The 288,358-nt window shown below is 45.9% G+C and overlaps 1 protein-coding gene across 1 annotated transcript; it reads left to right on the forward strand.

The window, feature by feature from the left end:
- The first annotated feature begins 19,380 nt into the window (after positions 1-19,380).
- Positions 19,381-198,012, forward strand: LOC311247104 (collagen and calcium-binding EGF domain-containing protein 1-like). The gene is made up of 11 exons (XM_084337416.1): positions 19,381-19,525; positions 23,885-23,965; positions 146,074-146,126; positions 172,913-173,047; positions 174,575-174,712; positions 187,407-187,540; positions 187,778-187,898; positions 189,386-189,525; positions 189,657-189,692; positions 194,651-194,686; positions 197,295-198,012. Exons 1-11 carry the CDS (start codon positions 19,404-19,406, stop codon positions 197,481-197,483), a joined length of 1,185 nt encoding a protein of 394 aa, XP_084193542.1. The 5' UTR covers positions 19,381-19,403; the 3' UTR covers positions 197,484-198,012.
- Positions 198,013-288,358: the final 90,346 nt, after the last annotated feature.

The following is a 288,358-nucleotide window of genomic DNA, read 5'->3' on the forward strand; positions in this document are numbered from 1 at the left end:
CCCCAGAAAGCCTTCCCACATGAGTCGTAGTATGAAAAAGACATGTCAACTGTGAGTCAGGTGACCAACTGACTCAAGTGTACACAAAAAATCGAGCGTAGCAGACCCGTAAGCCCTACGCTCTAACCCGACACTTTAACACCACAGACCTTACGTAAAGATCTAACTCACGGAAGCCGTCGTCATAGCAACGTATATGCTATGACGGGGGGAAACCCCGCACACGACTCCTGTTTGTAATAGGAGCCGTGTCAGGACAACCCTTCCCCCGCCAAGTCGTTGAACGGCTCGGCCCTGACTGGCTCAACAGGAAATGAGAAAAAATTCCCTTGACCAATCAAGTGGGAAGGAGGGGTTTATTCGGCACCCCCTCACAAAAAACCCTTTTTCCCTACACACAATAACAACTGTAGCATTTTGAGACCGTTGGTAGAACGCTAATGTATAGCTGTTGTGAAGGGCCAGATTAAAGCTGAGAATCTACGTTTTTATTGTTTTATATACCTTGTATATTATTTATATATATAAGCTATATCCCTTTAAGCCTGCGTTTGAATCCTAGTAATATTCACTTTCCTCATTGGATAATGCCCTTGACGTTCTCGGCGCCAGGCAACGTGCCCCTGAATTCAGGTTCAAAGGCGAGTCTGGGCATGTTGGAACATGCCTGGTGCCGGCGCATTGATTCGAGACGAGAGCTGAGGCTTGGCACTAGAAAGCCACTTAAGTATATATATCGTGGAAGGCGCAGCAGCAGTAGTGTGATTCTAATGTAGTGTGAAGCAGTTCGTCTAAACAGAGTGTTGTGAACCTAACGTGCGAAGTGAATAGTAAAAGTGTCAGAGTTAATGCAGTAACGTCAAGTTCGACTTAGCTTAATGTGAAGTAAAGAGTCGTCATTTAGTGTGAATCGTGTTACAGCAGTTCGTTCGGTATGTAGCATTACAAGCAGTTCGTTCGTTTAGTAACTAGTGAAACCTTAGCAAGTGTGCATGGACTTAGTAATTAGTGCCAGTACACAAGGAGGGCCTAGTCGTGGAACTACTGGACATGTGCATATTGGAACCTACTGCGGCGATTGCAGAACCAGTATTGGTTGGATTATAGTGATTGTGGAACGTACTACCGTGGAGAAGAGCCTCGTTAATACCCACTGTCGTTTGGATTTAACCACCTTGAAGATCTTACCTCGGGCTAGCTTCGAGGACCGAAGCTAGCTGGCTATCGTCATTGCTATCGAGCAATTGGATTATAAGGACTGGATTCCGTACGAGAACCCCCTTTCTTCAAGTGAACAGACTGAGTATCCGAACATTCTTCCTTCCTCCAGAGCTTACATCTCTGGGAGGACACCCCCTGTCTCCAGCGGTACCATCGTTTGCCCACTATAGTGCCATCCTACGCCAGGCGGCGTTTAGTCTAGTATCCCAGCTTAGGAATTATTCATTCCAACTGACTTTGCTACTGACTGACTTTATTCATATTCTTCGCCATACAAGCGCGACCCTTAATTCCCATTCTGTACAATTACTGCATAATAATAAATACTATAAATGATATTTCTTTGTCGCCGTGCCGTCTTATTCTGAGTGTCTGCCATATTATAACTGTACTTTCTGGCAAGTAATAATAATAATAATTAGCAGTGGTTTAATCTATCACAATCTTTAATACAGTCAGGGTTTTGTAACCCCTCAGTTACAATTGGTCCTTCGAGCCGGAGGGTATCAGTAATCTTAATATCATATTAATAGTGATATGGCCAGCGGTGGACACTCTCCAAACGGCTCTCCCAAACTAGAGCGCCCTAGGCACCAACGTCAGCCCCCTCCACACTTGGAGGACTACGCTGTCGTTCTACCTCCTAGCTTATCTAAAAAGACGTTAAGCACGGATAAAAGTGAAAATCTTACATAAACGCCTGACCTTTAGTGGATATTCCTTACCATCATGTCCATTATGGAAAAACCCTTTGCTCTCTGCAGGAGGTAAAATCCTTAAAAATAATGTATGGCAACAAAATAATATAACACAGGTGGGCCAAGTGATCGAAAGGGGAAATATGATACCTTTTAATGAACTTAAAACACAGTTTGGGCTGAAAGACTCAGAATTGTTATCTTATTTACAAATACAATCAGTTATTAAATCATTGTTGTCTAAAGGCATAGCTATAGGAACAAACGGAGTCATGGAAGAGACATTAAGGGGAATTACAGGCAGGAAAGGCATTGTTTCTGCAATGTATAAACTATCATGATACCAATACCCAAACTAAAGTCCAATGGGAGCGAGACATGGGTATACCCATATCTGAAACACAATGGGAAGCAGCACTTAGGAATAGTACAAAAATATCAAAATGTGTTAGATATAAAATTATACAATTAAAGATACTACACAGGGCCTATATAACACCCTGTACATTGAATAAAATGAATCACACCCTACCCAAATTGTGCTGGCATGGGTGTGGAGTAGAGGGTACGCTCATGCACTTGCTGTGGCACTGCCCGCTTGTTAGGAAATTTTTGTTGGACATTGCTGAGGACCCGTCAGTTACTCTCCAAATTGACATTAATCCTTGCCCTATAATGTGTATATTGGGTGTAAAAATGGACACTGCTCAAGCAAAGATTGTAAATAATACTGTAGCACTGGCTTTTCTAGCATGCAAACGGATTATTTTAATGAACTGGAAAGAACGCAAACCGAACTGCTTCAGTATGGAGAACTGGCGCAAGGACTTGCTATCGATGGAACAGGCTGCTCTGTCTCTTCAAGAGAGTGATAGGCCCGATGGCCTTCAAGGTCCCCTGAACTTTATTAGATCACTATCTGGAATAAGTTTGTCTACTGAACCTTTGTAACGCTCTGCAACCCCCCCCCCTCTCCCCTTGTTGTTATTGTTATTATTATAATTTCTTGTCTTGTTTTGTCATGTATGTATTGTCTTGTTTGAGAAAAATAAAAAAAACTTTAAATATGAAAAAAACGAATGCCTTCACAAGCCATGACATAGGTCTGTCACGTTATAACTACCCCATCCCACAGCTGATGGAGAAGTACGTGCACCTACGCCGACTGCCTATACCGCTCATCGGCGGCGCCACCCGACCCTGCTCATAGGCTCCGACCACGCAGACCTCATCGTCCCAACGGACGCGGCCCACATCGGACCCAGAGGCTGCCCAGCCGCGGTCAAGACCCGCCTGGGCTGGACGCTCCAAGGCCCCCTCTCCGGGTCTTCCAACCGACTGACGTCCACACGCTGCCTCTACACGAGGGTAAGCGACAACGACACCACCCTCTTGCAGCACGTCGAGAGACTATGGACATTAGACTCGATGCCCTTCAAGAACGAACGGAAACTAGTTCGCTCCAAGGAAGACAAGTATGCCATAGCTCTCCTCGAGCAGAAGACAAAGAGGGTCGAGGTCGACGGAGTGATGTGATACGCAACTCCACTCTTGAGGCGAGAGGGGATGCCCACCCTCCACGCATCAAAAGAAGCGACACAACGCTATCTACTGAACACCGAGCGGCGTCTAGCTAAGGACCCCCCTCAAGCAACGATATACCGCGCTGAGATCGACAAACTGATCACAGCTGGACATATAAAGAAAATCGACGACCAAGAGGCAGACCAGACGACTGAATCCTGGTACGTGCCCCATCACAAGGTCCACCACAACGGCAAGAACCGCATTGTATTCAACTGCAGTTATCAGATCGGACTACAGAACCTGAATAACTTGCTCCTACCCGGCCCGACACTCTGCCCCTCCCTCCTCGGCGTACTACTACGTTTCCGCCAGGACAAAGTAGCCATCAGCGGCGACATCAAAGGGATGTTCCTACAAGTGCGACTGATGGAGGAAGACAAGCCCCTGCTGCGGTTCCTGTGGAGAGAGAGGATCGACGATGAACAACCCTCCATCTATCAATGGGAGGTCCTCCCCTTCGGCACCACATGCAGCCCATGCTGCGCCACGTTCGCACTACAAAAGCACGTGACCGAAGACCCTGGAGCTGACGAGGAGGTCAGACAAAGCGTGGAGAGGAGTTTCTACGTGGACAACTGCCTACAGAGCGTATCAACGCCAGAAGAAGCCGAAACCATCCTGCTTAAGCTCCGAGCCTCCCTGGTCAAAGGCGGCTTCGACCTTAGGCAATGGGCCAGCAGTGACCCTCAAGTACTTCGCAGCCTCTCCCCAGAGACAAAGGCAGCAAGCAGCGAGACCTGGATGGCGACCACCCCAGGTGAAGCACAGGAAATGACATTGGGCCTCGTCTGGCGCTTCAAAACAGACTCGCTCCATTACAAGCACACACCCCTGACCAAGGAGCAGGGAAGGTCGACCCCTCTACCGACCACTCGACGGAGTGTATACAGAACACTCGCAAGCCAATACGACCCGCTGGGGTGTATCCTACCTTACACCACTCGGGCGAAGATGCTGGTGCGAGAACTGTGGGACAAGGAGCAGGGCTGGGACGACCCCATACCCGAGCACCTGGCTTCCACCTGGAGAGAGTGGGAGGGAGAACTCGGAGCTACTTCCCACCCACAGTGCGGCTGGAGACGTGTCAGATGGACCTGCACGTCTTCAGTGATGCCTCAGAAGTAGCTTACGGTTCGGTGGCTTACTTGAGAGCCCGAGAGGAGGGAGGAGAAGTACATACAGCCTTCGTCCTGGCTCGCTCAAGGATCGGCCCCCGCAAGCAGCAATCTATCCCGCGTCTAGAGCTCTGCGCAGCTCTGGTAGGCGCGCAACTCGCCACGCTGATACAACGTGAACTCACCATAACGGTGCGAAAGACAATCCTGTGGTCAGACTCCATGACTGTGCTCACATGGATCCAGTCCGATTCTTGTCGATACAAAGTCTTCGTCGGAGTCCGAGTCACCGAGATTCAAGACTTGGTAGGATCAGCGTGCTGGAGATACGTTGACACCAAGCAGAACCCAGCAGATGTCATCACACGGGGGATGTCCCTAGACGACCTCACACGTCTTAACATTTACAGTGACGGTCCTGAGTTCCTCAAGCTCCCGGAAGAGGAGTGGCCTACCCCCACACCACGGGAGGCGAGTCAAGAGGAGGCAGAGATCAAGAAGTCTATGTTCTGCGGGCTGACGCACGCCCCAGCTCCAACGGACCCGAACCTAGACGACTGCTTAACCCTTGAGAGTGCTCAGAAAAGGACATTCTTGTGGCACCACCCTGAGGTTCCCCCCACCACAGACCTTGACGCATCGAACTACGAAGAGGCCGCACTCCTTCTGCTAAGGAGAGCCCAAAGAGACTCATTCCCAGACGAACTAGACTGCCTGGAAGGGGACTACTAAACTACTAAAAACTACTACCTCATCAGGGTGGGTGGTCGTTTGAGACGGGCCCCGGACGTGACTGACGATGCCAAGCATCCTATCGTCCTCAACAGCCGACACAAGATAACCGAGCTGATCATACAGAAGTACGACGAGGTGGTGCACCACGTGGGGGCAGAGAGAGTCTTCGCTGAGATCCGACGACGCTTCTTGATACTCCAAGGGAGAGAAGCAGTACGTCGCTTCCAACGGACTTGCCTAACCTGTCGCAAGTGGCGAGCACAGCCCAGTATACCGATGATGGCCGACCTGCCTCCCTGCCGCCTCCGACTCGGCGAGAGGGCCTTCCACTCCACGGGCGTGGACTGCTTCGGCCCATTCAACGTCAAGAAAGGAAGAGGGACAGAGAAGAGGTGGGGCATTGTGTACAAGTGTATGACCACCCGAGCTGTTCATATAGAAATCCTCCAGACCATGAGCACGGACTCATTCCTCATGTCCTTCCGGAGATTTCAAGCCCGAAGAGGAACCCTGTCTGTGTTGTTGTCCGATCAAGGGACAAACTTCAAAGGAGGGGACAGAGAATTGAGAGAGAGCTTCCTGGCTATGGGTGAAGGACTTAAGACCCGCCTCGCTCCCGCTCAGATCACATTCCAGTTCAACCCCCCGAATGCCCCTCATTTCGGGGGAACCTGGGAAAGAGAAGTCCGTTCTATAAAGACTGCTATGTACACCGTGCTTGGGGCCCAGACTGTGGTGGAGGAAGTCCTTACGACAGTCCTCACGGAGATCGAGGGCGTCTTGAACTCTAAGCCCCTCGGTTACGTCTCAAGTGATGTAGCAGACGTCGACCCAGTCAACCCAAACTATCTCTTGATGGGGCGGCTGGACCCTGCCCTTCCACAGGCGGTGTACAGACATGATGAGATGAACGGCCGAAGAATGTGGAGATACAGCCAAGTATTGGCTGACCAGTTTTGGACCCGTTTCCTCCTCCACTATCTACCATCCCTCCAAGCCCGTCAGAAGTGGGTAAAGGACAGGGACAACCTGAAGGTGGACACAGTCGTTATGATCATAGACCAGTCACTACCCCGAGCTACGTGGCCGGCCGGCCGCGTGAGCAGAGTGATTACTGGTGCCGATGGGAAGGTCAGAGCGGCAGAAGTCATAGTCCAAGGGCGGACTTACACCCGACCTGTGGCGAAGCTGATAGAGTTGCCGAAGCTCCCTGACTCCCCTGATGACGACCATGACTCACTGACTTTGTAGATTGACCTAATCCTCACAACAAGTATGGAGCAATTAATCTGTCTCCCTTAACTAATTAGGTGCGGACTAATTAGGAGGCGGCTGTTGTGAAGGGCCAGATTAAAGCTGAGAATCTACGTTTTTATTGTTTTATATACCTTGTATATTATTTATATATATAAGCTATATCCCTTTAAGCCTGCGTTTGAATCCTAGTAATATTCACTTTCCTCATTAGATAATGCCCTTGACGTTCTCGGCGCCAGGCAACGTGCCCCTGAAGTCAGGTTCAAAGGCGAGTCTGGGCATGTTGGAACATGCCTGGTGCTGGCGCATTGATTCGAGACGAGAGCTGAGGCTTGGCACTAGAAAGCCACTTAAGTATATATATCGTGGAAGGCGCAGCAGCAGTAGTGTGATTCTAATGTAGTGTGAAGCAGTTCGTCTAAACAGAGTGTTGTGAACCTAACGTGCGAAGTGAATAGTAAAAGTGTCAGAGTTAATGCAGTAACGTCAAGTTCGACTTAGCTGTGTGAAGTAAAGAGTCGTCATTTAGTGTGAATCGTGTTACAGCAGTTCGTTCGGTATGTAGCATTACAAGCAGTTCGTTAGTTTAGTAACTAGTGAAACCTTAGCAAGTGTGCGTGGACTTAGTAATTAGTGCCAGTACACGAGGAGGGCCTAGTCGTGGAACTACTGGACATGTGCATATTGGAACCTACTGCGGCGATTGCAGAACCAGTATTGGTTGGATTATAGTGATTGTGGAACGTACTACCGTGGAGAAGAGCCTCGTTAATACCCACTGTCGTTTGGATTTAACCACCTTGAAGATCTTACCTCGGGCTAGCTTCGAGGACCGAAGCTAGCTGGCTATCGTCATTGCTATCGAGCAATTGGATTACAGCTATTGCTTTGCTGCTGAGCATTTGGATTATAAGGACTGGATTCCGTACGAGAACCCCCTTTCTTCAAGTGAACAGACTGAGTATCCGAACATTCTTCCTTCCTCCAGAGCTTACATCTCTGGGAGGACACCCCCTGTCTCCAGCGGTACCATCGTTTGCCCACTATAGTGCCATCCTACGCCAGGCGGCGTTTAGTCTAGTATCCCAGCTTAGGAATTATTCATTCCAACTGACTTTGCTACTGACTGACTTTATTCATATTCTTCGCCATACAAGCGCGACCCTTAATTCCCATTCTGTACAATTACTGCATAATAATAAATACTATAAATGATATTTCTTTGTCACCGTGCCGTCTTATTCTGAGTGTCTGCCATATTATAACTGTACTTTCTGGCAAGTAATAATAATAATAATTAGCAGTGGTTTAATCTATCACAATCTTTAATACAGTCAGGGTTTTGTAACCCCTCAGTTACAATACCGTAAGCTAATACAATGCCCGCTACCCACAGACTGTGAACAGGATTTATAACAAAACCAAGTCGTCTGTGTGTGAATCCTACACCCGCTTTCTATGTTGTACATAGAAAAAACACTGACAGAGAGTATAACGGCTAGGCCGTGGAACGTGTGTATATGAGCATTACTGCAACTAACACAACAGTGTTGTGGACCAACATTACTTTGCTTAAGCAACAGATCATACAACCAGCTTCTACCTGCATGTGGAGCGTCAGGCTAAGATAGAACCTTTCTATGACTGAGTGTATGCTTGCAGACCTTGCTTAATCTCATAACACGAACGTGCCTCATCCCTCAATGTAACAATGCAGATTCACATTTCGCAACCTCATCATATGTATTGTTGAAGAAACACACAGTTTGTTTGGCCAAATAATATAGTCCCCCTTTAAGGGGACTTTTTATTTATTTAGGCACAAAATTATCATGAGGGCCGGGGAGGGTATAGAGGGGACCACAGGGGGAAAAAGTCACTCAGCGGCGTCTGCTGCCTCGAGCCGCTCGGGTTTTGCCACCCCGAGAAGCCCCAGAGGGACGGTAGTTAATCGGCTGCTGGTCTCGTCGTTCCCTACCGTCTCCTCCGGTCGTGGATGGGCCGGCGGCAGCAGAACCACCGTCTCTCCTCCTGGCCTTCTTGGATGGGCCAGCAGTGGCGGCGGAGGCAGTGGTAGGCACGGCGGAGGGAGCTCGACGTTGTGGAAGCCTTCTGACTCCACCGGCAAGGACGGGAGGCGGAAAATGGGGTTGGAGAACGGATCTCTCCTCTGCCATCTCTCTGCACGTTGAGGTCATCAGCTGCAGGGCCTTCCCGAATAGTCCAGCATCGGAGAGGTTGGCCGTCAGAAGAGGGGCTCTCTTCTTCTCTGGCACTCGAGCCTGCTCCAGCCAAAGGTGGCGCTGGTTCAGGGTAGCCAGGGCGCGCACTTTCCCAGAGGCTATGGCCTGCACCTGGGTAAGATGCAGTACAGCTCCTGCCGCCTGGGTGATCTGATCACGTTGCACCTCGGTCAGATCCATGCCGCCCATCATTATCCCCGATACAAATCTAACCAGCTGCGCGATGTTAGAAGCAGCAGCCAGCGACTGTGTACCAGCAATAAATGACTGGTCACCCCAATATGCCAATCGCCTAGCCGATTTTCCTTGGAGAACCGGCTTGCATAACGGCTCCCACACCACATCCGGACAGAGGAGAGCGGCCATCGGCCTATCAAGCCGTGGCACGCCCTCTCATACCTTTGACCAACCCTGCCACCCGCGTAACTGGTACGTAGGCGGGGGTAAGTCCCATGATGTGAGACACCACCTGGCCCAGACGAACATAGGCCCCCATTGAGGGGAAAAATGGGTAGACAACGTCCACCCCTCTCACCGGGCGACGCTGCCAGAGATGACCTATGAGATCATCGGGGGCAGGAGCAGGCAATGGCTGCGGCACGCCGTTTGCAGCGGCAGCTACCGCCATGAGCTCGGGGAACAAAGCCTGCAGATACTCGCCTCCACAGGGCCTTCAAACAAGAATCCGTCCGACTCTTCCATGTAATCCTCAGTTTCCATCGGGCATGCAGAGACCGACGCATCCTCGCTGGTCTCCAGCAATTCCCCAAACCCAGGCCGTTCACGCCTGCAGGACACCATCTTGCGACGTGAACGGGCAGACGTGAAAAGTTTGCGTCGCAAATCCTCCGGAACCAAAGGAACCGGCCGCTCACGAACGGACGATTCCCCGGAACCAGAGTCGGGATCAGGCCACCGCCGGGGCGGCGGCACCGATGCACCGACTCCTCGGAGAGGCAAACTACCCATCGGCTGTCTCCTGGGCTGGGCTGGCAACCACGAAAGTGGCAGCAGCCCCGCACCAGCGCGCACGACTGAGGCGGGAATGGAGAACCGCTGGTGAAGAGTGGGTCTACTCTCCGAGGTAGACATTATGACTTAGATTTTCCTTTTTGAATAGTTATGAGAGAAGAAAAAAATAAGCACAATTGTAAACACGTCTCAACTTTCTTCAACTAGCAACACGTCAAGTGGGGATCTCCGAAGGCACGTCCTTGTGGTGAAAGCGAAGAAGGAGGCGAGTAGGTGGCCACACACCTGCTTATGAAGGTAAGCTGGTGAGGGGTGTGGTCAGACGAATATTGGGATAAAGGTACATTGTGGAATTTTATTCAGTGCGCGTGCACAAGCGAGGTACAGTGCGTGAGTGACGCAGAGCGAGAGCCGTTACGATACAGAACCTACCTTTGTGAAAAAGTCTCCTGGTATCTCCAAAAAAGTATCATGGCATTTGATGGTCACTACCACGGCAGTACCATGCTATATTATGTATACAATGGCCTGTACCAGACCGTCGTGACTTCCGGTTGAGCGAGCTAGGAGATGGCAGCATAGGAAAACATGCTCTCGACCAATTAAGTTAAAAGTAGCCCAATACGACTCGAATCAACTAAAAGTTTTGAGACAACTGGATGCAAGATTGGGCGCCTTGAGAATGCCTAGAAAGACAAAGAACTCAACGCAGATTGAAATACGTGAGGCAGAACGAGAAGACCAGTTAGCTCCTGAGGCGAGCAGGGCTATGGAGGGGAATGACCCACCGACCAGCAGTGACACGGAGGATAATGATACGCTGGACGGCGACGGAGAACAAACAGGCGGAGCGGGCCTGGACCTCATACTGAAAGAATTGAGAGAGTTCAGGAAAGACAACAGCCAGCAGCTGAAGAGGATTCGGGAAGAAATAAAGAAAACTAACACTAGAATCGAGGTGGCGGAAGAGAGAATAGAGACGGCTGAGACACGGATACAAGCGGCGGAGGGGGCGGTATCTGAACTGTTGAAACTCCAGATACAAATGCACGCTAAACTGACTGACTTGGAGGGTCGCTCCAGGCGTGAAAACATTAGAATCCACGGAGTTAAAGAGGGAGGGAACTCCGTTAATGGTTTCCTATGTAGATAGCCTGTTTAGAGAACACCTGGAGCTCCCGGCCACTTTCGAAATACGAGTTGAAAGAGCGCACCGCGCCATGATGCAGAAGCCGCCCCCAGAAGCGTCTCCGAGGTCCATAGTAGTCAAACTGGCCAGCTACAGGATGAAAGAAGAAATACTGAAACAGGCATGGCAGAAGCGGGGATTCCAACTTTTCGGGAGAAGGGTAAACCTTGACCATGACTATGCCCCCGATGTATTGACAAGGCGAAGGGAATACGGCGAAGCGAAATCGGTGCTGAAGGAGAAGAATATTCGTTTCCAAACTCCGTTCCCGGCCAGGCTGAGAGTTTTATACCAGGAGGGGACCGTGCTATATGGATCAGCGGTGGATGCGACCAGCGACATGGCCAAGAGGGGGCTTCAAGTGACCGTCATCAAACAACCAGCGTCTCTGTTGGAGCAGGTCCAGCGCCTATCGTGGAGCACGAGCAGGAAAACGGGGAACAAAGAAGCTGCTGACGGGAGGGGAAACTACAAAGATAAACTCCAGGCTTTCAGGCGTTAGGACCAGGACTCAGAGTGACTGTAAGTAGAATGGAAAGTGATGGAAATTGACGTTTATCTGGTGAGCCCACCGAAGAGAGAGTGAGTTTCAATATATTTTAAAAACTCCGAGCCCAGCCTAGGACATTTGGGACAGACTGTGAATAATTACTGCAAATGAGAAGAGTACTCTGTGGGCAATAACTAACGAATATACATGTGTGGTCGGGGCTGTTTCCTTAGCCTGCACATAACCTAATGGACAGCAGCATGGACTGGAAAATGCTGACAAGTGAAGGCCCTCTCCCACCAATAGGGGGGAGAGGTTATCCCTCAAAGCCCTCTTACAGTCGGGGCTCAATTAGGGTCATAAGGAAGACCCCACACATGGAAGTCATTTTTGTTGTTAATGTTTGTAATATGATTTTGCTCATTTACGTTTTTTTGGTGGCTGCTGTTCTTTGCAGCCCCAGGGGGGTTAACTTTGATACCATAACATATAATTTTGTTTTGTTTTGTTATTTATTATTTTTTGTTATTGTTTTTGCTTGTCTAGAAAAAAAAATAAGTATAGGATGTTATTGACTGTATGGGTCCTCACGCACGTAATGATACTTCTGCACTGCAACTTTTAAGTTAAGTAATAATTATTAACAATTGATGCAATTTGTACAGCAGAAGGCGAAATCAAGATATTGTTTGTATGGACCATGGTGAAAATCAATAAAAAGATAATTTAAAAAAAAACAATGGCCTGTACCATAGTAAAGTATTCATACAATGGCCTGTACCTGTGGTAAAACATAAAAATACCATGACAGGGTAGGAAGGTAAATATCTAATAAGAAAAAGGCGTTAAAATGTGACAGTTTAATGAAGAGATGGGATATAGAGTGCTGTTCTGACAGTGAAGAGTTTTAGAAACAGTAGAGAAACAGTCACAGTTAAGGGGAATAGTATCTAAATGGTATTATACAACGGCATGCAAATTTCTCGATTCTGATTGGCCATTTACACGTCTTTATTGGCAACAATCCACGGTCCTGGGCTCAGGACCCGCCCACAACCGAATCACATATCACTCCCCGGCTCACTCCGGGAGAAAACAAGATCGCGGACAACAAATGGTTATGTTGAAAGCACCATAACAACTAAATATGAAGCGATTCTGTCAAGGGGAATGTGTTAGTCCTTTAAACAATGTTGGATGATGTAATTGATGGGTCTTGAGTCAATCTAGAACAAAAGAAAAATCGCGGATTGATTGATTGATTAATTGATTGATTTAAATTTCTTCCTTCCTACTTTCTACTGACTGCAGCGTTCTCTCTCACACTGTCCGACGCTGGCGTACCCACAAACACACACACACACACACACACACACACACACACACATACACACACACACGCACGCACACACACACACACACTGTGACACACACACACACACACACACGCACACACACACACACACACTCCTGTCTGCAACAGCGGGGGAGTCAGACTGAGAGAGAAGCAGCGCTGTTTTAAGTGAGCATGGTCTATTGAATTGATTGATTGGTTGATTGCTAATTTTATTACTGTACCCCTGGTTTCCAACTGGTTAAGTTTAGGCTAAAAGAAATAAATAAAAAAATAGGGCGAAGAAAAAGTTTTTTTCCTATAGGGCAAAGAAAACGTTTTAATTTGTTTTACCTACTTTATATAGAAGCATCTAAGAATGAAGTTCTATGGAAAGTAGGTCTGCATTCCCTTAACAATTGTGTGTATTGAGCCGTACTGTATTGTACCCATTCTGCATCTGGTAATAAAATTTTCAATCAATCATTCCAATAATACACAGTTGGATGTGTTAGTTGGTTGGATGCACTTCAAGCTGCTTCCACATGAGGCAACTTCTCTCAATCATTCCAATAATACACAGTTGGATGTGTTAGTTTGGTTGGATGCACTTCAAGCTGCTTCCACTTTTGTAGTTGTGGGAACTACTTTTTCTGGCGGATGGTTTTTTCAATAAATCTTCGATTAATGTGTGTTTATTGTATAGAAATAAGGTTGGATGAATCTGGCAGTTGTATAAAAGCTTTACACCACTTGTAGTCGTGATTTGTGACCAATAAACCATGCCTAGGGGGGTCTAACGACCCTCGGCTGCGCCTCGGGCCTAACGACCACCCCTAGGCATGGTTTATTGGTCACAAACCACTCCTGCGTGTGATGTAATGCTTAACAACAGACTAGTGATCAATGAGGGAAAAGGCCTTTGAGTGCAGTAGAAGATAGACTTCAGTGTTATTGGACAACAGTGGATTTGCGGTGTATAATGACAGCACACACGCTACGGTGTCCCATTTTGTGTGAAGATGTGAAAATCCCACTAATTGATTTGAGATTTGAGATTGAGAAGGCCTACCGAGAGGAGGTTGAGGTACTGGAACGTTGGTGCCAGGACAACAGCCTGCTCCTGAACATTGGTAAAACCAAGGAGCTGATCGTGGATTATAGGAGAGGACAGCAGGAGACACACACACCACTGACGATTAACAGGGCTACCGTGGACAGGGTGAGCAGCTTCAAGTACCTGGGGGTCCACATCTCAGAGGACCTGACATGGTCAACACACATAGACACAGTAGTAAAGAAAGCGAAGCAGCGCCTCTACCACCTGAGACAGTTAAGGAAGTTCAGAGTATCGGGGAAGATACTCCAGTCCTTCTACTCAGGAGCTGTAGAGAGCATCTTGACCGGAAACATCACTGCCTGGTATGGGAACAGCACGGCACAGGACAAGAAGGCCCTACAGAGAGTGGTGCGCTCAGCCGAGCGTACCACGGGTATTGCGCTACCTCCCCTGCAGGCTCTATACAACAAGAGGTGCAAATCCAGAGCCTGCAGGATAATGAAAGACCCCCACCACCCCAATAACAGCCTGTTCCAGCTGCTGAGGTCAGGCAGACGCCTGCGAACTCCAGCTACTAGGACGGAGAGGCTTAGGCTAAGCTTCTTCCCCCAGGCCATCAGAGCCTTGAACAATGAACATTGAGAGACACAGAAACTGAACTATCCACACACAAGCACATACACGACACGCACGCTGAGCACGCTCACACACTAGCAGCCACTTTAACACTCATGCCGCACACACGCACACTTATGGCCAGAGGAAAGGCCACTTAAAGTAGTATAACATCAGGAACAGTGTATTGCACTACTAAAGCTACCTAGCATGTCCTATATGCTCTGTAAATACTAATGTACAGATACCGAGATGGCACACCATGTACCTGTTTATTGCACTGTTTTATTGGATTCTATTAATATGTTGTACCACTGTATTTTATTGGATTCTATTATATGTTGTACCACTGTATTGCACATCGTCGCGGGCAAGACCAGCCGCATTTCATTGTATACCTGTATGCCGTGACAATTAAAACTCTTGACTTGACTTGACTTGATATGGTCGGTACAAATCTCTTTGACTTCACTTCAGTATTGGACGATTTCATCCCAGGCGAGACAATGAGGCTGGTAACAATGCGGAATGCTGCCTCAGCCCACAATGAAAAACACATTTTCTCCTGGTTTTCCCTGTATGCAGATAGACAAACACCAAATAAAAACCCCATCCTAGCGAGGAACCCCTTTTCCATGGGAACTGGAGAAGCTATGGCTTGTGTGGTTGTAATAATGAACCGGGAGGCTGCCATTTCGACAACTGCCTTTCTCTGCGGTTCTTTAATAATGTTTCTTTATATATTCTATGAATTTATTTGATTCTAGAAGGAATGTAACAAAAGGAGACCTGGGGAAGTGGTTCAATTCAGCGTGTTGGGCAAGTAGGGGGAGTCCATGATTCATTTGCGGTGAATAAAACCAGCTGTTACTATTGAATGATGGCCAACAAACCCACCGGGGAGAAACAGAGGGGTCTCAGAGACAACTCAACACACAGCGTTGCCTAATATCAGCTGACCATCCACTGACCACTGGCCCCCCTCCCCTATCCACAGGGGTGACAAAGCTGCCTTCACACCGCTGTAGCATATGGGATCCAAGTTCTGACACTTGCATGTTATCAAACTGTCGACAGCAATTTGCTGTAATGCATGGCGGTTGCCAGAAATGTCTGTGTGATGTGATTAATAAACTATCTGTCCAGTTTATGATAGTCATTTATGTGTTTGATTATCATCATACAGACATGTGTTTAGGATCTGGTGGGAGTCCTGTGTCCTGCCATGCAGACAGTGCCCTCTAGGGTGTTTATATTGTAGATGTATTGTTTGTATATAGATTAGTTTACCATCATCTCCACTTAAGAGCAAGATATCCATCCAAGCATAAATAAGTACCCCCCCCCCCCCCATTATTATCCTGAAGACGAATGTGGCGTTGAAAGGTCATGTCCTAGTAGTGTTAAAGAAACACAGCCTACCTCCCCTTGGGCCCTAACAAGCGTTTACATTTCACAATAATAGTTATAAATTATCATTACGTGAAGATTGTGGAAAAACTATACTTAGAGAGCAAAGCATTGAAATAAAACAGATATGTTAAAGTGCCTACATCATTTCAACGATGGGTCTTATTTCTAGATGTCATGTAACTTAATTGCAGTTTATTGTACTAGTCATCATCACATGAAAAACACAATACCTAAATGCCAAAAATGTTCTTACTTATTACATTCAGTGCAAGATTGTACATACACATTTATTTTTTTTGAAATTATTGAGTATTGAGCTTTTGATAAGAAAAACACTTCTTTAAAATTGAATAAAATAAAGCAAATAGACAATAAAAATAGACCCACATACACAAAAATATGCTAAATAATGGTCGGGCTCAGGACAATCAGACCTATAGGAACATTACAATTCAAGCAATTGAAACATGATTATAAAAACACCCTCATAATGATTATTCCCTTTCCGCACATAGAAATCTGACCCTCCGTGTATTTTCTACCTATTCTCATACACATGTATGTGTGAAAAATGTACCTCCACCCCGACTCCCCCACATTTAGCCTGTAATTTCTCAAACCATGAAGATTAAAACAAGGCACGCAGAATGGAAGAATGAGTCAGGGAATCAGAGTAGCCTCCAGCTGCAGCCCTGGAGATTGTTCCAGATTGAGCAACTTCCGCCCGGTCCCACGACATTTCTCCCGGGACAGGACAATGTGCGCTGATTGGCGGAAAGTACGGAAGTATCTCGAAGTACGTCTGACGTATCTCGAATGACGTCTGTAAACAATATACAATATTATTAACTCTAATAATAACACGCCTCGCGGGCTCATTATAATACGAGAGCCGTGGGTCTGCATTGTATAGAGCGGATCCCCCGGATTATTACTACTAATATAGTAGTAATAATAGTAGTTGGCTAGTTGCGCGCTTCTGGCCACCTCCCGGCTCCCGCAGTGCGCGCATACACACATACTGTATGCAAAATTAGTTGTCAAGAGCCAATCGCACAGGTTGCCTCATCTCATCTGGCTCTGCAAATAGATCTAGAGCCCGCGACGCGGTCTTGATTGATTGATTGATTGATTGAAAATTGTATTAACAGATTGCGTACAATACAGTACAGCTCAATACACACAATTGTTAAGGGTATTCCCCCTTCTTCCTGCGTGATTACCAAAGGTAGCCGCATTTCTGGCAGACGCTCTCTGATTGGGATAAGTGAAGTCCCCCCACCTACCCAACCTCCTCCGATGTACAGTTTCTACGTCAAATGTATATACTTTTTCTTCTGGACTCTTTCTGTATCACAAACAGTACTGTATTTGCAAATCTGGTATGTCATAAATGTATAGATGTAGCAGTACTGTCTATCTGTATGTCATGTATGTCATAAATGTCAATATGAATTGAAAATGGGGGACCCTGATGTAAACAAGACGAAAGTCTTTCTCTGGTCTGCATCAGGGGCGGATTTAGGATTGTAGGAGATCCGGGGCTTAGCCCAGATGGGCCCCCCCCCCCCTTTTTTTGTAATTTTTTTTTTTTGTAATTTTTTGTTTGTTTTTGTGCAGGCAAGGGGTGGTTTGGAGGGTGTCAGGCACGACCCCCTCCACGACAGATTTTTTTTTAATTTAATGAACCTGTACGTGCAATTTCCTGCAATATAGAGCCTTCAATCTTGACCAATAAAGCTGCTCTTTTCACTATAAAACTCAGTTAACCATAACGTAGTTATGGTTAGATTTATATATTGGGGGGGGATATATCATATTTTTCATATAATCAAAAAGTGGTGGAGCAAGATCATACCTTTGCTCCCCCAAGTTCAATAGTGGGAGAGCAGAGATGCTCCGAATGCTCTTATGGCCAGGCGTCTATGATTCACTGATACAAAGTAAAATAGTGCAGTGCAATAAAATAGTTAGTAAAATAGAATAAAATAATGCAATAGTGCATTGCAATAAAATAGTTATCATCGTATTTTTTCGGGAGGCCGGTAAGGAGTGCATTACAGTAGTCGAGTTGGCTTGAGATAAAGGCATGGATCTGGTTTTCAGCGTCCTTTTGATTTATAAATGGCCGTACTTTAGCTATGTTTCTAAGGTGGAAGAATTAAGTTTTTGTCAACTTGTTGATTGTGATTTAAAGCTTAGGTCTGAGTCTACCATAACACCAAGACTTAACTCACTCAAATACAGTTAGCAGCTGGATAGACCACAGATGGAAATTAGCTTCTGCTAAATCTGGTGCAAACATATTTTCATGTAACAATGATGAATTGTAAAAAAAATAAAAAAAAAAAAAAAAATTTAAATAGATTCGGGGCTTTTCAGAATACATCCGGGGCTTGAGCCCAGGTAGCCACCCCCTAGCTCCGCCCCTGGCCCTCTGCATCCCCTTAACCAGTGGTGCAGTGGCAAATTGACAGTAGGTCAAACGCTCCACGCGCGTGCGCGCGCATGAACAGTTTTTTTTGGCTGCTCTCGTCCTGCAGCTGGATACTATTGCCTCACAGCGCGGCCGTCAGCGCGCGGCCCAGAGAGCGCCGCTGGCTCTGCAGCTGCATGCTTCTCCGGGAGTCCGGTTGGATAATGCCATGTAAAAAGCGATTGCGCGTACTTCAGCCTCAGTGACCGTGACCGAGGTATAACGCCGTTATACCGAGTTATACCAGCACTGCACCACTGCCCTTAACAATTGTATGTATTGAGCTGTACTGTACTGTACCCATTATCAATCAGTCAATCAAAGAGTATAAACAACAGTACAGGAATGAGAAACAGTCTAAATGGGTTTTAATATTTTAGTTTATTTCATGCGTTCATTTTGACGTTCAACGTCAGACGTACTTCGAGATACATCCGTACTTTCCGCCAATCAGCGCACATTGTCCTGTCCCGGGAGAAATGTCGTGGGACCGGGCGGAAGTTGCTCAATCTGGAACAATCTCCAGGGCTGCAGCTGGACCCTATTGGAGAATCAGGGATATAGCGAAATTAGGGATACATACAGCTTTGCTCCACGAGAGGACGACGTAGAGGTATTCTGTCAAACTTTGTCTGCTTTCTGCAAAGTCTGTTGTTGAAAGCAGGAATGCAATTCCACCGGGGATTAGTAAGAAGACTCGCGCGTACGGCTTCGAACCCATCCAGAAGCGCCGGAGGGGGTCTGGTTCAGTGCGCAACAGTTTGGACACAACTGCGCGCCTTGTCACTGACCGACTGCGCAGCGAATTATTCTAGAGCCTCTCACGTGCTTGACCTCTGTGGACTTTACTGGACTATTAGATTATGATTTCTGTGCGCGGATCCGTACACGTGCGTCACTGACAGATGAACGCAGAGCAGATTGGTTGAAGTATCGGCGTCTCCTGAAGACATCAAGTTAATACAAGTAGCAGGTCATCTGTCAGGGAGCGCAGGGGACATGGGTAAACTCTGTGGCGTGACACTCTTACCTTTTGGTACCCTCTGGGTCGTTTTCCTGTGGGAGTCTGGTGCGAGTTCCATCAGAGCGACGTTTGGAGTGGACACTTCTGGAAGTTCTGGGTAAGTTTACTCTCTGGTGTTTAATGACATTTGAAATGTCTTTTGAGAAAAATAACTCGAACCCAGTGACCCTGAGCAGCTGGGACGTTGAAGTACCCCATCTATTGAAATCAGATAGTACATTTTGAAAATCGTTTGCACAATTACTTATTTACAAGAAACAAACAACACACAGGAGAAACTACTCTAAAACGGTTGTTTACTAAACTACTTCACAATGAAAAACAGCTAAATCTAAACTTTCAAAAATATTTATTTGGTCAAACTAAAACTAAGTTGAAAAAGTAGTTCAACTATATCCAAACCAAATACAGAATATTATCACAATATGAGTCTGGAATCTCATATAGTTACATGGAGCAACAACTGAACTGACATTTGACTGAAGTGTGGGTGTGTTTTATTTAGGAACTAGGGCAGGCAAAATATCACCCAGGCATACCCAATGATGTGTTTGAATGAGGGGAGCAGTTGCTGAGGTGGAATCAGGAACATGCTAAATTTCTACAGATGTTAATGTAGTTAATGTACTTAACTACCTAAACTATGGCCCAAAGTAGTTAGCTACTGAAGAAAATGTAGTTAACTATTATAAAATCTAGTTAAACATTGAACTACTACCTACTCCCCAACACATTTTATAGCATTATTTAGCCTATTTAAATTGTAGTTCACCAAAAAAAGGAAAAAAGAAATAATACAAATTAAACATTGATATAATGAGAACATGATAAACACCTGGGCTGATTACATACAAGAGACACCAGAGATAATTCAGCTCCATTGTATTGAAGTGATGGCAGATACGGCAGTCTGCAGATATCTCCAAAATTAAGCAAACTACACCAAAACAATCTGGATGGATAGATACCCAGAGTGCTATCTATCCATCCAGATTGTTTTGGTGTGGTTTGCTTAATTTTGGAGATATCTGCCATCACTTCAATACAATGGAGCTGAATGATCTCTGGTGTCTCTTGTATGAAATCAGCCCAGGTGTTTATCATGTTCTCATTATCTCAGTCACGTGTCTCTTGTATGTCAGCACAGGTGTTTATCATGTTCTCATTATCTCAGTCACGTGTCTCTTGTATGTCAGCACAGGTGTTTATCATGTTCTCATTATCTCACGTGTCTCTTGTATGTAATCAGCCCAGGTGTTTATCATGTTCTCATCTCACGTGTCTCTTGTATGTAATCAGCCCAGGTGTTTCTCATGTTTTCATTATTTCACGCGTCTCTTGTATGTAATCAGCCCAGGTGTTTATCATGTTCTCATCTCACGTGTCTCTTGTATGTAATCAGCCCAGGTGTTTATCATGTTCTCATTATCTCACGTGTCTCTTGTATGTAATCAGCCCAGGTGTTTCTCATGTTTTCATTATTTCACGCGTCTCTTGTATGTCAGCCCAGGTGTTTCTCATGTTTTCATTATTTCACGCGTCTCTTGTATGTAATCAGCCCAGGTGTTTATCATGTTCTCATCTCACGTGTCTCTTGTATGTAATCAGCCCAGGTGTTTATCATGTTCTCATTATCTCACATGTCTCTTGTATGTAATCAGCCCAGGTGTTTATCATGTTCTCATCTCACGTGTCTCTTGTATGTAATCAGCCCAGGTGTTTATCATGTTCTCATTATCTCACGCGTCTCTTGTATGTAATCAACCCAGGTGTTTCTCATGTTTTCATTATTTCACGCGTCTCTTGTATGTAATCAGCCCAGGTGTTTCTCATGTTTTCATTATTTCATGCGTCTCTTGTATGTAATCAACCCAGGTGTTTCTCATGTTCTCATCTCATGTGTATATCTGTTTGCTCTCCTCTAGGTTTGCTGGCCCATTGTCTTCTGTTCAGTGTCTACTGTTCCATGTCTACTGCTATAGCTAGCATTACCCAACGTAATGGAACGATGTGAAAATAACTTTGTTGGCTTTGTTACACTACCTTGGTTGCGCATATGGCACATGTGCCATATCTGACACATGATTGCATTTGCAGGTGAATGGCCATGCAGAAATTGTGACCAGCAGGTAACTTCAATTAGGGAAACCCATAGGAACCCTAATTTTGGCATGACGGGTCACCTGGATATGCAATCATGTGTCAGTAGTTCAGTTTGAGGAAAAGACTGCACTTTCCAAACGATCAACTGAATATTGCAACTTATTGCAACCAAGGTAGCAATAACAAAGCCAACAATGTAATTTCACGTGTTTACATTACGTTGGTCCCAATTGGCAAGCATAATATGAGGTTGGGTCTACCAGCTATAGTCTACTGCTAGATGTTTCTTTGATCTCTAGAGTAAGTTAGTCCATTCCTCATTTCTATAAACGGATATCTGGATGAATGCAGAATCTGTAGGCAAAGGACAATATCTTGATATCGGAAGCGTTCTGGTTTCCGTTTGTAGTCTGGGTAGTATTGATATTTGAGCGGGGATGGCACTTGAAAGGTAGGCAGCGATTTTTACTGGAACATGCTTTGGTTGCATGCAGGTAAACAGTCCGTGTAGAGAAGGAAAGAGGCGGAACACATGGTCTGAAATGTCGCCTGGATCTAAAACACCTACAGAAAGTACTGATGTGTGTGTATTGTGTGGAGAAACGTTCGACTCATGTAATAAAATAAACATGTTTCTTTCAAAGTGACATTACATTGTTTATAGGGCTGCACGATTTTGGGAAATAATCTAATTGCGATTTTTCTGACAGATATTGCGATTGCGATTACATTTGCGATTATAATTTTTTTTAAAGCAGCCCCACAGAGGTTTATTGTAAAATGCGGCTTGCATCTGGCCTACGCGGTGGGTCTGTTCGGGACACAGAGAGTCTGAACATTTTTCTTTTTACCTGGGAATCGATACCGGTACGGTACCCAACGGTACCTTTTTTTCTGTACTTTACTCTCCCTCTCTGAAGTCTAAACTTCACAACACACAATCTAAAACCCCTTACCTCCCTCTCCCAAACTGTTCCTACAACAATTTTTTTATGTTGCATGTATGTATATTTATTTTGTATTATAATTCTTTTTGTGTTTAAATATCAACATTATCTGGCAATCCTCAGTAAATACTATCAAACTCCTCTGATGTCAGACCATGAGACGCGTGCACACACACACACACGCACACACACAGAAAAGGAGAATGGCTTAAATGATTTTAGAATATTTCAGCTAATGAAGTTAAATGTTTTTCATCATCAACTATCCAGTTCGTTTTTATAGTGCAACATTTTTCTACTTTTCTACATTAATTGAACCAGTAGAGAGAGAGATGGCTGTGTGTGATGTATTGCAAATGTTATTGCTGTCATCTTGGCCAGGTCTCCCTTGCAAATGAGATCTTGTATCTCAATGGGACTTCCTGGTTAATTCTTTTTTTTAATTGCAGGCGTGGCGATTTTTTATTGCATCATTTCAAAAATCACGATTTCAATTAAAAATCGATTAATCGTTCAGCCCTTTTGTCTATTGGGAATCTGAAGCCAGCAGCTACACCGGAAGCGCAGACAAATTGGCCATTGCCCCCAGAGGCTCAATTGTTGTCAGTAAAAAAAAAATTGATTGGTCCATTCTTCACCTTGTTTCCTTTTGCCACCTTATGTACACTGTTGAATCCTTGCTTTTGCATTTTTGTCTTTTTGTGAATTCCTGTGTGCATTTGTACTTTATTTTTGCCTTTGTCATTCCATAATCATCCAACATCCGGGAGTTAAACAGACTTACCAAGGAACTACATGAAAACATAAATGAGAGAACTACTGGAAATAAGGACTACAACTATGGAACAAGACAGGGGACATAATACAAACAACTAGAGCTAGACAATTAGTGAGACAATGATCAGAGAGAGAGAGGGAGAGAGATACACATGAATTGAACAGGGAATGTGTACCAATGATAGGAAACAGTCACACTTGTTATATTTTGAGGCTATGTTCTTACTCCATAACATTCCGTTTTATTGGGATGATTTGGATGAGCATAATTGCTCAAACTGTGACTGAAGACCGTTCTGGTTATGTGGATATTTTTAAGTAGCTGAATTATTGTCAAAGTGAATTTCTATGTGGTTAAACTTCCACAGAGCGTATAGGCTAATCTCTATTATGCAGCATGACCAGAATATTGGACTATTTTCATGCTCTCTACACAGGAAATGTACATGAATGAAATGAGACGGGTGGGTTGCATCTCATTTCAAGCATTTTCTCTCACGTCTCACGGCCGTACCCCGTTCACAACATTTTGGCTGGAGACGTCGGCCCAGTGACGAACTGCAGCGTTTTCTGGAACTAGAAACAGTAGATGAACTCTGCTTCCCCCTCTTGTCTCGTCTGTCGACCAGGGAGGAGTGTCCCGAGAACAAGATCTTGACGGTGGAGTATGCTTGTGTCAGAGCAGGGGGGAAGAACAGCACCTGTTTCAGGTAGGACCATCCCGTCTGGTCACACAACCGCCCCTCGACTACAATAGTATTCTATATAAAATTCCGTAAATGACAAGTGACAATTTCACATGACAAGAGAGCACTGTTATGAGCCTGGCCTGTGTCCCAGGCAGTGGAGGTTTCTCTATGACAACACGTGAAACACAAATTCACTCATAATTCATAATTATTATTAATTTACATATATATATATATATATTTTTTTAATTATTATTATTTTATATTTTTTTATTTTTTCCTCTGTAAAAAAAATACCAGTGATTTCCCCCCCCCCAAAAATGGCAAAAATTGACAGCTCTGAGCAGGCCTGCACTGCAGTAATGACTGCAGTAATATTCGTGCAGAATAACTTCACAGGTTGACCCAATGTTAAATAAATAATAGCCAATCAAAATAGGCTATTAACTTCATCTAAGCACGGTCTGTGCAGTTAAATTCTTGCCATTGAATGGAGGTTTGAATGATTGACAGCCCTTGACATCCAATACACAGAGGTTGAATATGATTGTCAGCCTTGAAAATCCAATCAGAGATTGCTGCATTGCAAAGTCAAAACGGGTCCATCTGCAGTTCCGTAGGTTAGGTTTAGCTGGGGCCAATCTCAAGTTTCTCAAGTTTCTTTATTAGTTGTCATAAGTACAGAATACTTTTATACAAAATGTAACAGAAAGAAGCATTTTGTATAAAAGTATTCTGTACTTCTGTATGACAACTAATAAAGAAACTTGAGAAACTTGAGATTGGCCCGAGCTAAACCTAACCTCCGGACCTGCAGCTGGTCCCATTTTGACTGTGTGAAAGAGCAAGCTAGTACTTTAGTTGTTGTTTAGTAGTTAGTAAGCTGTACAGCTATAACAAGTCAAGTCAGGCTAAATTAAACTTTGCGCCAACATTAGGACCGAAGTATAAACCAGCAACTGAGCAACATGAAGAAGTGGACTTATGCATCTGGATCAGAAAAAAAAGTTGTGGATGAAAAAGTAAGTAGGCTACAGTGTTTGTAAAAGCTTGTATGCTAACAGTAGCTAGCCAGTAGGGGTGGACGGTATAAACGGTATACGGTATAAACGGTATTAATTTGCTCTACGGTATGGATTTTGACTATACCGTTTAACCGGTAGAGCAGCTCTAAAATAGCAATGACGTCATGTAACCACAGCGCGACTATTTCAATCGCATTTGCCCCTAAAAATAGATAGAATTAGTCATAGATAATAGATATGTGCAAACTGGAAAAAGTTATTTAGGAGGCTTCGCGCAGTGGGCGTGTCAACACGCAATTGTCATTTCATAATAAACACATATCACCGCGGCGCACAGCAAGTTTCAATTTCAGTTCCTGGCATTTTTAACCAGTGGAGAAAGGTAAGATATTTCCCTATCGTTTTTCTTATATGAATTATTCTACGTTAATAAAACATACCTGGTGATCAACTACAGTTTGCTGTAAACATTACGATATGTGTGTAGTGTTATGATAACGACGGCAGCAGCGGGAGCCGGGAGGAAGGCGTGCAGCAGTGGATTTGCGAATAGCATGCAGCTGCAGAGCCGCAGAGCCAGTGGCTCTTTCAGGTCTGGTCACAGGCCCGTCAAACAGCGCCCCCCCACCCTTGCGCCGTTCTGACCCCCATCGTCTCTAAGCATTTTGTGTGTCAATTTGTTGACACATGTGTCAATTTGTTGACACATGTCAATTTGTTGACACAATTGTCAATTCTTAAAGCTGAGGATGAGTGGCACCTTTGTCTCAATTCTTATTCAATTCAATTCGCTCTGCGGCTCTGCAGCTACATATGCTTCTAGCAAAATCCAGCCCCGCTGTTTGCAATGGGAGCAGGAGTCTCGACTCGGGACTTATTTTATTTGGAATATAATGACTTTATACGCAAAAGTAGCCTAGTTTTAAGTTAAAATATTATAAATCTACATGCCTTGAGGATGTCATTCTTTATATAGCCTGCCTATCAGGCAAAAAAAATTATTCTAACAGAAACACTGATACCGTGATATATACCGTTACCGTCTATGCTTCAAATTATACCGTGATATACATTTTAGACCATACCGTCCACCCCTACTAGCCAGCTTAGCCTACATCACAATGATGATCACCAAGCTAACTTACTGTACACACTGTAGGGCTGGGCAATTAATCGAAACAGAATCGCGATATCGATTCATAGACCTATGCAATCTCATTTCTAAGTTATGACTATTTTTCTTTTATTAAAAAAAATGTATTTTAATTTTTTTTAAACTTTTTAAATGATTTGATCTAGGTTGAACATGATTTGTGGAACTCCCTCTGGTGTTGTGGTCATGGTATTCACTGACCTTTGGGAAGTATTTCGACATGCACATGGGTATCTTAGTGGTGTGTAGTGTATCTTGTAGACCAGGCCCATTGCAAGTTGCTGTACTCTGTCGTCTACTCTAAGCCATCCTAGGTTGTCAAAGTGGGCAGGGGTGAGGTGGGTTCTAGGAGTCAGGTCAAGTAGTAGTCTGACTAGCTTGTTTTGTGATGTTTGTAATCTTGTTTTTAGTGCCTTTGAGGTGCTTTGGTACCATGAGGTGCAAGCATAGTCGTAGTACCCTTGAATGAGTGCTCCTGTTAGAGTCTTCAAGGTATTCTTGTTTACCAGAGAGGAGATCCGGTACAGAAATCTAGTTCATTGGTTGACTTAGTTTTATTACATTGGATCCCATCTTGTCACAGGAAAGATTTGCCTCTATAGGATGGAACCCAGGTAGGTAATTTCATCTTTCCTTATAAGATAAGATATTCCTTTATTGATCCCCTTGGGGAAATTCAGGCATCATAGCAGCATGGGGGAAGGGGGGGGGGGGGGACCGGGGTACAGGTAGTGAAAACAACACAAATAGGTCAATATAATTTACTATCTAACTAACTGAAATATATTTTCACAGTGTCACATAAGGTGCAGTATGCATAAGGTAGTGTTATAATTTACTATCTAACTAACTGAAATATACATTATTCATTATTCACAGTATCACAGTATCCACATAAGGTGCAGTATGCATAAGGTAGTGATATTGTCCTACTTGGGTTCCTATTAGTTCTAGGTCGATGTCTGGCAGCAGTCCCTGCCCACTGTTGTGGAGCCTGATGGCCACTGGTATGAAGGACTGTCCGAGGCGGTTAGTTGAGTGTCGGGGGGGTATGAGTCTGTGGCTTCCTTGTCACCTTCACCTAATATGTTTTGATCTGGTCAGGTGCGCTGTCACCTAAAATGTTTTGATCTGATCAGGTGCGCTGTCACCTAATATGATTTCATCTGGTCAGGTGCGCTGTCACCTAATATGTTTTCATCTGGTCAGGTCCACTGTCACCTAATGTTAATATGTTTTCATCTGTGTCCACTGACCACTGACACACAGTGGGGGATGTTTTAAAAATATAATTTAATTTATAATATAATATAATAATTTGTGCTTCACCTAAAAATTTGGCTGCATGTGCTGCACCGATTGATTGATTGATTGAAAACTTTATTAACAGATTGCAGAATGGGTACAGTACGGCTCAATACTAACAACTGCTAAGAGGATGAAGACCAGAAAAATACTTTTGTCTTGTTTACATAAGGGTCCTCCATACCACTTGTTATACCACTTGTTAGCTGCCGATACCAATTATCATCTGATAACCGAGTGGCCCTGCCGGTTCAATCCATTACTTCTTTCTCAACGGAATAGACTTGGATCATTTGCTTGGGGTCATTGGGGGCAAAAAGCGATTGAGATCTAATCCATGTTTCTCCGTTGACCATATTCACACATGGTGGCCATTTAGCTCTTATGTCATGCTCAGGTTGCGTTCCTTTTCCACTCTGTTTCCAGCCAAATGGCTGCTGTGTGAATATGGTCCATTAGAGAACATGTTTTTATTCGACCAAATGATTAAATTACATGTCACACATTGGTATCAGATTCTTGTATGGGGGACATCGTCCGTTACCGATACCAGTATCAGTGCATCCCTACTCTACGTCATACCTCCCAGTGGTCTCTAATCAAATACGCATAATCAATTTTATTACAACATTGCCTCCACATGAACATCCCACCCTCTCCAACCTCTCTCCTAACTCTCCTCCTCTTTTCCACTCTTGACAGTGTGGACAGCAGCACAAATTGCACCAGCAGCCTATAATGCATGTAATCTCCAGGTCTGCTTTCAGCGCCCAGAAGATCAGCTCTGTTTACTGTCAAGGTTATTCCTGGCACTACTACATTGGTGATTGGAGGATGGTGGTGTTTCTTCACTGCCATATTTCTCAGGCGAGCACGGTATACACAGTCTGTGGGCCGCCTCGGGCTGCCAACGCTCATTTCAGTGATGGCTCTGCAAGAGAACCACTCTGTTCAGCGTGTGACCATAAATCGCACAAGCCAGAATTCGGCCGAATCCTGGCAGGCCGTTTTCGCACCCTCATTCCATGGGGTTTTGTGGTGTTGGGTGAAAGTACTGCACTACCCCCATGCAGACCATCCTCATCAAAACAGAGACGCAGCCAGCCGCACGTCTCCTCCCCCTCAACGGTAGTTTGTATGACAACAAGGGTGAATTGCTATTGTTCTATTCTCGCTCTCTCTCTTTCTCTCTCTATTGTCTTCGATGAAGGTTGTATCGCACGGAGTCAAGCCGAACATGAATAATCTGTTACCGGATTATTTTGTGTTTGTTTGAGTGTGTGTGTGTAAATCTGAGTCTGTTGTATATCAGAATTGACTTTGTGCTGTCTCCTCTGGCATAGGCCGTGGTTGAAATACTGGTCTACAGCTCTACCTCTTTAAACAAGGGGAACTACGCCCAATTTCAAAATGTATACATGTTATTCCTAAAACATAGGGCTGACTAAAACACTAAACACTTTGCTTTCATGAAATATTGTAAGCCGTCATTTGAGGCTTTATAAAAGCAGCACAATGAACACAAATCTGTCAGTGCCGAGTCCGACCTCATCTTAAATAACAAACAGCATTGCTTGTTGTAGTTAACAAAGAGAGGCAGAGTTGATTATGCAAAAAAAAAAAAAAAAAATCATATTTCTTTTATAATCAGATTTTATTTTCATATTCGAATCCCATGCCAATCGAACGAAGCTTCGAAGTATTTAAGACAGCCCTACTAAAACAGGACACAAAGTGAGTGAAAATTAACAACTGAGTGCTAAAACTCAAATGTGTGATGTCATCAGGTATAACGTCTGATACTGCTCCATAGACAATGAATTTGGAAAGATATTGTACAGTAGATGAGGCCGAGAACACCCAGAGGCATGTTCTGAGTGTACGAGTTACATGTTTCAGAACTGAGAACACTACTGTAGAATCAAGCTCATTTGAGTATAAAAACTAAAACAAACATTCTGTGGGTCCACAAAATCAGTCTCATATTCATTGTCTATGGAGCAACTCCAGATGTTGCACTTGATGACATTACAAGTTTGAGTATTATTTCTCTGGTTTCTGGCTTTGGGAGAGAGTCACTCATGTTCACAAATATTGAATGAGCTTTCCTAGGCCATAGAAATAACATCTGCATTCTTAATTTGGGTGGTGTTCCCCTTTAACTCTGAAGGGCTTTGAGGGGTGAAGTAAACCAGAATATCCCCCTCTCTGTAGTTTGGTATATTGTTTAAATACACTGCATGGGTCATACAGTATGCTCAGGAGCTTACACACATTATTTGATTGTGGGTACATTCGTTAGGCCTCACAATAGAAGCTGTAGTATTTGAGTGTGGGCACTGGGTACATTTGTTAGGCCTCACCATAGAAGCTGTAGTATTTTGAGTGTGGGTACATTCGTTAGGCCGCACCATAGAAGCTGTAGTATTTGAGTGTGGGTACATTCGTTAGGCCGCACCATAGACACGCTCACTCTCCATATCAAACAAAGTAATGACAGATTGTGCAAACATGTTGACGTGGTTTGTCTGTAGTTAGGACGTCTTCCCACAATGTCCAGAAATGGTGTAAATATAGGCCCAAAATTCAAATCTAACTGACGTCCTGGCCATGACCTAGACGTGTTTTTTGTGCGTTACTGTTCTGTCAACATGATTCTATAGACCGTCTTTCAACTATGTAACCTATATCTTTTATATTAATAGTGATTGCCCCACAAGGGGAGACAGGACATTAGATCATGTTTACACCAATATAGCTGATGCATACAAATCTGTTCCCCTTCCCCACCTGGGACAATCTGACTACCTCTCTTTGTTCATGCTCCAAAAGTACACCCCACTCATCAAACCATAAAATATGGCCTGAGGGGGCAGAGCTGCAGCAGCGGTTCCAACAAACAGACTGGAGTATGTTTGCCACTCAGGCCACCCTGGACTCCTACACAGACGAGGAGAAGCCGCCTATTCTCAGTCCTTGCCCCACAATGGTGGAACGAACTGCCCACCACAGTTAGGACAGCCGAAACCCATCCAATCTTTCGCCGTCGACTAAAGATGCACTTCTTCAACCATTATCTGAAATGAAAAAAATAATAATAATAAAAAATATCTAACCCTAACTAACATTATTGTCATGCACTTGTCCTAATATACTAACCTACACTGTAGCACTCAACACTTTTGACAAACATTGTTACTCAACTGATAGATTTGTGCCCTTTCTGAGCACCTGTAAGTCGCTTTGGATAAAAGCGTCAGCTAAATGACTAAATGTAAATGTCACTATATTCCCCAATCAGAAGCTGTAGAATAAAGGGGTCCGTTCACTACTAAAGGCATGTGGCACTGCTTTTAGATCTGGTGACACACAGGCCTACTGTTCAGCCAGGGCTAACCTGAATAGGGGAATCAAGCGGGCCAAGCACAGCCACAAGCTAAGGGTTGAAGAGAACTTCAACAACTCTGACCCCCCGACGCATGTGGCAGGGCATCCCGGCCATCATTGATTTCAAACCCACCAACAACTCTCCCCCAACCACCGACCCCTCCCTCCCTGATGAGCTCAATAACTTTTATGCCCAATTTGACAGAGACAACCAGGAGGCGCCCACCAAGGCTATCCTCCCTGCCGACCTCCAACCCCTCACTCTCTCCCCCACTGACGTGTGTACGGCACTGAGCAGGACTAATGCACGTAAGGCAGTTGGCCCTGATGGCATCCCTGGCCAAGTGCTCAGGAAACTGCGCTGAGCAGCTGTCTGGGATCTTAATTGACATCTTCAACCTGTCACTAGCCCAGTAGCCCAGGCTGTTGACCCAGCATGCTTTAAAACCACGTCCATTGTGCCAGTGCTGAAACACTCCTCTGCCTTGAGCCTTAACACATTGCTGTGGGCGTATGGCCGTTTGTGCCAGCACTGTAATGCAATGGGGGTAGATGCCGGTGTCTGTAGTGCTAAAACTATATTAAATATTATAGCTAGGGATCTAATAACACCGTCGATTGTCAGTGAGTTTCTTCCGGTCAACATGCAAAAAACTGCACATTTTTGTATCCATACATTTCCGTTTTATACCGTGGTGAATATGAGTATAGTTGTAGAGTGATCCTGTGTAATCCCAGGGAACTCCGTCAAACAGCGCTTTAGTGCAATTCACTAAACACGTTGCCATTTCTCGCCTGATTATTGATCAATCTGAAATCAACGCTAGATTATCAGTATTATGTTTCATCATGCATGCATGAAAGGGGGGGGGGGGGGGGGGGGAGCCGGCCCTCCGTGCTTTGATCGCAGCCAACGGGACACGGCACACACACACACACACGCTGTGATGTGATCGTGAAGAAAAAAATATCGGATCAACGCAAGATTGATAATATATAGTCCTTACCTCGTCTATGATGTACTGCAAAAAGAATAATCCAATTATCTGATCGCCATTCCAAATACTGGTCGCGGTCGTGTGTCCCACGTTATCCACCAAAGAAAATTACCGGGGGGGGGTGGGGGGGGGGGGGCTCGTCGATGCATAGTTTTTTTTTTTATCCACTTTTTCTCCCATTTTCTATATTTTTCCTCCCATCCCAATTTTCGTATCATCCAATTCAACCCTCCCCTGTCACGAACGCTGTTTCTTGCCTCCCACAAGCCGGCTGCAATGTGGACTAAGTCATACATAGCACAAGTCGGCTCCGGTACTTGAGGTAACAGCAGTTGCATCTTTTCACCTGCGCAGCTCGATCTCTCAGTGGCGAGGAGTAACGCGTGGGAGGCTCACGCTGCCCCCGACACTTCCTGATTCTACTGCGCAGGCGCACCAACCGACCTGTAGGAGTCGCTGTCCACAACGCCCGATCCCCACCCATCAGTTTCCCACCCCCTAATACGGCCAATGTGTATTAGTACGGACGACCAGCTAAACTGAAAGCAATGTGGAGCGCTGGGCTCGAACAGGCGAGCCCAGCGTCTCCGCATTCATGGCGAGCGCCTTGCCCACTACGCCACGTAGCCACCCGCTCGTCGATGCATCGTTATAAGCGATTGTCTTGCTGGACTGTTTAGACCCTGCCTGCATGCTGCAGCTCGGCCAGGAAAACAAACCACATAGTTTCAAATGGAGTGCAATAGCGGCCGCAAGGTGTTAGGCGGCGGTATCACACCGTTGCGGTCTCAGACAGAGTGCAACACAGTCCTACAGCATAGCAGTGCTGCGTTAACGCTATACTAGTATCGCGCGATAATATAATTAACTCATTAATATAAAACATTTTTTTTTTTTTTTTTTTTTTTTACATTTTCTTTTTTTTTACCTTTATTTACCCAGGGTAGGTTCGCTGAGCACAGATGCTCTTTTTCAGGAACGCCCTGCTTGACATTCACACAGTTCCATTCACACCTGGGAGCTGCCCAGTACAACCACAGTTGACACCATTGGCCACTGAGCAACTCTACTGGAGCAGTTGATTCAAGCCATGTCACATAGTTCAAGTTTGAAATGATTCTTTCTGTTTTGCTCCTGAGAGTGTGCTAGATACTGTACTGTACTGGTAATATTATTTATTTGTGTTAACTTCTGAATAAAACAACTTATTAAACACAAGTACATCTTATTGAACATTATTTTGATATTTCATTACCAATTATCATAGCAAAACAGCTTTTTCAAACAGTCTGTAATGCATTTTGGAAACGGGAGATGGGCTCATGGTGTAATGGGCCACCTGGCCTGAGAAACATAAGGAGGAAAGAAAAAGTAAGGACTTACTTCTGGTCATTATTTGGGTAGAACACACATATTTTGAATGCCTTCTGCATTTTTTTTTTTTTTTTAGCGCCATTTTAATCTAGATTAATCTAGATTAAACCAGGATTGCAGATAGATTAATCTAGATTAAAAAAATTAATCTATGCCCACCTCTAAAAATAAATAACGATCATAATAACGAGTATATTCGTTGTTGGCGGCCAACGATTGGCGGGCTATAACGAGTTAACTCGTTCTTGGCGGCCATTGTGTTAATGACTTCCGCCCCGTTGCACTCACCCCCATTATCATGAAGTGCTTCGAGAGGCTGGTCCTCGCTCACCTCAAATCTGGCCTCTCACCCTCACTGGACAGTCATCAATCTGCCTACCGTGAGAACAAGAGCATGGAGGACACTATCTCCTCAGCGCTACACTCCGTCCTCTCCCACCTGGATGAGAGCAACACCCATGTGAGAATGCTGTTCATCGACTTCAGCTCAGCATTCAACGTCATCATCCCCTCCAAACTCATCTCCAAACTTGGTGACCTTGTGGAAACCAAGGAACTTGACATCAACCCCTCTGTCTGCAACTGGATACTTGACATCCTAACGAACAGACCTCAGTTTATTAGAATAGACAATCTCACCTCCTCCACCATCACCCTGAACACCAGCGTCCCGCAAGGTTCCGCGCTGAGCCTCCTCCTCTACTACCCTCTTCACCCACGACTGCACTCCTATACATGGTACCAACACCATTATTAAGTTTGCAGATGACACCACAGTGGTGGGCTTCATCAAAAACAACGATGAGTCGGCCTATAGGGAGGAGGTCCAGCACCTGACGCCGTGGTGTGCCGACAACAACCTGGCCCTCAACGCCAAGAAAACCATGGAGCTCATCGTGGACTTCAGGAAGACTAGAGCCAGCGCACACGCCCCCATCCACATCAACGGGACGGAGGTCAAGTGTGTCCCCAGCTTCAAATTCCTGGGAGTCCTTACTATTCACTCCCTATTCACTCCCTATTACTGAGTCTATCCATCACAAGCAGTGTCTGAGGAAGGCTGCATGCTCTCATCCCAATAATGGACTGTTTGCCCTCCTCCCCTCCAGGAGACGCTACAGGAACCTCCGCTCCAGGTCAAGCAGACTCAGGAACAGCTTTTTTCCCTCAGCTGTCATCTCTCTCTGTGCCACGTTGACAGCCCCCCCCCAACATATAAACTCTGAACTCTGACTCCATTGCATACACCCTACGCTCTGTTACCCATACTGTACGACTCTGATCTCGGTTGCCTATACTCAATTTATACCTACCCACCTCATACTATGTCTACCCATATACTCTGTATGATAGCATGTATGACAGTGCTGTATATACCCATATTTATATTTACATTTATATTCGGTAGCACTTTATAATAACACCCTGTTATAATACATTTATAAGGTATTTGTAGATAATGAACTAATCATGAACAAACCATTTATATACATTCATAAATTATTATTAAATAATTTATAACTATTTGTATACCATTTACAAAGTATTTATAACGCATTAGTGGATAATGAACTAATCATGAACAAACCATTTATATACATTCATAAATGATTATTAAATCATTTATAACTATATTTATATACCATTTACAAAGTATTTATAACGCATTAGTGGATAATGAACTAAATCAAATCAAATCAAATCAAATTTATTTGTAAGGCCCGACAACACACATTAATGTCCCCATGGGTCGGACACGTCTTCTTTAAACAAGTCAAGAAGAACCATAACAATAAGTCAAGAACAAAACAAGAACACCATAAGGTCCAACAAATTTAAAATAAATGCAAATAAATAAATAAATGAATGCAAGCACTCCCAGACATACCCCACGCGAAGGTAAGGAAAAACTCACTAAAACCTAACAATAGGGAAAAAATGCTCCACAGGCAGTGTGGGGGAGAGAAACCTTAGAAGGGCCATACAAGGGGGGACTAATCATGAACAAAACCATTTACAACTGATTAGTACATCATTTGTAAATGTACTCGTTTAAAATTCGATCTGTTGGTCACTTTTTTTCACATGATCAACCTTATTTGTTCATTATTAGTGCAACATTTAATAATGATATCTAATGTGTAGTAACACATTTGTAGATGCTTTGAAAAATGGATATGAAAAAACTACTATACCTCCATTTATTTGTTCATGTTCAACAAATGATTTGTTAGACATTCATAAAAGATCTATAAATCATTTGCAGATGCTATTGTGTGCCCTAATCTAAAGTGAACACTATTCATCATTAACAAATGTGTAATACAGTTTGTTCATTATTTGTTGACTTTCAACTCACCTGTTATGAACGATCTGGCTTTTATGAATACAGACACGAGGCAAAGACCAGACTTGTCTTTTCATGTTTAACAAATGATTTGTTAGACATTCATAAAACATCTATAAATCATTTGCAGATGCTATTGTGTGCCCTAATCTAAAGTGAACACTATTCATCATTAACAAATGTGTAATACAGTTTGTTCATTATTTGTTGACTTTTTCATCACATGTTATAAATGTTCTAGACAGCTTTCGGATCCACCCTTCTTTGTGACATCAAACAGTGACAGAATTAGGACTATAGATAAATGCAATTGTATTAACACAAACAAAGCAAAGCAAAATACCAATACACATTGTTTATTTATTATTTATTTAAAAGAAAATGTGTATCTTTTGACACTCCTCAGTCCTCACATCTTTTGACACTTTCTCTACTGTGTGGATTATTTTATGACTAACTAAAAGACTAAATGCTTTGTAACAGTCCTCATATTGACATGGTTTCTCTCCTGTGTAGACTCTTCTCTTCTGACTATCTGTATTGTACTTTTCTGATGTCATGAAGTATTCGGCCTAGGGGACCATGACAATGTTTTCTAGCAAGCCACTCAATGATGCCAGGTGGTCTTCAAGTGACTGCTCTGTGCGGTTCCCCCTGAGTCTCCACACCTCTCCTTATATGTTCTCCACGCCCCAGCCATCCTGTGTTTCGGGGAAAATGGCAAAACAAGAAAGAAGAGATTGACATTGATTCATAAACATTTATGATGTGAGCAGAAATTGGAGGTAATTCATTTTCATTAATCATGGAGCCCATCCAAAAATAGCCTGAAATCCTGAGGCTGAAAAATGATGCTTTTGAGTACTTGATCAAAAATATAAAACAATGATTATTTTTGAAAAAAAACTTTTTGATGTGTTCCATAGACTCTCAGGAATTGTGTAAAGTTGCCCAAATAGTGCAAGGAATAGCAATGTATGTCCCCTTTAACTTTGGAGCTAGCTGGCAACTCAGTCGCTAAGCATTGGAATTCGTTTTGGACTCTCTTCGAGATGAGAAAATTGCAAGCCAATACTCTGCCTTGTCCCAACAACTGTGGTCATGCCATTGAGAGAAAAGATCCCCATGCTGCGTGCGTCACCTGCCTGGATCTATAACATGTTAGGCTAGCTTTGTTTGAACCTGGCCCATGCCCCAATTGCACTCGCCTATATAATAATACCTTGCAGTAGGGATGCCCCGATCACGTTTTTTGCCACCGATACCGATCACCGATCGTCTTGAGCCATATCGGCCGATACCGATCCGATAATATTTTTAAATATATACTTTTATATATATATAGATGTGACCCAACAAATATCAAAACTCGTATCTTGGAATATACCTGTACACCCCTCGGTATTACTATTGAATGATGTTTTTGAGTTTGCAGTGAATCCACAGCTAAAGAGATTGGTTTTATCGGGTATCACAGTAGCCAAAAAGCTGATCGCATCACGCTGGTTTCAACCGGAAAAAATGTGCCGTAAAGTTTGGTTTCTTACATATCTCGATGTAATTTACCATGAAATATCTACAGCAAGAATTCTGGGTCTCAATGAATCCAAAATGTCAATGTGGTTAGAAGTGGTGGAGAGAATAAAAGCTAGCCTATAATGGTAGTGTCTGGTTAGGTGCGAGGGATAGTGGAGGTACTTCTCAAGGTGGGGTCCGGGAGGGGGGGGTTCGAGCTGAGCATATGTGTGTAGGTTTTTTTTAGATAACAGGTATTAGGGGTATATCTTATATAAGACAACTAACTAAAATGTTATCTCATTGGATGTGCCCTGACAATTAATGCTTGTATATCTTATCGTGTGTTGTCATGTTTGTTTATATGTTTGTTTAAAAAATAATAAAAAAATAAAATACAAAATATATATATATATATATATATATATATTATATAATTATACTTATAGTTGTATTATCTGCGAGACATCGCCACCACGCAACAAGTCAAAATGCTCGCTATCTGCAAACAGCTTCACTGTGTGTATACTCTGCTTTGTTCAAATCACATTCAGCATGCCCTCAGCAGGGTATATCTGCGGCTCTGCAGATGTACCCTACTCCCTCAGCTAGCCCCTTTTGTGACTGCGATGCAAGCCGGGGCTCGAATACGCATCGAATCAATGTTATAAGACATTGATATCAGCAGCTATCTGTAGCTACTGCTAGCCGGCTAGATAACGTTAAGACAACGCCTCAGTGAACTATTTAGTTTAATGGGACATTTAGTTTTGAACAGGGAGCTAACGTGAGCTAACGGAGGTATCAACATGCACTACTAGACTATTGCTGGAGCATTTGTTGATATCAGGAGCTATCAGTAGCTAGCCGGCTAGATACCGTTAGACAATGCCTCATGTTTTAAACTAAAAGTGAATAGTTGACTGGGTAATTTTGTTTAAACAGTAACGATAGCTAGGTAGCTAACGTTAGCTCACGGAGGTCCGCACTAGACTAGAGCAGAGGAGCCTCCTCTGTGTTTACACGGGTAAGGGAGGGGCAGGAGGAGGAGGAGCGGCAGTTTGCAGCTCTGTGTGTCTGAGAGAGAAGTCAGCAGCGAGTGAGATCTCCGCTAAGAATTGGATCATGTTTTTCGATCGATTTTCACGATCGGTGAAAATAAAGCATTATCGGAATTCACCGATCTCATATTTATACTGAATATCGGCCGATACCGATCGCTGGCCGATCGATCGGGGCATCCCTACTTTGCAGGACAGGATGGATTTTCTATGCACTAGTTTTAATCACAACCAACAGCACTCAGAACCCCTCCTTTCCAAACGGCTGGTTAATGAGGATATGGACCAAGAGGATTGGGGTTCTTCCCCCACCTCCTCCCGTCTGGTAGTATTGCTAAACATGAGTTCCCCTGCCTGACTCAGTCTGACGCTGCCTCTAGCAATAACCCTCAGGGAACTACAGCTAACGCTCTTTTCCTGGCATTCCCTCGCATTCCTATCAAGAAGGATGGGAATAGGATACAACTTTACTTTCTTCCCCCTACCCATTCAGTGGCTAAACAGTCTCAGTGTTCAGCGAGTGATTTGATGATATCAAAGAAACGAGGGAGCACATGTTTTCAGCCAGAGTTCTGCTTTCATTTCCTCACAGAGATGAACCAGGCAGGTGATGGGTTGTCTCACCTGCCCTAAAGTCAAACCATCACTAGCGACATATTTGGCATGTGACGCCAATGCAAGATTTGCAGCAGTTCCCCTGCTTCCCCATAAGCACCTTAGACTGTCTTCCCAAATACTTGATAAAATCTACAAATCCGCTGCCCAAGCTGCTTGTGGTCAAAATACTGTCTCCATGCTTATGGCATACATGGCGGAGCTTTAGAATAAAAGCTATCTGGCCATGGAGCAAAGGAAGCCCATTAAGGAACTCTGGAGAGAGATCTGTATGGTTTTGGACTTCACCACAAGAACAAAAGAAGCCACACTGACATTAGAAATGTTAAGCCCAGTAAGCCCCCAGTTCCCGTCGGGCCTGGGCCAATCAGTCCCCTCCACTCAGTCAAATACCCAGTGTGCAAAATAAAAATAAAGTATGTATTGCCACAGTCAGGCCTCTGGCCAAGAGTGGTGAGAAGAGACATGGTTGAGGGTTTTCCTCAGGCCAGATGTAGCCTTCATTCCTAAGGTGCTCAATGTTTATTGTTGCCCGGCCATGGATATCTCTGCTTTTCATCCACAATCTTTCTCTTCGGAGGGGCAGAAGAGACTGAATGCTTTGTGCCAAGTTCGGGCCCTGCATAGTTACACAGGAAGGACTCGCTGACTCTGTCAGTGTTATCATCAGTGTCTTTTATGCTTTGGTAATCCAGCTAGAGGTTGAGTGCTCTCTTAACAGAGGCTTTCTCACTGGATAGTGAAGGCTATTGCTATGGCATACATATGTAAGGGTAGAGCCCCGCTCTGGGTGTACAGGCTCATTCTACTAGAGGTATGACTACTTCTTGGGTTCTATTTCGGTTTGTGTGTGAGATTTGTGCGGAGACCACTTGGGTGTCTCCCCATTCTTTTATTACTGGTAAGTATTATCGTCTTGATATAACTGCCTCTAGTTTAGGTCATGCCGTTCTGGAGGCAAATCTGAACAGGTCATAGTGTCCACATGCCCTAGGGGAGGGAGGAGCTATAGACTTAATCAGATGAGCTCTCATGTCTAGGTGCTGCTTTCGGGGCGTGTATAAAACACCCATAGAGAGAGCTGTGTTGAACAAAGTTGACTGAAAGAGAACGTCCGTTTACTATGAGGCCTTGGTTCTCTGAAGGAAATGGCATGAGACACAGCAGGGTGCCCCTCAAGCAGGCTTGTCTTGAAGAGCTGTAACAATAGTGAGGGTAAAGGATGGCAGCATACGGTTATATACCTCTGTGGGGAGGGCGGGGCTCCCAATGTGCTGTCATTCATTCATTCATTCATCTAAAATTATTTAGCTTTGCTGTGCTTCTCTTTTCTTAGCTAAATAAACAGATATTAGCCGTAGCAACAACGGTTTTGGAGGACCAGCTGCACTAGGCTAACGTTATACTGTATGACAGGACAATAAGCCATTAGGTAATACACTATTAGATGCAGGCCTACATCTGCTTCCCCAACAGCTAACAGCGGAAGGTAAATGTAATCTTAACATGCTCCTAGATGAGTCTACCTGTGATCATGATGAATGTATCTAAGCCTGCTCCTGGATGAGTCTATTACCTGTGATCATGATGAATGTCAGATGAGGTCCCTCTTGCATTGTGTTTGACAGTTTTTATATCCCTTGGCTTATTGGAGGTATTGTATGATGGATGCATCATGACAGATGCTGCTGTTTTCTGTACTAAAAACACTACTTTGATGGAGCAGCAACAGTTAACCTTTTAGAGATTTTTGTCTTATTTAGGGGGGGGGGGTCTTTAAGGGAAGATAGCAGGTCAACAGTAGGCTTGGGCGGTATGACGGTATTACGGTATACCACGGTATTTAGAAATACCGACGGTATTGAAAATCAATACCGTCAAAATCACAGTTGGGTTTCAGTTTCTATTACACTGAAACGGAGTTGACAGGGACGGCATTGGTTGTAGTGCACACACACAGCACGCGCCAGCAGAGGGCAGGGGAGGCAGTCCGTCTTTCTCAGCTGAGCAAGATGGCGGCAGCATGTCAAACAAGAGCTAAACTGCACACACTGTCGCATTTGGACAATTAAAGGACTCTGTTCGGATTCAAGCAAAACCCTCGCCACGAGTCGACTCGCCAGTGACTTCATCCAGCACAACGAGAGACAGAGGCACTTCTTTGGGAATGTAATATAAAACGGGGTGAGTGAGTGTTGACATTTTTTAATCCTAATGCAACTGGCTCACGTTGATACCTGGATGGTGCCGGGCGGCTAACTAGCTACCGTTAGCTCACGTTGATACCTGGATGGTGCCGGGCGGCTAACTAGCTACCGTTAGCTCACGTTGATACCTGGATGGTGCCGGGCGGCTAACTAGCTACCGTTAGCTCACGTTGATACCTGGATGCATAGCTGTCAACATTGGCAGGAGAAAAAACGTGCACATTTTAGCCCCGCCCCCTCCCACTGGCCCCGCCCCCTCCCACCCGGCCCCCTCCCAATGGAGCTGCCTCGTCGCTGCCATCTGCTGGTCAAAACCTGTATTAAGGAAATACACTATTATTTTACAGATTACTTTTGTTTTCCTACTTTAAGTGTAAATGCTATAAAAATACAGTAAATTACCTTTTATCAAAATATTAACCATTAAATAAAGGTTGTAATCTGTAAATGTATTTGATTTCACTGTAATTTGACAGTATTTGGAAACCATTGATACCAGACATTCAGTTTTCTTGCAGCTTTTTTTCTTACAGTGTCAGTGAATCCTAAATCTCCACTAGGCAAACACTTAGGCCTAAAATAAATAATGGTTTGTTTCCGGTTGCCGACCGACCCTGCCGATTTAGGTGCGACCCAATATATTTTATGAGTAAAAAAAAAAATATATATATAAAAAAAAAAAAATTGGTTGAAATACTGTACAATCCCGGGAAAAACGGGACTGTTGACAGGTATGCCTGGATGGTGCCGGGTGGCTAACTAGCTACCCAGGGCTCTACGCCAGGGGTGGCCAACCCGCGGCTCGCGAGCCGCATGCGGCTCTTTGCCCGTCAATGTGCGGCTCTTCCATCCATACATTTTTTTTTTTTTTTTTTTTTTTTACTTTTTTTTTTTTATGTCACTCATTCCATAAGGACGTAGAATAAACATTTACATTTTTTTTTTAAATGGTCCATTTGCATGTTCTTGGTATCTGAATCTAGGGACATATATGGATCAGTGTCAGAAATAGTGTGTCTGTTACTAGGCTTGAGTAAATTGTAATGAACCAAAGGAGAATATCAATTCTATTTAAAAAAAAAAATTATCTTTGACTGTAAATAACACCATGCTAAAATTGACCAGACCTGAAAAATCTAAGCAAATGAATAAAGGGAAGATGATTAAACAGAAGGTTTTGTAGATACAGTACTGAATTCTGCCATCTTTTTTATAATGTAAATTTCTCCATCATTTTTCATCATATTGCAACACCGTTTTTTGCAAGACGTTCACAGAAAGGTAGAGAAACTAATTGCGTTCTGTTTTATGGCAATAACGTTCAGGTTTGTGGGAGATAATCCCAAAAAATAAGAGAAATTAAAAAGTAAATCCAGAAGTCAGATGATTGACAGGGGCTGGTGTGAGCTGGGTAGGGTAGTTTTTCGAAATTTGAAAGCCCTGAGTCTCTTCCTTCAAAAGACTACACTCACTTTTGGCTGTGCCACTTCCTCCTGTCAATATGCGCCGGTTTCCGACTCAATGCCCTGAGATTTCTATAATCTTATATTTCACTAATAACAGTTAAAATAATTGGTAAACAAACATAATGCTGAAAATATACACTTTTACTGTATATCTTGGGCTTAAGAGGTTAACCCTGTGAGGCCCAAATTAAAAAGAAATTAGCAACTTCAGAGGCCAGAGGGTGGGACATATAAACACATTTACTATCAAATAGCATTGTGAGGCTGAACAACAGGACCAATTGACTTAAAGGGGAACTATCTTATAAATGGCTTTTTTCAGTGTTTACCATTGTTTCTTAGCTATGTGGACTTATATTAATAGGATATATGTCTCTAATTCTCATATTGGCGAATTCTTCCAATTCTCCTCTCACAATATTCACCCTCACTGAACTGAGTCATCTGAAAATGTGCATATCTGTGATGTCAGAGATTTCTCAGCTGCATAATAATTAGGGATGCACCGAATGGGAAATTCTTGGCCGAAACCGATACCGAAAATAGAAAACAGTTGGCCGAAAACCGAAAGCCGAAAGGCCGAAAATTATTCATAGAATAGATTCTTTTTACCAATGTTGTGGAACATTATGATTATGGAAAAATATATGATTATGGCAAAACTTAACTTAAATAATAAATAATCACTATTATGGGTCCATAAAACATTTATTCAGCACTTCTGAATGCATACAGTACATTAATTCCATCTTTTCTCTGGCTGCTGCAGCGGACATCTGTGCTCTACTGAGCGCACCTTTCTAGTCCCCAGCTGAATGTGCTCGCTTGAATAATATGCATATTAGATCACTCGGTGATTAACCGCGACGGGCATATGGTGAATGGGGATGTAAAGGCATGTTGAAGACGCATTTGTTGGACGCGTTGCGCGCAGAGTTTACATAGGGGCAGCGCGACTCCCGACAGGGCAACATCATCACAACAACACGCGAATGATATGCATAGATCACTCCTACCGCGACGGGCATAATAGTGAATGAGGATATGGAAGCATGTTGAAGACGCATTTGTTGGACGCGTTGCGCGCAGAGTTTACATAGGGGCAGCGCGACTCCCGACAGGGCAACATCATCACAACAACACGCGAGGTTGTTTCTGTTTCGGTGATATATTTTCGGTGAAAAAACTCTTTCGGCCAAAAGCCGAAAGGCCATTTTTTGCCATTTTCGGCCGAAAACTTTCGGTGCCGAAATTTCGGTGCATCCCTAATAATAATGTGGCAGTTGATGTGGCAGTTGGCACCAGGCCACACAGTGGTTGGAGCCCAGCCTCAAAACGGCTTAAGATCTTGAGGTAGAAAAATGCGGTTTTTAGTACTTGATTAGAAATACAAAACAATGCATTTTTTTTTGAAAAAAACCTAGGTGTTCCATAGACTCACAGGAATTGTGTAAAAGTGCCCAAATAGTGAAAGAAATAGTAAAATAGTTCCCCTTTAACATTTTTTAAATAAACATTATTTTTTTAAATGGCTAAAAGTGATTTTGTAATTTTGCAACCGTGGGTCTCAGGGTACTTTTAACCCTGTGAGGCCCAAATAAAAAAGACATTAGCAACTTCAGAGGCCAGAGGGTGAGACCTATAAACACATGAAGGGTGCCGTGACTGAAAAAAAAGGTTGAGAAACGCTGGTATATGGTGTGGCTCTTTGTGGTACCACAGTAATTTTTTTGTGGCTCTTAGTCTCTGACTGGTTGGCCACCCCTGCTCTACGCTAACCTTTTTCACTAGGGGCACAGGTGCTCCTAAATGAAAAAATTTAGGAGCACACAAAGAAATTTAGGAGCACCCAAAAATATTTAGGAGCACAGTGAACATTTTTTTTTCAAAAATAAATGTATATTTGTACTGTGCGTGCATGTGTGTAAATTAGCTCTTGCTACAACCCTGCATGTTTACATTTTGTATTTTGTACTTGATGTTCATTAACATGTGCTGTCCCTATCAAATAAACTATCAAATCAAACTACTGCTACAAAAGGTTCAGTCACTTAACTTTAGCCCCTTTTATGCATACAATGCTTATGTTTTGGCTGTGTTGCTCTTCTAGAAAAATAATCCTTTCAGGGTTGCCTATTGAAATACTGTACACTTTCCTACTGTACACTTTCCTGATTAATTGAAATGGGGGACCCTGATGTAAACAATACGAAAGTCTTTCTCTGGTCTGCATCCCCTTAACAATTGTGTGTATTGAGCCGTACTGTATTGTACCCATTCTGCAATCTGTTAATAAAGTTTTCAATCAATCAATCAATCAATCAATCACACCTCCAGTACAGAAACATTGTTTGAGTTTGCGTGTCAGGTAGACCATTGATTGACAGTCGAGTCTGCCAATTACATCACATCGCTTGCACTCCGGCGCTGCAGCTGGACCCATTGCCCACCTCTGCTGTTGATAACGCTAGCCAAGTTATTATATACACAGATACACAGTGGGCCGGTGACTTTGGTGTAGGGGTGTAACAATTCATCGATCCTAAGGGGGAAATTCAACTGCATCGATTTGAAAATGTTAGAATAGATTATCGCAATTTTAATGTGTACAGTACACGTTATGTTATTGTCATGTCCGTTACAGCCAACACACCGACATACGCTACTGCATCAACGTTATGATTAACAAAGCAAGGCATTCGTTTTGTTGCATTAACGTTATATTACTATTGCTATCGATAAATCTAGGTGTTCTAAAATCTATTGCTATTGGTAAGAGAGAGACTATAATAAGTTGGTGTCTCGGAAAACGAGAGCCCTGATCGCGGAGTTTCAGGAAGTAAACAAGCAAAATGAGAGCTTCCGATTGGTCATTTGCTTTATTTCCCATGAAACCAGTCACTTCACTCTACTGTGATTGGACCGTTGGCTTGAGTGCAATGTGGGACTTGTAGTTTTTTAACGATCTCGCAGCGGAGGAAAAAAAAGACGAGAGAGGCTATAATCTGTATTCGCACAGCGTGCGCGTAATTGATTTTTACGGTTCGCATACAAATATTTTTAGGGGCATATGCAAGCAATTTGGTCGCACTGTAGAGCCCTGCTACCGTTAGCTCACGTTGATACCTGGATGGTGCCGGGCGGCTAACTAGCTACCGTTAGCTCACGTTGATACCTGGATGGTGCCGGGCGGTAAACTAGCTACCGTTAGCTCACGTTGATACCTGGATGGTGCCGGCAGTGGCTACCGTTGTGATTTGTTTACTTCGAGGTTGAAGAAAGTGCACTTTCAGGTTGAAAGAACGGCCCTAATCTCAACGTGTTTCAATATAAGCGAGCGTTACGTATGGTGACAACGAGTATATTGTTAGCGCCGCCCCCCCCCCCCCCCCCCCCCCCCCCCCGCTGATGAAAATGAAAGTCATACCGTATACCGGGGTATTATGTCTGCAAGGTATGACGGTATGAAAAAAATGATACCGCCCAAGCCTAGTCAACAGTATACTGTATACCACATACTGTAGAAGTGGTGTACATCATCTGAAATATGGGAACCTGAAGATTAATTTGAGATGCAGCTCAGCACTGTGTGTCAAGGTTTTCTAGTCAATCTGTAATAAACACTGTGGGCGGGATCCACAAAGAATGGATTGCTCGGTGCTAATTGCACCCTTACTTACAATTCATTATGAATTGAAAATGGGGGACCTTGATGTAAACAAGATGAAAGTATTTCTCTGGTCTGCATCCCCTTAACAATTGTGTGTATTGAGCCGTACTGTATTGTACCCATTCTGCAATCTGTTAATAAAATTGTCTATCAATCAATCACTGCGCAGTGTGTAGGGGCAGGTACCATAAGAGGTTTCTTCTTCCTGTTCCTTTAGAAGGAACCGAAGACACTGTTGGACTGTAACAATTCCATGTATGAATAAATAAAATGATAATGATGATGATATCATTTGTTGCACAGATTTGGTACAAAATGTAAAAAATGTTGACCACTCGATAATTGATAAACATGGCCAAAAATCTGTCACACGCACGTGTCGCTCACGCACACATACACGCCCTTATGACCAGACCATGCGGTCTAAATGTATCATTATGAACCCAGGTTGTATCGTGAGAGGGGAACATAGTATGAAGGAGGGGGAAAATTACTTGAGCGTTAATGTTTCTGAACTTCCTGTTCCCGGAATATGTCAGGGCTGAGTCATAACAACTTTGGGCAGAATTTTGCATCCCTGATATTTCCCCCTGTTGAGGTCCCTGGTGTGATTGTCATCCTGGCGTTTCCTCCTGACGTTTTTGCTTTTCATATTTACGATTCATCTTTGTAGTCATCTGAACACTGCTGGAGGGGGGGTACTCTGAAGTCTGAACTGGCATGAACCCCCCCACCCCGTCTCGCTCTCTCTCTAGCTCTACACACACAACACACTCTTTATGTTGGCGCTTCCTCTACTTTGTACGATAAGTACAGTCTTTTCTGACACACACGACTCCACAAGTCAAAAAGAAATCACACAAATTTAAGATAATGTGCAGTTTGGTTCTTATTTCACCGCACATTTCCCGCACAACCCTGCAGTTAAAACCCCCTCTGTCTTATCTAATTATAAAACCTGTTTGGTCCTCTATAGCCAATCATATGCCTCTGTGAGCGCTATTCCATCAGAAGTCTTAGGACCAAGTGCCCCCTTTTTGCCCCTGTGTGTCAACCAGTGCCGTTTAAGTGGTCTCTCTTCATTACAGAGACAGATTCAGACATAGCCCTGGACCCCAGCCGCTCTGGCATCTTACGTTGAATTGGACTTCTCTCTCTCTCTCTCTCTCTCTCTCTCTCTCTGAAGAGACAGAAGCCAGGCCTCAGTCTAGTAGCCTGTCTGCATTCACATCAGGGGTTGAGGTCAGTTCAAACTGATCCATTTGGGTTCATATTATTCGAGGAGAATAATATTCAGAGTTCAAACATATGTGGCATTCTGTTCCACTTTCCCAAAGTAATTAAGTGGGAATGGCACCCATTTCAAGAATTTACATATGCATTTTTTCCTTCTCATATTCTTGTGTGCCTCAGGACAGTTCAGTCAATATTTGTGAACATACTGTATGTTGTGAAGGTTGAAACCATGTAGTAATAAGCCCCTTGGTGTAAATACACTGAAATACCCATGTTTCGCTATCTGAATTAAATCCTTCTCACTAGTTCTCAGGTGTTGGACTGAATAAGTGTTACACTTTCTAAGTCGTGTGCGGCAAGCCGCAAGGCTGCTCGGAGCATGAGTGTGGATTATGAATGTCACAAATGTGAAGGTTCTCTCTCTGATTTTTAGTGTATGCGTTGTAATGGGAAATATTAAAGGACTAAACGATGAGCCGTTTACAAATCATTCTGAGTCATTATTAATAATAATAGGAACGTTTATTTCACCGTGGCCACAATGAAAGGACAGCCTACAGTCAGAGACAACATGTTAACACATTAGCGTCTGGCCATAGACTGACCCAGAGCGCTGTTCACACGTATGTTAAATACACAGTTGTCAGACGTAACATAATATCAGATATGATGATGAAAGTAAACAAAAATGGTTCTCAGTCACTGGAAGCAACAACAATTTTGTTATGGCTGGGGAGATGTTGGAGTCTTCTTAAAGAGACATACACACATTAGCCAGTCAAGCTGGTCACACTGAAAGTCACGCTGTATAACATGATATCTCAACACAGATCTATAAGGACATGATAATATATTCCACGACAGTGTGTATGATAGTGTATGTTTAAGTAAAAGCTCACGACAGGCCATAGTATACTATGGTTATACGCTTCTCATCTGGCCCAACTACGGCCCTTAGCTGTGATATAATAACCATAGCCATGGCCTGAAGTGAGCTATTGCTTTTATAGACACACTTGAATTTAAATGTTTGTGTTTTTTATTAGTACATTTCTATAAAAAAACAGGCCCTACTGGCTGCCTGCACTGCAATGCAGTTGCTATGCAACATACAGTACACACTAACAACTAGCTGGCATTCTTTTTTTCATAGTCGGGTAGATATGTTGACTATTTACCAAGGGCAAGGCCGAATGCTGTTTTAACGTACGACCTAGGAGCATTATTATACAGTTTTTATATTTTTTCAGGCAAGAGAAAACCAATTTAGATTCCAAATATGTAGTCAGTTCGTCCAAATAATGTCTGTTTGTAAATTTGCACCAACGGGTTGACGCATGCCCAGTTTAAATCCCTGTTAAACGTGAGGTTAACTATCATAACCGATCATCCTGCTATTCCTTTGTCTGTCTGTCTCCCCAGTTAGTAGATTAATACATTTAGTGGAAGTGGCAATAATCAAATATTCTGGATAAAACCATCACTTTATCCGTCAGATTCAGATGACGCTAATGGACATTTTTAACCTCTCTAGGTCCATTAATTTATGGGAATTATGTGCGCGCTGTGACGCAAAGGATTCCCCGATCTGCATGCGTCAGCCCCAGTCTCCTCCATAGACCAGACCATCTCATTTAACAAGGCTAAAAGAAAGAAATCCTCAAATGCGGAGTGATACTGACTTGTGAAGAGGAATTTGAATCATAGCTCATTATACCATGGCTATGAATTTTTTGCAATTTGAGAATATTGAGCTACCCGTTTTATAATGACAAATACTGACTGAGCTGTCCTGGGGCATTGGAGTAACATACTGTTTGTGAGTCCTTAAAATGGGTGGCATTCCGCTGTAACATTGTCTTGAATTGGCCCCAAACCTGATTGTGTCGCCTTTCCAAACTGTCCTGGAACAGCCTCTCCAGGGGACAGAAGCAAGATGAGGCCATGGGGGGGGGGGGGCGTCTCGGGTGTCATAGTCTCTGTGAGAGGGGAGGATCTGTAGAGTTTCAGCCATTAAAGCTCTGAAAAAACACTGAACAGGGAGACGCTGTGTCTGGGAGCATACAGGGTGAACGACGCCTCACTTCCCAGTACAGCTCTCAGAGACGGACAGGACTGCTGCTGTTGCTGCTGCAGTCCAAGCATTAGCCTGCCATCTCTGCTTGTTCTGAGAGGAGTGTGTGTGTGTGTGTGTGGGGGGGGGTGTGGTGTGCATGGTTTCTTGTGGTGTTGAAAGAGATGTTTTATGGTGTGATGAAGTGAGGACATGTGGTATCTGTATGTGTGTAAGTTCTAACAGCCGACGGATCTCTCTGCCATGCCTGGGAGGTATAGAGACCAGCTACAGTGAGTAGCTCTACCAACCTCACGTCCCTCCTAGAGTCCTGAATCCATCCTCTCTCATCTCTCTGTCTTCACATGTACAGTTTCTTCATACTCTCTTTTTTAGACTCTTTTTGTATCACTGGTATGTCATAAATGTCTAGATGTAGCAGTACTGTCTATCTGTATGTCATGTATGTCATATATGTTAACCCTTTTCTCGCCAATGACGTGTTACCACGTCATTCCTCGCCAATGCGTAATCTGCCAATGACGTTTTACAGCGTCTTTGAGATCAATATTTCAAATTTCTGTCATGGTATTCATATTTCACCCACGGATCCTTGACTGGTGCTGTAGATCTCCGCTCAACTCTCCAACGCTTCAATACCGCCACCTGGTGGCTGATCGGCGAGTTGCAACCGGATGTCGATAATTGTGACGCCGGTGTGTCTCCCTATTCTGTCCGGCCACTCGCTATCGCTTGCGGGACTCCATCTTGACACACTGGATAGCGATCCGTTGCCATAACTCAATAAACAACATTATTTGGACGTATATAGTATTATACAACCTGGAAATGGATCGCATAGATCAACATCCCATAATAGCAATCTTTTTGCTCCACGCTCATCACCCAACGCTACGAGGAGACGGGTGAGTTTCAGCCTGTTTGTTTACCATTTTAGATACAAACTGCTCTGATCTATATATCACCCATACTACATGAAGGATTTAACGTCGGCCACGGACTTATAAACGACCCCCCCCCTTCCGGTCAACCGCGCATGATGAGTCATAACGTCTGGGACCTTGTACAGTTGACATTTTTAATCTGGCGTCAATCGGTAATGAAATATGAAATACCGAAATACTCTAGACCGTATTTTTGTATGAATGTGTGAATGAAAAAGTAAAACGTTCCTACATCCTGAACGATAGCTAATCGATGTTGAATGGGCCATAGTAATGTCAATTTAGCAATACAATTTAAAAAGTTATAGCCCTGCAAAGTAGGTGAACATCTCCATAGACAAATAGAGCTGGCAGACTGGCTACAAGGATGGATATAAGCGTGGCAGAGAAAGGGTTAAGATTAATTGAAAATGGGGGACCCTGATGTAAACAAGACGAAAGTCTTTCTCTGGTCTGCATCCTATTAACAATTGTGTGTATTGAGCTGTACTGTACTGTACCCATTCTGCAATCTGTTAATAAAATGTTCAATACATTTTCAAAACATGGTCTCCTTATTGGTTTAATGCGGCGTTCGCCTTGGCTCTCACTTTGACTCTGGACGCTCCTTGGCTCTCACTTTGACTCTGGACGCTCCTTGGCTCTCACTTTGACTCTGGACGCTCCTTGGCTCTCACTTTGGACACTCCTTGGCTCTCACCTCGACTCTGGACGCTCCTTGGCTCTCGACTCTGGACGCTCCTTGGCTCTCACCTCGACTCTGGACGCTCCTTGGCTCTCGACTCTGGACGCTCCTTGGCTCTCACCTCGACTCTGGACGCTCCTTGGCTCTCACCTCGACTCTGGACGCTCCTTGGCTCTCACCTCGACTCTGGACGCTCCTTGGCTCTCACCTCGACTCTGGACGCTCCTTGGCTCTCGACTCTGGACGCTCCCTGGCTCTCACCTCGACTCTGGACGCTCCTTGGCTCTCACCTCGACTCTGGACGCTCCCTGGCTCTCACCTCGACTCTGGACGCTCCTTGGCTCTCGACTCTGGACGCTCCTTGGCTCTCGACTCTGGACGCTCCTTGGCTCTCACCTCGACTCTGGACACTCCTTGGCTCTCACCTCGACTCTGGACGCTCCTTGGCTCTCACCTCGACTCTGGACGCTCCTTGGCTCTCGACTCTGGACGCTCCTTGGCTCTCACCTCGACTCTGGACGCTCCTTGGCTCTCACCTCGACTCTGGATGCTCCTTGGCTCTCGACTCTGGATGCTCCTTGGCTCTCACCTCGACTCTGGACGCTCCTTGGCTCTCACCTCGACTCTGGACGCTCCTTGGCTCTCACCTCGACTCTGGACGCTCCTTGGCTCTCACCTCGACTCTGGACGCTCCCTGGCTCTCGACTCTGGACGCTCCTTGGCTCTCACCTCGACTCTGGACGCTCCTTGGCTCTCACCTCGACTCTGGACGCTCCCTGGCTCTCACCTCGACTCTGGACGCTCCTTGGCTCTCGACTCTGGACGCTCCTTGGCTCTCACCTCGACTCTGGACGCTCCTTGGCTCTCACCTCGACTATGGACGGTCCTTGGCTCTCACCTCGACTATGGACGCTCCTTGGCTCTCACCTCGACTATGGACGGTCCTTGGCTCTCACCTCGACTCTGGACGCTCCTTGGCTCTCACCTCGACTATGGACGGTCCTTGGCTCTCGACTCTGGACGCTCCCTGGCTCTCACCTCGACTCTGGACGCTCCTTGGCTCTCGACTCTGGACGCTCCTTGGCTCTCACCTCGACTCTGGACGCTCCTTGGCTCTCACCCCGACTCTGGACGCTCCTTGGCTCTCACCTCGACTCTGGACGCTCCTTGGCTCTCACCTCGACTCTGGACGCTCCTTGGCTCTCACCTCGACTCTGGACGCTCCTTGGCTCTCACCTCGACTCTGGACGCTCCTTGGCTCTCGACTCTGGACGCTCCTTGGCTCTCGACTCTGGACGCTCCTTGGCTCTCACCTCGACTCTGGACGCTCCTTGGCTCTCACTTTGACTCTGGACGCTCCTTGGCTCTCACTTTGACTCTGGACGCTCCTTGGCTCTCGACTCTGGATGCTCCTTGGCTCTCACCTCGACTCTGGATGCTCCTTGGCTCTCACTTTGACTCTGGACGCTCCTTGGCTCTCACCTCGACTTTTAGGAATGGATTTCTTTTTTTATCCAAATGAAATAAAGCTGGCAGGCAGTGTGTTCGCCTCAGTAGGGTTCTTGCCTGGAAAGCCACATAAAGCTCTATAAAAATCCCAGGAAAGGGGAAATCTCAGCAGGGAGGGAAGCTCTACAGATCAGGCCTCTGGCTTTTATCGGGCCGCCATGCGATCTGTCCTGTAATTGATGACCCATGTATACGAGTGGATGTGGTGGAGCCCTGACTGAAGCATAGCTCACTGGTGTTGGTGGTGATGGTGCTGGTTGTTTCAGTGGTGCTGGTGGTGGTTGTGCTGGTGGTGGTGGTGCTGGTTGTTTCAGTGGTGGTGGTGCTGGTTGTTTCAGTGGTGGTGGTGCTGGTTGTTTCAGTGGTGGTGGTGCTGGTGGTTTCAGTGGTGGTGGTGCTGGTGGTGGTTGTGCTGGTGGTTTCAGTGGTGGTGGTGGTGCTGGTGGTGATGGTGGTGATGGTGGTGCTGCTGGTGGCTTCGGTGGTGGTGGTGCTGGTGGTTTCGGTGGTGGTGCTGGTGGTTTCAGTGGTGGTGGTGGTGCTGGTGGTGATGGTGGTGGTTGTGCTGGTGCTGGTGGTTTCATTGGTGGTGGTGCCGGTGGTGGTGGTGCTGGTTGTTTCAGTGGTGGTGTAGCTGGTGGTGATGGTGGTGGTTGTTTCAGTGGTGGTGTAGCTGGTGGTGATGGTGGTGGTTGTTTCAGTGGTGGTGCTGGTGGTGATGGTGGTGGTGGTGGTGGTTTTGGTGGTGATGGTGGTTTCGGTGGTGATGGTGGTGGTTTTGGTGGTGGTGGTGGTGGTGCTGGTTATTTCAGTGCTGGTGGTGATGGTGGTGGTTTTGGTGGTGGTGGTGCTGGTTGTTTCAGTGCTGGTGGTGATGGTTTTGGTGGTGGTGGTGGTGGTGCTGGTTGTTTCAGTGCTGGTGGTGATGGTGGTGGTTGTGCTGGTGGTGGTTGTGCTGGTGGTTTCGGTGGTAGTGGCGAATGAGAGGTTTCCAAACGAACTCTTTCCTTCTTACAGAAAGTCCACATGGATTTCAAGTGTTTTCACTTGACACAATTCTGTGTGTGTTCACGTAATTTCACATGTGTTATTTTCATGGTACCACTTGTGCTTTTCACATTTTTTATCTCTTGTGCGAGCCGTTTGCATATGATACTATGTTAAAGGAACATGCCAACATATGGGAAATCCGTCTTCTCAAATGAATGGAAGCAGATACGGATCACTAGCCTAGCTGTTTTCTTTTTAAACAGAGTTTTAAGCTATCCTTAAAAAGCTATAAGTGGTCCTTATCCACTTCCATTAATTTGTGCTAAGCTAGGCTAGCTTGCAGCCCGATAGCTTTCTACTGAACGTACAGAGAGCAAATAGGTATTTATATTCTTGTCTGACTCTGGAGAAGACGGTAAGCATATTTCCCATACTGTTGGCGTGTTCCTTTTAAATAGAAAGGTTTCATCATGTGATACCATGAACATATGGCACAATGTGGAATCGTGTAAATCACATTGGGAAAGCATGTGGAAATAAAGTGTTGTGAGATTTGTGTGGCTTTTCTTCAAGCGGTCTGTCTCTAACCCCCCCTCAACGTTCGTTGTGTTGTTTTACCAAGTACACTAACATGTACCATTTGTCCTGGAGAATTGGAGCCAGATAGGAGAAGGAACTACCTCCCTTCCTCCTCCTCCTCCTCCTCCTCCTCCTCCTCCTTCTGCTTTCCCCATCTGTGATGGTGCTGCCGAGTCCACCTGGCTGCCTTGTGTAAGGTTCTGGCAAACACACCCAGACAGGAAGCTCTCCTCTCCCTGTGGCCCCCCAGGCTCTGGAAGTGCAGACAGCCGGGGCACTGGAAGGAAAGGTAGACAGACAGACAGACAGACAGACAGACAGCGAAGAAGAGGTAGAAAGGAAGTTCAAAAGGAGTCTGGAGTAGAGACTCATTGTCGAGGCAGAAAGGTGCTTTCATTGACGCAGGTGAGGAGAAACGGGCCTGTGTGTGCATACACACCTGCTGACCTGCTGTAGCATTGTACGTTTGTGTGGATGTGTGTCCCTCGGTGTGTGGCTAAGGAGCCACGCTGAACTCCCATGTGCTCTCCCATCTGGGCCACCGAGAGGTCCCTATACTTAAAAGCCATAAAACGAGCCTCTATATAATACACACATTACATCAGCCCTCCTTGATAAAGGTCTGTCTGCTGACTCTGTGAAGGGTTGAGACAAGCAAATCGATAAACAATAAACGGAGTAATTTGGTGCTAAAACCAGTCATGTCAACCTGCAGGAAGCCCAGAGAGAAGGACGTAGAGCAGGGGTCAGCAACCTTTTTGACATGGAGTGCCTGTTTGAAATATAGTTGTAACTAGTGTGCCTCAACAATATTCCATGCATCGTACATTCTTTTTCTCATAATCAGGTCTTTTTAATGATCATTTTTACATTATTACATCATTATTGTTATTGTTATTATTAACAATATTATTATGATGGTTGTATCAACCCTAAATCTGAGTTGGGGGGGGGGGGGGGGGGAATGCAATGCAGACAAACAGCTGCATACAGTGCGACCATTTTACTCACATTTATTTGACCATTCATTTTTGGACACATCACACACCATTGGTGTGTGTACTGTACGTGTGCTGTCATAGCTCCACCTACAGGCCTAATGGAGAACACCAGGAGAACACCAGGATGTGAATGGAGGGTGAATGTGAGGTATATCGTGTAAATAAGTTTTGATTGATCGCAAGACTACACTGTAAAAAAAAATATAATAATAAGTTACCAGAACTTTAAAATAGTGAGTTCAGTTACTGTGCATTAAGGTTTTCAGTTTTCAATCCATAATAAGTTAAAGGCCAACCTCTAGGTTAAACCCTACTGATCAATTATGGGTAGTTTACATCATTGGTATCTAATTTCATTATTTATTTTTTTCCATTTGACACCGGAAATGCCACTCTGAAAGAGTTAAAAAGGTCCACGCACGAATAACATGCACGCGCGAATCAAAAAAGATTATCAAACGCCGACGTCACAACAGGTGTGGCTTGCATATTAATGAGCCGAATCTAATGTTGCTTTTCCACTAAAATAAAGTACTCAGTTTGTCTCCGTGTGGGGAGGCGGGGCTGCTGGTGATCAGCATGAGAGCTCCAGAAATGTCACGTGAAAAACTGCAGACCACTGATTGGTCAGAAGAGAGACGTGTCACTGTTTGGGGAGTCTGAACGAAAACAGAACGCCGCCATCTTTAATGTCTCGCGTAGGATGTCTTATGTATGTTTGCAGCAAGAAACAAGTACAATAAAAAAGGATACAGTCACTGTGTATTCTGCCTCATTTATTGATGAAACAAAACCGACATCAACACAATTTGCCACCGAGCGGAGAGTTTAGTCTGACAAAAAGATTGCTGATTAGTTACGCTTGTTGTTGGGGGTTAGGGACGTAACGTTAGTTAGCCTAATGCTAACGTTAGCAGATAGACACGAGAGGCTAGGTAACGTTAAAGCTTGTAGAATAGACACAATGAGGTAACGTTAGCGTTAGCATAATAGACACAACGAGAGTCTGGTTAATGTTGTTATTTGTGTGCCCCCGTCCCCGCGGAGGAGCTTGTGGACTCGACAACAGCGGCGGCCGCAGGGCGCCGGAGCCCGCAGCGCTAGTTAGCTCATAGCTATCTGCTATCGTGTAACACTAGCCTTTGCGGGCTCGGGTGCCCTGCGGCTGCCGCCGCCGTCGCGTCCATGGGCCCCCCGGCAGGGCACCCGTGGGGACGGGTCGGGGTGTACAGAGAGGAGAGAACCATTTTGGGTCGGCCGTTCATGCCGGCCAGCGAGCCGGATGTCGGGATATGTTGTTAGCACAATAGCTACCAAGCTAAGCTATGTTATCTACTAACGTTATAAACACAATATGTGTACAACGACACAATGATTTACATTATTACAAATATGGTAACGTGGTTGTGGCTTTTACAAATAGTGGTTAGCTTTAGAGATGGATGGATGGCTATAATCACGGAGCAATAGTGAGGTGAAACGGATACATTTCCATTCGGCTAGTAGTAGCAAGCATATATCTATGGTAGCAAGGCTCTCTGCCTGCCACTAGCTGTGTGACTCTCAGCGCCCCCTGGTGAGCCCCCTGTTGTCCTGCACCTGTTGTGACGACATTACACGCGCACGTTATGAATCATTGATTAAAATATGCACGTGCGTGGTGATTGTGTTGGGCAGACAAAATGTTTGATAAAAACGCTAAAACTGGGTCAATTTCAATACTTTTTTTTCCCCTTCTTCATGAAAGCCACTGTTGGCCTAGTCCACATTGTTTATTGAACAAAAATACAACGTGGAGGTTGACCTTTAACAGAAAAATAAGTACACAACCACATTATTTCAACCTAATAAAACTATGTTTATTGTCATTGTTTTAAGAACACAAGTTGACTTGGTAATACTCATTTTGAGTAAAAAATGGCTTTTAACATGTGCAATGTTCAATGAAATAGAAAAATAAATAATACAATTTGTTGATTAATCCCACTGGTCACAATGGTGACCGTAATAATGTTTTTGTTATAAGGCTCTGCAAATGTTACTGAATGATGTAGCAATGTATTTCCAGCTAAATTGAAATAATAAACAAATAAAGGGTCTCAATTAAATATGTGGGAGGATTTCAACAAGATAAATGCGACAACAGTGCAAAATATTTCACTATAATATTTCAAAGCAAAAAAATATATATATAATTTTCATTTTTTTTTTTTTTCTTTTTTTTTGCTGCCCCCTGTGCCTATGCAAATGCCCCCGCGTGCCTATGCAGGCACGCGTGCCTATGGTTGCCTACCCCTGACTTAGAGGGTGATTTGATTTGGGTCTGAGGCAGCAGGCTCTGCAGAGGTAACAAGGACCAGGTGTGTGTGTGTGTGTGTGTGTGTGTGTGTGTGTGTGTGTGTGTGTGTGTGTGTGTGTGTGTGTGTGTGTGTGTGTGTGTGTGTGTGTGTGTGTGTGTGTGTGTGTGTGTGTGTGTGTGTGTGTGTGTGTGTGTGTGTGTGTGTGTGTGTGTGTGTGTGTGTGTGTGTGTGTGTGTGTGTGTGTGTGTGTGTGTGTGTGTGTGTGTGTGTGTGTGTGTGTGTGTGTGTGTGTGTGTGTGTTCAGTGAGGGATGCCCCAATGCCGTCTGTTCTCAGAACCCATAGTGCTTCAGTGAGGGACTGACAGTCACATCTTCAGCCAAGTCCTCATTACGTTCAGCGCCACACAGAAATATCAGCACTGTGAAGAAAGTAATATCTCGCCTTTTCAGCCATCCTGTAAGCTTAGAGAAGAGAGAGAGAGAGAGAGAGAAGTCTCTTGTCTTGCCAAGCAAAAAGTTAACCATGGAGTTGTACATATATCAGGACAGATCATTCGGCAAAGCCTGTACACTGAACAAGCAATCCGTCAAAAGACTGTTTGCATTGCATCTAGAAATCCGTGGGGGTGTCCTGTTCAAACTATCTCTCGTTTTTTCCACAACTTTGGCATTTTCCCTCAGTGTATTTTGGATGGTTATCAAGACATCCTAAGCTGTGGGAAAAAATAACCTGTTCATTTCTTCTCACACTTGGGGTTGACATAAGACCCTCTCAGCAACGTTACACCACCGCTCAAGAGTTGCGCCGTAATGCTGTTTCATTACATACTGTAGTGAAGCTCTCGCCACACTGTCCGCTCTCGTCCGTTGTATTTTTTTCTCTCCTCCCAGTAAGCTTTTACAAGGCCTCCAGGTTGTGCTTCCTGTATTTAATGGAGGCCTAATTGTTTTCGTAGGGCCATATTGTTTTTGGACCTCCCAAAAACGTTTTCGTAATAATTTTTCCATCTTTTTCTGATTAGCGTGCACCTGAACAGCCCTCTACACAAACACTGCGTCTGGTTTTCCCTCTTGTTCCACGCGAAGTCCGCTCTGCTCGATTTGGCCTTTCTAAGCCTGCGCTGTCACTATTAATATCTCAACAAAACAAATCACACACCAATTGATTACAGGCTGGAATGATATTGTTGTTGTCCACATACCGTTTTGAAGTTCACAACCACAACTGTGTGTATCGTGATTACATACCGGTGTATGACGTGTTTTTTATCAAACGTTTTTTAAGTAGCCTGTAACTGATGAAGAGTCACATCTGCAAAAAGGCAGAAATCCACCAAAGCCTTGAGGAGCTTCCAACAGACCGTTTACTAGGCCACTTCGGAGTTTTGGAAGACCTTCTAGTCTTATCAATCTGTTACATCAAGACCCCTGTTTAAAACCTCTTGTAGAGACTCCTACTGTAAAATTCCTTCCTAAAAGGCCTTTTATTGCCTGGTTTCCTGCCCGGCATGAAAGCCCTCACAGACGCATCGTTATGAGTGGCTCTCTCACCGGCTTGGCCTCCATGCTCTACTTGCTGCCTAGTAGAGTTACCTGGTAGAGTTACCTAGTAGAGTTGCCTAGTAGAGTTACCTGGCCTTTACCCATCAGTCATTGGTTACCTTTCCTTTCTTATGTACAGTATCAATCCATCTCTCTGCTCACAGTAGCCTGGTGGTTAGAGAGACCACACAACAACAAAAACCTTACCTGCTCCAGGGGTGTTGCAAATGGCCTACCCTGCACTCTGAACCCTCTGTCGACTGCTACATGTACTACTATACTACTGGAGTATCACAGAGGCATATACAAAGGAACGCATTCCCACTATCCTGTGTATAAAAGGGTAATTGAGTGCTCTAGAATTCCAGTGTTCTCTCTCTGTTCCCCGTGTAGAGTAGGTATCCACCAGATTCTAGGCCGGGTCACATGTTTGTCTGTCATTGCGTGTGGCTCAGAGAGGTCAGAGATGGAACATTCCTGCAGTGACACCAAGCCCTGCAGGGGTCACAGAGGCCACATGCCCGTGGGAGAGCATCTCCTTGGCCTGCCTTGGCGGCACACACACACACACACACACACACACACATGCAGGGGGCGAAACTAGAGCCCGCCAAGCGCCATTGGCGCTCAGTTTTTACGTTTGGCGACTCCCACTGAGAGGTCTGCCCGCCGTGTGGCGGGCAATCAAATAGTCATGTGAAAACCGAAAATCATGATCCAATTCTGAGCGGAGTGCTCACTCGCTGTCTCAGCACAGACATGCAGCGCACCGCGCACTGCTCCTCCTACCCCGCCCGCACCTGTTTCTGTATGCTGCATGTAAACAGAGGCTATTGCCTCGGACAGCCACCGTGACGTTAGTCTAGTCAGAGGGACCTCCGTGAGCTAATGTTAGCTACTGTTACAAAATGACCCAGTCAACTATTCACTTTTAGTTTAATACATGAGGCATTGTGTAACGTTATCCAGCCGGCTAGCTACTGATAGCTCCCGACATCAACAACTGCTCCAGCAAGTGTCCAGTGCATAATACCTCCGTTGGCTAGGTAGCTCATGTTAGCCCACGTTAGCTCACTAGTCACTACGAAATGTCCCAGTAAACTAAATAGTTCAGAGGCGTTGTCCCAACGCCATCCAGCAGTAGCTACATATAGCTCCTGACATCAATGTCCTACAACATGCGTATTCGAGCCCCTGGCTTACATCGCATGAGGGCTGCTGAATAGGGTCCAGCTGCAGCGCAGGAGAATCCTTTCATGCTGAATGTAGAGTTTAGGGGTCCAGCTGCAGCGCCGGAGAATCCTTGCTGGAGCTGGAGGCCACTCGAGTATACACACAGACAGTGGAGCTGTTTGCAGACAGCGAGGTGGCGATGTCTCGCAGATAATACAACTACAAGTATGATTATATAATATATATATTTTATTAAAAGAATTTTTTTTTATATAAAATAATAATAATTATTTTTTTAATCAAAAAAAAGTTGGCAGGTAAGAAATATGCTTGGCGGGTAGATTCTTCCCATCTACCCGCCACTGGCCGGTGAGTCAAAAAGTTAATTTCGCTCCCCCCCACACACACACACACACACACACACACACACACACACACACTGACCACTTTCACTGGGAATATTAGAAAGGTTGAGAGGCTCTAAGGAGGTCAGGAGTGAAAGAGAGAGTGTGTATCACGGTATCAAGGTGAATGCCCTGAGCTTATCTTGAGCTGCATCTAGAGCCCTCTTAATGCCATATTACACACAGCACAATTAGGGTTGAATTTCATCACATACCCCTCTGAGAAACGCATACTGTAGTCTTAGGTACTGTATATCACCAGATGGGGACAGAGCGCAGGGTCAGTGGGGCCTCTGGAGCAGCTAAGGGTTCAGTTTCTTGCTCAAGGACACTTCGGCAGAGATGGACATATTGGTCATTGCGGGGGGATCGAAACTGCTGCCTCCCGGTACCAGGGCGGGTCTCTCTAACCGCCAGGCCACTCTGCCACCCGCATCCCATGAATGTTGAGCGCTTGATTATTTAGTGTAAGAAAGTTCAGCGTGTAGGCACTAAAGAAAGGAGAGTCATTACCTGTGATGATGGAGAAGATGGAGAGAGACAACAGAAGTAAGGGGAAAGGAAAAGAGAGAGAAAAAGAGAGAGGGTTGAAGTGGGAAGAGAAATGAGGGAGGCAAGAGGGAGGGAGTGCAGGCGGTGTGTGTGTGTGTGTGTGTGTGTGTGTGTGTGTGTGTGTGTGTGTGTGTGTGTGTGTGTGTGTGTGTGTGTGTGTGTGTGTGTGTGTGTGTGTGTGTGTGTGTGTGTGTGTGTGTGTGTGTGTGTGTGTGTGTGTGTGTGTGTGTGTGTGTGTGTGTGTGTGTGTGTGTGTGTGTGTGTGTGTGTGTGTGTGTGTGTGTGTGTGTGTGTGTGTGTGTGTGTGTGTGTGTGTGTGTGTGTGTGTGGAGGAACTGTAGCATTGCTGTGGTTGTGGAAGCAGGGCAGACCTCCTGTGCTCGTGGTCAAAGCCTCCTCTGTTGGGCCCTGATCTGTGATGTGTCCCCAGAGGCCCCGGGGCCCTGGAAGTGGGCTGACAGAATAAACAAACACAGGAGAGGAGGCGCTCGCCACGCTGACACCCTCGAATGTGTGTATACTCACACAGGCCTGAGAAGAAAACACACTTACATACTTACACACTAACACTCTTGAGCTACAGTATACATGCTGCTGACAATACCTGACACGTTCACACCTTTGTATGCGAGGAGGAGGAACATGGCTGGTCTCGAGACATAAGGGAGTGGTGTGTGGCTAATTCTAACAGCATCTCTATGATTAGCAGAAAGAGGGTTGCTGAAGCAGTGTTTCTGTCTGTTTTGGATTACGCAGATGATTGTGATAGAGTGATTCATAGACATGCAGCGGCTTCCACTCTTAAGCCCTTAGACTCTGTTTATCATTTAGCCATCAGATTTATTACTGGTGATAGTTATGGTACTCACCATTGTATCCTATAATAAGGTCTAGTGGTCCTCTCTGGCAGAGAGACTGGAGTTGCACTGGAATCTGTTTCTTTATAACGCCATAATTATAGACCGTCCAAATGATATTACTTCATTATTGGACATTATAATACTGTAGAGGAGTAGAGTTTGTACTGAACTTGGTACGTAGATCTGCTTTTGGCTTCTCTGCCCCTACCTCATGGAATACTTTGCAGGACACTCTGAAACTAGACACTCTAGTGTCTATGGGTCGGTTTAGAACCTTGAGACCTTGACCTTGATGATCAGGTCACCACAAACGCTTCTTTCCCTCAGCTGTTATCTCCCTGAATTCTGTGCCACGATGACAACTCTGACTTACCCATACTGTACACCTTTGAACTCTGTTGCCTATACTCAATTTATACCTACCTACTGCTTTCACTGTCTACAACTGCCTTACACTATAATCATAATAATCTTAACCTCTTAACTCATTGGCCCGTTTACCTATGTTGGAATTGCAATGCCGATCGAATATCACTAGGTGGCAGTCGCCTACCTTTTGAAGAAATGGGTCAGGAGAGGCAATGAATGAACCGGACTATCAAGGCTCGCAGTGAGGGGGAGGAGCTTTTCCAAAGCAATCGCTAGCAGATCTGCTTGCCTCAAAACCTATAGTGTCCCGTAAACACATGTAATTACATATAAACGAGTAATCGCGATCGCCGATGGGATCATTGGAATTATTCTTTTTGGATTACCTTCTGGCTAAGGTAAGGATGTCTATTTTACCCAACGTGAAACATGTTTATGTAACGATCACAGTGGCTTACTTTACCAGTCATAAGCGAGGCTTTTTCTAACAATCGGACCCCCCCCCCCCTTCCTTGATGATTTTGTGAAGGTACATATGTACATGTTATATCAAGTCAAGTCAAGTCAAGAGTTTTAATTGTCACGGCATACAAGTATACAATGAAATGCGGGTGGTCTTGCCTGCAACGATGTGCAATACAGTGTTACAACATATAATAGAATCCAATAAAAAACAACATTGTGCAATAAACAGGTAACAGGTAACATGGTGTGACATCTCGGTATCTGTACATAGTTATTTACAGAGCATATAGGACATGCTAGGTAGCTTTGGTAGTGCAATACACTGTTCCTGTTATTCTAATTTAAAGTGGCCTTTTCTTTTGGCCACTTAATATACCTTTCAAGTTCAAGTTTCTTTATTATTTGTCATACAGAATACTTTGCATTAGGGATGCACCGAATGGGAAATTCTTGGCCGAAACCGATACCGAAAATAGGAAACAGTTGGCCGAAAACCGAATGCCGAAAGGCCGAAAATGATTAATATAAATATATATATGTTTTTTTTTCCCTTTTTTAGCTACCTGATTATGGCAAAAGACATGATTATGGCTAAACTTAACTTAAATAATATTAATAATCACTATTATGGGCCCATAAAACATTTATTCAGCACTTTTGAATGCATACATTAATTCCAGACTGTTAAGACTAAAAGACTACAACGATTGATGACGACTTCCTGTCCTCGCATTTCCATTTCCGGTTTAACGATACATTTTCAACAACAGATTGCTGCTAATTAAACACTTCATTTAAACGGTGTAACGTTAACGTTATGTCGAGTTCATACGTGTAGTGTAGTATGAACTCGTCATAACGTTAACATTACTCAGTGTCCACTGTTGCTGCCACTGTTGCGTCGCAGATGGATGGTACACTGTTAGCTCCGTAGCTAATCCGCTCCTAGACTACTGATAGCAGTACCGTTAACGTCGGAGCTGATCAATACTCAGTTTTTTTCTAATTTAGTTTAGAACCGGGTTTCGGGGGGCATCCCTACTCCCAAGAGGAGTTAGTTATCACAGGCTGTAGAATGCAGGAAGAGCTGCCAAGCTGCTCACGTTACATGTTGCGCATGCTACCGGTATGTCTGTAGTCACGTTTTGATGACGTCATCACAACAACACGTTATTTGACTTTCGGTCATATATTTTCGGTGCTAAAACCCTTTCGGCCGAAAGCCGAAAGAGCCGTTTTAACCATTTTCGGCAGATAATTTTCGGTAGCCGAATTTTCGGTGCATCCCTACTGTTACAAAGGGTCAGATTAAACCGAATATATATATTTATTACTTGAGATATATTGTATAGTATTTGTATATCGTCTGATATCCCTTGTATATTCTTTGTACATATACACGGAATATCCCTTTACCTAGTACAGGCCAGACCATAATATTCGTTCTCCTATTGGACAGCGATCCCCTAGGCGCCACGGCCATACCCCCATTGTCTAGTTCAAAGTCACCGCTAAGACATGCCTGGACATGCCCGGTTCTGCGCAGGAATACGAGACAGAAATAAGGCTGGTACTAGATTGTTCACCCTACGTATAAATACGGCGCAGGTGAATACAGCAGTAGTCTTAGTAACAAGTTGAAGCCTCACACCACGATACAACGTGCTGTGAAGTGGGCCCGTTTTGCCCCGAAATAGAGCCTTGAGACCGCGTGCGAATTGATAGCTGAAGTGTCAGAGTTTAACGCTGTATCGTCGAGTTCGACCTATTCTATTATTAAGTAATAGTCTATTATGTATAGTGTATCGTGCGGCTACCGTTCTACAGTGACCAGCATTACCAACGTTTCATCGTACCGAGCTAGTGTGCTTATCCAGGCTGGGCGGCCTAACCTGGTGCCGTCATCCGAGGAGCCCTAGACGAGAACCGTGTGGATATGTACACTGGATAACCTACCCCGACGACTACAGAGCCCTTTTCGGCTGGATTATATTTGCTTTGGTCCTGTAGCTGTTGGAGCGGAGAATCGTCTACACCCACTGTTGTGTGGGATCTACCCTGTGAGGAGCACCGTCGAGCCCGCCTCTAGTACTCTGAGGCTGGCTAGCTTTCCTCCATGCGGCACTGCATACCGGAGGATAGCTGTTGCTTCGTCTACGGATCAAGGGATTATTGCACTGTCTCCTGTACCTGGAGTCTCCTTATTCCTCGTTGACCCAGACTTTTGCTACCGACAAATCCTCTCCCCTGCTGGCTTACAACCGGAGGGAACCCCCTTAGTATCTCCAGCTGATCTACTAGTGTACCATATATAATTCTTATGATACAGGTGGTATTAATTATCTCCTGCGTAATATGCTCATGGACTTACGCTCTTGACCTATTCATGCACATTCTTCGCCTTACAAGCGCAACTCTCAATCTTGATAAGTAATGTAATATAATCTTCGTGCTCTTCTAATAAATATTCTTCTAAACAGTATTTCTTGTGAAGCCGTGTTATTGTGGGGGTGTTCATCTCATATACATGTGTACTGTATGGCCAGTAGTAATGTACATAACTCAGTAGTGGTTTAATGATACCATACTTATTCAATACAGTCAGGGAATTGTACCCCTCAGTTACACCTACTTTGCATGAAATGTTTCTTTCTGTTTCGCTCCTGAGAGTTCAGTTCAGTTAATTTTTATTTCGAGCTTTGGACACAACAACGGCCATTTCATAAATCACCAAAGTTTTACCAGCTGCTATTGCAGCATTGTCCAATTGTCCGAAAAGGGCTAGGGAGAAGCACTAGGCTTGTCGGGCCCTACCCCTGAAGATTTACGTTTCATTGTGTGCTAGATAATAATACGATAGTATAAATAAGTATAATAAGTAAAAAATAGAAAGTCAAGAAGTCAAGTAAACACAAGTGTAAACGACAATTGTTCAGTATACCTCTATATACAGTATGTAAATCTGGTACAAAAATGGTGATGTATAGCTTAGCTTGTGGTGCCACCTTGTGGTGGTGAGGTGCAATAAGGAATAAGGAAGAGATGTGCAATTCTCTTACCAATAATATAAATATAAAGTGTGGTAAAGTGGGTGCTAGAGTGTGTTGTTTATTTAAAGTGAGTGTGTGGGTGTGTTGATGGCTTGTTATTGTTCATTGTTCAATCATTGTTCATTGAGCAATCATTGTTTATTGAGCATCCTGATGGCCTGGGGATAGAAGCTCCTTCTGAGTCTCTCTGTGCTTGCCATGAGACTCCGGTATCGCTTGCCTGACCGCAGCAGTTCAAAGAGGCAGTTGTTTGGGTGGCTGGAGTATTTGATTATTCTCTTAGCCCTGCCCATGCACCGCTTGTTGTAAATGCCTTGGAAAGTGGGAAGCCCCCCTCCAATTGTGCGTTCGGCTGAACGGGCCACTCTCTGTAGTCTGCTGCGGCCTTGTGCAGTGCTATCTCCCTGTCTCCCTATGACTTGCTGTCCTGGAGTGTTGACCGGAGTGTTGGACGTCCCGTGACGAAGGCCGGGAGGTTGCGACCCCCTCTGCGTGCCCCCCTGTCTCCGGAGGTCTCGTAGTGGTGACCGGAGTGCCGGATGTCCCGCGATGATGTCGGGGAGTTCGCGACCCTCTCTGCGCCGCCCCTATCTCCCTGTCTCCGGCTGTCCCTGAGCAACGACCGGAGTGTTCAATGTCCCTTGACTAAGACGGGGAGGACGTGACCCTCTTTGCGCCGCCCCTGTGCCTCAAATAGATTCGCTATCAGCTCTATCTTTAATCTTTCAAAATGTTCAGTTGCTATCGCTATTAGCTCTATCTTTAATTTTTCAAAATGTACAGTTGCTATTGCATGCACTCATCTGTGTTCCACTACACACATGAGTGCATGCTTACCAACTGTCCGTCTGCAACACTACTATCACCAACATCTAAGAAGGGAGATCCCCCCTTGAATGGCCCTTCTAAGGTTTCTCTCCTCCACAGCTTTTTTCCCTATTGTTAGGTTTTAGTGAGTTTTTCCTTACCTTCGCGTGGGGTATGTCTGGGAGTGCTTGCATTCTTTCATTTATTTGCATTCATCTAAAAATGTTTGGACCTTATGGTGTTCTTGTTCTGTTCTTGACTTATTGTTATGTTTTCTTCTTGACTTGTTTAAAGAAGATCTGTACGGCCCATGGGGACATTAACGTGTGTTGTCGGGCCCTATAAATAAATTTGATTTGATTTGATTCCCAAAACAGGAGGTGATATTGCCAGTCAGGATGCTCTCTATTGTGCATGAGTAGAAGTTCTTGAGGATCTTCTGACTCACGTTGAACTTCCTTAAGCGCCTAAGGAAGTAATGGCGTTGTCTTTATTTGGGAGTATTTGGGGTTTCAGGGAATCAACTAGAACGATTTGGGCTTATTGCATATAATGCGTCCTATCTCGCGATCTATGGAAAAAGACTGGATTATTTCGGAAATGGCGATGTTCAGCATGTAATAAACTACAAACTACAGTGTGTAGAAACTAACGATTTCTTACATGTTGGACTATAAATAGTGTTTGTCAAATGAGCCATACTATTGTCTCCATAGCTATAATATAGAATATACAATAGCTCCGCAAAGATCATGAAACATTTTGTGACGATTGCATATTGAAATGAATTTTGCGATTTATTATACTTTATACTTATAGCACATGCATGAGTCTGGTCTCTTTTGAAAGGTAACATTCTGAAGTTTCTTACACAATAATGAAAAATCACTTTGAATGCTAATGAAATAGAGTAACAGAGGTTTGAACACACTGAAGTAAAAGTATACTCACATTTATTTTTACTGGTTGCCAGATGCCTGTTTTTAAGTTGCTGAGTGGAGCTTGTAAACATAATGGTTCCATAGCCTGAAGTCTTATGTAGTACAGGTCCAAAGTTAAAATCCCACAGAAAATGACAGTTTTACAAAGGTTTTAGTAATGTGTGTACCAGTAACAATTCGGCATGATTATCCAAAATGGCCATCCGCTGCCATTCATTTCGATGCTCTAGTCAAAACAATGGACTTCTTCGACTTCTTGTGTCACCTTCCCCCACTGTCAGCGCTCGTCTGTGATCGCTTTCGGAGCAGACGCTCTTTGGCTACAACGGTGGTCAATAATTTTTGCATTAGCGGTGACTGGTCAGTTCAGTACCGCTCACAACCGGACGTGGTCACTCGTCCGAATGGCTTGTCAAATGACTGTTGTGATGTGATGTTTCGTCTTGTAACTCGAGAATGGAATCACGCAATAGGTTGAATGTGGTGACGATTGAAAGGCGGCAAATTCAACTTTCCAACAATGTATTGGTTGATCGGCGAAAACACAGCCCAGAGCTGACAGACGAGAGCAAAGTGTCATGACTTGCGCACGGGTGCGTGACGGCCCCGTCGCCGGGCCATCCGATGCTTAACACTTTGGCTGCCATGGGTTAAATTCATTATCAACCGTAGGTTGCCGGCTCTATTTGTCTATAGAGAAAGTCCCCTTCTTTGCAGGGCTATACATTTTTAAATTCTATTGCTACATTGCCATTATTAGGGCCCATTCAAAGTCCTATATGTATTGTTCATTGTGTAGCAACGTTAAACTTTTTCATTCACATATTCATAGTAAAGTATGGTCTAATGTATAAGTATGTTTTCATCTCTTTCTGCAGCTTTCTCCAGAACGTGATCTATAGCCCCAAATACATTATATTGATGATGCAATACAGTTTTATGGCAATCAGCGCGATATAAAAAATTCCAACTAGACGTACTTCTAGAAGTTACTACACGTCATCTGATGTTGACCGGATGGGCTAGGGGGCGTTTATAATTCCGTGGGCAGCGTTATACCAATCATCTAATGTGGGTCAAATGTTGATAATAGCAGTTAGTATCGAAGACGGTAACTTTACACGCTAAAACTCATCGTAGAGAGACGCTGTAAAGCGTCTTCGGCAACTTGAGCATGGCCGGGAATGACGTGTTTAAGCGTTTCCCGGCACCCAAAGTGTTAAGAGGTTTTAACTACCTACCTCATACTATAGTCTACCCATATACCTCTGTATGATAGCATGTACAATAGTGCTGTATATACCGCATATATACATGTATATATTTATATTTACCATATGTATATATGTCTGAATATACCTGCATATAATCCTTCTATATACCTATTTATACACCTGTATATAACCCATATAACTGTATGATAGTATGTACAATAATGCTGTATATATCGTATATGTATATATATATATATTTATTTATTCTTACCATATGTATATATCTATCCACATCTGTCTGTACATACCTGCACATAATGCACATATCTGTAGATACTATATCTATTTGTAGCAGGGTGGATTATCCCTGCTTTGTGGGAACGGTTGCTGGCAGTCACAAGGTAGCTGGACACAGCAGAGCTCCGTCTGACTGCACCCTCATCTTTGGGCCTGGAGCGTCAAACTGGGGCCCGGTAGTGGGAGTGAATGGGTCCTGGGATTTACCAACCTGGTTTGGTACTCTGGTCTTCCTCGCCTCTCCGGGGCGGTCAGCAGTACTCCCCAACTCGCTCTCACTTCCCTGATTTACCTCCGTTAACCCTCCCACACCTAGTGACTGATATGCATAAATAGATTCGTTTCTCCCGCAAGCAGTACCCTCCCTTGATGACCACTAGAAACCTTATAATGAAAAGGGAAGAGTTGGGTAGGAAGGGGTTAATGGTATATACGTTACCCACACCAAAAGAGTTAATACTGGGCACAGGAATGGACACGCACACAGAACCCAATTTAAGTCTTTATATTAATTGTACTGTTCAGTTACAATGATTTAATAGGAGTGGTCGAATGGACTGAAGTCCCACTATAGCTCCGTGTGTAGTAGTGATGTGACGATTCATCGATTTGCATCGGTGCGCCGGCATACACGTTCACGATGCAAGTGCACCGGTGGAATAAGTCCGCAGCGGCTACAATTCAGGCTGTACTCGAGATGCATCTTGTTGTAGTGCCTTTGCATCGGTCAAAAACCGATCCATTCATATAATTTCCTCTCATCTCATCCACTTCTGTCAGCAGTCAGTGAGTGCTCAGTGCACTGCGCGCGCGCGCACACTCCACACAGCAGAGCAGACACTATATCTTTGATTCGCTACTACGGAAGGCGAGAGCCGCGTCACAGACTCACAGGTATCAACAACATGGAAGTCGAGAAAGAGATACACAGCGCGCCGAAAGGTACATACAAATCTAACGTGGAATTAAGTACCATGTGTGGGGCTGCCTCGGGTTCACTGCCCAGCGGCAGCAAGACCGGTGAGTTAGCAGCTTTTTTTCACGCTCCGCTGGCTAACGAGTCTACCCGTTCAAAGGCAATAACAAACGCTATCGCCTACTTTATCTGTAAAGATATACAGCCATACAGTGTCACAGAGAACGAGGGCTTCCAACACCTCCTCCACACTTTGGAGCCCAGGTACCATATTCCAACTAGGAAGTTCTTTACCGAGAAACAAATCCCTCCTCTGTATGACAAAGTGAGAAGAGAGATACTTGACTCGCTGAGCAATGCCCAAAGAGTTGCAATTACAGTCGATGGCTGGACGTCTCGCGCCACTGACTCGTATATCACGGTCACAGCCCACTATATTGATGGCGAGTGGGTATTGCAAAACCATGTTCTGCAGACCAGAGTATTCAACGAGGCCCACACAGCACATAATATAGCAGTTTTAATGCAAGATGTTTGTCACAAGTGGAAACTTGAGAATCCAGCGTTGGTCACGGATAACGCAAGCAACATGCTACTGGCTGGAGAACATGCAGTGATGCAGCCACATGTGAGATGCATCGCGCACACATTGAACCTGGCCTCGCAAAAAGCCCTGAAGGTATGTATATTTCTCTCCCACCCACCCACCCCCTCCTAATGTAGTCCCCTCCCCATGTATATATTTTCCCTGTTAGGATCTATGGGTAACAGTATGTATTTGCATATCGAATGTCACAAATGTAACAGTCCCTAATCTATGCCAGAAATGTTATGATGTCATAGTAGAACATGCTGGAATGTTGGTGATGATGTCATAGTAGGACCTTCTAGAACCTCTAACATTAGTTGGAGGTACAGTACTGTTTATCTGTATGTCATAAATGTCATGATGAATTTAAAATGGGGGACCTGATGTAAACAAGACAAACGTCTTTCTCTGGTCTGCATCCTCTTAACAATTGTGTGTGTACTGTATTCATTGAGCCGTACTGTATTGTAATTGTACCCATTCTGCAATCTGTTAAATAAAGTTTTCATTCATTCATTATTCAGGTGGAGAGGGTTTTGGAGCTTCTGGTGAAAATTAGGAAGGCGGTAAAATTTGTTCACAAAAGCCCAAAATCAACTGAAGCTCTGCGTGAAATGCAGACCCAGTTACACCTGCCTCACCACAAGCTAGTGCATGATGTTTCCACAAGGTGGAACAGTTCACTGGACATGTTGGCACGTTTTTGGGAACAGCAGCCTGCTGTGTTGAACACCCTGCTGACAAGGAGGATACGGAGGGGAGAAGGCTTGGCCAGCCTGACAGAGGAAGACATGATACTGATCCCAGAGGTCATCAAATTGATGTCCCCCCTGAAAGTAGCAACCACACTCCTCAGTGAGGAAAAAAAACCCACCATCTCAATGATCTCCCCAATGCAGGCCAAACTGCATAGGCATTTCCAGCCACATGAGAGCGATCTACCGGTCATTTCAGAGATGAAGGATGAATTCAGACAGAACTTTGTTGGCCGCTACACATATCTCCAAGACCTCCTCCACTATGCCTCAGCACTTGATCCCCGCTTCAAGGACCTGGCTTTCCTGGATGGCAACGACACCAAGGACATGATATTCATGGGGATAGTAGCAGAGGTGGTGAAGATGGATGGACAGGTAAGAATATACTACTATATTACGTTTTAAATAGTTATTTGGTAACGTGATGGTAATGACAATGTTCTCTGACATTCTAGGAAAAGTGTTAAAAATATTAAATTCCATAAAGTGATGTTTACAACAATGTTCATATTATGATTCCTGACAAAATGACTATAAAGCTTAATTGATAATTGAAGGTTTTATGCAATTTTATTTTTGATAAATTCATGTTCCCAAAAGTGCCCAAAATCAAATAAACGCCCATATATTGTAGCTAGTGTCTGTCTCACTCTCACTCTTATTTACCTGTGTCTTACTTAACTGATGCTTATTTGTTTAGTTTAAATTAGTTTAGCTAATTTGAGCTGATTATTGTCAGGCAGGGGATGGTGACACACTTGATGAGGACCAGGCAGCTGCAGGTGACACTCTGAATGAGGACCAGGCAGCTGAAGGTGACACTCTGAATGAGGACCAGGCAGCTGAAGGTGACACTCTGAATGAGGACCAGGCAGCTGAAGGTGACACTCTGAATGAGGACCAGGCAGCTGAAGGTGACACTCTGAATGAGGACTAGGCAGCTGAAGGTGACACTCTGAATGAGGACCAGGCAGCTGAAGGTGACACTCTGAATGAGGACCAGGCAGCTGAAGGTGACACTCTGAATGAGGACCAGGCAGCTGAAGGTGACACTCTGAATGAGGACCAGGCAGCTGAAGGTGACACTCTGAATGAGGACCAGGCAGCTGAAGGTGACACTCTGAATGAGGACCAAGCAGCTGAAGGTGACACACTTGATGAGGACCAGGCAGCTGAAGGTGACACTCTGAATGAGGACCAGGCAGCTGAAGGTGACACTCTGAATGAGGACCAGGCAGCTGAAGGTGACACTCTGAATGAGGACCAGGCAGCTGAAGGTGACACTCTGAATGAGGACCAGGCAGCTGAAGGTGACACTCTGAATGAGGACCAGGCAGCTGAAGGTGACACTCTGAATGAGGACCAGGCAGCTGAAGGTGACACTCTGAATGAGGACCAAGCAGCTGAAGGTGACACTCTTGAGGACCAGGCAGCTGAAGGTGACACTCTGAATGAGGACCAGGGAGCTGAAGGTGACACTCTGAATGAGGACCAGGCAGCTGAAGGTGACACTCTGAATGAGGACCAGGCAGCTGAAGGTGACACTCTGAATGAGGACCAGGGAGCTGAAGGTGACACTCTGAATGAGGACCAGGCAGCTGAAGGTGACACTCTGAATGAGGACCAGGCAGCTGAAGGTGACACTCTGAATGAGGACCAGGGAGCTGAAGGTGACACTCTGAATGAGGACCAGGGAGCTGAAGGTGACACTCTGAATGAGGACCAGGGAGCTGAAGGTGACACTCTGAATGAGGACCAGGGAGCTGAAGGTGACACTCTGAATGAGGACCAGGGAGCTGAAGGTGACACTCTGAATGAGGACCAGGCAGCTGAAGGTGACACTCTGAATGAGGACCAGGCAGCTGAAGGTGACACTCTGAATGAGGACCAGGGAGCTGAAGGTGACACTCTTGAGGACCAGGCAGCTGAAGGTGACACTCTGAATGAGGACCAGGCAGCTGAAGGTGACACTCTGAATGAGGACCAGGCAGCTGAAGGTGACACTCTGAATGAGGACCAGGGAGCTGAAGGTGACACTCTGAATGAGGACCAGGGAGCTGAAGGTGACACTCTGAATGAGGACCAGGGAGCTGAAGGTGACACTCTGAATGAGGACCAGGGAGCTGAAGGTGACACTCTGAATGAGGACCAGGCAGCTGAAGGTGACACTCTGAATGAGGACCAGGCAGCTGAAGGTGACACTCTGAATGAGGACCAGGGAGCTGAAGGTGACACTCTTGAGGACCAGGCAGCTGAAGGTGACACTCTGAATGAGGACCAGGCAGCTGAAGGTGACACTCTGAATGAGGACCAGGCAGCTGAAGGTGACACTCTGAATGAGGACCAGGGAGCTGAAGGTGACACTCTGAATGAGGACCAGGGAGCTGAAGGTGACACTCTGAATGAGGACCAGGCAGCTGAAGGTGACACTCTGAATGAGGACCAGGGAGCTGAAGGTGACACTCTGAATGAGGACCAGGGAGCTGAAGGTGACACTCTGAATGAGGACCAGGGAGCTGAAGGTGACACTCTGAATGAGGACCAGGCAGCTGAAGGTGACACTCTGAATGAGGACCAGGGAGCTGAAGGTGACACTCTGAATGAGGACCAGGGAGCTGAAGGTGACACTCTGAATGAGGACCAGGGAGCTGAAGGTGACCGGAGCCCCCGCAGAGAGGAAGACGAGAGTGACGAGAGTGAGACAGGTTTGTTTTGATAGGAACTGTGCCACAAGTTATAAAAGTGTGTTGATTTGAAAATGGGTGTGATATTATTGTATAGTATGTCATAATTTTTGTAGTATATTATTGACTGACATAATTTTTCAGCACAACTGATAATCCCCTCTTCTCTTCTTTTCCACTCCCTAGATGATGTCCCTCCCATGAAGAAGACCGCCTTGGACCAGATGGTCTGTGATTTCCTCCCTGCACGATCACCAGTGAAGAGTACAAGGGAGCGAGCTAAGGAGGAAATCTTCAAGTACAGACAGAGGGATGCTTTAGGTTTGAGTGGTGATGTGTTGCAGTGGTGGAAAAAACAAGTGGATCTTCCACTGCTCTCAACATTGGCAAAGAGCTACCTGTCCATCCCTGCAACAAGTGTACCCTCTGAACGAGTGTTTAGTACAGCCGGTGACATAGTGACAGCAAAGCGCAGCTTGCTTCATCCTGATCATGTGGATCAACTAATATTCCTGAAGAAAAACCTGAATGTAAGACATATGAGTTAAATCCCTCCGTGAGGTGTTATGTCAAGTGCAATGCCCATACCACTGTCTGCCAGGCTGATGTGCTGTTGTGCACCCCCAGCAGGCAGACCAACTCAGCAGCGAGCAGAACGCAGTGGTGTTATTATCTATATGAACAATAAAGAACAAATCACAAACGGGTCTTTCATAACTGCTTACAAGCACAAGGAAAATGTAAACCACCATTGGCAGTCACAGGGGACAGGCTGCTGCAGTGCAAACACCACTTTACAGCAGCCTGTGACTGCCAACAATAGTCTAAATGTCTTCCCTACAATTGTAAGCAGTTATGAAAGACCTGCCCGTGAAAGGTTATTTTTTATTATTTATTGTATATAGAAACCACACCACCACTGTTCTCTGCCCACTGCTGAGCCAGTCCACCTACCGAACTAGTGCCAAGCACATCAGCCCGGCAGAGACAGCAGTATGGGCAATGCCCAATGTTAAGAAATACTTTAAGTAAGACATTAGTTTAAATCACTCAGTGAGAGTGGTGTTTTACAGCCAATAATAGTTTACATTTTCCTTACAGTTGTAAGCAGTTAACCTGTTTGTGAAAGGTTATTTTTTATTCTTCAAATATGTAAAGCACTTTTTTGTACAATTGTAAGCAGTTAACCTGTTTGTAGTCACCAGTTCCCACTCAGGCTACATAAAGGAAGGGGTATATGCTATCGTAGGCATAGTTTAAACCTCCCTATTAGTTTAATTTCAATGGCTGGATTAGGCCACTAGGGGCCCCTGCGGGCTCTCCCTGTCCCCATTGTGAAAGGTGTTTGACAGCAGTGACTGACTGCCAATAATAGTTTACATTTTCCTTACAATTATAAGCAGTTAACCTGTTTGTGAAAGGTTATTTATTATTCTTCAAATATGTAAAGCACTTTTTTGTACAATTGTAAGTAGTTAACCTGTTTGTGAAAGGTTATTTTTTATTCTTCAAATATGTAAAGCACTTTTTTGTTAATTTATTATTTGCTGCATATAAGGAATAAAACCAAATCCTGCCATACCATAGAATTGTATCATTATTTTGCATCGTGATGAATCGCATTGTATCGCCCCGAATCGCAGTATATTGAATCAAATCGAATCGTATCGTATCTCAACAGGGGGTGAAGCGTATCTCATCGCATCGCCCTGTGCTTCAAATGTATCGTTAATGTATCGTATCGTTGGCACCGTATCGAGATGCGCATCGCATCGGCCTCAGTGAGGAGATGCACATCCCTAGTGTGTAGCTCAATACCTTGTAGACACCAGGGGCGGATTTAGGATTGTAGGAGATCCGGGGCTTAGCCCAGATAGGTGCAGTTTTTTTTTTTTTTTTTTTTTGGCAGGCAGGCAGGCAGGCAAGGGGTGGTTTGGCACGACCCCCTCCACGGCAGATTTTTTTTGAATTTAATGAACCTGTACGTGCAATTTCCTGCAATATAGAGCCTTCAATCTTGACCAATAAAGCTGCTCTTTTCACTATAAAACTCAGTTAACCATAACGTAGTTTGGTTACACACAGAGGATGTACACACAGAGGATGTGCACACAAAGGAGGTGCACACTGTCAGTGCACCCACAGAGGACGTGCGCCCAGACAACATACAACCAGTGGTTGATGATGTGAAACCAAATGACAGTATTTCAAATATCTCCTTTGTACGCTCACAAGGCAGCAGAAAGAGTGGTAGCAGTGCCGGCTCTGAACGCCTCATAGCAGAGGCTAAAAGAGCATCACTGCTGGTGAAAGCAGCGTACTTGAAGGAGAGACAAGCTCTGGAGGATCAAGAGGAACAGTTAAGGAGGAATAACGAAGCGCTAAGGAGGAAAAAGGAGCAACTTGAAATGGAGGCTGAGTTGGCTGCATCCACTGCTCAATTGGCTGTTCTGCATACTATGTCAGAGACAGGGAGACGGTCACGAACCTCTAGCCAAAGGCATGTGGGAAATCACACTGGACCTCCTCATTCAAGCCATACTGTGCTAAATCCAACAGCACAGCAATTCAACATTCCTAAGCCAGATCCTGTTGTCAAGCCAAAGGTTAAACCACCCCTCTTTCACATGCCATCACAAGGTGGAGCTGCTGCACAACCACCCCTCTTTCACATGCCATCACAAGGTGGAGCTGCTGCACAACCACCCCTCTTTCACATGCCATCACAAGGTGGAGCTGCTGCACAACCACCCCTCTTTCACATGCCACCACAAAGTAGAGCTGCTGTCCAACCACAATTGTATCAACCTTTTCAAATGCCACCACAAGGTGGAGCTGCTGTGCAACCACAACTGTATCAACCTTGTCAAATACCACTTCAAGGAGACTTGAGTACAGTCCTGCAACGGCAGAATGAAATCACTAATGCTCTTGTGCAACAACAGCTCACAATGTCTTTACCATCCAGAGACATCCCTGCCTTTGATGGTGACCCGCTTCACTACAGGAGCTTCATAAGATCCTTTGAGCATAATATTGAAGCAAAGGCCAACAAAGCAGATTGTTTATATTTTTTGGAACAGTTCACAAAAGGACAACCACGTGAGCTGGTAAGGAGTTGTCAGCACATGATGCCAGACCATGGTTATGACATGGCCAAAGGTCTCCTGAAAGAACATTTTGGGAATGAATTTAAGATCGCTACGTCATACATCGAAAAGGCATTGGCCTGGCCCGCAGTTAAGGCTGAAGATGTAAAGGCACTACAGGACTATTCTCTGTTCCTGCGCAACTGTTGCAACGTGATGACAGAGATGCAACACATGCAGGAGCTTGACATGCCTACCAACATGCGCATGATTATAACCAAGCTGCCCTACCGATTTAGGGAAAGATGGAGGACAACAGCTTATGAGCTACTTGAGCGACGACATCATAGAGCTGTTTTTAATGATCTTGTCACATTCGTGGAACGTCAGGTCAGGATCCTTTCTGACCCACTTTTCGGTGACATCCAGGATCAACCAACCATAAAGGATGGATTGAGCAACAGGAGCAAGTTCCAGCCTCAGTCCAAGTTTGGCAGAGCTGAAGGCAACAGCTTTGCTACAACTGTCACACGTCTGGACTCCAAGGAGCCAAACTCAGGCTCTGTCCATAGGGGACATGATTTTAACCCAGACTCAGGCTCTGTCCATAGGGGACAGGATAGCGGAGCATATTCAGGCTCTGTCCACAGGGGACATGATTTCAAAGCCAATTCAGGCTCTGTCCATAGGGGGCAGGATTTTGAAATGGAGAAATCTGAGTCTTGTGTATGCTGCTTTCAGGATCACTCTCTGTCAGAGTGCCCGCGGCTGAAAGGCAAGAACCACAACGATAAAATTATCTTCATAAAGCAAAATAGAATTTGTTTCGGATGTTTGTGTTCCGGTCACATGAGTGCTGATTGCGACAAGCGCCTAACCTGCAAGGTTTGTGAGAAAAAACATCCAACCATGCTTCACATTGACAGGCCTTACCTCAGCACATACCAGCAGCCTAATTCATCTGCAAGTGTCACTTCAGCTGTCAAGTCAAGTGTCACTATAGCCACGCAGACGTGTGGTCTTACTGGGGCCGGCGGAGGAAATTGTAAGCTGTCCATTCTGCCAGTCCAAGTCAAGTCCACAAATGGAAAGATACTGCAAACATACGCCTTTCTCGACCCTGGCAGTTCTGCAACATTTTGTTCTGAACATTTAATGAGTGCATTGGATGTGACTGGACCACAGACTAACTTCCTTCTGCGCACTTTGAGCCAGGAGCAGGTGGTATCAAGTACCTCACTGAAAGGTTTGGAGGTCTCCGGTCTTAATGGGGACACTTTCTATAGCCTCCCAGAAGTCCTTTCACAAAGGAAAATGCCTGTGACGAGTGACAATGTTGTATCACAGGAGGATTTGCTGAAGTGGCCTTACCTGTCCCATGTCCAAATTCCCAGCATAAATGCAAATGTTGATATATTGATTGGTACCAATGCTCCCAGGTTATTGGAACCTTGGGAGGTGATCAACGGCCGTGGAAATGGTCCGTATGCTATGAGAACTGTTCTGGGCTGGGTGGTCAACGGCCCCCTGCAAGAAAATAATGGTCCTGAAAATGGGATTTCAGTGGCCACTGTCAATATGATTTCCGTGAGCAGATTGGAAGAGACACTGAGCAACCTGGGAACTTCACTGAACAACCAGATTTCGGTGTGCCATCCCTTGAGTTTCCTTGGTCCAGTTACACTTCCTGCCAAGTCCATGCTGCTCAAACTGTGGAGAAGAGTGTGCAGATGGGATGAAAACATTCCCAATGACATTGAGCGCCAATGGACAAGATGGCGGGAGATTTTATTGACATTTTCAACTCTGCAGCTCCTCGGCAGAGTTTTTAGAGGCCTTCCCAGACGAGAACGGCTTGGGGTGCTCGGTGCTTAAAGGCCAAGACATTGATCTTGGAATGACCATTGACCGGGCTTGGTCCTAAGTTTGTTATGCACGAGGCAATAGTCTCAAATATTTGATTTGTTTTGTGGTTATATGGCACACTTTGGCTCTTTTTGTTTTTCATTTTATGTTATAATTGTTATATGTTATGACATTTAACAATTAGAGGCCGGAGTGTAAGAGCCAATTTACATGGTTGTAGTGCCATATGTTATATTTTATGCATTTGTTTGGATTTATGTATTTATGAATTCTGCCTGTAATACATTGTGCATGCCAGCCTGCCAAATTGAGTTTGTGGCATCAGTTCCCGTTGCTCACCAGTAGGTGACATACGTAGCTACTTAATGGGGTAACGGGACTGATGACAGCAGGTGCGTTTGGTTTACCGGCAGAGCCAAATAGTTTTTGACCGTCAAGTCATCACGTCGACACGGCACGTTGTTTTGTTATCGTTTTGTTTGTAGTGTATAGTGTTTGTTTGTTCTTTTGAAGGTATCGTTGGCATTTGCTTTGTATCACATGCAATTGGTGCATAATTATGTGGTAAATAAACCCATTTGGGGTATTAGTGGAACGGACCTTGTGGACATTCATTCCTTTCACCAGACGGTATACAACAGCGGCCACAGACGCGTCAACTATAGATTTTAGCCGGTAACAGCCTCCTCAAGGGCTTTATAGTTTTATTATTTTTGTTAAGACAAGTTGGCCCTTATAATGCCTTAAGAGTAAGAGTCTGGTGGTCAATGTCACCTCGGATTGCTATGGAAATGTTGTGTCTTACTAATAATAACTAATTCCTTGGTCAATAGAAGTCTCTGTGATACTCTCTGAATATGATTTGGGAACATCAAATGGGCAGGGTTATAATAGAAGAAAGACAGTGTAAACAATATAATTAACTCTGAATATAATAATGAGGAAAAATAAACAGGATACACAACAAGGTGCATGAGATGAGGTTATATGTAGAACATGGTACAGTTACAGTAAGTGGGGAGTGCGTCATGGTACAGTTACAGTAAGTGGGGAGTGTAAACAGTGATCTAAACCGTTTCTGACAGCTGGGCTGTGTTGAACTTGTCACGTGAAATAATGTTATGTGAATAAACCGCGAAATAACATAACGTGTTATAATAATATAATGTTATATAACGTTACAATGTACAGTTTCTGACAGCTGGCTGTGTTGTGAAATGTGCATAACGTTATGAATAAACTGCGAAGTCACGCGAAATAACGTTATACGCGAATCTGATAGTACATTTCTTTTTATCTTCTTGATATGATAACATTACATCCGCCTTTTACCGCGTGATGAGCTAAACCAATCAGAGAGTGGCTTCGCTCAACCAATCAGAGAGGGGCTTCGCTCAACCAATCAGAGAGGGGTCTGCAGAAATGGAGCTCAACCAATCAGAGAGGGGTCTGCAGAAATGGAGCTACGAAAAGTAGAGATGCGGGAGGGTAGCTGGTCCAGCTGGCATGTAGTCGGACGGTTCGACGTTACCAGTGTCAGGGTCTCGGCTTCTGTAATGGGAGAGAAAGATGACAGAGTGAAGGATGAGGTTCTCGATTCAGCGTTTGGAATGGGTGGGGGTTGGGAGAAGGAGCTGCGGATGTTCTCCACTTTTTCCTCAAAGAAGATCGCATAGTCTTTGGCAGAAAAAGATGAGGGAGGAGGGGGTGGGGGGGGAGTGAGGAGGGAGGACATGGTAGTATGCCGTTTGCGAAGATTCTTGGCAGAGGCCTCGATCCTATGGTGAAAGAAAGAAGCTTTGACATTAGTAATGGTTTTGGAGAATGTTAACAAGAGGTTGTGATATGTGTCTGTCAGCAGTGAGGCGTGACTTTCTATACATCCTCTCAGCTGCTCTCAGGACTTGTCTTTGTTCTCTCACTGCATCCGTCAGCCATGGACTGGGTGGGGAACGGCGGGCAGGTTTCTCAACGAGGGGACAGAGCTTGTCGAAGGAGGTTGCAAGGGCTGAGAGGAGGGTGGAGGTTGCCATCTCTGTGGGGAGAGCAGAGAAGGTGTCACTCAAAGGTAGAGCGGATATTATGTCAGAGGAGAGGGTGGAGGGGGATAGGGAGGGCAGGTTGCGTCTGAGTGAGACGGTTTGAGTTGGGGTGAAGACCTTTCGGTTAAGCATGAGAGTTAGTGAGAAGGATATGAAGGAATGGTCAGATACATGTACTGTAAGGGAGTTACCGTGGTGACGGTGTTAATGATGCTGGAGTTACGGGAAAATATGAGATCCAAGGAGTTGCCTGCTTTGTGGGTGGGAGGCATGGCAGTGGGAGTCAGGTCAAATTGTTGTAGGAGGGAGACCACTGGGACCGACTGAGATGAGTCAGGCAGGTTGAAGTCGTCCCAATAGAAGGAGCGGGGTACCATCTTCCGGTAAGGAGCTTAGAAGCATGTCCAGCTCATCTATGAAGTGATCGAGGGGACCTGGAGGGCGATAGAGTGTAACAATGGTGAGATTGAAAGGATTAGAGACAGATACTGCATGATATTCGAGGGAGGAGAGTGACAGTTCTGGGAGTTGTGTTAGGTTTGTAGACCATGAAGGAGATGTCATGAGGCCAGTGCCTCCACCCCGTCTGGAGGGTCGAGGTGTGTGAGTGAAGTTATAGTTTGTAGATAATGCTGCAGGTGTTGATGAGTTATTGGGGGTTATCCAGGTCTCAGTTAGAGCCAGGAGCTGCAGATTTCGACTATGGGCGTAGGCAGTAATGAAGTCAGCTTTCTTGACTGCTGATTGACAATTCCATAAGCCTCCCCGTACTGTGAAGGTGTATTAGTGGCTGTAGGAGGGTAGGACAGATTAGCCGGGTTGCTAGCAAACTGGCGTGGATGGGTTGAGTCTGTTCTGGAGGAGCAGATTGTGGATATAGGTATGAGGCACATTGTGGTGTCAAGAGTGGCAGGGAGAAGGTTGTAGGGAGGAAGCGAGATAGTAGGGAAATAGCAGAGTGGGAGGGAAATATAGGATTATGGTGTACTTAGCACTGGGTGGATCGGTGGATCCCTTGGCGGAAAACTCCAGGAAAACTCCTCCTCTTTGTCCCTTTTCGTTTCTCGACGCTTCGCTGCCGCTAAGCCAGCAAGTCTTTAAATCACTATCCCTAATTACTGATGAGTGACACCTGCAGCAAAAGGCCACACCTCCAGTTTCTGTCAGCTGGGTGAAACTAATTACAAACAATTTCCACAACATAATTTTGTCACACACTTCAAAATGATGTACACAGTATTATTCAGTTAAAAGATCCTACCCTCTCTGCTGTTGTCATCAGAATGATTCCAACAGAGAAAAAGCTGGTATTTAACCAAAAAAAAACTGTCACAAGTGCCCACTTAACTACAAAAGCCACATGCACAAAGGCCACACCTCCTGTTTCTGTCAGCTGGGTGAAACTAATTACAAACAATTTCCACAACACAATTTAGTCACACACTTCAAAATGATGTACACAGTATTATTCAGTTAAAAGATCCTACCCTCTCTGCTGTTGTCATCAGAATGATTCCAACAGAGAAAAAGCTGGTATTTAACCAAAACCAGGTGGCCGTGTACAACCACGTGTACAACCACTCCCATAAAGCAGGGATAATCCACCCTGCTACACTAGTTACACTGCTGGCCAGTATGACTACTTTATACCTGTATCACTGTACATATTAATATTACAACTCTGTACAAACATCTGATTAGTACTACACTCATTAGTACAACTTTATATATTTATACCCAGTTGAATCACCTGTACATTGTATATTACTATTGCACTTTACTGTTACATTTGCACTCCTGCCAAACCTATTTTCATTGTACTGTACTATAGGCTAATGACAATACATTTGAATCTAATCAAATCTAACCTTCCACTGACAACAACCTTCATTTCTCTCTTACCATCCTCCTCCTTCTCCTCTTGTCAACATATCCCTCCCTCATTTCCTATTCCACACATATCCTCCTACATCGCCATAACGACCCCCTGAAGTCATCTCCTCCCTCCATGGAGTCTGGGGTGAATAAATAGGAGACATAACTCACTACCAGACAGACGAGAGGCACTAACTATTACTCTCTCTCCTCTCACTCATATCTCTGTCGTATCTCGAAACTCTACCTACGGACTGGGAACAGCCTTCTGCGATGTGAATGGGACTCCTAATATATTGTGACTTGCAAGCCCGGCCATGGAAAGCCTCACCTCAGATTGGGGCCCCCTGCTCTGTAGAACCCCTGTGCTACCCGGGCCCTCAGACAGCTGAGGGGGGGGGGGGGGGGTTGGGGGGGTGTGGCCTATAATGAATATCCCATCTTTGTAGTTAATTTCTGTAAATCATGCAAGTGCTGGATGGAAAACAATAACAGCGGCCCCCCCTACACGATGCTAAAGTATATAATCTACAGTGTAAAGTGATCTGAGTCCAGAGTTGGTCTCTGGATCCTGTCTTGCTGTTCCTCCCAGCTACACCATGCTAGTTTTGGCAGTAGCAGCCTCAGTCCAGGCCCTGTGTAGTCTCTCTCTCTCTCTCTCTCTCTCTCTCTCTCTCTCTCTCTCTCTCTCGCTGTTTACAACGACCAGGACCCACCCACCGGCTTTCCCACCCTCTAACACTGTCAATTGTGTTAGTACGACGGCCGTCCAAGCCGGAAGCAACGCCGAAAGCTGGGCTCGATACCAGTACCGATATTACATTTTAATGCCAATATCTGTAGCTAATATCGGCCGCTAATATCGATAGGCCGATAATATCGGACATCTCTAGTAAACACCAATGCTAACACCATGAAGGGCATGAGGAGACAAGGCTCAGATTAAGATTTCTTACCCTCAATTAAAGGGTTAGTTCAGGACTGCCGCCATGGGCTATGTGTGGTAAATTGTGGTCACTGACTCACGTTTTGTGAGGGACATTAGTAGAACACACACGCAGGTCCTCAGCTCTGACAGCATTATCCACATTATTCTGCTTTCAACTGCAAGATATTAACAACACACAAGCCACTCCCAGCTACTAAAAAGCACTCTGGTGGGAATGTTGGGATGTTCATGGATCCGTGTGTTGCCAGAGGCAGCTTCCGAGCAGTGACAGACTTCAATTGAGCTCATCAGGGGCAATTAACCCTCTTCAGCTTTTCATTTGTAATTTGTGTGTGTGAGTGATTATGGTGAGAATCTATGCATGTTTCTACAACTGCAGAGCAAGTTTATTTCCTGTTAACATGCATACCTTTGTGTATTTACCAGTTTGTGTTTGGAACACACATTTATGAAATTGCGAGTGAATTGTCAGTAGTACTATATCTACAAAAACCCCTGTAAATCATCTGCCCTTTATTAATTTGCTTATATTTTTAGTACACTTGATCTCAAGAAGGTGCTAAATATCCCAGTGGCAATCATCAATGATGATTTTGATCAATATAATCTTTTTTCAACACAATCCAAGCTGTTCCTCATACATCCATACTATCTCCGGCTAGTTAGTCTTTGTGCAGAGTCAATGGGGTCAAGCTCCTATCTGTACAAACGAGAAGCCCCTCACTGCAGTGTGCAGTTCAGGGCCATGCTCAGTGTGGGTGGAGACAAATGTTTCTCTCCGCCCACATTGAGAATGGCCCTTTTGTCTCCTTCAAGTTCACCTGATGTTCATGTCAAAGGTATAAAACATCAATGAAAGCACATCTTACCTGTTACCTATCCACTTCGTGCCTAGTGGCACATAAGGCATTCACATAGCGTTTCTACTTCTCCCGCTCAGCTGCTGTTGTTCTTGCTTCAGGCCATGAGCTCCACCCTGCCTCTTTTCTTTCTTTCTCTACTGTGCGTCTCCAGGTAGTCTTTGGTCTTCCTTTTCTTATTTTCCCTTCTGGTGCCCAAGTCATTGCTATGTTGCAGTCGTTGTTGTGGTCTTGCCTCAGTATGTGTCCTATCATCTTCCATCTTCGCCACTTCACTTCCTTGCTCAACGGCTTCATGTCGGCTCTTTTTAGGAGCTCTACGGTGCTGATGCGGTCTTGCCACTGGATTCTGAGGATTGTTGTCTCCCTTGTTCATCTTCCATGTTTCACATCCATACAGTAGGACTGGCACCACCAGTGTACAATCTCAGCTTTGTTCTTCTTGAGATGCTGTTGGCGTACCAGATCTTTTTGAGTTTGATGAATGCACCTCTTGCTTTGGAGAGTCTGTTCTTTAGGTCTTTCATACCTCCTTCCTCTTTACAGACGGTGGCTCCCAAGTATGTGAATTGGTCTACATCCTCAATCTCTTGGTCCTTGATGTTGATTTTGTCATGGTTTCTTGCATTAATTCTCGTGGTTTTTGTCTTTCCGGTGTTAATCTTGAGTCCCACTCGTCTGGCTTCTCTCTCCATTCTTGTAGTTTTTTCCTGGATTTGGTGTTTGGTAGAGGAGAGTAATGCTACATCATCTGCAAAATCCAGATAGTCGAGTTTTGATGTCAACTTCCATCTGATTCCATTCTTGCCTTGTCCAACTGTTCTTCTCATTATCCAATCCATGATCATTAAGAATAAAAAACCTGACATGTTGCATCCTTGTTTGACACCGCTGTTGATGTTAAACCACTCGCATATTTCTCCTTGGTCTTCTACTGCACACTGGAAGTCTTCATAGAAGGTTTTCACTATCTGGACAATCTTCTCTGGGATTCCATATTTCTTCATAATTAGCCATAGGCTTTCATGGTGGACTGAGTCGAAAGCCTTTTCAAAATCCACAAAGTTCAGGTGGAGTGTTGCTTGCCACTTGTTTACACGTTAAGCACATCTTAATCAAACCTAATTTACATGGATAAAAATATAAACCATGGAAGTCATCATGCATAATGTAATATTCATGTTAGACTCATTCAGAACGCAGCGGCCCGCCTGATCTCAAACCTACCAAAGTCGGCCCATGTCACCCCACTTCTTAGGGACCTGCACTGGCTCCCCATTGCTGCACGTATCCGCTTCAAGGCCCTCGACCTAGCATACCGTGCGGCAAAGGGAACCGCTCCCGCCTACCTCCGGTCAATGGTCTCTAACTACACACCCTCAAGACCCCTACGCTCTGCATTTTCTGGCCGCCTCAGACCTACTCCTATCCAAGCTCCGGGAGGGTCATCAAAGAGAAGTCGCCTATTCTCAGTCCTTGCCCCACAATGGTGGAATGAACTACCCACCCCAGTTAGGACAGCCGAAACCCGTCCAACCTTTCGCCGTCGATTAAAGATGCACTTATTTTTTTATCTACTTTTTCTCCCCATTTTTCTATTTTCTTTTCTCCCATCCCTGCATTGTCCAATTCTACCCTCCCCTGTCTCGAACGTTGTTAGGCCATGCCTCGCACAAGCCGGCTGCAATGTGGACGAAGCCTTGCATCACGTGTCCCCTCCGGTACTCGAGGAGGCAGCGTCGCATCTTTTCACCTGCACAGCGCGATCTCTCAGCGGCGAGGGTCTGCGTGGGAGGGACACGCCGCCCTCGTCGCTTCCTGATTCTACTGCGCAGGCGCACCAACCGACCTGTAGGAGTCGCTGTCCACAATGTCCGATCCCCACCCACCAGCTTCCCACCCCCTAATACTGCCAATTGTATTAATATGAACGACCAGCCAAGCTGGTAGCAACGCCGAGAGCTGGGCTCGTACCCAGCATCTCCTGCGTTGGTGGCGAGCGCCTTGCCCACTGCGCCACCTAGTCGCCTAAAGACGCACTTCTTCAACCATTATCTGAAATAATAATAATAAAAAAAAAAAAAAAAAATCTAACCCTAACTAACCTTACTGTCATGCACCTACACTGTAACACGCAACACTTTGATGAACATTGTTACTCAGCTGATAGAGTTGTACCCTTCTTGCTGTCTTGTCGTACAGAACTTGTAAGTTGCTTTGGATAAAAGCGTCAGCTAAATGACTAAATGTAAATGTAGATCAGTGCAGTGGTGTATTATTAAACCAATTACCACACCGTTGTTGGCATAGCATTAATTAGTAATTATTTACACTTGAGCTAGCTAGTTAGCAATAGCACCATTTTGCTCATTAGTTATGTTTATGTTTATTTAGGATCCCCATTAGCTTTTGCACTTGACAAAAGCTATTCTTCCTGGGGTCCGGCACTTACAACAATACAACAATATTCAATACATTACATAATTATCAACATCAACATCAATTACATCATCAATTACATCATTATCAACATCAACATCAATTACATCATCAATTACATCATTATCAACATCATTAACAATCTCATCCTCAGTTAGGATGATATTGTACAAGATATCTATTAGTAAAAAGTATTCAAATAAAATAATTAAAATCAAATAAATAGTGCTTCCTGAGCAGCACTTACTGCTATCAACATAAATACAATTAACAGTCAAGTTAGGGAATTAGCAATAGCACCTTTTGCTTGTGAATTAGCTAATTGCTTATAATGAGGGCATTTTATTTTATATCTTATTTATCTTATCTTAAATTTGCCTACTTGAGCAATAAGCCTAGGTCTACATGTACAGCTATGTAATCGATATAATCATTGATTGTTGTGTCTGGCTTTGAATGTATTGTACATCAATGATCATACATCAATGATGTATGTATTGTTGATCCCGATGGCCATTATCTAAGTTACACATAGCGAGTCTACACATAGATTGTTGTTTAGTTTACATTATGAAGGTGTGATATTGCAAAGGGTCACTGTCAAAAACCTGAATGTCTCTTTTTGACTAAATTAAAGAGACTGTTGTTGAACTAACAAAGCTATTATTTCATGTTGTTTCTCCAAAACGATGATAATCTTACCATTAGCATTGTTGCTTGATGGCTGTGCTGCAGTGTGATTGCTTTGGTGCTACATCTGTGGTGGTGCTTGAGTGCTCTGTAATGCTCTGTAATGCACTTTGACATAATGAATTGATTTGATTGGTTGATTAATTGATCATTAACACTATCAGTTCCAGCCATTAGACGGGCCCCGGTGTAGCAATGCCAACGCTTTAAAAGATAGGAGTGCGTCACCTTGTTTTTAGAGCTAAATCTATATTCTATATTATAGCCATGGATACAATACTATGGTCATTTGACAGTGACTTTCTTCCGGTCAAGATGCAAAAAAGGAAAATGTTTCCATGCATACATTCGCGCGTTATCCTGTGGGGAATATTAGTATAATTTCAGAGTGGTCTAGGGTAATTCCCGAAAGGCTGAGTAATAGCCTTATATGTCAATTCTACTATAACCGTTGGCGTTTCTTGCCAGAACACGCTACTATTCCCAAATCATATCTATATAGTAGGTATTATGCTTCATCATGAATGCATGGAAGTTTTTTTTTTTTATGCTTTGATCGTCACCAATGGCATACGTTGTGGAGTAACGTTACACCCACACGTTGCGATCGAGGTTAAGACATGGTTGGATCAACACAGGATTGATATAATATAGTCCTTACCTTCACTAGGATGTACCCCAAAAAGAATATTCCAATTATCTGATCGCGATTCCAAGTATTGGTGTCCATTGTGTCGCCAACATAATCCACCACACATCATGCATCAGGAGCATTTGACGCTTCTCAATCCAATCGTTATAACCGCTCCGCTCGCCCGACAAAGAAAAGGAGACATTTGGCCATTACACAGGCCAAGATACAAGGTTTCAAAGGGTGCTCGATACCGCCGTCTAGCTGGATGCGGCTGGTATTGTACTTTGGTGATCTCAGATTCATTCCCTATGGTAACACCAAGGTCCCTCAATGAATAATGAATACAAATATAAAAAAAAAAGGAAAAACTATCCAAAAATTACTTTTAACGTTTTTGGCACTCAACCGTCGGTGCTCAATAACGACTTTTTATGTTTTTGGCATCCAAAGTGTTAAGAGGACTGTGGATTGTTGGATGATATTTGATGTTGGTAATGGCATCAGGGGAATCAAAGTCAAGTTTGAATGTTAATGGCTTGAAAATGGATGAACATGGAAATGGATGAAACAATATTCATACTCACTGCCAAGTAGGGGTGTTGAAGAGTTTATCGCCGGCAAAGCAGAGACATGCGCATATAGTGCGGCATGCATGTGTGGTGCGAACGTCGACTACACCGACCACATTATCCGCGATGTCCTGCTCAATGGCATTTATGACTCGGACATACGCCGCGAGACGCTGGGGACGACTGACATCCTGGTCAAGCCAGTTAACGAGAACAAGGAGATGGCCCGTAACGCTCTCCCGTCGCCCTCCCTGTCAGCCATGTCGTCATTCCGGCGCCTTAAGACGACTCCACAGACGAGCCCCGCCCGAGCCCTGCGGACGGGGCTAAACGAGCGTCATGCCCGGAATGCAAGAGCGTCTTTAACATTTTCACGGAGGGGCCTCGCGGGTGGAATCCTAAGCCTCACCAGGTGTGCATCGGCTGCTACAGGGCCCGCCGACAACAGAGACGTCAACAGCCACCATCCGACGGTCAACAGGCCGCCGTGGGGTCGGAGCTGATCTCCCAGGTCTCATCGGTGCAAGCTGGAGCCTGCCCTGGCCGACGTTGCAGGGGCCATCGCTGACGTCACGCCCCTACGTCCTGTGTTAACAGACCTGCACCTATCAGACTCGAGCACCACATCTTCTCCAAGGGCGAATGGAAACGAGCCAGGCTGAGAGACCACCCCCGAGCACTCATCACTATCTCGGTGGACATGCCAGTCGGACTGAGGGATGGCACCAGCAAACGGGGCTCGGATATCTGCCGTCGCAGACACTGGCGCGCTGTCGGACCTTTGGTCTCTGGAGGAGTTCCTGGCCTGCGGTTTCACACAGGACTACCTGCGACCAGTCAGCCTCAGCCTGTCAGCCGCCGATCGATCCCCCATAGCCATCGAGGGAGCGTTCTTTGCTAGACTCTCGACGACCTGCGGGGGGGGGGGGGGGGGGGGGGGGGGCGCGTTACGTCCTGCCGTTCCATGGTATACGTGAGCAGCTCAGTCCGGGCCAGTCGTTGCTCAACCTCGGCCTCTTGCCTATGAGCTTCCCGTCGGACGACGTTACAGGGGGGCCCAGGGACAGGCGTAGCCCTGACACGGCTGACACGCCAGACCAGCCGTTGTCCGTCAATGCTACAAGGTCAACCAACGGCGGCTGCATAGGGCCAGGTGACCCCCAGGACGCACAGTGCTCATGCCCCCAGCGCACGGTCCCCCCCGTGCGCTCCGCGGCACTGCCGTTCCCATGTACGCCAGAGAACAACAGCAGGATAAAAGGTTGGCTACTCGGGAGATATGCCTTGTCGACGTTCAACACCTGCCCTCATCGGGCATTGCCATGCATGGAAGGACCGCCTATCGAGATGCACGTGGACCTTGCAGCTACACCCAAGGCATACCACACCGCGGCCAACGTGCCTCTACACTGGCAGCGGAGGGTCCACGATGACCTCCTGCGGGACGAGGCCCTTGGGGTCATTGAACGTGTGCCATACGGCGAGCCTGTCACGTGGTGCCATCGTATGGTGGTCACTCGGAAGCACGACTGTTCTCCCCGCAGAACCGTGGACCTCCCCCCTCAACAAGTTCTGCCAACGTGAAACCTTCGCCACCGAGTCTCCGTTCCACCTCGCACGCCGCGTCCCGAAGGGCACCTGGAAGACCGTCACGTACGCCTGGAATGGCTACCACAGCGTCCCCTACGTGAATCGGATCGCCACCTCACTACCTTCATCACGCCCTTCGGCCGTTGGCGCTACACCAGTGCACCACGGGGCTTCCTGTCGTCAGGGGATGGCTACAACCGCCGGTTCGACGCCGTCCTCTTGGACTATGAGCGCAAGGAACGCTGTGTGGATGACACCATCCACTATGACACTGACCTGGAGCAACACTGGTGGAGGACCATCGACTTCCTCACGCGTGTCGGCCGGTCAGGCATCGTGTTGAACCCGGATAAACTTCAATTCGCGGAGAGGTGCGTCGATTTCGCTGGCTTCAGGGTGTCTGAGTCTACCATCGAACCACTCCCGAAATACTTGGACGCCATCCGGGACTTCCCTACACCGGGCTCCACGACGGATATCAGGAGCTGGTTCGGCCTTGTTAACCAGGTGGCTAACTATGCCCAGCTGCGTGACACGATGGCTCCATTCAAGCCATTCCTCAGCAGGGCTCTACAGTGCGACCATATTGCTCGCATATGCCCCTAAAATATGTGTGTGCGAACCTCAAAAATCAATTACGCGCACGGTGTGCGAATGCGGGTAACAGCCTCAGTCGTACTTTTTATTTCTCCGCTGAGAATCGTTAAAAAACTACAAGTCCCACATTGCACTCAAGCCAACGGTCCAATCACAGTAGAGTGAAGTGACTGGTTTCATGGGAAATAAAGCAAATGACCAATCGGAAGCTCTCATTTTCCTTGTTTACTTCCTGAAACTCCGCCATTGCGATCGTTTTCCGAGACACTAACTTATTATAGTCTCTCTCTTACCAATAGCAATAGATTTTAGAACACCTACATTTATCGATAGCAATAGTAATATAACGTTAATGCAACAAAACGAATGCCTTGCTTTGTTAATCATAACGTTGATGCAGTAGCGTATGTCGGTGTGTTGGCTGTAACGGACATGACAATAACGTAACGTGTACACATTAAAATTGCGATAATCTATTCTAACAATTTCAAATCGATGCAGGTGAATTTCCCCCTTAGGATCGATGCATTGTTACACCCCTACACCAAAGTCACTGGCCCACTGTGTATCTGTGTGTATAATAACTTGGCTAGCGTTATCAACAGCAGAGATGGGCAATAGGGTCCAGCTGCAGCGCCGGACGGCCGGAGTGCAAGCGGTATGATGTAATTGGCAGACTTGACGCAAACTCATAAACAATGTTTCTGTACTGGAGGTGTACAGTATTTCAATAGGCAACCCTGAAAGGATTATTTTTCTAGAAGAGCAACACAGCCAAAACATAGGCATTGTATGCATAAAAGGGGCTAAAGTTAAGTGACTGAACCTTTTGTAGCAGTAGTTTGATTTGATAGTTTATTTGATAGGGACAGCACATGTTAATGAACATCAAGTACAAAATACAAAATGTAAACATGCAGGGTTGTAGCAAGAGCTAATTTACACGCATGCACGCACAGTACAAATATACATTTATTAAAAAAAAAAAAAAAAAACTCTTACTTGAAATATTTTCACTGTGCTCCTAAATATTTTTGGGTGCTCCTAAATTTCTTTGTGTGCTCCTAAATTCTTTCATTTAGGAGCACATGTGCTCCTTGGGAAAAAGGTTAACGTAGAGCCCTGCTCAGCCCACGTTGTGTGTTCCGATGGTCCCCCGCTCTGGAGGAGGCCTTCCAGACGTCCAAGCAGGCCATAATTGGGGCCATCCGTGAGGGCGTGGAGATCTACGACATGCAGAAGCGTACCTGCCTCCGCCCTGACTGGTTCAAGCTCGGCATTGGCTACTTCCTGCTCCAGCAGCACTGTCACTGTGCCTCGGGCATACCGGACTGTTGTTCAGGAGGATGGAGGATCACCCTCGCGGGGTCGCGTTTCCTGTCTCCTGCGGAGCAGCGTTATGCGGCTGTCGAAGGAGAGGCCCTGGCCGTGGCCTGGGGTCTGGAACAGACGCGGTACTTCACACAGGGGTCCGACAACCTCGTCGTGGTCACCGACCACAAGCCGCTGGTGAAGATCTTTGGCGACCGCACGCTGGATGAGATTACGAACTTGCGTCTATTTAGACTCAAGCAGCGCACCCTCCCGTGGCGCTTTGACATTGTGCATCTGCCTGGCAAGAGCAACTATGCCGCTGAGGCCACTTCAAGGCACCCTTCCCCCTCGGGCTCGACGAACGGCATCTCACTGTGGCTGCCGAGCGAGCCTGACGCTGTGGAATCAGCACTCATGGCCTCCATCAGTGACGATGCACGAGAGCTCGGTGCCGTCTCTTGGCCCCTCCTCGCACGAGAGACAGCGGCTGACGAGGGCCTTGGCCACCTCCTCCGCCTCATCGAGCAGGAGGGTGGAATTGACGTCAACGACCCCGCCCTGGCGAACCTGTCATCGGTCTGTGAGTCCATCTACGCACAGGACGGCGTCCTGCTCTAACAGGACCGCGTCGTGGTTCCCCCATCCCTCCGTGAGAGAGTCCTTCGGCATCTCCACGCTGCCCACCAGGGGACTTCAGCGATGGGGCAGCATGCCCGAGCGATAGTCTACTGGCCCGGGATGTCAGGGGACATTCAAGCCACCAGGGACGGGTGTGCAGACTGCAACCGCAATGCTCCGTCACAGGCGGCTACACCCCCCCTGCCATCATCACCCCCATCTACTCCGTTCGAGGCGGTGTTTGCGGACTTCTTCGACTATGGGGGCCGCCACTACCTAGTTGTTGGGGACCAGCTCTCGGGCTGGGTAGAGGTCCTGAGCTCTACGGCTGGTACTGCCCTGGCAGGCTCAGCGGGACTGGTCCAACACCTCCGTTCGTTCTTCGGCGTACCGGAGGAGCTCTCAAGCGACGGCGGTCCGGAATTCAAGGCGAGCCACACTGAGGACTTCCTCCGTATATCATCCGTCAGCTTTCCACAGTCGAACGGGAGGGCAGAAGTGGCGGTGAAGACTGCTAAGCGCCTCCTGATGTCCAACACCGGCCCGTCGGGCAGCCTTGATCAGGGCCGCTTCCTGCGTGCGATGCTGCAGTTGAGAAACACACCTGACCCCGACTGCAACCTCTCGCCAGCGCAGATCATCTTCGGCCGCCCCCTTCGGGCTCGCTCTTCTTCGTGAACCGCCTCGAGAAGTTCTCGAACCCACATATCCACCTGCTGTGGCGCGAGGCATGGGCGGCAAAGGAGGACGCCCTTCGGACCCGTACCACTGAGTCTCTGGGGACTCACTCAAGACCGCTCCGCCCGTTGGCACTCGGCGAGAGAGTATTCCTCCAGAACCAGCAGGGCCCGAGCCCTCACAAATGGGACAGATCAGGGGTGGTGGTGGAGTCACTGGGCCACGACCAGTATCGGGTCAGGGTCGACGGTTCGGGACGCCTGACATTGCGCAACCGGCGTTTCCTCCCCGCCTACACACCGGCCACACCCTGCGCCCATCAGCAGTCGGCTGCGCCGTCGCCGCCACCTACTGCCATGGGACGTCTGCCCCCACCCGTTGTCTCCACCCCGGCCCCCACCCGTCAGCCCCCACCTGCGATGCCCCAGGGGTTTACTCAGCAGCCGGCTGATGGGCCCCGCGACTCGGCTATGGGCGCCTTCCCTACGGCGCCTGCTGATGAGGCGGCCTCTGACCTCACCGCTCCTGCCGGTGCCTTCCTAGGCACGCCGCTCCCGGTGCCACGGTCGCCACCGACGCTGCCCCTGCCTACTCGGCCGGGCCGCGTGAGGAGGCCGCCTGCACGTTACGAGCCCGAGTCCGGCAGCTGGATACAGGATTTAGACCGTTAATCTATTCCTACCCTTAGCTTTCCGGTCTGGGGGGGATGAAGAGTTTATCGCCGGCCACTAGGGGGCAGCGTCTTACCAGCACCCAACCGGACATGCCTTGATCTGCGCTGTTATTGCTGAGCGGCCATCTTAGTTCTCATTCCCTCACTCGCCTGCTGCAGAGACGTTCGTTCACTCATTCATGTGAGATGCTTATTGCACTATTGCTGTTCATACATATTATATATATTATATATATGCATTATACAGATATATATATTTATGTGTTACCATAGTGTTATTATGTATTCATGTTACACATTGTCAGCTGAGTGTGTTGTCTTGTCTGTTTCAGGGTGTCTTCATCTTTGTCTGTTATTAAATACTGAAACTGACATTGAGGAGTGTGTTTCTTCAGGTGTAACGGTAACAGAAGCCACGGTTTGGTACGTACCTCGTTATTGGGGTCACGGTTCGGTACGAGTTCGGTACAACAGGAGTTGTACCAAAGTCGACTATTAGTCGACAAAAGAAAAAGAAAAGGAAAAAAAAAGTATAATATATATATTTTTTAATCATTCCATTTGGGCTGTGGGGGTTGCTTAATGTCTGAAGGAGTCGACTGAAGGCTTCTTGTCCTCCTGCAAAAGCATGCAATTGGTCCACTGATGGATACATCTTGATATTTGTCTAGTCTAGTGTGTTCATTAGATGGGTGAAATCCTCCTTCTTAGGCAGTTAGCCTCTGGTATGCGTGCCATTAGCGTTAGCCACGCTTCTAGGCCTCTTTTCTTTTGGAAAGAATGATAAAAAAAATTAAATAAAATTATAACTTTTTTTATTTTTGTATTCGACTAAGAGGTTGGCAGTCGACTACGGCTCCTTTCGACCGATTATTCGACTAATAGGGGTCAGCCCTATATATTTATAATAATTATTATAATTATTATACGAGCGATCGGGTGGCGTAGCGGAGATTGCGCTCGTCACCAATGCAAGAGGCTGCGGTCTCGACTCCCGGAGTCAGCATTGCCTGCGGCTTGGGCCGATCGTCATACTAACTCGTTTGGCTGAGTTAGCGGGAGGGAAGTCGTGGTTGGTAATCTGGCGTTGTGGACAGCGACGCCTACAGGTCAGGTCTGGGCGCCTGCTCAGAGAAAGGCAGGAAATGGTGAAGGCAGCGTGACCTCCCATGTGTTACACTTCACCAATGAGAGTCCTCGCTGCCAGGTGAAAAGAGAGCCGCTGGCTGTCTCCGCATGTGTCGGAGGAAGCATGTGGTAGACTTCAGGGTTCCCTTGTACCGACCAGTAGGGGGAACATGCGCACAACAACCAGGTAGGGGAGGGGGGGTATTGGCATAACGACTAAATTGGGATGGGGAGAAAAAGCATAGAAAATCAGGCGGTGAAAAAAGGGATTAAAAAATATATATATATATATTATTATTAAATAGAATAATATTATATAGGCTTGCCGTGGTAGTCAGTGATACTGGTGTCATTCTGTGTTCAGGCATCCACTGAGTAAATTAATTGCCTACTGCCCCCTTAACAACTTATGCAACAACTTAGTTTCAGTTTCACTTGTAGAGAGGATTTAACTTAACGTGAAGCCGAGACTGAAGAAGACTAGAGAACAGATGACATCTTAGACAACAATGGCAGAGGATTTATCAATATTTAGTAGCAGCAACTGGAGAGGAGATGATCAGTCCAGAAAAGTATGTAGTGCTTCTTTTTTTCAGCTGTGCCTGTGAGAGAAATTACGTGGGGGAAAGAAGCGTGTGTGTTTGCATGTGTGTGTATCTTTCCATTGGTTAACATTATTGGGCAAACAAGAAAACTAAAGAAAACTGTAAAATTGTAATGACTAGGGGTGTAACGGTACACAAAAACCGCAGTATGGTACCTCGGTTTTGAAGTCAAGGTTCGGTACGGGTTTTCGGTACAGTGGGGGAAAGTTTGGCTTTCCATGTTCCACTCAGGGGTGATGTAGTGTGCAGTAACTAATTGTACTTGTAGGGCTGTCAACGAATATTCTATATTGAAATTAATAATCGACTTAAAAAAGAATAATAATTATATTAGATTGTGAAAAAAAACAGCCCCCGGTGGGTGGTCGTTAGTGGTTAACGATGCTAGTGACGCTCAGCGTCATATTGCACATATATCGCTCCAGTGTATATGCACTGAATACAATTTCAAAATGTACCTTTACATACCAACATCCGTCTGACCACACCCCCATCTGCTACCTACATAAGCAGGGGTGGGGCCACACACTCATCTCCTTCCCAAAAAATTTCACCACAAGGAAAGATCAAGGGCCGCAGTGGCGTCTAGACGCTGAGCGTCACTAGCATTCATAGAACTACGGTTATATTCATAACCTATCGTTCTATATCATGCTAGCTTCCGCTCAGCGTCATATTGCACAACAGGAGCTGAGCGGGAGCTAAAAGCTCGACAAATGTACCCCGCTGAGGCCCCCCACAACCATCAGACCGGGGAGGACCGAGCCCCCCCGACCCTCCCTATTGGAGAACGGATGGGGGACGGATCCGACCGTGCGATGAGGAACTTGGATCCCCCCGGAAAAAGGGGGCCCGGAGAGGTCAACGATGCCACAGCATCAAGACCTCACCAGGCGGTCACTAGTGACATCGCCCCCCACATCGCCAGCGTATTCGGACAGGGCCCATCCAAGAGCGGGCCCTTCCCCCCACTAGCACGCCGCCTGGCACACTGACCCTGGCACACTCAGGCAGTCAGCATGGCTGTAACTCGAAGCACTCAAGAGGCTACACTACAGCGGGAGCAGGCAGCGCACCGGGGAGATGACCTCCAGAAGGGGTCGATCCCTCAATCCAGGCAGCAGGCATTTGACCCGAGCTTGGAGCACTGCGGACGAGACAGGCGCCAAAGGGGTCAACTGAAAACAGCACCCCTGGCGGAAGGGGCGTATGCTGGCATTGTTGCGCACCATGACAAAGCCTCCACCAAAAAACCCCGACCCAGAGGGGCCGAGGCAGAGAAGGCTGACACGATTGGCAGACGTCATGAACGTGCAGGGGCACACTCAACCGGGTAACCCGGGAGTTGACTCCGCTCCAACACACCAGGGAATCAACCACCCTCTTGGTACCACATGCGGTGGTTGTTCCTATAACCCCTCAAGAAAAAACTCCAAAAACACACCTGCGGGTATACACTGGCTATACCGCAGTACAAGTGTTTCAGTTTTCAAAACGGGGTTATCCCAGGCCTACGGGTCGACGAAACACAACTTCCCTCAGGGTACCAGAACAGCAGATCTGCGTCCCCGGCGGACAACGGGTTAACTGACCTGGACCAGCGTGACCAGAACCAGTCCCGTGCCCTAATCACGCCGACATCCCCACTCCAAGAGAGGGGGTAGGTACACGTGTCGATCTAAAACATGAAAAGAGGGCGCCACCCAGACAGTCCCATTTGTACCGCGCTCAGTGGCCCACCCCGAGGGCGTGAGATCCCTCTACCTATGTTTTGATCTATTCCGTTAACATCCCCCAGATATGAACGAGAATTCGTCGAGACCTAGTAACAGGCGCTCGGAAGAGAAAACCTCCATCCCAGTTGCCCTATAAAAACGCTGTTTTAATAACGAGCAACCAAGGCGTACCAGCCTCATGCGTGATTCTTATCAGAAACACCCCGAGCCAGCACTATGTACGCGTCGAGACCCAAACACATCAATGGATAGTCTAACAAGACACCAGACATTGTTCCTCCAAGTCGCCTGGGAGAACGACAAGGAGCCGTCGTGCTTCATGTTCTTTCCTCTTTTTATTAACAAAAAGAAAGAAACACAGACTGACATGAATCCCACGTGACGCGGCTGAGGGTAAATTTTTTTTCATTTTTACATCCCGGCACCCTTACCACAGGGAGGAGACGGGAATCCTCAGAGAGACTTCCCACGCGAGCTGTATAGATTGAAAAGAAATATTGCAACATTGAGCTATGTAACACTTGGGTTAGGGCTCTCCGAGGAGGAGGCACTGAACCAATACACACTCAATAATCGAATTGAATCGAATACACATACAATAGAGCAGAACTCCTTTTTGAAGTTCTACTCACCTTGACAATCTGAGGAGGAGGCTCTGAAACTCTGAGGAGGCTCCCTCACTGGGAAGGAGGGTCCGAACTCACAGAAGGCACTTCTCCCTGAGGAGGAGCTTCATGAGGAGGAGCTCCGACAACTCCCTGAAACAGATCCACAACATGGAACCTGAACAACTCACGGAAGTCTTACCAATAGAAACGCGCTCAGTGACGTACTCTATGGCGGGGGAATTTCCACGGTGCACACGCCCAATTTTTCAGGGCGTGGGACCAGGAAACCCCCCCCCCCCTCCCCCCTACCCTGTAACGTGCCGAACAGCAACGTGACAGGAACCCTGAAGGACAGGGGGTTTTAACCCCTGACCAATCAGAAAAGGGGAGGAAAGGTTTACCAGTTCACCCCTTTACGACCCCTCACCCCTGATACGATGTAATGACAAAGTAGAGCATGACCCAGTCATAGCATGCTACATGAAGCATCTAACAGCTTCACATAGCTCATGTGCTAACCTGCTATCTGAGTTTTACTAAGGAAAAAACACAGAATAGAGGGCGCCCCTTTAAGAGCCCCGGTACCAGACTTACACATGTGCTTCTGTGGGCCAAACCTAACCCAGTTGTAGATCTCAACAACACACACAACCCTTCATCACAACAAAAAATGGCAAAAGTACACTCTTACTACAGAGGAACGCCGTTTTTCATAACGAGAGAGACATAAGTCCTTGATTACGTATTGGCCACAGGCCTTGCTAAGCACACATGATAAGTGACCAAACAACCTTTTCTTTAGGAAAAGAATAGTTTCTCAAGCGGAAGCACAACCCCAGCAACTTAAGCTGAGGGTTACATCGTATCCCCACAAACACAGTGACACAATATATTGTAACAAACATGTCTGAGAGGAGGGGGGGAAAGCCCCAGGGAAACCGCGGGGGTCACCCCTCCTACCTTACCCTTGATACGACCAGGTTGAACAGGTACCCCTGTTAATATGTGAACATGCTGTTCATTGTCATCACAGGCTGAGAAAAAGATTCATTCCTCAATCACATGTCACTAAGCATAGCTTCACAGGTTAATTAACCCTCTTAGTTGTGAGTTCACCCACGTTACAAATGTTACATGAACACACATGTTCTCATCACAACTAACCAGTTAATTTTTACACATGTAAAAAACAACGCCGATTTTCCATGGAGAGAGAAGCTATACCAGTGACAAGACAATTCACACACAACACGCATCGTATCCTCAATGTATTGCAGCAACACACGTTTTGGAAACATCGTTATTACAAAACATTTAGAAGGGAAGAAAAGAAGAAGTGTTTAAAGTCCGGTCAGGACTCCTACCTTCACCCTGAGCGCAGGCAGAGAGAACTGCAACACTAACGGGACACAGAGTCAAACCCGGCATCTCCTGCGTTGGTGACGAGGGTAATGTCCGCTACGCCACCCAGCCGCCGTTCTCCATGTTGACGAAGTCCTCGCTGGCATGGCACCCGGGTGTAGGGTCGACTAACATCCTCTGTCAAAGATGACGTCGTAGTCAGAGTGTTTAAGGCATGTTATAGTCACAGTAACGTTCAACAGTGTAGCATTAAGCTAACAGCCGCCCGACTGATAGCAACAAGATAACGTTTCCTAGACTAGTGAACACAACGAGCTAGCGCCGCAGCTAACAGCTGACTGGCTAACAACAGTAGGCCACAAACTAGCACGCCAGCTAAGCAGCTATCACCTGAACCAGGGTTCGAAATTAACGGGGGCTTGGGGCAAAAATGCCCTCGAAAATTGACCAAATGCCCTCGAAAATCAGTTAAGGGGGGCAAGAAAACCCCCCGACAGTTTACTAATTATATATATATGCTCTACAGTGCGAGCATTTCCCTCGTATTTGCCCCTAATAATATGTGTGTGTGCGAACCGGAAAAATCATTTACTTGTGTGCGAGACGATTACAGATTACAAAACAGCTCTGCTGTTAATAGTTCAGAAACTGGACTGAAATTCAGTTTTTGGGTGGAATGTTTGTTGCAAGGAGGGAGGGAGGCGGGGCCCGCTGCGTGTTACAGGGTACTTGAGAGGTGCGAACGCAGACAGACAGAGAGCTCTGCTTTCATCAAGCATGCATAGTGTAACAATGTAACATACTGCTATCTTAACGTTAGCAAGCTAAGCATCTGCATAGCGCGACCTGTGTAACGTTAAGTAACTTGTGTTCGGCGGGGAAAGACTGTTCCATTTGTAACACAACTTCAAAGAATAACATCCAAATCCGATCCCGATGTGCATTTCCTTCATTCCACAGCGCTGAGCGTGCAACGTATTTCATTGATAGATCTGGCCAGAGCCTATACTCACAAACGTTCCAGTGCTGTCTTCGGGATGATTTTAATCCAAACGTCCATTCAAAACTTGTATTATGAAATAATTCTGGGATGTCTGACTATTTCCCTATGCATTGTTGCGAGTTCATATATGTCTATATGAATTGAAAATGGGGGACCCTGATGGAAACAAGACAAACGTCTTTCTCAGGTCTGCATCCCCTTAACAATTGTATGTATTGAGCCGTACTGTATTGTACCCATTCTGCAATCTGTTAAATAAAGTTTTCATTCATTCATTCATTCATTCAGCTGACAGTCCATAGAGTCCATGACATAAGTTCATGAGATGCTCTATTCTTTTGTTGTGTTTGAGGTGGATGTTGTTGTGTGTGGGGTTTTTCATGTATCAATTTGAAACAAGCCTCTTGACTGTTGGAATTAGGGATGTTAAAAATAAAATAGCTAATAATATTATTCAATATTAGACATTCATTGATCCAGAGGCAACCGGCTATTCGTCTGCTATTTGTAGATATATCAAGACAACAACACAACTTGCCCTCAGGGACAATCATATTTAATCTATTTAGATAGAGTATGTATGTATTATTTACAGATAATTGAAGGTACCTCAAAACATGAAACCAAGCCATGTCACACATTGTGTGTGTGTGTGTGTGTGTGTGTTACTTGAACAATTGTCACTGTGCTTCAAAATTTCTTTGTGTGCTCCTAAATTTGTATTTAGATTTTATTTATTAACATTTTATTTAGGAGCACATGAGCCCTATATATGGAGACATTAACATTACGTTATCAAACATAGGGACGAAGACTGTAAAAAAAAGTGTCAACAATGTTTTGTAATCTTTATGTTAATTTTCATTATAAAAATGTTGTGCCCCCGAAATACAAAAAAAAGCCCTGACCTGAACTGTACACAACGACATAATAAGCCACACTTCAGACAGGCCGCCGCCTGAGTCCCCCCTCATCCTAAGAGAGCAGAGAAAAAGAAATGTCAAACACAGTTTTCAACTGTGATTTACCAGACATGCAGCGGAGTCGGCTCAATTCCCATCCGGGCTGCAGCCGACTTGAGCATGGAACTACCGATAAAGAAGATCCATGCCCACTTTTCCTTGTGCTTTAGGGTGTACTTCCACATTCATGTGAAAGATGGGGCCTGCACGGGACAGAGAAGCATCCGCTTGTCCAGAGAATCCCGGGTTCAACCAGGTCTCGGTCGCGGCCCACTAGGTTGACCATCATGGGCGTCAGACCAAGATCCTCCGTCCGCCGCTTAAGAAGCCGAGCAGAGGACCCCAATCTGGGGCCGGCCTTCGTAAAATTGTCAGCTAACCCCCATAGCATTAACAGACAACTAGTGCTCGCAAGCAAAACATTACTCACCCAGCTCGGAAGCAACCAGTTTCTCACAACAGCCAGTGCCTCCCACAGTCCAGCTGTATGACCGGAGGTTCAATACCTATCCAGCCGCATCAAGGAGGACTGCAGGTGGGGAGTATATCAGCGGCGCGAGCCCCTAATATGAAAAAGCCGGTGGAGGTCAGAATGATCATCATCTTCCAGACACTCCAGTGACGAAGACAATATTGCCGTATTTTCTCAAATAGTGAGAGAGAAAATAAAGATATAATGTCAACGTATCTCCTTGTCTTCTGTTTTCCTCTCTTCAGCTAAATACTTTCTTTCCCGTTTCAAGTGATTGGTATACAGGTCACTTCTTATTGGGGTTAAATTTGAGAAGGAGATGAGTGTGTGGCCCCACCCCTGCTTATGTAGGTAGCAGATGGGGGTGTGGTCAGACGGATGTTGGTATGTAAAGGTACATTTTGAAATTTTATTCAGTGCATATACACTGGAGCGAGATATGTGCAATATGACGCTGAGCGGAAGCTAGCATGATATAGAACATACCGTTGTATTCGTACACTACACAGCCGTTCGGTACGGTACACACTGAAACAGTTAGGTTCGGTACCGATACATGAATGAATGAATGAATGAATGAATGAATGACCTTTATTTATATAGCACCCTTCACAGCACGAATGCACAGGGTGCTTTACACTACAGCTTAATATAAAAACACAATAAAAACAAAATCAGAAATAAATGACAACAACAACAAACAGCAGTTAAAAACAGTGAAACCAGATAGAAAAAGTAGAATAAAAGAATTTGGATAAAATCATGAGTCACTAATTAAAACAAAACTATAGAACAGTGAGGACAAGAAAAGGTGCCTATGCATGACCAAAAGCCTGTCTGAACAAATGTGTTTTTAATTGTTTTTTAAAAGAGTTCTCAGAGGGGGCAATTCGCAGGTCCAGGGGGAGAGCGTTCCAGAGCCTTGGTGCTGTCACCTGGAAGGCTCGATCACCCCTTGTTTTAAGCCTGGACCTGGGGACCACCAGGAGGTGCTGATCGGCAGATCTGAGTGAGCGGGTGTTGGTGTAGGGATGGATGAGTTCAGTGATGTAGATGGAGGCCTGACCGTGAAGTGCTCTGAAAGTGAAAGTGAGGACTTTGAAGTGAATTCTATAGTGTACTGGAAGCCAGTGCAGGGATACCAGAATGGGAGTGATGTGGCATGATTTTTTTTTAGGGGTGTACCTAGGGGTGTACCTTTACACCCCTAGTAATGACCCTGCTGTGTTACAATTAGGGATGCACCGATATGAAAATTGGCCACCGATACCGATTGTTCAACTAACACTATCGGCCGATACCGATACCGGTATTTGTATATTTGTATATAAGTATTTGTAATTTTTTTTTTTTTTAATTTTAACTTTTTTTTTAATGAAACTACTGTATATTTGTATGTGTATGTTTGTATTTGTAGGCCTCTTTACTTACTTAAAAAAAAGGAAACATCAAGAAATATGTTTATGGTATCACTATCTCTCTCCCAGTATCGTCTGGCGGCCTGCAGAGGGATACTATTTTCTCAACCAGAGCTTTCAACCAATGCAATGGAACCATTCTGGCGGCCTGCAGCGGGATACTATTCTCTCAACCGGAGCTTTCAACCAATGCAATGGAACCATTTTGATTGACAGTCGATTCGGCCAATTACGCCACACCGCTAGCACCCACCTCCTGCTGTCCTTACCACCAATCGGCAAGCGTTTATTCATTTTCTACTTTCTACTACTGCCGCCATTGTTCTGTTTGCGAGAGCACAACAAACTTAACGGAGCTAACGGCCCGCCGACCAGCGCTCCACAGCATGACCAAATGAGACATAATGATTTTACTGCAACAAATGTTATAATAAAACAAAGCCTTTCTATACATTTGTCTGGTTGAAAACTTTATTAACAGATTGCAGAATGGGTAGTTTGGTACGGAATGAGCAACGGAATGGAACTCAGCTATGAACGGACTAACGGAGTAATGCCTTGTTTACTGCTATCTTCGGGTAAATAATATGCTTGTTATTAGGGATGCACGATAATTATCGGGCCGATAATTATCGGGCCGATATCAGCAATTATGACGTCATCCCGATAAACCTGATAACGTTATTAATAGCTCCGATAATATAATATATTTTTTGGTAAAAGAAAATGCTGTGTGGGTGAATTGGAATGAAGTGCGTTTGTTTTGACTGTAGGCTCATCCCGTTTTGCCAGTACTGTGGTACGACTGACAGCGTGTGGTTTAAGAACAGGGCGTTTTACACAAATCGAGCGCTCCCTTTCTTGGCTGTGACGTAGGCACGTAAGTTTCTGTTTCTGAATCAGCGCGGACGTTAAAAACAAAGATGGCCGCGTCGGTACTCGGAATTTCAGAGGAAAAAGATCGCTTGCTATTTGTAATAAATGCAATGGAGAAGTTCCACAAGGAGGGAAAAGGGCAACAACTTGTAATACATCCAGCCTGACGGGTCACCTGCGGCATCACCACCGCTACGATGGTGTGTTATTGTGTTAACTTAGAAGCCTACGACGACGCGAGGAGCTAAGCAAAGCTAGCCCCTTCCATGGCTGTGATGCAACCCTCGGTTGAACGCAGTCACTTATTGCTCCATAGTAGCCAGGTTAATTTGCACCACCAAGGACTGCTTAAAAGCTAGCGGCTTGAGCCCTTGGGTAATTTCTGTCAAACTTCTTTAATTTAGCAAACGACTCGTCAATAGCTGGCTTTGGATTCACAGCAGCTTCTAGCTTCTAGCTTCTAGCTTCTAGCTTCTAGCTTCTAGCTTGTTGCAGGTGACTTGTTGTGGTGGTGATGTGTCCACTCAAAGCCTTTTTTTCAAGGCTCCACTTTGAAAAAAGAAGAACAAAAAGCTTCGAGCGTCTTAGGTTGGATGTATTATAAGTTGTTGACGGATTGTGAATTTTCATTTGGAAAAATAAATATGGTCACTTTATCAGTCAATACTGTTGTCTTGGCTTTTGTTTCTGTTGTCTGGTTAGGTCACATTTAAGTTGGTGTTAAGTTATTGTCCTGGGAAGTCTTTTTATGTATTATTATTGTATTGTGATATGTTTTGTTTCATGTTGAAAAAATTTTTTGATAAAAAAAATAATATATACATTAAGAAAAAAGATTATAATACAATAAATATCAGTTATCGATATCGGTTATCGGCCTGAGGAGCATAAAGTTATCGATATCGGTATCGGTGTCAAAAAATCAATATCGTGCATCCCTACTTGTTATTGAACGTGTAACACTAACTATATAACGTTAATGCCACAAAACTAATGTTTGTGTCATTTTAACAGCAGATACTTTCTTAAATGCCATCTTCCCGAGAGAGGGTGTTGACGGGGAGTTGTGTTATTAATAGCATTGAACAGCTAACCGAAAGCTAGCGTTAACTATTGTTAAAGGTTTAGCCATAACGTTACCTTGGCTAAAGTTGGGGCTATTCATAATCCAGCAATAATGGCTGCAGACCTGCAAGCAAAGTACAGCAAGTTGGCAAAGGAGTATTCCAACGCAAATCACATTTTCACCAGTAACGTTAGTCTTGCATCTCCCGGTAGCTAATGAACGGACTCGGAGTAATGCCTTGCTGCTATGGGTAATAATAATATGCTGATGTTATTGTCCGTGTAACACTAACTATATAACGTTAATGCCACAAAACGAATGCCTTGTTAATCATAAAGTAACGTTGATGCAGTAGCTTGTGTGTGTGTGTGGGGGACGGCGGGCGTTGTGCAGGTAGGTCGCGAGTGAATTTTTTTTTTTTTGCCTTTTGACGCTACAAAAATTGATGGTTATTTATCGGCGACTGCTATCGGCACATTTGAGCTTATCGGCCGATAGGCCGATAGCAGTCAACAAGGCACTTATCGGCCGATACCGATACCCGACCGATATATCGGTGCACCCCTAGTTACAATAAACATATAATTCATTCATGGTTTTGTTTTAGGGACACCTAGGCTGTACTAGACTAGTAAACAGGAGGGGAGGAGGGGAGAAACGGCCCAGTGCAGAGTGTCAGTGCGCATTGTTAATTTGTTCTGTCCGCTTGTCATCGATCGTGCCTTTCTTTACAAGCTTCAACGTTTTATTCATCTACATTTGGCAATACAAGCTTAATTTATTCAACGTTAAAGATCAATGTAAGCCAGTGTAAAGTAAAGATATTGAGCAATGCCTGTACCGTAAATTCGTGGGACGAATACACGTACCGTTACACCCCTACTGCCAAGGCTTTGGCCAACAAAATCTTAAACCTTCAGAAAAAGCGTCAAGCTAAGATTCACAAAATGAATGGTTGAATAAAGGCATTAAAAGTAGCTTCACAAGTGCCTTCTCAAATTGAGAATTTGACTCAAATGGTTGAAGAAACCAATCTGTTACACAAGTCTGTCATTCCTTTCATTCTTGAAGATGAACTATATGGAGGATGTAAAGCAGTAGCTTTCTGAAACTGGGAGATAAAAAAGCAGTAAAAGTGCCCATGTTGACACACATGATGTTCCCATATCTGTATCACAAGAGTTAACTCCTATTGAGATACCTGATGTACACCACGATGAAAATGATAAATCCTGTGTTTCAAGAAACTCTTAAGTCTCCTAAGAAAGATGTTGAGGAATCTGTTGCACAAGATCAAATCAAACCAAGCGACAGTGTGTCAAATGCCGGAAGCAGAGGGTCTGGCAAGCAGAGCTCTGTTGGGCGTGGATCCAATGTCTCAACTATATCATCAGCATGCATCAAAGCGGAGGCTGACATGGCCGCTCTAATTGTACAACAAAGGGTATTAGAGGAAAAGCATACAATAGCAGAACAAAAGGACCAACTTGAACTTGAAGTGGAAATAGCTGCATCAGCAACTAAGGTGAACGTGCTAAGAGGCTCTGAAGGATCTCGCATTTCAAGTATGTCTGTGAATTCCAATGGTATGAACTATTTTTTTTCAAAGTTCAAACACTTAGTGCAAACATTTGTGCCTGCTACAAACATCTCTATATGTGGCCAGCTCCGTCCACATACTCTGGGCACGATACCTAAAGTGGGAAATACAGCTCAGAATCTACAACCTCAACCCAAATTGTAAAGACACTCAGGGGTCAAGGGTCAAAGTGCATTACAGAGCACTCAAGCACTACCACAGATGCAGCACCAAAGCAATCACACTGCAGCACAGCCATCAAGCAGCAATGCTCATGGTAATATTATCATCGTTTTGGGGAAACAACATGAAATAACAGCTTTGTTAGTTCAACAACAGTCTCTTTAATTTAGTCAAAAGGAGACATTCAGGTTTTTGACAGTGACCCTTTGCAATATCACACCTTCATAATGTTGTTTGAGCACAGCATTTAAGAGAAGACTGACAACCCTAATGACTGCTTATACTTCCTTGAACAGTACACCAGGGGGCAGCATAGGAAGCCGTCAGCTGTCAGCATAATATGGCTCGTGACCGAGGATATGTCCAAGCATTGGTAATGCACAGAAAATGGCTTCTGACTACATGAAAAATGCTCTTTCATGGCCACTAATAATATCTGAAGATGTGAAAGCTCTGCAGGCATACAGTCTCTTTTTGAGAGGATGCTGCAACACCATGGAAGAAGTGGAGATTATGTATTAGTTAGACATGTCTGCCAACATGCTAACCATCATAAAAAGGTTGCCTTACAAACACAGGGACAAACTGTGACCTGCAGGAAATACGTGGCCGTAGAGCTATGTTTATTGACATTGTTGTTGACTTCATTCAAAGACGTGAAGTGAAGATTGCAAGTGATCCAGTGTTTGGCGATATATACTGTAGGATACACCATCAATGGCAGCACCTAAGAATATGAGGAAATCCAAATGTCAACCTCATACAAGGGCAAAGGGAAGTAGCTATGCTACCACCATTGTAACAATGGAAAGGAAGGTTGAACCTGGAACAAAAGTGAAGGTTTTGCTTGTTTTGTGGAGGTGGACACATATTGGATATATGCCTTGAATTGGAAAATAAGGTGCATAGTGAGAAGATTGGCTTCCCCCCCAAGATGTGGGCTCTCTTGAGGACGATTTGCCCACAGGCACTTTGGCGACCTCTAGCGTCTAGGGTGTGCATATTATTATTATTTTTTTTTATCCACTTTTTTCTCCCATTTTCTATATTTTCTCCCATCCCAATTTCGTATCATCCAATTCAACCCTCCCCTGTCACGAACGCTGTTTCTTGCCTCCCACAAGCCGGCTGCAATGTGGACTAAGTCATACATAGCACAAGTCCCCTCCGGTACTTGAGGTAACAGCAGTCGCATCTTTTCACCTGCGCAGCTCGATCTCTCAGTGGCGAGGAGTAACGCGTGGGAGGCTCACGCTGCCCCCGACACTTCCTGATTCTACTGCGCAGGCGCACCAACCGACCTGTAGGAGTCGCTGTCCACAACGCCCGATCCCCACCCATCAGTTTCCCACCCCCTAATACGGCCAATGTGTATTAGTATGAAAGACCAGCTAAACTGAAAGCAATGTGGAGCGCTGGGCTCGAACAGGCAAGCCCAGCGTCTCCGTCATTCGTGGCGAGCGCCTTGCCCACTACGCCACATAGCCGCCCGGGTGTGCATATTTCTTAACCTCTTAACACTTTCCGTGCCACTCACGAGATATCTCGTGTTTTTTTATAGGTGGTTGAAAGCCACTCACGAGATTTCTCGGAATATATATATATATATTTTTTTAGCGATCTGAAATCATATTGCATCACCCGAGCCTACCCGAGTATAGCCGAGCGGCGCCGGCGATCATTGTGGAAAAAAGCGCCCCCTGTCGTCTCCCAGATGACATAAGTGATTTTGGAATGGACTCAATGAAAATGAATGGGGAAAAAAATCCGGTACTCCACATTTTCCAGTCCACTGATCCAGCCGGGGTTACCAGAGTTCATTCTGGATCCTCTGAACCCCGCTGATCATGGAGTTCTACTGTATCGCGTTGGATCCATACACTTATCGATTTTTTCGAATGGTGATCAGGAATTGGAATATACCAGTTGGATACCATCTGATGTCAGGTAAGGACTCTATGTTATCAGTGTTAGGATAATCAGAGTAAGTTTGATGAAGTTATAAGCTGTTTTGTGAAATGTCCGCTTTCGGTTTCACTGTAAAAGTCAGAGAGGAAATCAACGGGGCGATTATCCGTGCGCGGCTCGAATGTGCTTGCGTGCACGTATAATATTGATCATCTAGCGTTTATTTGAAAACGATTCATAAAAAGGCAGACGAATATCAACGTTGTGGAATATTCCAGTAAAAGACGATTTTCATAGAATGCTCCAGAATGGGCTGTTTTTTATCTGAAAACGGGTACTTTTCTAAATGCTCTGAAACGGAAACAACGCGATAAAAAAACAATCTGCCTTGACAGCACTGACTGGAAAATAGTCTTTGATAATGCGATGGGCAGATTAGACACATAATTTAAAACATAGATTAGGCGATATTAACGTTAACATTGGCGCCGATGCGGGCAAGACCAGCCGCATTTCACTGTATACCTGTATGCCGTGACAATTAAAACTCTTGACTTGACTTGACTTGATGGTGGCATTCAGCGGGTAAAAAGGAAAACCCGGCGTGGCGCTCAAAGTGTTAAGCCCGGAGCCCTATTTTCTGAAAATCCGCCTAAAATATATACCTAAGTAAATGGAATATTGCTCCACTTCTACAAGGTCCATTTGCATATTCTTGGTATCTAGGGACATCTATGGACCTCAGTGAATGTATTCCCAGTGTCAGAAATATTGTGTCTATTACTAGGCTTGCTTAAATTGTGATGAAACAAAGGAGAATATGAATTATGATTTTTCTTTGCATCTTTGACAGTGAATAACACCATGCTAAAAATGACCAGACATAAAAAACTGCCACTGATGTTGTTCAGTACCTTCTTGAGATCATGTGTACGAAAAATCTAAGGAAATTAATAAAGGGAAGATGATTAACTCATTCACCGCCAACAACGAGTATACTCGTTATTAGGGGTGTAACGATGCATCGATTAATCGAAATGCATCGATTCTAATGTGACGATTCAACTGCATCCATTTGAAAATGTTAGAATCGATTATAATAGAAATTAATAAAAAAAAAGTCCTAGTCCTATAGGTCAATAAAAACAATACACACAAAAAGAAACATTAAAATAATAATAATAATAATAAAAACTTTTATTTCGATTAATTTAGATTATAATCTATTCTAACATTTTCAAATCGATACAGTTGAATCGTCACATTAGAATCGATGCATTTTATGCATAATTCATGCTGAGTGAATCAGTTCCCCCAGCCACATTTGTGTATTCAAAATGTTTTGGGGAATTAACATTCAAAATGTATCGAAAATGTATCGAATCGAATCGTGGTCAAATGAAGAGATTTCATGATGCATTGAATCGGCCACAGGTAAGAGCAATTTAACGTCAATTCCAGCTTGGTTGTGCATTGTTTTCATAGCCATCGCCCTGATCAGCGTATGCTGTTGTACTAACGAATGCCGTTATTGACAATCAATTAATCAGAAACGACCCCCCCCCCCCCCCTTTCATGCATGCATGATGGAACATAATATACCGAATCCCGATCATATGCATTTGAATTTTTAATTGTAGCGTGTATAGGGACGAAATGCCAATGGATTAAGTATAATATGCGTTGCGGGCTATTACTAGCCTCCCAGGAATTACCCTAGACCACTCTAAAACCATACTTACCGTATATTCACCACGGTATAAAACGAGAATGTATGGATGGAAAAAATATTCCTTTTTCACATCTTGAATGATAGATACTGTATGTCAAATGTGCCATAGTATTGCATATATAGCTATAATAGTTATAGCCCTGAAAACAAGGTGAGCGACTCCCACCGTTTACAGCGGTGGCGGTATAGCTACTACAGCATGAGGCTAATCCGTGGCGTCCAATGAGTTAAACAGAAGGTTTTGTAGATACAGTACTGAATTCTCCCATCCGGACCAATGCAATTTGAAATATTATTATAGAATATAGAATAGCAGGCTTATAAATTACCTTATTATAGCCAATTCGCAGATTTGTGGATTGTGCCAAATCTTATATTTCAAATGCACAAGTTCAATTTGGATTTAGTATCACCAGGCGTGCATAAGAACAGATAATGAAATCTACTGTATGTACAGTACCTTTTTTCTTTTGGCCAGGGTGGCACCATTTCATAACAAATTTCAAATGTAATTGTTGCTACATGCTAAAAATAGGGACGAGAAATGAACTGCGCTTCAATATATGCCAATAACGTAAAATTGTGTGGTTTATTATCCCGAGTAATAAGAGATATTAAAAAAATTCATACAGAAGTAATTTGCTTGAAACCTCAGAGGCCTTTGGGAAGTGTGATTCGTAAAAATTCCAACGCTCATCGAAAGCTCTCATTGTCCTCTTCAAAATGGCTGACTTTCGTGAACTAAACAACACCAAAACGAAAATGTTCACTTTAACCTATTGGTAAACTAACGTATTGGTGATAATATACATTATAACTGCTGTTGTGACATGGTTATGATGTTTATACTTGAATACGTTTGAAAAATAAAACGATACTTTTGTCAAACAGTCTGGAGAGATTGATTTATGATGTGATGTCATTTTGGGACCAGTACCAGTCTCGTCTGGCTTAAGTGGTTAATACAATATATATATATATATATCAAGCCCTAATTGTTGCTTGTCGATAGCCGTTTCAGGTGACAAAATCCGTTCAGCGGTTCTCGAGTTGCATGCCGATATGTGAGGCGTGCACCGAAGTACACGGCAGACTTAAAAAAAAAATCAGATACTACTCCTGTCTCTCGAGCCTCTACCTCCATCAATCATGTTGCGATCTTGAAAATTATTGGACAGGATTGTAACCAATGAATAGGGCTTTCCAATGGTACCCCAGAACGGAATGAGCGAATCGGGGATCTAGGTCAATCTAAGTTACGAGCCAAAACAGGAAGAGAATTCTCCGTCAAATGCATTGAAGTCTATGAGAAAAACGTTTTCTGAGCCCTCTCACCTTTTACCAAAACCGCTTCTAATCACTCATTTCTGAACGGATTTTTATGAAATTTGGACATGTACTACAAATGACTTCAGGCTATGGGACCCATTGTGTCTTTTCAGCCATACCAATTTCTTTGGAAATACTACTTCTGGACTACTAACTACTACTGATGACAAACAGCAGAGAGGGTAGGATCATTTAACTGAATAATACTTGTCTACATCATTGTGAAGTGTGTAACTAAGAATTGTGTTGTGGAAATCTTTAAATCTAAAGTAGTTTCACCCAGCTGACAGAGACTGGAGGCGTGGCCATTGTGCATGGGGCTTTTGCTGCACGTGTCAGTTGTCAGTAGGGCTGTCCCCGACTAAGGATTTGGATGGTCGACTAGGATTGGCCTAAATTTGCCGTTAGTCGACTATTGGTCGACTTAAAAAAAAAGTATATTATTTAAATTATTTTTATTTTTTTGTATCATTCCATTTGGGCTGTGGGGGTGCTTAATGTCTGAAGGAGTCGACTGAAGGCTTCTTGTCCTCTGCAAAAGCATGCAATTGGTCCACTGATGGATACATCTTGATATTTGTCTAGTCTAGTGTGTTCATTAGATGGGTGAAATCCTCTTTCAGTGCCTCTGTGCCTGTTTTCGTAGGCAGTTAGCCTCTGGTATGCGTGCCATTAGCGTTAGCCACACTTCTAGGCCTCTTTTCTTTTGGAAAGAATGATACAAAAATTAATAAAATAAAAATGTAAATATATATATTTTTTTTAATTATTATATTCGACTAAGAGGTTGGCCAGTCGACTACGGCCCCTTTCAACCGATTAGTCGACTAATCGATTAATAGGGGTCAGCCCTAGATGTCAGTAATTAGTGATAGTGATTTAAAGGCTTGCTGGGTAAGGAGTTTTTCTGGGAGTTCTCCGTCGAGGGATCCGACCCACCCATCTAGTGCTAAGTATACCATAATCCTATCTTTAACTCCACTCTGAAAAATTCCTCCCTACTCCCTTCACCTTTCTCCCTGCCACTCTTGACACCATAATGTGTCTCACACCTATATGCACAATCTGCTCCTCCAGAACACATTCAACCCACCCACGACAGTTTGGTTGCAAACCCAATCTCTCCTACCCCCCTACAGCCACCAATATACCTGTCACAGTACAGGGAGGCTTATTGTCAATCAGCAGTCAAGAAAGCTGACTTCATTACTGCCTACGCCCATAGCCAAAATCTACAGCTCCTGGCTCTAACTGAGACCTGGATAACCCCCAATAACTCATCAACATCTGCATTATTATCTACAAACTATAACTTCACTCACACACCTCAACCTTCCAGACGGAGTGGAGGCACTGGCCTCATGACATCTCCTTCATGGGCTACAAACTTTACACCACTCCCAGAACTTTCACTCTCATCTCTCGAATATCATGCAGTATCTGTCTCTAATCCTTTCAATCTCACCATTGTTACACTCTATCGCCCTCCAGGTCCGCTCGATCACTTCCCAGATGAGCTGGACATGCTTCTAAGCTCCTTACCGGAAGATGGTACCCCCTCCTTCTAATGGGCGACTTCAACCTGCCTGATTCATCTCAGTCGGACACAGTGGTTGCCCTCCTACAATCCTTTGACCTGACTCCCACTGCCATGCCTCCCACCCACAAAGCAGGCAACTCCTTGGATCTCATATTTTCCCGTAACTCCAGCATCATTAACACCACGGTAACTCCCCTGCATGTATCTGACCATTCCTTCATATCCTTCTCACTAACTTTCATGCTTAACCGAAAGGCCTTCACCCCAACTCAAACCGTCTCACTCAGACGCAACCTGCCCTCCCTATCCCCCTCCACCCTCTCCTCTGACATACTATCCGCTCTACCGTTGAGTGACACCTTCTCTGCTCTCCCCACAGAGATGGCAACCTCCCCTCCTCTCAGCCCTCGCAACCTCCTTCGTCAAGCTCTGTCCCCTCGTTGAGAAACCTGCCTGACATTCCCCACCCAGTCCGTGGCTGACGGATGCAGTGAGAGAACAAAGACAGGAAGAATCACTAAAGACAAGAGGAGGCGGCATAGCTTTCATGGTAAACAAGGAGTGGTGCGATCCATGCAACGCAAAGGAATTGTCTAACCACTGCTCCCCAGACCTGGAGTTTATCACCATCAAATGCCGACCTTTCTTTCTTCCGAGGGAGTTAACGTCCATCATCCTGATCGGAGTGTATATTCCACCACATGCAAACACTGGGGCCGCACTCTTGAAGCTTCACGATGAGGTAAACAAACTACAGACAGCTAATGTTGACACTGCCATTTTGGTTCTGGGCGATTTCAACAGCGCGAGTCTTAAAAAGGTGTTGCCGAATTTCTATCAGCATGTGACCTGTCCCACCAGAGGCGAGAACATATTAGACCATGTATAGTATACTCGCAATTTAAGAACGGGTACAAGGCACAGGCTCTTAGTCCATTCGGCAAGTCGGACCACGCTGCCATCTTTCTTTTGCCAAAGTACAAACAAAGTCTCAAGCGCGCCGGTAGTATCGCGAGAGGTTAAGCGTTGGACTGTGGCGTCAGAGGAGACACTCCAGGCTGCACTTGAATGCACAGACTGGAGAGTGTTTCGTGATAACACAGCCAATATTAACGAATACACTGAAACGGTGCTTGACTTTGTCTGTACTCTGGTAGAAGAAACAATCCCCTCTAGCACAATTAGAGTTTACCCAAATCAAAAGCCCTGGGTAGATAAATCCGTCCGTGAGGCTCTGAAAGTGCGCACCTCAGCCTACAACGCCGGGCTTGTGACAGGCAACATGAATGACCACAAGGTGGTGAGATACAACGTCAGGAGAGCAGTAATAGAGGCAAAACGGCGTTATAGGGATAAAGTTGAACTTGCTGACTAGAGGTATGTGGCGGGGCCTCAGAGCGATGACAGATTACAAAGGCACCCAGGCACGTTGGAACTTTAAATCGGCAGTGGGTGCGGCCTATCTGAGATATTTTTTTTCAGAACGCCGTGAGAGTAACGTTCGTTGTTTAGAATGGCTTTGAAATAAGTTATTTCTAATGACCCTTTAACTGAAAATGACGTGAGACGTGAGGCAAACGAGAAGAACATAATTGTTTTATTTTTACTTTTCAAGCCTGAAGAAATAAAAACATACACACCTCACTTGAACTTCTGAATACCTCACTTGGCTCCATCTCCAAGTCTGTATGACACATTTCTATATGGGTTAGCTTCAATGTTAGATTGAATGCATCTCCTACAACGACACTGTCGTGCCTAAATTAAGACGTTACACAGCTGATACCAATTGTATTATCAATGCACGGCTAAGTGTTTTATATTACATCGGTCCGCGACCCTATGGTTGGGGACCTCTGCTCCGTTATGCACAAGTTTATAGACTTTCGGAGTGCGTATATTATTCAATGAGACTGCCAGCCAGCTTTTGCTCGACGGAGAAATACAATTTCAATTGTGACGGGAGAAGATCATCTCCCGAGTCAGATACAATTGAACACAAACGGTTCCAAAGATATTAATGTTTTGCGTAAAATTTTCACCCCGCAATGGATTTAGGTGCGTCTATGAACACACTATGAATTGAAAATGGGGGACCCTGATGTAAACAAGACAAACGTCTTTCTCTGGTCTGCATCCCCTTAATTGTGTGTATTGAGCCGTACTGTATTGTACCCATTCTGCAATCTGTTAAATAAAGTTTTCATTCATTCATTCTCATCTCCTCTCTCATCTGTGCGTCTCCTCTCCGACACCCGAGACAGCAGGGAGCACTGTCAGCCAGTGGCCACTCCCCTCCTCAGACGCAACTGTATTCCACACAGCGAGGAAAATAATACAGTCGGGCAATCTAACAAGAATTAACGTATTTACAAGTGTGTCAGTGTAATGGTGAAGTCAGGTGCTTTGAGCAGGATCAACTTATAACTTATATTGTTACAGTATATAAAAATACCGTTTTTACTTTTGTGCAGTAACTGAAGCTGCCACTAGGGGGTGCTGCAGCACCTGCTGCACCCTCTGTTCCAACATGCCTGGAGGCACCTCCCTCAAACTGAACAGTGACATCTCCTTAGCAAATGATCTCAATACCTTCTATGTGAGGTTTGAGGCTGTGAATAACAACACCAGCCTACAAACCACTGCAATGGAGGGGGGGGGGCGCTGCTGATGGAGATTCAGTGCTCAGGATAACAGAACATGAGGTGAGGAGGACCTTTAAGAAAGTGAATATCAGGAAGGCTACAGGACCGGACGGCATCCCCGGCCGCATCCTAAAAGTCTGTGCCGACCAACTGGCCCCGGTATTCACTGACATATTTAACCTGTCCTTAGAACAGGCTGTCATCCCCACCTGTCTGAAGAAGTCCACCATTATCCCTGTACCCAAAAAATCTATGCCCGCTTGCCTCAACGACTACCGCCCTGTAGCTCTCCATAGCCATGAAGTGCTTTGAGAAGCTAGTGAAGGGCTACATCTGTTCCTCCCTCCCCATCAACCTGGACCCCCTGCAATTTGCATATCGCCCCAACAGGTCCACGGAGGACACCATAGCCCATGTGCTGCACACAGCAGCATCACACCTGGACAAGAGGCAGGGGAACTATGTGAGAATGCTGTTCATCGACTACAGCTCAGCATTCAATACCATAGTCTCCTCCAAACTCATAGCCAAGCTCAGGGACCTGGGCTTGAACTATGACCTCTGCCAGTGGGTCTTGGACTTCCTGACGGGTAGACCCCAGGTGGTAAGAGCAGGCAACTGCACCTCCTCATCCATCACGCTCAACATAGGGGCCCCCCAGGGCTGTGTTCTGAGTCCCCTCCTCTACTCCCTGTACACACATGACTGTGTGGCACAGCGGAACAACAACACAATCATCAAATTTGCTGATGACACAGTAGTGGTGGGCCTGATCTCTGCCAACGACGAGAGGGCCTACCTGGAAGAGGTAGAGAATCTGTCGCAGTGGTGTCAGGAGAACTGCCTCTCCCTGAACACCAGCAAAACAAAAGAGATGATTGTGGACTTCAGGAGGCCGGGGGTCAGGGACTACAGCCCCCTCAGCATCGACGGGGCACCGGTTGAGAGAGTGAACAGTTTCAAGTACCTCGGAGTCCACATATCCGAGGACTTGACATGGACCACACACATTGACAGTGTTGTGAAGAAGGCACGGCAACGCCTCTACTTCCTCAGGCGCCTAAGGAAGTTCCAAGTCAGTCAGAAGATCCTTAAGAACTTCTACTCATGCACAATAGAGAGCATCCTGACAGGCAATATCACCTCCTGGTTTGGGAATAGCACCATACAAGACCGTAGTAGACTACAGAGAGTGGCCTGTTCAGCCGAACGCACAATTGGAGGGGGGCTTCCCACTCTCCAGAACATTTACAACAAACGGTGCATGGGTAAGGCTAAGAGAATTATCAAAGACTCCAGCCACCCAAACAACTGCCTCTTTGAACTGCTGCGGTCAGGCAAGCGATACCGGAGTCTCATGGCAAGCACAGAAAGACTCAGAAGAAGCTTCTATCCCCAGGCCATCAGGATGCTCAACGAACAATAACACTATGTAACAACCATCAAATGCACTCACAGCACACACATCCACACGCACACACTCACTTTAAACAAACAACTCACTGCAGCACCCACTTTACACACTTTAGAACACCTAAACATACTTTATATTTATTGGTAAAGAATTTGCACTACAACCCATACCTCATTACACCTTACTGTAAATTGTACCTAAATTGTACCTCATCCCATTTCTGCTTTGCACTATATAGTATATTGTATATTAGTATATTGTATAGTATATTGTATGGTAACTCAGTTACTTCTACTCTGCATTGAACATTGTACATATGTACATACTGAACACTTGTGTCCACGTACGTGACTTCTATTTTTTACTTGCTATACTTATTTTATTTTATACTTATCTATTTTTGTCTAGCACAGTCTCTGGAGCCTAACAGAAAGAAGCATTTTGTATAAAAGTATTCTGTACTTCTGTATGACAACTAATAAAGAAACTTGAACTTGAACTTGAGGTCCTGAGAGCGGCTGAGAGGAAGTATAGAAAGTCACGCCTCACTGCTGACATCGACACATATCACAACCTCTTAACATTCTCCAAAACCATTACTAATGCCAAAGCTTCTTTCTTTCACCATAGGATCGAGGCCTCTGCCAAGAACCTTCGCAAACTGCATGCTACCATGTCCTCCCTCCTCACTCCCCCCCCCCCCCCCTGATCTTTATCTGCCGAAGACTTTGCGATCTTCTTTGAGGAAAAAGTGGAGAACATCCGCAGCTCCTTCTTCCAACCCCCACCCATTCCAAATACTGAATCGAGAACCTCATCCTTCACTCTGTCATCTTTTTCTCCCATTACAGAAGCCGAGACCCTGACCCTGGTAACGTCGAACCGTCCGACTACATGCCAGCTGGACCAGTTACCCTCCCCACTCCTCCAGACCATAGCACCAGACATCCTCCCATTCCTAACTGCAACCATCAACTGCTCCCTCAACTCGGGGGTGGTCCCCACCTATCTAAAACAAGCCAGAGTCACACCACTCATAAAAAAACAACCCTGAACCCCACCGTCATAGGCAACTATCGTCCTGCCTCTCTTCTCTCCTTCCTTTCTAAAACACTTGAACGTGCTGTATCCAACCAACTTACTGCTTATCACTCTTACAGAATGACCTAGACCCTAATCAGTCAGGCTTCCGGACTGGCCACTCCACAGAAACGGCCCTCATTGCGGTCACAGAGGCACTTCACTTAGCAAAAGCGAAAGGCCTCTCCTCTCAGATATCCTCGTCTCTGAGCGGATCTCGGTCTGTCTGTTCGACATCTCCGCCTGGATGACGACCAACCACCTCAAACTGAACCTAAGCAAAACAGAATTGCTCCACCTGCCGGCCAAATCCTCCCCCATGACCGACCTTTCCATCACAGTCGAGAATGCAGCTGCGTTCCCGACCGCCAAGAACCTTGGTGTCCTCGACAACCAGTTGAACTTCTCCGCTCACATCGCAGCAACAACCAGAACCTGCAGATTCCTCCTGAGCAACGTCAGAAGGATCCGCCCCTTCCTGAAAAAAGAAGCCACCCAACTCCTTGTCCAATCAACAGTCATCTCCCGCCTCGACTACTGCAACTCACTGCTTGCTGGCCCCCCGGCCACTGCCACCAAGCCTCTTCAACTCATTCAGAATGCAGCGGCTCGTCTGATCTCAAATATACAGAAGTCGGCCCATGTCACCCCACTCCTTAGGGACCTGCACTGGCTCCCCATTTCTGCACGAATCCGCTTCAAGGCCCTCGACCTGGCATACCGTGCGGCAAAGGGAACCGCTCCCGCCTACCTCCGGTCAATGGTCTCTAACTACACACCCTCAAGACCCCTACACTCTGCATCTTCTGGCCGTATCAGACCCACTCCTATCCGAGCTCTGGGAGGGTCATCAAGGAGAACCTGCCTTTTCTCAGTCCTTGCCCCACAATGGTGGAATGAACTACCCACCCCAGTTAGGACAGTCGAAACCCGTCCAATCGTTCTAAAGACGCACTTCTTCAACCACTATCTGAAAAAAAACTATTTTATAAATAAATAAAAAATCTAACCCTAACTAACCTTACTGTCATGCACTTGTCCTAATAAACTAACCTACACTGTACTGTAGCACTCAACACTTTGATGAACATGGTTACTCAGCTGATAGAGTTGTGCCCTTCCTGATGACTTGTCGTACAGAACTTGTACATCGCTTTGGATAAAAGCATCAGCTAAATGACTAAATGTAAATGTACTACAGAAAAACGTGAGTAACAAGTTTTTCTACAACTCAAGTTCAGACCTATGTTACTCTATTTCATTAGCACTAAAAGTGCATTTTCTTTATTGTATCTTATTGAAACTTCAGAATGTCATATTTCAAAAGAAACCAGGCTCATGCATGTGCTATAAGTATAAAGTATAGTATTGTGGTTTGCAAAACAAAGTATGCATTCTTCAAAAACTAAAACTAAAATGGCCACTTTTGGGGGCGCAGGTTGATTTTATTGTGGAGTAAAATACAGCATCCAAGGGATAAAAACATGAGAGTGCAAGCACTTATTTCCATCATGGTCCCTGATTTTGGACATGGACAGACATCATAAAACGTAGAGCATCATAATAAAACAGAGCATCATAATAAAACATAGAGCATCATAATAAAACATAGATCATCATAAAAAACAGAGCATCATAATAAAACATATAGCAACCCCATAAAACACTCCCTACCCTCTCCTTCCTAGATGTGGCTATTCTATACTTCACTGGCCAGCCATTTCTTTGTGACACGTCTAAAGCTTCCCCCCTCTTCTATGTTTTTCAGGGCCACTGGAAGCTTGTTCCACTCCAGTGCTGCAGAATATAAAAAAGTATTTGTGCCCATTAGTGAGTTGAATTTTGGCAGAATAAAATCCGTACCGCTCCTTCTAGTGGAGTATGAATGATTGTCACGGAATCGATTAAAGTAATTGGATAGATATTTCGGACCTGCATTTTGAACTATCTTGTGTGTGAGACCTAATTTGATGTGAATTACCCTTTTATTGACCGGAAGCCAGTTTAGTTGCATAACGAAAGTTGGCCCTAGGTGAGTGCGTGGAGGTAGCTTAAGGACTACTCTCATTAATTTGTTTTGAGCTGTCTGAAGTTTGTTTTTCAAGGTTAATAGGTTAATGAAACATGGTGTGTTTAGGCTGTTTGTGCATTGGGCACATAAGTAAAGAGTGTAGAAAACGCCTCTCTTGCTAAGTATGCAGTCTGAGGCACCCTAGAATACGTCATGTTCACCAAAAAGAGAGACAAATGAGAATCTGAGATAGCAATGGGCAGTGCTCTGATCTCTGTGCAATCCAGTGGTCTTACATGGGCCAGTAAGCATGACTGTACACTCACCATAGTGGTGCCTGGTGTAACGTTACTTCGCCAAATTTATCAAGATTTAACCCGTTTTAATCCATATATCTTCTAAATCCACTCTCAATCTACGGTGTCTTTATCCACCTTTTTAATCGTGGCTGGTTTTTTAAACAATCAGACGTCAGGCTCAAGTTTTACCGGACTAACCTCTTAAGTGCTACCAAACTAGCTAGCGTGCGAGCAAAACAATCCTCCTCATCCAAGCGGCGCAACATCTTGAAGATTTCTTACCGAAGCTCTTCAAACGCATGCCGGTAAGTTCCATTCTGTGGTCTCCAAGCTGCGGATTACCTACAGTACTCTGCTACACTCCTGACGGTTAGCTAAACATTTATCTATAGAGCCCTGGTCTGTACGGGTCTCTTCTGCTTGCTATACCTACTTAGCTAGTGCTAATTGCTTGCCTAGCTACCACTGTTTTGATTATTGGACACACGCAGAGGGCTCTCTTATGGAGCCCTGGTCTGTACGAGTCTTTTCTGCTCACTATACCTACTTAGCTAGTAGGGGTGTAACGGTACACAGAAGCCACGGTTTGGTACGTACCTCGGTATTGGGGTCACGGTTCGGTACAAAAGAAAAAAATTATTTATAATAGTTATTATTAACACTTTCAGTGCCGTTCACGTAGAACTACGTTTCTGTCACGGTATTTCTTTTATTATCTATATCCATTCATAATTCAGCGGGGTACCTTGTGCATACTGTTCTGAGTGTGTCTAAGCTGGCAGACGGTATTATACCGCCCTCTAACGCTTTCAGCCAGTAATGCACCCGGTTAGAAATGGGTTCCTTTATTTTCTATACCGAGCTGCGGCGTGGGGGCGGTTCCTAAACACTCCGGCAAAACACACGCTTATAGGGATGGCTTGGACAACTGACCCCGCCCGCCCGTTGACGAGCAATGCCCAATAACGTCGGAGGCACGATCGCTGTGGATAACTGGAATGGCGATGAGATTATTGGATTGTTTTTTTTTCATTATTTCAGAGACCAGGTAAGGACACTATATATGAAAGCTTGCGTTGATCTGATATTTATTTCTACTGCGATTGAAGCTATTATGTGTTTATGTGTCTGGCTGTTCTGCCGTTGGGATGCAGGGGGATGGGGTCTAAACCACATTGCATGCGTGCACCACAAAGAATAATAGTGATGATCTAGCGTTGATTTCAGGAAGATCCGATAATCAGGCGAAAAATGACAACGTGTTTATTGAATTACTCAAAACCACTGTTTTCGTGTATTTTCCCTGGAATTGCTCAGAAGCGGCCGGACTATGTTCATATTCAAAACGGTATAAAATGGAAATGTACGGATGAAAAAATAATCTGTTTTTTGCACGTTGACCAGAAAGTAGCTCAATGAGACTCGAGGGCGTTATTAGACCCATAGCAATACTATAAAATATAGGTTTAGTTCTACAAACTACAACTACGTTTACATGGGGTTAATGAGCGGCACGGAAGTGGTCACGTCCCGGAAGGGGCGTGGCACTCAATGTGTTAATATAATTCTTTACTTTTTTTTTATTATTATTTCTTTTTATTTATATATTATATTTGTGATAATTATTATAATTATTATTATTAAATAGAATAACTTTCTATAGGAAAAGTATGTTTATTTTTTTTATTTGATCAGCTGTGTCTGTGAGTCCGGCAATGTATGGGGCTGTGGCACTGCAGATTTACCCTACTCGAGTCCGGCGGGGGAGAATGTTGGTGTGTTTGTTGGTGTGTTTCTTTCCATTGGTTTAATTTGGTTAACATTATTGAGCGAACAAGAAAACGAAAGAAAACTGTAAAATTGTAATGACCCTGCAGCTGTTCCAATGTAAAAGTGCCTTTCTCCGTGCACTTTCGTCCGCTCTGAAGTCGGACTCGGTGTGCCCGGCCACACGCGCTGTTCTCGCACGGACCTCGCGAGTGCCTGCATGTGCGACTGGTGTGTTTGCGCTGTGAGGCGAATTCTGTAAATTTCGCGGGACGAATACACGTACCGTTACACCCCTATTAGCTAGTGCTAACTGCATGCCTAGCTACCACTGTTTTGTTTACTGGACACACACAGTGGGCTCTCTGTAGAGCCCTGTTCCGTAGTGGCCGTGGTGTGGTCTTCTTCAGGATCAGACATCAGTCCCCCACTGGAGTGTTCCACTCCTGGCTGTTGCCAGATCGCCAAACAGTTGGAGGAGTGGAGCGGGTCTCCCTCCTCCTCACCACCATCCATCTGGAGGAGCAGAGATATCATGAGACCATCCTGTCGGCTGACCTACAGTAAGAGAAGCACCCCCGCCCCCTGTTTGGCTGGATCTTCTAGGGAGAGCCTCTACAGGAAGCAGGGAGCCAAGCCCAAGCTCTCCAGCTCCACTCCTACTCACCCCCCTCTCCAGGCCTGGTCTAAAGTGCAGTCGAGGCATAAGAGGCGAACCTGGGACTCTCGTCTTAGCCCTCCACCTCATGAGTCTCTCTCACTCTCTAACAGATTCAACATCCTGGCGAGTGTGGAGCCTGACCACCGGACACCAGGGGCCAAGAGGCAACGTCCGGGGTCAGGCTCACCCACTCCTACGGGAACTGTCTGGGCCCCCCACCACAGGAGCGGGAGGAGGATCTGCCAGCTACTCCTAGCAATTCTAGGCACCCTGGATTCCCGGTCTTCGAGGCCAGACTGAAACGGACCTCCTCTCCCGGGGCGTGGGAGCAGGTCTTACAGCCGACTGGTCATGCAGGCATGTCCTTCACTGCTGCTCCTGGTACCACGCCTGTAGCCGACACGCAGGAGACGTGGATGGGTCCCCTGCCTCACTCTCTGAAGGATCCCCCTCACCAGCCGCGCCCCCCTCCCACTCGGAATGGTAAACCTACATACGGCAGACCTCTACGGAGACCCCCAAGGGATGGTGAGCCCTGCACGGCTGCACCGCTCCCCCTCCCTCTGTGCTTGTCATCGGGACTTCAATGGTGCATCATGTGGCTGTCCCGAGGGCCGGTACCTACTGCCTCCCAGGAGCCAGGGTCTCGGACATCAAGGCAGCACTCCCTTCACTCATCAAGGACCATCTTCAGGCATCATCCATCATCATCCACTCTGGGTCTAATGACATTAAGTATCAACAGTCTGAGATATTGAAGGAGGACTTTAGGGCCCTGATCTCCACAGTCCAGTCATCTAAGAAATCCTGTATTATCTCTGGTCCCTTTCCCTCCCCTCGGTATGGGGATGGCAAGTTTAGTAGGATCCGTGAACTTCATATCTGGCTGAAGGGTTACTATTGCCTAATGATGATTCCTTATATAGACAATTTCTATGCTTTCAGGAGACGTCCGGAGCTCTTTGCTAGGGATGGCCTTCATCCCAACTGGAATGGAGCCCGGCTGCTCTCCGTGGGTATGGACATGGCTCTGAGATCTGCAGTGAGTGGAAGTAGGGAACTGGTCCGGAAACATAGAATAGTGGATGTGGCCTGAAATGGGGTGAGTCCGATCCATCTCATAGTTCCTTGTGTCCATGTTTTTAAAGCTACTCCCAGGGATCAGGCGGATCAAAGCCCTCTTGATGGACCTACTCCTAAAAATATCTCTGTTGTATGTGATGGTTTGTCACGTGGTAGGCACAGTTATGTAGAAGAGAGGGTTGTGGTCAGGAGTAACCTGGTGGATCTTAAAAATTTGAGATATGTACACCCCTTGTCTCAGGTCCCTGTTCCCATAACCTCTGTACCTAATGATACAGTCTCTGCCACAGTTAGTCTGAACAACCCATCTGCCTTCAAGGATAGGAAAGGGCTTGGCCTAATCCATTTAAACATACAAAGCCTCCTTCATAGGGGTGTAACGATGCGACCTCACAACGATTAATTTCGATTACGATTATTCAGGCAACAATTCAATGCATCATGAAATATCTTCATTTGACCACTATACAGCCTGAAAATACAAATAATTATTACCCTCATGTCATCATCACATACCGCAATATACTGAGCACACATTAGGAACAAACACATAATTCGAATGTAACGTTAGTGCCCACCACATCAAGTACGTCTACACAAAATATAAGAGTTGTAGGTCGGAAATGATTAGATTTAAATAGATTTACCAACAAAAAATGTGCTGCTCATACCTTAAAAGCATGGGGCAGCAGGAATAACTTGGCTCTGCTAATGTATATCGTGCTTCCATTCAAACAGACGCAACAAACTTGAAGTCAAGTCTCACTCGCGTGAGACCTCCTCTACATGCTTTGGCAATACCTGGCCAGGGTACTCCTGGGTCCTAGTGCCCCCCAAGTTACACTATATGTTATGTGTGCAGTGCACATGTATTTTATATGTTAATACAATTGCATTTATCTATAGTCCTAATTCTGTCACTGTTTGATGTCACAAAGAAGGGTGTATCCGAAGGCTGTCTACAACATTTGTAACAGATGATGAAAAAGTGAACAAATAATTAACTGTATTAGACATTTGTTAATGATGAATAGGCTTCACTTTAGATTAGGGCACACAATAGCAACTGTAAATGATTTATAGATGTTTTATGAATGTCTTAACAAATCATTGGTTGAACATGAACAAATAAATGGAGGTACAGTATAGTTGTTTTTTCATATCCATTTTTCAAAGCATCTACAAATGTGTTACTACACATTAAACAACATTATTTAATGATGAACAAATCAAGTACAAACAATGTTGATAATGAGTTATAAATAAAGAACTAGTAGAACTAATTTGTAAATGTTATACAAATATAGTTATAAATGATTTAATAATAACTTACGAATGTATATAAATGGTTTGTTCATGATTAGTTCATTATCTACAAATACCTTGTAAAGGTTTTATAACTGAGTGTTATTATAAAGTGTTACCATATTTTCTATTGAACGCAACAAGGCATGCACACAATCTATATTCTGGTAACTGGTACCAGTTTATGTGTTTACCTGTGGTTCGTGAAGTGATTTATTTTTATTTATTTTTTGAACAAATTTCTTTATAATTTTTTTAACATGACATAAAACTAGACACACAAACATTAACAGTAAATATCCACAATAAATCACAGGACTATACAGTCCAGTATTTGAATCAATATAAATGTAGGTTACGAGATATATACATAATACTTACAATACATACATATGCTCTTGCTCGTTCTTCTCCCCCCCCCCCCAGGACCCCCCTTGGATAATCCATCCATTATTTCGTTTCTAACCAAGGATTACAATTCATATGCTAACCTTTATTCTCTCCACCACCTCTAACCAGATTGCAATGCTGGCTTCATTGACACCTAAAATTCTTGCGGTAGATATCTCTAGATAAATCACATCGAGATAGGTAAGAACCCATACCTTCCGGCACATTTTATCCGGTTGAATCCAGCGTGATGCTATCAGCTTTTTAGCAGCCGTAAGACCGGACAAAATTAGTCTCTTTAGCTGTATAGAGGCTGCTAACTGAGAAACATCATTCAACAACAATACAGAAGGCAGTACAGGTATGGTCAGAAATAAAAATTCTGATAATTGCGTGGTTACTTCTTCCCAGACTATCTTAACAGGGGGGCATTCCCAATACATATGCATAAATGTACCGATATCACCCCTTGGACATAAGGAGCATAGAGAGTCTTGTTTAAGCCCCATTCGGTTCAATCTTATAGGAGTCAGGTAAGTCCTATGAATAAAATTAAGATTAATCTGTTGATGATCCGGGTTGCGTGACGCTAGTCGAACGTTTGCCCAGACTGCATGCCAATCAAAATCTACTTCCAAGTCTGGTATATCCCTCCTCGGAACTGAGTCTAGGGGAAGGATTCCATACGAAGACGTAAGTAAGTGATGATAAAAGTCAGATACGAAGCCTCTCGATGTCTCCCTTTCAGAAAATAATTTGTGATATCTGTGGTGCTCAAGTGGTATCTTTAATGGGACTCCATGAGCCTTCAAAGTAGCTAATAACTGTATATAGAAATAATAAGTGGAGCTGGTGAGGTTAAATTTGTTATGAATATCTTGATAGCTACAGAAACCCCGTTCGTTGAAGATATCTCCCAATGTATGTATGCCCTGCTTTTCCCATTTGGGATATCTGATAGGTCGTTGTGCAATAAGGAGTGCATTGTTATTGAATAGGGGAGAATGGCTATGCCATTTATGTTGGTTAGTAAAAATGTTCTGTGTGTCACGCCATATCCGAATCACATGTGTAATAAGAAGGCCAAATTTCACGTTGCATTGCTTAATTGATAATTTGGTATATACTATATCCTGCAGTCTATGTGGTGCCACTATGTTTTCTTCTAATGTTCTCCAGGATACAGATGCTTGAGAATCAAACCAGGTGATCAGTGGTCTTAAAGAGAACGCTTTAAAATAGTGGTAGAAGTCTGGAAATGCTAAACCTCCGTCGGCTTTGTTTCTCTGTGCGGTGGATCTTTTTATTCGTGGAGGTTTGTTGTTCCAAATAAATGTATATGCGGTGGAGTGTAATTTTTTCCAGTAACCAGCAGGGGGGGCGTAACGGTAACATTGAGCTAAAGAAGTTGATTCTAGGTAAAACATCCATCTTAACTATTGATACACGGGCCTGTACTGAGTTTTTAAGTTTTGACCACCTGTCAAAGTCATTTGTGATCCTATCTTGGAGTCTTATATAATTATACTTCACCGTTTGGCATATACCCTGTAGTAGGGAATATTTAAACTCTCAGACATCTAAAGTGTTCTACCATTGGTATATTTCCTGGAAGGAATGTAGCCTTCGCAGAGACATTAAGTGGAAGGAATGCCGACTTTGGCCAGTTTATCCTAAATCCTGATAGATTGCCAAAATCATCAATCAGCTTGAGAAGATGAGGCAGTGAGGTGGTAGGGTTTTGCATGAACAATATTACGTCGTCCGCACATAAACTAATATGATGCTGTGTGCCCTTAATTGAGATTGGCTCTATGGATTGGGATTGTCTTATATACTGTGCTAAAGGCTCTAAGGATAGAGCAAATAGTCCGGGACTAAGAGGACAACCCTGTCTGGACGAGCGCGACACAGGAAATAGTATGGAGGTGAATTTACCTTTATAATCATGGCCGATGGGTCTTTGTATAGTACTTTTATCATATTAATGAATCCATTTCCTAACCCCATCCTTCCGAGTACTGCCCATAAATAAGACCATTCCAACCTATCAAAGGCTTTCATCGCATCCAAGGATAATACAGCTGTAGGTGGCACGGCATCTGTGCTGGCGTCTAACACATGTAGTAACCGTCTTATATTATCCATGATTAGGCGGCTTCTTATGAAGCCAGTTTGATCAGGATGAACTAAAGATGTCATGCTTTTGAAGTCTGATGGCTATACCTTAGCATACAGCTTGATATCTGTTCCGAGGAGGCTTAAGGGTCTATAACTACCACAATCGGTGGGGTCTTTGTCTTTTTTAAGGAGGACAGATATGAGTGCAATATTATCGTTCTTATGGAAATTCCCCACTTCGATTGAGTATAAAATCATATCAAGTAATAGGGGTCCAATTACATCCCAACATGAGAGGTACAGTTCTGGAGGGATACCATCCCTTCCAGGAGCCTTACCACTTTGCATTTCAGATATGGCCTCCCTAAGTTCCTCTAGTGTAATAGGTGTATCTAACTGTTTAGCGTCTTCCTCTGAGAGTTTAGGTAGGTTAATTTGATTAAGAAATGTATCCAGTTTATTTTGATCGAAAACCATTTCTGATTTCTACAAGTTGGAGTAAAACTCTCTGAAAGTCTCGTTAATTTTTTTGGGGTCTGTAACAAGTCCTTGTTGGTCCTTAATAGTAGGGATATCTGCAAATTGTGCGTTGGATCGTATCTTCATAGCTAGTAGGTGACTTGGTTTAGAACCATGAAAGTAATAATGTTGTCTTGTGCTGCGTATTTGAAATTCAGATTGTTGTCTTAAAATGGAATTAATCTCTTTTTTTAACACATTAATTTGAGACTCCAATCGAACCGAGTAGTTGCGTTGTAAAGAGGAGAATAACGACGAGTAAAGTGCTTCCACCAATTTGGAACAACGATTCTTGCGAAGGTTGGAGGCAAAGACCGTAGTGTAATCATTGATAAAACCCTTTACCGACATCCATAACATTCTGGGGTCCTGTACCGAACCCGCATTACTCCGCAGGAATTTAATAAGTTCAACTTTGAATTGTATAATGTATTCATTGTTTTTCAGCAGTGTCGAGTTAAATTGCCATCTTGGGGCTCGGGATGACAGTCTACCAAATGAACCTTTCAGGAGTAGATAGCTGTGATCTGATAGTGCATTGGGAACCATTTCCACGTCATAGCTATCAAATAGTCTAGGGGATGCAAAAACATAATCTATTCTGGAAAATGTCCTATGTCTTGCAGAGCGAAAAGAGTACTCTCGGGCCGTTGGGTTGAGTAATCGCCATAGGTCATTTACACCTGTATTCTTGGCCCAGTCCTTTAGTGCATTAGATGCATGTTTCTGATCATTGGAATTGGTGGGATTAGATTTATCCATCAAGGGATCCCAATTAGCATTAAAATCCGTGCCAATTATAAATGAATACTCAAGAAGGTCCAACATTGCTCTAGTGAGTGTAGCGTAGAAGTTAGCGTCGTAAAGATTTGGGGCATAAGCCGCTACCAACGCGATTTTCCTGTTACTGTATTCTATTTTAGCAATGGTTACTCAACCATCCGCATCAGACCATACGTCCAACAATTCAATATTCAACTTCTGTTTCGCGACTATAGCAACCCCACGGGATCTCGTTCCAAAAGATGAGTAGCTAATGTTATGATATATTTTGTCCGCTAGCTTTACATTGTCATCCACTAAAAAGTGCGTTTCGCTTAAAAGAGCCACATCAACCTGTTTGCTTTTCATCAGTGTAAGCACGCTTTTGCGTTTATGTTGTTTGTTTAGTCCCCCAGTATTCCAAATCATTATATTCAAACTAGCCATAATCTAAACATGTTGCTGTATTCTTGTGTATAATTCGTCTGGAGTACCAATTCACAATAGATATATATCCAATTATTGAGGTCCTGTTGAGAGCCGAGCTTGAAAACACACATATAAACCCATACATATAATCCCCCCCTCCCTTACACGACCAGTTAGCCCAGAATGAGCCATTTATCCTTAACTTTCCTATGCAAATTGCCATAGGATCTAAAACTCTTAATTCTAAAAAAAAAATAGAATGTCAACCGTGGCTTAGCCACTCTCCCGTTAAAATAATAAAATTTTAATTAAAATAAAAATTTGCCTCAAATATCATAGTATATTCAATTAAACCTTATATGAACATGTATAAGTTAAAACACACAGAAGAATAAAAGAGATGTATAGAACTAAATTATAGAAACCTCAAAGAGTAGAGAACATTTGCTTAAATCTTAAAATAACTTTGCCAAGCTTAAACACCTAGATGAAAAGGAAGGTTTTAAATACTTGTATGCAGTTCGTCCCCCAAACAGGGGTGGGCAGTAATATTCCGCTGTAAATGTTGTTGTTCTTCCGGATCTGGTTCTTGTGTATGGTCACAAATTGTTGTTTATGTTCCAGGGCTTTCTGTATGCCACAGAGTGATATTATTCCAGAATATTCCAATATGACACAGAGCGTTGAAAAAGTCCATAGTATTCCAAAATGTCAACAGCATAGCTCCTCACATGACTTGCATAAAACCCATAAATCTAAGTCTAAGTTATAACGAAGTAATACAAAAATAAAAAATAAAATAATAAGACTTAGCCTCCTCCGCGTTGTGGGTTCCTCATGTAGAATAGAATAGAATAGAATAGAATAGAATATAAATACTTTTATTATCCCGTGGGAAATTAGACACTGCAAATCGCTCAACATTTAAACATTTAGACAGGACAGGTCACAATTTAGAATGATAACACAAATCAAATCAAGTTGCCTAGGATAAGAGTAGAGTAAAATAAAATAGGATAAAATGAAATGAAATAAAATATACAGAAATAAATACAGTAAGAATATACTGAGCATACTGAGCATGGGGTAAACAATTTGGTCAATATAATTATAATTTACATCTAACTAATGAAATATGAAATATATATTCCAGTATTCACAGTGTCACAAGGTGCAGTATGCTTTAGGTAGTGTATTGTCCTCCTTGGGTTCCAATAAGACCTAGATCTATGTCTGGCAGCCGTCGCTGCCCCCTGTTGTGGAGCCTGGAGGCCGCTAGTCGCGTCCTCCTGCCACTAATGTAATCCTACCACAATCCTACCACAATGTAATCCTCTGCGTCTCCAGGCGAGGAAAGCTGGACCCTCATTCCATTTTTATCCATGATGGAAAGATTCGCAGGGTAGCGTACTGTGGGTTTGAATTCTTTCTCAAAAAGACGAGGCATCACTGTTTTGTAACGGGCTCGTAGGTTTACAACCTCGCTGAAATAATCCTCGTAGAAATACACTAGTTTCCCGTTGTGTTGCAGAATTCCCCTCTTCTTTCGTGCCGCCCCGGATAATCGCATCTCTTATTCCAGCTTGACGTAGGCTAGCAATAATCACTCTCGGTTTATTGTTGTTGTCGTCTCGGGTGCCAATTCTGTAGCGCTGATCCACTATAGGTGGTGTAGAGAGGATATCTGGTCCTAGAATTTGAACTAACACTGTCGCGAACGAGTCGTGTGTGCAGTTAACTGATTCATCCAGTCCCACTATACGGATATTAAATCTACGGGAATGATGTTCGATTTCGAATATCTTAGCCGTTAGCTTCTCGTTGTTGTCATATATCTTATCCTCTAGCTTCTCGTTGACGTCTTCTATCTTATCCGTTAGTTCCACGATGCAGTCATGTAAAGCCCCATCGCCCCTAATGAATCTCAGTGTGTGTTCGGCCAAGGTGGCTTCCACTACAATAGTGCGCTCGATATGTTCACCAGCCGCTGCCCTTAAATCTTCTATTTTGGATTCGATAGATTATTTGATAGCGTCAACCTTAGCGTCAACCTTATCAACCTTAGCGTCAACCTTATCCACCTTATCGGTTAAGGTCTTTATTAGCTTAGCGTTTTATTTCCGCTGTTTCTTTTCTTGTTGTCATCTTGATTCTTTCTGTCGATATAGTTAGTTGAAGATCTTAGTTGATATATACGTCGAGGTTTAAACACATTGGTGTTGTAAAAAGTGGTTTTTGAAGCAAAAATTTTAATAACGGGAGAGGAGCTCTGACCAATGCGACCACTACATGCTGATGCTAAACCGGAAGTGATTGTTTAATGCATATTTTGGACGTGGAACTGAATTATTTTACGATGATCTCCGTGCAAGGATTCGATTCCAACGAGAAGTGAAGGACTGTAATATCCAATGTTTCACGGAGGCATGGTTGAAGTCAGCAACACCGGATCAAAACATCATCCCATCGGATTCCTTCTGTCTTCCGTGCTGACCGAACTGAAGAGTCAGGAAAGTCCATTGGTGGAGGAGTTTGCTTCCTCACTAACAACGGCTGGTGTAGCCCCAAGGAGGTAAAGATTCTTTCCCGCTCCTGTTCGCCGGACCTTGAACATTTATCCATCCTTTGTCGCCGTTCTATCTCCCCCGGGAATTCACAGCCATAATAACAACAGCTGTTTACATTCCACCGCAAGCCGACACCGCCAGAGCTCTGGCCAACCTACAGGACTCATTGAATAAACACCAAAACAAACATCCGGTGACTTCAATAAGGCTAATTTGAAAAAAGTTATGCCAAACTTTTACCAACATATCAAATGCACAACTAGGGGGGGGGGGGGTACGTTGGATCACTGCTACACCCCTTTCAAACAGGGCTATAAGGCAGTACCAGCACCTCCGCTAGGTAAATCAGATCACAACGCCATATTTCTTTTGACAAGCTACCAACAACGAGCCCGAGAGGCTGTTGTGTTGCGAGAGGTGAAGCAATGGTCCGAGAGCTCAGAGGCCACGCTACAAGACGCACTGGAGGATGTCGACTGGGGGATGTTACAGTCAAGCTCCAGTGACGTCAGTGAATATGCTGATGTTGTTGTTAGCTTTATAGCAACATTAACTGACGGTATTGTCCCCACAAAGAAAGTGCGGGTGGACAATTCCATCCGAGTGGCCCTGAATGCTCGTACCACTGCTTACAACTCGGGCCGTGCATCGGGAAATATGGAAGAGTATAAGGTAGCAGCCTATATGCTACGCAAGGAGGTGCAGGCGGCTAAACGGCGATATGCGAACAAGATGGAGATACAGATGGCACAGAATGACACAAGGCTTATGGCGGGGAGTACGAACAATAACTGATTATAAAGTCAGCCCCCCCTCAATAGTGAGTGCCGATGCCTCTCTTGCGGATTAACTCAACTCCTTTTATGCACGCTTTGGAGCGAGCAGTGGTGATGTTAGCTCACCAGCTAATGACGTCACTGACGCGCTGGCTGCCGCGGGAGGGGGGGGCTCATCCACGGGGGGGGGCGGACACACTCATTGACGGAACACAGCGTGAGATTAATGTTCATGGGTATAAATACTCGGAAAGCGGCTGGCCCAGATGGGATAACAGGACGAATACTTAAGTCCTGTGCAAACCAGCTGGCCCCAGTATTTACATCCATATTCAAGCCTTTGCTGAGTCCGTGGTCCCTGCCTGCTTCAAAATGTCGACTATAATCCCTGTGCCAAAAAACTCCTCTCCAACAGGCCTTAATGACTACAGACCGGTGGCACTCACCTGTGGTCATGAAATGTTTTGAGAGGCTGGTCAAGGATTACATCTGTGCCTCCCTCCCCAGTAACATGGACCCACTGCAGTTTGCATACAGGGCAAACAGGTCCACTGACAATGCGGTTTCCCAAGTACTGCACAACACACTATCTCACCTTGACAGTCAGAAGGGGGCTATGTGAGATTGCTGTTCATTGACTATAGTTCAGCTTTCAACACCATAGTCCCCACCAGACTGGTTGACAAATCTGATCGATCTGGGTCTGAGCTCCGCCATGAGCGCCTGGATCCTGGACTTTCTAAGTGACCGGCCCCAGGCGGTCAGGGTGGGGGGTCATACCTCCAGCAAAATCACCCTGAGTATCGGGTCCCCCCAGGGCTGCGTTCTGAGCCCCCTGCTGTATTCACTGTACACACATGACTGTGTGGCCAGGTTCAGCTCCAACTCCATAGCGAAGTTTGCGGACGACACAGTGGTGGTGGGGCTGATCTCTAACAATGACGAGAAGGCCTATCGGGAGGAGGTTGATGAACTGGCACACTGGTGCCGGGATAACAACCTACTCCTGAACATTGGTAAAACCAAAGAGCTGATCGTGGATTTTAGGAGAATACAGCAGGGGACACACACGCCATTGTGGATAAACGGGGCTATCGTGGACAGGGTGAGCAGTTTCAAGTACCTGGGAGTCCACATCACAGAGGACCTGACATGGTCTACACACATAGATTCTGTGGTGAAAAAGGCAAAACAGCGCCTCTATCAAGTTCAAGTTTCTTTATTAGTTGTCATATAGAAGTACAGAATACTTTTATACAAAATGCTTCTTTCTGTTACGCTCCAGAGACTGTGCTAGACAAAATAAGTATGAAATAAAATAGTATAGCATGTAAAATAGAAGTAAAAATAGAGGTCACAGTGTTTAGTATAGACACATGTACAATGTTGGATGCAGTCCTTAGTTATTTTCAGTCTCTCCTTGGTAGACTGTCGGCTTCGACGGTGAGGGTATATGCAGCAGCTATATCCTCCTATCATGAGGGGTTTGAGGGGGATGTCTTGTTCAGCCACCCTCTTGTGAAGCGTTTCCTGCTTGGCGCTCGACGCGTTAAGCCGGTGCAACGCTCTTTGGCTGGGATCTTCTGAGTTGGGATCTTCAATTGGTCCTCGGTCGGTTGTCCTTGGCCCCGTTTGAGCCGCTTGAGCAAGCGCCGTTGGGACAGTTGTCCTTCAAAACCGCGTTCTTGCTGGCTGTCACCTCCGCTAAACGCGTGGGTGAGCTCTGTGCTCTTTCGGTACGTCCAGAGTGCCTGTCTTTTCGTTCCGATTGCGGTGCCACTCTGCGGCCTAATCCTGCTTTCGTGCCTAAGAATATCCGGAGTTCCTTCCGCTCCAGGGATATTGAGGTTCAGGCGTTTCGTCCGCCCCCTCACGCTAGTGAGTTAGATGCGGGCCTTCACCTGTCATGTCCGGTCCGTGCTTTGGGAATTTACCTCAGCCGTACTCAGGACCTCAGGGTTACCGATCAGCTTTTTGTCTGTCACGGTGGTTCTGGTGCCGGTAAGGCACTATCGAAACAGCGCCTGTCCCATTGGTTGTGCGAGGGCATTGCCCTCTGCTACACGTTGGCCGGGCTGGATCCCCCTGGGGGCGTCAGGGCGCACTCCACTCGTGGGGTGGCTGCCTCTGCCGCTCTGCTGGGTGGGGCCTCTGTGGAGGACATCTGTGCTGCAGCTTCATGGTCCTCCCCGGGCCCCTTTGTAAGGTTTTACCTCATGGACATGACCGGGGGTTCTGTCTCCCAGGCGGTTCTGGGGTCTGTGGCCTTTCCTGCTTCCCGTCCTTTGGTAGGGTAGCAGGAGTGTGTGGGTATGGGCCACAGTGTGTTAGTTCACACGTGGTTCCGCCTGTGCTGTGTGTTCAAGGGGTTCTAGTTCCCTCTTGCTCGCACTCGGGTGGAGTTGACTGCGCCCCCCCTTCATTAGGAAGGATGGGGTGACGGGACTCCCCAACCCCTTGATGTGGGCTTATGGGTCCTCAGGGGGTGCATTTGTCGGGCCTCGCGTCCGCTCTACCCCATATCTCGATGGGCTTAAGAGCGGGACGCGATGGCCAAGTACGATAATATAACGTAAGGTTATGTATATAACCTAGTTATATGAGTACTGGCTGAGCGTCCCGCTCTTAACGGCCCTGAGTCCCCGTTTTGAGGAATCTTTTCCTGGAAACGGGTTTTTTGGCGAGGAAGAGTGTTTGGTGACCATGCCTAGTGTCTTATAGGCTACGCCTCCATAGGGGCGGGACCCGGCAGGTGTGGGCGTATTTGTTTTTCGTTAGTGGAGTACAGTAGGTACATGAGATAAGGGATATCTCGATAGGCTTAAGAGCGGGACGCTCAGCCAGTACTCATATAACTAGGTTATATACATAACCTTACGTTATATGATACTGGCTGAGCGTCTCGCTCTGCCTACTGAGATATAACCCATCATCTCTAGCACCTAGTGTGCTCCAGGAAACAAAACAAATGCACCCACTTGCACGTGACCACGCCACTCCCATGCGTCCTATATTACGCCGGAAGTGGTCACGCCTCACCCTTCACAGTTCGATTTCCATAAGCGGAAAACATCCAAGGGACCACAGGGCGCTAAGAGCGAGTCTAGTCCATGAGGTAAAACCTAACAAAATGACTCTGGGAGAACTAGGAGGCTGCAGCACAAATGTCCTCCACCAAGGCCCCCCCTAACAGGGAAGCAGAGGCCGCCACACCACGAATGGAGTGCGCCCTGACGCCCCCGGGGGGAACCTGTCCAGCCAACGTGTAGCAAAGGGCAATGCCCTCGCACAACCAATGTGACAGGCGCTGCTTGGACAGCGCCTCACCTGCGCGAGGGCCACCTTAACAAACAAACAGAAGTTGATCGGAAGCCGTGAGACCCTGCGTGCGACTAAGGTAAACCCCCAGTGCACGGACAGGACACGACAGGTGAAGGCTCGACTCCAACCCACTAGCGTGAGGAGGAGGATAAAACGCCTGAATCACAATATCCCAAGAGCGACAAGAGCTCCAGTTAACCTTTGGCACGAAGGCCGGATCAGGCCACAGAGTCGCCTGCTATCGGCCCAAATAGACAGGTACCGCACCGAGAGAGAACATGGCTCACCCACACATTTAGCGGAGGTGATGGCCCAAAAATGGAACGCGGTCGTAAGACAGATGTTCCAATGGCGCCTGCTCAAGAGGCTCAAACAGGGCCCCCAACAGCCTTTCCAGAACAGTTGGAGGTCCCGACTCGGAGACAGAGAACGTTCCACAGGCTTGAGACGCCGTGCGCCAAGCAAGAACGTCCCACGAGAGGGTGGCTGAACAGTGTTCTGCCCTCAAAGCCCACATGACAAGAAGATATAGCTGCGGCATATACCTTCACTGTCGAGGCCGACCGCCCATCCAGGATAGACTGGAGAAGGACAGAACCGAGTCCAGGGGGCATGACACCAGGTCCAAGCCCCCAACCTCACACTACTCTCGAACCATACGCCACTTCCCTGCGAAAGCCGCGGTAGTGGACGGAGCGTGCGCGTTCCGGATGGCGTTAACCACAGAAGAGTTAAGACGCATCCCCACCAGATTCACCCTTCCAGCAGCCACGCCATCAGGGGCTGCCCCAGAACAGGAGGCAGAACAGAGTTCCACGTGCCTGAAAAGATGGCCCGCGGTGACCATGGAACAGGCCACGGCGGGGCCACCAAGAGCTGAATCAGGGCCGGGAACCACACAGCCGTGCCCCGGCCCGGCGCGACCAGGATCAAAGTCCCGCGCTCCTGACGTACCCACCCCAACAGCTGAGCTATCGGGTGTATGGGGGGAATGCGTACAGAATCCCGGGCGGCCACGGACCGATTTGGCCGCCGCCCGGTGGAGACGGGAGGAGTGTACTCCTCCCTGTCTGATGACATACGACGCCGTGCGTCCTAATCAGAACATGCTCGCCCATCACATGATGGCCGAGCCGTCCGAGGACTAGAAGCACTGCCTTCAATTCCAACACATTGATATGTAGCGCAGACCGGGCAGCATGGTTTTTGCCAGCTGCCCCCTACTGCGTCGGTCCGACACGTCCCCCCCATCCCATGAGGGAGGCGTCGGTGAAGACTGTGACGTGTGACAGCCTGCTGCCCATGGTGACCCCGCTGGTGAGGGCCCCAGGCCCCCCCAGAGGGCGAGGTCCCCCAGTACTGACATGGGAACCTTCAGCAGCTTCCACTTGACTCTCACAGGGTCTATTTTCACACTGAAAAACCCACCTCTGTATCTTCCTCATGAAGAGGAGGCCAAGAGGGACCACAGCTTGAGTAGATGCCATAATACCGCACAGGCGTATCACGGTCAGCGGCGTAACCGTGCTGCCAGGACGGAACCTCCCGAGCGCGCCGAGAACACCCACTCGCGGCCGCTCTGAGAGGGATGCCCATATAGACCTTGAGCTTAAAAATAAGCCCAAGTACTCCGCCCGTTGACTGGGAAGAGGAGTACTCTTGTTCCAGTCTACAGCAAAACCCAGGCTGGTGAGGAATTCCACCACCTGCCTGGTATGAGACCTGGCGATCTTCTCTGACCGGCCGAGGACCAGAACGTTATCCAGGGTAGAATCAAATTTGTATCCCCTGACGACGCAGAGGCCCCAGCGCGGTCTCCACGCACTTGGTGAAGATGCGAGGAGCCAGAGAGTAGCCGAACGGCAGCCTCTGGTACTCGTACGCTAAGCCCTGAAAAAGGAAGCGTAGGTATGTCCTAGGAGGGAAGATCGGGATGCGAATATGCATCCTTCAGGTCTATGGAGGTGAACCAGTCCCCCACCTGACAGCGCTTAACAGGTGGGTGACAGTCAACATTCTGAACCTTCCATGGGACAGGTCCAGTATGGTCCTCACACTGCCCGATAGGGTGGGTCTCTACACACCGTAGCCCTGTAGTGATATTACTACCACCCAAATTACACGTGCCTGCTGACCACCGCGCGATCGGAAGTCCAGACGGGGGAGGCACTAACGTAATACCCGGCCTGGCGAGGGCGGGGCTGGGGGGAACCCACGCTGCGACCTCCTGGGCCTAGAGTTCCCCCTCTGACAAAATCTTTTAGATACAGGGAACCCTGCTCCGTCGACAGATACAACACCAGGCTCACCAAACACAGATGCAGGACGTGTGGTGTGGGAGCCGCTTGAAAGCACAGCATTCTCATAGACAGACCCAGGCCTAGCTAGCAACTGGGTGTCAGCCCCTGTTTCCATGAGAAGCGAAATGTGCCGCTTGCGCTTCACTGGAAGAACGCAGCCCGCAGCCAAAGGGAACAAATCAGAGTCCTGTGTCCCGTAGTGTAGCGGGGGGGGGGGGGGGGGAGTAACCGGAGAGCGTGCTAGACACAGCTAGATGGCAACGATTTTTTTACGGCGTGCCCATCTAATATAGCCGATCCCTCGGGCCGCCGAGGCTGTCGGCCTTGTGATCACCTGTTTTCTATCTCAGGCGGGGGAACATGGCCGGGGGCCCAGATCAAATACCGCCCGCGCCTCCGTGGACAGACCAAGGTCCACCCGCGGAGAGAGGAGCCCTGAGGAGGAGACCCCTCCCCTCCTCAAGGGGAGATTGCTCCAACCAAAGATGCCTGTGAACAACCGTTGACAGCATCCTAGCCCTCCCTGCAGTTATAGCTTGCGGCTAGGTCAAATGCTGAATAACCTCAAAACCTCGCGCAATGGTTTTGACGTCGGCTGGCCCTAAGGCCCCACCACCCGACACCATTTTTGACAGAAAAGCAGCCAATTGAGCAATGTTGTCAGTTGCTGCTAAATTCTGTACCGCGGCGGCATAAGCTTCATCAGCCCACCAGCCACCTGCCGGGCCGACTCGCCTCATGGCCTCGGCCGGGCGGGACACCGTTTCACCATGTCAGGGCAAAGGACTGATGCCACCTGCTTCACTAAGCACGGAACACCAGTGGTGGCTGCTGACCAAAGTCTACTACTAGTGAAGCACTGCTCCACTAGCAGTCATGTAACAACCCCCACTGCGGTGTGCACCTGTGAAGGGATAAATGAATGAATGAACGAAAACTCTTAACATATTGCAGAATGGGCTAGCCCAATACACACAATTAAGGGGATGCAGACCAGAGAAAACGTTAGTCCCGTCTACATCAGGGTCCCCCATTTTCAATTCATAGATTCACAAAAAGCACACCTGCCCTGAGCCCTGTCGTCAGCCCATCCACCCATGTAAAGGGTAAATAAGCCCCCGCTAAACCCCCAACATTAGACACCGATTGACCATCAGCATGAATGGTTAAGAGGAGGGAAGACAGTAAAGACAGCCCTCGGCGGGGTACATGGGGAACGGCGCCCCAACATTGTAGCATTAGCATTAGCTGCACGCTAGGATACTTGGAAAAACATCCAAAAGAGTCATGACGACCATGTTTTCCCAAATATCCCGCCCCCTGCGCCAATACATCACTCGGTCGTCTCACGAGACAACGAGCAGTATCACACATGCCATTACCAATGCCTGCTAGCGCAGGCCCTACCAGTGCGCGACTTAGCTTGACTGCTAACCGTCGTGCGACGTCCCTCGGTCCGCTGTCACGAGACGAGGAAAACACAGGACAGGACCGCCGCGCTGTTAGGACGTGCCGAGAAGGTTCCGGGGGCCGGCGAACTTCTGGCGAATTCCCAACATTGTGTAATTTCTCCTTCTGCTTCATAACAATGTACAGTTCCGAAGTGCATCTAGCTGCTTCCGCGTTGGAAACGAATGAGGAAGGGTGAGGCGTGACCACTTCCGGCGTAATATAGGACACATGGGAGTGGCGTGGTCATGTGCAAGTGGGTACATTTGTTTTGTTTCCTGGAGCACACTAGGTGCTAGAGATGATGGGTTATATCTCAGTAGGCAGAGCGAGACGCGATAGCCAGTTGATATATAACTATCGTTCCGGATGTGGGAACGTTATATTTTTTCATTCATACATTGTCGTGTTAATACCGTAATTCCTAAAACGCGAGTTATAGGCCCTGACGCATATGATAGATTATCGATTGGCATTTATTTCCTATACACGCTATATTAAAAAATTCAAATGTATATGATCGGTATACATTATGCTTCATCATGCGTGAAGGAAAGGGGGGGGGGTCGTTTATAATTCCTTGATCGTCAGTAGCGTCTTTTTTTACTATGGGTTGATACGTTGATCAGATGGATTACCGTGAAATGAATAAACAATCGGGCTGAAAATAACGTTAGATTCCTCTTACTGTTCACCGATGAGACTGGAGGAAAGATATTCCAATTATTTGACGTCGATCTGCTAGATCCATTTCCCGTTTGTATGACGCAATAAATGCCGAAATCATATTGATTATTGCGTTTCGAAAGCGATCCCAATGCACTCAAGTGTGTATCTAGATATTACTGCCAGAGGATTCTCCCAGATGCACCGAGCGCTACTTCCGGTTTGGCTTGGAGTGTAACTCGCCCGACATCCACCAGGCGGTGGTATTGAGGCGTTGCATTATCAGAACAGGGTCTAGCTGCAGCATCGGATGAAGGCTGGATGAATTATGAATGCCATGGCGAAAAAAATTAATATTGATCCCAAAAACGAGTTAACTCGTTTCTGGCGCACAACGCATGGCGGGAAATAACGAGTATACTCGTTTTTGGCGCACAATGTGTTAATAGCCGTGAATATCAGAATATTAAACAAACTTTACTGCTGTGAATAAAATATACAAATAAGTTGTCTGGTCCAGTGGCTGTACAGGTTAACGTTACTAGACTAGGTGATAATAAATAATAATAATAATAATAATAATAATAATAATATTAATAATAATAATAGGTTGGCTGGTTCAGAGGAGGTACTAGGTGATAATAACTGCCAGCTGAAGAACTCAGCGCACGCCCTGCTTAGATAAGCAACAAATCAGTATGAACATGAATGGGGGATAGGCCTAGTGTTCATAAAAGAAAATACCAATATGTTTACCACTAACATATTACCACTAACATATTTCCACTAACATATAGCCATCCCTCCTTGCATGCTTTGGACGTTTGCATATTACCTGTGAGAAATTAGATCTGATCACAATACAGACAGAATGCAGGCAACGAGAACAAATAAATAACGGGTGTAAACACAAAGGAGAGATCTGATCATTTCATTATCCAAATAAGATATCCAGATACATATGTTAATAGCAGGTGTGTAAATGTGGTCTATATTGCTAGGTAGAACATGTGAAAGATTTTATTTTTGATCGTTTGTTTTATATAGCATTTTTGTTGTATGATTTAAATGTTGTTGTTACAGTGGAACAAAAAGGGAGGAATGACCAAATTACCAGCATACACTCTGTACTACGTGACTCACTAATTCCGCTCTATCTACATCACTTACCCCATATCTCTCATACACTCTTATACCAGGGTCGGCCCAAGCCCTTTTTCTTTTTTGGGCTCCCCCCACTGCCTCGGCTCTGCCCAGGGGCGTCATGCAAGGCAAAATTATGGGGGGGGGGGGGGGGGCACAAATTCAATTAGTAAAAAAACTTTTGGATATGTTTTGCTGTGCTATCTGGCTGTCTCTCTCTCTCTCTCTCTCTCTCTCTCTCTCTCTCTCTCTCTCTCTCTGCCACTTTGCATAACTTCCTTTGCATGAATTCACATAGAGACTATATCCAAAATGCAAATTAATTTAGTGAACATATATAATAAAGCTACAGATGAAAGGAACCTGCCAACATGGTAGGGGTGTAACGGTACACAAAAACCACGGTTCGGTACGTACCTCTGTTTTGAAGTCACGGTTTGGTACGGATTTTTGGTACAGTGGGGGAAAGTTTGGCTTTCCATGTTCCACTCAGGGGTGATGTAGTGTGCAGTTACTGTTAAGTAGGGCTGTCAACGAATATTCTATATTCAAATGAATAATCGACTTAATAATATAAAAAACACAATAAAGAATTAAAATAAATAAATATATATATATTATATATAGTGCTGTCAGGCGATTAAAAAAATTAATCTAATTAATTACAGGATTTGTAATTAATTAATCTAATTAATCGCATTTTAATCGCATAACCATTTTATGCCTGATATTCTATATTTTATAATCATATTTCAAATTGCATGTGTCCGGATGGCAGAATTCAGTACTGTATCTACAAAACCTTCTGTTTAATCATCTTCCATCTATTAATTTGCTTAGATTTTTCAGGTCTGGTCAATTTGAGCATGGTGTTATTCACAGTCAAAGATACAAAAAAATGTATCGATATTCTCATTTGGTTCATTACAATTTACTCAAAATAAAATTTTCATTGAATCAATCACCGCACAGATTGATTGATTGAATGAAAATGTTATTAACAGATTGCAGAATGGGTACAATACAGTACGGCACACAATTGTTAAGGGGATGCAGACCAGAGAAAGACTTTCGTCTTGTTTACATCAGGGTCCCCCATTTTTTATTCATAATGAATTGTAAGTAAGGGTGCAACTTGCACCGTACAATCCATTCTTTGTGGATCTAGCCCACAGTATTTCTGACACTGGGAATACATTCCCTGAGATTCATAGATGTCCCTAGAATCAAATACCAAGAACATGCAAATGGACCATATTAAAAAAGAAAAAAGTCTGTAAATGTGTATTCTACATTCTTATGGAATGAATGAGATACAAAAAAAATATTATAAAAAAAAAAAAAAAAAAAAAAAACTTTTTTTTGTAATTAATTTTGAGTTAATTTTCATAACGCGATAATTTGCTGTGTAATTAATTAATCTAATTAACGCGATAAACTGACAGCCCTAATTATATAATAAATATAAAATTATTATATTAGATTGTGAAAAGAACAGCCCCCGGTGGACGTGGGCCAGATTGCGCTGCATGAATGCAACATCATTGAGCTGAAGAATGTGCCAGTAGTATGATGAACAACAACAACCACAACCTTCGGTCCTGAATACAGTGATTTGCACTCTGAGCAATCTCAAGCCCCGGTTGGAAATACTTCAGATTTTAACTTCTGGAACCTCGAGACAGTTTTATGCAAGCTATGTAAACTACAGCTGGCCTACCTACTTTTCAGTTTTTAGCATTTCATTGTAAATCATCCCTCAGGGTAAAACTTTATTGAATAGAGAAAGAAGCGTCATGCAGGTCCCTAATGGTTTCATGACTATTTCCCGTTTCCTGTTGACTATTTCCATTACTGTTTCATGCCAAGGAAAATATATCACTTCATGTTAATCACACCTTGTTCGGAGGCATGTTGCTGTGTCTGAATGTCCGTTCTATATGCCATAAAATATAATAAATTTGATCTCCGAGAGACAGCCCCTTCTGCACTGAGAGAGAGAGAGGGTGTGTGTGTGTGTATGTGTGTGTGTGTGTGGGGGGGGGGTCTTCTAGCTCTGGCTTGTCGTTTTGCGTTCGCCATACTATGAGGCTATGCTAAATTACAGGTAACCTCTCAGTGGTTACCTGTACCTGTGCGTTCCGTTAGTGGTTAACCTGTTAAGCCCTAGCCCTATTTTCTGATAATACATCTAAAAATAACTGGAAGATTGCTCCACTTCTACAAGGTCCATTTGCATGTTCTTGGTATCTTGGGACATCTATGGATCTCAGGGAATATATTCGCAGTGTCCGAAATATTGTGTCTGTTACTACTGTAGGTAGTAAATTGTGTAAATTGAGTAAATTGTGATGAAACAAAGGAGAATATAAATTATGATTTTTCTTTGCATCTTTGACAGTGAATAACACCACGCAAAAAATTACGAGACATGAGATCTTCTTGAGACACACCTGCACAGCATGGGACACCTCGCCAATGAGAGTCCGCGCTGGCAGGCGAAAAGATGTGACAGGCTGCCTCCTCGTGTGCCGGAGGGAACACGTGATGCAAGGCTTATATCCTCTCTACAACCGACCAGTGGGGGGCATAGTCGAGCAACGTTCAAGACAGGGGAGGGGAGAATTGGATACACGAAATTGGGATGGGAGAAAAATAGAAAATAAGGAGAAAAAGTGGATAAAAAAATAAACTGATATTTCATTAGAGGTCTTTGAAAAAAGTCTTAATTCATTATTCTAATGATCTCTCCTGCTATTAGCCCGGTGGTTGTCACAGCCTAGTGTTATCCAAAAAGCCTTCCCTGTTAGCCGAAGCTGGCTCATGGCAACCGGAGGGTGGGGGCCACGTGTCAGCTTCCCTTCCCCCACCCTCTAGCTCCTGAGGTCTCTGTCTACATGTCCACGCTTCGTTTCGTAGTCTGAGTCAAACCGGAAGAACTCCCAGCTATAAACTATAGTCCTTAGCAACGGCTGACCGCCCATAGCAACCGCGCAATGCCTCTAAGTCTCCTGACCTACGACCCAAATCTCTCTCTCTCTCTACCCTGCCCCCATCCCCTATAAGCGATGACCAGACTGCCACAGCGCTCACTGGTGTCTGTGGCTGGTGACCTTGGCACTATCTCTACCACCCTGCCTGCTCTGCTTATGGAGAGTTCTAACACTATGGCTTCCCTGTCTGCTCCCCAGCATAAAGCCTGAGTGTCAGAGTAAATGCTGTCATCTACAGATATTTACATTATGTACACATTGAAAAACAGGGCTATTCTATCAAATTCATGCTTGTTTTTACCTATGAATTGTCTGCCAAAAAAATTTGATTCCTGGGTTCCAGAATGACTGATGCTAGTGTCTTTTTCTTTCCAGGAGGAAGTGCTGCGAGGGCTTCAGGTTTGTGATGGGCCAGTGCATACCTGAAAGTAGGTAAACCACAGTATCTGTCCTATCTATCTAGGTCGTCCTCGGACGGGCCCTCCATCGGTGCTTCCAGTCATCCCGATCCTCCATGCATCTGGCTAGCTCGCCGGTGCTTTCTGTTCCCACATCCCTATACACGTCATAAAGGTTCACTTGATGTACTTTCTCTCCTGTTGGCAGATACCCAGTAAACTGTAAAGAAAAGTAACTTAAAGTCACTTACTCTCCTGTTAGCAGATACCCAGTAAACTGTAAAGAAAAGTATTTTCACCTTCTTAACCCTGGTTGGATACTCTCCACTTGAATTAATTCAATGTCATATATTATATTATAACTATTGCATTCCTTTGGAGCCTGTCTTGTCATGCCTGTGTTCTAGTGTTTGCCCTGTTTATTCTGTAATGTTATGTGTATGTTGTTGTAAGTTGTCACAATGTAATGTTTTTTGTGGACCCCTGGAAGGATAGCTGCTGCAATGCAGTAACTAATGGGGATTCTAATTAACTAAACTCCCACTAAACATGACCTCTCCTATACCTTTACAATAATACTTGACCCCTCCATAAATTCAAGCATAGCTGTACTTTACTACGCCAGTCTCATTCAGGTTGTGCATCCCTAACCGAATAAGCTATCCCCTGGGTACTTCACCCAACACAGAGCACTGGAGACATTTTAGTTTCTAAAATGAGCACACTTTTTATATAACGCACTCAAAATACAATACGATTCACTCACTGCTTGACACTGATAATAAACTACAGGCTGGTTGAACTCAAGGGAGTTTCTCGACACAGCTTCTCCCAGCTTCTTCTTCTGATTGAGGTTTAACGGTAGCCGACCACTTGTTAGGGTATGTGCCGCCCAGCGTTTCCGTTTCACCGTTCTTAATGTCCGGTGAAAATAATTCCCTGAGTCTAAGCACAATTTGATTATTTGAATTGTATTAAAATAGGCTAAAATTAAATAGCCTATGCGATGAACGAAACAATCATTACATTTGTTTCATCGTTGCTTCTAATAATGACAACGACGTTGTCAGCGAGAGCTTAGTGCTGGGTGTGCAAACTTTTGTGAAGCTGCAGAGCCGGAGCAGCAGCAGCACAGTGCAGTACTCCAGCAGTACTCCAATTCAGCCATTTGCAATTCAATGTTGGGTGGGGGGCGCTGCTGTGCGGTCCCCAGAAAAGAGCCAATAACAGCTGAATCTGCTGCTCTGCATCGACATACTCTCGCAAATAAGTCATTGGGAGGTGGAGAGAGAGAGTCGTCACGCAAACCCATGATAATGTTGCCGTCTCACTCTGCCAAATTTATCAGTTCTTCGCTTGATATAATTAATACAAATGTCCAATATAACGGAATTCGTTAGCTCATAAAAACGTGATTATAACAGACTGTTGTTTATTAATGTCGGGCGACTGCCCACAGACACTTTGATTTAAAGTCGGCAGCAGCACGAGTCTCTGGACTTATTTTATTTGGAATATAATGACTTTATACGCAAAAGTAGCCTAGTTTTAAGTAAAAATATTATAAATCTACATGCCTTGATGATGTCATTCTTTTGTTTTGTTGTCATTCTTTTGCCTATCAATTGTTTTTAAGCTCAATAAACTCTGACCGGAATTTCTCTCATTTGACCGGTAGATTGAAATCTACCGGACACTGAGGCCGGCAACAATTTTTTCTAACGGAAACCCTGGTGCCGCCATCTACTGGTATCCTTTACCTCCTACAAAATCCAATTCCCCTCACCTTCATGGAGTGCAACTAATGCTGCTACTTCCCGATTGAGCCCCCCTCTGCGAGACACTCCTTGCCCCCTGCTGCCTGACTCTGTACTCCTTGGTCACCCGCTGCCCCCTTATTCAATTCCCTAACCACCTCCTCCAATGTCAGACCTTCCATACCCAAATGTTGAACCGCTATCCTAACAATCATTTTCGTTCTATCTGTTCTACCCTCAATCTTTGCCGCAGTATTAACTACCCCTGCCACGAAGCCCACAATACTCAATTTCTCCTCCCACACCCTCTCTCTATCCTCCTGCCCTACCCTTTTTGCCAACTGCCCTTCTACAAACCCCTGCACCCTAACTTGACTTCCTTGTCCTACCCTCCTAGCTGCCTCTGCATACGATAACTTACCCTCCCTTCTAACACTCTGAACCACTACCTCCCTCTTCATCACCTCACACCCCCTAAACGCTACACTATGCTCCCCTCCACAACTACAACACCTCAGCTTCACTCCCTCCCCACACTTCCCATAGTCATGCTCCCCGCCACATCTAGCACACCTCTGTCCCTTCCTACATGAAACGTTAGGTTATGACTATAACCAAGTTCTGTTAGTATGGTGACGCTCGGCGTCACTCTCTGCACTGTCCTCGCACACGTGCACGCGCACTGAATAAAGACCACAATGTACCTTTAATCCCAATATTTGTCTGACCACACCCCTATCAGCTTACCCATATAAGCAGGGGTGGGGCCACCCACTCGCCTCCTTCCCAAGCTTTCACCACATGGCGAGATCAAGGGCTGCATACTAACAGAACTTGGTTATAGTCATAACCTAACGTTCTGTATCGTATGGCTCTCGCTCTGCGTCACTCTCTGCACAAGGGAGGCCGAGCGAGAGCCATCGGCCGACAAATACACCCCGCTGAAAGCCCCCCACAACCATCAGAACAGGGAGGGCCGAGCCCCCCCGACCCCCCCTAATGGAGGGCACCCCCCCTATTGGGGGCTTCACGGGAGGGCGACGGACCCGACCGTGCGAAGAGGCACTCAAGCAACTCAACGCACAGGGTGAGCAGACCGTGGCTTGACCCCACGACTACACACACGCACAACCCGCATGCCACCCGGGAACGAACGGAGGGAACAACCTCGTTACTGCCCCCAGAATCACGGGGTCAAGGGCAAACCCAACCCTGTGGCAAGGCCGTAGCAGCGGAGCGCGAAGGAAGACCCAGACCCACCAAAGGGACTGGACCCCCTGGAACGGGGGCCCGGAGAAGTCCATGATGCCAGCATCAAGACCCCACCAGGTGGGCACTTAGTGACCCCGCCCCCCACATCGCCAGCGTATTCGGACAAAGGCCCCTCAGCCGAGCGGGCCCTGTCCCCCCAATAGTACACCGCCTGGCACACTGACCCTGCAGAACAGGCAGTCAGCATGGCCGTAAGCACACAAAAAAGGTTAACCAACGGAAGCAGGCAGCGCACCGGGGAAAACCAGGCAACAGGCTGTTAACCCTAGCCTGGAGACTGCGGACGAGACAGGCGCCAGAGGGGACAGCTGAACACAGTCGCCCCGGCGGAAGGGACGGAAGCTGGCGTTGTTGCATGACCAAGCCTCCATTTAAAAAGCCCCCACCCAGAGGGGTTGAGGCAGAGAAGGCTGACACGATTGGCAGACGTCATGAACGTGCAGGGGCACCCTCAACCGGTGAACCCGGGAGTTGACACTGCTCCAACACACCAGGGAATCAACCACCTTGGTGTTACCCAATGCGGTGGTTGTTCCTATAAACCCCTCAAGAAAAAAACTCAAACACACCTCCGGGTATACACCGGCTATACCGCAGTACAAGTGTTTCAGTTTTCAAAAAAGGGTTAACCCAGGCCTACGGGTCGACGAAACATGACTTCGGACCGGGCCCGGCTATACGGGAAGCACAGGGTCACCAGAAGAGGTCAAAGACCACCCCAACAGGCCCTTCTTCGCCATGCGTGAGAGAGGAGCGAAAAAGAATGGAGAACCAGCCCCAAGCACACCGTACTTGGTATTCCCAGGCGGTCTCCCAACCAAGTACTAACCAGGACCAACCTGTGTAGCGGCCGAGATCTGACGAGATCGAGCGTGTACAGGTCGGTATGGCCGTAAGCCATTACGACAGTGCTGAGTAAAAAATTTACCCAACCAGGGTCTCCATAGCGCTTAACCCTGTGACACCCGGACCGACCTGGCATTTTTCCCCCGAAAAAAGCCCAAGTCCCTCAGGGTACCAGAACAGCAGATCTGCATCCCCGGCGGACAACGGGTTCAACTGATCCGGACCAGCGTGACCAGAACCAGTCCCGTGCCCTAACCACGCCGACATGCCTACTCCAGGAGAAGGGGCAGATATGCGTGTTGATCTTAAACATGAAAAGAAGGCGCCACCCAGACGTTCGGGCGAACCGCGCCCGGTGGCCCACCCCCAGGGCGTGAGACCCCTCTACATATGTTCAGATCCATTCCGTCATCATCCCCCAGATATGAACGAGAATCCGTCGATAACCAAACCAGGTCGTCGGATTTGGTCGTCGGAAGAGGAAAAACCTCCATCCCAGTTGCTTTATAAAAATGCCGTTTTAACCTCAAGCAACCAAGGCGTGCCAGTCAGTCGCCTGTTTACAGAACACCCCGAGCTAGCACTATACATGCGTCGGGACACACCCACATCAATGAACAGGCTATTTAGACCTGTCATTGAATCCCCAAGGCGCCCAGGGGAACGACAAGAGGGGTGTGATACTTCCTAACTCCAACTCTTTTTAGTAGAAAAGAAGGAAGCACCAACAGTATGTATCCCAGTCTACACAGCCGGGGGTAAACATTTTTCACATTTTTACATCCCACCACCCTCCCATAGGAAGGAGACGGGAATCCCCAGAGAGACTTCCCACGCGAGCTGTACAGATTGAAAATAATATATTGCACCTTGAGCCATGTAAACAATTGGTTTTAGGGCTCTCCGGGGAGGAGGCACTGAACCCATACACACTCAATAATCGAATTGAATCGAATACATACACAATAGAGTAGGACTCCTTCTAGAGGGTCCACTCACCTTGACAATCTGAGGAGGAGGCTCTGTACTCTGAAGGAGGCTCCCTCCTCACGGAAGGAGTCCCAACTCACAGAAGGCCCGAATAGGAGCTTGGTGAGGAGGAGCCCTGACCACCCCCCGAAACAGATCCATCACATGGACCTGAACAGCACACGGAAGTCCTACCAACAGAGACGCGCACGGTGACGTACTCTATGGCGAGGGAATTTCTGCGGTGCACACGCCCAATATTCCAGGCCGTGGGACCAGGAAACTCCCTCCCCCCCCCCCTCACCCTGTAACGTGCCGAACCGCAACGTGACAGGAACCTTGAAGGACAGGTGGGTTTACCCCTGACCAACAGAAAAAGGGGGAGGAAAGGTTACCAGTTCACCCCTTTACGACCCCACACCCATGATACGATGTAATGACAAAAAGAGAGTATGACACAGTCATAGTCAGCTCTATGAAGCGTCTGACAGCTTCACACAGCGCATGAGCTAACCTGCTATCTGATTTTTACTAAGGAAAAAACACAGAATAGAGAGGGCTCTCCAAGAGCCCCGGTACCAACTTACACATGTGCTTCTGTGGCCAGTCCAACCCAGTTGTAGGTCACATGCAGTGTTGGGCAAGTTACTTTAAAAAAGTAACTAGTTACAGTTACTAGTTACTTCTTCCAAAAAGTAACTAAATTACTTACTCAGTTACAAATTATAAAAGTAACTAGTTACTTCAGAAAGTAACTATTGCGTTACTTTCAAGATTTTTTTTTACATAAACAACATACACAAATCTAAACTATTTTAATGTTGCTGTGGGACAAAGTGAGACTAGCCTCCAATCAAATGCCATGTAGGCTATGTAGATATTATAATTACTATGTTTATATAGTGGATCATAAAAATACAAACAGTATAGATGTTTTGGAACTTTTGATATGTATTGCCCCTCAACAGGCCACAACTGGGCAACATTAAGTTATGCTTGTTAAGCACTATACCAAAAATAAATAACAAATATATACTGATTGATTGAACATTTTAATGAACAGATTGCAGAATGGGTACAATACAGTACGGCTCAATAATATACACACAATTGTTAAGGGGATGCAGACCAGAGAAAGAGTTTCGTCTTGTTTACATCAGGGTCCCCCATTTTCAATTCATGACATTTATGACGAAAGTCTTTCTCTGGTCTGCATCCCCTTAACAATTGTATGTATTGAGCTGTACTGTACTGTACCCATTCTGCAATCTGTTAATAAACTTTTCAATCAATCAATCAATCAATGACATACACAACATACAGATATAAGAATCTAATCGAATCATCTAAACTAATCTAATCATGACATTTAAGACATGCATGCAGCATGACATACAGAGATATAATATCTCTGAGCACCTGAAGCATGTGCTATTAAACCAGGAAGTGCAGCACTGTTGATAAGGCTGTCAGCACTGCAGTAGGGCCACTCAGTGCCCTGCGCTGCAAAGAGTGAACACAAAACGCTCATGGACCTGCGGTCTCATGTTGACTTGAGTCGCTTGTGTTGTTCGTTGGATTCGTTTTTGGGCTCAAAACGTACACTACACGGACCGCGGTCTCATGCTGACTGATCAGTGATCGCTTGTCTTGTCGCGCTGTGTGTCAGACTCTGGATGCTTTAGACACCCGCCCACCTCTACCTCTGATTGGCTTACCATGACATTGTATTCAACCTCAGCCAATCGTCAGCATGTATGCTTGGCTCGCGCACTGTCCACTAAACAAGGAAGAACATTATTATTGCCTCTCGGCGCAGAGATATGTCTGATGAAAGAAACAGGTTCATTCATAGTAACGCGCCGCATTTTTTTGGAGTAACGGTAACGACGTTATTAAGATTGGAAGAGTAATCCGTTAGATTACTCGTTACTGAAAAAACGAACGCCGTTTGTAACGAAGTTACTTATAGCGCCGTTATTCCCATCACTGGTCACATGACACACACAACCCATCATCACCTACAAAAAATGGCAAAAACACTCAACAGAGGAACGCCGTTTTTCATAATGAGAGAATACATAATTCTCAATTAGTATCGGCCACAGGCCTTGCTAAGCACACACGAAAGCGACCAAACAATCTTTTCTTTTAGGAAAATAAAGTTTCTCCAGCAGTTTTAGCACAACCTCAGCAATCAAGCTAAGGGTTACATCGTATCCCTACCACACAGTGACACAATGTAGTGCAACATGTCTGAAAGGAGGATGAAGAAGTCCCCAGGGAACCGGGGGGAAACACAATCCTCCTACTTTACCCTTAATACGGCCAGTTAAAACAGGAAAACCTGTTAATATGTGAACACACTGTTCATTGTCATTACAGGCTGAGAAAATAATCATTCTTTACTCATTTGTCACTAAGCATAGCTTTATAGGTTAGTTAACCCCCTTAGTTGTGAGTACACGGTACATATAAACACACATGATGTTTCTCAACACAACAAACCAGATCATTTTCACATCTGTAACAACAACCCGATTTGCATGGAGAAGCTAAATACCAGTGACAAGACAATTCACACATAACTCGCGTCGTATCCTAAATGTAGTGCAGGAACACTCGTTTTGGAAAACATCGTTATTTACAAAACATTTAGAAGGGAAAGCCAGAAGAAGTGTACAAGGTCTGGCCAAACCTTGCCTACCCGGAGCGTAGATCAAGCGAAGTGCAGTCTCAAGGCACCGTAGTAAACACAGCCGTTCTGTGTTGTCGATCTGGGCAGCGTCACCGCTCCATACCGTCGCTACGGTCCCCCTTGTTGACGCAGTCCTTGCCGTCCTGGCCCAGGGCAGGTTCGACGAACATCCTCTGTCAAAGATGACGTCGTAGTCAAGAGTGTTTAAAACATGTTATAATCAAAGCACGTTCAACAGAGTAGCATTAAGCTAACGGCCGCTCTAACCGTCGGTCGCTACCGCCCCTGCCCGCGAGACGCCGAGCGAACGGCGCACGCGACCAGAGGGGAGACTTCGAATCCCCCCCGCCTCTCCCCGTGAGGGAGAGGGGAGTTGGGAACCGCGGCGGCGCGCGAGGGGCCGGAGCCACCCCGCGCTGGGCCTCGGCCGATAGCAGCAAGCTAACGTTTCCTAGCCTAGCCAGGTAGGCCACCTAGTGATCACAGCAGACTAGCGCCGCAGCTAACAGCTGACTGGCTAACAGTAGGCCACCACTAGTACGTAAGCTAAACAGCTATCACCTGAACTTGTACACAATGATATAACACTCACTCAGACAGGCCGCCGTTCTGAAACCCTCCTCACTTTTTAAGAGAAAAGAGAAACAAGATGTTAACACAGTTTTACAACGGTGATTTTACCAACACCCGACGGAGCCAGCACAATACCCAAATGGCCTGTAGCTGACTCGAACACAGAGCTTCCGCTACCGAACATCTATGCCCATATTTCCTCGTGAGGAATACTCTCATTTGGATATGAAAGATGGGGCTCACGGTGACAGAGAAAACATCCACTCGTCCAGAAAACACAGGGATCACCAGTGTTAATGGTCGTGGCCCACTAGTTAAACTATAATGGGCTTCAGACCAAGGTCTTCTGTCGCCTAAGAGGCTGAACAAAGGACCCTAGTCTGGGGCCGGTTTTCATAAACATTGTCAACCAGCCCCCATAGCACTAACAGACAAGTGGAGCTTGCCAGCAAAACATAACTCACCAAACCTGGAACCCACCGCTTCTCACAACAGCGGCGCGTCCTACAGCCCAGCTGTGTCTTTACCGCAACCAGCACACAGCAAGGACTGCAGTTGGAAAAGCATGTAGCGGCGCGAACTCCCAATACGAAAACCGGTGGAAGATTTTTAGAATGATCATCATCTTCCAGACACTCCAGTACGAAGACAATATCGCCGTATTTTCTCGAAAATAGTGAGAGAGAAAATAAAGATATGATGTCAACGTATCCTTGTTTTCCAACTCTTCTCCTACCATCACATCACTTCAAGTGGGGATCTACCGAGGCACTTCCTTGTGGTGAAAGCGAGAAAGGAGGCGAGTGGGTGGCCCCACCCCTGCTTATATGGGTAAGCTGATAGGGGTGTGGTCAGACAAATATTGGGATTAAAGGTACATTGTGGTCGTTATTCAGTGCGCGTGCACGTGTGCGAGGACAGTGCAGAGAGTGACGCCGAGCGAGAGCCATACGATACAGAACTGCTATATGACCAAACCCCTGGCACCTGTAACATCTCAGAGGACTCTGAACAAATTCCCTAACCCTATACACCCCATTCCCTACATACACCTTACTTGGAACAACCTCACCTTCAAACTTAATCACAACAGTCTCCGTCACTACCCTATCTGCCCCCCTGTTCATCCTTTCTGCACCCTTAACTTTCCCATTACGCACATCTCTCCCTAACTCTTCCACCAGCTGCTCTACGCTAACCTCCACCGATACCCCAGCTATCACCCCCTTACATCCACCCTCCCTCTTCTCCCCCACTCTCCCAGCTTCTTGTCAGGCTTGTGTGTCAAAACTGGGCCATCATCCAGGTCCAGCATGCTACTATAAAGAGAACACAATTAGTCAACAGGTAACACCTGTGCCAATTAACTAACCCTGGCACTGCTCTCTTGAGCCACTCCCAGCCATCTCTCCCCTGCAGCAGAACCCACACCCCATTACCACATGAGATAATTGGCATCGGCCGATAAACAAAGAATGTCTGCTGCAGACACATGTTGCACTTGTGTGCTTTATTTTCTCTCTCCTGTGTGTGTGAGTGTATTTGTCTGCGCTATAGACAAAGTTAACTTGGCACCAAGTTATCTCCGCTCTATCATCCTGTTGTCACCTCTAATGTTAGTCACTTGGTAGATGATATGAGCAGGCTGTGAGAGTGAACAATTTAAAATAAGTGCACTGCAGAGACAGAGTCTACTCAAGAAAACAGAGACAATGCAGACAGACATTAGTGTTAAATAAATGTCAAGTTCATTTATTTAAGTTAAACTATTTTGTGTCTCATGTGTCATTATTAAATTGTATTTTATCTGACACAAAAAGAAAGAGAAATATTGGCGTTATATATCAGCCACCGGCTCTCTAAATATTGGCATTGGCCATTGAAATTGGCCATCAGTTGACCACTAACACAGTCCTCCCAATTATTAACACATTGAGTGCCAGCCACGAGAAATCTCATTATTTAATCGTTATTCTTTTATTAGTGATTTCCATTCATTTTGCATCAATCTAGCCTCACGTTACCATTGGGGATCTAGCTGAGCTCGAACAGGGAAAATACCGCCCCCTATCGTCTCTCCGGATGGAAAAAAAGAGTCCGGAATCCACATTTTACTTGTCAGGCATGTAACCGGAGACGATCCCATTCATTGCCGAGCCGCAGAACAGCGTGGAATATGTGTTTCCAGTACCCAGCGTTGGATCAATAAACGCGATCGATATTTGGAATGGCGATCAGGAATTGGAATAATCTTTTTGGAGAACATCTGATCTGAGGTAAGGAATCTATTTGACCAGTCTTGGGACAATCAGAGTTTTTTTCACCTATATCTCAGCGTGTCCCATATGTGTGTGTGTGTGCTGATCAGGAAATAAGATAATAGATTTTTCAGCCCGCTTCTCTAGCGTGCATAAGTACACATATACTATCGATAATCTAGCATTTATTTGAAAACGATTCATAAATAGGCAGAAAAATTACAACGTGTTTTGTGTATTCCACTAAAGCGCGATTCCTGCAGAATCACCTTTTTTTCTGGAAGTTTCCAAAAACGAAAGTTTTTCAAAATGGTATAAAACGGAAATATACCGATTAAAAACAATCCGTTTCGACAATGTTGACTGCAAACAAGTCATTGATAAGCGACGGGCGTATTAGACACATAGCCATAATTTAAGATATAGTTTATGTGTTTGCAAATGTGCTCGCCCTCCCATTGACTACAGCGCTGCGCCCCCTGCTGGCACTCAAAGTGTTGAAAAATGCTACTCCTTCCTCTCATTTCTTCAAACCAAAATTCAGGCTATCCACAAATAACTGGCCTCCGACAACTCCACCCTTACTGAATCTAATCCTCCCTCTCCCCAATCAGCACCTTTCTCATTTCTCCCCAACCAGCACCTCTCTCGTCTCCCCAACCAGCACCTCTCATGTCTCCCCAACCAGCACCTCTAATTTCTCCCCAACCAGCACCTCTCATGTCTCCCCAACCAGCACCTCTCATGTCTCCCCAACCAGCACCTCTCATGTCTCCCCAACCAGCACCTCTCATGTCTCCCCAACCAGCACCTCTCATGTCTCCCCAACCAGAACCTCTCATGTCTCCCCAACCAGCACCTCTCATTTCTCCCCAACCAGCACCTCTCATTTCTCCCCAACCAGCACCTCTCATGTCTCCCCAACCAGCACCTCTCATGTCTCCCCAACCAGCACCTCTCATTTCTCCCCAACCAGCACATCTCTCATTTCTCCCCAACCAGCACCTCTCATGTCTCCCCAACCAGCACCTCTAATTTCTCCCCAACCAGCACCTCTCATGTCTCCCCAACCAGCACCTCTCATGTCTCCCCAACCAGCACCTCTCATGTCTCCCCAACCAGCACCTCTCATGTCTCCCCAACCAGCACCTCTCATTTCTCCCCAACCAGCACCTCTCATGTCTCCCCAACCAGCACCTCTCATGTCTCCCCAACCAGCACCTCTCATGTCTCCCCAACCAGCACCTCTCATTTCTCCCCAACCAGCACCTCTCATGTCTCCCCAACCAGCACCTCTCATGTCTCCCCAACCAGAACCTCTCTTGTCTCCCCAACCAGCACCTCTCATGTCTCCCCAACCAGCACCTCTCATTTCTCCCCAACCAGCACCTCTCATTTCTCCCCAACCAGAACCTCTCTCGTCTCCCCAACCAGCACCTCTCATTTCTCCCCAACCAGCACCTCTCATGTCTCCCCAACCAGCACCTCTCATGTCTCCCCAACCAGCACCTCTCATTTCTCCCCAACCAGCACCTCTCATTTCTCCCCAACCAGCACCTCTCATTTCTCCCCAACCAGCACCTCTCTCGTCTCCCCAACCAGCACCTCTCATTTCTCCCCAACCAGCACCTCTCATTTCTCCCCAACCAGAACCTCTCATTTCTCCCCAACCAGCACCTCTCATGTCTCCCCAACCAGCACCTCTCATTTCTCCCCAACCAGCACCTCTCATTTCTCCCCAACCAGCACCTCTCATTTCTCCCCAACCAGCACCTCTCATTTCTCCCCAACCAGCACCTCATGTCTCCCCAACCAGCACCTCTCATGTCTCCCCAACCAGCACCTCTCATTTCTCCCCAACCAGCACCTCTCATGTCTCCCCAACCAGCACCTCTCATTTCTCCCCAACCAGCACCTCTCATTTCTCCCCAACCAGCACCTCTCATTTCTCCCCAACCAGCACCTCTCATTTCTCCCCAACCAGCACCTCTCATTTCTCCCCAACCAGCACCTCTAATTTCTCCCCAACCAGCACCTCTCATTTATCCCCAACCAGAACCTCTCATTTCTCCCCAACCAGCACCTCTCATTTATCCCCAACCAGCACCTCTCATTTCTCCCCAACCAGCACCTCTCATTTCTCCCCAACCAGCACCTCTCATTTCTCCCCAACCAGCACCTCTCATTTCTCCCCAACCAGCACCTCTCATTTCTCCCCAACCAGCACCTCTCATGTCTCCCCAACCAGCACCTCTCATGTCTCCCCAACCAGCACCTCTAATTTCTCCCCAACCAGCACCTCTCATTTCTCCCCAACCAGCACCTCTCATTTCTCCCCAACCAGCACCTCTCATGTCTCCCCAACCAGCACCTCTAATTTCTCCCCAACCAGCACCTCTCATTTCTCCCCAACCAGCACCTCTCATTTCTCCCCAACCAGCACCTCTCATTTCTCCCCAACCAGCACCTCTCATGTCTCCCCAACCAGCACCTCTAATTTCTCCCGAACCAGCACCTCTCATTTCTCCCCAACCAGCACCTCTCATTTCTCCCCAACCAGAACCTCTCATTTCTCCCCAACCAGCACCTCTCATTTCTCCCCAACCAGAACCTATCATTTCTCCCCAACCAGAACCTATCATTTCTCCCCAAGACCAGCACTTGTGCCCTTTACCCCATACCTTTGTCGTGAACTGTCTTCCAACAATCAACCCACTCATCACTACCACAATAATACTCCTCTCTCTCCACTAGTCATGTGCCCCCACTAGGGCTGAGCAATTAACCCACATGTTCAATATGGCCTCTTGCAATATCGAAATCACAGGATTCAAGATTCAATCGTTTTATTTCAAACCACAGTGTTAGTTTGGCTACATTTACCATTGTCCGGCAAAACAACATTTGAAAATAAATGAAATGGGAAAAGAGGAACCCCCCCAAAAAGTTTAAAAATAAAACAGCCAGAAACTATACACTGTTTGAAAAGGAGATGGAAGAAGCAAAGCTTATATGTTTCCATCCCCCATCAATAACTATATACTTCAGCAAGTATATGACACGATTACCAATACATATAATACAATACAATTTGGAAATACTTCAACTACACACAACACAATCACACATGCACACACACATACACACACACACACGCTAGACTATACTCTCATGTCACCCTTCAAATCATTCTCATATAATACGTTGGTCTTCCTCCCTGGTATATTTTGTGAACACCATCATTTTGAACTTCCTCTTTAATATATTTATGGATTGACTGGATTTGATCTCCTCCTCCAGATTATTCCACAAGGTAACTCCACGCAGAGAAATACACATAGCCTTCCTGGTTAGTCTTGAAGATTGCTGTTCCAGTTTGAGTTTCCCTCTAAGGTTATATCTTTGGAGTCCAGCTCTCTCACAGAACAATTTCTGTATCTTGGTAGGAAGGCTGTGGTGAATGACTCTGTACATGAACTGGGCAGTTTTGTAATCCACCAGGTCCTTTAATTTCAGAACTGAAAGTTTTAAAAACAAAGAGTTTGTATGTGTTTTGTAGCTCTCATTTGTTACAATCCTAATTGCTCTTTTTTGGAGCATAACCAAAGGAAGTAGGTTGGTTTCATAGGTATTTCCCCACACTTCAACACAATAATTCAAATATGGAAGGACCAAAGCATTATATAAGATAATGTAAGATTATGTATATAACCAAGTTCTATGAGTTATGGTGACGCTCAGCATCATACTGCACTGTACTTCACTTCGTGCACGTGCACTGAATAAAAAATTCCACCATGTACCTTTACATCCCAACATTCGTCTGGCCACACCCCCATCCGCTTACCTTCATAAGCAGGTGTGTGGTCACCTACTCGCCTCCTTCCCAAACTTTCACCACAAGGCGAGATCAAGGGCTGCAGCGGCGTCTGATGCTGAGCGTCACCATAACTCATAGAACTTGGTTATATACATAACCTTACGTTCTATTTCGTTATGGCTTTCGCTCAGCATCATACTGCACAAGGGAGGCTGAGCGGGAGCCATAGCCCGACAAATGTACCCCGCTGAGGCCCCCCACAACCATCAGACCGGGGAGGACCGAGCCCCCCCGACCCTCCCTAATGGAGGATACCCCCCTATTGGAGGTTCACGGGAGGGCGACGGATCCGACCGTGCGAAGAGGCACTCAAGCGACCCAACGCACAGGGTGAGCAGACCGTGGCTTGACCCCACGACTACACGCACAACCCGCATGCCACCAGGGAACGAACGGAAGGAACAACCTCGTTACTGCCCCCAAAATCACGGGGTCAAGAGCAAACCCAACCCCGTGGCAAGGTTGTAGCAGCGGAGCATGAAGGAAGACCCAGACCCACCGAAGGGACTGGATCCCCCGGAAAAAGGGGGGCCCGGAGAGGTCAATGACGCCAGGCATCAAGACCCCACCAGGCGGTCACTTAGTGACACCGCCCCCCACATCGCCAGCGTATTCGGATAAGGCCCCTCCAAGAGTGGGCCCTTTCCCCCCAAAAGCACACCGCCTGGCACACTGACCCTGCAGAACAGGCAGTCAGCATGGCCGTAAACACTCAAAAAGGTTAACCAACGGAAGCAGGCAGCGCACCGGGGAAACCAGGCAGCAGGCTGTAACCTGAGCCTGGAGCACTGCGGACGAGACCGGCGCCAAAGGAGTCAGCTGAAAACAGCCCCCCCGGCGGAAGGGGCATATGCTGCCGTTGTTGATCACCATGACAAAGCCTCCATTAAAAAAAACCCACCCAGAGGGGTCGAGGCAGAGAAGGCTGACATGATTGGCAGAACGTGCAGGGGCACACTCAACCGGGCAACCCGGGAGTTGATACTGCCCCAACATACCAGGGAATCAACTACCCTCTCGGTACAGACGGTGGTTGTTCCTATAACCCCTCAAGAAAAAACTCCAAAACACACCTGCGGGTATACACTGGCTATACCGCAGTACAAGTGTTTCAGTTTTCAAAAAAGGGTTATTCCAGGCCTACGGGTCGACGAAACATTACTTCGGACCGGGCCCGGCGGCTCGGGAAGCACAGGGTTACCAGAGGAGGTCCAAAGACCACCCCAACAGCCCCCTCTTCGCCACGCGTGAGAGAGGAGCGAAAAGAATGGAGAACCAGCCCTAAGCACACCGCATTTGGTATTCCCAGGCGGTCTCCCAACCAAGTACTAACCAGGACCGAACCTGCTTAGCTTCCGAGATCGGGCGTGTACAGGTTGGTATGGCCGTAAGCCATTACGATAGTGCAGAGTACAACATGTACCCAACAAAGGGTCTCCATAACGCCTAACCCTGTGACACCCGGGCCGACCCGGCATTTTTCCCCCCGAAAAAAGCACAAGTCCCTCAGGGTACCAGAACAGCAGATCTGCATCCCCGGCGGACAACGGGTTAACTGACCTGGACCAGCGCGACCAGACCAGTCCCGTGCCCTAACCACGCCGACATGCCCACTCCAGAAGAGGGGGTAGGTATGCGTGTTGATCTAAAACATGAAAAGAGCGCGCAACCCAGACGGTCCCATTTGTACCGCGCTCAGTGGCCCACCCCAAGGGCGTGAGACCCCTCTACATCCCCCAGATATGAACGAGAATTCATCGAGACAACCTAGTAAACTGGCGCTCGGAAGAGACAAAACTCCATCCCAGTTGCCCTATAAAAACGCTGTTTTAATAACAAGCAACCAAGGCACACTTAGCCCCTGCGTGATTCTTAACAGAAACACCCCGAGCCAGCACTATGTACGCATCGAGACCCAAACACATCAATGGATAGTCTAGCAAGACATTGTTCCTCCAAGTTGCCTGGGAGAACGACACGGAGCCGTCGTGCTTCATGTTCCTTCCTCTTTTTATTTAAAAAAGAAAGAAACACAGACTGACATGAATCCCACGTGACGCAGCTGAGGGTAAAAATTGTTTACATTTTTACATCCCACCACCCTCGCCACAGGGAGGAGACGGAAATCCCCAGAGAGACTTCCCACGCGAGCTGTATAGATCGAAAAGAATATATTGCAACATTGAGCTATGTAACACTTGGGTTAGGGCTCTCCGAGGAGGCACTGAACCAATACACACTCAATAATCAAATTTAATCGAATACACACACAATAGAGCAGAACTCTTTTTTGAAGTTCTACTCACCTTGACAATCTGAGGAGGAGGCTCTGAAACTCTGAGGATGCTCCCTCACAGGGAAGGAGAGTCCGAACTCACAGAAGACACTTCTCTCCGAGGAGGAGCTTCATGAGGAGGAGCTCTGACAACTCCCTGAAACAAATCCATAACATGGACCTGAACAACCCACGGAAGTCTTACCAACAGAGACGCGCTCAGTGACGTACTCTATGGCGGGGGAATTTCCGCGGTGCACACGCCCAATCTTCCAGGGCGTGGGACCAGGAAACTCCCCCCCCCCCCCCCCCCCCCCCCCCCTCTTACCCTGTAACGTGCCGAACAGCAATGTGACACAGGAACCTTGAAGGACAGGAGGTTTTAACCCCTGACCAATCAGAAAAGGGGAGGAAAGGATTACCAGTTCACCCCTTTACGACCCCACACCCATGATACGATGTAATGACAAGTAGAGCATGACACAGTCATAGCCTGCTACATGAAGCATCGAACAGACGAAAAAATGGCAAAAGTACACTCTTGCTACAGAGGAATGCCGTTTTTCATAACGAGAGAATACAGAATCCTCGATTATGTATTGGCCACAGGCCTTGCTAAGCACACATAAGTGACCAAACAATCTTTTCTTTAGGAAAAAATTGTTTCTCAAGCGGAAAGCACAACCCCAGCAATTAAGCAGAGGGTTACATCCTATCCCCACAAACACAGTGACACAATATATTGTAAACAACATGTCTGAGAGGAGGGTGGGGAAGCCCCAGGGAAACCGGGGGGACCACCCCTCCTTCCTTACCCTTGATACGACCAAGTTGAACAGGTAACCCTGTTAATATGTGAACACACTGTTCATTGTCATTACAGGCTGAGAAAAGAATTCATTCCTCAATCACATGTCACTAAGCATAGTTTCATAGGTTAATTAACCCCCTTAGTTGTGAGTTCACGTTACATGAACACACATGTTCTCATCACAACTAACCAGATAATTTTTACACATGTAAACAACAACCCGATTTCTATGGAGAGAGAAGCTATACCAGTGACAAGACAATTCACACACAACACGCGTCGTATCCTCAATGTATTGCAGCAACACACGTTTTGGAAAACATAGTTATTACAAAACATTTAGAAGGGAAGGAAAGAAGAAGTGTTTAAAGTCCGGTCGGGACTCCTACCCTGAGCGCAGGCCAAGAGAACTGCAATCTGGCTAACGGGACACCGAAGTCGAACACAGCATCTCCTGTGTTGGCGACGAGGGTAACGTCGCTGCGCCACCCAGCCGCTACGTTTCTCCATGTTGACGCAGTCCTCGCTGGCAGGGCTCCCGGTGTAGGTTCGACTAACATTCTCTGTCAAAGATGACGTCGTAGTCAGAGTGTTTAAGGCATGTTATAGTCATAGCAACGTTCAACAGTGTAGCATTAAGCTAACAGCCGTCCAACTGATAGCAACAAGCTAACATTTACTAGCCTGGTAAACACAGCGAGCTAGCGCCGCAGCTAACAGCTGACTGGCTAACACAGTAGGCCATAACTAGCACGCCAGCTAAGCAGCTATCCGACTGATAGCAACAAGCTAACGTTTACTAGCCTGGTAAACACAGCAAGCTAGCGCCACAGCTGACTGGCTAACACAGTAGGCCACAAACTAGCACGCCAGCTAAGCAGCTATCACCTGAACTGTACACAACGACATAACAAGCCACACTTCAGACAGGCCGCTGTCCAAGTCCCTCCCCTAAGAGGGAAAAGAAAAAGAATGTCAAACACAGTTTTCAACAGTGATCCAGACATACAGCGGGGCCAGCACAATTCCCATTCGGGCTGCAGCCGACTTTGAGCATGGAACTCCCGATAAAGAAGATCCTATGCCCACATTTCCTCGTTAGGGTGTACTTTCATTTTTATGTGAAAGGTGGGGCCTGCACGGGACAGAGAAGCATCCGCTCGAGAATCCTGGGTTCACCAGGACCTGGTCGCGGCCCACTAGATTGACCATCATGGGCGTCGGACCAAGATCCTCCGACCGCCGTTTAAGCCGAGCAGAGGACCCCAGTCTGGAGTCGGCGTTTCGTAAATTGTCAGCTAACCCCCACAGCATCAACAACAACCAGAGCTTGCAAGCAAAACAGTACGTACCCCATCCTGGAAACAACCGCTTCTCACAACAGTCAGTGCTTCCCACAGTCCAGCTGTGTGGCCGGAGGGCAACCCCATCCAGCCGCAGCAAGGAGGACTGTAGCTGGGGAGCATGTCAGCGGCGTGAGCTCCTAATACGAAAAAGCCGTTGAAGGTCAGAATGATCATCATCTTCCAGACACTCCAGTAACGAAGACAATATTGCCGTATTTTCTCGAAATAGTGAGAGAGAAAATAAAGATATGATGTCAACGTATCTTCCTGTTCTTTTGTTTTCCAACTTTCTTCTACTAACAACCTCGTCAACTGGGGATCTACCGAAGGCACTTCCTTGTGGTGAAAGTGAAGAAGGAGGCGAGTAGGTGACCACACACCTGCTTATGAAGTTAAGCGGATGGGGGTGTGGCCAGACGAATGTTGGGATGTAAAGGTACATGGTGGAATTTTTTTATTCAGTGCACGTGCACGAAGTGAAGTACAGTGCAGTATGATGCTGAGCGAAAGCCATAACGAAATAGAACAGAAGATTGTTGGTTCAGCCAATACCTTGACCTCCACATAATTCTCCACTTGCACAACCTGAAAGTAGGCACTTCCGGCTGACTTCCGGTTGCGAATGGTACTTCCTGTCCCATCCAAATACATTGGTTTTAGCTACTTTTCTCCCGTTATTTAAACAACTTTGTCGTCACAGAGAGGCAATGAAACGTTTGTATTATAGTATAGAATGTATTTAATAAGCAAACGTTTGTCAGCAGGGTTTTTGGGCTGTATTTCATGTAAAAACGTTCACTGTTAGTTTACTTGCTCACGCTAATTAAGGCTAATGCTGGCTAACAGAAGCTAGCGCAAGAAACGACGCCGCAAAGTATTGTTTATAGTGCACTTCTTGCCACCTTATAGCATTTGTACATTTGTATGACAGTCTATAATGCTCCCGTGAGGTTTTTCCGGACGTTTTGGTAATGATTTTCACTATAAAATCATATTTCTAAATGACAGGAAGTTGATAAACTGTCCGGGATAGCTTTGAGCTAACGATCTTTTCCAGTCTAAACGTAACGTTAGTTGTTCAAAACATTACCTGTCTATATAATTTGTTCCTCAACGTTATTTAGACAGGTAATGTTTTGTAAACTAACTGCAGCCTGCTACAGTTAGAAGCTAACGTTAGCCAGCAAGCTGCAGCCTGCTACAGTTAGAAGCTAATGTTAGCCAGCAAGTTGCAGCCTGCTACAGTTAGAAGCTAACGTTAGCCAGCAAGCTGCAGCCTGCTACAGTTAGAAGCTAATGTTGAGGAACAAATTATATAGACGGGTAATGTTTTGAACAACTAACGTTACATTTAGAAGCTTGCTGGCTAACGTTAGCTTCTAACTGTAGCAGGCTGCAGCTTGCTGGCTAACGTTAGCTTCTAACTGTAGCAGGCTGCAGTTAGTTTACAAAACATTACCTGTCTATATAATGTTGAGGAACAAATTATATAGACAGGTAATGTTTTGAACAACTAACGTTACGTTTAGAATGGAAAAGATCGTTAGCTCAAAGCTATCCCGGCCAGTTTTCATCAACTTCCTGTCATTTAGAAATATGATTTTATAGTGAAAATCATTACCAAAACGTCCGGAAAAACCTCACGGGAGCATTATAGACTGTCATACAAATGTACAAATGCTATAAGGTGGCAAGAAATGCACTATAAACAATACTTTGCAGCGTCGTTTCTTGCGCTAGCTTCTGTTAGCCAGCATTAGCCTTAATTAGCGTGAGCAAGTAAACTAACAGTGAACGTTTTTACATGAAATGCAGCCCAAAAACCCTGCTGACAAACGTTTGCTTATTAAATACATTCTATACTATAATAATACAAACGTTTCATTGCCTCTCTGTGACGACAAAGTTGTTTAAATAACAGGAGAAAAGTAGCTAAAACCAATGTATTTGGATGGGACAGGAAGTACCATTCGCAACCGGAAGTCAGCCGGAAGTGCCTACTTTCAGGTTGTGCAAGTGGAGAATACCCACACTCTTTGAAATCTTTGTTCTTACATGGCTTATGTGAGGCTTCCAACAAATTTTTTCATTTATGATCACTCCTAAAAAGTGGTTTGCTGTACTCTTTCAATAAAGGTATCATCTATCGTAACTTGGATCGGTGTGTCATAATTACGATTTCCAAAAATCATTCGTTTTGTTTTGTTCAAGTTTAGAGACTATCTGTTTTTGTTAAACCACTTTTTTAATTTGACCAATTCAGTCATGGTTTCATTCAGAATCTGTTGTAAACTCTCACCAGAGCAAATCATATTTGTATCATCTGCAAATAGCACAAATTTCATTGTTTCAGATACTTTACAGATATCATTAATGTACAAAAGAAACAAAACTGGACCCAGAATTGAACCTTGTGGTAAGCCACACCTAATATTCCTGTTTGTTGAGATGGCACTGCCCATTTAAACAAATTGATTCCTGTTACTCAAGTAACTTTTAATCCATTCCAATGCTATACCCCTAATGCCATATCTTTCCATCTTTTTAATTAAAATACTATGGTCAATCGTATCGAAAGCCTTTTGAAGGTCAATAAAAATTCCCAGTACATGGTGTTTTTTGTCAATTGAAGTTGTTATTTCCTCTATTAGCTCAATGAGGGCCATGGTAGTGGATCTATTCCTCCTGAAGCCATATTGGCTGTCAATCAGCAATTTGTGTTTTTCAATGAACTCTTCAAGTCTTTTTACATAAATCTTCTCCAGAATTTTTGAAGATTGGGAAAGCAGAGAAACCGGCCTATAATTTGTAAACTGGTGTTTGGGTTAGTTTTATATAGTGCCTTTCATGAAACCCAAGGTCGCTTAAAGGCAATATGTGTGAAAATACCATTCTAAATTAAGTATTGTTGTGCTGCAGTGATGCCTACAGATAAGAACATCTTTGTTTGGTACAGACCATGATTGCACCATGATCATTTTAATGTTTTTAATGTTTTAACGAAAATGCAAATAATGATGCAAAAATTATCATTCCCCCTGATATTGTGAATCATATCCCGACTGCAATATCAGTCAAAATAATCTCAATTAGACATCTTTTCCAGAAAGTTCAAAATTTTCTCCCTGTTCTGAAAAATACTTGAACGCACAGTTGCTTCACAACTTAAATCCCACCTGGACTCCAACCACATTTATGAGCCAATCTGGATTCAGAACAAGCAACTTTGAGTTCTAGAAAAACGCTATATACATTTAATTTATTATTATTATTATTATTATTATTATTATTATTATTATTATTATTATTATTATTATTATTATTATTATTATTATTATTATTATTATCAATTACAGCACAGAAACCGCTGTCCTCAAGTCACAAATGACCACCTCCTCTCCTCTTACACCAGCCTGCTCACTACCCCTCATCCTACTCCACCTCAGACACCAGCCTCCTCGCTGCCCCTCATCCTACTCCACCTCAGAGCAGACACCATCAAGCACTCCACTCACCTTTTTGGTATCACGTACTGCCCTCTCCTGGTTCAAATCTTACCTTTCAGACAGACATCACACTGCCAAACCCCTGTGTCCCAAGATGCCCCCCAAGGCTCAGTGCTTGGACTCATGCGCTACATCCTCTTGGTAAAATAATACACCAGCATAGTCTTTTCAAGTTTCAAGTTTATTAGAAAACATCATGACATCACAGGAGGAATTGAGATGTTTATAAAATAATTATTGCAGTTTATGTTTGGATGATCACTATAAACATAGCTTGAATGCTCTTGGCAGAAAAGACTGCTGATGTCTTTTTGTGTGACTTGTGTGTACAGTCTAGTGGTTCTCATGCTATATTGGCTTTGTGGTGTCTTCAAAGCCTCAAGTAGGGGGTTCAACTTGCCAATTCTTGGCAAGTGGCTTTGTCTCTCTGTGCCGCCATATTGGGGTACACTGTAAAAAATAAATGTTTTTTCACAGGAAATTCACTGTATTATTTTACAGATTACTTTTGTTTTTCTACTTTAACACTTTGAGTGCCAAGGGTCTGGTGCCCCGGAACCCTGTTGCGTGCCAACACCCACTTCAATGATAGAGCTCTCATGAACGCATAAACTATATCTTAAATTATGGCTACAGTATGTGTATAATATGGTCGTCGCTTATCAATGACTTGTTTGCAGTCAACATTGTTGAAACGGATTGTTTTTTAATCGGTTCATTTCCGTTTTATACCATTTTGAAAAACGCTTGTTTCTTGAAAGTTTCAGAAAATTTCAGAAGATTCTGTGATAATCGCCCTTTACTGGAATATACTGGAATACACAAAAAACATTGTAATTTTTCGGCCTATTTATGAATCGTTTTCAAATAAACGCTAGATTATCGATAGTATATGTGTACTTATGCACGCTATAGAAGCGGGCTGAAAAATCGATTATCCATTTCCTGATCAGCACACACACACACGCACACACACACATAGGGCCCACGCTGATATATCTGTGAAAAAAGCTCTGATTATCCCAAGACTGGTAAAATAGATTCCTTACCTCAGATCAGATGTTCTCCAAAATGATTATTCCAATTCCTGATCGCCATTCCAAATATCGATCGCGTTTATTGATCCAACGCTGGGTACTGGAAACACACATTATCCGCTGTTCTGGTGGTCGGCGATGACTTCGATCGTCTCGGGTTACTAGTCTGACAAGTAAAATGTGGAAGCAGGACTTTTTTTTCTCCATGCGTTTCATTCAATCCAATCCAAAAGGGTGCAGTACCATCCGGAGAGACGATAGGGGGCGGTATTTTCCCAATGGAGCTCAGAGAGAGTTCCAGTGGTAACGTGAGGCTAGATTGATGAAATATGAATGGAAATCGCTAATAAAAAATATATATATATCAAAAACGAGATCTCTCGTCTCTCTGGCACTCAACGGTTGGCATGAACGAACGAGAAATCTCATCGTTGGCACTCAAAGTGTTAAGTGTAAATGCCATAAAAATACAGTAAATTACCTTTTATCAAAATGTTAACCATTAAATAAAGGTTGTAATCTGTAAATGTATTTGATTTTACTGTAATTCGACAGTAAGTATTTGGAAACCATTGATGCCAGACATTTACCGTTTTCTTGCAGCTTTTTTTCTTACAGTGTATGCTCCACTTGGTAGGCCCATGATATGGCAGAACCTCTGCTGTGGGTCTTGAATTAGGTTCTTTAGTCATAAGAATGATGTTGTAAAGCTTAGGAAGGATGTTAGGAAGCATAATAAGGGTGATAGAAAGCATAGGGAGGGTTATAGGAAGCATATTAAGTATGTTAGAAAGCATAGAAAGGATAATAATAATAATAATAATAATAATAATAATAATAATAATAATAATAATAATAATAATAATAATAATAATAATAATAATAATAGATCAAATTTATATAGCGCCTTTCTAGAACCAGAGGTCGCTTCACAATCAGGACAAAAAATAGGGCTAGGGAAATAGGGGGAAAAAAGGGGGATGAGGGAAGGTAAGGGATAATGGACCTAATCTAATCTAAACTAACTGATGGGGAAAAGCCTTGGTGAAGAGGTGTGTTTTTAGTGCAGATTTTAAGGTGTCCATGGTTGGGGCGTTGCGGATTTCGGGGGGGGGGGGGGGGGGGGGGGAGAGTTCCAGAGGGTAGGGGATGTTAGGAAGCATAAGAAGGGTGATAGGAAGCATGTTCGGAAGCATATGAAGGATGTTAGCAAGCATAGGGAGGGTTATAGGAAGCATAAGAAGTATGTTAGAAAGCGTAGAAAGGATGCTAGGAAGCATATGAAGCATGTTAGGAAGCATAGGAAGGATGTTAGGAAGCATAGCCTACAGAGGATATTAGGAAGCATATAGATATAGGAAGGGTGATAGGAAACATGTTAGAAACAGGTTCCAAGCATGAGGGGGAAATGGAGGGGAGGCTTGGAAATTGACAATGATGGATAAATGCATGCATACAGTACATGTTTTTAATGCATAGGTATAACAAGGACAATAGGTTCACTATGGAATTTCCATGTTGTAAACAGGGGTCAGAGAGCGGCAAACAGCATAGGACCACTATCTTGTGTTCAAAAGGTCTTTCTTGAATATGTTTTTCAATGGACAATGATGGAAATTAATTTAATTGACTGCCATTGACCGTTGTGAAAAATATTCCAGCATGCACTTCACTGGCCAGTGGCCAGTTTCATCCACCGCTGCCTTGTAGTTGGCGAGATTAGCTCCGTACAGAGTACAACCAAACATAATCTCCTCCCAGGCTACCTATAACAAACATCCACTCCACCCTGTCCATGCATGATGCATCCTATCCTGGATGCACACCAAATTTCTCAAGCTAAACTGCAATATGAAGTCATTATCATCAGCCCAACATCCCTCACCAAACACACCCAGGGCTTCTCCCTCTGGGTCGATAGCTCCACTGTTTCCCCTTCCTCCAGCATCTATAACCTCTGAGTTCTTTTTTTTACCTGGCTGCTTTGAATCCCACATCAACCACATTGTCAAAACAGCCTTTTTTCGTCTCAAAAAACATTGGCCGCCTCTGTCCATCCCTTTATTTTCCTGTGGCTGAAACCCTCATCCACTTCATTATGTCCAGAACTCCGCCCGCTTTTAGGCTAACACACACACACACACACACACACACACACACACACACACACACACACACACACACACACACACACACACACACCCCCCATTAGGTCAGCCAATGCTAACCTCTTCACCCCACAATAAAGACCCAGCACTGAACCTGGGGTGACAGAACTTGGTGTTACAGGGCCTCTCTTGGCCTGAGATTGGAGTAAATGGTAAATTTACTGCATTTATATATATTTATATAGCGCTTTTATCCAAAGTACTTTACAACTTATGCCTCACATTCACTCACATATTCACACACCGACGACAGAGGCAACCATGCAAGGTGCCAATCTGCTCATTGGGATCAGTTAGGGGTTAAGTGTCTTGCTCAAGGACACTTCAACATGCTGCCGGGAGGAGCTGGAAACGAACCGCGAACCTTCTAATTACCAAGCGATCACTCTACCTCCTGACCCACTGGAGTCCACTCTGGAGTTGAAAAAAACTCTAGCTCCAGTAGAGGGTGACATTACTCCTCTATGAGCTTGGTGGAAATATTGCAGTACTGTGTGTATTTGAGTGGGGATGTATCACCAATTACAGGGTGCTGTGTTATGGTTGATTAGAAGCAGTGATGGGAATCACACGAGAGCTCCTGATTATGATATTATCATGATACTTGGGCGTTGATTAGATAATATTCAGATTCTTAATGTTCTGCAATACCTTAAATGGAGTGATTCAATATTGTAATATATTGGTTTATCACTCAATTATTCTTTCATTTAACCACATAAAAAATCTGAAATCTACACTTTGGAGGTGGAAAGATTAAAAAAGAAAAAAAATCCAATGTACTTACAAGTAAGAAGCCATGAAAGGCCATTTTCAAAAAGATAATTTTACAGAACATTGTTATTAAATGCCTAGAAATAGTATCATGATATTATGATACAGGGCGTCACATATACAATTTACAATTTTGTCATTTAGCATACACTTTCATCCAACATGACTTACAGATTGTGTACAAGTCACCAGGAGGGGTGCATCTCTGGCAGCTAAGGGTCAGTGGCATTGTTTGTCAAATAGTATAAGATACTGTAAGATAAGATAAGATATTATAAGGTAGTATAAGACATGGTACAGGTGACATAATTATAGTACAGTGGTGAAGTAAAAATGAAATAGAATAAAAAAGCAGTGTAAACAATATAACAAATCAATATAATTAACTCTGGACATGTGCATATGGGCAACAAGGTGCGAGATGAGGGTATGTATGCCCTCTCAGTTATATTTGCCCTACAATAAATATCAAGCTGAGTGCATAGTAGTATAGAGATAATTAGCAAGATAGGAAGTAGTATAAGAATAGTAGCATAGTAGTAGAGTACATAATAGTAAAAAGACAGTAAGTAAGAGTTTTCTTTCTCTCTCTCTCTCTCTCTCTCTCTCTCTCTCTCTCTCTCTCTCTCTCTCTCTCTCTCTCTAGGTGTGGATGTGTGTGCTGGCTCTCCCTGCGAGCAGCAGTGCACTGACAACTTTGGCCGAGTAGTGTGCACCTGTTACCCTGGTTACCGCTTTGACCGGGAGAGGCATCGCAACCACCAGTCTCCTTACTGCCTGGGTCAGTCCACTTATCCGCTTGATGCTTACGCCTATCACAGTGCTTCCCCAGAGTGCTCACAGCCTATCACAGTGCTTCCCCAGAGTGCTCACAGCCTATCACAGTGCTTCCCCAGAGTGCTCACAGCCTATCACAGTGCTTCCCCAGAGTGCTCACAGCCTATCACAGTGCTTCCCCAGAGTGGGTTGGTGGGGGGGAAGACCCCAGGCGTCCCTGAGGAGGTGGTTCCAGGGATAGTTTAATTATTTGGTTCACTATAAGAGAGAATGTATATCATTAACAATAAAAAAAAACGAAATAAATAATAAAGGATCCCTGGGATAAAATGTCATGGAATGGGTCCATGGATTAATTTATGCACGTAGGGGTCCTTGACTTGAAAAGGTTGGGGATTGTTTCTTCAGGTGTGTCTGTGTGTGTGTGGGGGGGGGTATAGTTTCAGTGTTGGAACCAGGTTTTACTCCCAGGCCATCATTCGTTTTTGTACATAATATTGTAACGATCTCCGTTATTGACGACTCACCGACTCAGGGGGGTTAGTTCTCACGTTATGGTTTATTACAGTCTCTGGTTACAGCATACAACCTGGGTGCATCACCTCTCGTCGTTCCCAACAACTGCACCTGATACTGTTAACTAACCAGAGAGAGAGCACGCTGGGTGCCACACCCTCTTATACCTTTAGCCGAGGCCAGCCCCTGCACTCCAGCCTCTGTCACCCCGTGGCTTGCGTGACCAATACAGTCGCTGCTAGCCCGAGATGGCGGAGTGCTGAGTGACAGCTCGGCTGACCAATGACCCCCAAATTCAGGGTCGCTACAATATTATGGTGGTAATATATACAGGATAATTTCTCTACATGTGTTTGGTTTGGCTGGAGGGCTGTGCGTCACCACTGATTACCTGATTTTATATTGATTCACATGGTCCTCATATTGATTCAATTAGGCTTGATAGTTTCAGGAGGCCAGAACCTGCCATTGTTGCCAAAAAGATATACATTTGATCAACTGAGTTTCTGTAGTAGTTTAGCACAAGACAAACTAGAGCCATCTGCAGGACAGGAGGTGTGCTAGAGATAACGTTTAGCCAAAATCTTCACATACCCACTGAAAAAAAGGCATAGATTAAAAGATCCATCTTAGAATTTTAAGAAGCAATTCGATTCGATTCAATATAGATTTTTGGGATATTTTTTCCCTGCCCTATTTGACTGAGCAATAAACTCTGATGATGAATTTGAATTGTCTTTCAACTACTAGACAAATGGACAGAAAATGTAAATGAATCATCAGAGCTTATTGCTCAGTCAAATAGGGCAGGGGGAAAATATCCCAAAAATCAATATTGAATCAAATCGAATCGGATAGCAATTTCCCAGGAGAATGAAAATTGTCGAAAAACATTACAGCAATGTTCTTTCTTTTTATACAGCATCTGCACTATATCTGTGTTCTTCTGACTGAGCCACTGTGAATTGGAATGCATTGATTAAGCTATATCAACTTCTCTCTCACATACTCACAGACATCGATGAGTGCAAGCAGAGAAACAGCAGCGTATGTGACCATGAGTGTGTGAACACAGTGGGCAGCTTCCTGTGCGGCTGTCGCAGTGGCTACATCCTGGCACCTGACCAACACTCCTGCATCCCCGCCCACAACTGTGAGTTTCTGCATTGCTTGGTGCTGTGGTCCACTTGCCTCGCAGAGTCGAGACCTTGTGCTGCTCACATTGAGCTAAGCTGTACAGGTTCGTTGGTCTTCGATGGATATGTTTTCTAAACCTGAGCGTAATGATCAATTGGTTTGCAGATCACTGATTCTTGAGTCGGGACAAAACACTTTTTAAATATTATATTTTGAGAATACACACTATATTGATTAGAGTTATATATTCATGTAGAGAAAGGTCTGAGCTATTTAACCATGTAAATGTGCGGGCTCTACATAGAAAAACATTTTCAACGAATTCACATGTTTCCCTTTGAAACTTGATTTGTGTTAACTCCGTCAGACACACAAAAAAGTATATAATTCAAATTATTCCAGTCCAACAAGAATCTAAAGTTATGAAGTATGTTGTAATAGTGTTTAGTTACTCTGGTATGCAATAAAATATAATATATAAACCTCAGGTGTAATTTCACACTATTCTGAAAACCCAGAGTTAGAAATATTAGCATTTTCAAACTTTGTTTTTAATTTTGATATGTTTGATATTTTGATAAAGATCATTAAGTAAATAAGACACAAGAGGATGAAGATCTAATGCTCCTTTATTACTTAAACAACATAAACTGAAGAAGGAATTTGTATTTTCCCCAAGATTAACAAAAATATCTGACGGTGTTGACAAAGATCTGACGGTGTTGACGAGAAACTGACGGAGTTGACAAAATTGGATTTGCATCTCTGATACATTTTTTAAACGGATGGAAGTGACAATAATAAGAACTAATAACTCCTTGTCTTATACTGAACATTTTGTTAACTCAATTGTAATAAACAACAAACTTTACATACACTGTTTCCAACTATTACAAAATGCACCGTTTCCAACAACAAAAACAGTAATAGAGAACGGGACCCCTTCTTCTCGTCCCTGTTTTCATCTACCTCCTCTACACCACTTCCTGATCTCCACTTTCTCACCCAATTCTCCTCTTCCTTTCCTTCCGCATTTCTGATTAGTTTCACTATGATGTCTTGAACTGGGCAGAAACAGACATCCTTCTTGCCACATTTGGGCTGAACCTTTTCTGTTGGACCATGGGGATGCAGAAATTCCACTTTCACATCTTGTTGCTCATTATCCACATCGATGGTCTTGGCTAGCCACCAGTGGTCATCATATACTACTGCTAACCAGTCTCCATTACTAAGGCTGCTAACAGTCGTTACTGTCACCGTACCCTCAGGACCTTTCAAAGGTTCTTCGTCCAACTCCTCCATTACATCTTCCATCTCCCCTCCCATCTCATTTTCCATCTCCTCCCACAACATGGCCAGAGGTCTCTTCTTCCTTGCCCTCCATGTATCACTCTGCTGTTCTCCTGGGTTGCCATGGTAATAGGAGGTAGCTGGGCAGAAGCACTGGCAATCCAACATCTCGCCGCAAAAGCAGGATAGTTGTCTGTTGTGGATCCTGTCCTTATGTGCAATGATCTGGTGTATTTGTCTTGTTGAGGGAACCGGTTTGAGAGGATTCATGAGAAGTGTGTCGTATCTTTGCATGTCTTCTTCCACAATGTGATACAGCTGAACGCCATTCAGACTGTTTGAGACCTTTTTGAAGAATATGTGTCCATCCGTCACATCATTTCCTCTCAGGACCAGGTTGTCAGCTGTTCTTTTTACTGTTCCGCCAATGCCGTCTGGTGCGCCCTTACCATGGGAAGTGTGGAAGAAGTTCCACATTGTCCTTTCAAACCCCAGTGTAAGTGGGATACCAGACAGAAGAAAAAAGTTCTAATTGTTCTTGTTTGCTTGGACCATCAGACCAAAAGTGCACGGTGGTAACCTGTGGATATTTTGTCTTGATATCTTTTAGGACTGGATCCATTTGTGTCCATATTGCCGCAGCATCCTGTCTCTTTGACTCTGACAGTGTGCAAAACCCTGCCTTTCCACCCTTAGTGTAATACATTCTGGTATGGAGTGTTATCTGTGGCAGATTTTGTCCGAAATGGCAGGCCTGAACTTCAGCTTTATATTTGAATTTCCAGGATTCTGAAAAGTCAACATGGACGATTGCTGTACTCTCATCACAGGACTCAATTGTGTTGCTGTATTCTTTTGACTGGTTTCGCACTGAACACACATGTGTTGTGGTTTCCTTTCTGAGTTTTTGCTCATAGAGTTTGATGAGCTCTGAAAGGCTGCCTCTGTGTTCGACGAGCTTAGTGTTGATGTTGATTCCATTGCGTGTGTCTTCTTGAACTCTCTCCCACTGCCTCCATTGAACATCGATTTTGTCTTGCTCTTGGGTTGTAACTGTACCTTTGTTTAGACATCGTGAGCAGGCGCGAAGAAGGCAGGCCTCACTTGCTGGAGAGCAACAAACTAATTGAAAACTGTCATCCAGTTTGTTTGACTTCACAACACCAGACATTTTAAGGACCTCGAGCATTAAGCATGCATTTTCATGTATTTGACACAGACATGTCTTCCGATCAGATGCTTTTGGTGCTGTGACATAGAAGGGCCTCAGAGCACAGAATGAAGAATAGCTCAGCTTTACAGTGGGGTTCTTAATCTGGAATTCAGTGTGGAAGTTGAGCATGGAGTCTAGCAGGATCATTATGTGCCGCTTGATCTTGTTCCTGGTGATTGTGTCAGTCTTATCCGTCGTCACACATGCAGAATTCAGGAAGAAATCCTGAACAGTCTGTGTTATACCCTGTATTAATGTTGGCTTTTTCTGAGGCTGCTCCTTTTCTCTCATTAACTTGTAGGTTAACCCAAACTCTTTCATTTGTTGAAGAAGACGATACTTTTTAATAATCGTGCCTGATGACACACTCAGTGCTGGTTTTTGGCGCCGTGGGCCAGGAGTTTGTTTGTTTGTCTTCAGCTCTCTTCTGGGGATGTTGTGGAATAGAAGGGCCTTTTGGATTTTCGGATTCCTTACTTTGCTTCCTGATAGCATCTTCTTTGTTTCTGTGCCTGGAGAGTCCAGTGGTGATGTATTTGTAGCCTTTTTTCTGTGCATTATTGTTTTTATCATGTTGTTTCGTTGCTTTGTTACATTTGTAATATTCTCTTTCATAGTTTTTATTTCTCTTGAATGCCTTTTTTGCATTTTACTTTGTTGCTTTTCCTGTCTGAGAGACTCTCTGCACTGTCTGGCATTGTTATCTAGAATATCCTGATCTGATTTTTATCTGATCCTGATTTTTCTTGAACTCTACACTTGTGACAACTGATAAGATTGAGACAACTGACTAGCAAAATATTATCCTGTTGATCACTCCATACCATAATGTATTACACTATGGATGGAAAGAGTCAGATAAAGGATGATGTAGCAATCTACAGTAGACACACATGGACCAGTCCTATATTAAGAATTATTATAAAGATATTAAGATGAAATATCCACAGTTTACCACCGTTCACCTTTGCTCTGATGATCTAAGTAAACAGTATAAGAACAAGAATAACTGTTTTCTTCTGTCTTGTATGATGTTTCTCAACACAACAAACCAGATCATTTTCACATCTGAAACAACAACCCGATTTGCACGGAGAAGCTAAATACCTAGTGACAAGACAATTCACACACAACTCGCGTCGTATCCTAAATGTAGTGCAGTAACACTCGTTTTGGAAAACATCGTTATTTACAAAACATTTAGAAGGGAAAGCCAGAAGAAGTGTACAAGGTCTGGTCAGACCTGGCCTACCCGGAGCGTAGATCAACGAAGTGCAGTCTCAAGACACCATAGAAAACACAGCCGTCCTGTGTTGTTCGATCTGGGCAGCGTCGCCGCTCCAACCCGTCGCTATGGTCCCCTTTGTTGACGCAGGCTTTGCCGTCCTGGCCCAGGGCAGGTTCGACGAACATCCTCTGTCAAAGATGATGTCGTAGTCAAGAGTGTTTAAAACATGTTATAATCAAAGCACGTTCAACAGAGTAGCATTAAGCTAACGGCCGCTCCAACCGTCGGTCGCTACTGCCCCTGCCCGCGAGACGCCGAGCGAACGGCGCACACGACCAGAGGGGAGCTCGCGGCGGCGCGCGAGGAGCCGGAACCACCCCGCGCTGGGCCTTGGCCGATAGCAGCAAGCTAACGTTTCCTAGTGATCACAGCAGGCTAGCGCCGCAGCTAACAGCTGACTGGCTAACAGTAGGCCCAACCTAGGTAGGCCACGCAGTGATCACAGCAGGCTAACGCTGCAGCTAACAGCTGACTGGCTAACCGTAAGCTAAGCAGCTATCACCTGAACTTGTACACAATGATATAACACTCACCCAGACAGGCCGCCGTTCTGAAACCCTCCTCACTTTTTAAGAGAAAAGAGAAACGAGATGTTAACACAGTTTTACAACGTGATTTTAGCAACACCCGACGGAGCCAGCACAATACCCAACTGGCCTGTGTAGCTGACTTTGAACACAGATCTTCCGCTAAAGAACATCTATGCCCATATCTCCTCGTGAGGGAATACTCTCATTTGGCTATGAAAGATGGGGCCTTAACATGGTGACAGAGAGATATCCACTCGTCCAGAAAACACAGGGATCACCAGTGTTAATGGTCGTGGCCCTCTAGTCAAACTATAATGGGCTTCAGATCAAGGTCTTCCGCTGCTGCCCAAGAGGCTGAACCAAAAGACCTTAAACTGGGGCCGGTGTTCGTAAACATTGTCAGTTAGCCCCCATAGCACTAACAGACAAGTGGAGCCGCAAGCAAACAGTACTCACCCAACCTGAAACCCACCGCTTCTCACAACAGCGGCGCGTCCTACAGTTCAGCTGTGTCCTGAAAGGTTTCACCCCAACCAACAAAGCAAGGAACTGCAGTTGAGAGGCATGCAGCGGCGTGCTCCCAATACGAAAACCGGTGGAGGATTTTAGAATGATCATCATCTTCCAGACACTCCAGTACGAAGACAATATCGCCGTATTTTCTCGAAAATAGTGAGAGAGAAAATAAAGATATGATGTCAACGTATCTCCTTGTTCTTCCTTTCCCCGTAAACATTGCTTTTCCAGCCAATATTTTTCTCCACGTCAAGTGGGCATATAGCAACACGTTGCTTGTGATGAAATTTGAGAAGGAGATGAGTGTGTGGCACCACCCCTGCTTATATAGGTAAGCGGATGGGGGTGTGGCCAGATGAATGCTGGCATTTAAAGGTACATTTTGAAATTTATTCAGTGTATATATGCTGAAGCAACATATATGCATGAGACGCTGAGCGTGAGCTAGTGTGATACAGAACCCCAGTTCATTTTTACTCACGTAAAAAATAACGCAGTTTTTAGGTAGAGAGAAAGACATAAGCCTTGGCAAATGCTAAAACCTAAGCTATACAAGACAGCAACCAAGACAATTTTCACACAGCACACGTCATATCTCCAAATGCAGTGAAGCAACATAATATGTTTTGTTAACACTTTGAGCGCCACGCCGGGTTTTCCTTTTTACCCGCTGAATGCCACCATCGGCGCCAATGCGTTAATATCGCCTAATCTATGTTTTAAATTATGGCTATGTGTCTAATCTGCCCATCGCATTATCAAAGACTATTTTCCAGTCAGTGCTGTCAAGGCAGATTGTTTTTTTATCACGTCGTTTCCGTTTTAGAGCATTTAGAAAAGCACCCGTTTTCAGATAAAAAACAGTTCATTCTGGAGCATTCTATGAAAATCGTCTTTTACTGGAATATTCCACAACGTTGATATTCGTCTGCCTTTTTATGAATCGTTTTCAAATAAACGCTAGATGATCAATATTATACGTGCACGCAAGCACATTCGAGCCGCGCACGGATAATCGCCCCGTTGATTTCCTCACAGACTTTTACAGTGAAACCGAAAGCGGACATTTCACAAAACAGCTTATAACTTCATCAAACTTACTCTGATTATCCTAACACTGATAACATAGAGTCCTTACCTGACATCAGATGGTATCCAACTGGTATATTCCAATTCCTGATCACCATTAAAAAAAATCGATAAGTGTAGGGATCCAACGCGATACAGTAGAACTCCATGATCAGCGGGGATCTGAGGTTCCAGAATGAACTGTGGTAACCCCGGCTGGATCAGTGGACTGGAAAATGTGGAGTACCGGATTTTTTTCCCCATCCATTTTCATTGAGTCCATTCCAAAATCACTTATGTCATCTGGGAGACGACAGGGGGCGCTTTTCTCCACAATGATCGCCGGCGCCGCTCAGCTATACTCGGGTAGGCTCGGGTGGCTTTCAACCACCTATAAAAAAACACGAGAAATCTCGTGAGTGGCACGGAAAGAGTTAAACAAAGACATCGTTATTAATCAAAACATTCGGGAGGGGGAGGAAGGAAGAGTGGGGTAATGTCCAACGGACATCTTACCTGCACCTCGTACGCAGGACGAAAAGGCCGCAAACACAGGTTGGTCTACCACGTTGACAAGGCCTCTCGCTAGCAGGGCCAGAAGCGGCTCCAGCTGGAGCCTCGCTCCGGCGCGACACCCCCCTCCTGCGGCAGGTCATGGCGCAGGCCCGACGACATCTTCTGCCAGAGATGACGCCGTCGTCAGAGTGCCAGGGCCCGCTACCTCATCACTGCTAGCGCCAATGGTTGTAGCATAAGCAGTGACGTTGCGCAATATGTCGGGGCCCCCCCGCAGGGCAGACCACTCCCCTAAATCAATAATAAAGTGAGAAAATTTTGCGCGCTATGCACGAGGTCCATCCCATTACAGCCGAACCTAATGTCGAGCTCACCCTCCGCCTATGCAGGCTCTGACACTACTTGCAGTTTCAGTAAATCCTCGTAATTACAATGACCCATAATCTCGTGCCATGCCTGAATATCGTGACTGGCCGTCCCGCTACAACACACATCATTATTATCATCACACTGGACATCGCGGCCACTTAAACCATGTACTAAAAAAATTACGGATTAGATTCCAGTTCCAATGTAACCTGTAGGCTACTCGTACTGGTTATGGCGAATAAAACGTTATATTCTTCTAACCTGTCTCGGGTCTCGGCGGCTGTAGGCTACTTTTTTAAATGTTTATTTTTTCAGGCATCTTTTGTAAACAGTATAGGGTCAGTAGGAACTGTATAATAATATAATATAATCAGGGCTTCAGCAGCGGGGGTGCTGAGATAAGTGAAATAATAATAATAATAATAATAATAATAATAATAATAATAATAATAATAATAATAATAATAATAATAATAATAATAATAATAATAATAATAATAATAATAACAACACTCTCGTTCACTAGAGGAGACCACTGCCCAACTCCGCGCTCTCACGCTCAGCTCTGCGGAGCGACACAAACAATGTAACCGTTTTGATGCATACATGTAACCTGTAGTAGCATACTGGTTATGGCGAATAAAACGTTCTATTCTTCTAACCTGTCTCGGCGGCTGTAGCGTGGCTGGGGGCCTGGCTGGGCTGTCTGTCTGCCTGGACTCGGAGCTGACCGGGCGGTTGAGGTGGGGAGCTTACTGCCGATGCATCTTCAGTAACGTTAGAGTCAGTATACCTTTGCTGCCTGCTGGAACAATGATGTTCTTTTTCGTAGCTTTGCCGTCTCCTGTTTGGCTTTCGCTCTCATCTTGTTTTTCTGAGCACCGTGTCCGCTTGGGTATTTTTACCGGCGCTTCCCGCTGTGTTTTGAACGCTGAACATTAGTCAGCCGGCTAGCCCTATCGCAGGTGAGCAAATAATTACATCCCTCGTGCCGGGTGTTTTCGGCTTGAAAAACGGGGCCAGCACGGCGGCAGAGGGTATCCGTTTTCCAGAGACCCGGGGAATCGAACCGCAGACTCTGAATCATGGCCCCAGGAAAACAAAGCTACTACTTCACTGAGGAGGAGTCTATATCGTGGGGCATCAAACTAGAACACCTCCACGCCGCTAGAAGGGGCAACAAAGGGATTCTAGGTTGGAGCCGACCTTCGCAAGCTGCACACAGTTGTCCGCTCACAACTGACGCACCCGAGGCTCGCGTCGCAAAAAACATCACCCACCCAGGGAGACCGTCAGTTATCACACAGCCGACCGCCCCCCGAGGCATAGTATCCAGCCGGAGACAACGCCGGCGGGGATTGCTCAGTGCCCCAATGTGAAGTGCCGGTGGAGGTCAGAACGATCATCATCTTCTAGACTCTCCAGTGGTGAAGACATTATCACTTTATTTTCTCGAAAAATTGTGAGAGAGAAAACAAAGATACAATGTCAACGCAGCTCCTCTTCTCGCACATCCCTCACAAACTACTTTGGCACTAAACTTAAAGTGGTGTGTTACAGAAATTTTCTGTGGTGAAAGTAGGGAAGGAGCTGATGGTATGGCCATGACCCCGCTTATATAGGAGCGGATGTGGGTGTGGCCAGGCGGAGGTGAATAGGTGTGTGCATGTGGAGAAAGTTATTCATTATTAGAGTGGATAAAGGGATAGTTCCAAATAGAGCAGAGCGTAAAGCTATACGATCTATAACGCGATTAGTGCTATTTTCCTGTGAGAATATTCAATATTGTTATCCTCCCTTCCGTATCCGCCCACACATCTGCAAGTTACAAGTTTTAGCTAACATTATCAATAGCTTTTGATGCTATAATATAACGTTAGCTAGCTGACAATTACACTTTTGACAAACGTATGTAATTCATGGCACAACTCAAATGGGATAAAAAAAATTATTTGTCTCTCACCGTTGACTACCATTCATATCTTTTCCGAAATAAGGTCCCATGGTGAGGGAAGGGACTTGAGAAAAGCCTTTAGTGCCACTCGTTGCTTTTCTTTCAATGAAGAAATACCTTAGAATTCTGATATAACTGGTGCTATAGCAGAATCTATGCTAACCTCTTCAAGAACCACAATTTTTGTTTCCGAACTAACTCTGCACAACACTCCTCTGATTATATAAAGACTAGATGACACTCCTCTGATTATATAAACACTAGATGACTCAGCCGCGCTGCTGGCCAACAGAGACCGACGTGGCCACATGGCGGCCATCTCATAACATGAATGTCTATACATTTACATTTACATTTACATTTACATTTAGTCATTTGGTCATTTAGCTGACACTTTTATCCAAAGCGACTTACAAGTTCTGTACGACAGGTCATCAGGAAGGGCACAACTCTATCAGCTGAGCAACCATGTTCATCAAAGTGTTGAGTGCTACAGTGTAGGTTAGTTTATTAGGACAAGTGCATGACAGTACGGTTAGTTAGGGTTCGATTTTTCTTTTTCTTTTTTTTTTGTATTCAGATAATGGTTGAAGAAGTGCGTCTTTAGTCGACGTGTTTCGGCTGTCCTAACTGGGGTGGGTAGTTCATTCCACCATTGTGGGGCAAGGACTGAGAATAGGCGACTTCTCTTTGATGACCCTCCCGGAGCTTAGATAGGAGTGGGTCTGAGGCGGCCAGAAGATGCAGAGCGTAGGGGTCTTGAGGGTGTGTAGTTAGAGACCATTGACCGGAGGTAGGCGGGAGCGGTTCCCTTTGCCGCACGGTATGCTAGGTCGAGGGCCTTGAAGCGGATTCGTGCAGCAATGAGGAGCCAGTGCAGGTCCCTAAGAAGTGGGGTGACATGGGCCGACCAGAGGCGTATTTAGACCACTATCACTAGGGCACGTGCCCTAGTGATGATCATCTGTGCCCCAGTGATGAAAAAATAAATAAATTTTTTTTTTTTTTTTTTTTTTTTTTTTAACAAATGTTTTTTATTTTCCCTTTTTTAACATGATCAAATGATCATTTAACATGATCAAATAATTATTATAATATTTTTTACTTCGCTTTGAAATATTATAGTGAAATATTTTGCACTGCATTTATCTTGTTGAAATCCTCCAACAGGCTCTTTTTTGTAAGTTGACTGGTTTGCACACCAATAATACAGTGCAATAATAGAATAGTAGAATAGATAGTAAAATTATGCAATAGAATGGCCAGAGTAAAATAGTGCTACAGTACAATCAACAGCGGGGTGTATTAGAAGGCTATGGTGAAGAGGTACGTTTTTAGCTTATTTCTGAAAATATTAAGAGATCTAGCTTCCCTAATGTCCATAGGTAGTGTGTTCCATAACTTTGGTGCATAGTTAGCAAAGGCTGCATCCCTGATTTTCTTTAGACTGTGGCTTGGAACCTTCAATAGACCAGTAGTAGATGATCACTTACTTGTAACTTCGGGTTTGATCCAAGGAGTAAGTTGCCCCATATTGCTCTGTAACATTTCTCTTTTTGTTATAGGACCGACTAGTAGGATTTCAGTTTTGCCCTCATTTAATTTTAGGAAGTTGTTCGTCATCCATTTGTTTATTGCTAAGAGACAGGCGGAAATGGAGTTTATAGCTGTGTGATCATTTGGTTCAGCGGAGATGTACAATTGTGTGTCATCTGCGTAACTATGGAAACATACATTGTGCTTTCTAATGATGTCTCCTCAATGTTCAATGTTCAATGCAATGTTCAATGCAAGTAAAGCACTTTAAACTTTAAGTATGACTAAATGCTTTATTGACTATATATATAGTAACTGTTCCAAAATGCATAGATTTCTATGTATTTTAGGGGTTTGGGTGGCTAGCTCTTTTTAATTAATATAAATGTCAGATTGTTTTATTTATTTCATAGATTTCTATGCATTTCAGGAGTTTGGGGGGCTGGCTCCCCAAAATAATTAAATAACATAACCCTAACCTAACCATAAAACCGAAATAAAGTTAAAAAAAAATAGTTACAAAATCCACCCATTTTCGCCCACAAACCGGCCAAAACCGGCCAAATTTTTTCCGCGGTCGCGCTACGCGCTCCCGCTTCGTAGTTGTTGGTGCCCTTCTGTGCCCTACTGAAGTGCTGGGTCTAGATACGCCCCTGGGGCCGACTTCGGTAGGTTTGAGATCAGGCGGGCCGCTGCGTTCTGAATGAGTTGAAGAGGCTTAGTGGCATGTACTATTGAAATAACCATAGCTTGCAAAATTTTCAACCGTTTGGTTTGTTAAAAGCGTCAGAGATGTAGTTATCATACTGCATACTTATAATGGACCTTCATATGAAAATAAAAAAAATTTGATAAAAAATTCTTCCATGCAAGAATCATAGCCACGTTAATAACGTTTATAATAAACCAAACTGTTTGTAAATCCGTCAAGATTTCAGCTTGTTAACACTTTGATTGCCTAAGGCTAAATTCATGATATACCATCCGTTGCCAGCTCTATTTAACATGGAGAAGTTCCCCTTCTTTGCAGGGCTATAACTTTTTAAATTCTATTGCTAGATTGCCATTATTAGGGCCCATTCAAGGTCCTATATGTATTGTTCATTGTGTAGCAACGTTAAAGTTTTTCATTCACATATTCATAGTAAAATATGGTCTAAAGTATAAGTATGTTTTCATCTCTTTCTGCAGCTTTCTCCAGAACGTGATTTATAGCCCCAAATGCATTATATTGATGATGAAATACAGTTTGGTAGGAATCTGTGCGAGAACAAAAATTTCAATTGGACGTACTTCTAGAAGTTTCTACGTATCATCTGATGATGACCGGATGGGCGGGGGATCGTTTATAATTCCGTGGGCAGCGTTATATCATTCATCTAGTGTGGGTGATATGATCATCAGAGCAGTTTATATCGAACACGTTCAAAAATAATGCTGAATCTTACCGTATCTTCCTCGCGCCGTTGGACGATGAGCGTGGAACTGAAATATTCCTATTATGGGATGTAGAAATACGCGATCTATTTCCAGGTTGTATAATAGTATATACGTCCAAATCATGTTGTTTATCGAGTTATTGGCAACGGATCGCTATGTATTGTGTCGAGATCGAGTCCCGGGACCTATAGAGAGTGCCCGGAAGTAATATGGACGATCACCACTTCATCCACATGACTTCCTGTTTGGCGCTTCTGCCGATCGGCCACCAGATGGCGCTCTTGAACCGCTAGAGGGTTGAGAGGAGGCCAGCACTGTGTGTCAAGGCTCCGGAGGGGAAATATGATTTCGATCACAGATTTTTGAAATATTGATATCAAAGACGAGTTACGGTGTCCTCGGCAACTTGAGCATGGCTAGGAAAGACGCCTAAACACGTTCCCGGCAGTTAAAGTGTTAAGAGTATTTTTGTTTGTTCAGATCACTCACCTTAATCATCTTCCCTTTATTCATTTGCTTAGATTTGTTGTACACGTGATCGCGATAAGGTGCTGAACGAGCTCAGTGGCAGTTTTTCATGTCCCCTTGTAGAAGTGGAGCAATCTTCCATTTACTTAGGTATGTGTTTTTAGGAGGATTTTCAGATAATAGGGCTTAACAGGTTAAAGCAGTAGTTAACTGAAGCAAGATGGCCGCCGGTGAACTACACAGGAGACTCCGCCTTGCGCCATCTAGTCTTTATATATATGTATGCCCGTAGTTCCTCAAAGGACGTTGATTGGTCCGAACCACTGTGCCACAAGCATATAACTTGGAGCCAGACAAGATAGCCACTCTGCCCCTAGTGGTAGCTTCCATGCATAGCACTTTGACCCATAGAGAATCTGCCCTGATTCGTCTCAAATATGACATTGGTCCGTAACGAATGCTACAACACTACTATAGAATCCTGTTAGAATTAGCATGTCTTCTTTGTGTTTCCTACAGTGAGTTCATCAGGGAAGTCAGATACACTGATGAGCGCTGGCTCCTGCTCCCTCACTTGTCAGGACTTTACTAATATGAGGAACAGCCTGCTGCAGCTCAAACTACGACTGGATAACACACAGTCCCCGAACCAGGTACAGTGTGTGTACTGTCCAGAGCCTAAACATATTGTGTCATTGGCAGGCACTCAATCTAAATCTAAATGGTTTTCCATGTAAAGATTATGATAATATTGATCTGTGTGCGTGTGCGTGTGCGTGTGCGTGTGTGTGTGTGTGTGTGTGTGTGTGTGTGTGTGTGTGTGTGTGTGTGTGTGTGTGTGTGTGTGTGTGTGTGTGTGTGTGTGTGTGTCCTCTTTGTTGTGTGTATAGGTGCTGTCTCCAGGTCTGGCCAACAGCAGCGATAAGCCGTCTCAGGGGAGGATGAGGAAAGGACCCGACAGCCCCACCCTGCCAGGTCCTCCTGGCTCTCCAGGATCCCCTGGGGTCCCAGGTAGCGTGTCTTTTCCTGAATATGTATTTCACCATCTCTCTGGTACTCAACAAGGTTAGCCAACAAGCCAGGGCTGTCCGAAACCTAGAGGAGAATTCCACTTATTTTCCACCAAGACCCTATTTTCCCAACATGGGCATCGTACCAATCGATTCCAACCAAAATCGCAACAATTTGACTATGAAACAAGCCGATGATGGGAGTAGACAGGAAGAGCCGAGTCTCCCTTCGTCCTGGTCTCTGGCTGTACCAAGGGCAACCCAAAGGCGTCTAGATTCTAAAGCATTGCTTCTCAAACTGTACCCACTTTTGATTATTCACTTCACCAACTGTTTTTATCAACCTTCTAGTTTTTATTTTTACAGCTGTATTATTTTGTGAACAAATCCTTTGGGCCCTTTGCCCCAAACTACATTGCTCCTCATAATGGAAATATACATTATAAATGCATTGTCCTGACATGTGAAGGAATCTATGTTTTTCAAATCTCAGAGGAGGAGGACAACAGAGAGAGAGTGTGTGTTAGCAGCAGACTAATATTTGGGATTTGGGCTGTGCTGTTAACATCAACAGCTGATAGCCACAGCGTCAAGTTACTCGCTCTGGAGAAAGTGCATTACCAAGCCACAGTGTTTGTTTTGGGGTAAGAGGGGCGGTAATATCAACATCGCCGTTGCTATAGTGATTTGGGTCAAGGGTGCCGTTGCCATAGTAACAGTCACGATAGAGAGGTAGACATTGCGAGACTTGAAGACGGTAAGCTGTGGGGTCTTCAGGAGACTAGTTAGATTGAGACACGACGCACAATCGAGCAGACGCGCTGATCAGAGACTTCGAGATCCCTCCTCACCCTCGCTGGGTGGGGGAGGGGAATATGCCACATCATCGCTAGCTTCGGCTAACGGGAGGTTTTGGCCGACGACAAGGCCCAGAACCATTGGACTAATAGCATAAGAGACGGTGGAGAAGAATGAATTAAGACTGTTCAAGGACATTACAGAGTTGGTTACATCTGGTACGGAGCTATGTTTATGGAATAAACAACGTTTTTCCAAGAAAGGTACCATGTTTGCAAGTGTCGAATTCTTCTGATTACGGATAGCATTAACGGGGATGAAACAGTTGTACAGCCAGTATGAGAAGGTCAACTTCGGAGATAAACACAACGCAGAAACTTCACGAACGCAGGTGACGAGGTGATACTGGCTGATTATGACCGATATCTTTCACATGGGAAATAACATCATATTCAATATTGATTCTGAGATATAGGATTTTTCTCTCTGTATCTCTAGCAGTACTCCCACGTACCACTAGGGGTCCACTAACCCCCATTTGAGAAACACTGCTCTAAAGCAACACATTGTGTGTATCTAGGATTGTTATACAAAGAGACACATTTCAATCACATTGTGTTCATGGCCCTCACTGCTGACAATATCAGTAAAGATACATTTTTCAAACCTCTATACATGTGTATTTCCCAGGACACCCCGGAGAGCCAGGCGAGAGGGGCGAGCCAGGAGATGGGGGCCTGCCTGGCCCTCAGGGTCCACGTGGGGATATGGGACCCATGGGTCCAGAGCCTGACCTAGAGCACATCAAGAAGGGCCGTAGAGGACCAGTGGTAAGATGACCTTCATCACAGCCAGCTAGAGACCAATGACCTCAAACCTAGTGGGGAGAGTATCCTGCTTGCTAGGAAAATAAAAGAGAAATGGTCTTCTAAATCCTTCCCACTGTCTCTCGTTTCTTCAGGGACCTCCAGGGGCTACAGGAAGAGATGGACTCAAGGTCAGTTTATCCTCTCATCTCCCTGTGTGTGTCTGTACACCCTGTAAACATTTAACTACTATACTGTAATGTTTTAAAGGCTATTCACATTAAAAACATGGCCCTTTCACACCACACTGAGAGCAGATACTGTGTAATAATAATAATAATAATAATAATAATAATAATAATAATAATAATAATAATAATAATAATAATAATAATAATAATAATAATAATACACTTTATTTGTATAGCACCTTCCATACAAGAATTGCACCTCAAAGTGATTCATAGCAGAAAAATTTGCACATAAAGTGCAGACATATAAAATCACAGTTTTCACATTAGGATCTAACATCCCAATAAGCCACCTTGTTTATGGTTTGATTCTATGGCCGTTTTAACACAATAACTGCCACGCAATATACGCATCCTTAGCAGCTGACGCCATCACTGTAAATGGTGGGAGTCGCTCACCTTGTTTGCAGGGCTATAACTATTTAAATATTATAGCTATATATGCAATACTATGGCCCATTTGACAGCGGGTATCTATCGTTCAAGATGTGGAAAAGTAATATTTTTTCCATCCATATGTAACGGTTGTGACAACGTCACCTCAAACTTCGATGCCCCGAGTGGGAGTCGAACCCCGGTCTCCCACACCGCAGGCAGCAACACAGACCGCTATACCAAGAGGTGAATCCACTTCTAACTAATGGGTCTATGCGTCTTTTGAGGATGTGAGAGTGAGTTTAACCCATAGCACCGCTACTCACCCCAGCCCTTCTTGACTACGCTTCACGATACCATCCGTTACACATACATTGTCGTTTTATACCGTGGTGAATATAAGTATAGTTTTACACTGGTCTAGGATAATTCCTGGAACGCTAGTAATAGGCCGCGACACATATTATACTTAATCCATTGGCATTTCGTCCCTATACACGCTACAATAAAAAATTCAAATGCATATGATTGGTATATATTATGTTCCATCATGCATGCAGGAAAGGAGGGGGGGGGGGGGGGTTGTTTATGATTAATTGATTGTTAAAACGGCATTCGTTAGTACAACAGCATACGTTGATCAGAGCGACGGCAATGATGGCAATGGACAATCAAGCTGAAATTAACGTTAGATTGCTCTTACCTCTGGCCAATAACACTGCAAAAAGAATATTCCAATTATTTGATTGCCATCTGCTAGATCGTATGTCCATTTGGCCTACGCCATAAGCTCCAAAAGCATAATGATTCTGGCGTTCCGAAGGCGATTCAATGCAATCGAGTGTGTATCTTGATCCAGGTTACAAGATAACTCCGCCCGGAAGACATTCACTGACGCACGTCAAGCTTCCTCCAGAAAGTAAGTGCAACATCGGCCGCATACCACCAGGTGGCGGTATCGGGCCGTTGCGATCTCAGACAGAGTGCCAAACATTCCCACAGCACAGCAGGATGAATTATGAATGGAAATAGCGAATAAAAGAAATAACGATCATAATAACGAGTATACTCGTTGTTGGCATAATTCGATTGGCGGGCTATAACGAGTTAACTCGAAAGAAACGGTTAAAATAGACAATAATAAAAAGAGTAAAATAGTGCAATAGTGCAGTGCAATAAAATAGTAGAATAGAATAGACAGAGTAAAATAATGCAGTGTAATAAAATAGTTCTGAATTACTGTTTAACAGTTTAAAACCGTCTTTACCTTCCCTGTTTGATATCCACAGTTTAAAACAGTCTTCCTTCCTGTTCGATACCCACTTTGACCCTTCAAACCTTCCTCTCAGGGAAAACCTCCCTCTCAGGGCGCAGTTCCTTCTCTCAGGGCGCAGTTCTAGGCCTGGGTCCCCCACACAGTTTTAAAACCTGACAGTGTAGAACCTGTAATAAAAAGAATGGACAGAGTAAAATAGTGCAATCTATTGAGGCAAACATATTGCCATGAAGGTGACAGTATACTCATTACAGAAACTAACCTCGGCAGGTTTTTAACAACAAAATTACACATTTGTGGAGAATAGGAAGTTCTGCATTGGCTTCGGCCAACGCAGTGTGCACCTGCATGCGAGCTGAACTAGTCAGCTGCTCCGCTCTCCGGCCCCTATGGCAATGTGTGGTCACCCAGGCTACAACTGGTGCGTAGCCGCACAGAGTAGGCTATTTATTGGCGGCAAACATATTCGACTGAGTCTGCATTCAGTTCCAGTCTTTTCACATTCCCTTTCAAGTCAGTTTCACCTGATGTACTGACTGCGATGCATCTCAGTTTTATGGTGACATCCAGGAGGTTCCAGCGTCTACATTAGCCCAGATTAAATGATTGATAGCTAACGTGCACATTCTTCCCCATCTAGCGAAGAAAATGGTTGGTTTATGTGTTGACATAAAACACATAAAAACATTCACATTATATGTTTTATATATATATTGTGACGAACCTGATGGGATACAGGTTCGCGACGGTTCAAATACAAACAAATGCGAATGTCCACCCAAGACCAATATCAATCAATACAAGTATTTATTGAACATATGGTGAATCCAGGGGGGGAAAGCAATAGAATGGTTGTGATCCGTTCCGGCCACTAGCGGACTGGCCATCGGAGACACCAGGAGTTTTCCAGGTGGCCTGGCAGACTGGCAAATGCTTTTTTTAATTTTTTTATTTGTTTGTTTGTGCCCGCAGTCAGGCCACTGAACTCCGAAGCAGGCCAGGTCGGTATACATGTTTCTATTTGCGCATATATAAGTTCAGGCAAGCAGGCAGGAATGCGTGATTTTTTTCGTAGCCGCAGTTTGCGAAGACGCTCTCTGATTGGCTAGCCCGCATACAGCGAAGACCCTCTCTGATTGGTTTAGCTCCGAAGGGCTCTTCCCTGTTACTACACGAGTTTTGAATCAGATGGACATTGAAATTGACGTGGAAACTCTGGATGTTGATCACTTGATCACTTTATTGGATGTACTGCTGGGAGTTAAAGAAGACAGTTTGTTGGAACCTGACCGTGAAATAGAACAGCTATAAGTCTGATGGATGATTTGGATGCTGATATTGAAGCCGCGGAGATGTAAGGAACGCATCATTATGTTGAACTGACGGCAGCAGCGCGAGGGTGAGTGATACTATAATGAATCGACTAGATCACAGAGAGCGCCAGTGAAGTAGCGAAATGTAATGTAACTGCACCGGTAAACTTCTATAAAGGACACTTTGGTGTAGTGTATACAACTTGTATGGTCCGTTTTGTGACAGCGTCGCTGTCCATGGTGCTGAAGGTCGCATTTATACTAGTGTATACAGCCTCTACAGTGCCACCACATGATACAACGCAGCAAGATACAAAACGCAGTTTTTTTCCCGGGGGGGGGGGGGGGGGGGTTATGGGTATGGGCCTGACCTGGCCTGCCTGAGTCAAATTCCCGGTAGGAATTATGGTCCCAGTCCGCGACTGGTTCCGGCGGTCAATAACGCAAAACAGGCTCGCCAACAGAAAGAGGGATTGTTCACAGTTCAGGGTTGTCGTCCAGTCCAAAAGGTCAGTACACAGGGGGGTATCTCAGCCAGTCCAGGGTTCGGTACACAAAGAAGACCTATCTCGCTTTCTCCTCTCCTTTACTTCCTCTCACCATCGCAACTCTGAACAATAATCTCTCTCTCTCTACACCAACACTCCAACACCATACTCCGCTCAACTCAACTCTCTTCATCTCAGGGTTAATGTAATGTGTGTGATGCTTGTGAGTGCACGTGGGGTGTGTGTCTACCAATTAAGTGCAGGTGTACTATATCAGTACTAATCAGCTAGTGTGTGTGTGCATGTGAGGTGGATGTGCCTAAATGCTGTGCAGGTGTGTTACATCAGTACTAATCAGCTACCTAAGTGACGGATATATCTCCTTTCCTTCACGTATCCCAAGGAGGGGGGAGGAGATCTGTCACAATATGTTGCAACATGTACAGTAACTTCCCTGTTGTGTCTGTTGAAAGGGGAATTTACATGTTATTCCTATGCCTCAAGATAAGTCAGTCAGTCAGTATTGAATATGCACTACTCTCTCCTGGAATTTGTGATGTCACCCACATGTAGAATATGCAGCTGTTCCATAAAGAATGGGGCACTGATGTGGGCTCATAATATATGGAAATAAACTATTAGAGCTCTTAAAACCATATGAGGCTTAAAGGGATAGTTTGGATTTTTTTTACATCAAGTGGTATGAAATACTTACTAGTAGTGTAGTTTATGCAATGCCATTATCTTACTCAATGAGTCCCTGCAGTTCTGAATTGGTTCTGAGTGAACCGGGAAGCTTTAGACAGGCAGCAAACGAAGTCAGGAGACAAAAAAGTAATCCACAGCATGACATGCAGGAAAACGTTTTAACCATCTACAACAGAAAACCGCAGTCCTCGTGCATTTCCTATTTCCTTGATTCATGTTGGAACAAAGCCCAACGCATTGTAACTGTGTCATACTGGGACTAGTTCCAACACATTGCTCGCTGTGAAGCATAAGACATTTGTAAGGATTAACACTTTATTATTGACCCCATTTGCCTTTCTGAATTGCTTCCTGGTTCACATGGAACCATCCCAGAACTCTGTACTACTAGCAAGTATTTCATACCACTTAATGTCCAAAAATCAGAACTATCCCTTTAAATTCTGATTCCGACCTGTTTACAATACTAGAATATAAACTTAATTTGGGTGCAATAACTCAATTTAACATTTTATATCTCCACCAAGTCAGTGCCCCACTCATTGTCTATGGAGCAGCCCCACATTTTACATGTGGGTGACATCACAATTACCAGGGTTCTTGCTCTTATTTAGCTTTGGAGAGAGTGTTTCATGTTCACATTGACTCAACTGCACTGGGGCACAGGAATGACATGTCAACAGTTCAAATGGGTGGCACTCCCACTTTACGTTTATTTGGGTGATTTCTTCTTTATAGGGTGACAGAGGAACGCCTGGCCCCAGAGGTCCACCTGTAAGTCTGCTTCAACTTCCATGTTTACTAAATACTCACATAGCCCTTCTAGTTACACTGAATTACATGAGTAATTATCTAATTGAATCCTTCAGACCAAGAACCATATAAGTCTGTTTCAAGTTTTTAGATGAACTGGTTTTCAAACCTGTTGTAAAGATGGTAAGGAGTGTTGTGTACATTCCTAGTTAAAGACATAGAGGTTGAGTATTTTATTATCTAAAGATCGTAAGTTAGTGTTATGTTCATTCATACTGTAGTTAAAGACAGTAAAGGTTGAGTACTTTATTATCTAAAGATGGTACGTTAGTGTTGTGTACATTCCTAGTTAAAGACAGTAGAGGTTGAGTACTTTATTATCTAAAGATGGTACGTTAGTGTTGTGTACATTCCTAGTTAAAGACAGTAGAGGTTGAGTACTTTATTATCTAATAATAATAATAATAATAATACATTTTATTTATAAAGTTCTTTTCAAAACCCAAAGAAAGAGAAAGTAGGGAAGGGGAGGGGAGGTGGTAGGTTGGAGGAGGGTGGTTATGGGTAGGGAAGGTTGTATACTTGGGAGAACAGGTAGGTTTTGAGTCAGGATTTAAAGGTGGAGAGTGAGGGAGAGTCTCGGACAGTTTGAGGGAGGGTGTTCCAGAGTATGGGTGCAGCCCGTGAGAAAGCCCGGTCACAAAAACGTTTAAGTTTGGATGACGGGACAGTGAGGGAAGCAGTGGAAGAGGACCGGAGGGAACGGGTGGGGCGGTAAGGGAGAAGGAGGTCAGTCAGGTAGGGGGAGGGGGGGGGGGGGGGGGGGCAGGCTATGGAGGGCTTTGAAGGTGAGGAGTAGTGTTTTGAAGTTGATGCGTTCCTTGATCGGGAGCCAGTGGAGGGAGTGGAGGACAGGAGTGATGTGTTCACGGGACCGGGTGTTAGTGAGGAGGCGGCGGCTGAGTTCTGGACCATCTGCAGTTTATGAAGGGAGCGGGAGGTGATGCCAGTGAGGAGGGAGTTGCAGTAGTTAAGGCGGGAGGAGATGAAGGCGTATATGAGGGATTCAGCAGCAGGGGGGGAGAGGCAGTGACGAATTTTGGCAATGTTGCGGAGGTGAAAGTAGGATGTTTTTACAATGGAGCGGACATGGGGGTCAAATGGGGGTCGAGGATGACGCTGAGGTTGCGGACTAGGGGGGAAGGGGTAATGGTGGAGTCATTGATGGTGAGTGTGATGGGTCCGGATCTGGTGAGGGTGGTTTTGGTGCCGATGATGAAAAGTTCCGTCTTGTCACTGTTTAATTTGAGGAGGTTATGGGTCATCCAGGTTTGGAGTTCAGTGATGCAGGATTCAATGTGACTGAGGGGAGGGCTGTGGGGGGATTGTGTACTGATGTAAATTTGGGTGTAATCAGCGTAACAGTGGAAGTTGAGGTGGTATTTACAGATGATGTGACCAAGGGGGAGAATGTAGCAGATGAAGAGCAGGGGGCCGATGACTGAGCCTTGGGGGACCCCCTGTGTGACTGGGGAGGGGGAAGAGGTATGGCCGGAGAGGGAGATGAATTGGTGTCTGTCAGTGAGATAGGAGGAAAACCAGTCAAGTGCTGTGCCCTCAACACCCAGTTGGTGCAGCCTTTGGAGGAGGATGGAGTGACACACTGTGTCAAAGGCTGCACTAAGATCGAGTAGGATCAGGATGTTGAGGGCACCAGAATCAGCGGAGATGAGGAGGTCGTTGATGACTTTAACCAGTGCAGTTTCGGTGCTGTGAGCAGGACGGAAGCCAGACTAAAGGGGTTCATAGAGGGTGTTGGACTGGAGATGGGAGTGGAGTTGGGAGGCAGCAATGCGTTCAAGTGTTTTAGAAAAGAAAGGGAGATTGGAGATGGGGCGGTAGTTGGAGAGGTTGGATGGGTCGAGGGTGGTTTTTTTGAGGACAGGGGTGACAGCGGCGAGTTTATAGAGGGAGGGGACGTGGCCTAGGGATAGTGACTGGTTGAATAGGGCGGTGAGGTGGGGGATCAGAGCAGGGAGTTAGGCCTTGGTGAGAGTAGTGGGGAGGGGGTAGAGGGAGCAGGTAGTGGCCTTGGAGGTGGTCATGAGGTCCGTGATGAAGGAGGAGTCAACTGGGGTGAAGGCAGTGAAGGGGGTGGGAGGGATGGAGTCAGGTGGGGTGAAAATGATAGTGGGGGAGGGGCGAGAGTGGGGGAGTTGGCGATGCGGGCGGACAGTGAGCTGTTGATTTGGGATATTCTAAAGATGGTATGTTAGTGTTATGTTCATTCATAGTTAAAGACAGTAGAGGTTGAGTACTTTATTATCTAAAGATGGTATGTTAGTGTTGTGTACATTCCTAGCTAAAGACACTTTCAGGTAATGTATCACATTCACACTCCCAATATTCGGCTTTACTTTGCAACTACAAATACTGTCCAAAAAATGTCAAACCGCACTGATTTGGTTCTTCTTCTAAATGAAGAATTACTTATATCATCTAACAAACAATACATTAAAAGTACAACTTCGGGCACCATCCCACATGAAAACTTTCAACTCTGTCAACTCAATAAGGTGTTACCAAGGAACTTTTGATGAATAACTCCATTTCCCACACCTCCCCTTAGGGACCGCCTGGCTCTTTTGATTTCCTCTTACTCATGATGGCCGACATCCGCAACGATATCATCGAACTGCAGGAGAAGGTGTTCGGGGAGAGGCGGGGCATCTCGCTCGACAGCCCGCCCCACTCCAGCGGGGAGGCGGACTTTGTGGACTGGGGTTCCGGGCAAGGAGACATCATGCTCAATACCTGACCCTCAGCCCCCTGCGCCCATGGCGACGGTCACTCAAATGAAAAGGGAACCAATCAGTTTGTTCACAGCTGAGACAGACTACTCACAAGACTTTTTTTTCTTCCTCAGAGAAGGTTTGTCTGAAAGTGATAAAAACATTGTTGTCTCCTAATCCCAGAGAGGTGGGACTGGAGGAAGTGAGGAGACCACGATGCTCTCTCTCTCTCTCTCTCTCTCTCTCTCTCTCTCTCTCTCCCCAGACTGATGCGGAAAGAGAGGGAGAAACAGGGAGAAAGAGAGAGGAGAAAGTGAGAAAGAGAACTGAAGTGCAGACTCTCTCCCTTAACAACTGTGAGCCCCTGGCTCTACCGCCATCTTGTTTCCTATGCCGTGGTCTGAGAAGGAGGGATGTGCGTGCTGGATCCCTGGGTGGGGACCGTGGTGTATACCACTTGTGCCCACGTGTGTGTGTGTGTGTGTGTGTGTGTGTGTGTGTGTGTGTGTGTGTGTGTGTGTGTGTGTGTGTGTGTGTGTGTGTGTGTGTGTGTGTGTGTGTGTGTGTGTGTCTCTGTGTCTCTGTGTCTCTGTGTCTCTGTGTCTCTGTGTCTCTGTGTCTCTGTGCCTGAGCTCAAGCACATCAAACGAGAGGACTTTTATCATCTACATCTCTTCCTGTTCCTTAGTCTGTCCATAAACACTGCTGCTGCCGACCGTCTGCCTGCCGCTCACCCCCCCCACCCCAGCCTTTTCACTGCGAGCCTAAATCTTGTAGTGTACAGTATGCTACTATGGGACTCTGAGGCATCTTGGAACAACACGCTCTCCTCAATCCGAGGAGGATGTTTATATAAAGAAAAAAGAGGACGTGAATTATTTTTACCACTGTGTTGTAAACTGTCAGCGGGACCTTTCAACTCAAATGGTCAGCCTGTGTTTTGTCGGGTTAACGGACACCTATATGCCCGGCTGTGTGTATCATGTATGTATAGGGTACAAAAAACTAAAGAAACCTGATTGCATGCACCTGTATGCGTGTATGTATGTGCTGCAACTGTCTGGTCCTCCTGATTAAGTCAAGATGTAAGATGTATAGACTGACAGGGGATAGTGGCAAGAAAAGTATATGTACCATTAAATCTCAAAATACCAAGAGTGTAGACAATCAAAAACTGCTAATAAAATGGAGAGAGTGAATGATATGTGAGAGAGGGGTCAGCTGGCCCCGGGGGTTGTGTGTGTGTGTGTGTGTGTGTGTGTGTGTGTGTGTGTGTGTGTGTGTGTGTGTGTGTGTGTGTGTGTGTGTGTGTGTGTGTGTGTGTGTGTGTGTGTGTGTGTGTGTGTGTGTGTGTGTGTGTGTGTGTGTGTGTGTGTGTGTGTGTGTGTGTGTGTGTGTGTGTGTGTGTGTGTGTGTGTGTGTGTGTGTGTGTGTGTGTGTGTGTGTGTGTGTGTGTGTGTGTGTGTGTGTGTGTGTGTGTGTGTGTGTGTGTGTGTGTGTGTGTGTGTGTGTGTGTGTGTGTGTGTGTGTGTGTGTGTGTGTGTGTGTGTGTGTGTGCGCGCCTGCCTACTCAGAACATTATTTTCTTTATCAGCTTTTGTGCCTTTTGTGTACAGTACTTGGTCTCCAACATCATCCTTAAATGGAGCCTCATCTCCACCAGAGGGAGCCAAGGTACAAATAATGAACAACTTTTTGTGTGTGTGTATGTTTTGAACAGCAGCCAGGTGAGCCAGATGAAGTCCTCCTAACAAGTTCTCACACCACCACCACCACCACCAACTCTAAGTGTAATTACTCCCCCCACAGATAAACATGGTCTTCCTAGAGTTATTTACAAGTTATGGGAGGGTGTTAAGAAGTAAATCACTTGAGCGTTCATGTGTTAAAGAAACCGCCAGCGCTCTCACACTAGTCTTCAGCAGCAGGAGCGGTGTCTGAACCGTAGCGTGGCTGAGTGTAATTATGAAAGGTGTAGGTATCAGAGGGTCAAAGGTCAGATGCCTGGGTGCTAAACATCTGGAGGGATAATTATAGACCGCAGATTCTCTCTTGTTGGCTTGTTTGGACTCGCTCCCACAATACCGACGAGCCGCCTCCACATGGACAAGTCCAGAAAAAACAAGAACATGCAAGAAGCGCGTTTGATCTGCTGCGGTTCAGGTCCACACACACCGTCTAGCCTTCAGTGCCTTTGATGCAGACACGTACACTTGTCACTTCTACCTGTGTTGCAGGCAGCTCACACAGGTGGGGCTGTGTGTGGGTGTGGATGTGTGCGAGTGTGTTTGTGTCTGTGCACGCTTGCGTGCATGTGTGTGTGTGTGTCTGAGTGAGTGAGTGAGTGCACGTATGTGTTTGACAGGTCTTCTCACCCGACAGCTCCGCCCCCTGCCGTGCAGCAGCCCAGGCTCACAGTACAGACGTCGCTAGGCAACCCGGATCAGGAAAAACAACATGAAACAATTTAAGAAGTATGTCAGGGAAAGAAAAGAGAGCGAGAGGGTGAAAGAGATTATCTCATTTCCTTCACCACTTGTCATGCAATTGGAGGCGTTTGTCTCTGCCTTTAGGGGGCGGCAGAGAGGAGGCCAACGGAGTTTAGTGTGTGTGTGGTGTGGCTCAGCACAGTGATTGATTGATTGATTGATTGATTGATTGAAAAGTTTATTAACAGATTGCAGAATGGGTACAGTACAGTACAGCTCAATACATACACATTGTTAAGGGGATGCAGACCAGAGAAAGACTTTCGTCTTGTTTACATCAGGGTCCCCCATTTTCAATTCATCATAAGCACTCCAAGAATTCGACACACCACACTTGCCTCCTATCTCTGCTGCTGTACGGGTCTTTATATAACCTAACTGCTGCTGTACGGGTCTTTATATAACCTAACTGCTGCTGTACGGGTCTTTATATAACCTACCTGCTGCTGTACGGGTCTTTATATAACCTACCTGCTGCTGTACGGGTCTTTATATAACCTACCTGCTGCTGTACGAGTCTTTATATAACCTACCTGCTGCTGTACGGGTCTTTATATAACCTAACTGCTGCTGTACGGGTCTTTATATAACCTAACTGCTTCTGTACGGGTCTTTATATAACCTAACTGCTGCTGTACGGGTCTTTATATAACCTAACTGCTGCTGTACGGGTCTTTATATAACCTAACTGCTGCTGTACGGGTCTTTATATAACCTAACTGCTGCTGTACGGGTCTTTATATAACTTAACTGCTGCTGTACGGGTCTTTATATAACCTAACTGCTGCTGTACGGGTCTTTATATAACCTAACTGCTGCTGTACGGGTCTTTATATAACCTAACTGCTGCTGTACGGGTCTTTATATAACCTAACTGCTGCTGTACGGGTCTTTATATAACCTAACTGCTGCTGTACGGGTCTTTATATAACCTAACTGCTGCTGTACGGGTCTTTATATAACCTAACTGCTGCTGTACGGGTCTTTATATAACCTAACTGCTGCTGTACGGGTCTTTATATAACCTAACTGCTGCTGTACGGGTCTTTATATAACTTAACTGCTGCTGTACGGGTCTTTATATAACCTAACTGCTGCTGTACGGGTCTTTATATAACCTAACTGCTGCTGTACGGGTCTTTATATAACCTAACTGCTGCTGTACGGGTCTTTATATAACCTAACTGCTGCTGTACGGGTCTTTATATAACCTAACTGCTGCTGTACGGGTCTTTATATAACCTAACTGCTGCTGTACGGGTCTTTATATAACCTAACTGCTGCTGTACGGGTCTTTATATAACCTAACTGCTGCTGTACGGGTCTTTATATAACCTAACTGCTGCTGTACGGGTCTTTATATAACCTAACTGCTGCTGTACGGGTCTTTATATAACTTAACTGCTGCTGTACGGGTCTTTATATAACCTAACTGCTGCTGTACGGGTCTTTATATAACTTAACTGCTGCTGTACGGGTCTTTATATAACCTAACTGCTGCTGTACGGGTCTTTATATAACTTAACTGCTGCTGTACGGGTCTTTATATAACCTAACTGCTTCTGTATGGGTCTTTATATAACCTAACTGCTGCTGTACGGGTCTTTATATAACTTAACTGCTGCTGTACGGGTCTTTATATAACCTAACTGCTTCTGTACGGGTCTTTATATAACCTAACTGCTGCTGTACGGGTCTTTATATAACCTAACTGCTTCTGAATGGTTGCGTAAGCTTGCGCCTGTGCCCAGATATGATTCAACTAATGACAGAGGAGAGATAATTAAGACATACCGGTAATAGGGATAATTAATGCAGGAACATACTCTGGTATCTCACTATGAAATGTTAATAATAGTGAGTATTTTTGTTATATATATATATATATATATATATATATATATATATATATATATATATATATATATATATATATATATATATAATGTGAGTGACTGCTGGCAGGCCTTGTTCTGTTAGTTTGGGGTGCTGGTCCCAGGGTGAGATCGCATGATAATGTAGAATGGTTCACTACAACAAAAGGTCTACTACTGTTATGATCAAAGTCTTTCATTGTATTTGCAGACTAATTCTTACAGGTTTTGACAGCATTGTAATCATCAAGTACAATGACAGTGTATTTAGACCATTCTATAGTATATATAATATATATATATTTATTTTTAAATGTATAATTATTTTTTTTACATACAACCAAATAAGATAAGTGGTAAATTCATCATCCCAAATATGACATACAATTCCATAACACAATTAATACATCATAATAACACACTTTTAACATTTTCATGTATTAAATGGTCTCAGTAAATTGTCAGTCCCAATTATGACAAAGGATATTGCCATACAGGTTCAGGTTTTTTACTGGCAACTTGACATGAGATTAGATGGATGATTTGGGAGATAGAACTGATAACCGATAAGATTCCTAGGAAGCCTCAAATATGAGAGTTATTTCTCCTTCTGGCACGTCATGGTCATCCACAAATAACATAATGTGCATTCACTTGAACTAATATTTGCCCCTGTGTGTGTGGACAATACAATCTGGGTAAAAAGCTCACCGCATAAAGGCATAATGTCACACAAATGGCTCATCCACACCAATGCACCACCCTGCGGCAAGGTGCTGCATTGTCTGATTAAATGGTGCATTTATATAACAGCTTATCTAAAGCGCTTTACAATTTGTTCCTCACATTTTACCCATTCACTCACACATTCACACACCGACGGCGGAGGCAACCATGCAAGGTGCCAACCTGCTCATCGAGAGCAGTTAGGTGTTAAGTGTCTTGCTCAAGGACACTTCGACAAGCTGCCCGGGAGGAGTGGGAAACTAACCGGGAACCTCCGGATTACCAGACAACTGCTCTACCTCCCGAGCCACTGATTAGATTCGAATGAGTGTCTCTCTCTGTGTGTGTGTGTGTGTATCTGCACATTCACACTGCACGCCCATGCATTAATTTGTATTTGTGTGTGTGTGCACTAGGGCTGACCTCTATTAGTCGATTAGTCGACTAATCGGTAGAAATAAGCCGTTGTCGACCAGGGGATCCCAAAGTGGGGGTCGCGACCCACAGGAGGGTCGCGAGTCGCCGCAGGGGGGTCCCCAGATGATTTCCAAAAAAAATTCAAAATTTGCAGTCAGGCCACTGAACTTAGAAGCAGGCCAGGACAGTGTTTCTAGTTGCAGCAGCGCAATAGTTAGATAACCTAGGTGGGGAACAACCAGGAGATCACTGCAACTCACACAAGTTGGAGAACTATCTCTCTCTCTCTCTCTATAATAATAATAATGGATTGGGTCTCTCTCTTGCTCTCACACACACAAAAGGAGCCGCATGTGATTGGTGGAGGCGGGACCCTTACAAAAAACTGTTGTTGCTAATCATTGACACATGCTAGCCTGTAATAATCCCCCCCAGAAAAATCTACTTTGCATTTGATATATTGCAAATATATGCCATCACACACACTGGCATTTAAAGGGTTAGAATTATAAAATTAATATGTGGTGTTATGATCAGGGCTGAAGTTGAATAAAAGATTGTATTATTTTCAATCTGACATTACAAAAAAACTGAAAATCCATCAAAATCAATGTTGTTGCTAATCTATGCTAGCCCCCAGACCCCCTGCTTAAAAAGTGGCCTGACTGGGGCTATATTTTGCACTATATTTCCTGGCCTGAATGATTTCCCCAGTCCGGCCCTGGTTAAAATCCTCCAATGCTTATTAGTGTGTGTGCGTTTGAACGTGTGCATGTTTCAACCATACATTTCCATTTATAATTTTTTTTAATTTTTTTTTACCTCCTATAATAGTGGGGGTCGCGGCTCTCTGACCCCGTTATTTTTTGGTTGGTTGGTCTGCTATTTATTCAGAAGTGCTGACTTAACCTGTTACTTCCCCTGTGTGCACGAAGACGTGATAAACAGTGTTCCTTTTTGATATCTCGCCCGGACTAATGATGCGAGGTGCTCTTCTTCCTCCGGCTTCGATATGGTTATCCTATAAGTACAAGCGATAGAGAAGTGTGTGAATAAGCGAAACGGAAAGAAGAACCAACGTCAGTAAATAACGTGTTATCCTAGAAATGTAAGCGGTATATTAGCTTGCTGCTAACGGCTATAGTGACTCTGAGTATACCACAAGGCGAGCGTCGCTGAAGACCGGTGGTGCATACAGCCACGTTGCGTTAGCAGTACAGGCGATAGCAGGAGGGTCCACCAAGACCCACAGTTTAGCTGTGTTTAAGGTAGCAAACAGTTTAGAGCGCAGCAGCCCCGCAGTGGACGTCTTGTCGACGCAGCCGAGGACACCTCTTCTTCCAGCAGAGGTCGCCACAACACAGCACGCTCCTCCAGTTCAGCCACTGCCCCTGCTGCCTACCCCAGCCCGCTGGCTGTGCTCGCGGGATCGCCCGACGGCCATCTTGTCACCCGGACGAGGGGTGGTGAGAGTGGACCCGCCATCTTGGTTAAGTACAGCAGTACTTCGTGTGCCAAAACAGTATTCATTTGAAGCGAACGCTAACAACCAGCGTCTAGGGGTACCCCAACCATTATTAGCCGGCTTTAGCTTAGGTTTTTATTTGGTAACGTGGGCCCACATGTAACTTATTTTTGTATTGTAATAACTGTGTGACGTTCTTGAATTCCCATTGAACTCCTTGATATGTGCTTGGGTCTTCCCCTAATCCAAGCGGGGCTTTTGAATTAATGTACTGAGCACTAGGTGCCTATGTTGGGAATAGCGTTCCCCTATAATGTGAGTGAGAGCACCCGGTGCCTAATGTGATTATATGCCATATGAACCACATAAAGTATAACCTGTAATTGCTACTTGACCAGGCCTTATATAAAGGAGACGTAGATGGGAGCACGGTGTGTGTGTCTATTACTGAGCCCGTATTCTAACAGGTTGTCAAGGAAGGGTACTGCTTTGGGGGAGCGCAATATCTTTATTCAACTAACAGTCACCAGGTGTGGGAGGGCTAACGGAGGTACTGGGGGAAGTGAGAGTTTTTTTTATCATTCTTTCCAAAAGAAAAGAGGCCTAGAAGCGTGGCTAACGCTAATGGCACGCATACCAGAGGCTAACTGCCTATGAAAACGGGCACAGAGGCACTGAAAGAGGATTTCACCCATCTAATGAACACACTAGACTAGACAAATATCAAGATGTATCCATCAGTGGACCAATTGCATGCTTTTGCAGAGGACAAGAAGCCTTCAGTCGACTCCTTCAGACATTAAGCACCCCCCACAGCCCAAATGGAATGATAAAAAAAATTATAATAATTATATACTTTTTTCTACCAATAGTCGACTAACAGCACATTTTGGCCAATCATAGTCGACCATCCAAATCCTTAGTCGGGGACAGCCCTAGTGTGCACAGTTGCACACATATGTGCATTCACACTGCACGCCCATGCATTCATTTGTATGTTTGTGTGTGCACACATCTATGTGCATTCACACTGCATGCCCATGCATTCATTTGTATGTTTGTGTGTGTGTCTGTGTGTGTGCACATCTATGTGCAGGCATACTGCACGCCCATGCATTCATTTGTATGTTTGTGTGTGTAATTGTGTGCATTACATTATATAGGCTAGTGGGCTATCTGAGCCAAAGCTGCTGGGTACATAGACTGTAGCTGACGACCCTGATGTGAGGCCTGTTTCTGTCATTGTTCATGAGAGAGGACATCATGTGCTCGTTTCTTTCATGTTGTCCTTCAATAGCATTGGACAGGTCACGTGGTTAGATTCTATTAAAGCTGAGGATTGTCATACTTATATATATATATATTTTAAATATATAAAACCAACCTAAGGGGATCATTGGAGTTATTTTTTTATAAGGAACACTTCAAAATGTTTGGGAAATACACTTATTCGCTATCTCCCAGAGTCAGACAAGAAGAATGATATCAGTTTCATATCTGTATGCACAGTAGCCCCAGAGGGAGATCCAGGTGCATGCTAGTCTAAAATAGAGATTAATTGTTTTTTACATGATCATTGATGTTTGAAGATAACGCCTACGTTAACACAATCTAGCCATTTCCACTGTACAAGTGGTGAGAAGAGGAGGGTAGAAAACAATCATCCTGTCGTCCTGACAGTCACTGCTCAGCTGCACATTTATCTCCTGTAGTCCGTGAGCCAGTAGGGTTGGTCTGTACCGCCTGAGGGGACTAATGCTCATAGTGATGTTTGTCAAGGTCTACATCCCTAGAGATAGAAGATATGTGATAGCCTTGCAGCGCTGGTAGCTTTGTGTTTTATCACTCCATTTAGAACACTAAATAAAGATTTCTGAAAAGCGGCCAAAAGTTGAGAGCCAATAGGGATATTCTCATGCAAATCAGTCTAAAATCACCAAATTTGGCCCAGATGTAGCCCAGGACATGTTGTAATGATTTAGTTAGGGCACCCGAGCCGGCAACCCCCAGGGTTACCATGGCATCCAAATCCAATATGGCCGCCTCCCAAAAAAAGGCTTCAGCTATAACATTTGAACTAGATGAGTTACAAATGCAAACTTGGTGTCTATTTGATGTATTCTGACCATTAGAAAATCATTGTAGTAATGTATTATTATTTATTGATGACTCCACTTTAATTTGCTTATTACCAAACATTTTATTTAACATACATTCACCCAGATTGAGTGGAGAGTTGTAAGGAACAAGGTAAGATCAAACTAATGAAAACAAACAATATGTAACTTATATCATTTTATAAAAAATATATATACAAAATAAAAGAGTAGAATTGTATTGATACTTTATATTTACTGTAGTACATTATTTAACATGACATTGTTACTGTAATTTTATTACTTTCCCAGTAACAAGTAAAGTAAGGCTTTACAATTTCCAAAATAGTAATTATATTACAGTTACTAATCCAAGTGTAACAGGGTGGATTATCCCTGCTTCGTGGGAACGGGTGTGCACAGTCACTGGGTAGCGAGACACAGTAGATCTCTGGCTAGCTGCACCTCCGTCTTTGGGTCTGGAGCGTCCATTGGAGGCTGGCAGCGGGAGTGGATGGGGCCCGGGATTTACTAACCTGGTCCGGTACTCTGGTCTTCCTCTCCCTTCCAGGGCGGTCAGCAGTACTCCCCAACACGCTCTCACTTTCCCCAATTACTCCTCTAACCCTCCCACACCTAGTGACTGAATTGTAAATAAATAACTTGGTTCCCCCCGCAAACAGTACCCTCCCTTGTTGACACTAGAAACCTTACAGTAGGAAAGGGAAGGTTGAATAGGAAGGGGTTAATCATAGTAACGTTACCCACACCAAAATGGTTAAGACTGGGCACAAGAAGAGACACGCACACAGAACCCCAGTCAATGTTTTATATTAATTAATACGGTGCAGGTACAACGATTTTGTCAGGATAGTCAATTAGAATAAATCCCTACTATTACTCCGACTGTAACTCAACACCTTATAACCACCTATATTGTACACCCACCTCTGGGTTCAGCAATAATGTGGTTCAAATGTGTTTGACTCATCACCCACGTCTGGGTCAGTTCCATGTACATTACCTCTCTAATGCATACTTATGGAGTCACAGGTCTAGAACCCCCCCAAAGGGAAAGGATTAATTGAATGGGAAATTATTATACAAGAATCACACGTTATCACACTCAAAGGAAATCAAAAATGTGGGCCCACAATACCAAACAAAAGTCCTATACTAATGCCGGCATATATTGTTGATGGGGTACCCCTATGAACTGTAGTTAGCAATAGGGATGTCCGATATTATCGGCCGACCGATATTATCGGCCGATATCGGCAGTAAAATGTGATATCGGAAAATATCGGTATCGGTTTAAAAAAAGAAAAAAACAATAACAATATTTGTTATATATATATCCAATGAAATTATTAGTTACCTGAAATTATTCAGTTTTTGGGGGGGGGGAAACCCTGCATATATCGGTATCGGTTGATATCGGTATCGGAAATTAAGAGTTGGACAATATCGGAATATTGGTATCGGTAAAAAAGCCAATATCGAGCATCCCTAGTTAGCAACCATTAGCTTCGCCAGTAGGCCGCACCACACTGTGTACTGTGTAATAGATCCAGAGCATCGACGCTCTTATTGTACTCAACCAAAATGGCGGCCTCGCCGTGCCACCACCGTCCAGGTAGCAAGATGGCGTCGAACGCTCTCATCACAGGCGCTAGCAAGCGGGGCTGGAGCAGAGGGACAGTAGCTGGCTGAGAGCGTGTGCTGGGTGATGGCGACCTCTGCTGGTCGGGAAGAACTCCTGTGCTGGCCCGAAGACAGCCGGTGCAGAGCCGACGTTGACGCCGGTGAAGACTGGTTGTAGACAGCCGGGGCTGGGTCGACGCGCATGCATACACTTGCCCTCACTAACACTGAAGCTACACTCTGGGTCCCAAACAGCCCACCTGCTAGCCGTGATATATAATAATGCAGGGTGTCTCTAAACACCGGTCCTCTTCACGCCACGCTGGCGGGGCACCTCACTAGAGGGAATATCTTTAACTTAAGCCACACTTGGCTATACCGCCTTTCTTCTAGGATAACTCGTTGTATATCACTAGGGTTATTCAGTGGGGAAAACATGCAATGCTCCACTACGATTACTTCTCTAAAATAACCCATCACATACTCAAGTTCAGTTCGTCCGCCTGTGTGCTCCACGACGGGGGCTCTCCGAGACACGTCTGTTCACAACAAAGTCCAAACTCGAAGAGGCTCGTCTTCCCTCTTCCGCCTCCATTTACTTGCTTCCCCGGCTCTCTGGTACGCTCTCTGCCTGCCACCGCCCCCTGCTGGTCGCCAACTAGCCACACAGGGAAACTGGGTGAGTGAATATGGTCCAGTGATACTGTTCATAATCCATATTCCAGCGGGTAGAACAAGGATGAGCCTGCGTCATTGTTCGAGGGAATACTAATGGAAACTAATTAGAATGTCTTGGTGCACCAGGGGAGATAAAAAGGCAAGTCAGCACTTCTGAATAATAGCCATATTTTCAGGGTGCTACATTTCCCCCCACTTTGAACTTGCTAAGTCCTCTGCAAGTTAACTCAATGAAACACCAACCAACGCATGCATGAAAACGGTCCTGAGACCAACAGTTTCACGCATAGATCGACAATCACACATTATGCTAACAGTTTCACACACTCCTTCATGAGTTGGACACACTGTTCAACAAACACACTCTTGAGCATAGGCACCTACGTAATTGAGCAGACGAAGCGGGTGCTCTACCAGTATTGAACTTGGGGGAGCAAGCTTGTCTCTTTGCTCCCTCACTTTTTGATCATTGATATATCCCCCCACCCAATATATAAATATTATCTACGTAATTTCAATCAAATTAATAATACGCAATGACACTTAATAACAAGTTTTTAAGTTTCCAAAGATTGCGAACCCCCCCCCCCCCTGCCCCATTATGGTTTGATCCAGTGCCTCCCATCTCCAGCACGTAGACCTTGGCTCACAGCGCTGCAGTCTGGCTGCAGGTAGGCTGAGTGTATCAAAGCGCACAGAGTGTGTCATAATATTGGTGGCAGGCAGGCAGGCAGGCAGGCTTTTCCAGTAAGTTGTTCAAATAAAAGGATTATGTTAGACATAAGTTACTATTGAGTGGTAGTAGAACTTATACGGTTCTACCACGCAATACAATAAAAGTGTTTCACGGTCCCGAATTGCGAGCTGGTCATACGGTTTCCTCGAATAAATAATAATAACGTTTCCCTCTCTGGTTGGCGTTAGCTTTAGTGCTAGCCGCTAGCTAACGTTATCTAGATATGTGGTGTGAGCTGGATGACGTTGACTTTATTTGCAAACGTTAACGCTATCTATATGGCAGACGAGCAGGGCCGGATTAACGACGGCCGCGGCCCGTGGGCCTATAGTGACGAGGGGCCTCCATTTTTTTCTTTTTTACTTTTTTTTTTTTTTTTTTTTTTTGAGATCGATGTCATGATTGTGCACTGCAGACTCAGGGAGGAGGCAGATAAGGAGAGAAAGAGACACAAGATTTACAGGTAATGGAAATATATCTTTTTTCTCTTTCTTATTAAAACTTGGCCTATTTGAAAGGAGATTGATTTAATAAAAATGAATGAGCGAAAAATCAATATACAGTGTATATACAGTATATATATATATTAATATATTATTATTATAGTAATTGGCTATCATACTGCAATATAAACTGAGTTTTATAGTGAAAAGAGCAGCTTTATTGGTCAAGATTGAAGTCAAGTCAAGTCAAGTCAGTTTTATTTGTATAGCACATTTCCAGGCAGCGGCAGCTGACACCAAAGTGCTTCACAAGCAAGTTGATAAAAACAAATTAGTGTGAGGCAAGGTATAAGATTAAAAGAAAGAAAAAAAACATAGCAAAGCAATGAAAGCAACAAAAACAAACAGTATGGTGCAAGATATAGGATTAAAAACATAATAAAGCAATGAAAGTAATAAAAACTGGTAGGACACAGTAAAACAAAGAGGATAGAAGGGCCAGGGGTCTAGTGGTGGCTCTATATTGCAGGAAATTGCACGTACAGGTTCATTAAATTTAAAAAAAAATCTGCCATGGAGGGGGTCGTGCCGGACCCCCTCCAAACCACACCTTGCCTGTCAAAAAAAAAAAATATAAAAAAAAAATTAAAGAAAAAAAAAATCTTGCACCCCCACTTTCAACTATAACTAGGCGGCCATGCTCTTGAGCACGTAGTCCTGGCGATACCGAGCGGGTAGCCGACCTCTGGTGCTCCTCTGGGGCCGGGTGGGTTCCACACGGGGAGGTTCCACTTCCCCCACCTCCGACTCCGTGTCGGATTCTTCAGTGTCCGTTGGCGGGTCATGGACCACAGCCTCGCCCTCCGGGGCCATCGGTGGACCGCCAGCGGCCTCCTCTTCCACTCCGTCTCCGCCGTCTTCCCCATCCTCTCCTGAGGGGGTCGACTCCGCCTCTGCCTCGGCGTTCGCTGCCTCTGCAGGGGCGTCCCACAGGGGCCCGGGGTGGTTACACGCCCTAGGATGCGTTTCCCGCCGGTGCCAGAAAGCACCTCCGATGTCTGATTCGGACGAGCTCCGCGATGCCACCGGGAGCTGTCGAGGGGCCCTCGCCCGCACTTCCGGGTCAGAAGCCGGGAAGGGACAGGTCTTGAGCTGGTCTCGATGCACGGTCCTTTCTGGACCCCCTGCTTCGGGCCTGACCGTTAAACCGGAGTCCCTTCGTCGCTCTGCTTAACCACCACATACGACGTAGGCTCCCACTTGTCCTGTATCTTATTACGGCCCCGGATTCGGTGGTCGCGTATCAGGACCCGGTCTCCGGCCCGCAGGAGTGCACCTCTGCTCTTCCTGTCATAGATTCTCTTGCGTCGATGAGACGCCTGCTTCGCCGTGGCCTCGGCGGCCTCCGCGTTGGCCTCCGCGTTGGCCTCCTTTAGTCGCTCGTGGTGACTCTGTACCCACTCGTCCAGGTCCGCCGCCCCCTCCTCAATGACGTCTCTGCCCCCCAGGACATCCCGGGGCATCCTAGCGTCCCTCCCGAAGAGCAGGTAGAAGGGAGAGTATCCCGTGGAGGAGTGCACATGGCAGTTGTACGTAAGTACCAACTCGGGTAGGTGCTCCTTCCAGTCCCGCTTCTTCTCTGCGGGCAGACTACGCAGCATGTCATGCATCGTCCGATTGAACCTCTCACATTGCCCATTCCCTTGGGGATGGTAAGGCGTGGTGCGGCTCTTTGAAATTCCGTACAGTCGGCAGAGCTCCTTGATGACGCTCGACTAAAAATGTCGACCTTGATCGGCATGGAGTCGGGCAGGACAACCGTAGTACACAAACCAGTACTTGATGATGGCGGCGGCGGTGGTCTTCGCAGTCTGATCTTTGGTCGGTACGGCAATGGTGAATCTGGTGAACATATCGGTCAGCACCAGTACGTTCTCGTAGCCTCCCGCCGACCTTTCCAACACGGTGAAGTCCATGGCCAGGACCTCCATGGGTGCCGTCACGTTAGTGCAGGTCATCTGGGCCTGGGCTTTAGGGAACACATCACGGGCTAATGCACATCGCTTGCATTGCTGCACCCATTTCTTCACCTCTTCTGCCATTCCGATCCAGTAATAGCTTCGCCTCATCAGATCCACCGTCCCTCGTCCCCCGTAGTGTCCCCCATCTTCGTGCTGGGTCTCGTAGATCCTCCGTCGCAGGGCTGTGGGCACCACCAGCTGGAGAACCTCCTCCCCGTTGCGGGGGTCACTGACGCGCCTAAACAGTACTTGTTGGTGCAGGCGGAACCGCTCCCACTGCCCGTACAACTTGCGGATCTTAGGGTCCCCTTCCTTCAACTGCACTTTAGTGGGAAGGACCCCCTGCGTCACCGCCCGCCACACCGGACCCAACTCGGGGTCGTCTGCCTGGAGTTGCCGCAATTCCGCCCAGCCATACCCGCTGTTCCCCTTCTGTGTCGCTATCTGTCGTGCGCTGACGCTCGGGACCTCCCATGTCTCTGTCGGTCTCCCGGGGCCCAGCAGGGCCCGTACTTCCTCCGCTGGGACCACGACGTAGCCATCTCGGGCGACTGGGGCGGGGGCGGACAATGGAGAGGTCCGTTCCTGGGGACCCTGACGGGTGTGAGTGCCGGTCACGGGTATCGTTAGGAAGTCTTTCTCGGTGTCTTCCACTTCGGGTTCTGATCGCATCGGCATGCGAGACAGGGCGTCGGCGTTCTGGTTGAGTCGACCAGGTTTGTAGTGCACCACGAAGTCATACTCCGCAAGCTGAGCGTTCCAGCGCTGCTCCACTGCTCCCAGGTTGGCCGTGCCGAGGTGCCTCAGCGGGTTGTGATTGGTGATCACGGTGAACTGGGCGTACATCAAGAGGTCTCTGAACTTCTCAGTGACCGGCCACTTCAGGGTGAGGAGTTCCAGCTTGAACGCACTATAATTTTGGTCATTCCTTTCGGACCCACGCAGGCCTCGGCTCGCAAAGGATCGAGCGAGGAGAAGATAAGAACCGCACGGAGCCAACCTTCTTTATGACGATCACGGCTGGTGACGCCCACGGACTGCAGCTCTCTACCAGGACACCCTGGTCCACCAGGTCTTGTACGTGCCGCTTTACTTCTTGGAACACGTGGGGCGGTATTCGGCGTGTCGTTGCGAGTGAGTGACCGCGGTGGTGTAACCATAGTCCCCGTCGTCAACGGAGAACACCGCCTTGTGTTTCTCCAACACTTGATTTAGCCGGCTCACTTGGGCCGGTGTGAGATCCTGCAGGTTCGCCTGTACGGCCACGGCGAGCCCTCGGGTCTTCCCGTACGGCTCCACCTCTGGCGGGCTGTCTCGAGTCTCAATCGCCGTCACTCGACCGCCTCCGTCTACTTCTTCCACGGTCACCCTCTCCTTAGGCCGTACCTGACGGGGGCAGTGGAGCTCCGCCAGCCTGGACCGGGGTCGGAGCACCATCTCGACGTTGGTCGGGTTCAACACCCGCACAGGCACTCTTCCCTGTCGGGCGTATGCCACCACGTTCGCCACCAGTAGTCCGGGGGGCAGGTTGGCACTTGGCGTGTTCTCTAGCATCACGGGACGCCGCATCCCCGCTGTCGTCTCACAGCGGCCTGAGACGTTCACTTCGCTGTGTGGGGGGATGACCACCGACTCTCTGCCGGCCACCTTGACGTACCCCATCCTTCCCGGAGCGGTACACTCTCGGGCTTCTTGGGCCATGGCGGCGACCACACGGCGTATGGCGATGCTTCTAGCGTCGACACGTCTTCGGCTCGCCGGCCGCATCCCCTTGATCCTCTTGAACAGGCCGTCTACCCCGCCGAGCACGTTCATGCCCAGAAGTCCCTGGACGGCGTCTCCTGGGGCCACTCGGCCGGAATCGTCTTTTAGTATGAATATGCATTTCCCCGTAAATGTCATATCTAGGCACTTCACCTCGGCGTAGAGACACCCCACCACTGGGATCTCCAACCCGTTGGCAGCGATGAGAGTGATCCAGTTTGAGGGGGTCAACCACGACCGCGGGAAGTGTCTTCGGAAGTGGCTTTCGTTCATGGTGGTGACTTCGGCGCCGGTGTCGAAGAGGCAGCGGGTCTCGACCCCGTCGATCTGGACGTCTAGGGTGAGGCATTCCCCTTGCACGTCTTGCGTCTCGGTGCCCTCCGCGGCCGAGTCGGCGACTCCGGTTACGACGGCGTCGACTGTCCTTCGTGGTCCGGGTCGGTACCCTGACGGGCCCGGAGCTTCGGGGGTGGGAGTAGAGGCGGGGCGTGGCTCGCTGGCCGAGCGGGGGAAATCCCTGCTGATGTGGCCCGGCTGATTGCAGGCATAGAAGATCAGCCTGCCGTCTTCGTCTCGGTGGGGTGGTTCCCACGTGGCGGCGGTCGCGTCGTCTCTGCGTCGCCGTCCGGTGGCGCCTCTCCGGGGCGTGTCACGTTCCTGTTGGAAGGCCTGGACTAGTTGCTCTTTGCGCGCACCTAGCCGCTCCATTCCTGCCTGGAGCTGCCTAATAGTCTCCTGCAGCGTGTCAACGCTCAGCGGGGTCTCTCGTCCCTCCCCGGCCGCGGCGTGGACCAGCTCGTCCAACTCTTGTCGGAGGGGAGGACCAGCTCATCCTCCGTCCAATCGATCGCCGCCTTCACTACCTGGGGAAACAGCCGCGTCCCGTCCTCCCTCATGTACTTCCGCATTTCTCTCCTCAGGGCCTCGTCTCTCTGAGGCCCACCACAAACCGCTCCTGCAGCAGGGCGGCGCCGTCGGCGACCTGTGTAGGCGCCCGACGTCGTAGGCGACGGATCCTCTCCTGCAGGTCATAAGCGAACTGGCGCACGGTCTCGCCGGCGGCCTGTCTTCGGTCAAAGAACTCCCCCAGGCGAACGCTGACCGGGACCTTGTCCCCATAGGTTTCTTCGAGGAGCGAGAACAAGGCTTCAGTGTCGGGGACAGTTCCCTCCGTCAGGAAGCGTACCGTCTGCTTCGCCTCGCCTTTGAGGTGAAGCTGTACGACCTCCGCTTGTTCCTCTGCGGGCACTCGACTGGCACGGAGATGGGTCCTCATTGCCTGGATCCAGTCTTCCACAGGCAGTTCCCCCCTCTCTTTATCACCTCCAAATTCGCTGCACTTCCGCTCTCGTTGGACGTACACCACCGGGAGGGGCGCTGGAGGGAGCTGTTGGATCATGGCCCGTGCCAAGGCAAGCGACTTTTGGCGCCTGGCCTGTTCCAGTTGTTCGTGCTGGTGGTCCAGGACGCCCGCCTGGTCCTGGAGTTGACCCTTTAGGACCTCCACTTCTGCGGCCAAGGTCTGCACCGTCTCGGTTTTCCCTCCTTCCTCTTTGAGAGGGGCCGGCGGGTCATCTCGTTGCTCCGCCCGGGACGGCCCGGCTCTGACCTCCGGCTTCGGGGTGTCGCCCTCCAACATCTTAGGTCTCTTGGTCGTCACGTATGAGGGAGTGGAGTAGGATGTGTATCCTGTTCGTGATGCCAAATGTAACAGGGTGGATTATCCCTGCTTCGTGGGAACGGGTGTGCACAGTCACTGGGTAGCGAGACACAGTAGATCTCTGGCTAGCTGCACCTCCGTCTTTGGGTCTGGAGCGTCCACTGGAGGCTGGCAGCGGGAGTGGATGGGGCCCGGGATTTACCAACCTGTTCCGGTACTCTGGTCTTCCTCTCCCTTCCAGGGCGGTCAGCAGTACTCCCCAACACGCTCTCACTTTCCCCAATTCCTCCTCTAACCCTCCCACACCTAGTGACTGAATTGTAAATAAATAACTTGGTTCCCCCCGCAAACAGTACCCTCCCTCGTTGACACTAGAAACCTTACAGTAGGAAAGGGAAGGTTGAATAGGAAGGGGTTAATCGTAGTAACGTTATCCACACCAAAATGGTTAAGACTGGGCACAAGAAGAGACACGCACACAGAACCCCAGTCAATGTTTTATATTAATTAATACGGTGCAGGTACAACGATTTAGTCAGGATAGTCAATTAGAATAAATCCCTACTATTACTCCGACTGTAACTCAACACCTTATAACCACCTAAATTGTACACCCACCTCTGGGTTCCTATCAGGAATAATGTGGTTCAAATGTGTTTGACTCATCACCCACGTCTGGGTCAGTTCCATGTACATTACCTCTCTAATGCATACTTATGGAGTCACAGGTCTAGAACCCCCCCAAAGGGAAAGGATTAATTGAATGGGAAATTATTATACAAGAATCACACGTTATCACACTCAAAGGAAATCAAAAATGTGGGCCCACAATACCAAACAAAAGTCCTATACTAATGCCGGCATATATTGTTGATGGGGTACCCCTATGAACTGTAGTTAGCAACCATTAGCTTCGCCAGTAGGCCGCACCACACTGTGTACTGTGTAATAGATCCAGAGCATCGACGCTCTTATTGTACTCAACCAAAATGGCGGCCTCGCCGTGCCACCACCGTCCAGGTAGCAAGATGGCGTCGAACGCTCTCGTCGCGGGCGCTAGCAAGCGGGGCTGGAGCAGAGGGACAGCAGCTGGCTGAGAGCGTGTGCTGGGTGATGGCGACCTCTGCTGGTCGGGAAGAACTCCCGTGCTGGCCCGAAGACAGCCGGTGCAGAGCCGACGTTGACGCCGGTTGTAGACAGCCGGGGCTGGGTCGACGCGCATCCATACACTTGCCCTCACTAACACTGAAGCTACACTCTGGGTCCCAAACAGCCCTCCTGCTAGCCGTGATATATAATAACGCAGGGTGTCTCTAAACACCGGTCCTCTTCACGCCACGCTGGCGGGGCACCTCACTAGAGGGAATATCTTTAACTTAAGCCACACTTGGCTATACCGCCTTTCTTCTAGGATAACTTGTTGTATATCATTAGGGTTATTCAGTGGGGAAAACATGCAATGCTCCACTACGATTACTTCTCTAAAATAACCCGTCTCATACTCAAGTTCAGTTCATCCGCCCGTGTGCTCCACAACGGGGGCTCTCCGAGACACGTCTGTTCACAACAAAGTCCAAACTCGAAGAGGCTCGTCTTCCCTCTTCCGCCTCCATTTACTTGCTTCCCCGGCTCTCTGGTACACTCTCTGCCTGCCACCGCCCCCTGCTGGTCGCCAACTAGCCACACAGGGAAACTGGGTGAGTGAATATGGTCCAGTGATACTGTTCATAATCCATATTCCAGCGGGTAGAACAAGGAGGAGCCTGCGTCATTGTTCGAGGGAATACTAATGAAAACTAATTAGAATGTCTTGGTGCACCAGGGGAGATAAAAAGGCAAGTCAGCACTTCTGAATAATAGCCATATTTTCAGGGTGCTACACAAGCAACACTGCATTACCTCGTTGCCAGAATGCAATGTGTTTTTTGTCATTGCAACATTAGATTCCGTTTATAAGCGGTCCTCTGTAGATGACGTGTGTGCACGGGCCGGCAGGTCAGAGTGAGGTCACGGGCCGGCAGGTCAGAGTGAGGTCACGTCGGCTACTAGCCAACAAGCAGCATGGAGGGTGAGGAAGAGAGGTAATGTTTGTGTGTGCACACATCTATGTGCAGGCACACTGCACGCCCATGCATTCATTTGTATGTTTGTGTGTGTAATTGTGTGCATTACATTATATAGGCTAGTGGGCTATCTGAGCCAAAGCTGCTGGGTACATAGACTGTAGCTGACGACCCTGATGTGAGGCCTGTTTCTGTCATTGTTCATGAGAGAGGACATCATGTGCTCGTTTCTTTCATGTTGTCCTTCAATAGCATTGGACAGGTGACGTGGTTAGATTCTATTAAAGCTGAGGATTGTCATACTTATATATATTTTAAATATATAAAACCAACCTAAGGGGATCATTGGAGTTATTTTTTTATAAGGAACACTTCAAAATGTTTGGGAAATACACGTATTCGCTATCTCCCAGAGTCAGACAAGAAGAATGATATCAGTTTTATATCGGTATGCACAGTAGCCCCAGAGGGAGGTCCAGGTGCATGCTAGTCTAAAATAGAGATTAATTGTTTTTTACATGATCATTGATGTTTGAAGATATCGCCTACGTTAACACAATCTAGCCATTTCCACTGTACAAGTAGTGAGAAGAGGAGGGGAGAAAACAATCATCCTGTCGTCCTGACAGTCACTGCTCAGCTGCACATTTATCTCCTGTAGTCCAGTAGGGTTGGTCTGTACCGCCTGAGGGGACTAATGCTCATAGTGATGTTTGTCAAGGTCTACATCCCTAGAGATAGAAGATATGTGATAGCCTTGCAGCGCTGGTAGCTTTGTGTTTTATCACTCCATTTAGAACACTAAATAAAGATTTCTGAAAAGGGGCCAAAAGTTGAGAGCCAATTGGGATATTCTCATGCAAATCAGTCTAAAATCACCAAATTTGGCCCAGATGTAGCCCAGGACATGTTGTAATGATTTAGTTAGGGCACCCGAGCCGGCAACCCCCAGGGTTACCATGGCATCCAAATCCAATATGGCCGCCTCCCGAAAAAAGGCTTCAGCTATAACATTTGAACTAGATGAGTTACAAATGCAAACTTGGTGTCTATTTGATGTATTCTGACCATTAGAAAATCATTGTAGTAATGTATTATTATTTATTGATGACTCCACTTTAATTTGTTTATTACCAAACATTTTGTTTAACATACATTCACCCAGATTGAGTGGAGAGTTGTAAGGAACAAGGTAAGATCAAACTAATGAAAACAAACAACATATGTAACTTATATCATTTTATAAAAAATATATATACAAAATAAAAGAGTAGAATTGTATTGATACTTTATATTTACTGTAGTACATTATTTAACATGACATTGTTACTGTAATTTTATTACTTTCCCAGTAACAAGTAAAGTAAGGCTTTACAATTTCCAAAATAGTAATTATATTACAGTTACTAATCCAAGCAACACTGCATTACCTCGTTGCCAGAATGCAATGTGTTTTTTGTCATTGCAACATTAGATTCCGTTTCTAAGCGGTCCTCTGTAGATGACGTGTGTGCACGCCGCACGGGCCGGCAGGTCAGAGTGAGGTCACGTCGGCTACTAGCCAACAAGCAGCATGGAGGGTGAGGAAGAGAGGTAATGTTACACATTCAATATCTATCCGTTGTAAACTATGTGGGGGGAGCAAAAAGTTTGCAATCACAAGAAATACATGACTTTTTCGGAGGAGTAACTTAGTAGCTAAGTAATTTTGATTACTTTTTAAAAGGAGTAATCAGTAATAAGTAACGAATTACACTTCCTGAGTAACTTGCCCAACACTAGTGACAGAGAGATAGGCTGGAGTGAAGGTTGTGACTGAGAGCTAGGCTGGAGTGAAGGTTGTGACTGAGAGCTAGGCTGGAGTGAAGGATGTGACAGAGGGCTAGGCTGGTGTGAAGGATGTGGCAGAGAGCTAGGCTGGAGTGAAGGATGTGACAGAGAGCTAGGCTGGAGTGAAGGATGTGACAGAGAGCTAGGCTGCAGTGAAGGATGTGACAGAGAGCTAGGCTGCAGTGAAGGATGTGACAGAGAGCTAGGCTGGTGTGAAGGATGTGACAGAGAGCTAGGCTGGAGTGAAGGATGTGACAGAGCTAGGCTGGAGTGAAGGATGTGACAGAGAGCTAGGCTGGAGTGAAGGATGTGACAGAGAGCTAGGCTGGAGTGAAGGATGTGACAGAGCTAGGCTGGAGTGAAGGATGTGACAGAGCGCTAGGCTGGAGTGAAGGATGTGACAGAGAGCTAGGCTGGAGTGAAGGATGTGACAGAGCTAGGCTGGAGTGAAGGATGTGACAGAGCGCTAGGCTGGAGTGAAGGATGTGACAGAGAGCTAGGCTGGAGTGAAGGATAATAATGAATGAATGAATAATGAAGGACCCTCACCACCCCAACAATAGCCTGTTCAAGCTGCTGCGGTCAGGCAAGTGCCTCCGCATACATGCAGTAAGAACAGAGAGAGGGGTGCTCCAGTAGCACACCATGTTACCGCGCTGCGTCGCGGGACTCCGTGCTGCGTCACGGATCTGGTTGACTCCGAGTTCGATTCCCGGACTCGCCGTCATTTGCCGAATGTCTCCCCCTGCTCTCTCTCCCGTTTCACCCTACAACTGTCGGTCATGCTTGACCAGAAAAGCGATAAACGCTAAAAAATAAAGTAAAAAAAAAAAAAAAAAATAACAGAGAGAGACTCAGACTCAGCTTCTTCCCCCAGGCCATCAGAACACTGATCTCTCCACACACAAGCACACATGAACACACACATACACACACCACACAGCCTGCACTCTCTCACACACAAACACATTACAGGTCACTTTAGGAAAAAGCAAAGGTCACTTTAAAAAACATAAATGTATGTTCTTGTATAGTATAGTTAGTATAGTATAGTTACATATAGTATAACTGTATATTGTATAGTAGTGTATATATACTGCAAAAAAAAAAAAAGGAAACACTTAAACAACACATCCTAGATCTCAACGAATTAAATATTCCAGTTGAAAATATTTATCCATTTCATAGTGGAATGCGTTGAGAACAAAATAACATCAGAATGACCAATGGAAATCAAAATCATTACTAAATCATACTAAAAATAAAAGTGGAAGAATCAGATCACCGGCTGATCCAACTTCTGTGGAAATTCAAGACAAGACTCAAGACAATTCAAAATGAGGCTCAGTAGTGTGTGTGGCCCCCACGTGCCTGTATGCACTCCCTACAACGTCTGGGCATGCTCCTGCTGAGGCATCAGATGTTCTCCTGAGGGCTCTCCTCCCAGACCTGGATCAGGGCATCAGTCAACTCCTGGACAGTCTGTGGTGCGACATGGCGTCGGTGGATGGAGCGAGACATGATGTCCCAGAGATGCTCAATTGGATTCAGGTCTGGGGAACGGGCAGGCCAGTCCATAGCATCAACGCCTTCATCATGCAGGAACTGCTGACACACTCCAGCCATTGTCATGCATGAGAAGCAGTGGCGGCCGGTGTGAACTACATTTGGGTGGTCGCGATCATCTGACCAAGCTGACCAAGCGAATACTGACTCATAACGTTACCAACATTAAGTCGAGTTAATTGATTCATACTATACTAGTACACGTATGATCATCAATCCAATAATGAACACATATATATAGGCCTATCTTGTCATTTTAAACAAGTTACCATTAATTCATTCAGCCATTATGCAATACCCACAGTGAAATTAACACGCTGTGTTGAGAGAGCGAGAGAGAGAGCGAGCGAGAGAGAGACAGAGAGAGAGAGAGACAGAGAGAGCGAGAGAGAGACAGACCGCATTAACTCATTAACTCACTGTGTTTAGTTGAAACATGGTGCAGCCGGAGGGCTTGATAAAGTGTATAATGTCCACTGTCCCACAGTCCCAGACTGTGTCGATGTATATCCACTGTCCAGAGTGACTGCATCACAACACAACAGCATCGAGTAACTAACTAACTAACTTCCTAACCAGAAACTGGCGTCGGCCAATCAGAGAGAGCGTCTCAGAGAAATGCGGCTGCGGAAAGTCTCTATGCTGCTTGCTTAGATGATAATAGATCGCTTGGAAAAGCGCCCGGCTTCCATCATAATACATCATATTTCAACGCACAGCGCGTTACGCACTGATTGGCTGCGACGGATACAGCGATGAAACCAGTGCACGCCCACTGTAAGCGCTATTGCGTCTAGCCCGAGAGAAATGCGGCTACGGAAAGAATAGACACCTATTGCGTCTAGCCCGAGAGAAATGCGGCTACGGAAAGGAGTCACTTCCTGTTGTTAATGAAAACAATTATTTATATTTGATATATTAACGTTATATTGTGCATTGGAAACACAAACATACTTAAAATGAGTAAATATTATTCATTTTAAACATGTTTATTTTATTTATAGGGCCCAAAAAAAATTTAAAAATAAAAGAAAATCTTATTCTTCTTCTTTTAACCAGGGAGGGCGGCGCTCTAGCGCCCCTATCGGCCAGCCGCCACTGATGAGAAGAAGGAACCCAGGGCCCACTGCACCAGCATATGGTCTGACAATGGGTCTGAGGATCTCATCCCGGTACCTAATGGCAGTCATGGTACCTCTGGCTAGCACATGGAGGTCTGTGCGGCCCTCCAAAGGAATGCCTCCCCAGACCATCACTGACCCACCGCCAAACCGGTCATGCTGGAGGATGTTGCAGGCAGCAGAACGTTCTCCACGTCGTCTCCAGACTCTGTCACGTCTGTCACATGTGCTCAGTGTGAACCTGCTCTCATCCGTGAAGAGCACAGGGTGCCAATGGCGAATCTGCCAATCCTGGTGTTCTCTGGCAAATGCCAATCGGGCTGCATGGTGTTGGGCTGTGAGCACAGGCCCCACTTGTGGACTTCGGGCCCTCATACCACCCTCATGGAGTCTGCTTCTCACAGTTTGAGCAGAAACATGCCTGCTGGATGTTGTTTTGTAGGGCTCTGGCCCTGTTCCTCCTTGCACAAGGGACCAGATAGCGGTCCTGCTGCTGGGTTGTTGTCCTCCTGCGGCCCCCTCCACGTCTCCTGGTGTACTGGCCTGTCTCCTGGTATCTCCTCCATGCTCTTGACACTGTGCTGGGAGACACAGCAACCCTTCTTGCCACAGCGCGCATTGATGTGCCATCCTGGATGAGCTGCACTACCTGAGCAACTTCTGTGGGTTGCAGACACCGCCTCATGCTACCTCTAGGCCAGGGCACTGGCAAAATGCAAAAACAACCAAAAACAGCTTTGGCTGTTGTGTGGTGAGTGCATTTAAAATATATATATATATTTTACAGTGATTATGAATTCATTGGCCCGCTGTGGCCTTGCGTGTGTAATACACCAACACGGTTCGCGCGGGCACCATGTAGCCCCCAAGGACCACATGAGTCGCAGCAAGCCTTGCTTGCGTTTCTAATCAAATATTAATATCGCCGCGGGGAGGGGGGGGGGCATAATCCCACGGGACAATGGGATTGACCGATATGTTAACCAATATTCCAATGTACAGTTTTGCTGTACCATTGACTCAGAATGGTCTGTTTTATTGAAATCGTCACAGCAGTATAGTTTGTTTATACTTCAGAAGTATGATATTTAAACATGGTCCCCAAAATGAATGGAAGCGAATGAGGAGCCTGACACCTGGGAGGAATGGGGGTGTTGCAGCGTTGGGGATGTTTAAAAAATATAATTTAATATATAATATAATATAATAATTTTGTGCTTCACCAAGAAATTTGGTCAGCAGCCGCCACTGCTTTATGTACAAGTGAGTACTACGGTACCTTTATGTACATGTGAGTACTACGGTACCTTTATGTACATGTGAGTACTACGGTACCTTTATGTACAAGTGAGTACTATGGTACCTTTATGTACAAGTGAGTACTACGGTACCTTTATGTACAAGTGAGTACTACGGTACCTTTATGTACAAGTGAGTATAGGTGAGGTTGATGTGATCAGTCCAGAACCTAATAATCACACTTTTCCTCCATGTGGTCTACACATGTCAGTACACCTGGTTCTCACAGTCTGCCAGTCTACACATGTCAGTACACCTGGTTCTCACAGTCTGCCAGTCTACACATGTCAGTACACCTGGTTCTCGCAGTCTGCCAGTCTACACATGTCAGAGTGTGTGTACATCATGGGAGTGAACATATTTTTGGACAAATACAGACCAGTAGATCCAGGACAGCATTTGGTGCTATAAAAGGTATCCTATATCTCATACTTATAAAGGTAGTAATTAGTGCTGTCAATCAATTAAAATATTTAATCTGATTAATCGCATGATTGTCCATAGTTAACTCGCGATTAATCTCAAATTAATCGCATTTATTTTCTTTTCTAAATCTACCTTAAACGTATCTTTTTCAAGTTTTAATACTCTTATCAACATGAGAGACAACAAATGCTTGCTTTATGCAGCCATTTAACACAAAAGGATGACCCTCATGCATTGCAAATTTGCATAAAATTCGAAACAGAGTGATACACAAAATACTTAATACTTAAAAGAAAATAATAATTTAAAACAATGATTAAAGTGTGCATGAAATAATAGGGGAAAGAAAAAGTTAGGAACGTGTTACATTCACCCACACAAGGGCTGAGGACTCACAGAAAAAGGGGATCCAAATAAACATAAACACCCCCCCTCTCGCTCTCTCACACACACACGCACACACACACACACACACATACACACACACACACACACACACACACTCTCCCAGCTCTCTTTCTCTCTTGCCTCTTTCTCATCTCTCTCACCCCCCCTCTCACTCTCACTCACACACACACACACACACACACACACACACACACACACACACACACACACACACACACACACACACACACACACACACACACACACACACACACACACACACACACACTTTGAGTCAGAAACGGAGGGTTATGTATATAACCTAGTTCTATGAGTTAAATGGTAAACCTGTTCTGCACTGTACTTCACTTCGTGCACGTGCACTGAATAAAAAATTCCACCATGTACCTTTACATCCCAACATCCGTCTGACCACACCTCCTTCCGCTTACCTTCATAAGCAGGTGTGTGGTCACCTACTCGCCTCCTTCCCAAACTTTCACCACAAGGCGAGATCAAGGGCCGCAGCGGCGTCCAGGTGCTGAGCGCACCATTTAACTCATAGAAATAGGTTATATACATAACCCTCCGTTCTATGACGTTAATGGATTGCTCAGCACCTGTTCTGCAACAGGGGCTGAGCGGGAGCCATAGCCCGACCAATGTACCCTGCTGAGGCCCCCCACAACCATCAGATCGGGGAGGACCGAGCCCCCCTGACCTGAGGTTCACGGGAGGGCGACGGATCCGACCGTACGAAGAGGCACTCAAGCAACTCAACGCACAGGGTGAGCAGACCGTGGCTTGACCCCACGACTACACACACGCACAACCCGCATGCCACCCGGGAACGAACGGAAGGAACAACCTCGTTACTGCCCCCAGAAATCACGGGGTTAAGAGCAAACCCAACCCCGTGGCAAGGCCGTAGCAGCGGAGCGCGAAGGAAGACCCAGACCCACTGAAGGGACTGGATCCCCTGGAAAACGGGGGCCCGGAGAGGTCAATGACGCCAGGCATCAAGACCCCACCAGGTGGTCACTTAATGACACCGCCCCCCACATCGCCAGCGTATTCGGATAAAGCCCCTCCAAGAGCGGGCCCTTTCCCCCCAATAGCACACCGCCTGGAACACTGACCCTGCAGAACAGGCAGTCAGCATGGCCGTAAGCACACAAAAAAGTTAACCAACGGAAGCAGGTAGCGCACCGGGGAAACCAGGCAACAGGCTGTAACCTGAGCCTGGAGCACTGCAGACGAGACAGGCGCCAAAGGAGTCAGCTGAAAACAGCCCCCCCGGCGGAAGGGGCGTATGCTGGCGGTGTTGCATGACAAAGCCTCCGTTAAAAAAAAACCACCCAGAGGGGTCGAGGCAGAGAAGGCTGACATGATTGGCAGACGTCATGAATGTGCAGGGGCACACTCAACCGGGTAACCCGGGAGTTGACTCTGCTCCAACACACCAGGGAATCAACCACCCTCTCTGTACAGACGGTGGTTGTTCCTATAACCCCTCAAGAAAAAAACTCAAACACACCTGCGGGTATACACCGGCTATACCGCAGTACAAGTGTTTCAGTTTTCAAAAAAGGGTTATCCCAGGCCTACGGTATCAACGAAACTTTACTTCGGACCGGGCCCGGCGGGACGGGAAGCACAGGGTTACCAGAGGAGGTCCAAGACCACCCCAACAGCCCCCTCTTCGCCACGCGTGAGAGAGGAGCGAAAAGAATGGAGAACCAGCCCTAAGCACACCGCACTTGGTATTCCCAGGCGGTCTCCCAACCAAGTACTAACCAGGACCGAACCTGCGTAGCGTCCGAGATTGGACGAGATCGGGCGTGTACAGGTTGGTATGGCCGTAAGCCATTACGATAGTGCAGAGTACAACATGTACCCAACAAAGGGTCTCCATAGCGCCTAACCCTGTGACACCCGGACCGACCGGCATTTTTCCCCCCGAAAAAAGCACAAGTCCCTCAGGGTACCAGAACAGCAGATCTGCATCCCCGGCGGACAACGGGTTAACTGACCTGGACCAGTGCGACCAGACCAGTCCCGTGTCCTAACCACGCCGACATGCCCACTCCAGAAGAGGGGGTAGGTATCCGTGTCGATCTAAAACATGAAAAGAGGGCGCCACCCAGACGGTCCCCATTTAGACCGTGCTCAGTGGCCCACCCCAAGGGCGTGAGACCCCTCTACCTATGTTTTGATCTATTCCGTTAACATCCCCCAGATATGAACGAGAATTCATCGAGACAACCTAGTAAACTGGCGTTCGGAAGAGACAAAACTCCATCCCAGTTGCCCTATAAAAATGCTGTTTTAACAAGCAACCAAGGCGCACTTAGCCCCTGTGTGATTCTGTCACAGAAACACACCTGAGCCAGCACTATGTATGCGTTGAGACCCAAACACATCAATGGATAGTCTAGCAAGACACCAAACATTGTTCCTCCAAGTCGCCTGGGAGAACGACACGGAGCCGTCGTGCTTCATGTACCTTCCTCTTTTTATTCAAAAAAGAAAGAACACAGACTGACATGAATCCCTCGTGACGCCGCTGAGGGTAATTTTTTTTAACATTTTTACATCCCACCACCCTCCCATAGGGAGGAGATGGAAATCCCCAGAGAGACTTCCCACGTGAGCTGTATAGATTGAAAAGAATATATTGCAACATTGAGCCATGTAAAATTTGGGTTAGGGCTCTCCGAGGAGGAGGCACTGAACCAATACACACTCAATAATCGAATTGAATCGAATACACACACAATAGAGCAGGACTCCTTTTTGAAGTTCTACTCACCTTGACAATCTGAGGAGGAGGCTCTGAACTCTGAGGAGGCTCCCTCACAGGGAAGGAGAGTTCTAACTCACAGAAGGCCCGAGTAGGAGCTTTGTGAGGAGGAGCCCTGACCACTCCCTGAAACAGATCCATCATATGGACCTGAACAACTCACGGAAGTCTTACCAACAGAGACGCGCACAGTGACGTACTCTATGGCAGGGGAATTTCTGCGGTGCACACGCCCAATCTTCCAGGGCGTGGGACCAGGAAACTCCCCCCCCTCCCCCCTCTTACCCTGTAATGTGCCGAACAGCAACGTGACAGGAACCTTGAAGGACAGGAGGTTTTAACCCCTGCCCATCAAAAGGGGAGAAAGGATTACCAGTTCACCCCTTTACGACCCCACACCCATGATACGATGTAATGACAAAAAAGAGCATGACACACTCATAGTCAGCTACATGAAGTGTCTAACAGCTTCACACAGCTCATGTGCTAACCTGCTATCTGATTTTTACTAAGGAAAAAACACAGAATAAGAGCCCCGGTACCAGACTTACACATGTGCTTCTGTGGCCAACCTAACCCAGTTGTAGATCACAAGACACACACAACCCTTTATCATATAAGTAAGACCTTTCGTAAATAAAAAGGATGCAGAGACACTTATTCATGCTTTTGTATCAAGTCGGCTTGACTATTGTAATGCACTGTTCACTGGTCTTCCCAAAGCAACCATTGGGAAGCTTCAGCTTATCCAAAACTCTGCAGCTCGATTACTAACTCATACAAGGAGAAGAGAACATATCACTCCAGTCCTAGCCACTCTGCACTGGCTTCCAATAACTCATAGAATTGATTTTAAGGTCCTTTTCTTAACATATAAAGGCCCAAAATACATAGCAAATTCCCTAGTTAGTTATCTGCCCTCAAGAACGCTACGGTCATCCACTACAGGTTTACTAGACACGCCCAGAAACCAAAAGAGGATAGGAAGTATGGCATTTGCCAACTATGCCCCAAAACTATGGAACACACTACCAACACACATCAGAAACGCCAGCTCCATACACATTTTTAAAGGAAAATTAAAAACGTACCTATACAGTCTAGCTTACAAATAGTTATGGCTTGGAAAAACCTGATGGATCCATGAGGCTAGGATAAGCCTTGTGGACCCAACTTTTTAGATGAAGGAACGGGTACATACGCGCACAATACACGACCACTGATGGATCCGTAAGGCTTGGAAAAGTCTTGTGGACCCAACTCTTTAGATGAGGGAACGGGTACATACGCACACAATACGCGGCCACTGATGGATCCATGGGGCTTGGATAAGTCCTGTGGACCCAACTCTGGCCACTGACCACATGAGGGAACGGGTACATACGCACACAATACACGGCCACTGATGGATCCATGGGACTTGGAAAAGTCCTGTGGACCCAACTCTGACCACTGATAAAAACGTAACTACACTAGCGTTATAAGAGCTAAACATTGCTACCTACCGTACAAGTGCATTGGTTTAGTGCACTTCCGGTTGCTACTGAGCGGACATGTTTGTGCGGACCTGTTCTCCCAAACTGGTAAGCAAATGACTGTTTTCATTTTTACGTTATTTTCATTTTTACGTTATTATTATTATTATTAGTATTATTATTTTTTTTTAAACATTGATCTTAACTGATCACTCAAGTTCAAGTTCAAGTTCTTTAATAGTTGTCATACAGAAGTACAGAATACTTTCATACAAAATGCTTCTTACTGTTACGCTCCAGAGACTGTGCTAGACAAGATAGTATCAAATAACATAATAACATAATATAGCATGAATTTAGAAGAAGAAAATGAGGTCACAGTTGTTCGGTATAGACATATGTACAATGTTCTGAGTTACCATATAATATACAATACACAATACTATGCAGTGTACTAATGTACAGTACTATCTAGTGCAAAGCAGAAATGGGATGAGGTACAATTTTAGGTACAATTTACAGTACTTTATTGCTTTTATCGTTATATATGCCTATATTTGTGTACAGCACTTTGAGCTACATGACATGTATGAAAGGTGCTTTATAAATACTTACTTACTTACTTACTTACCACAAAAAATGGCAAGTACACTCCTGCTACAGAGGAACGCCGTTTTTCATAACGAGAGAATACATAATTCTCGATTAGTATCGGCCACAGGCCTTGCTAAGCACACACGAAAAGTGACCAAACAATCTTTTCTTTAGGAAAATATAGTTCCTCAAGCGGTTAGCACAACCCCAGCAACTAAGCTAAGGGTTACATCGTATCCCCACAAACACAGTGACACAATATATTGTAAATGTCTGAGAGGAGGGTGGGGAAGCCCCAGGGAACCGGGGGGATCACCCCTCCTACCTTACCCTTGATACGGCCCAGTTGAACAGGTAACCCTGTTAATATGTGAACACACTGTTCATTGTCATTACAGGCTGAGAAAATAATTCATTCTTCACTCATATGTCACTAAGCATAGCTTTATAGGTTAATTAACCCCCTTAGTTGTGAGTTCACGGTACATGAACACACATGATGTTCTCAACACAACTAACCAGATCATTTTTACACATGTAAACAACAACCCGACTTGTATGGAGAAGAAGCTATACCAGTGACAAGCAGTGGCGGCTCCTGAATTATTCTCCAGAGGGGGCGCTAGGGGGCGCTATACCAAACATGTACCACGCATTGGCCAAATAAAGTACAGTCTAATTCACAACTTGAAACACAATATATAAATAGAAACGTTAGAAACAAACTTGCTCCGTCTCCAAACACACGCATAGAGAGAGAGAGCGAGAGAGAGAGAGAGAGAGAGAGAGAGAGAGAGAGAGAGAGAGAGAGAGAGAGAGCTTTAGTTAAGCATTAGCTGAGTGGCTAACAGCAGCTAAAGTTAGCTGAGTTGGCTAAGAGAGAGAGAGAGAGAGAATTAACTCACTTTGTTTAATTGAAACGTGGTCCAGCCGGAGGGCTTAATAAAGTGTATGTCCACTGACTGTCCCCCAGACTGTTGTCGATGTATATCCATTCCACTCACTGCCCACTGTCCAGACTCCAGACTGAATCACAAGTTCACAACACACAGCCTCGAACATGTTGCAAACTGTGGCTAAGGAAAAAACTGGCATCGCCGCGTCGGCCAATCAGAGAGCGTCTCCGCGAAATGCGGCTATGGAAATTCTAGACGGAAATTCTAAACGCTTGCCTAGACCGCTTCAAATCGCGCCCGGCTTCCATCATAAACATCATATTTCAACGCACAACTCGTTACGCACTGATTGGCTGCGACGGATACAGCGATGAAACAGTGACACGCACTCAGAGCGCTATTGCGTCTAGCCCGAGAGAAATACGGCAGGAGAAATGCGGCTAAGGTAATGGAACGTTCTTTATCAGACAGAATCGTCACTTCCTGTTCAGGAAAACGATTATTAATATTTTATATTTTAACGTTATATTGTGCATTGGAAACACAAACATACTTAAAATTAGTAAATATTATTCATTTTAAACATGTTTATTTTATTTTTAGGGGTCTAAAATAAAAATAAAAATAAAACATTTTCTTCTTCTCCTGCTCTCTTTACCAGGGGGGGCGGCGCCCTAGCGCCCCCCAGTGGCGGCCGCCACTGGTGACAAGACAGTTCACACACAACACGCGTCGTATCCTCAATGTATTGCAGCAACACCCGTTTTGGAAAACATCGTTATTACAAAACATTTAGAAGGGAAGGAAGAAGACGCGTTTTAAGGTCTGGTCGGGACCTTCCTACCGTGAGCGCAGACCAAGCGAACTGCAGTCTGGCTAACGGGGCACCAACGTTAAACACAGCATTCCTGTGTTGACGACAAGGGCAGCGTCGCTGCGCCACCCAGCCGCTACGGTCCTCCATGTTGACGCAGTCCTCGCCGGCCGGGCTCCCGGTAGGTTCGACTAACATCCTCTGTCAAAGATGACGTCGTAGTCAGAGTGTTTAAGGCATGTTATAGTCACAGAAACGTTCAACAGTGTAGCATTAAGCTAACAACCATTCGGCTGATAGCAACAAGCTAACGTATACCAGCCTGGTAAACACAGCGAGCTAACGCCGCAGCTAACAGCTGCGCAGCTAACAGCTGACTGGCTAAAACAGTAGTCCACAACTAGCACGCAAGCTTAAGCAGCTATCACCTGAACTGTATACAATGACATAACAAGCCACACCTCAGACAGGCCGCCGTCTGAAACCCTCCTCATCCTTTAAGAGAGAAGAGAAAAAGAGATGTCAACACAGTTTACAACAGTGATTTTACCAGACATCCGGCGGAGCCAGCACAAGTCCCATCTGGGCTGCAGCCGACTTGAACATGGATCTTCCGATAACGAACATCCATGCCCACATTTCCTCGTTAGGGTATACTCTCATTTGTATATGAAAGATGGGGCCTACACGGTGACAGAGAAGCATCCGCTCGTCCAGAGAATCCTGGGATCACCAGTTCCTGGGCGCGGCCCACTAGTTGACTATAATGGGCTTCAGACCAAGATCCTCCGCCGTCGCCTAAGAGGCTGAACAGAGATCCCTAATCTGGGGCCGGCTTTCGTAAAAATTGTCAGCTAGCCCCCATAGCACTAACAGACAAGTGGTGCTCGCAAGCAAACATTACTCACCCAGGCTTGAAAAACCAACCAGTCCCTCACAACAGACTTCCACAGTCCAGCTGCATAGCAGGAGGGTCAAACCCATCCAGCCGCAGCAAAGGAGGACTGCAGTTTGGGGAGTATATTAGCGACGCAAGCCCCTAATACGAAAAAAACTGTGGCGGTTTAGAATGATCATCATCTTCTAGACACTCCAGTAACGAAGACAACATCGCCGTATTTTCTCGAAAATAGTGAGAGAGAAAATAAAGATATGATGTCAACGTATCTCTTGTTTTCCAACTTTCTTCTACTAACAACCTCGTCAAGTGGGGATCTACCGAAGGCACTTCCTTGTGGTGAAAGTGAAGAAAGAGGCGAGTAGGTGACCACACACCTGCTTATGAAGGTAAGCGGAAGGGGGTGTGGTCAGACGGATGTTGGGATGTAAAGGTACATGGTGGAATTTTTTATTCAGTGCACGTGCATGAAGTGAAGTACAGTGCAGAACAGGTGCTGAGCAATCCATTAACGTCATAGAACAAGCATAATATCAATGAGAGTATCAATAATACAGCTGAGTGAAGTCTAGTAAAAAAAATTACAAAAAATTACAAAAAATGTATAACTAATTTATTTTCTTTCTTACGGCTGTCATATCCTTAGACGCGATGAAGGCCTTTGACAGATTGGAGTGGTCTTATTTATGGGCAGTACTTAGAAGGATGGGGTTAGGTGAAGGGTTCATCCATATGATCAAAGTGCTATATACAGGTCCATCGGCCATGATTTTAACAGGTAAACTCTGCTCGCCACTCTTCCCTGTATCACGCTCGTACAGACAGGGTTGTCATCTTAGTCCCGGACTATTTGCTCTATCCCTCGAACCTTTAGCTCAGTACATAAGACAATCCCAGACCATATCACCGATCTCAATTAAGGGCACACAGCATCACATCAGCTTATATGCAGATGATGTACTCTTGTTCATGCAAAACCCGCCACCTCCCTACCTCATCTTCTCAAAGTAATAGATGATTTTGGCAGTCTATCGGGATTTAAGATCAACTGGACAAAATCGACCTTCCTTCCACTCAATGTGACTGCGAAGGCTACCATCCTCCCAGCAAATATACTCATGGTAGAACACTTTAAATGTCTTGGAGTTGAAATATTCCCCACTATAGGCCAGACGGTGAAGTATAATTACTCCGGCTTGCGAGACAGGATCACAGATGACTTCAGCAGGTGGTCAAAATTTTAAAACTCATTACAGACCCGAGCGTCAATAGTTAAGATGAATGTATTGCCCAGAATTAACTTCATCAGCTCCATGTTGCCGTTGGGATGCAGTCTGGGAAAATGTTCGGCTATCATCACGCAACCCAGATCACCAACAGATTAATCTTAACTTTGTTCATAGGACTTACCTGACCCCTAGACGATTGTACCTAATGGGTCTCAGACCTGACTCTCGATGCTCCTTTTGTTCAAACGGTGCTATTGGTACATATATGCATATGTATTGGGAATGTCCTCCTGTTGAGACTTTTTGGGAAAATGTTACCACTCAATTATCAGAGATTTTATCTCTGACCATACCGACACTGCCTTCTGTACTGTTGTTGAATGATGTTTCTCAGTTATCAACCTCTGTACATGTAAAGAGACTCATTTTGGCGGGGCTTACAGCTGCCAAAAAGTTGATAGCGTCACGCTGGATTCAACCGGATAAAATGTGCCCGAAGGTATGGATTCTCACCTATCTCGATGTGATTTATCTAGAGATATCTACTGCGTGAATTTTAGGTGTTAATGAAGCCAGCATCGCAATCTGGGTAGCTGTGGTAGATAAGATAAACGAACGCATATAAATTTGGAGTTTTATGGTGTTGAATGAAGTAGTGGATGTATAGCCCACGTTGGGGTCCTGAAGGGGGGGGGGGGGGGGGAGAGCGAGCGAGTGTCCATGGTATTGTATTTATTATTTTTATGTCTTTTAGTCTATTTTCATTCTGATTTAATTACTGGACTGTCATTATTGTTATTATTATTTCTGTTATTGTCCTGTGAGTTATTGTTGATTATTACTGTTACTGTATTGTTTGTCTTGTTTCATGTAAAAAAAGGGAAAATAAAAAACATTTGTTAAAAAAAATTATAAAACGTCAATCGTGCGTTAACAAAAAATTGTGGCGTTAACAGAATTGTGCGTTAACGTAGTAGTAATATATTGCCTTTGAATTTATGCGTGTACAGTAAACATGGTAAACTATTTACTCTTTATGTACAGAGGAAATCTTTGTGTTACACCTTTACGTAAGTACATTTTATGTAATGTATAGATAATACATAATAGGTAATAGATAATATTTGTAGAGATGCTAATTATAAGAAATCTTCCGAAAGATTTAGTCTGATCTATATTCCCACCCATTTTCAAGGCTCAATAATAAGAGAGAAGCATCCGTTTGAAGTAGAATGTGTGGTTTATTTAAGTCAATACCTAAGGTTCTGTATCATAGTGGATCCGCTCGGCATCACTCATGCACTATCCCCGCATGTGCACGCGCACTGAATAAAATTCCACAATGTACCTTTATCCCAGTATTCGTCTGACCACACCCCTCGTTAGCTTACCTTCATAAGCAGGTGTGTGGTCACCTGCTCTCCTCCTTCTCGCTTTCACCACAAGGAAGTGCCTTCGGTAGATCCCCCTTGACGTGTTGTTAGTTGAAAAGAGTTGTGACGTGTTTACATTGTGCTTAGTTTTTTCTTCTCTCATAACTGTTCAAAGGAAAAATGTCATAATGTCTACTTCGGAGAGTAGACCCACTCTTCACCAGCGTTTCTCCATTCCCGCCTCCGTCGTGTGTTCTGGTGCGGGGCTGCTGCCACTTTCGAGGGTTTCCGACCCAGCCCAGGAGGCAGCCGATGGATAGTTTGCCTCTCCGAGGAGCCGAGACGTCGGTGCCGTCGCTCCGGCGATGGCATGATCTCGACTCTGGTTCCTCTGGTTCCAGGGAATCGTCCGTTGTTGAACAGACGGTTCTTTTGGTTCCGGAGGATTTGCGACGCAAGCTTTTCGCGTCTGCCCGTTCACGTCGCAAGATGGTGGCATGCAGGCGCGAACGGCCTGGGTTTGGGGAATTGCTGGAGACCAGCGAGGATGCGTCGGGCTCTGCTTGTCCGATGGAAACTGAGGATATCATGGAAGAGTCGGACGGATTCTTGTTTGAAGGTCCTGTGGAGGCGAGTATCCCTCCTATCCAGGAAACACCGGAGGGGGGAGAAATGTCTCCTTGGGGCGCCTTGTTCGAGGATGTCAAGGAACCACCTCGGCCTCTTCAGCAGGATGCCCTGCTATCAGCCACATCAGACTGTGGCTCCTCAATGGGTCGAAGCCTGCTGCATGTGAGGGATGCAGGTTCGGTGGAGGAAAGTCAGCAGGGGGAACTGCAGGCTTTGTTTCCCGAGCTCATGGCGGTAGCTGCCGCTGCAAACGGCGTGCCGCTGCCGCAGCCATGACCCGATGATCTCATAGGTCATCTCTGGCAGCGTCGCCCGGTGAGAGGGGTGGACGTTGTCTACCCATTTTTCCCCTCAATGGGGGCCTATGTTCGTCAGGGCCAGGCGGTGTCTCACATCATGGGACTTACCCCAGCCTACGTACCAGTTATGCGGGTGTCGGGGTTGGTCAAAGGTATGAGAGAGGGCGTGCCACGGCTTGATAGGCCTATGGCCGCTCTCCTCTGTCCGGATGTGGTGTGGGAACCATTATGCAAGCCGGTTCTCCATGGAAGATCGGCTAGGCGATTGGCATATTGGGGTGACCAGTCATTTATCGCTGGTACACAATCGCTGGCTGCGGCTTCTAACATCGCCCACCTGGCTAGATTTGTATCGGGGATAATGACGGGCGGCACGGGTCTGACCGAGGTAAAATGCGATCAGATCACCCAGGCGGTAGGAGCTGTCCTGCATCTTACCCAGGTGCAGGCCATAGCCTCGGGGAAGACGCGCGCCCTGGCCACCCTGACCCAGCGCCACCTTTGGCTGGAGCAGGCTCGAGTGCCGGAGAAGAAGAGAACCCCTCTTCTGACGGCCAGCCTCTCCGATGCTGGATTATTCGGGAAGGCCCTGCAGCTGATGCGAGACCAGCAGACAGTTACCTACCGTCCCTCCGGGGCTCCTCGGGGTGGCAAAACTTGAGCGGCGCGAGGTAGCAGACGCCGCTGAAGTGACTTTTCCCTCTGTGTCCCCTCTCCTCTACACCCTCCCCGGCCCCTCATGATTGTGTTTTTTTGTGCCATGAAAATAAAAAGTTCCCTGATAAAAGGGGAACTATATTATTGGCCAAACAAACTGTGTGTTTCTTCAACAAATCATATGATGGGCTTGCGTAAATGTGAATCTGCATTATTACATTGAGAGATGAGTCATGTTGTGTTACGAGATTAAGCAAGGTCTGCAAGCATACACTCAGTCATAGGAGGTTCTATTAGCCTGACGCTCCACATGCAGGTAGAAACTGGTGGTATATTCCATTGCTTAAACAAAGTAAATGTGTTCCACAACGCTGTTGTGTTAGTTGCAGTAATACTCGTACACACACGTTCCACGGCCTGGCCGTTACTCTCTGTCAGCGTTTGCTATGTACGACATGGAAAGCGGGTGTAGGATTCACACACGCACGACTTGTTTTGTTATAAATCCTGTTCACATTCTGTGGGTAGCCGGCATTGTATTAGCTTACGCTATACATTAGCTTTCTACCGAAGGTCTCAAAATGCTACAGTTGTTATTGTGTGTAGGGAAAAAGGGTTTTTGTGAGGGGGTGTCGAATAAACCCCTCCTTTCCACTTGGTTGGTTTAGGAGATTTTTTCTCATTCTGCTGAGCCAGTCAGGGCCGAGCCGTTCAAACGTCTTGGCAGGGGGGGGGGGGGGGGTTGTCCTGACGCGACTCCTATTATAAACAGGAGCCATGTACAGGGTTTCCCCCCGTCATAGCAACGTTGCTATGGCGACGGCTTCCGTGAGTTAAGATCTTTACGTAAGGTTTGTGGTGTTAAAGTGTCGAGTTAGAGCGTAGGGCTTACGGGTCTGCTACGCTCGATTTATGTGTAAACTTGAGTCAGTTGGTCACGTGACTCACAGTTAGTCTTTTTCATAACTACGACTCATGTGGGAAGGCTTCTGGGAAAGTTCGGTCTATACTATCTGACTAAAGGAGTGACTGGATGTAAAAATATAAACAGTTTTTTACTCCCAGCTGTGCAGTTGGGTTCATACGGTTGATGCTTCTTCTTTATTATTATAAAGGGTTGGAGTTGGTTGCATCCCGCCCCTTTTGTCGTTCCCCTGGGCGCCTTGGGGATTCAATAAAAAGGTCTAAATAGCCTATTATTGATGTGGATATACCCGACGCACACATAGTGCTAGCTCGGGATGTTCTGCTGGACATTAAGCAACTGACTGGCGCGCCTTGGTTGCTTGGGGTTAAAACAGCGTTTTTATAAAGCAATTGGGATGGGGGTTTTCCTCTTCCGACGACCTGTGTGGTTGTCGACGGATTCTCGTTCATATCAGGGGATGATAACGGAATGGATCTGAACATACGTAGAAGGGTCTCACGCCCTGGGGGTGGGCCACCGGGCGCGGTTCGCACCGAACGTCTGGGTGGCGCCTTCTTTTCATGTTTAAGATCAACACGCATATCTGCCCCTTCTCCTGGAGTTGGCATGTCGGCGTGGTTAGGGCACAGGACTGGTTCTGGTCACGCTGGTCCGGATCAGTTAAACCTGTTGTCCGCCGGGGATGCAGATCTGCTGTTCTGGTACCCTGAGGGACTTGGGCTTTTTTCAGGGGGAAAAAATGCTAGGTCGGTCCGGGTGTCACAGGGTTAAGCGCTATGGAACCCTTGTTGGGTGCATTGTATTCTACATTGTCGTAATGGCTTACGGCCGTGCCAACCTGTACACGCCCGATCTCGTCGGATCTCGGCCGCCACGCAGGTTGGTCTTGGTTAGTACTTGGTTGGGTGACCTCCTGGGAATACCAAGTACGGGGTGTTGGGGCTGGTTTTCCATTCTTCCATTCGTTCCCGGGTGGCATGCGGGTTGTGCGTGTGTGTAGTCGTGGGGTCAGGCCACGGTCTGCTCACCCTGTGCGTTGAGTTGCTTGAGTGCCTCTTCGCACGGTCGGGTCCGTCGCCCTCCCGGGAAACCTCTAATAGGGGGGGTGCCCTCCATTAGGGGGGGTCGGGGGGCTCGGCCCTCCCTGTTCTGATGGTTGTGGGGGGCTTTCAGCGGGGTGTATTTGTCGGCCGGTGGCTCCGCTCGGCCTCCCTTTGTGCATGAGTGATGCCGAGCGGATCCACTATGATACAGAACGATAGGTTATGACTATAACCAAGTTCTGTCAATAGTGGTGACGCTCGGCATTCGACGCCGCTGCAGCCCTTGATCTCACCTTGTGGTGAAAGCTTGGGAAGGAGGAGAGCAGGTGACCACACACCTGCTTATGAAGGTAAGCTAACGAGGGGTGTGGTCAGACGAATACTGGGATAAAGGTACATTGTGGAATTTTATTCAGTGCGCGTGCACATGCGGGGATAGTGCATGAGTGATGCCGAGCGTCACCACTATTGACAGAACTTGATCGTTAATCACAGTGCATTGAGGTTGCTAACTAGAGGGAAGAAAGGACAGAATGATAGAATGGTCCATCTTCTCTGACTCCAATAGCCAGCAAGAGAATAAACGTGTAGTCAGGACAACCAGAACCAACTCGAGTTCAACTCGGATGATTTATTGCCGCGGGGCTCAAAGATGGAGAATATAGCATTTACATACAGGGATTATTTCATATTAAAACATGCTGTACAAATGATTGTTGAGGTTTACACATCAAACAAGTCTGTACACAAATAGCAGTCATGTTATGTCAATGAAGAGAAAATATACTGAGCCATATACATGGTTAAACCTGGTCAAAGATACATTTACACTATATCACAACAGACAGTGGGTTTCCATGATTTACTCACATAAATGGCAACAGCATTGGCTCTGGCAGAACAGTGGATCAGTAGTGGAGACGCAGCCCCAGGGGGGGTCTGGTTTACCTTCTCTAACAATGCGTTCTGGTTTATATACTATGGCATCAACCAATCAGTTACATTCTATATCTGGAGTTGTTCCAATCAGCTGTCTCCTGTGGGGGCTGTCTGTCCCAATATCTCCTGTCGTGTGGGCTCCTACAGCAACAGAGGGGGGGGGGTTCTGCCTGTAGCCCCCTCCTTTGGGCTATGGCAGAGAGAGGCTCATTTTCTCCCCTCTGGATGAATCAGACATTTTAACATTCCTTGTATATTATTTGATTTTCCTATATCCATGGTTTGTGCAATGAATTATAGATATCTAGTATCAACCCAGTACAGTCGTTGCTTCTAGGTTAATACCAAATAGTCCATAGGAGTTAGCACCAATCCTGGATTTGCCAGCCTGAATTAATGGTTCTAAGATTTACATAATATAAAGTTTTACACCAAGAGTGAAATAACACTCTATTACTTTCATAACCAGTTAACATTCTAAATGACATTCAAATATCCTTTTATCTAATAAGTCAGTTAAATTACTGTGATCTTGTTTGTGACAATTTCCATGCAGCTTGAGCCATTTTCAGAGGCAGGTCAGGTCTGTGTCAGACCAACTGTTCTCTGCCTGTAATCTATTCAGTGAGGTGTGGCCGGTTGTGACCACATTAACATACAGTCAACTAGAGGTTCCCACACTTAACGTGGAAAGATCTAATCTTTCACATATCATAGATATACTTAAGGCATTACTTGAATTAGCCATTATAACAGATATTTGCAGTTTCAGTGATGATGTAACAGTCTGCTTGTCTCTTATTCTGTAATTGTATGGATTCAAACAGTTCTCCAGTGGGGGATTTTCTCCTACAGTTACCCAACTGTCTTCAAGACTCCCCTTGAAGGTGTCACAAACAGTTTAGCATAATGGGGCTTTTATGACTTGCCGCTGTGTCCTCCAACTGTCTTCCAGTATGGTTCCTTATTTAGCACTGAAAACTGAGACTCAGTTTGTTCCAAAAGGCACACAAGGCTTTTGCATATATTTCCTATATACAGACATATTGATTATGAAATTCCAGTCAATGGTACCACAATTGCTTTATTCTGTTCTATGTATAGTTGTGAAAAGTGTGTTTTGGCCTGGGGTTATACATGTAGTGTAGTATAAAAGTATAAATGAACACACAGATAGCTACCACCGCTGCAAGGCCATCGCATATCTTCTAGCACTAGGGGGTTATACCTTGTCAAAAATCACTAGGAGAATTAGTTCCCCCAGATGGTATTGATGACCCCCGGACTACTAAGGTCACCTGCCAGGCCACTACCACCATCAAAGAGACAGATTGGTAGGAGGGATACTCAGAGGTGAGAGAGAGCTCAGCCCAGCCATGGCCCACAAAACATAGACGGATGAAACGATACCCTTTGTCTTGTCGTACAGAACTTGTAAGTCGCTTTGGATAAAAGCGTCAGCTAAATGACTAAATGTAAATGTAAATGTAAATGTGGTGTATCATGGTCATCTCCTTTGATGCGCCAAAGATTACTTCTGTGGAATTTCGATAATGTTGTCAAGAAAATTACCATTGTTTCTTCTGTGGCCAGTGCACCAGACTACAGAAAGTTGGAGATGTTTTGCACAGCTGTCATGTGTATTCGTTAAAATTATTTATTAAACATAAATTGCTGAGTCCCATGCACCAAATTCTATTTATTCTATGTCAGTTTATGGAATGTAGATTTGAATAGGAAGGGCTATGCATTCAAGGTCTATAGTCTAGCGGCCTCTCAGTCCCTGCATGACTTGGTAAATATTTCGATGTTTCTAAGGGCTCTGCAGCCATTGCAGGTATTAGGTAAATCACAGGTGTCCATCATCGCTGGGGTATGTAGCTGCGTGCAACAAGAGAGAGCGAGCACGAACACACACACACACACACACACACACACACACACACACACACACACACACACACACACACACACACACACACACACACACACACACACACACACACACACACACACACACAGAGACACGCTCCTCCTCCCTAGCATGCAAACATGAACACACACAGGCTCCCGCACGAAACCTCGGCATGCCACAAAACACCTGACAGGTGCAGGCGTGGTCTTGTGGCAAGACACGCTATCTTTGACACGCTAACTCATTCTTAAATCTGAGCTACGTGCCTGAGGCTTGAGAGCTGCAGTAAGCACCCCGGTTTACTCTCAGAGAGAGAGCCTGTTCGTCCTCTTCTACTCTTCAAGTGTGTGTCACTGGTGGCCACACCCTCTTCCGAATTGCAGGCCTGACTACTGTCATTCTGTTGGTAATGGGACCGTAACAGGCCTGAGAATCCTAAGCCTGTCTGATGAGTAATGGACTTTAGTGCCTGTGTGTTAAAATGCATGCCAGAGATCCTGTGTAGCTTACAGTGTGTTATCTTTTTGTCATACGACAGGTGTCTGGGTGAATGATCTCCGGCAAAGTGTTTGTGTTGCCCTGGCTCTGAGACGCCCTTAAAACAAAACTCTGACCTCAAAGATCTTGACTTTTGCCAACACCAGACGTCCCTCTGACTTCACGATCCTGTTCCCTTCCATATTCATGGTCACTACGGGCTTGAAAAAAAGGGAAAGGAAAAGAGAGATGACTGACGACTCCATTTTGTCTTTACAGAGACAATTCTGTCTAAAAGTATTATTCATGTGTTATTTAACCATGTAAATGATCATTACGCACACAAGTGTTTTATTCCTGCATACCAGGTCCCCTTGGCAGGCATGAAGGTATCAAAGGCGTATATCAAAGAGGTAGGTTTAGGTTCTGCCTGCCAAAACACCTTTTGAATATTTTCACAGGAAGGTTTGCGCTTTATTGCCGTCGTTATGTTAAGTCGGATAGGAAGGTTTGAGAGGGTGGATTAATGTTAAGGCGTTGTGTAAACTCCCCTTGCCCACGGCGCTTCGTCTCTACACCTCGGCTTCCTCTGTCATTTACAAGCTGTTCGCATGCACACAGTGCAGCCAAGATTGGAGAACCGGACAGACAAGTCTACAGCTCCTTGTCTCTCTCTCTCTCTCTCTCTCTCTCTCTCTCTCTCTCTCTCTCTCTCTCTCTCTCTCTCTCTCTCTCTCTCTCTCTCTCTCTCTCTCTCTCTCTCTCTCTCTCTCTCTCTCTCTCTCTCTCTCTCTCTCTCTCTCTCTTTTTTTGGAAAAAAAGTGTGTCGCCTCCGGTTCCAAAGTTGCCTGGCTTGCGTGAGGACAACTGCTTCATCTTTTCTCTCCTATTGACCTGGGTGACCTGGCCTGTGGCAGCGTTGGTTTATTACTTTGCTTTCTCTCTCGTTCTCTTTTGACCTGCTCAGAGGCATGTGAGCGGCCTGTGGCAGGTAAGAAATGCCTTTTGTCCCTATTCCTTTTGTCTGGGGACATCAACAGCGCATGGCCTGAGCCATTATCTAGTTCCAGGAGGCTCTGAATCCACTGACAAACGAGTACGAAGCACTGCGGGATAATGTGACACATGACACAGAGGTAGCAGTTAGGCCCCCAGCCGACCCTACATGAATCTAGTCAAGTAAGCGTCCACCAGTGTTTCCATTGGATTTCCGTCATATGTTTATTGAGCTTAAAAACGATTGATAGGGTATATAAAGAAAGAATGACATCATCAAGGAATGTAGATTCATGATCTTTTTTATTGAAAAGTAGGGTACTTTTGCTTATACATTATATTCCAAATTAAATAAGTCCAGTCAATAGACTCACATAGCCATGTTGTTGATGGAAGACTGTTGCCTGTGTTGTTGAGTGGAGTTAAACAAGCGCTAATTTGCAATAGCTGTGACCTTTTTGCAATAGGCCACTCCCATTGCCACAGCCCTTAGCCAATTGGAATGAACATGCCCACACACACACACACACACACACACACACACACACACACACACACACCGTCATACACACACACACACACACACACACACACACACACACACACACACACACACACACACACACACACACACACACACACACACACACACACACACACACAAACACACAAACAGACTTGACCTCCATGCCAAATTTCAACTTCCTGGGGGTGAAAACTGTAGCCACTAGAGGGTTGGGAGGTTTTTGTGGACCAACCAACCAACCACAGTTTGGCAGATAGAACTGCTGGTCACAGCTAATAAATGTAGAGACCCTCAAGCTCCACTGTCCAGTTCAGCACCATGGACAGCGCCGAGCCGCTGCCTGTGTTGTTGAGTCAAGGTGGTAGGGCCACAGCTCAGACTCCGCTGTGTATTGAAACATCTGTATCTCTGCTGGCAGCACACTGGAGACAGGGATCAAGCAGGCTACCTTGGCCAGTTTGGCCCACTCTGGAATAATTTACCAGATGACAGTAACCATTATGAGTCAGCATTCATATTGTTTAAATTGTATTATTATTAAAAAAAAACATATATATATATATACCTGATCCGATTCAAGACCGGGGGAATTGAGCGTAATTACGTAATTTTTTTTAGAAAATAGATTCGGGGCTTTTCAGAAAACATTCAGGGCTTGAGCCCAAGTAGCCACCCCCTAGCCCCGCCCCTGCATCACACCCACTCCTCCAGCTGCTCTCTCTCTCTACCATCACACCCACTCCTCCAGCTGCTCTCTCTCTCTACCATCACACCCACTCCTCCAGCTGCTATAACTCTACCATCACACCCACTCCTCCAGCTGCTCTCTCTCTCTTTACCATCACACCCACTCCTCCAGCTGCTCTCTCTCTTTACCATCACACCCACTCCTCCAGCTGCTATAACTCTACCATCACACCCACTCCTCCAGCTGCTCTCTCTCTCTACCATCACACCCACTCCTCCAGCTGCTATAACTCTACCATCACTTCATTGAGACCCAAAATTCTTGCTGTAGATATTTCTTGATAAATCACATCGAGATATGTAAGAATCCAGACCTTCCGGCAAATTTTTTCCGGTTGAAACCATCGTGATGCTATCAGCTTTTTAGCCACTGTGATACCAGATAAAACCAATCTCTTTAGCTGTGGATGTACTGCACACTCAAAGACATCATTCAGCAGTAATACAGAGGGGTGTACAGGTATATTCAGAGTTAAGAGATTTGATAATTGTTGGGTCACTTCTTTCCAGAATATCTTAACTGGTGGGCAGTCCCAGTACATGTGCATAAATGTCCCCTCGTCCCCATTTGTACATACGGAGCATTTGGGGTCTTGTTTAAGACCCATTTTGTTCAGTCTTATAGGAGTTAAGTATGTCCTGTGAATATAGTTAAGATTGATTTGTTGATGGTCCGGGTTCCTTGATGCAAGTCGAACATTTGCCCAGGCTTCTTGCCAGTCAAAATCTATCTCCAGGTCTGGTATATCCCTCCTCCAGACTGAGTCTAGATGGAGGGTTTCATATGAGGATGTTAGTAATTGATGATAAAAATCTGAAAGTGGTGGAGAGAATAAAAGCTAGCATATAAAGGTAGTGTCTGGTAGGAACAAGTTATAATGGATGGATTATCCAATGGGGGGTCCGGGAGGGGGGGGTACGAGCTAGAGCATATGTGTGTAGGGTACTAGATAACAGGTATTAGGGGTATATCCTGTATAAGACATTTAACTAAATGGTGATTTCATTGGATATGCACTGTTAATTAATGCTTGTATATCTTATCGTGTGTTGTCATGTTTGTTTATATGTTTGTTTAAAAAATAATAAAAAAATAAAATACAAAAAAACTCTACCATCACACCCACTCCTCCAGCTGCTCTCTCTTTACCATCACACCCACTCCTCCAGCTGCTATAACTCTACCATCACACCCACTCCTCCAGCTGCTCTCTCTTTACCATCACACCCACTCCTCCAGCTGCTATAACTCTACCATCACACCCACTCCTCCAGCTGCTCTCTCTCTCTACCATCACACCCACTCCTCCAGCTGCTATAACTCTACCATCACACCCACTCCTCCAGCTGCTCTCTCTCTCTACAATCACACCAACTCCTCCAGCTGCTCTCTCTCTCTACCATCACACCCACTCCTCCAGCTGCTCTCTCTCTACCATCACACCCACTCCTCCAGCTGCTATAACTCTACCATCACACCCACTCCTCCAGCTGCTCTCTCTCTACAATCACACCAACTCCTCCAGCTGCTCTCTCTCTACCATCACACCCACTCCTCCAGCTGCTCTCTCTCTCTACCATCACACCCACTCCTCCAGCTGCTATAACTCTACCATCACACCCACTCCTCCAGCTGCTCTCTCTCTCTACAATCACACCAACTCCTCCAGCTGCTCTCTCTCTCTACCATCACACCCACTCCTCCAGCTGCTCTCTCTCTCTACCATCACACCCACTCCTCCAGCTGCTCTCTCTCTCTACCATCACACCCACTCCTCCAGCTGCTATAACTGAGAGCGGCTGAGAGGAAGTATAGAAAGTCACGCCTCACTGCTGACATCGACACATATCACAACCTCTTGTTAACATTCTCCAAAACCATTACTAATGCCAAAGCTTCTTTCTTTCACCATAGGATCGAGGCCTCTGCCAAGAATCTTCGCAAACTGCATGCTACCATGTCCTCCCTCCTCACTCCCCCCCCACCCCCTCCTCCCTCATCTTTTTCTGCAGAAGACTTTGCGATCTTCTTTGAGGAAAAAGTGGAGAACATCCGCAGCTCCTTCTCCCAACCCCCACCCATTCCAAACGCTGAATCGAGAACCTCATCCTTCACTCTGTCATCTTTCTCTCCCATTACAGAAGCTGAGACCCTAACACTGGTAACGTCGAACCGTCCGACTACATGCCAGCTGGACCGGCTACCCTCCCCACTCCTCCAGACCATAGCACCGGACATCCTCCCATTCCTAACTGCAACCATCAACTCCTCACTCAACTCGGGGGTGGTCCCCACCTCCCTAAAACAAGCCAGAGTCACGCCCCTCATAAAAAAAAAAACCCTGAACCCCACCGTCATAGCCAACTATCGTCCTGTCTCTCTTCTCTCCTTCCTTTCTAAAACACTTGAACGTGCTGTATCCAACCAACTTACTGCTTATCTCTTACAGAATGACCTCCTAGACCCCAATCAGTCTGGCTTCCGGACTGGCCACTCCACAGAAACGGCCCTCATTGCGGTCACAGAGGCACTTCACTTAGCAAAAGCGAAAGGCCTCTCCTCTGTCCTGATTCTCCTAGATCTATCTGCAGCCTTCGACACAGTCAACCATCAGATCCTCCTCGCGGCCCTCGCAGGAATGGGAGTGGCTGGATCTGCGCTGACATGACTGACATCATACCTCAACGACCGCTCCTACCAAGTGTCATGGAGAGGGACTCTGTCGGCCACCCGCCCCCTCCGGACGGGTGTCCCCCAGGGCTCGGTCCTAGTACCCCTTCTCTTCTCCCTCTACAGTAATCACTGGGTAACATTATCACGTCTCATGGCTTCTCATATCATTGTTATGCCGATGATACTCAACTCTTCCTCTCCTTCCCTCCCTCAGATATCCACGTCTCTGAGCGGATCTCGGCCTGTCTGTCCGACATCTCCGCCTGGATGACGACCAACCACCTCAAACTGAACCTAAGCAAAACAGAATTGCTCCACCTGCCGGCCAAATCCTCCCCCCTGACCGACCTCTCCATCACAGTCGAGAATGCAGCTGTGACCGCGTCCCCGACCGCCAAGAACCTTGGTGTTGTCCTCGACGACCAGTTGAACTTCTCTGCTCACATCGCAGCGACAACCAGAACCTGCAGATTCCTCCTGAGCAACGTCAGAAGGATACGCCCCTTCCTGACAAAAGAAGCCACCCAACTCCTCGTCCAATCAACAGTCATCTCCCGCCTCGACTACTGCAACGCACTGCTAGCTGGCCTCCCGGCCACTGCCACCAAGCCTCTTCAACTCATTCAAAACGCAGCGGCCCGCCTGATCTCAAACCTACCGAAGTCGGCCCATGTCACCCCACTTCTTAGGGACCTGCACTGGCTCCCCATTGCTGCACGTATCCGCTTCAAGGCCCTCGACCTAGCATACCATGCGGCAAAGGGAACCGCTCCCGCCTACCTCCGGTCAATGGTCTCTAACTACACACCCTCAAGACCCCTACGCTCTGCATCTTCTGGCCGCCTCAGACCTACTCCTATCCAAGCTCCCGGAGGGTCATCAAAGAGAAGCCGCCTATTCTCAGTCCTTGCCCCACAATGGTGGAATGAACTACCCATCCCAGTTAGGACAGCCGAATCCCGTCCAATCTTTCGCCGTCGACTAAAGACGCACTTCTTCAACCATTATCTGAAATGATATATAAAAAAAAGAGAAAAAAAAAAGAAAAAAAAATCTAACCCTGACTAACCTTACTGGCATGCACTTGTCCTAATAAACTAACCTACACTGTAACACGCAACACTTTGATGAACATTGTTGCTCAGCTGATAGAGTTGTACCCTTCTTGCTGTCTTGTCGTACAGAACTTGTAAGTCGCTTTGGATAAAAGCGTCAGCTAAATGACTAAATGTAAATGTAAATGTAAAATAACTCTACCATCACACCCACTCCTCCAGCTGCTCTCTCTCTCTACCATCACACCCACTCCTCCAGCTGCTCTCTCTTTACCATCACACCCACTCCTCCAGCTGCTATAACTCTACCATCACACCCACTCCTCCAGCTGCTATAACTCTACCATCACACCCACTCCTCCAGCTGCTATAACTCTACCATCACACCCACTCCTCCAGCTGCTATAACTCTACCATCACACCCACTCCTCCAGCTGCTATAACTCTACCATCACACCCACTCCTCCAGCTGCTCTCTCTCTCTACCATCACACCCACTCCTCCAGCTGCTCTCTCTCTCTACCATCACACCCACTCTTCCAGCTGCTATAACTCTACCATCACACCCACTCCTCCAGCTGCTATAACTCTACCATCACACCCACTCCTCCAGCTGCTCTCTCTCTCTCTACCATCACACCCACTCCTCCAGCTGCTATAACTCTACCATCACACCCACTCCTCCAGCTGCTATAACTCTACCATCACACCCACTCCTCCAGCTGCTATAACTCTACCATCACACCCACTCCTCCAGCTGCTATAACTCTACCATCACACCCACTCCTCCAGCTGCTATAACTCTACCATCACACCCACTCCTCCAGCTGCTCTCTCTCTCTACCATCACACCCACTCCTCCAACTGCTCTCTCTCTACCATCACACCCACTCCTCCAGCTGCTCTCTCTCTCTACCATCACACCCACTCCTCCAGCTGCTCTCTCTCTCTACCATCACACCCACTCCTCCAGCTGCTCTCTCTCTCTACCATCACACCCACTCCTCCAGCTGCTATAACTCTACCATCACACCCACTCCTCCAGCTGCTCTCTCTCTCTACCATCACACCCACGGGGGTACTTTGGGGTATTTTGGGGTATTTTAGGGTATTTTGGGGTATGCTGGGGTACTTTGGGGTATTTTATGGTACTTTGGGGTATTTTATGGTACTTTGGGGTATTTTAAGGTATTTTATGGTACTTTAGGGTACTTTGGGGTATTTTGGGGTATACTTTGGGGTATACTTTGGGGTACTTTGGGGTATTTTCTGGTACTTTGTGGTGATTAGTAGGACCCAAAGATTCTGTTGTCCGCCTCCGTGAATAATGTGTTTAGGCTAAACAAGATTATTCTCCATCAGGTAGTCATCATGTGTAGAATGTCCATTAGGCTGCCTTTCACCATGACACAGCTGTTGCTGATTTCTCCACGTAGGTCTCTCTACCTGTACCTGAAAAAGCTAAGCTTAATCACCACATGCCAAGTTAGATATTGATCGTGTTCCCACAGGGGAGCTTTCACAATTGTCAACGGTACAACAGGGCCGTGTCAATTGCTTTTCCCGCCGGTACAATAAAAGAAAGACTGTGTGAATAGTGACAGTATATAAATAAGAGAGTCGTAATGATGTGTTGCTCTTGCAGTCTTGGCATTCTTCAAAACAAACATACGAGTTGTAACATGCGCTGTCAATAATGTATGCACACTTCGCACAATTCCAGCATGGCTGTGTGTGATGACAGTTAATCTCTCATACCTGCTGTCCAATTACCTGTCATGTGAAACTGAAGAACTGTTGATATTTTCCAGGCCAAGCCACACGGTTGGAAAACGGCAGCGACACGCCTGAGAACCACTGGCTTCCACCAGCGGAGCCACTGTGGTGAGGAGAGGACGCCTGGTGACGGTTTATTATATTTTATATGGGCTATGCATGGCAAAATGTGGTCACTCACAAACGACCTAGACTAGAGGGATGTTTAATGGGACGCATGCGCAGATCATGTTTACACGCTTCTGGCGAATTCCACCACTGGCTGAGCCAAAGTTGCCGTGGGTCTTGGACGGTTTCATGCTTGTTTTTTCCCCTTATGTTATGTTTGCTTTGGCTTCATTTTTCACAACAGACGTTCAGTGTGTAAAACTTAAGAGCCAAGCTTTTTACTTCAAGACACATAATTATGTGCTTACATACAACGTGCAAACTATAAATCACATGCTCAACTCTGAGAATACATCACATGCTTATTACTAGCCATACAGATCAGTACGTCAGTTCTAACCGTTTGCAGTCATGTCTCATTGTCATTACTTTCAACAACATTGCCCAGAGGAGCAGCACTCAACACAATCACTTCACCACTTCAGCAGCCCTGTACAGCAGTTTCTGACAACATGAAGCAGGTCACTGTATTACTGTGCTGCCTAATTTTCAAGGATTTCTAATGTTCAGCCATCAAAACATGTCATTGTGGCATCAGTTTTTATTAGAGCATCAGTAGGGGGTGTGGTTAGAGCATCAATAGAGGGTGTGGTTAGAGCATCAGTAGGGGGTGTGGTTAGAGCATCAATAGAGGGTGTGGTTAGAGCATCAGTAGGGGGTGTGGTTAGAGCATCAATAGAGGGTGTGGTTAGAGCATCAGTAGGGGGTGTGGTTAGAGCATCAATAGAGGGTGTGGTTAGAGCATTAGTAGGGGGTGTGGTTAGAGCATCAATAGAGGGTGTGGTTAGAGCATCAGTAGGGGGTGTGGTTAGAGCATCAATAGAGGGTGTGGTTAGAGCATCAGTAGGGGGTGTGGTTAGAGCATCAATAGAGGATGTGGTTAGAGCATCAGTAGGGGGTGTGGTTAGAGCATCAGTAGGGGGTGTGGTTAGAGCATCAGTAGGGGGTGTGGTTAGAGCATCAGTAGGGGGTGTGGTTAGAGCATCAATAGAGGATGTGGTTAGAGCATCAGTAGGGGGTGTGGTTGGAGCATCAATAGAGGATGTGGTTAGAGCATCAGTAGGGGGTGTGGTTAGAGCATCAGTAGGGGGTGTGGTTAGAGCATCAGTAGGGGGTGTGGTTAGAGCATCAGTAGGGGGTGTGGTTAGAGCATCAGTAGGGGGTGTGGTTAGAGCATCAGTAGGGGGTGTGGTTAGAGCATCAATAGAGTAGAATAGAGTGTTGGGAGCGAGTCTTTGTTGGCCAGCAGGCACAGCTAACTAGGGGCTACAGCTTTAAAACGGCTTCTGTCTCCTCTGTGTATGTTATGGTTTTTCAGTGAGTAGTGAGCTGGACTGAAAAGCCACCAGAGAAACTGTCCCGGAGAGAACGGCCAATTCACAGAAGCTAAACTAAAATGTGGCCTAGTAGTGAATAGGGGTGGGAATGACCAGAGGCCCCACAATACGAGTCACCATACTATAATATCACAATATTGCAATTTATTACCTTTTTTCAACTGCAAATGATGTCAATGGACAACGTTTGCAATAAAAATATATATACCTGATTGCCTGATCGCTACCTCTGTGTCATGTGTCACGTTATCTCGCAGTGCTTCTACTCGTTTGTCAGTGGATTCAGAGCCTCCTGGGACGAGATAATAGCTCAGGCCATGCGCTGTTGATGTCCCCAGACAAAAAGAATAGGGACAAAAGGCATTTTCTTTACCAGCCACAGGCCGCTCACATGCCTCTGAGCAGGTCAAAAGATATATATATATATATATACATATATACTGTATGTTTTATATAGGCCTAATAAGATAACATTGTCAGGATGTTCACCTCACTCCAATAATTTTATTGTAGCAAAATCTTTATTATGGTTGTGTGTGTGTGTGTGTGTGTGTGTGTGTGTGTGTGTGTGTGTGTGTGTGTGTGTGTGTGTGTGTGTGTGTGTGTGTGTGTGTGTGTGTGTGTGTGTGTGTGTGTGTGTGTGTGTGTGTGTGTGTGTGTGTGTGTGTGTGTGTGTGTGTGTGTGTGTGTGTGTGTGTGTGTGTGTGTGTGTGTGTGTGTGTGTGTGTGTGTGTGTGTGTGTGTGTGTGTGTGTGTGTGTGTGTGTGTGTGTGTGTGTGTGTGTGTGCGTGCGTGCGTGCGTGCGTGCGTGCGTGCGTGCGTGCAACCAAGACCTGTGTTCTGTCTATCTTTCCCATAAAGCTTTTGTTTGGTGCCTTCCATAAGAGCACCAGTTTTGCGGTAGATGCAGAGTAGAGATTGATACTGCAGCGATTGATGCCATGAAATACTTGTCACGTGACATCTCCTGTTGCAAACATTGACTGATAAATATTTGTAATAAATAAAATGCTAATTATCATAGGGAATGCTGACTGTGCAACGCCTGGAAACGTTATTATTTCCAAATCAAAGGTATATAATATGTATTATGTTTCATCATGGAGGCATCAAAGGGGGGAGGGGTCGTTTTGTGATGCTCTGATCGTCAGCAACGGCATACTTTTTGAATACTACATACGTTGATCGTTGCGATCGATGTGAAATCATTGTTGGATCAAAGTAGGATTGATGTCATATAGTCCTTACCTTTGATAGGAGGTATTGCAAAAAGAATATTCCAATTTTCTGATCGCGATTTCCAGTATTGATGTCCATCGGGTCCCTGACATGAAATGGCACAAAATATGCATCAAGTGTGCTGGACGCATTCAAAGGGGCTCGGATGAAGCGTTTCACTTGCCTGGGTCCAAATTCTCTTCCCGGTGGTGTAGTGGTTAACACTGTCGCCTCACAGCAAGAAGGTCCAGGGTTCGATTCCCGCTTGGGGACCAGGTTTCCATGATGCCAGGTACCCAGGTGGGGTATCTCCCGGGCCTTTCTGTGTGGAGTTTGCATGTTCTCCCCGTGCTCGCAAGGGTTTCCCCCCGATAAGATAAACCCAATGGAAAAACATGCACAACAACAGATCGCTAACGCTGTGGCGTCCTTGACGAAGACTGACAGGAGCACTTGGATTGGTCCCCTGGCGCGGCTCACGTTGACGCCTGTCTGCTCCCGGCTGCCCTTGTGGGGGAAGGACAACGGGATGGGTTAATCGCAGAGACGAATCGCATCAGCGATCCTACAGAGACAATGCATGCGTGTGTGTTCCGGTGTGTGTGTGTGTTGAGGATAATTGCATGCCAATTAAAGACCTCTGAGCAGGTCCTGCATTATTATTATTATATTATTATTATTATTATTATATAATGTAACACACAGTGTGAAATAAGGTCTCAAAGGGTAGGCGATACTGCCACCTAGCAGGATTCGGCCGGCATTGCACTCTCTGGGTCTCAGAATGAGTTCCAATGATAACACAGAGGTCTGTGAGAGTGTATAGAACTCATTCAGCGCCAGGGATTAGCCGGGTCCCGTTCTAGCTCCGCCACGCTTTAAAGATAGGAGTGTGTCACCTTGTTTGTAGAGCTATATCTATATTCTATATTATAGCTATGAAGACAATACTATAGTCATTTGACAGTGACTTTCTTCCGTCGTACAAGCAAAAAAGAGATAATTTTTTCATGCAAATACATTTCTTTAATTTTAATTAGCAATACAAAAAATGTAATACTTTTTTTTATAATTTTTTTTGCCCCCCCCCCCCCCCCCCAAGGGTTAGTTGGTTTTGATTGTCTATTAGTGAGCTGGATACAATCCTACCTGGAGGGGAGAGAACAGATGGTGGAGGTAAACGGTACCCTACCCCCCCCCCCCCCCCCCCCCCCCCCTCCCAGTGAGCTGTGGTGTTCCACAAGGAAGCATACTAGGACCGCTACTGTTCCTAATTTATGCAAATGACATGTCGTCAGCTTGTGACTGCAACTTGTTCCTGTTTGCGGACGACTCAGCCCTGCTGGTCTTTGACAAGAACAAGTTACAGGTTGAAAAAACCCTCAGCTCGGAACTAGGCAAAATCTGCATATGGCTCGCCGATAACAAACTATCATTACACATGGGCAAAACAGAGTCCATTCTCTTCGGTTCAAATAACAAACTCAGCAAGACTGACGGCTTCTCAGTTACAGTGGGTGACAATATTGTCACAAGGAAAGATGAAATTACCTACCTGGGTTCCATCCTAGAGGCTAATCTTTCCTGTGACAAAATGGCATCAAATGTAATAAAAAAAGTCAACCAACGAACTAGATTCTTGTACCGGATCTCCTCTCTGGTAAACAAGAATACCCTGAAGACTCTGGCAGGAGCACTCATTCAAGGGTACTACGACTATGCTTGCACCTCATGGTACCAAAGCACCTCAAAGGCACTAAAAACTAAATTACAAACATCTCAAAACTAACTGGTCAGACTAGTGCTTGACCTGACTCCTAGAACCCACCTCACCCCTGCCCACTTTGACAACCTAGGATGGCTTAGAGTAGATGACAGAGTACAGCAACTTGCAATGGGCCTGGTCTATAAGATACACTACACGACCAAGGTACCCATGTACATGTCAAAATACTTCCCAAAGGTCAGTGAATACCACGATGACAACACCAGAGAGAGCTCCACAAATCATGTTAAACCCAGATTCGGCTCAAACAAGGGACTAAACACGTTTTGCAATTATGCCACATCAATGTGGAACGCCCTACCCAAAGCTGTAAAGGAATTTAGAGTGACTGTTTTGTGACAGCCGGCCTTTTGTTTTAGCTTTTTGCTAGTGAACTCACTGCTTTGTAACGTGTCTATGTGTTTTTTAAGGGTGAGAGTGAGTTTAACCCATAGCACCGCTACTCGCCCCAGTCACTTCACAACATCTGAAGTCCATCGTGACTGCGCTTCGCGGTACCATCCGTTACATTAGTATGGCTTGGAAAACAGGGTGATAGATCCTGAATTCTGTTAGATCCTAGCAGTTAAAAACGCAGACACCAGTAGCATTAGAAAATGGTTCCAAAAGTGAAAGGCTGGCTGGGACCGTAGCTGGTTAGAGCTGGTCGGACAGGGCCATGGAGATTTAAGCTAGAGCTGGAGTGATATGGAAAAATATATATATAGTAGTAGCACAATATTCTGAGGGACATTTTCTCTATAACTATATATACGTATTGCAATATCTGCTTAGGTATTTAAAAGCACATGTTAGATCATCCAATTGATCTTCATGGATTAGAAAATGTCACATATTATATTATATACATAGACACATATATATCTTTCTCTCTCTCTCTATGGATATACAGTAGATATAGTGGAGTGTGATATGAATTATCTCTCTCTCTCCATGGATCACATCACATCAGACCCCAAGAAACTCCACCGGATAGAACAGAGTGCAGACCTCTAGTCAAATTAATGCAGAAGTTATTTCCTCTACTATTTTCAACTGTAATAGGCCCAACTTGATGAAAGTTGAAGAAATAGTTGAGCATTATAGAGGTCGGCTCTCAGCCGGGATTTGCCCCCAAGCCCATGTTCATTCTGCATCTCTCACTGTAATAATGTTAAATTATATCATCAGTCTGATGAGTCAAGTATCATTATGCCTTGTAGAGCTACTTCTAATAATAATAATTCATTTTATTTATATAGCGCTTCTCAATGACCCGAAGTCGCTGACAGTAATTATAGGAACATAGTAAAAACAAAGAAACAAAAAAGGAACATGAGACCATGGGGGAAACAGGGGAAAACAGCATGAGATAACACAAAAAGACAGAGTGACAGGTACAGACATCAATCGGGTTGGATGGGGGGGGGGGGGGGGGGGGGGGGAGTTGAAGGCAAGGGAGAACAGGTGGGTTTTGAGGCGAGATTTGAAGGTGGAGAGTGTAGGGGAGTCTCTGATGGACTGAGGGAGGGAGTTCCAGAGTCAGGGTGCAGTGCGAGAGTGTCCCCTTCTTTTGAATGGGGGTAGTTGCATTGGGTTGTTACTAGGGCATGAGTAATTGATTACTCACCATTTCAACAATTTTTCTCTGTTTTCTCCCCGTCCCAATTGAGTCGTTATGCCAATTCCCCCCCCCTCCCCTACCTGGTTGTTGTGCGCATGTTCTCCTACTGGTCGGTACAAGGGAACCCTGAAGTATCCGCACGCTTCCTCCGACACGTGCGGCGACAGCCAGTGGCTCTCTTCTCAGCTGGTATTGTTATTACTGTCTGCCATGCTCTATTCTGAAAATAGATTTCCCTAAACAAGTATTCAAGCACTACTCAAGTAATTCATGCGAGTACTTGATCTGGGAAAACATTACCCGTGCCCATTCCTGGTTGTTACTGCATAGCGGGTTGTCAAAAGAAACGGGGCGGTGCTCACGTGAGAAAGTAGAACTCAACTTGAGCCATCATAAATCAGAATATGACACCTTGCCACCCTGCGGAGAGGTGTCACATTGTCTGATTAGATCTGAATGAGCCCTAAATGTGGCAGTTTGTTTAAGTGGCACAAATGCAGACAACATTGACCCCCTACCTACCCCCCAGCTCCAATAGACAATATGTCATAATGGAAAAGGTGTGTGTGTGTGTGTGTGTGTGTGTGTGTGTGTGTGTGTGTGTGTGTGTGTGTGTGTGTGTGTGTGTGTGTGTGTGTGTGTGTGTGTGTGTGTGTGTGTGTGTGTGTGTGTGTGTGTGTGTGTGTGTGTGTGTGTGTGCGTGTGCGTGTGCGTGTGTGTGTGTGTGTGTGTGTGAGAGAGTGCGTGCATGCGTTTGTGTGTGAGAGTGAAAAAGAGAGAGTGCATGCGTTTGTGTGAGAGAGAAAAAGAGAGAGTGCATGCATCCATTTGTGTGAGAGTGCATGCGTGTGAGAGAGAGAGAGAGAGAGAGAGAGAGAGAGAGAGAGACAGAGAGAGAGAGAGAGAGAGAGAGAGAGAAAAGCTGTGAAGTGTCCTCTCTCCTGCAGGCCTGGTCACTGTACCATGCAGAGGTGTTTAAGTGCTGCTGGGTGTCTGATCCTCTTTGGCCTCTGCTGCCAGCTCAGTGTAATAGACCTGTCTCAAACCCTGCCCCTTTTCTTGATCCTCCAATCACAACTGTCGCTTACCTCGGACAAACTTGGTTTGTCCGAGGTAAGCGACAGTTGTGATTGGAGGATCAAGAAAAGAGGGCAGGGTTTGAGACAGGTCTATTATGGCCGAGTGCTGAGCGGCAGGCATTCACAGCCTACACACAGGCACTGTTCAAACAGGACAGCGGCACGGATGTAGCGGATAAAACCCTGCCTGTGAAAGCAGATGTCAACCACTGCCCAGTCATAATAGATGCTGCTGTAGTACGGCTTAAGCAGGTTAAAGGAAGGGAATGACTAATAACTAGAAACGACAGACACCGGTTTTTAACGAGGCTTGGGCACTTGCACATCTTCCTAGCATTTGTTTTTAATCTAATCTATCTAATTTTATGTAAATTGTCAATGGAGCAGCTGCCCCCAGAAATCCCAAGGCTGCCTTTCACTTCACTCGTCTTTTGAGTGGTGTTCACATTTAGGTCCTGAATAGTGTAGAGTCCTGGCCAGATCAGGTCCACAGCAGCATCACACCTGGACAAGAGGCAGGGGAACTATGTGAGAATGCTATTCATCGACTACAGCTCAGCATTCAAGACCCCAGGTGGTGAGAGCAGGCAACTGCACCTCCTCATCCATCACCCTCAACACGGGGGCCCCCCAGGGCTGTGTTCTGAGTCCCCTCCTCTACTCGCTGTACACACATGACTGTGTGGCACAGCGGAACAACAACACAATCATCAAATTTGCCGACGACACAGTAGTGGTGGGCCTGATCTCTGCAAACGATGAGAGGGCCTACCTGGAAGAGGTAGAGGATCTGGTGTGGTGGTGTCAGGAGAACTGCCTCTCCCTGAACGTCAGCAAAACAAAAGAGATGATTGTGGACTTTAGGAGGTCGGGGGTCAGGGACTACAGCCCCCTCAGCATCGGCGGGGCACCGGTCGAGAGAGTGAACAGTTTTAAGTACCTCGGAGTCCACATATCCGAGGACTTGACATGGACCACACACATTGACAGTGTAGTTAAGAAGGCACGGCAACACCTCTACTTCCTTAGGCGCCTAAGGAAGTTCAAAGTGAGTCAGAAGATCCTTATGAACTTCTACTCATGCACAATAGAGAGCATCCTGACTGGTAACATCACCTTCTGGTTTGGGAATAGCACCGCACAAGACCGTAGCAGACTACAGAGTGGCCCGTTCAGCCGAACGCACAATTGGAGGTGGGCTTCCCACTCTCCAAGACATTTACAACAAGCATTGCAGGGGTAAGGCTAAGAGAATAATCAAAGACTAGTCACCCAAACAACTGCCTCTTTGAACTGCTGCGGTCAGGCAAGCGATACCAGAGTCTCATGGCCAGTATAGAGAGACTCAGAAGGAGCTTCTATCCCCAGGCCAACAGGATGCTCAACGACAATAACACTATGTAACAAACCATCAAATACACTCTCAGCACACACATCCACACATACACACTCACTTTAAATAAACAACTCACTGTAGCACCCACTTTAGACACTTTAAACACTTTATATTTATTGGTAAAGAGATGTGCACTACAATTCATACCTCATTGCACCTTACCCTAAGTTGTACCTCATCCCATTTCTGTTTTGTACTGTATACTGTATTGTATTGTAACTTAGTTATAGTTACAAATTTGTTCTACTTTGTATTGTATATTGTATATATGTATATTGAACACTTTTGTTTACACTTTGTTTATGTACTTTTTACTTTCTATTTTTATACTTTATCTATTTTTATCTAGCACACTCTCAGGAGCAAAACAGAAAAAAGCATTTCATATAAAAGTATTCAGTATTTTTGTTAATAAAGAAACTTGAACTTGAAACTTGGCCAAAAAGCAGTCAATTATAACAGGGTTGAGTTGGTGTGGTGTTCGACATGGGTCTCTGGTCACAGATGAAGTTGTGAAAGTGAGCAATTGTCATAACAATAGAGGTGTGTGCCAGAATTGGAGATAATGATAATGAACATGTGCAAGGTGAGCAAATATAATGCTATTTGAGCAAGAGTAATAGAGTAATAGAGCAAGAGTAATGAGCAGTGCCAGCTCAGTCACTACAGCTGATTTATTTTATTTATTTTCTTGGCTATTCTACAATATATGGTCGCAGTGTTATGATTGTGAAAGGGTCCTTATAGCATGTTTTTATGCATTAGCTATTGTGTTTCATCACACCCCACTGAGCAAATTTTCATCTATTAGATGACTAAAAGACATGGTACTTAGCCATCTAGGCAAAAATTGGGCAAAATTAGGTATATAATGAAAGTTTAGTAAGCATCTAGATCAGTGCTTCTCAATTGGTGGGTCGCGACCCAAAAGTGGGTCGTGGGGCCATTTTGAGTGGGTCGCGGATGTGTGCAAAAAAAAATATATATATATTTGTTTATGCTGCACTTTTATTTTGAAGGACATACGTTTCACATGATGCAGTGCACATGCAGTAGCCGTTTGCTGCCAGCGTTGTCATGACAGTAACACTAACGTCGTCACATCAGTTAGCGCTCATTGATTCGAGCATTTGTAAACATGGTGAAACGCAAATACGACACCAACTACATTAAATATGGGTTTTTTTACATTGAGGACAAAAGAGAGGGACTAAAACCTCAGTGTGTTGTGTGCAGTGAAGCGCCAGCACATGAAAGCATGAAGCCATCAAAAATGAATATTCTTCATAATACAATGCTGTTCAGTATCCCCTGATATGTTAATCTCTGCTACAGTTCAATTTAGATTATTGAAACTTGATGAGCATCACCAGTTTAAACTTGTTTAAAAGGCATATATGCCAGGGCGGTCAGATGGCGTAGCGGAGATTGCGCTCGTCACCAACGCAGGAGATGCTGGGTTCGAGCCCAGCTCTCTGCGTTGCTACCAGCTTGGCTGGTTGTTCATACTAATACAATTGGCAGTATTAGGGGGTGGGAAGCTGATGGGTGGGAATCTGGCGTTGTGGACAGCGACGCCTACAGGTCAGGTCTCGGCGCTTGCTCAGCGGGGGCAGGACTTGGTGGAGATAGCGTGCCCTCCCACACGTTACACTCACTGCCAGGTGAAAAGACGTCACTGGCTGTCGCTGCACGTATCGGAGGAAGCGTGCGATCGACTCGGGACACCCTTGTACCGACTCGTAGGAGAACATGCGAACAACAACCAGGTAGGGGAGGGGGGGAATTGGCACAACGACTAAATTGGGACGGGGAGAAAAACAGAGAAATGTAAAAAAAAAAAAAAAAAAAAAAAAAAACTGCATATATGCCTGTAATTCAAGATAAGTCTGCCTTTTTATTTACAATAAAAGTCTGCCTTTGCATTTCATATAGTTCAATTTAGATTCTTGAATCATGATGAGCAGCACCAGTTTAAACTGGTTTAAGAAGCATATATGCCTGTAATTCAAGATCAATCTGCCTTCTGTAGTTCTCTGTAGCTCACTTGGTAAAGCATGGCACTAACAATGCTGAGGTTGGGGGTTCGATCCCATGGGGCTACATACTGTACTGAACATCTATGCACTCATGTACTGTACGTTGCTATGTGTAGCAGCCTGAATATTCTACTAAGTATTCAGAAGTGCTAACTAACTGTTACTTTCCCTGTGTGTGTATAAAGTGTGATAAACAGTGTTCCTTTTGATATCTCGCCCGGTCTAATAACGAGGTGAGGTGCTACTCTTCTCCGGCTTCAGTATGGATCACTAACAATAACATTGAAGCACCTTTCTCCCTTTCTGGAGTGGTCCTAGAGTGGGATCAGTGGCGGTTGCCAGCAGGGGGCGGAGTGGCAGTGGTGGCAGGTGGAGCGGAGGAGAGAGGGAAGCAACGAGGAAGAGAGAATTACCTCAGGGCCAGAGGACCAGGAAGACCTCTTCGGCAGTGAACTCGACCGTGAACAGTCGCAGCGGGCGTGTGCTCAAACGAGCCCTGTTGAAGGAGTGCTGTTGAAGAGCCCCGTTGGAGAGCGACGGGTGATAAGAAGAGAGCCCCGTTGGAGAGCGACGGGTGATAAGAAGTACTTGCTAGTTGACGTGTTATCCTAGAAGTACCAGCGATAGTGTGTGAGTAAGCAATACAGAACGAAGGACTAACGTCCATAGTTAACGGGACTAACGTCTATAGTTAACGGGTTATAGTAGTAAGTGTGCAGTGTATTAGCATGCTGCTAACGGCTCCGTCTGACTCCAGTAGACTACCGGGCGCGCGGCGCTGAAGACCGGTGGTATAGTCAGCCACGTTGCGTTAGTAGTATAGCCGATATAGCAGGAGGGTGCATCCAGACCCGAAGTTTAGCTGTGTTTAGGGTAGCCAACAGTATTAGCTCGCACGACAGCAGCAAGCAACAGCCAGCAGTGAACGTCTCCCCGACGTTGCAGAGGACGCCTCTTCCCACCAGCAGAGGTCGCCATCACAGCACGCTCCTCCAGTTCACCACTGCCCATGCTGTTGCCCCAGCCGCTGGCTGTGCTCGCGGGATCGCCCGACGCCATCTTGTCACCTGGACGAGAGGTGATAAGAGTGGGTCCGCCATCTTGGCTTAGTACGAATGGTACCTCGTGTATCCACATCAACGTCCATTCAAGTAAACGCTAACAACCAGTGTCTAAGGGGTACCCCAAACAATATAAGCCGGCTTTAGTGTAGGTTTTACTTTGGTAACGTGGGCCCACATTTGCTTGGTTTCTTTTGTATTTTTATTATTCTTGTTGTTTGAATCCCTAATGTTTCTCTACTTTATGCCTGGGTCTCCCCTAGTACAAGCAGGGTGTTATTAATGTATTGAGCATGCAGTGCCTATGGTGGGAATAGTGTTCCCCTACATTATCAGTGAGAGCACCCGGTGCCATTTATGAATAAGTGCTATTGCCCTCACATCCGTAGTAATGAAATCATTTGAACGCATCATTCTCACCCACCTCAAAACCAGCACCACCCCCCTCATGGACCCACATCAATTTGCCTACAGAACCAACAGGTCTGTGGATGACACAGTCAACACAGCCACTCACCACCTGCTGCAACACCTGGAAACCCGCAACTCATACGCCCGCATTCTGGTTATGGACTTCAGTTCCGCATTCAACACAATTATCCCAGCCAAACTCATCAATAAACTTCTGGACATGAACATCGACCCCTGCATCTGCCACTGGATCCACAGCTTCCTCTCCAACAGACAACAGAAGGTCAAAATAAATAACATCACATCCCACCCTTTATATCTCAGCACAGGAGCCCCCCAAGGCTGCGTCCTTTCACCCTGGCTTTTCTCCCTATACACCAACCTGCTCATATCCCTCCACAACTCCGTAAAAATATATAAATATGCAGACGACACAACCCTTATAGGCCTCATCACAGACAATAACGAAACAGAATACCGTACACAAATCAACCACACACTCACCTGGTGCACAGACAATAACCTCCTTCTCAACTCATCAAAAACCCAAGAACTCATCATCGATTTCAGACGCCAGCCAAACCCCAAAACCCCCATATCCATCTCCGGCAAACCCATAATCACCACAGATTCCTTCAAATTTCTCGGCACTCACATAAGCAATAACCTCAAATGGAAAACCAACACAGACCACATACACAAAAAAGCAAATCAAAGACTCTTCTTCCTCCGCCAGCTTAAGAAATACAGAGTCAATAAACATCTCTTGCTCCGTTTCTACCAGGCCATTATACAAAGCATCCTCACCTTCTCCATAACTGTTTGGTACAGCAATCTGGACATTCACTCAAAAAACAAACTACAAAGAATCATCAATAAATCCTCAAAAATAATCTGCACCCCCCTCCCTTCTCTCGAATCACTCCACCGCCAAATCACAATCAGGAGAGCCAGGAAAATCATCTCCGACCCCACTCACCCAGCACACCACATCTTCCAGCTGCTGCCCTCCGGGAGGCGCTACAGATCCCTGACCACCAAAACATCCCGGTTCAAAAACAGCTTCTTCCCCACTGCCATACGGACACTGAACTTCCTGTAGCACCCCCCCCCCCTCCCTGTAGTACCCCCCGCAACCCCCCTTACCTCTGCTGACATGGACATGGACAACTCTGAACTGTATCTATGTAATTGTGTTTTCTTTTATGTACGCTGTAAGTGATGTTATATGTTCTATGTTTTATGTTGGAACTGCTATGCTATGCACTGAAACCAAATTCCACCAGCCTGGCTGGGTGGTCATTAAAGAAATTGGATTGAATTGAATGGATCTGAATAAATCTGAAGTACAACCTGTAACTGATAACCTACCCAGACTTAAATACAAAGTAGATATAATTGGGAGCACTGTGTGTGTGTCTGTTTCTTCCATTTGCTAACCTAACCCCTGGGTAATACTGTGACTGCATAATTATTTAACCCTTACACCCCATTCACAGAATAGCATTTGAAGGGTCTATACAGGTGGTCAAGGAAGGGTACTGCTTACAGGGAAGCCCAATAATACTATTGAACTGACAGTCACCGGGTGTGGGAGGGCTGTCGGAGGTACTGGGGGAAGTGAGAGTGTGTGGGGAGCTACTGCTGACCGCCTTGGAAGGTGAGGGAGACCAGAGTACCATTCCCCAGGTTAGTAAATCCTGGGCCCCATCCACTCCTGCTGCAAGCCCTCCAGAATGACGTTCCGGGCCAAAGACGGGGGTACATATAGATCCAATTCTATAGTATCCTGCTACCCGGTGGCTGTGTACTACTACTCCCACAAGCAGGGATAATCCACCCTTCTTTTCTTTTTTTTATCTTTTTCCCCCTCCTTTTTCCTCCGATTTTCTCCCATCCCAATGTTAGTCGTTATGCCAATTCCCAATCCCCTTCCTGGTTGCTGCGCACTTACCCCCCACAGTCGGTCTGGGAGAGTGGAGGCTACCACGTGCTTCCTCCGACACACGTCCAGCCAATCAACCGCTTCTTTTCACCTGGCAGCGCGGATTCTCACTGAGAGGGCGTAGCGTGTGGAAGGATCACACTATCCCACTTAGATCCTATCCGCGCTTAGCAGGCGCCCCGACCGAACTGTAGGAGTCGCTGTTTCCAACGACCCGGACCCACCCCGCCAGCTTCTCCCACCCTCTAATACTGCCAATTGTATTAGTGTGAACGGCCAGCCAAGCTGGTGACAACCCCGGAGCTGTGAGCTGGATTCGAACAGGCGAATCCAGCCGCTCTGGGGTTGGTGACGAATGCAATCTCCGTTACGCCACCTGACCGCCCCTCGATAATCCACCCTTCTACATTTGGTGTCACGAACAGGATCAACATCCTACTCCACTTCCTTGACAGACCAGTAGAGAGACCATGACGTCCGACGAAGGGACCCGAACCGCGCAGGAGATGGCGGTGAAGATTGAGGAGCTGCAAGAGAAGTGCCAGACGCAGAAGGCACTACTGAAGCAGCAGGACGAAACCGTGAAAGAGTTGACCGAGAAGGCACTCCAGGAGAAGCGGTATGTTCAGGTGGCTCTGCGGGAGCAAAGAGACGGCTCAGAAGCCGCCAACGGGTTGGAGATGACGTTCACCAAAAAGTGTATCTTCATCGTGAAGGACGACCCCCTCCGAAGACTCGCGAGAGACGCGGTCCAGGGACTTCTGGGGATGAATGTGCTCGGCGGAGTGGACGGTCTCTTCCACGGGATGAAGGGGATGCGCCCCGCCCGTAGTTATCGCCCCGGCTCCGAAGATGTCGCCCTTAGCCACGTTGTTGTAGTCCACTACCAACCCAGCCAGGTCAGCCGGGAGGCCGACGCCCCGTTATGCGCGTCGAAGAGGTCAGAACCGGAGGTGGAAGACACCGAGAGGGGCTTCCTCACCGTCACGGTCCCCATCCCGTACTCGCCAGTCAGCCCCGGACGAATGGTGATCCAGAAGAGGAACCGCGGGTACGACTGGGTGGAGATGCGGCGAATCCAGGCGGAAGGGCCCCAGCTGGAACCAGTGGGGCGGGAAGTGGTCCAAGGGATCCAGCCCCCTAAGACCCTGTTCGATCGGCAACGGGAGAAGAAAGAGCCTGACCCGAGAGAGCATGAGAGAGAGCCCGACCGGAGGGGGTCCGAAAAGAGAAAGGCCGACCAGAGGGGGCCCGAACAGAGAGAGCCCAACAGGAGAGAGCCTGACCAGAGAGAGCCGGACAGGAGGGGGTCCGAAAGGAGAAAGGCCGACCAGAGGGGGCCTGAACGGAGAGAGCCCGAAAGGAGAGGGCCTGAGGAGAAAGAGCCTGACCAGGGAGAACATGAGAGAGAGCCCGACAGGAGGGGGTCTGAAAAGAGAAGGGCCGACCAGAGGGGGCCTGAACAGAGAGAGCCCGAAAGGAGAGGGCCTAAGGGGAGAGAGCCCAACAGGAGAGAGCCCGACAGGAGAGAACCTGACAGGAGGGGGCCTGAACAGAGAGAGCCCGACAGGAGAGAGCCTGACCAGGGAGAGCAGGAGAGAGAGCCCGACAGGAGGGGGTCTGAAAAGAGAAGGGCCGACCAGAGGGGTCTGAACAGAGAGAGCCCAACAGGAGGGAGCCCGACAGGAGAGAGCCTGACCAGAGAGAGCCCGACAGGAGAGAGCTCGACAGGAGAGAGCCTGACCAGAGAGAGCCGGACAGGAGGGGGTCCGAAAGGAGAAAGGCCGATCAGAGGGGGCCTGAACGGAGAGAGCCCGAAAGGAGAGGGCCTGAGGGGAGAGAGCCCAACAGGAGAGAGCCCGACAGGAGAGAGCCTGACAGGAGGGGGCCTGAACAGAGAGAGCCCAAACGGAGAGGGCCTGACAGAAGAGAGCCTGAGAAGAAAGAGCCTGACCAGGGAGAGCATGAGAGAGAGCCCGACAGGAGGGGGTCTGAAAAGAGAAGGGCCGACCAGAGGAGGCCTGAACAGAGAGAGCCCGAAAGGAGAGGGCCTGAGGGGAGAGAGCCCAACAGGAGAGAGCCCAACAGGAGAGAGCCCGACAGGAGAGAGCCTGACCAGAGAGAGACGGATAGGAGGGGGTCTGAAATGAGAAAGGCCGACCAGAGGGGGCCTGAACAGACAGAGCCCGAAAAGAGAGGGCCGGAGGGGAGAGAGCCCAACAGGAGAGAGCCCGACAGGAGAGAGCCTGACAGGAGGGGGCCTGAAAAAAGAGAGCCCGAACGGAGAGGGCCTGACAGAAGAGGGCCTGAGAAGAGAGAGCCCGACAGGAGAGAGCCTGACCAGGGAGAGCCAGACAGGAGGGGGCCTGAAAAGAGGAAGGCCGACCAGAGAGGGCCTGGACAGAGAGAGCCCGAAAGGAGAGGGCCTGAGAGGAGAGAGCTTCACGGTGGAGACCGGGACCTCCGGAGACAGACCTACCACCGAGGTTTCCGATCAAGGGGTTTCCCCCGTTCCCGGCTGGGGCGAGACAGAGAGGAAAACCAGGGAAACAGGTCGGAAGGAGGTCAAGGAGGCGAGGACAGTCCGGAGCAGGGGCCTCGTTGCCGTCAATACCGGCGCAGACGCTCACCGGCAGGTGTCAAGCCGGGCCCAGAGGGTGGCGATGGGAACGTCGAGAGGATGTCAGGAGAGGTAGAGTCAGTTCCCTCCGACGAGGATGGAGAAGACGGCGGAGACAGGGGCGAGGAGGGTGCCGCGGGCGGCCCCTCAGAGGCCTCGGAGGGCGAAGCCGTGGCCGAGGGCCTACCAACAGAGACAGACGAGTCTGACACAGAATCAGACGCAGGGGAGGTTGAACGAACCCGGCCCCAGAGGAGCACCAGCGGTCGGCTACCCGCTCGGTATCGCCAGGACTACGTGCTGAAGAGTGTGGTTGTGGAACAGTGTGTGAAACTAATGGAACAATGTGTGAAACTGTGGGTCTAAGGACCGTTTTCATGTCATTAAACTGGTTTCATTGAGTAACTTGCAGAGGACTTGGCAAGTTTAAAGTGGGGGGAAATGTAGCAGCCTGAATATTCTACTAAGTATTCAGAAGTGCTAACTAACTGTTACTTTCCCTGTGTGTGTATAAAGTGTGATAAACAGTGTTCCTTTTGATATCTCGCCCGGTCTAATAACGAGGTGAGGTGCTACTCTTCTCCGGCTTCAGTATGGATCACTAACAATAACATTGAAGCACCTTTCTCCCTTTCTGGAGTGGTCCTAGAGTGGGATCAGTGGCGGTTGCCAGCAGGGGGCGGAGTGGCAGTGGTGGCAGGTGGAGCGGAGGAGAGAGGGAAGCAACGAGGAAGAGGGAATTACCTGGGGGCCAGAGGACCAGGAAGACCTCTTCGGCAGTGAACTCGACCGTGAACAGTCGCAGCGGGCGTGTGCTCAAACGAGCCCCGTTGAAGGAGTGCTGTTGAAGAGCCCCGTTGGAGAGCGACGGGTGATAAGAAGAGAGCCCCGTTGGAGAGCGACGGGTGATAAGAAGTACTTGCTAGTTGACGTGTTATCCTAGAAGTACCAGCGATAGTGTGTGAGTAAGCGATACAGAACGAAGGACTAACGTCCATAGTTAACAGGACTAACGTCTATAGTTAACGGGTTATAGTAGTAAGTGTGTGTTGTATTAGCATGCTGCTAACGGCTCCGTCTGACTCCAGTAGACTACCGGGCGCGCGGCGCTGAAGACCGGTGGTATAGTCAGCCACGTTGCGTTAGTAGTATAGCCGATATAGCAGGAGGGTGCATCCAGACCCGAAGTTTAGCTGTGTTTAGGGTAGCCAACAGTATTAGCTTGCGCGACAGCAGCAAGCAACAGCCAGCAGTGAACGTCTCCCCGACGTCGCAGAGGACGCCTCTTCCCACCAGCAGAGGTCGCCATCACAGCACGCTCCTCCAGTTCACCACTGCCCATGCTGTTGCCCCAGCCGCTGGCTGTGCTCGCGGGATCGCCCGAAGCCATCTTGTCACCTGGACGAGAGGTGATAAGAGTGGGTCCGCCATCTTGGCTAAGTACGAACGGTACCTCGTGTATCCACATCAACGTCCATTCAAGTGAACGCTAACAACCAGTGTCTAAGGGGTACCCCAAACAATATAAGCCGGCTTTAGTGTAGGTTTTATTTTGGTAACGTGGGCCCACATTTGCTTGGTTTCTTTTGTATTTTTATTATTCTTGTTGTTTGAATCCCCAATGTTTCTCTACTTTATGCCTGGGTCTCCCCTAGTACAAGCGGGGTGTTATTAATGTATTGAGTATGCGGTGCCTATGGTGGGAATAGTGTTCCCCTACATTATCAGTGAGAGCACCCGGTGCCATTTATGAATAAGTGCTATCTGAATAAATCTGAAGTACAACCTGTAACTGATAACCTGCCCAGGCTTAAATACAAAGTAGATATAATTGGGAGCACTGTGTGTGTGTCTGTTTTTTCCATTTGCTAACCTAACCCCTGGGTAATACTGTGACTGCATAATTATTTAACCCTTACACCCCATTCACAGAATAGCATTTGAAGGGTCTATACAGGTGGTCAAGGAAGGGTACTTGTAACTGAGGGGTTACAAAACCCTGACTGTATTAAAGATTGTGATAGATTAAACCACTGCTAGGTATGTACTTTAATTACTGGCCAGACAGTACATCGAATATATGGTGGACACTCATAATAACACGGCACTGACAAAGAAATATCATTTGAGGGTATTTATTATTATGCAATAATTGGTTACAGATATGAGAATTAGGGTCGCGCTTGTATGGCGAAGAATAGGCATAAAGTCAGTCAGTAGCATAAGTCAATGGGAATAAAATAATTCCTACGATGGGTACTAGGCTAACGCCGCCTGGCGTATAATGGCAATATACGCCATCACACTGAACTTGTCACACTGCTGCTATTCGCACCTGCGCCGACATATATACTTAAGTGGCTTTCTAGTGCCAAAACTAACCACTTGCCCGGAATCAATGCGCTGCCAAGGGCATGTCCTGACTAGCCCAGACTCGCCCTTGAACCTGTCTGAGTGCGAGACTGCCTGGCGCTGCCGTCAGGGGGCATTATCCATAAGGAAAGTGAATATTACTAGGATTTACACGCAGGCTTAAAGGGATATAACGTGTATATATATATAAATAATATACAAGGTATATAAAACAATAAGTGTAGATTCTCAGCTTTAATCTGGCCCTTCACAACAGCCGCCTCCTAATTAGTCCGCACCTAATTAGTTAAGGGAGACAGATTAATAGTCCAGTCAACTGCTCAATATTTGTTGTGAGGAGTAGGGCAATCTACAAAGTCAGTGGGTCATGGTCGTCATCAGGGGGGTCAGGGAGCTTCGGCAACTCTATCAGCTTCGCCACGGGTCGGGTGTAGGTCCGCCCTTGGACTATGACTTCTGCCGCTCTGACCTTCCCATCGGCACCAGTAATCACTTTGCTTACGCGGCCGGCCGGCCACGTAGCTCGGGGTAGTGACTGGTCTATGATCATAACGACTGCGTCCACCTTCAGGTTGTCCCTGTCCTTTACCCACTTCTGACGGGCTGGACGGGATGGTAGGTAGCTTGGGAGGAAGCGGGCCCAAGACTGCTCGATCTGTGCTTGGTTGTGTCTCCACCTCCTCCGTCCGTTCTTCTTGTTCTTTCGGTACCCCGTCTGAGGAGGGGCCGGGTCCGGCCGCCCCATCAAGAGGTAGTTTGGGGTGCTGGGTTCGAGGTCAGCCACGTCGCTTGGAGCGTAGCTGAGGGGGGTGGAGTTCGGAACTCCCTCTTCTTGAGCCCACGGTCCTCTCACAGGCTTCTCGTCTAATGTCAATAGCCTCTCAACGGGCTGTACGGGAGAGTGGCCTGTGTCGCTCACCTTTGTGTACAGGCAGCGTGTAGACGTGGGTTGGCTGGCGAGTCCGTAGAGGGGGCCCTGGAGCGTCCACCCCAGTCGGGTCTGAACCGCGACTGGGCATCCTTTGGGTCCAATGTGGGCCGCCTCGATAGGGACAATGAGGTCCGCGTGGTCGGAGCCTATGAGCAGGGTCGGTGTGGCGCCGTCGATGAGCGGTATAGGCAGTCTGCGTAGGTGCGCGTACTTCGCCATCAGCTGTGGGATGGGGTAGTTGTAGCTTGACAGACCTATGTCATGGCTTGTAAATGCCTTAGTGATGCTGTACCGCTTCTCGGGCTGCCCGACCGCTGCTATTGTGAATGAGACGCTCTTGCCCTTTATGGTTTTTAGGTCTCGCTGAATAGTACGGATTGTCATTGTTTCTTTGGTACCCCGCAGGCCCAACTGGGCTGCGGCGGAAGCGAGGAGGAGAGTCTTTTCAGACCCATCGTCGAGGACGGCGTAAGTGTCCAGGACCTTGTCCTCGTAGCTCAGGAGCACTCTGACCACTTTGATGAGCACTCGGGGGCTCCCGCTATACTTGGGGTCTATGTGGAGCACTCCTGTTGGTGGGTTGCCTTGTCGGGCTAGTCTTCGCATGTTATCCTCGCACAGGAATCGGCGGTGACCGGCTTCTGGGGGGTCAGACGCAATCCACTGCTCCATTTCGGCGATGGTCAGTTTCGGGAACACGTCGCACTGTGCCAGCCAGTGTCCTCTGCGGCAGTACGTACAGGCGATCTTCCATACCTCTTTGGCCGGGGGGTTGTGACCTGTCTGTGGTGACGCCGACTCGTCGTAGTACGAGTAGCACCGTGACTCCCAGTGTCTGCTGCAACAGTCAAGACACCAGGGGGGGGGTTCAGGACTGGTCTGTGGTGACACCGCCTCGGCCTGGTACATCACCGTGACGGGTCTACTTTGGTTTCCTGGCGAACGCTTGTTGCTCTCATGCAGGACTTCTAGATGGGCGCCGTCACACTTGCCGCATCTTTTCTTCGGGCGGCACACGGCTGCCATGTGGCCGCGCGCGCAGCGGAAGCAGCAGCGTTTGTCCTTAAGCCACTGACCTATTGCGGCGGTGGTTAGGTCTTTGAATGCGTCGCACTGTGACAGCTGGTGTTCACTGTCACAGTACTGACAGACAGCCTTCCACTTCTCCTTGACGTGGGTGTTGTGGCTCGTCTGCCGTGACTCAGCCTCGGCTTGGTGCATCACGGTCACGGACCGGCGGTTGTCGTTGAACCTTCTCGGTCCATCTCTAGGGTCAGAGCCACCCCACACGAACGTGTCTAATCGTAGACTGCTGACCTCCCTGGCGAGGAAATCAGCCAGGTCTAGGAGGGATGGTTCTGGGCCGTGGGGGTCACGGTTGTCTCTCTGCCGCCGAAAACGCTCTTGACGGGCTGGAGGGAGCTTCTCCAGTATCCGCTCCACGTTAGAATTTGCATATAGTTCATATCTCCCCTTCTCCTTTTGTGACCCCAGCATCCCCACAAGGGATTGTACCTTGATAGAGAGGTCATCTAGTGCTCTATTGTCTTTGGCTGGGGGGAGGCGGTCGATATCTCGTATTTCTTGGATCACGTAATCCCATATGCGTCCATAGCGCGCGTCGAGGGCCACCAGAGCATCTGAGTAGGGGGTTCTTGAGTTCGAATATGCCAGCGCTATGTTATGCGCTCTGGGCACTTTAAGATGCTTGAGGAGGATGGCATATTTATAAGACTCGTCGTGTACATCGGACATTATAGTCTCTAAACACATGCGTAGTTCCGTGTACTGTGCTCTGTCCTCACGCGTAAAGTCTGGGAACGTGGGTGTTCCAAGGTAAGATGCCATGGATGGCTGGGACACCGATGCGCGTAGGGGGAGAGGCCTCCTTGGCGAGTCTCCCTGTACGTGGGGTCGTGGGTTAGTGCTGGGTGGGTACCAGAGGCCGGGCCCCCAGGTGCTGCTCCTTGGTTCTGACTGTGTATTAAACTCACCCATGGGTTGGATCGGGGGTTTGTAACGCAGTGGCTCGGGGCTGAGGTCGGGGCTGTACTGGGCCTCCTGGTCCAAAATTTGTGCTGGTGGGCTGGATGTCCTCCATCGTCCTCCGCTAGGTCCTGGAGTCTCCTGGTTAGTTTCTCTGCGACGTAGGCGGGATCTTCCCGTTGGCTGGGTCCCGTATAGACCGGTCGGGGAGGGGGCTCGGCGACGTAAGCAGGTTCTTCCTGCTGGCTGGGTCCCGTATAGACTGGTCGGGGAGGGGGCTCGGCGACGTAAGCAGGTTCTTCCTGCTGGCTGGGTCCCGTGTAGATTTGTCGGGGAGGGGAAGGTGCCCTCGACCCTTGTCGTGATGATCTCCGGGAGCTCCGGGTGGAGGAGTGGGGGGTCGCCCTCTGGATCAATTGTTCTATCATCTGCGCCTGCAGACGGTCTCGCTCCGCTTCGCGCTGTGCATTGGCGGCGTCGCCATGTGCATCGGCGGCGTCGCGCTGGGCATCGCGTTGCGCGTTGGTGCGGTCTCGCTGAATGTTTTATTCAGCCTGGAGGCGCCTCTCTTCCAGTCTGATGGTCATCGCCGTGTCAGCTTGGAGGCGACTCTCTTCCAGTCGGATGCGTTCTCTTTCGTTCTGTTGTTGCGCTTGGAGGCGCTCTCGTTCCGCTGCAGAGTGTTCGCGCTCACTAAGTGCCTGTGCTTGGAGGCGCTCTCGTTCCGCTGCAGAGTGTTCGCGCTCACTAAGTGTCTGTGCTTGAAGACGGTCGCGCTCACCCTGGATACGGTCTCTTTCGGTTGAAGCTGTCAGCGTGGCGATTAAGGCTTGCGCCAGTCTCTGGTCAGCCTCGCTGGGGGATGACACTGATGGAGGTGATCGGGCGCTGACAGGGCTTGGTGGAGACCTGTTCTCTTGGCGCGCTCCGAGGTCCATCTCTTGAGCGCTGCTTCTTGATTTCTCCCGCGCCCCGAGATCCATCTCTTGAGCGCGGTACTCTTCTCTTGGTTGCGCGCCGAGGTCTGTCTCGGGTGCGCGCTCTTGGGTCTCTTGCGCTCCGGGGTCTATCCCGGTGGCGCTGTCTTGGGGTATAGTCACGTCATGTCCCGCTTGTTCCCCCCCGTGAGCTAAGTCAGTTTCGTTTGAACCCACTGGGGTCTCTACTGGTGGGGCCGACAAGTCGATAGGATTGGGCATGCTTAAACTATCAGTTTTATCCGTACTTAACGTCTTTTTAGATAAGATAGGAGGTAAAACGAAAGCGTAGTCCTCCAGGTGTGGAGGTGGCTGACGTTTGCGCCGAGGGCGCTCTAGTTTGGGAGAGCCATCTGGAGAGTGTCCACCGCTGGCCATATCAATATTAATATGATATTAAAGATTACTGATACCCTCCGGCTCGAAGGACCAATTGTAACTGAGGGGTTACAAAACCCTGACTGTATTAAAGATTGTGATAGATTAAACCACTGCTAGGTATGTACTTTAATTACTGGCCAGACAGTACATTGAATATATGGTGGACACTAGGGATGTCCCGATCCGATCACGTGATCGGAATCGGCGTCGATCACGTGCTTTTCAGAGTATCGGGGATCGGGAAAAAATAATAATAAAAATCGGCAGTCAAAAAAAGAAAAATTTTATTCAACAAACATGACCATGTCCACGTCTTAAACTCATACGGAGGCCTTAGTTTTGGTTTTAAATTACATATAATATATCATCATTAATGTATTTATTGTCACACAGAGCAGAATAATTATCCACAACTGTGAGGTTTTGTTCCGCTGCTCACCAACTTTCTCTGTTTTCTTTAAGCCTACTGTTAGAAATTCCCTTCTCACTCACTCTCTCTAGCCCCCACCCTCTCGTTCTTTACTCTCGTTTACTCTCAGTGGCCACACCTGGACTATTATCAATTACCTCTCGCACCTGTGGTGGCAGGCTAATTAGTTCCCCTGTGGGCTTTAAATACCAGGGCTCTTCCCCTCGTTTGGGCGTGGGGTCGTGTTGTATTCATGCTGAGTCATATTCTCTAACATCTAGACTCTTTCGGGAGATCCTCTGGTCTACCAATGCTGTATATGGATTTCTCCAGCCTTGAGATGTTTTGCTCCAGCCTTCGTCTGCTGTCGCCGTAGCCTGTGGAGGAGACTGTTCTGCGCTCCCTGTAACTTCCACGGGAGGCACCCCAGCGTTCCACTGCAGACCCCAGCGCAGCTGTTCGTCCTGACGCACATCCAGACCAGCGCCCGGCGTGAGACGAGGTGCAAGCTTTGGCCACCCGTCGCCGTTTGCCTGGAGGGAGACATTGTACTGCGCTCTCTAATCCTCTACGGGAGGTATTCCAGTGTTCCACTCCAGACCAGCGCGCCAGATGCGCTCAAGCCTTCGCCACCTGCCGCCGTTTGCCTGGAGGGAGACACTGTACTGCGCTCTCTAATCCTCTACGGGAGGTATTCCAGTGTTCCACTTCAGACCTTCGAGCTTGGCACGCTCCTCCGTACCAGCGCACAGACGCGCATCTTCCAGACCTTCGAGCTTGGCACGCTCCTCCGTACCAGCGCACAGACGCGCATCTTCCAGACCTTCGAGCTTGGCACGCTCCTCCGTACCAGCGCACAGACGCGCATCTTCCAGACCTTCGAGCTTGGCACGCTCTCCAGACCTCAGCGCGCCGACGCGCATCTTCCAGACCTTCCTGCTTGGCACACTCCTCCACGCAGACGCACCAGATGCGTCTCTCGGTTCCGACGCGCACACCAAGGTGTGGCGCGCACTCTGTTCCTCGGCTCCGACAGCGACTACCCGGTGGACGACACCCTCGCCACCGCCACTGTTCCGACGCGCACACCAAGGTGTGGCGCGCACTCTGTTCCTCGGCTCCGACAGCGGCTACCCGGTGGACGACACCCTCGCCACCGCCACTGTTCCGACGCGCACACCAAGGTGTGGCGCGCACTCTGTTCCTCGGCTCCGACAGCGGCTACCCGGTGGACGACACCCTCGCCACCGCCACTGTTCCACCACTCTGTTCCTCGGCTCCGACAGTCGGCTACCCGGTGGACGACACCCTCGCCACCGCCACTGTTCCAGCACTCTGTCCCTCGGCTCGGACAGCCAGCCACCCGGTGGCGATGCCCTCGCCCCGCTGCTGTCCCTGTACCATTACGCTTACGCCTGGGTGAGTTTTGATTGTGATGTCACTCACCCAGCGTAGTGCCCTTGCCCCCGTTCCCGCTGCTGTCCCTGTACCTTTACGCATACGCCTGGGTGAGTTTTGATTGTGATGTCACTCACTCAGCGTAATGCCTCTTGCCCCCGTTCCCGCTGCTGTCCCTGTACCTTTACGCATACGCCTGGGTGAGTTTTGATTGTGATGTCACTCACTCAGCGTAATGCCTCTTGCCCCCGTTCCCGCTGCTGTCCCTTTACCTTTACGCATACGCCTGGGTGAGTTTTGATTGTGATGTCACTCACTCAGCGTAATGCCCCTTGCCCTCGTCCCGCTGCTGTTCCTGCACCATTACGCATACGCCTGGGTGAGTTTTGATTGTGATGTCACTCACCCAGCGTATTGCCTCCTTTAGTTCTCACTTAGTTATTAGTTTGGACATTTCATCTCCCACTCTGTTTTGTTCTCTCGTGGATATTATTTTGGACATTTCATCTCCCACTGTGTGTTTGTTCACACGAAGATAGTATTTACTTTGTTACTTTGTTATTTGGACTGTTCTGCATCTGCTCTGTTTGTTCCCTTTGAATATTAACCCTCTCCTCTGTTCTGCAGAGCGGCCCAGATGTTTTCCCACCAGTCCCCAGTTCCTCCCTGTCCCCAGCCCGCCTCCGCGGTTCTCTGTCCCCAGTTCCTCCCTGTTCCCCAGCCCGCCTCCGCGGGCCTCAGTCCCCTCTGTCCCAAGTTCTCCCCTTCTAGTTCCACCTAGTCCCTAGTCCTCTATCCCTAGTTCTCCTAGTCCCTAGTCCTCTTTCCCTAGTTCTCCTAGTCTCTAGTTCCTCTGTTCCCTAGGCGTTCCCTTAACCTTCCCTTAGGCGTTCCCTTACCTTCCCATAGTGTTCCCTTTTCCTGCCCGCCTCTTAAAGGCACTTTACCTTCCCCTCTTGTGTTATTCCATTGTTTTGTGTTTTCTCCCTTAAAGGGACAGTGCCCTTTTTCCCTGTTCTAAATAAATATCTGTTTCTTGGCAAACCATCATACCTGTCTTGTGTTGTGCGATTGGGGTCGGTTACAAACCATAACAACAACAAACACATTCCCCTTTAATTTTCACCGTTGCAACAAACATTCCCTTTAATTTAGACGCTACACGCTACACGCGAGTCGCGACCACATCACAACAACAACACGTCGCTCCCGAAACACGGTTAATATCCACTGACTTGAGCAGCTAGACTTAATGTCAGAGGTTTGGAACTAAGCATTTTAAAATAGAAAGTCAATCCAGTTGCAATGTTTGCAAGGAGGAGATTCCGCGTGGAGGAAAAACTCATGAAGCAGCAGGCTGGAGGCGAAGTTTTCAGACTAACTTTTCAACTGGAGGATAACGTTACGTGACTGAGGATTATCGTCGGCGTTTGAGACCAGAATGGACCATTACGTAAGTCGAACACTGATATACTAATGTGCAAACATATATTGAAACTTTTAATATTTCTCATATGAAGCAGAAGCACATTTCTCAGGGTGAATGTAATAACAAAAGCCTCCGCTCTCGCGCCCTATTATAGGCAACAGATGGGCTTGTCTCACTCTGCCAGTTTCTGACAAAAATGCGTCAAAATTGATTACTAATGTGAAAGATCGGATCGGAAACGATCGGATCGATAGATATTTAAAATCATATGATCGGGATCGGATCGGAAGCAAAAAAAGGCGATCGGGACATCCCTAGTGGACAATCATAATAACACGGCACTGACAAAGAAATATCATTTGAGGGTATTTATTATTATGCAATAATTGGTTACAGATATGAGAATTAGGGTCGCGCTTGTATGGCGAAGAATAGGCATAAAGTCAGTCAGTAGCATAAGTCAATGGGAATAAAATAATTCCTTATTTATAGAGGGCAACGCTGGTACCGCTTGGAGACAATGGGTTCCTCCTAGAGTTGTAAGGTCTGGAGGAGAGAGGAATGTTCGGATACTCAGTCTGATCAATTGAAGAAGAAGGGGATTCACGTACAGAAGCCAGTCCTTGTAATCCAAAGCTCAGCATCAAAAGCAATAACTGTAATCCAATTGCACGATAGCAACGATGATAGCCAGCTAGCCTCGGTCCATGAGGCCAGCCCGAATGTAGATCCTCACGGGGTTAAATCCAAACGACAGTGGAGATTAACGTTGAATGTAGGCTCAATTTGCCTATCTAAGCCAGGATACGTCTTCAACGCGCTCACACCACATTGACTTGGGCTGTCTTGTTACTCACTGTTTGATGTTGTTGATAGTTGCATCCGATGGGTTCGAACCGGTTGAGTTTTTATGGAAGGAGTTGCGTAAAGTTTCAAACAATAACGGAGCAAACAAATGAAACAAAACAGGCTCCAGACTTGTACTAAAGAGGTTTCAAAACAAACAGGCGCAGCAAAAGGGTTTCAAATAAACTCATAATGATTCTAAACAAAGTCTTTCTTTTCAGTCTTTCATTCATTCAATCTGCGCTGTGTGTGTGTGTAGCAAGCGAGCGGTTAAAAAACTGTTTCTCGTCTGGCGTGCGTTTACACACAGCTGTGCCATAATTAATAGGAGCACCATGGTGCCATTTTACGAGGCGACCAGTGGCGGCGCTATTTAGTCAAAACTATTAAATCAAATGAAATGGCTCCTACATAACCGGCCCCTATTGTTATGGGCAGGCTCTAATAACAATACAAAATCAAAAAACTGCTGGAGCCATACAAAATGTTCAAAACAAAATAAATACTTGTGAGGTGGGAAACAGGCATGGTGTATAGGCCTGTTTGAATCTTCAGTACCTAATTTGAGTTTGGCACCAGCAGGCAAATCTTGCTGATGGGCCTTTCAAGTACACTGGTTTTTGTCTGAAGACGCACACTTCTCACAAGTCCTCTTGAGTCTGGCATTGTTTCCAGGACTCTAGCCAACATCCAGGATCCTCTTGGTGCATTCGTGTCAGCTATGATCACAATGTCTTCCTTTTCAAAGTTCCTGCGGACGCGGTTCCATTTTTGACGTACATTCATAAGAGGTAGGTATTCTTTTATCCATCTAGTCCAAAATAGATCTGACAGGTATTGTACTTGTTTCCAACGGCGCTTCGCATATACATCAGCGGCCTGGAACACTCCTGGTGGAAGGATCGGCTGCTTCTTAAGCAATAACAGGTGATTCGGTGTTAATGCTTCCAGGTCGTTGGGGTCACTCGAAACTGTAGTGAGTGGGCGGCTGTTGAGTACGGCTTCCACTTCACATATGACTGTATGGAGACTTTCATCATCCAGAGTTTGTTGTTTGGTGACTGATAGCAAGATCTTTTTGAGCAAACGGATTAATCGTTCCCATACTCCACCATGATGGGCACCAGCGGGTGGATTAAATATCCATTTGACTCCTTTCTGCTGTAGAGCTCCTTTTATTTTGTCCAAATTCCATGCCTTCAAAGATTCTTTCAGTTCCCTTTCAGTGGATATGAAGTTAGTTCCATTGTCCGACCGTATTTCCATCACTTGGCCTCTTCGAGCAATAAAACGCCTGAGAGCATTAATGCACGAGTCTGTATCTAAAGAATGGGCCACTTCTAGGTGTACTGCTCTACTGATTAAGCAGGTGAAAATGACTCCATATCTTTTGACTGTGGTACGGCCTCTTTTCACCTCAATAGGTCCGAAATAGTCTACTCCTACTTGTGAGAAAGGTGGTAGGTCAGGTGTTATTCTATCTCTTGGCAGGTCTGCCATCTTCTGTTCTCCGACAGATCCATTGAGACGTCGACATGTCACACATTCAGAAATAATCTTTCTTGCCAATGAGTTGGCACAAGGAATCCAATACTTTTGTCTCAGTGAGGAGAGCATGTGGTTTCTCCCACTGTGTCCTACTTCCTTATGGATCTTTCTAAGAACGAGCTTTGACACATGATGGTCCTTTGGGAGGATGGCAGGGTGCTTTGCATCTTCTGGCATGGCTGCTCTGCTTAATCTCCCACCCACTCTTAAAATTTCGTTTTCAAGTTTGGGATCAAGCTTGTAGATTGAACTGTGTTTCTGCACATTCAAACTTCCTTTCTGCAATGTTTTGATTTCCTCTTGAAATCCTTGGTTTTGACAGAAGTGTCCAGTTCATCCAGAGAGAGGTTGTGTGCCTTTACAGCGTTTTTGAATTTTTTCATCTCTACTTCAATTGTCTGTCTTTGTTTGTCTGTGTCTGGTTCTTGAATTTGCATCAGATCTTTCCTTTTTCTACTCAACTGCAAAAGGTGAGTTCTCAAATACAGCATCCATGCTACAGCTCTTTTCAATTTGTAGAAACTTGAGTAGTGGTGTATGAGAGTGCTAGTAGGATCTTGATCCATCATCTGAATGGTATTGACTGTAACCTTCTCTCTTTTGACTTCCGGATCGTCGGCTGGTATGGGGGTGAGATCAGCAGGTAAGTTTGGCCATGTTTCTTCCTTTTCTTGTAGGAAGTCCGGTCCCTTCTTCCAGTTTTCACACTTTAAAAATGCATCAGCTGTAAGACCTCGGGACACATGGTCTGCAGGGTTGATCTTGGTGTTCAAGTACCTCCACTGCTCAATAGAAGAGTGCTCTCTGATGATGCTGACTCTGTTAGCCACGAAAGTCTGAAACCGCTTGGTGTTGTTCCTAATATATTTCAAGACTGATGTACTGTCTGTCCAAAACACCGCTTTTCTGAGTGGAAGGTGTAGCTCAGTCTCCAGCATCCTGTTCACTTTCACTGCTAGTACTGCAGCAGTAAGTTCCATTCTGGGTATTGTAACCTGTTTCAAGGGGGCGACTCTTGCTTTTGCCATGATTAAAGATGTGTGAATTTGGTTTTCGGTATTTGTCATCTTTAAGTAGGTCACAGTACCATATCCTGTCTCACTTGCATCACAGAAGTGATGAAGTTGGGCTGACTTGATCTCGCCAAATTCTTTAGATCTAATACATCTTGGAATGTCGAAGTTCTCCATTTGCTGTAGTCCAGTGAGCCATTTATGCCATGATTGACAGAAAGCCTCTGGAATCCTGTCGTCCCATCCATAATTCAGTTGACATAACTGTTGCAAGATGTGTTTTGCAGAGAATATGAACGGAGACAAGAACCCCAGAGGGTCGTACACTGAACTTACAGTGGAAAGGATTCCTCTTCTTGTGTAGGGTTGATTTTTCATGTTCACTTGTATTCTGAATGTGTCTTCCTCCACATTCCACTGCACTCCAAGGGCTCGCTCAACCGGTAGGTGCTTCTGATCCAAGTCGATATCTTTTACCTCTGTGGCTCGCTCTTCCTCTGGAATAGAGGCCAGCACTGTGCGGCTGTTGCTTAGCCATTTGGTCAGGCGGAAACCTCCTTGAGCACACAGGGTTCTTAATTCTTTCGATAGTGCTATGCAGTCCTTCTCACTTGGCATAGATTTAAGACAATCATCGACATAAAAGTTCTCTTTAACAGTGTTAACTGCCACTGCTGAGAACTTGTCCTTATTGTCCTCAGCAGTCCTTCTCACGGCATAACTAGCAACACTGGATGAAGATGTCGCTCCAAATAAATGGACTGTCATTCTGTATTCTACTAGGCTTTGACTAATGTCGCCATTTGGCCACCATAAGAACCTAAGAAAATCTTTGTCAGCTGGTGTGACTTTCACTTGGTGGAACATGCCTTCTACATCTGCCATCATCGCCACTGGTTCCTGTCTAAACCGGATCAAGACGCCCAGCAGTGTGTTGGTTAAGTTTGGGCCTTGAATAAGCTCATCATTTAAAAAGTTCCTTGGAAGGATGCAGAACAGTCAAAGACTACACGCAGTCTGCGTTTCTTTGGGTGCCGTACTCCATGGTGAGGTAAGTACCACGTCCTTCCTTCCTCTTGGCTTAACTGCTCGTTTGGTACAGCTTCAGCATGTCCCTTTTGAATGACACTTTCAAGAAAGTCAGTGTACTCTTTGTGAAACTCTGGATCCTTCTTGAATTTCCTTTTAAGTGACATGACACGCTGCTCTGCCAGATGGCGGTTGCTAGGCATTGCTAGATCATTCTTCTTGAATGGAAGGTTTACTTGGTAGTGACCATTTTTCTTCTCAGTAGAGTCAGACATGATTTGCATGAATCGCTTATCTTCAATAGACATTTCTGCCTTCTCTTCATAACCCTTTTCGGGAAAATCATGATTGAATTGTTCGATCATGAGGTCATTCAAATTTACTATCGATATACGATTACCGAAAATATGGGTTGGCTGCTTATGGCTTGTTGTGGGTTCGTGTAGAAGCCCATTAACCACCCATCCAAGTCTTGTCTTTACAGCGTAGGGCCCATTACCCTTGCTATTAATTACTGCCCAAGGTTCCATAAACTTAGCTGCATCATTACCAATCAGGAGTCCAATATCTGCATCAATATATGGCAACTTAACCTCCTTTAGGTAGTTCCATTCTTGCACATCATCCTGAGTGGGAATTTGCTGCTTGGTTACAGGAATTTCTATTTGAGTATAGAGTGGTGGCAGTTTTAGGAAATCATCTCCTTCAAGACTTGACACTTCCAGCCCATTGATTCGGTTAATACTTATGACCCTTTCTTGTCCTAGAGTACGAAGTAGAATTCGAGTTGGTGTTGCCTTAGCATTCAGTTGCTTCCTTAAAGCCTCAGTACAGAAGGTTCCAGTGCTTCCTGGATCAAGGAAAGCGTACGTTTGAAGTACCTGGTTAGAATTTGACAACTTGACTTGCACAGGAACAATTGACAGTTTCTGTTGGTCACCGGCCCCAGTATGAATAGGCCTTTTCATGGTGACTAATGCACTGCCCACCGACGTGCTATCGGTGCTTGGACTAGTTTGACTTGTATCTTTTTTAAATTCAATGTGCAACACAGTAGGATGCTTCTTTGTGCATATTTTACAAGTCACACGTTTTTTACAGTCCTTACTCATGTGACCCTGAGTCACACATCCGAAACATAAACCGTTTACTTTAAAGAACTCAACTTTGTCTTTGTGTATTTTCTTATCTAATGTCTTGCACAGGTCTGTGCTGTGGTTTTCTTTGCAAAAGAAACATGTTTTCTGTTGCACGGCTGCAGAGCTGCTTGTGCTTGACTGTGACTTTGGTTCTGAGGATTCTGTTACTGTCGCAAAACTGCTCTTATAATTGCCTTTAGTGTATGATGAAACTGCTACAGATTTCAAAATACTGTTTCGCGGAGGAGGGATTGTCCTCTTCTCTTTCGGTTTTGTGTCTTGTATTTCTCCAAAGAGGGGATCAATGGCAATGTTTGCTTGCCTTTCAATGAAATTTACAAGTTGTGGGAACTTAGCTCTTCTGTGTGTACGCTCATAGTAACCATATGCTACTGTCCTCCACCTCTCTCTGTGCTTGAATGGCAGTTTTGACAAGACAGATTTCAAGTGTGTAGGATTGTTCATGTCTTGCAGAATTTCATTATTGCTCATAGCATTGCAGCATGTTCTCAAGAAGAGTGAGTATTTGTGTAAGGCTTTACCATCTTCTGATCGGATTGCATCCCAATTCAGAATTTGTTCCTGATAGGCAGCAGCAATGAGAACCTCATTTCCAAAATGTTTGCGTAGCAGCCGTTTTGCTTTCACATAGCCTTTTTGGGAATCCATGTGAAGGCAGCTTCTCACAATTGCCTTTGGTTCTCCATCTGTAAACTGTTCAAGAAAGAGCAGTCGATCTCTGTTGTTACTTGTCTTGCTTTCTATACAATGTTCAAATGTACTAATGAAAGAGACATAACTTAATGGATCACCTTTAAAAACAGGAATCTCTCTAGAAGGCAAGAGTGAGAACCTCTGTTCTTGAATTAACATTTCTGTGATTTCATTTTGTTTTCTCAAAATGTCCATCATGGCTCCGCCTGGTTGAACATTAACCTGAGCACCATCTTGCAAGCCAAGGTTTGGGTTAGGCTGTTGGGGTTGTTGGTGAGCAACAGGCATTCGTGACCTTGTAGGCTGCTGAGCCATTTGTTTCTGTGGCTGCCGTAATTGGCCACTAGGGGCATGTTGAGACCTTAGTCTCAGTGGTGGATGGGAAGCTGCTCCTTCAAATTCATCATCATCATCATCATCATCATCATCATCATCATCATCATCATCATCATCATTATTCTCTTCATAGTCATCATCTTCCTCTTCATCATCCAATCTATAATTAACCTTATGGCTGTCCACTGGTAAGGATTGCATTGAGTCAAAATATTCATTGATGTGGATTAAGGGGTTAACATCAAGCCTGGTGTCTACATGTTTAGTTACATCCAGAACTTTTAACCTGGCATCAGCAGCTGCAATTTCCACTTCCAATTCAAATGCTTCCTTTCTTGCTTTGAGCTGTGCCTCCTGAAATTCAAATGCTTGTCTTTGCTTGAGATAAGCAGAACGTGTGGCTAGATCGGCTCTTTCGGCCTCTACCTGTCTTAATGCTGCGGTGCTTGAAGTGGATTTCATGCCAACTGATTTATTGCCAAATGATTTCTCACTTTGTGCTGGTGTCACTGCTGGTGTCACTTCTGGTGGCTTTTGTGCCATAGCTGCAGGGGCATTATTTATCCATTCTATAACCTTATCATGAAATTCACATATGATTTCGAACTTCGGCATGTACCACTGATCTTGTTCTTCTGCCGCTTCCTCTTCTGATAACAGCTGCTGTACTGTTTTGTGAAGTGATTTGAAGTCATTTGTTTTAGAATTAAATTCATTGTATTCTTGTTTAACCAATTCAACATTTCTGTAATCAACCATAAGTGCTTGTAACACATTTCTTTTGCTTGTGAGTTGTCCAAGTTTAGCTTTTCTTCGATTACATTGTTTTGTATAATTAGCCTCAAGTGCCCGTTGCGTGGGTTTCACTTGTCTCTTTCCCTCAACCACAGGCAAGTTAACATTTGTGTCAGAAGTGTGAACGGTGGTAACTTCAATCACAGGAGCTGCATCAGCACCTTCGGTCACAATCAAAGCAGCTGCATCAGAATGGCCCAATTCCTCTTTATCTTGCTCAGACATCGTTAAGCAGCATCTATTTATCTATTTATAACGGTGCACAGGTTTATTTGATGACGACATATATTCCTTCAGATCCACTTTAAATGCGCGTCTTTGGCGTTCATTTATCCACATGATATCGCACATTGCATTATCTTTAATAGAATCACACATCCTTTAGATTTTGATCCTCCAATTCTATTTTGAAATGCGCGTCTTTGGCGTCCATTTATCCATATGATATCGCACATTGTATTGTCTTTAATAGCATCACACATCCATTAGATACTTTGATCTTCCAATTCCATTTTGAAATGCGCGTCTTTCGCGTTCATTTATTCAATCATATTGCACAGTCCATTGTTTTCAATAGCGTGACACATCCAGTAGATCCGTTTGATACCATTTTAAATGCGCGTCTTTCGCGTTCATTTATCCAATCATATTTATTGCACATTCCATTGTTCTCAATAGCGTGACACATCCATTAGATCCTTTTGATCCATCAAATTCCATTCATTGTGTCCGTATCAGAGAGTTTTTTAACTTGACTGTAGGCTCAATTTGCCTATCTAAGCCAGGATACGTCTTCAACGCGCTCACACCACATTGACTTGGGCTGTCTTGTTACTCACTGTTTGATGTTGTTGATAGTTGCATCCGATGGGTTCGAACCGGTTGAGTTTTTATGGAAGGAGTTGCGTAAAGTTTCAAACAATAACGGAGCAAACAAATGAAACAAAACAGGCTCCAGACTTGTACTAAAGAGGTTTCAAAACAAACAGGCGCAGCAAAAGGGTTTCAAATAAACTCATAATGATTCTAAACAAAGTCTTTCTTTTCAGTCTTTCATTCATTCAATCTGCGCTGTGTGTGTGTGTAGCAAGCGAGCGGTTAAAAAACTGTTTCTCGTCTGGCGTGCGTTTACACACAGCTGTGCCATAATTAATAGGAGCACCATGGTGCCATTTTACGAGGCGACCAGTGGCGGCGCTATTTAGTCAAAACTATTAAATCAAATGAAATGGCTCCTACAATGCTCTTCTCCGGGTAATACGTTCCACAATCAATATAATCCAACCAATACTGGTTCTGCAATCGCCGCCGTCGGTTCTCCTGTGCACATGTCCAGTAGGTTCTCCGACTAGGCCTCCTCGTGTGCTGGTACCAATGTATTTAGTCCACGCGCACTGGCTAAGGTCCACTAGCTAAACGAACGAACTGCTGGGTAATGCTACACACGAACGAACTGTTGTTGGCACGATACACAATAAATTAACGCCTATTTACTTCACATTAAACTAAGTCGAACTTGACGTTACTGCATTAAATCTGACACTTTACTATTCAATTCGCACATGGTTCTCAACGCTCTGTTAGACGCACTGCTTCTCACTTCATTAGAATCACACTGAACTTGTCACACTGCTGCTATTCGCACCTGCGCCGACATATATACTTAAGTGGCTTTCTAGTGCCAAAACTAACCACTTGCCCGGAATCAATGCGCTGCCAAGGGCATGTCCTGACTAGCCCAGACTCGCCCTTGAACCTGTCTGAGTGCGAGACTGCCTGGCGCTGCCGTCAGGGGGCATTATCCATAAGGAAAGTGAATATTACTAGGATTTACACGCAGGCTTAAAGGGATATAACGTGTATATATAAATAATATACAAGGTATATAAAACAATAAGTGTAGATTCTCAGCTTTAATCTGGCCCTTCACAACAGTACTGCTTACAGGGAAGCCCAATAATACTATTGAACTGACAGTCACCGGGTGTGGGAGGGCTGTCGGAGGTACTGGGGGAAGTGAGAGTGTGTGGGGAGCTACTGCTGACCACCTTGGAAGGCGAGGGAGACCAGAGTACCATTCCCCAGGTTAGTAAATCCTGGGCCCCATCCACTGCAATGCATGCCGAATAAAGACCTCTGCAACAGGTCCTGCATTATTATTATTATTATTATTATTATTATTATTATTATTATTATTATTATTATTATTATTATTATTATTATTATTATTATTATTATTATTATTATTATTATTATTATTATTATTATTATTATTATTATTATTATTATTATTATTATTATTATTATTATTATTATTATTATATTATACTCCTGCTGCAAGCCCTCCAGAACGACATTCCGGGCCAAAGACGGGGGTACATATAGATCCAATTCTATAGTATCCTGCTACCCGGTGGCTGTGTACTACTACTCCCACAAGCAGGGATAATCCACCCTTCTACATATGGATAAAAGCGTCTGCTAAGAAGCATATATATATATATATTTTTTTTTTGTATTTCATTGGGTTTTTAGCCCTAATTGCACTTTTGTTGCACTTTAACAATGCATGAAGGATTGTGTATTACTGCACAATTCTTTTGTGAAATAAATCAAAGTCGGCATCCCCGGTCGCATCCTAAAACTCTGTGCCGACCAACTGGCCCCGGTATTCACTGTTAGCCTCATAGCATAATTGCTTAAGTCATTTTTCAAGACTTTCGGAAAAGAAGAAAAAACAAATTTTCGCACAAGTCGCACGAGTGAGTTAGGCAGAAAGGGATTTTTAACATAACAAGGCTCTGATTGGCTGAGGTCACAGCCACTAAGCCAGGGTGGTGCAGCAGTGTGAGGAGAGTAGAGTTAGGCAGAAATATCAATTTGGCCAAAAAATTACTTATTATGCAATTATGCTATGAGGCTAACCTGTCCTTAGAACAGTCTGTCATCCCCACCTGTCTGAAAAAGTCCACTATTGTCCCATACCCAAAAAATCCACTCCCACCTGCCTCAACGACTATCGCCCTGTAGCTCTCACCTCCATAGCCATGAAGTGCTTTGAGAAGCTAGTGAAGGGCTACATCTGTTAATACATTTGAATCGAATCTCATTTTGGTCAGTCGCAAATCGCTTCCGCGCTACCTGTTGAATACGGGGGTCAGCATGGAGCAGATGCAATGCTGAGCCTCTCGCTGTTTGCACACGGCCCTCGCCTTATAAGGAGCTGCTGGGGCGTGTCTGTATGCAAATGCAGGTGTACGAGAACGAAGGTTATCCTATAACCCTAGTTATATGATTGGCGTAGCTGTCTGCTTTGCACTATTACACTCAGCGCCTAATGCGCGTCAACTGAAAACTTCTCACATGCACCTTTCATCTGCCCGACCACGCCCACCTCCGACTTTTTAACGCAGCGTGTTACTCGCGCTCATGGTTGACCAGAGGAGCTGGATGCAAGATATTTAATGAATAAATATAGTACAGCCCCTCACATCAGGCCTTCTCCTGAGGGAGAAGACCGAAACATCATATACACATATGAATAGATTGTAAAGGACCCCCTTCAGGTATATTTAGTCCCGCCTATACTACTGCAACGGGGTCCTGTCCGGGGTACCAAGCAAAACCCTGGACACGCTCCAGTATGTTCAAAATTCAGCTGCCAGGGTTCTAACCCGCACCAAACCCTGGCAGCACATCAACCCCACCCTCATCCACCTCCACTGGCTCCCCATCAAATCCTGCTCACCTACAAAACCCTCCTGCTCACCTACAAATACCTTCACACTCTGGCACCTCAGTACCTCACTCCACCCCTACACTCAGTCACGGTCCCTGCGATCCACGGACACTGGTCAGCTCTCCATCCCCCGAACCAGACTGCGGACCTTCGGGGACAGAGCTTTCAGTGTGGCAGCTCCCACCCTCTGGAACTCCCTCCCCGCAGAACTCCGCACCGCCCCAACTCTGGACTCATTCAAAAAACTGCTCAAAACCCACCTCTTCAACTTGGCCTTTAACCCCTAATTTCTCACTTTATATGTATATGTTGTGTCTGTCCACTATGTTTGTTGATTTGTTATCCCCCCCCCCCCCCCCATGTAAAGCGACCTTGGGTCTTCTGAAAGGCGCTATATAAAATGAAGTTATTATTATTATTATTATTATTATTATAACGCTGGTCCCAAATTGAAAAAATGGGACCAGGCACCGCCCGCTTGCCTCCGGGCTGAGCGCCACCGGATACAGCGGCTTTAACGTTATTAAAAATAACACAGACTGCAGGGTCACTGAACAATCTAGTATCAGACACAGTCAGAAATCATACCAGGTATATTCTCATGGGGGATAAGACTAAAACGTCATATCCAACACACACGATTAAGTTCAATGCCCCCGCCGAGTGTAACGGCAGTTCCAAGTCTTTTTCAAATAAAATAAATGGAACCTCAAGCAGTCACAGTCCTCCGGGCTAAACGCCAGTAGGCAGCGGGGTCAAAACATATTACCCTGGTTCATAAACTCTCACCTGTTTCATAAACTCTCATTGTATGCTGACGATCTCCTACTTTATGTCTCCAATCCGTCATCGTCCATCCCTGTTATCCTGGATATTCTAGAACAACATAGGCAGCTCTCTGGATACAAACTTAATCTCCAGAAAAGTGAATATTTACCTGTTAATGCATCTGCGGAACGGCTTCCTCAATCGCTTTTCCCCTTTAAAAGGGCCACGGAAGGATTCACATATCTAGGGATTTTTATGGCCAAATCACAGACAGAGCTCTTTGCAAAAAATGTCCGTCCTCTGCTGGATCGCTTTAAGCTAGATCTGGCGAGATGGTCCTCTCTCCCCCTCTCGCTTCTGGGAAGGGTTAACCTGATAAAGATGGTGGTTGTTGTGAAGGATCAGATTAAACCGAATATGTATATTTATTTATATATATATATTTAATTGTATTTGTATATCGTTTGATATCCCCTGTATATTCCTTGTACAATATGCATTGAATATCCCCGTTTCTACTAAACAGCCCATAATAGTTTCATTCTACCATTGGACGAGAACCTGGCGCCAGGTTGCCATACCCCTAGGTCCAAGTTCAATCGTGCCGCCTAACATGTCGAGGCAACCCCCGGTTCCGCGCAGTAATATGCCGGGCGAAATACGTGTGGTACTATTTGTTCATAGCGCATATATATATGGCGCTCGTAAAGTAGAACTTTCTTTTAGTCCAGTTCTTTACCCTCCAACAGAGTGACAGACGCAAAAGCCTCCCCACGAAGCACGTGCGGTGTAGTAGGGCCTACTTGGCCCAGAATAGGCATTGAGATATCGTGTAGATTAATAGTTGAATGGTCATAGTTTGGCACCATACCGTCGAGTTGGACGTATTCTATTAAGCTAATAATAGTCTATTTATGTATGGTGCATCGTTCGGTTCGAGTTCTACAGTTATCAGTACCCCCATCGTTCCTGACGTTA

This window comes from Notolepis coatsorum (genome assembly GCF_963971535.1).
Source record: "Notolepis coatsorum genome assembly, chromosome: 20".
Lineage (NCBI taxonomy): Eukaryota > Metazoa > Chordata > Actinopteri > Aulopiformes > Paralepididae > Notolepis > Notolepis coatsorum.

Coding starts and splice junctions, on each gene's coding strand:
- LOC311247104 (XM_084337416.1), top strand. CDS start 19,404: ATGGGTAAACTCTGTGGCGTGACACTCTTACCTTTTGGTACCCTCTGG. Junction 23,966..146,073: donor AAGAACAGCACCTGTTTCAG/GTAGGACCATCC, acceptor TTTTCTTTCCAG/GAGGAAGTGCTGCGAGGGCT. Junction 187,541..187,777: donor ACACACAGTCCCCGAACCAG/GTACAGTGTGTG, acceptor TTGTGTGTATAG/GTGCTGTCTCCAGGTCTGGC.